At 46.9% G+C, this 280,217-nt stretch overlaps 8 protein-coding genes across 21 annotated transcripts in view; 5 read left to right on the top strand and 3 right to left on the bottom strand.

Moving 5' to 3' along the window:
- The first annotated feature begins 15,787 nt into the window (after positions 1-15,787).
- Positions 15,788-45,602, top strand: Smco2 (single-pass membrane protein with coiled-coil domains 2). Its single transcript, XM_057789606.1, has 9 exons — positions 15,788-15,795; positions 21,082-21,187; positions 23,453-23,580; positions 24,841-24,987; positions 26,943-27,018; positions 29,308-29,364; positions 33,559-33,615; positions 34,491-34,666; positions 45,377-45,602. The coding sequence occupies exons 2-9, from the start codon at positions 21,095-21,097 to the stop codon at positions 45,573-45,575; spliced, it is 933 nt and encodes a 310-aa protein (XP_057645589.1). The 5' UTR covers positions 15,788-15,795; positions 21,082-21,094; the 3' UTR covers positions 45,576-45,602.
- A 16,314-nt stretch (positions 45,603-61,916) lies between these two features.
- Positions 61,917-210,726, top strand: Ppfibp1 (PPFIA binding protein 1). Of its 12 annotated transcripts, none has more exons than XM_057761843.1 (31): positions 61,917-62,096; positions 112,988-113,064; positions 153,449-153,545; positions 157,665-157,870; positions 170,640-170,726; positions 172,027-172,140; positions 172,967-173,098; positions 177,739-177,831; positions 178,136-178,228; positions 179,506-179,620; positions 180,762-180,794; positions 182,086-182,147; positions 183,494-183,569; positions 186,764-186,918; positions 189,991-190,106; positions 190,896-190,952; positions 192,643-192,706; positions 193,055-193,084; positions 195,834-196,005; positions 196,462-196,494; positions 198,676-198,823; positions 199,117-199,245; positions 200,659-200,809; positions 201,505-201,616; positions 201,725-201,813; positions 204,730-204,852; positions 205,262-205,387; positions 206,535-206,723; positions 208,377-208,556; positions 208,895-208,960; positions 209,072-210,726. In XM_057761843.1, the coding sequence occupies exons 3-31, from the start codon at positions 153,482-153,484 to the stop codon at positions 209,156-209,158; spliced, it is 3,102 nt and encodes a 1,033-aa protein (XP_057617826.1). In that variant the 5' UTR covers positions 61,917-62,096; positions 112,988-113,064; positions 153,449-153,481; the 3' UTR covers positions 209,159-210,726. The 12 variants fall into 12 exon arrangements, with proteins under 12 accessions (XP_057617826.1, XP_057617817.1, XP_057617865.1 ...); XM_057761834.1 differs by having other exon boundaries at positions 112,983-113,064; XM_057761852.1 differs by lacking the exon at positions 61,917-62,096 and adding an exon at positions 112,813-112,828 and having other exon boundaries at positions 112,983-113,064.
- Positions 126,988-128,253, bottom strand: C1H12orf71 (chromosome 1 C12orf71 homolog). 2 transcript variants are annotated; one of them, XM_057761932.1, is made up of 2 exons: positions 127,597-128,253; positions 126,988-127,239 (listed from the first exon to the last, which is right to left on the bottom strand). In XM_057761932.1, exons 1-2 carry the CDS (start codon positions 128,251-128,253, stop codon positions 126,988-126,990), a joined length of 909 nt encoding a protein of 302 aa, XP_057617915.1. The 2 variants fall into 2 exon arrangements, with proteins under 2 accessions (XP_057617915.1, XP_057617924.1); XM_057761941.1 differs by having other exon boundaries at positions 126,988-127,236.
- LOC130869641 (60S ribosomal protein L19-like) lies at positions 155,594-156,253 on the bottom strand. Its single transcript, XM_057761951.1, has one exon. It carries the CDS (start codon positions 156,227-156,229, stop codon positions 155,639-155,641), a length of 591 nt encoding a protein of 196 aa, XP_057617934.1. The 5' UTR covers positions 156,230-156,253; the 3' UTR covers positions 155,594-155,638.
- A 636-nt stretch (positions 210,727-211,362) lies between the features above and the next one.
- Rep15 (RAB15 effector protein) lies at positions 211,363-212,073 on the top strand. The gene has a single exon (XM_057773821.1). It carries the CDS (start codon positions 211,363-211,365, stop codon positions 212,071-212,073), a length of 711 nt encoding a protein of 236 aa, XP_057629804.1.
- Positions 212,074-220,699: 8,626 nt separating this feature from the next.
- On the top strand, positions 220,700-257,864 carry Mrps35 (mitochondrial ribosomal protein S35). 2 transcript variants are annotated; one of them, XM_057789189.1, is made up of 8 exons: positions 220,700-220,813; positions 224,001-224,038; positions 228,668-228,835; positions 231,415-231,475; positions 237,206-237,345; positions 242,264-242,373; positions 243,368-243,437; positions 257,569-257,864. In XM_057789189.1, the coding sequence occupies exons 1-8, from the start codon at positions 220,717-220,719 to the stop codon at positions 257,836-257,838; spliced, it is 954 nt and encodes a 317-aa protein (XP_057645172.1). In that variant the 5' UTR covers positions 220,700-220,716; the 3' UTR covers positions 257,839-257,864. The 2 variants fall into 2 exon arrangements, with proteins under 2 accessions (XP_057645172.1, XP_057645181.1); XM_057789198.1 differs by lacking the exon at positions 220,700-220,813 and adding an exon at positions 221,208-221,234.
- A 2,378-nt stretch (positions 257,865-260,242) lies between these two features.
- On the bottom strand, positions 260,243-267,238 carry Mansc4 (MANSC domain containing 4). Its single transcript, XM_057777509.1, has 3 exons — positions 267,016-267,238; positions 262,940-263,074; positions 260,243-260,874 (listed from the first exon to the last, which is right to left on the bottom strand). The coding sequence occupies exons 1-3, from the start codon at positions 267,236-267,238 to the stop codon at positions 260,243-260,245; spliced, it is 990 nt and encodes a 329-aa protein (XP_057633492.1).
- A 4,093-nt stretch (positions 267,239-271,331) lies between these two features.
- Positions 271,332-280,217, top strand: part of Klhl42 (kelch like family member 42) — a 20,665-nt gene continuing 11,779 nt past the window's right edge. Inside the window, exon 1 of the mRNA XM_057778371.1 lies at positions 271,332-272,329. Coding sequence (XP_057634354.1) covers positions 271,494-272,329 — 836 coding nt within the window. The 5' untranslated portion in view covers positions 271,332-271,493. The remainder of the gene's footprint in view (positions 272,330-280,217) is intronic.

Below are 280,217 nucleotides of genomic sequence, written 5' to 3'. Positions count from 1 at the left end.
TCGTTCAACCAATAGGTATGAATGATTTAAAGGAAATTAAGCAATCAATAGTGTCTTATGGCTTGCATTCACCATTTGTTAGGGAAATGGTGAAAAGGTGGGCTTCAAGCAATAGGGCTACCCTAAACGATTGGCTTCAGTTAGTCTCAGTGGTCCTTGGAGATGGACCTCAGCTGCTATGGAAATGCAATCTTCTCATGCCTGGGATGTAAGACAGGAGGCTTGTGGGTTCAAGGTTAGCCTGGGCTACACTGCAAGGCTTGGCCTCAGTAAATAAATGGACAAATAATTTTAAAAACAATAAAATCCCCCACAATTTGGGAGTCAGAATATAGTGACAGCTTTCCAAATAACAACACACTAAACGAGCAATGGATGACCCTTTTACCAACGCACACACGTTGTCTTTGTATTTTCAGACCAAGGAGAAGAAAACTGGCTGACATTTTTAGGAAAAAAACTTTTTCCTAAAGTTTTCCTAAAAAGAAAACTGCATTCTCTTCTACCTCTAGTATTAGATGTTTAGCCTATAAATAACACTGAAATCCCAGTAGGGTTAGGAAGTTGACTACAGAGCTGACTAGTGACTGGACTGTGAAAAACAATGCAGCCATTCCCAGCTACGAAACAGTCCAAGCTTAGAGAAATAGAAGGAGGGCTTTCTAGGAAGTGGGGTCTGCCTGGAGTCAGACAAGAGCATGCCCTTGTTTTTGGTGTATACTACACTCTGGGGCAGAGGCAGACATCGGTAGCAGGATGCCTGGCATAGGGAGGTGGTGTCCCCATGACAGTCTAGGGTTTCTGTGTCTGTACTGTGAGCATCCCAGACAGTCCTGCTGTGCGGTGTGGGAGTCTGGCCTGTGCACCAGAGACATTGGCCACTAGGTGCCACTAGCAACTCAGTGTGGTGACCAAAATGTCCTTATACAGGGCCCGGAGCCCTGAGGGCTCCCAAACTGAGAACTGTCAGGGTTTTTTTTGTTTTGTTTTGTTTGTTTGTTTTTTATTCTTTAGGGGGGTCACCACCCAGCTCCCAAATAAATGCATGAAAACATTATAAATGCCTGGCCTTAACTTGGCTTGTCTCTAACCAGCTTTCTTTCTTTCTTTCTTTCTTTCTTTCTTTCTTTCTTTCTTTCTTTCTTTCTTTCTTCTTTCTTTCTTTCTTATCAGGTCTTGCTTTTGCCCCTGGATTTTTACCTTTCCCCTCCTTTTCTTGCTCCTCCTTTTAGCAAACCTGTATTTCTCCTCCTATTTATTCTCTCTGCATGTCAGCCCCACCTATCCTCTGCCTTGTCTAGCTCTTTATTAGACCAATTAGGTGTTTTTTGTTGGTGGTGGTTTGGTTTGGTTTTTTGTTTTTTTGAGAGAGTTTCTCTGTGTAGCTTTGGGGCCTGTCCAGGAACTCGTTCTATAGACCAGGTTGGCCTCACCGAGATCCTCCTGCCTCTGCCTCCCGAGTACTGGGATTACAGGCGTGCACCACCACCGCCTGGCTTCAATCAGGTGTTTTAGGCAGCAGAGTAACATAGCTTCACAGAGTTAAGCAAATCCAACGTGAACACAACACAACCTTTGCATCATTAAACAAATGTTCTTCAGTATACCAAGTGTGACACATCTCCAGCTAATATTCCACACCAGAGAACCACAGCTGTGAAGCTTTTACTTTATTCTGTGGAACCCCCCACCCCCACCTCCATCCTCTATCAAGACCTCTGCCACTCTGGTCCCCCTCAGTTCTGTGCGCTAACTCCTTAGGACCACGGTCTTTGCTTCTTTTTTCTACTAGTCTGGCGCCTGGGGTTATGAGTCTCCTGCTCTGGGGAAGAAAGAAACAGATGAAATAAGTCCTAGAGAGGGAGGCCAGGAAGCTTCTCACGCCAGGGACAGCTCAGTGTGGCAGTTAGAGACTCGGTGGGTCAGGTTTGCAGCCCTCTCGCCCAGCACACACACCCCTTCCCCTTGATGGGCAGCTTTGCCGATTTGACAGCCTAGCACTGCCTGGGAAGAAGGGCTCCATGAAGGGTTGGCCAATGGGCATTTCCATAGTGATCTGAGGAGGAGGGCTCATCCTGGATGTGGTAGCCCCTTCCCCGAAGCAGGGGATTATGAACTGTAAGAGCGGAGAAACCCATCCTGAGCACAGGCCAGCCTACACACACTCATCTTTCTCTGCTCTTGATTGTCGATGTGCTGTGACTGTTTACAGTTCCTGCCTTGACTTCCTCACCATGAAGGATTGTCTCCTGTTCTATATAGTGAGTTCCAGGCCAGTCACAGCTACTTAGCAAGACATTGTCTCAGAGAAGCCAATCAATTTACTGATAAATAGAGCCAACTGTCACCACCATGACTCTTCGCCTGAACACCAGGACTCTTCGCCTGAACACCGTGACTCTTTGCCTGAACACCATGACTCTTCACCTGAACACTGTGACTCTTCGCCTGAGCACCGTGACTCTTAGCCTGAAGGAGCTAAGGGAAGCAAGGCCGTGGCTACCTCCTTACCCCTGAGAAGTCATTACCAGGGGAAGTTTTGTGAGACTTTGCCCAGTTCTTATTCTTATTCTCTCCCTCCCTCCCTCCCTCCCTCCCTCCCTCCCTCCCTCCCTCCCTCCCTCCCTCCCTCCCTCCCTATCTACCTACCTCTCTCTCTCTCTGCTACCTCTAAGAGCTGGGCTGAGAAAAGTCCCAGCCATCATGGTGCAGAATTCACCTGAGGTCCTGCTCCTAGGTAGCAACAGCAGTGAGGAACAGCGCAGATCTCACTCCCCAGCTCCTTTGAGGTCCTCCTACCCCTTATCTCGCCTGACTAACAGAGTTAATACGGCCTCATGCGAGCCCCACAGAGTGGGTGCCATGGCTCCCACCTACCCTCTCCCTGTGAAGCACCTGAGCCTACACACTGGTGACAGAACAAAGTACTTCAGGCCCTTCATCACCACAGCTACAATCAGGGCCAGACCCCAGAAACAAAAGAGTCAAAGTCAACTATGCCTGACCCAACTCTCCTCACCCAGGAGGGTCAACACACTCACTGTGTGTTGTAGAGTATTATTTTAAGGTGTGTTACATTTCTTTATGCTCTGGAACATTTGTTTGATCATGTAAAGATGTGTTGCTTTTGTTTATACTGTATTTGTTTAACTCTGTGAAGCTGTGATTTTTTTTCTTTTTGCCTGTCTAAAACACCTGATGGCCTAATAAAGAGCTGAATGGCCAACAGTGAGGCAGGAGAAAGGAGAGGCGGGGCTGGCAGCAGAGAGGGGAAATAGAGGGAAAAATGAGGAATGAGCAAGAGAACAAGCAGAGGAGGATGTCAGGGACCGGCCACCTAGTCACCCAACAAACCACAGAGAAAGAAGTAAGGCATACAGAATAGAGAAAGATAAAAGCCCAGAGGCAAAATATAGATGGGATAATTTAAGATAAGAATTTAGCTGGAAAAAAAGCCAAGCTCAGGCTGGGCATTCAGAAGTAAGAATAAGTTTCCATGTGTGATTTATTTGGGAGCTGGGTGGCAAGCCCCCCAAAAAGACAGCGTAAAGAGGCCAAAGACTAAAAACAGCAACACTAATAGTAAACGGCGCACCCCACACTCTGCTGCCTGCATGAGTGCCCTACTTGTGAGCCCTACAGGGACAGTGAGTCTCAACCCCAACGTGTGGTTTGTGTGATGCTCAGACTCAGTGTTGGAGTTAGTGACGGAACAGTAGGAACTGGGAACAACACACCCGAGCAGGTATACTGTAACTACAAGGGTCCTCCCCCTCAGGTCTCCAGGGCAGAGAGACTTCGGAGTTCAGCCACTGCTGTTCGTGAGTTATGGCCGGGTTGAATCGATTGCCGTTCCCCGCCCTGCTTCCCTCTTGCTGCAGCAAAGCAAAAACAGAGAAACATGGAGAGTGAACTCGATGCTTCCTCTTTGGGTCAGAATAACAAGACTACTTGAACTCCAGATGCGCTCTTTTAAGGGCATCTTTGCCAGTTGTTACACCCTGGGTCTCTGGAATTAATATTTTTAATCTTCTCCTCAGCCTTTGTATGATATGGATCGGCAAACTCTTCATTTATCTGTTTCATTTACACGGCCTGGACTGGCCTGGAACTGGCCACGTAGCCAAGATGACCATAGACTTCTGAGCTCTCATCTTTCCTCCACCTCCCAGGTGTGCACTGCCGTACCAGGTTATGAGGTGACAGGGTTGGAACCCAGGGTGTCATGCTTGCTAGCAAGCCCAGCACCGACTGACCGGGCTACAGCCCCAGGCTGGCAGGTAAGCTTTGAACGGGAGAGTCTGCTTAGCATGACCAGCTGCACGGTCAGGTTGCATGCAGGAAGGTTCTCTAGTCTTTCTGACCCTTCACCTTGAAGCCCTGCGACTGTCCCAGGCCCGCCATCCTGCGAGCTGCGTGTGGGTCAGTCAGCTGCATGGCTCCATCTGGTCACAGTCTCCTCAAGCACCGTGTTAATCGGAGGACTTTGCTATAATTCGTGTCCGTACACTCGGCCCTCAGAAGCGGAGGCTGCTGCTGCTGCTGCTGGGTGAGTCATGATGGCCATAAAGATAGCTCTTGTAACTTCAATGAAAGCAGATGCTTCGCCTGGGTCTCTGCATAAACATTTGGATAAGCAGGCATCCTGCGCTCTGGGCTTCCAGAAAGCAGAGCAGGGGATGAGGCAGCAGCTCTCAGTTACAAAGAACTTCCCAGCCAGCAGTAAGTTACGGAATCAGTTGTGCTCAAGACGGTAAGTGCTGGTGGAAGGTTCTAGACAACACGGTGACACAAGAAGGTGCAAAGCCCCCCTCTTTCTCTTTCACTTTCTCTCTTTCGCTTTCTCTCTTTCGCTTTCTCTCTTGCTCTCTCTCTCTCTCTCTCTCTCCTCTCTCACGCGTGCTTTCTCTCTCTCTCTCTCTCTCTCTCTCTCTCTCTCTCTCTCTCTCTCACACACACACACACACACACACGATTTCTCTCTCTCTCTCTCTCTCTCTCTCTCTCTCTCTCTCTGCTAGTCGTCGGCCTGTTTTAGGTCACGTCCTGACACCTACCAGGACGGCTTCCTCTCAGCTGACCTTCCCGAAAGCGCTGCTGTTATCTCCGGGAACCACAAGGAGGAACGTGGGGTTAAGACGGGTCTCACAAGTCCACGAAGGTCATTGCCCTGGAAGCCAGTCTGTTTGTCCTGTGCTGAGGGTCATAACTGGTGTTCTCCCCTGCTCCAGCATTCTTACCCTATCCTCGGGATTGAGGCGAGCACTACAGTTTCTCACTACCCCTCACCCCGAGCTTCTTTACCCTGGGCTGACCGAGGGGCAGCCTGTGACCTGGCCTTCTGATGTGTGACAGGCATCCTACTTGGGAACTTGTCCTTCCAGACGTTCAGAGAGCAGTCAGCTCTCACTCACCTGTTCTTCCCACCTCCAAGAAGGGTTCGTCCCTGAGGAGCTGCAGAGTCAGGGCCCCTGTGTCCCTCTGTTCATGTTGTTATCCACAGATCAACCCATAGCCTTGGTTTATGTGAGCTCTCATTCAAAGAAGTAGTTAGTACGTGTGTATCTAGGGCTGTCCTTGAACTCATCACGTAGCCCAGAATGACTCTGAATTCTCCTCACCCTGTTTCCACCGCCCAAATGCTGGGAGCACAGGCCAGCAACACCCCGCCCAGCTTCACCCTTTGTGGATTCACTGGCCTTGGCCAACAATGCTGGGTGCTTTATCTCTGCCTTTTCACCCCAGGGACACTAGCCAGCAGTCCAGCATTGAGCTTCCAGACACAAAGCTACAGAAAACAACAAAGAATACCCGGCACTCATTAGGCCGGGAAGAGAAATGGTTTCCAGCAAGAAAACTGAAGGAAGAAGGCAGACAGAGAGTTTGTCAGTGGGCTGCACACAGCCAGGGGTGTGTACAGCAGGGTGGCCCCTGTTGTTCCTTAAAGCAATCAGGGTCTTTCTTCTGCGAGTCAGTTCGCAGATATAGAATCTGAACAGTGAGGGCCAAGAAGGAATAACAGGACATCCTTGTCCTTGTGCCCAGCCACACTCTGCCAAATACTCTTTCTTAGTCTTCTCTTCTAGAACCTTCTTGGGCCTGTCTTCCTGAGCTGCTGTGTTCTTAATGGGAACCTCTTCCTCCCCACTGTTAGTATCTGGCCCTCTCCTTGACGAATATTTGTGAGCCAAGAGGAACTGGATTCATGCACTAGATGCAGTCCTAATAAAGAAGTTCTAGGCCGGGCAGGGGTGGCGCAGCCTTTAATCCCAGCACTCGGGAGGCAGAGGCAGGTGGATCTCTGTAAGGCCAGCCTGGTCTACAGAGTGAGTTCCAGTACAGGCTCCAAAGCTACAGAGAAACCCTGTCTTGAAAAACCAACCAGCCAAACAAAAAGTCGTAGCTGGTATGGAGCCTGTAGTTTATAAGGAATGGCTCAGTTTAGCAGAAGACACAGCAGGACAGGGAGGGCCTTGGTGATAAACTTATTCCTCGCACCGTGCGGTAGAAGGGATGGACTAGTTTGAGAATTTGAAACTTTCTTCCTAGGCCTGTGGTTGTGAACTGGGTCAGTCCTGGAGTTTGATGTCAGTGGTCTTAGAGCCCACTGTCCCTGGGTGTTTCAGGCTGACACCTCAATGTCCAAGGAGACGCCTAGATCCCTCAATGTCCAAGGAGACGCCTAGATCCCTCAATGTCCAAGGAGACGCCTAGATCCCTCAATGTCCAAGGAGACGCCTAGATCCCTCAGTGTCCCAGGAGGGAACCTGGAGTCAGGAGCAGGTTCTTGAGCAGGTGAGGTTCTGGAGCTGAACTCCAGCTGTCAGTACCACCCGAGCCTCGGAGTGCAGCTTCTAGGGACTGACTGAATTGGAAGTGTATGCCATGACGTCCTTCTTACCTGGCCAGGATTCTGTACCACGTTATCCCATGACGTCCTTCCTACGTGGCCAGGACTCTGTATTGTGTTATCCAGGGTTCACAGACTTAGCATTCTGAAAAGAGAGTTCTAACCAGACCCTGCCCAGGTAAAAGCTGCTCCCCCTCTGGGCTTCAGTGGCTGCGTGTGAGCTTTGAAAACCTCCACATTAAAGCTCAGCCAGAGAATGGAACTCCCTCACACACAGCCCCTAAAAAAGTCACAAATATCCAAACATCAAAGAGCAGAAGGGCTAAGTACAGCAGTGCCCCTGCATACACACACACACACACACACAGAGAGAGAGAGAGAGAGAGAGAGAGAGAGAGAGAGAGAGAGAGAGAGAGAGAGATTAAAACCTGCCTGCGGCCTCGTGGAAATGAACTGTCTGAACAGATGCAAACAGAAAGAGTGAGAGGAAGCTGGGTGAGGTTGACTGCACATCCTTCCTTCCGCAGAGGCCCTGTGGGTCAGCCATGCCTTCTGGGCTCCTCTGTCTCCCGCCCCAGGGAGACACAGCCCAGTGAGGGTGGCAACTGTCGAAGGGAACCAGAAAAGACTTGCCTTGTCTTACTTATTGTTCATTTTAGTTTATTTCCGGCACCATTTCCACCAATTACTGCAGTTGTTAATCTCATTATGAAGACCCCTGGCCTCCCGAGAGGCACATTGGCTGGCTCAGAGGCACGGTGCCTGCACAAGGTCTTTGGTAAGGCAGGTAGTTAGCACAATTTATGCTTTCACCAAGATGATAAGAATCATTTTACCATTAAAATTGGAGTGTCATGTGAATGGGTTAAAAAATTTTGTGTGTGTGTGTGTGTGTGTGTGTGTGTGTATTTCCTATGTGCCAATACTGTTGGAGGCCGTGAGGAAATACCAGAATTCCCTGAGCAGTGCTGGGCTTGTGAGGTGCCCAACACATGCTGGAAACAGAACTTGGGTCCCCGGGAAGAGCAATAAACACTTTTAATTTCTAATTCGTCCCTCCAGCACTCCCCACATCTTTCTGTTTTCAAGTTTTAAATTACATGTGTTTACTTTGTATGGGTGAGTATGCTCACACATACTCACCCATACATAGCATGTGTGTGTGTGTGTGAGCATACACATCATAGCATGTGTGTGTGTGACCATACACATCATAGCATGTGTATGTGTGAGCATACAGACCACAGCATGTGTGTGTGAGCATACAGGCCACAGCATGTGTGTGTGTGAGCATACAGGCCACAGCATGTGTGTGTGTAGGTCAGAGGATGATCAGCTGAGTGGGTTCTCTACTTCCATCATGTGGAGGCAGGAAGTTGGATTCAGGTCATCAGGCTTGGCAGCAAGTGCCTTATCTGACTGAGCTATCTTGCTGACTCTGGATTGCCATTGGTGGCTCTCTACTCTTTTAGGGACCCGCCACCCAGCTCCCAAATAAATACTTCTTATAAATGCCTGGCCTTAGTTTGGCTTATTTCTAGCCAGCTTTTCTTAAATTATCACACCTACCTTTTGCTTTTGGGCTTTTACTTTTCTCTATTTCTGTATATCTTTTCTTTCCTTCTTACTCTGTGTCTGGCTGTGTGGCTGTGTGGCTGTGTGGCTGGGTGACTGTGTAGATGTGTGGCTGTGTGACTGTGTGACTCTGTGGCTGACTGTGTGGCTGTGTGACTGTGTGACTGTGTGGCTGGGTGACTATGTAGTTGTGTGGCTGTGTGGATGTGTGACTGTGTGGATGTGTGACTGTGTGGCTAGGTGGCTGTGTGTCTGTGTGACTGTGTGTCTGTGTGACTGTGTGGCTGTGTGGCTATGTGATTGTGTGGCTGTGTGGCTGTGTGTCTGTGTGGCTGTGTGTCTGTGTGGCTGTGTGACTGTGTAGCTGTGTGGCTGTATGGCTGTGTGACTGTATGTCTGTGTGTCTTTGTGGCTGTGTGGCTGTGTGACTGTGTGGCTGTGTGGCTGGATAGCTGGTCCCTTCTTTTCCCACTCCTCCCCTCTTCCTTTTCTAGTTACTTGATCTTGCTCCCTCCAGATTTCTCCTCCTATTTATTCTCTCTGCCTGCCAACCCCACCTGTTCTTGCTCCTGCCTTGCTATTGGCCGTTCATCTCTTTATTAGATGAGTCAGGGGTTTAGACAGGCACAGTAGCAGAGCTTCACAGAATTATACAAATGCAGCATGAACGAATGCAGCACATCTTTGCATCATTAAACAAATGCTCCACAGCAAAAGCAATCGCAACACATCTTAAACTAATATCCCACAACACTGGGTAGGGTTTGTTGTTGTTTTTGTTTGTTTGTTTTTTGTCTTTTTAAGGCATGGTTTTGACATGTGACCAAGGGTGACCTCAAGCTCACTGTAGAGCCCAGGCTGGATTCACTTGCGGTCTCCCTCTTTCAGCCCTCTGAGTGCTAGGAGGCCATGTACTCCCACGCTCAGCCAGGGTAAGTCTGTGTGGCCGGTTCCTCTCTGAACCACATCGACTGCAGGCTGTTCTGTTCCAGTTGTCACAGCTGGAGTTGCCCCAAAAGAAGACACAGAGGGATTCCTACGGGAAAATGTTTGGAAGCTTCTGGAGACAGGGCTGGATGGAGTGTTCAGAGCCTTCATGAAGAAAATAAGGAAGAAACATGTCTTAGCCGCAGGCACACGCGAGAGCACCCTTCTTGGAGGACTGTGGGTCAGCAGTGGTTAAACTCTAGACAAGGCAGGGACACCTGGGCCTGGGCGACTGTGTCCAGTGAGGGATCCATCCTCAGAGAGTTCTTTGTTCTCAGTCTCCCTGTCCACTGGGCAGTACCCTGTCAGCATCACGGTACAGTGGCTCCTGGTACCCTCGCTGGGATCTGCCTTCCCAAGAAGACCTCTTCACTGTGGTAATCCTGTCTCGTAGTCCACACCCTGAGAATGGAGAGGGGCTGGGACATTTATGCTGTTGTTTTTTACTTTGAGAAAAAGTCAAGCTGTAGTTGAGACTAGCTTTTAAGTTCACCTCAACCTCCTAATAAGCCACCACACCTAGAGATAGCATGTCTTATCCATCTGTCGTAGACCTGCCTATCTATCTATTGTCTGTCATCTGCCTACACTTATCTGTTGAATTCATTACTTATTGCTGTGTTCTAATACCTGGCAAGAGACAACAGAATGACCAGGCTTATTTTGAATTACAGTTTGAGGAAATATCGTCCATCATGATGAAGGGGTGGCAGGATTGTGAGGTCGCTGGCCACATTACATCTTTATTCAGGAATCAGAAAGAGATGAGCCGTACTTAGCTTGCTTCTTTTTATGCAGTCCCTAGCCCGTAGGACAGTGCCGCCTACACACAGGATGGGCCTTCGTTCTTCAGCTAAACCCTTCTGGAAGCAGCCTCAGAGACACACCCAGACATGTGTTTCCATGGTGATGCTAAGCCTCATTAAGTTGACAATGAAGTGAGATAGCCATCGCACTAGCTATCTGTCTGTCTGTGGATCCAGGCAGGAGATGTGTGGGCAGGTCTGGGTCTTAGGAACGGGGGCATCCACAGCATGAGACAAATGAGAAGGAAAGAGACGGGAGACCACGTGATACTTGCTGTGTGACTTCTTCCCAGGGGAATCAAAATACCCAGGTCTAGTCACTCGAGATAAAGAGGGCACCAACAGACCAGGAGGATCCCATCCAAGTATGTCTTGGTGAACCAGCAAGCTCATTCATGTCACTTTGGTAGCACGGGCAGTTCTCAGGCAGCTGTACCACCAACAAGTCCTGTACCCCTCACGTGCAGATCACGGAAAGCCGCACCTTGAAGAGGCAAATCAAAAACACTCGCCTGGCTTTTATGTAACCTCAGGGAGAAGAGGCCTTGTGAGAGAGCCTCCTCTGCTCTGTGAAGGAGAGTTAAAAGGCCTCATTTGCTTACAGCTGCTTTGAGCCAAGAGGCCAATAGTTGTGTCCAGCCTTGAAGAAACCGTTACACTACAGCCTCTCAGGGGCAACACTGTAAAAGTAGGAACTTCTAAACGTGCAGTCACATGTGTGGTGTGCAGACCACACCAGTCAGAAGAACAGGTGAGTGACCTGCCTGCTGGCTGAACTGCCCTTCTCCCTAGATCAGGTCTCAAAGATACACTCCACTGCCCCCCACCATGTCCCACTCCCCACCCCCACTGCTGCAATGATATTTTGCTTGTGATCTAACAATTAAGGCTTGCCTGAACACAGGTAGTAAATAATCTCACACCAGCAAAACCCAAAATAAGGAAATACACACCCAGCAACACCTCCTCCTCCTCCTCTACTGTTGGGACCAATTGAGTCCTGGCCTTCAGCTGCTCTTCCCTACTAGAACCTTCTAATTGAAGTTACTAGAAGCTGTGCCTAGCTTAGAGGATCAGAGGATGGGATTTTCACCTGTTGGCCATTGACTGCAGTGTATTTAAGCCTACATGGTGCTAATAAAGAGGGCTTTTGGTACCAGTGTTTAAAGATCTGTGTGTCGGTCTGTCTCTGCGTGTGTATTCTCAACCTCCAGCCCTTTCCCCGAAGCTCGCGAACTGGGGTCTAGCGCATAGAGCGCAGACCGGGGCCACGGTGCACAGCACTCCACCACCACCCAAATAACAGGAATGAACAATCATTGGTCATTAATATCTCTTGATATCAATGGACTCAATTCCCCAATAAAAAGACAAGTGCTAACAGAATAGATGCAAAATCAGGATTCATCCTTCTGCTACATACAAGAAATACATCAATATCAAAGATGGATAGCACCTCAGAGTAAAGGGTTGGAAAAGATTTTCCAAGCAAAAGGCCCAAGAAGCAAGCTGGTATGACCATCCTAATATCTAACAAAATAGATTTCAAACTAAAATTAATTAAAAGTGACAGAGAAAGACATTTTCATATTCATCAAAGGAAAAATCCACCAAGATGATATTTCAGTTCTTAACATCTATGCCCCAAATGCAAGGGTACCCACATTTGTAAAAGAAATATTACTAAAGCTTAAATTTGGGAGACTCTCACCAATGGGCAGTTCATCCAGATCAAAAAAAAAAAAAAACAAACAAACAAACAAAAAAAAAAACCCCTAAATGGTTGAAATGCAGTGATTTAGCTAGCTATGCATTCGTTCAAGTATTCTTTCATCTTCAAGCTTGTGTTTCTCCAGGGTAACCCTGACATCATATAAGACCTTGTCATATGGCCTTTGAGATCCTGATACATTGCTGTCACAAGAGTTCCCTGGTACATCAAAATATAACACAAAAGAATAAAATGAGTCTCATGGGGCTTGTCTGGGAAAACCGACTCTGTGCCCAGGGATTTCTGCTGCCTTTTCCAGCAGCTTCCTTGTCTAGACCAAGTCCTGCAGCTTGCCGTGGTCAGCCATGCCTTGTGCAGAACCCTTTGCTTACACTATGGTATCTTGGCTGTCTTCCTGTACCCTTCCCTTCTAAAATCTGGACTATAGAGAAAATCATAAAAATTTCAACCACCCTAAAAGCTCCTCATGTGTGTGTGTGTATGTGTGTGTGTGTTGGGGTGTGTAAATGTGTGCATGAATAGGTGAGAGGGGGCTAGAGGAGAATGTTGGGGTTTCCTGCTCTACCGCTTTCTGCCTTGTTCCCCTGAGACAGGGTCTCTCACTGAACCTAGAGAGAGCCTGGTGGGAAGGAAGCCCAGTGACCTTCCTGGCTCTGCCCCTTACAATACTGGTTACTGGTATGCAAAACTACAAATAGCTTTTCACATGGGTGCTGGGGATTTGAACTCAGGTCCTTGTGCTTCCACAGCAAGGGCTCTTACCCACTGAGCCATCCCCCCAGCTGCCCCCCATAGCCGCTTTTTAAATTTTATTTATTTTTATTTCATTGTGGTGTTGTTTTGCCTGCACGTGTGTCTGTGTGAGGGTATTGTATTCCCTGAAAATGGAGTCACAGACAGTTGTGAGCTGCCTTGTGTGTGCTGGGAACTGAACCTAGGTCCTCTGGAAGAGTAGCCAGTGCTCTTAACTGCTGAGCTGCGGCCCACAGTGTTTACTTTTAATCTCGAAAGAACATACAAGAACATGCTACGAATCACGTACATGAAGACAAACATACAGGTATTGATCCATAGCTATGTAACTCTGTCCCCCGTGACTTTCATTCCTGTTTAAGTTAAAGTGATAACTGACTTACAAATGAGTAAAAGGCATAGAATTTGTCAGAAAAACAAACTAAAACAACAACAAAAAACCCCAACCCCAAAAACCTCTGTCATCTCTTCGTCAAACCCTGCCTAAGTTTCAACTTCTGACGTTGGCGTATCCTTCATTTTATTCCTTTACTTGATCAGTTTTCTGACTTAAGTCCCGTTCACTGTGTGAAAGTCTTCAGTTTGCCACCCGTCCCGCACAGTTGACCGCCCCCTATATTCCTGCATCGTTTGGAGGCCGCGTCTCATTCGGCACCCCAGTCCTGTCTTCCTAGGCGGTGGGCAGAGCTGGCCACGGCACCAGATTGTCTCCTGCCTTACTTAGCGTCTGCCCTTAGAGCCAGGAAGCACAGTGGTTTCTGAAAACAGAGATGAGGGGTGGATTGCCACCATCTGAGGGAACTTCCATACGTGATGCTGTAGGCACCGCCTACCCTGATTTTATCCTACGTGCTGGAAATGTCCGTAGTTCTGACCCCGACACGGCTGTTCTTAGAGCTGATTCTGTAAAGGGACTTCCGCATTTTGGGGGAGACTCCTCAGACGGTCTCCCCCATTCTCTGTTATTCCTTTCTCAGAACCCAGTTTCCTTAAAAACAGTGATCTTGTTTACCAAAGGGATGAAAACAGGGTCTTCACAGATGTGTAGGGAGAATCCACTCTACCTGGGGGTCAGGTACTCATTCCTCAGTGTCTGTGTGGTCCACATCCATCCACGTCCATCTTGGATGCCAGAGCAGACTTTCCAATGTTGTGACCTAATTCTTAAAGCGCCGGGACCCCCCCAAACCAGGGTCTGTCTAAAGGAGTCCTTGTGTCAGGGGTGAAAGTTCCTTCTCTGAGGAGGAAAATGAAGAGGGTACACATGTTCTGAAAAGAAGAAAGTTTCCAAGGTGCTGCTGGGTAGTGGAGAGCCCCCTCAGCTGGCCCTGGTCAGTGCTGTAGCTGAGCAGTGATCACAGAGGGAGGCAGAGGCGTCTGGGAGCCAGGCCCAGCAGGAAAGAAGTCAGCTGCTGGGGCTCGCATGTTTTGGAGTCAACAAGAGATGCCAAAAAGTTTTGCTCAGTAACAGTGAGAAACTGCATGCGGTGGCTCGTGCCTGCAATCTCAGTGCTTGAGAGGTTGAGGCAGGAGGATTGCCATGAGTTTAAGGTCACTTTTACTCAGAAAAACAGAACACAAATAAGGGAATTATATTTGCTGGGTGTGGTTACATCTATAATAGTAACCTTGAAAGGCAGAGGCAGGAGGATCAGGAATTCAAAGCCAGCCTTGGCTAAATAGTGAACGTGAGGCCAGCCTGGGCTATGTGAGAAACTGTTTCCAAAAAAAAAAAAAACTAAACCTAAGTCTGCAACCACCATCACCACCACCACCACCACCACCACCACCACCACTACCACCACCACCACCACCACCACTACCACCACCACCACCACCACTACCACCACAACCACCGTCTCAGTGTGGAGCTGACACAATTCAGTGGTGCTTAAGGGCATGGGCCTTGAGGTCAGACTATCTGGGTTTGGATATGAGTCACAGATCCCTCTCCTGTTAATTGTTTTTAAAAATTAACTTATAGATATAAAATGCATACAAGAATATCTGGCATATTAGTGAACAATCAAAAAGTATCCGCTATTATAGTGACGATTGAACTAGAAGACTCTTTTCCCTAAAGAAACAAGCAGTCCTGAGACCACCAAAAACAAGCGCATAACTGTGAAACAGGAACCTAAAGACTGAAGTTTGCCCCAGCAGGCTCTGTCGGGCACCGGGGACAGGATCTGACCTCTGAACCAGGTAGGATAAAGTAAAGCCTACAGGGAAAGAGTTGCCCGTTTGAAGCTTCCAGTGGAGGAAGTAATGAGCGCCATCCTCAAAACACCCTGTTAACATCAGGCTCCTCGTCAAGCATTCATCGGTTTCCTTTGCTGAGACTTCTGGGTGTCTGCAGAGAGCCCGCCCCTTCTCCAACTGGGGAAGCCAAGAAAGTCAGTAACTACTTCTGCCCCCGTGGGCTCCAGGTTCTACCAGCAACTCCAGCAACTGCCCAGCCCCCAGTGCCTTCCCCATCATTGCCTTCTCCTCTCAATATGTCAGTTAGGTAGCCATTACCAAACCCTGCTTCCTGACAAAGTAACTCTGGCCCCCAAACAAAAGAGCAGACACGTGACAAAATCAGGCATCAAACCTGGATGGGAATCAAAATGCCAGGCTTAGAAACCGGTCCACCTTCATCTCCATCCTGCTCGATGATTTGGGTAAGGGAGGAGAGAAGGCTGGGGAGTTGAGAGGCGTAAAGGCGTGAGGTCTTTCCATGAATGCTCGGCTTCCCGTAAACGAAGCTGGAAATGACAGAAGAAAATGTAAACTTGGCACTGAGGTCCTGGGAAAGGGAAGGGTGTTGTTTGTAGTACGAGGAAGCAGGCTTTGAGGAACTGGAGGGAACAGAACCATAGCTTGCAACCATGGCTTGCAAGGCCAACCTTTCTGCTGAGTGCAGAGCTGTAGTTCCGTTGTCTGTGCTCCTGTGAGGAAGTCAGAGAGAGGCTTCCCAGTAAGGTTGAGTGTGCTGGGAGGAGCTGAGGTCAGACAGCATCCCAGGTGTCTGAGGTCAGCTGACGGAGGAGGAGATAGCGGGCCCGGAGCCAGCTCTAGCTCTAGAAGAGAATCCAAGAGGCCAAAAGGTAAGCTGGCTGCACGGGTTAGAAACAGTCCAGCACACTGCTGTCTTCCCGCCCAGGAGAGGGAGTTGGGAGCTTTGCCTGCGGGGTTCCAAGTAGAATGTCAGAGGAAGCAGGCCCAACTGCAAGTCTTCCTGCCCAGGTGAGGACAAGCCACAGGCCTTGTCTAGCTCAAGTGCTAGGGAACACTGACTCTACCAAACAGCCCAGGGAAGCGAGGGCTGCCTGCCAGGACTTTGAGGTACACACCATGGCAAGATGGGGGAGGACAAGGCTACGGGCCGCTCCGCTAGTTCGTAGCTGTGCTGGCTCAGGAAATCCTTGATTATTCAGATCATGCTTGGTGAATTTCTGAGATCCCAAATTACCCAGCGAGCAGGCTCTGAGGACGGTGGTTTGGGCTGGGAGGAAGCGGGCTAGTGAACCCATCCCATGAGCCAATTGTCCTCTGAAGTTGTGATCAGTTCCTTTGGACTAAGGCACACTTAGTTTTCAAAGTGATAATTCCAAATTTTTTTTGGCGGGGTGTGGAGAAAGGAAGATTAGTTCCAAACAGCCCTGAAGGTCAAAAGTAAAAACAAATAATGGGGTACAAGGAGAAGAGGGGGTGCTTTTTAATAAGAATGAGCACTTCCAAAGTGTTCTGCTTGTAGGCGAGCAGAAGCAGTAGGCTGCTTTTTGTCTGGCCCGGCTCCCGCTCGGCTAGCTTAGCCCCAGAAATAACAACACACAAATTATACTCATTTAAATACTGCCTGGCCCATTAGTTCTAGCCTCTTATTGGCTAATTCTCACATCCTGATTAACCCATTTCTAATAATCTGTGTAGCACCACGAGGTGCTGGCTTACTGGGAAAGATTCTAGCCTACATTCATCTCAGGTCGAAGAATCATGGCGTCTGCCTCACTGCCTTCTTCCTCCCAGAATTCTGTTCTGTCTTCCCTGCCTACCTATGTTCTGACCTATCAGGTCAAGCAGTTTTCTTTATTAATTAACCAATGAAAGCACCAGATAGCTAGAAGACACTCCTACATCATTGCGTATAGGAGGTTCTGTGTATCCAGCAAGCATGGAGCTCATGAGCTGCAGTGCAGACCATGCTTAGCGTGGTGTGCATCTTCCCGCTGTATGCGAGACTCCGAAGTTAGCTTCAGAAAGTAGGCTGCCTTGGAGCTCAGTGGGCTGTTGTCAAGCCTGTGAAAGCAAGACGGGTACCAGGTTTCCGTTCACAGACATCGGTGAAGCCGTGATGTGGAAAGTTTACATCCTGCTTCTACCGCATCTTAGCAATGAGACTCAGGGCAAATCATGGGTCCTTGCTCACCCTCAGCTTCCTGATTTAAAAAGTAGAAATGGTGAGGACCCTTGGCGACTGCCCACCCACAGGGTGGTGGTAAGGACTGAATGAAACAATGTAGCAAACGAGCCCTATTAGCCAAAGTGCTCCAAGTGTGTAAGCAGCACTGCTATCACCACTGCTGTACTATGTGAAGTTAAAGACACCTCTCCTTTTCCGCGTGTGCACACGTGGGTGTGCAGATGTGTGTCTGCCACCCGCTTTGTTTTTGGTTCTTTAAAATCAATCAGTTAATATTTAGGTGCGTGCACATTTTCTCTGGTGTGCATGCGGAGGTCAAAGGGCAAGTGGGAATCGGTCCTCTCCTTCAACCATGTGGGTTCTGGGGATCAAACTCAGATCACCAGGCAGGGCAGCCTTTATCTGTGGAGTCCTCTTGATGGCTGGGGTGGTTTGAAAGAAAATGACCCACAAAGGGAGTGACCCTATCAGGAGGTGTGGCCTTGTTGGAGAAGGTGTGGTCTTGTTGGAGGAAGTGTGTCACTGTGGAGGCAGGCTTTGAGGTCTAATATATGCTCAAGCCACACCCAGTAGACAGAGCCCACCTCCTGTTGCCTGTAAGCCAAAATGTAGGACTTTCAGCTACTTCTCCAACTCCATGGCTGTCTGTACACCACCATGTCCCACCGTGATGATAATGGACTGAACCTCTGAGAATGTAAGTCGTTTTCATATACAAGAGCTGCCGTGGCCAGGGTGTCTCTTCACAGCCGTTAAACCCCTAACTAAGACGATGGTCCCCACTATTTTTTTTTTGAGTCAGAGTTTCTCACCGATCTGGAGCTCTGGATGCAGGAGCCTAGGCTGACCAGGCAACGAGACCCAGAAATCTGCCTGTCTCCATGCCAACGGAACCATCTCCACATCACCTCGCTACAGCCTTTCACACTTGGTTCTGTCTCACCCTTCTCTGCCTGTCTCTTTTGTTGATTGTTGGTTGTTTAATTTGAGACAAGGTCTCACGCTATAGCCCTGGCTAGCCTGGAACTCACTATGTAGCCTAAGCTGGCCTCAAACTGATGGTAATCCCCCTGCCACAGCCTCCCGAGTGTTGGGACTCTAGATATGAACCATCTGTACCTTCTTTGCCTTTCTTTTCCCTTTGTACTTGAACCCTTCCCCTCCCATGATGCTCTGCTCTCCAGTGAGTTCACCTGGCTGGAGGGAAGGGCGGGGCTCACACACAGCTGCCAGTGGGGTCTGTTGGTTGAGCCTTTAGAAGTTCAGTCTAGGGGTAGGGACTGAAGAAATGGCTGACTTGTTAGCACTTGCTGCTCTTGGGAAGGATTTGGGTTCCACTCACAAATCCTTCTGTACAAACATTCTCTGTCTTAAAGTTCAATTTAGAAATATTTCTCTAAATCCTGAAGAATCTGTCTGATACCAACTTTGATCTAATAGCCCTAGTTCTAGGAGAGCGGCCTGAGTGGCCAGGGATGCACTGGCCGTGCTAACGAGCGTGCCCATTACTACACTATACTAGTGAGGAATCAGAAACGGCACAGTTGTCAGCATTGGGAGCCACCAAACAAACACCAGGTCTAGAGACACAAAGTCATAAAAAATCACCTTAGTGGTGAGGGGCTTAAATCCGGGTGTCTCTGGAGACTGTCTCTGATTATTTGGGCCTGAAATACTCGTGATTTTGTATTCTTTTTTTCTAGATTTTGCAATGTGCACATTATATAACCAGAAATAACTTATGAACAGAGTTCTGCCCCCAGAATGGCTGTTCCATATTTCTCTTTGATGTCCTTTTGCACGGGTGATTTACAGACTTTGACATGAGCTGAGGACAATCACACACAAATCCTTCCTCTGTCTACTTGAGCAGAGACTCTCAAGAGCTTGCTTGGGGTCTCTTAGAATGGACAGCTTGGCAGTGTGGGGAACAGGACACATTCTCTGAAAAAGAATTAGCCCCATGTGAGGGGTCACGGCTGATCCTGTTGACAACCCTCCTGCCATTGTCCTTGCCATGCTGAAGTAACGGTTCTCGCACCTGCAACCCTCAGCCACGAGCAGTCTCTGCAGATGAGGACGGTTGCGGAGGAACAACAGCGGACCGAGAAGGGCAGTGACTTTCTCCAAAATGTCGGTGTGACTGAAGGTGTGGAGGGAGTCGGGGCGGATCTCTCAGGAGTGCTCCCGGGGACCTGCCTAGTCAGGAGTGCTCCCGGGGACCAGAGACTTCCTGAGGCCAGCAGGAGGCAGATAATGAGGTGTTTCAAGTTCAGGGTCAGGGTGGATGTTTTTTTCTCCAATTCACCTAATTTTAACTCATCAATATCTGCCGAAGTCGCCTTATGGGGCACTTCTGCAGTCCTGTGATCAGAATGAGGCCCATCAGGCAGAACTGGCAAGACTTGGATTTCCCTTTGGGGAATTGGTTGTTTCATGTTGATTACCTCATGGCTCCCTCATTGATAGTTGCTAGGGACACAGCATTTAGAATGCATAGCTGCAGAACATTAGTTACATAATCATGCGTGTATCAGTGGCGAAGGAATTGCGTCCTTAAACAGGCCAGTGGGAAACTCTTGTTGTCGCTGTTGATTGTATTTGAGATAGTGTCTCACTGTGCAGCCCTGGCTGGTCTGGAACTCACTGAGGAGGCCAAGCTGGCTTTGGATTCTGAGAGATTTGCTTGTCTGTGCCTCCCCTGTGCTGAGATTAAGGATGATTGATTTGCATAAGTTTATAGAAGCCAGGGCCCTTTCCTATGTGTGAGTGTTCCTTTCTCTCACTGTGACGAAGCACCATGGCCGAGGCCATTTAGAGAAGAAGGAGTTGATTGGGCACACAGTCCCAGAGGGTGGGTCCATGACGGTGGAGCAGAGGTAGCAGGTGGCAGACACACTTCGAACCGTGAGCACAAAGCAGAGCACACCGGAAACAGCAAGAGTAGTGAACTCTCGAAGCCAGCCTCCAGCGACATGCTTCCTCCACGGTCACACTCCTAGATCTCCCAAATAGCACCATCAGTTAGGGCCCAATCAGCCAAATGTCCGAGGCTTTGGGGACATGTCAGTCAATCCACCAGAGCAGGGGAGGTGTGAATTGTCCCTAGCCCACTCCTGGGGTCAGGGTCCACAGACATGGAGTTACCTCCTAAAGACAGACATTGCAAGGTGGCTGTGGTTCATTTTTTAAAAATGTGTGTATGTGCCATGTATATGCAGTTTAGTAAATTAATACCAGCTTAATAGAGATGGGTGGAGGACTCTAAGACTTGTTACACAGGAGAGAAGACAACTGGGCTGTAAACACACAGCCAGGATCTGCCAGTCACTGTGCTGGCACGCACACACACACACACACACACACACACACAGCATCCAGACATGGGACCTGCCTGTCACTGTGATAGTACACACACACACACACACACACACACACAACATACAGACATGGGACCTGCCTGTCACTGTGATAGTATACACGCACACACACACACACACACACACACACACGGCCGCCCCGAAGCCCCCTCCCATTTTTAGATTCCGTCGTGTTAAACAACACTGTCACACAGTGCAAGAGGCCACCCAGTCTCTCTGTCTACCCGGCCTTTGGAACCCGTGATTTTGGGACTCCACTCTTTGGGTTTGTTTACTGTTTATCTTTCCCATACTTTTATACACGGATAGCAGCGATTTGGAATTTGGAATCTCATTGTTAAAAAAAATTATGTATTCAGCCAACAAACACGTATGCAGCTCTTCTGTTTCTCTTTTGCAAAACGCACTGTGTATGGTAAATGTATGGTAATTATTCTCACAGTACCAAGTCAGTACGAGGGCAGCGGATGGTCCCTGGGACTGGAATGCCTCATAGGTCTTGGCTAAAAGCCTGTAGAATAGAGGACCAGCCTAACTCCTATGGTACAGTAACAACCTCTGTCTGCTTTGTGTTGTTTGCATTTGCTAAGGGAAATTATCAACATGGAGAACACCTCGGACAGACCAGATGAAAAAGACAAAGTTTCTGAAAACTTACAGACTGATTCCCTTCACAAGATGAACTTTAAAATATGGGTAAGCCATGCTGGGCGTGACGATAGATTTAATCCCAGCCCGTGGGAGGTGAAGATGGGAGGAAGAGGAGATCAAGATCAGCCTTGGGTACAATAGACCTAAAGCACAAGCAGACAGAAGAGAAAAAGGAGAGAGACACAAATGTCACAGCAGGGGAAGGCACGACCTCACCTGTGTCTCAGGAGGAAAAACACACCCAAGGCTTTCCTCCCCCTTTCCTCCCATACGCGTGACCCTGAAACCAAGAAATGGGGATGGCACTGTTTCCCACTCTGCTGTCTACACACGGGCGTCTTCCTAGCTTACACACACACACACACACACACACACACACACACGTGTTATGTATCATTTTTGTCTGCGAGAATCAATTACAGCTGGCATAGGTCACTTTAGAGCGTATGTGAGATGTAAAATCATCCCCTGCTTGTAGAACGTCTCCCGGGCGTCCCCTCTGCTCCCACCTCTGGTGTCTCCAGGCTTTGCACTGGCTGCAGCTGCCTCTCTGAAGTGGCTGTCCCCTTCTCGCTGGATTTAGGAGCTGCCCAGATCATCCATGCATGATGACCTCATTGCAAGCTCTTTTAACTCGGTGACAAAGTCTACAAAGACGTTTGTCCTAATAAGGGGGCATGTGCAGTGTTGGGACATGGCCACATGTTCTTGGTGCCAGCAGTTAACTTGTGGTACATGAACTTTGAGGAGCCACCTGCATGGAGACTAAGAGCATTTCAAGGCTGCTGTGTCCCCTCAAGCCGACTTGAGGATTCAGACTCTGCTTTCTGACAAGTGCCGAGGTGTTTGCCTGTGGCCTCGGCTGGGGTTTGCGCAGGAATCTTGGGAACCTCTCTTCTGTCTCTCCAAACTTTCCCTCTTTTCAGTTTAAAATTTGTTTTATTGAAGCAAAGGAGTTTAGCTTAAAACTTCCTCAAAGAACTGTTTTATAGTATATTTTTTTAAAAATGTGTTCTAAGGTAAGATACTATAACTTTTTGGTCATTTTTGCATGTATAGAGTTGAAATGCCAGAGAATAACTTTAGTATATTTTTTTAAACAAAGAAAAAAAGAAGAGAGAGAGAAACAGGAAGAAAGGAATTTATGGACTAAACACAATAGAGTGGGCTATCTCTCAAACTCTTTGCCATGAAATAAGCAGGAGATCGTAGACACACGAAACACTGCTCAGCCATGTTCTTACAGCTGCTCCTTAAACAGTTGGGCTTTTACGGCATCTCCTCTGTCTTTGTGTGGATAAATAGATGCACTTTACTAAGACATTTAAAAGTAGGACAAACATAACAGTTTGTCCCTGTCGCCTTCAGAAAGCCTCTCTAAAAATAAAGATTTTCTTCTACGTTTCCAAAATACTGTCATCACATCCGGAGAGATCAGCAGTTTAACACATAAAGGAGTCTAATGCTCTCGTTCTCCCAGTACCCCAGCTCTCGACTAAGCCTCAAATGTTTTCAGAGCGCCGTCATTTTCAAGGATTTATCCACGTGTTTTATGTGTACAAGTGTTTTCCCTGCATGTGTGTCTGTGCACCATGTATGCTCCTGGTGCCCTCAGAGGCCAGTAGAGGGTGTCACACTCCCTGGGACTGGAGTCTCAGGTGGTTGTGAGCTGGGAGCTGAACCTTCTCTTTTAACTACCATTGGAACAAGATCTATCTGCCACACACTCAGTTTTCATAGCTCAGTGGACTGTCTTAATCTGAAACGTTTGTACTTTGCCTTTTTGTGATATTGAGGCCCCCACCGTTTGTTTAGTTTTGCTGTGTTCTTGTGATGTTGCCCAGGCTGGCTATAACTCACTATGTGGCCAGACAGGCCCAGGACTTACAGTGTAAGCCAGACTGGTACTCCTGGTAGTCTCCCAGCCTCCTGAGGGCCATGGTATGGAAGTGCACCCTTGCCTGTCTGGTGTTGAGTTTTTGAAGAGACCAGAGGAGCTGTGTTATTTGAGTCAAGTTTCGGGGTTCACGACTGGGTGTGTTTCTACTGTTTCACCCTGAAAACATTTCTTGAGAGGGTGGTACTGAAAAGCCTGCAGAGCCTGACAGAGGACTTTCTCTCGCTATCTCGCTATCTCATCCACGCCCCCGGGAAGGCGGCCCCCATCTCATCCACGCCCCCGGGAAGGCGGCCCCCATCTCATCCACGCCCCCGGGAAGGCGGGGCTTCAGACAGGCTGTGTCAGGTAGGGCTGCAGGAGCCAGGATCTTTCACTGTTACCATTTGTTCATACCTCATCATCTCATGCAGGAGGGATTGCAGCAGGAATTTAAGCACAGCCAGGATCCATCGAGCAGTCAAGATGAGCAAAAAGTCACGCTTGCTTGTGAAGATCCTCAAGGGTCACTGTCACAGTGTTTGGAGAAGAGCTGCCCTGCATCGTAAGCTTTGACACACCTCGGTAGGGAGAGCTGAGCAATGGGGGGTGGGGTGGGGGCGTGACAGTGAAGTCTAGTAAGGAATTCAGAGAGAGCCTGTTGAACTATGTCCACGTGCATGGGGACTGGCTGGCCCTGACCAGCAAGACGGAAGAGTCAGCCAGCCCTGGGCTGAAGATGCTGGCACAGCCGTCAGGTCTTCTGAGTGTCCTTGGATTTGGAGCTTAGATTTGACACGCATCTCAAAAGTCTCAGATAACTGTTTATATATGAAAATCATTCAATCATAATTAAAAGGCTGTCATTAAGGCTGTGTGTGTCACCACCTGTTGTCTCCTCTCCTCCCTGCCACTATCCTGACCCAATATCTAACATTCATTACATACAAGGAGATTTAAAATATATATATATATATATATATATATACATATATATATATATAATTTTTAGGGCTGAGGCAATAGCTCAGTGGTAGAGTCCTTTCTTAGCATGTGTGAGGTCCTGGGCTCAATCCCTAGCATCGAGGAAAATGCATAAAAGTATTTGTTTTAAAGTTTACATATGACCCAGGTGGTGGTGGTGCACACCTTTAATCCCAGCACTAGGAAGGCAGAGGCAGGCAGATCTCTGTGAGTTCTAGATCAGCCTAGTCTACAGAGCAAGTTCCAGGACAGGCTCCAAAGCTATACACAGAAACCTTGTCTCAAAAAACACAAAACCAAACCAAAGTCTGCATATGAATGCTTTGCTGCATCACGCATTTATGTACATTGCATGTATGTACGCTGCATGTATGTACACTGCATGTATGTACACTGCATGTGTGCCTGAGGGAGTCAGAAGAGGTTGTTGGATCCTCTGATCCTAAAATTATGGATGGTTGTGAACCACCATACGTGTGCGCTGGGAACCAAACCCTGGTTCTACGCAAGAGCAACAAGCCCTTGAAACCAACTGGGTCAATTCTCCAGCCCCACATAAAACTTTAAGGGCTGGGCATGTAGCTCCATGGCAGAGTGCTTACTTTGTATGAGGTCCTGGGTTTGATTCTCAGTAACACACATATATACGTTTGTGTGATTATTTGCTTTATTAAGACTTTTAAAGACCTGTTTACACAGATAAATAAATGACGACCATTTCAGTGCTAGGAAACACATACACAGATCAACCTGTCAGTCCAAGGAAGAGCATTTAGAGCTGTGTGAAGTGTTTCCCACGTGCTAGCTTCCAGTGATGAAGATTCTGTTTCCTCAGGACCCCAGAGAGTTCGGTCTTCAAGCTGAGCTGCTGGAACGCAAAGATGGGTGTAGAAATGAAAGAGCTTGCCGCGGACCACGTCGACTGGCTGGGGAGGATCAACGGCATCATACAAAAGATAAACAGCACAGAAAGCACAGTAAAGAGGTAAATGCTGGGCACTGGGATTGGCAGGAAAGCAGCGGGATGTCTCATGGCTGTAGAGCTCAGAACGGTGAGGCCTGGGGCAGGAAGCAGAGCCTCGGGGTTGGAAGTCAACATCGCAGGCTCATACCAGAGCTCTCTGAGTCTCTCTCAATGATTTCTCCTACACACTTCTTATTTAAAACTGAGTTATTTATCAAAGGGATGCACACAGGCACCCAGTGGGTGCTCTCGCTCTCTCTCTCAACTTATTTTTATCATTTTTACCTATGTGTGTACATGCAGTTGAGTACAAGAATGTAAGTACAGGTGCCCAGGAGGCCAGAAGTGTCATATCCCCTGGAGTTTGAGTTATAGGCATCTATAAGCAGCCATGTGGATGCCAAGAAATGAAGTTGTTCTTCTGCAGAAGCTGTATGGACTTTAATTACTGAGCTATCTCTCCTGTACCCTTTAGGGTCTCAAGTAGCCCAGGTTAACCTCAAATTCTTTGTGTATCTGAGCATAATTTTGAACTAATACTCCTGCCTCTGCCTCATATGGAATTGTTGACAGAGGTTTCTTTCCCGCCCAGTTCCATAGCTGTTCAGTCCCAAAGAAACACACAGAGGTCTACATTAATCATAAACTGGTTGGCCTAGTAGCTCAGGCTTCTTATTAACTCTTTATATCTTAAATTAGCCCATAATTCTTGTCTGTGTCAGCCACATGGCTTGGTACCTTTTATCGGCGAGGCATTCTCATCTTGCTTCCTCTGGGTCTGGATGAGGACTGCAGATTGAGCCTTTCCTTTTCCCAGAATTCTCCTGTCCTGGTTGCCCCACCTATACTTCCTACCTGGCTACTGGCCAATCAGCATTTTATTAAAGCAATGCAAGCGACAAGTCTTTACAGAGTAGACGAGCATTGCCCCACAGCTTGGAATGTGCTGCCGTAGCCTGAGCATGCTGGGATCTGAACCCTGGGCTTGATGAAAGCCAGGTAAGCCCTCCACTAACTGAGCTATCCCTGCATTAGAGAGACTGGGTTTGATTCCTGATGACCTATTTATCGGGTGGGTAATCAACCTTTTTAAGGGCTTGCCTTTCCTCATGTATAAAAAAATTACTAATAGTTATCCTCATCACTGGCTTATTGTGAGTGTTCAATTGTGAGACTGTCACATAATCAATGATTGGCAACCAGAAGCTCCTATTGGAAACAAGTGTCTGAAGCCTTGAATGTCCCTACCATGTTCCCACCTCTTTCCTAGCACAAAGGTTCCTAGCTCTCTCCTCTTGACCCATCACAGAGCATCTGCTCATACACACCCTGTCCAGATGGACCATTTATCCTCCAGAGCATTAAAAGGTATCCAGATCCCAATACTACTCATTTTCTCTTTTAAAAAATATAATTGTATTACATGACAATTATGTTTTTAATGTAAGGTCCCGAGAGTTTCACAAATGCGAATAGTTATGAAACCAACATGGTGAGAACATTCCTTGATCCATCACAAAATTCATTATTTTCTTCTTCCCTTGTGTTTAAGATTGTGTCTTACACAGCCTAAACTAGCTTGGCATTCCTGATCCTTCAACCTCCACCTCCCAAGTGGGATTAGGTGTGCACCACCACACCAAACTTGTTCCTGAATTAGAGGTTCTTGATATAGTCTGGATAAAGCCTAGATACGTGCTGTGCCACTGTCCAGACTGTGGCTTCAGCTCAGTGCCTCCCCCCGACACGTCCCCAGGTACAATCCCAGCACGAGAGAAACAACCCTCTTTCCCAGCTTGTGCCTTTTCTTTCAAAACCTTTAAGAGCATCTCTCAAGAAGCAGAGGTTGGCATCTCTTTTCTGTGCCCTTCTATGTAGACTAGCGCTTCATTTTGGACAGATCAGAAATGTCTCCCATGTTGGATGATTGTTTTCTCAATCCACAGGACTTAGTCCATTTCTTCATCTGTTTGTAGCCTGTTAAATGAGGTGATAACCCTGGAAAACCAGTCTGAACATCTGGAGGACCCTGATCAGGAAGCAAACATTGAGGTAAGGTGGGTTCAGGTGCCTCCACCTCCCTCCTTGGGTGCCAAACAGATCATAGCCAGAGGGAAAACGTGGCTCTGTGATAGGAAGAACCTCGCCAGGCTGCCAAGCCTCTCCCTCGGGACACGGCTTCTCTTGTTTGATGCTCAGAATCCTGGACTCTGCCCGGCTTCCCTCCTCCTAAGCTTCTGTCTTGATTCCCTCATGAGAACACAGGTCGTAAGGAGACCTGCATGTTGGAATCTCAGAATCCCAGCCCTGCCAGTTCAGAGAAAACATCTAGGAAATGGGAATTTGCTGTGTCCTTGGAGATCAAGAACAGACTGTGTGGCCTTTGATGACTTCCTGACGTGTTCTTGTGTTATTTCCAAACCTCCAAAGCATCCTATTTCCTTATCTCTGTGTTCTCAGAGATTCCTTTCAGAGAAAGGGTTTTTAAATTTTGTTTGATATTTATTTTTTTAAATTTTTTATTGTATTTATTGTATATTTGTGCATGTGTGTATGCATGTGCATGTGTGGATGTGTGGGTGTGTGCATGTAGGTGTGTGCATACATGAAGGTTAGAGACAACTTGCCAGGTTTTCTCTTTCTACCTTGTGGGGCCCAGGGATTTAAGTCAGGTTGGTGGCAAATATTTTTACCTGCTGAGCTACATTTTGAGACAAGACTCTTCCCTTAAACATAGGTTGGTCTGGAACTCATTATGTAGAGTAACCTGTAGGCAGAGTCTTCCTGTCCTGACCGCTGGCTCCAAAATAAGTGCACAGATACTTAATAATAATTATAAATGCTTGACCAATAGCTCAGGCTTGTTACCAGCTAACATTTTAAATTAACCCATTTCTATTAATCTACATTCTGCCACATGGTGTTATCTCTCTTTCATATTGCCCCTCCTGTATCCCCGTCATGTCTGGCTGGCGATTCCTCTGACTCCGCCCTTCTTCCCGGTGTCCTTAGTCTGGTTCTCCCGCCTAACCTGACCCTGCCCAGCTATCGGCCAGTCAGCTTCTTTACTAAGCCAATCACAGCGACATCTACTCACACAGTGTAAAAGAATATTCCACACTCACCTTGACCTTGAACTCTCAGCGAGCCAGCGGCTTCAGTTTACAGCCCACGGCTGTGTTTACAGCCGTGAGCCCCCACACTTGGGGAGATTTGTATTTTAAGGGGGGAGCTTAAGAAAACAGGAAAGGATAAGGTGTTACACGCTTATATGAAACTCTGCCGGAGCGACGCAATTTTGTGTGCATGCTAAACGCAAAGCCCGCCACATGCCACATATGAGCGTAAGACCCAGAAGCAGGTCAGATGCCCACTGGTTGATAGATAAACCATCATCTTGTGTGCACAAGGGAACACCACCCTGAAATAAAAAGGAACAAATTCCTGATTCTCCTAGCAGCATGTGTGACCTCAGACACAGTCAGCTGTTTGAAAGATGCCAGCTCAGATGGGCACAGACTTCACAATCCATTTATTAACAAAAATCCAAAACCATGGAGACGGAAGATAGGCAGTTGCTGGAGTTGAAGGGGGAAGGGAGGAGGCAGTAAAGAAATGTCCCTGGCAGAGGATGGGGAGTCCAACCTCACCTACTTGATAGTGCAATCCCTTAATAGACCACGTGACTTGGGGCCTGGTGATGAGCAAATGTGGTACCAAAGGAGGGTGAGCATACACCCCCAGATGTGACCACGCACTGCTGAAGTTGCCACAGCTCAGGATGACCAGTGTTCCTGCTACTTGTTGGACCAGCGCAATGCCTAGCGAGGGGTCACTTGCAGAGGGTGTGGTCAATCATATCTTTTAACAAAGTTTTGTGTGTATGTGTCTGCCTGTCTGCATGTGTGTCCCAGGCGCTCACAGAGGCCCGAAGAGGGCATCAGATCCCCTGGGGCCCCTGTTACAGGCAGGTGTGAGCTGCTGTGCAGATGTGAGCCGCCGTGTAGATGTGAGTCGCCATGTAGATGTGAGCCGCTGTGTAGATGTGAGCCACCATGTAGATGTGAGCCACTGTGCAGATGTGAGCCACCGTGTAGATGTGAGCCTCCGTGAGGGTGCCGGGAATAAAGAGCAGCCAGGTTTTAACCACTGGGTCCTCTCTCCTGAGCCACCAATTGTATCTTACTGACATGACTCAATGCTGGCTTTTATAAATCAGCGTATTACGAGGGGAAAATAGCTATGAAATCGGAAGCTTGTTGACCATGCGTGTGTTTCTCCTAAGAATTAATTGTCTTACTCCAATTCCTTCTAATGTGTGCTGTCTACCTTGTGTTCCAGGAGAAGATAATAGAAATTAGAAAGCAGTTAAAAGAAGTGAGCATCAAACTGGCCCAGGTAGGAGACGTCTTTATAAATGAGGAAGAAAAACACCCTTGAAAGCATAGACTTTAAACTCCAAAGGAAAGGTCGTCGGAAGTTAGCCTCTGGAGGAGATTTCGTGTCACAAGCTCGTTTTCAGAGGAAAAATCCTGGGGTACCAAGATGAAGTGGCTCAGTAGGAGAACTTCTGTGAGACATGTGTCAGCGATCTAGGTCCAATATGTAGCTGCACACACACAGACACACACATACACAGACACACAGGCATAGACACAGACACAGATACACACAGACATAGACACACAGACACACATACATGTATACACACACGTGTATATGTACACAGATGCACACATATGCATAATCACACAGATACACACATAAACACAGCGACACAGATACACACACCTACACAGACACAGACACATAGACACAAACACAGATATACACACAGACACACACAAACTGACATAAACATACAGATATACACACATAAACATAGACAAACAAACATGCACATGCATACACACAGACACACATATATGTATACACACAGACATGTGTATACATACACAGATACACACACATGCAAACACAGACAGAGACACACACATATATAAACACAGAGACACAGATAAATACACCTACACAGACACACACACCTACACAGACACATAGATATAGACACACAGACACAGATATACACATACACACATATGCACACACATACATACACACAGATACACACATGCATACATACAGACATGCATGCATACACACAGATACACACATACATACACAGACACATGCACAGACACATACACGCAGACATACAAACACACTTGCACAGACAAAGTGACTCACCTACAATTCCAGATAAAAAGCATCACTCTCAGGCCAGAGAGAACCCAGTGGTTGAGCGACTTGCTGCCAAACCTCTCGATTTGAGCTTGACCCTGGAATCTGCATGGTGAAAGGAGAGAAGAGGCTGCTATGTATTGTCCCCTGACCCCAAGACATGTTCCGCGGCATGAGTACCACCTGCTACAAATGAGCAAATGTGATAAAAAGTGAAAAAAAATGTAAAAATCCACTTTTGCTCTCCCATTCCCATTCATATCAACATCACAGAAGTATCACCTAACATATGTAAATGTTTTCTCTTCTAACAAAAGTAATACATACTTATTCTAGCAATTACAACAATATGAAACTAAGCCAGACGAAAATGAAAATTAGCTGGATTCCCTGTAATCCCAGCACTAGGGGGGGAGGCAAAGGCAGGCGGATCTCTATGAGCTCGCGGCCAGCCTGGTCTACAGAGTGAGTCACAGGACAGCCAGGGCTAGGTAAAGAGACCTTGTCTCAAACAAACAAACAAAACCAAAAACAAGAACCTGGCTCCTTCAAAGACAATCACTACAAACACCTTTTGTGTGTCTGTGTTCTAAATGTCACACTTATTTACACACTGAATAATGTTGTCATCAGACACACCTGTCTAGGACTTGGTTTTTCACAGGTCACTTTTCTCCATGATTTTCTGTGCCAGTGAGATGTCATTTTCTGTTACTGCTGTAGCTTGAGACTGATGTCTGACTTTATTAGCTCTGTTTCCTTGGATGGTTGGGATATTGTGCATGAGTGTTTACCACGAGACACTGAGCTGTGCGTGCATGTTTACCACGAGAAACCGAGCTGTGTGTGAGTGTTTGCCACGAGACACTGAGCTGTGTGTGTGAGTGTTTGCCACGAGAAACCGAGCTGTGTGTGAGTGTTTACCATGAGACACCGAGCTGTGTGTGTTTACCACGAGAAACCGAGCTGTGTGTGAGTGTTTACCATGAGACACTGAGCTGTGTGTGTTTACCACGAGAAACCGAGCTGTGTGTGAGTGTTTACCATGAGACACTGAGCTGTGTGTGTGAGTGTTTACCACGAGAAACCGAGCTGTGTGTGAGTGTTTGCCACGAGACACTGAGCTGTGTGTGTGAGTGTTTGCCACGAGAAACCGAGCTGTGTGTGAGTGTTTACCATGAGACACTGAGCTGTGTGTGTTTGCCACGAGACACCGAGCTGTGTGTGAGTGTTTACCACGAGACACCGAGGTGTGTGTTTACCACGAGACACCGAGGTGTGTGTGAGTGTTTGCCATGAGACACTGAGCTGTGTGTGTTTGCCACGAGACACCGAGCTGTGTGTGAGTGTTTGCCACGAGACACCGAGCTGTGCGTGAGTGTTTACCACGAGAAACCGAGCCTTGAGAAACCTGTCCTGGAAGTAGGACCGAGGCTCGGTGACTGACACAATAGGGCCCAGGGTTCAGTCACCAGCCCCTCATAAACCAGGCCCGGTGGCACACACCTGTAATCCCGGCTTGGGAGGCGAAGGCAAGAGGATCTGAATTCAAGTTCATGTTTGACTGCACAACAAATTGGAGGCCAGCCTGGAATATGTGAGACCCTGTCTGAGAAAAATTAAGGAAAGAAAGAATGGAAAGCCTCTGCCTGCTCCTCTCAGTGTGCCTTGAAGAATCAAGACTAGCTGTTGTCTCTCCCAGACAACCTGCCAGAGACGTAGGAAGTCAACAGGAGAGAGCTTCTCTCTGCCAACTGCTGCTGAGCCAGAGCCCAGATCTCAAGCTAATATGGTGAGCTCTTACATGTATGCCTTAGGAAGGTTTACCTACGTTACAGAATTACTTCCTTATCTCCTCAGCAGCCTACCTACTCTTTCATCAGCTTCCATATTGGTGCAAGGTTTTTGTTTTTAATATTACATGTATGATTTTTTTTTACTAGCATGTAGGTCTGTGTATGTACCACATACATGCAGTATCCATGGAGGTCAGAAGAGTGCACTGGATTTTCTGGAACTGGAGTTACAGTTGGGAGCCACCATGACGGTGCTGAGAACGGAACCCGGCTCCTCTGCAGGAGCAGCCTGTGCCCTTCACTGCTGAGTCCTCTCTCCAGTGCTAGATCTTTATGAGGAATAAAAGGTGTAACTAGCAGAAAGAATGGCTGACTAGAGGCTGTTGTGTAAACTTATACTTTTATTTTGACGTGCATGTGTGTGCTGTGTGCCTATATATTTGTGTGGACACAGGTGTATGTGCTGGTGCCAGTGTGTGTGTGTGTGCGTGTGTGTGCAAGAGGCATGAAGTTGATATCAGGCATTTTTTTCAATTGCTCTCCATTTCATTTTGAGACGGGGTCTCTCACTGGTCCAGAGTGCTCTAGTTATGGCTAGTCTAGCTAACCGGTTTGCTCCTGCCTCTCAGGCAGTTCCCACGTGGGTTCCAGGCATCTGAGCTTTTACCCTCTTGCTTGCAAGGCAAGTGCTTCAACCAAGCCAACTTCTCAGTGCCAATTTTTTTTTTTAAACAGACTCTCACTACACAGCCCTGTGTAACTGGAGACTGCTCGTCCATTTCCCAGCTGCTCAGACCCGAATAATCACACAGAAACTATATTAATTATAGCACTGTTTGACCAATGACTCAGGCATATTTCTAGCTAGCTCTTACATCTTAAATTAACCAATTTTTATTCATCTATGTATCACCACGAGGCTGTAGCTTACAGGTGAAGGTTGCAGCGGTGTCTGTCTCCATTGGCAGCTACATAGAATCTCTCTGACTCTACCTACTCTCTCTCTCTCTCTTTCTCTCTGTTCAGATTTTCTGCCTAACTTTACTTTGATAAGCCATTGGCTGAAACAGCTTTATTCATCAACCAATAAAAGCAATACAGAAGGACATCCCACATCAGCCCTGGCTGGCCTTGAATTTGCAGAGATTCGCCTGCCTCTCTCTCTGTGTGCTGGGATTAAAGGCAAGCAGCACTATCCTGGGAACTGATAGTTACAAAGGACAGAAACATCACCCATGTTGGTCTTGGCTATTCTTCTTGCAATACACAGCTCATAATCTGACTCGTGAGCAGTTCACCTCACGTTTGTTCCGTTTTCATTCGCTTCTGTGGTGCTGAGTACCCAGTGCAGGGTCCTGGACGTGGTAGGCGAGCACCCCACCACTGCGCTGCATCCTCAGACCCAGAAATCCACTCTCAAGGGAGCTGTGTCACTGAGCAAACGCGAATATCTCAGCACCGTCACTTTGTATGTGATACAAAGCTAGAGATTGTATTATCTAAACCAGGAAGAAGTGCTTGCCAGTGTTCTCAAACCCGTGAATATCCTTTTTAGGTTGACGCTTGCAACGAAGCCCGCGAGTTAAAAGAGAAACTAATTGAACGGATAGAGGTGAGATGCCCCGAGTCCACCCATCCAAGCAGCTCAGTTGGGTTCCGGCTAAACCTGGCAGTTCTTTCCCAGGAGGCTAAACTACACCTTATTCTGGTCTCTGGTCACAGGTCTTCGTTTTCACCCCTCAGGCTTCTGCCTTGGGCCAAAAGAACCCTGCCGATTTCTGGTGTCTCTGCCTCCTCCTCTGTTTCTCGTCTCTTAGTTATCTGGAGCTTTCCTCCACGTCCACACGTTCTGCATTCTGCAAGACTTAGTGCAGGTGACTTCTCTTCCCCAGACCTCTCCTGTCTCTCGCATGCAGAGACATGCGTTCATCTTTGAGTTTCATCCATGACACCTTAGACGTGGGGAGAAACTTGAATGTGGGCCAGACAGATGGGCTACCACCCTCCTACTCAGCATGCTGGTTCATCAGCATCACTGGGTACACTGGGTACCCAGTCCTGACCCCACCATGCCTCAGCCACACTCCTGAGCATGCCTCTCACACTAATGCACACATAGTCGTGTGTTTTATTTCACAAGCCTTGTACATGCTCCTGTAGTTGACTGCACACTCCTATCTAGTCTGTGTCCTAGCAGAGTGCCCGGTGGGCACCCACCGTAGGTGTGGCATGGATGGCCAGCCTGAATACTCAGATCCAGCACTGGGGTGCCATTCCAGTAGTTAAAAGTTAGCACGTGGGTTTTCCCTCTCTCCCCCAACTGCGTGTGAGTCACTGAGTGTGCCTTGCCATTGGCCACCTGGGGTGTCACGGAGAGAAAGATGTCCTCTGTTGCTGGGTGAGACTGGATGAGACTGGGAGACAATGAGAATTTTTTTTTTATTAAAGAAAGATAGTTGATTGCTCTTTAAATCTCCTCCCTCCCAGAGCTTTTATAAGGAAATGAGCATCCTGAACACTAAGCTGGAGGTGTACCATACACAGAGAAGGGAGACAGACTCCCAAAGCTCTGAAGACTTGGATACGGAGCAATCAGAGCCCCTGCTCCCCGAGGCTTCTCCGACTCCTTCAGGACCACACTCTTCTCCCTACAGTGCGGTGTGGTGAGTAAGACCAGCGGCTGGCGCGGGCTGGACGAGCTTATCCAACGTCATCAGGAGTTAATCACAGCACTTCGGGGGCAGAGGCAGGTAGACCTCTGAGTTCCAGGCCAGACTGGTCTACAAAGCGAGACCAGGTGCACGTGTGTGTGCCTGCATGTTTGAGTGCTTGCATGTGCATGTTTGCGTGTGTGAGTATGTGTCTAGCTTCTCAACATATGAACTATTCTAAGGCCCACTACACATCTTCAAGTGTTGAATAATTCATGTTATTTTCTTTTGTAAATTTTGTGTGTTAATTGAAGTCATAGAATTTTTCTTGTTTTAGCTATACATCCACTGTATTAAGAAGTATATAGGCAAGCCAAGCAGTGGCGGCACACACCTTTAATCCCAGCGCTCTTGAGGCAGAGGCAGGAAGATCTCTGTGAGTTTGAGGCCAGCCTGGTCTACAGAGCGAGTTTCAGGACAGCTAGAACTGTTAACACAGAGTAACCCTGTCTTGAAAAACCAAAAAGAAAGAAGAAAAGAAAAGTATATAGGCATAGATAGCTTTCTGATTACTTCAGATAACCCTGCCTATATGTAATACTTATGTTTTGCCTGTACACAACACCTTTCCAAATCTTTTTAGATGTGTGCAGTGCAGGGAACAGAACTTAGGACCTCATATATGCTAGGCAAGAGTTCTATCACCGAGAAACACCCCAGTACATCTATCTATGTTCTTTTTTCAAAAATTAAAAGTTTTTCGGTTTATTTGCTTTAGTTTGTGTGTTTGGGTGTTTGCTTGCATGTGTGTGCATACACCATACACATGCCTGGCACCTAGGGAGGTCAGAATTGTCCTGGATCCCTAGGACTGGAGTTACGGATGTTGCAAACCATCTCGTGGGTGCTGGGGACTGAACCTAGGTCCACCGAGTCATGTCTCCAGCTTCTCTGTCTACATGCTAAAGAATGGAATTCACAGGCTCTGGTCACCACCTCCGCCGGAGGAAGCTACTTACGAAGCAGATTTGACAGTGTTGGTTTGCTTGACAAGATCACTCCTCCTTACCTTCCTTTAAAAAACTAAAATCACTGTATTGATAAGAATTCACAGACAAAACTTTCACACAGCCAGATTAAGGTAGCCGTTCAAACAAACACTTGCCCAGTCCCAGATCTTGTCTCAGTGAGTTCCTGTGCAGTTGGGAGGGCCCTCTGAAGCTGTGGGACTTGGGGTTGCCTCTCTGTAAGTTCCTGTGCAGTTGGGAGGGCCCTCTGAGGCTGTCAGGCTTAGAGTTGCCTCTTTGTGAGTTCCTGTGTAGTTAGGAGGGCCCTCTGAGGCTGTGGGACTTGGGGTTGCCTCTCTGTGAGTTCCTGTGCAGTTGGGAGGGCCCTCTGAAGCTGTAGGCTCTGAAGCTGGGGGGCTTAGGATTTCACACATCACATCAACTACATTTTTATTCACTTACCACAAAAAAAGAAAAAAGAAAAACACTATGACTGAATCGAAACCAGAAAAGAAATGAACTTGGTAGCTTCTCTCGAGTCCTGTCTTTGACCTGCCATTTGTCCTTCCTTCCACCCGGCACCGCCCTTCTCTAGGGTCCTCACACCCGGCACCACCCCTCTCTAGGGTCCCCACACTTGCTGATGCTTACATATAAACATGTATGCATTGCAGGCTGGGATCTGCAGAAGAGAGAAAACATTTCCTTTCTTTGTAAGATTGCTTGACCATAATAATGGTATATATGCTCAGTTCATCCACTTTCCTGCAAAGTTTGTGATTTCTTTTTTCTTGACAGCTGAACAGTATTCCACAGTGTATATATGCACCACGCTTTCATTTCCCATTTATCTGTCAATGGACATCTAGGTTGGCTCCGTTTCCTTGTGACTGTAACTAGCCTAACAACAAACGTGGATATGCAGGTAGCCCTGGGGCAGGAGATGGCGTTCTCTGGGTGTATGCCGGGGAGCCTCTTCCTTATGCAATACTGGAGACATACTCATGGAAAATGTCAAATCTTCTCTTTTGAGGCAGGGTCTCCCCATGTAGCTCAGGATGGTCTCGACAAGATTGTCTGGGGCTCAGTGCTGGGATTAGAGGTGTGGACCACCATCCTCGCCCAGTTCTGGAGTCCTTGGATCCTCTTCTAGAGCCAACACAACATCTTGGAGAAGTAGTCCTTTCTTCGAGAAAAGATCCCCTGCCCTTCATTTCCAGTCACCCACTCAGACAGAACCCTCAGCAACCTGCTTTCTGGAGCCATTTCCAGTTGTTGTGTTTGAAGGAGACCCCTGCACAGTGGGGGCTTCCTCCCAGACCCCAGATTAGGCACAAACCACACCCAAACACCCATTTTCACAGAGAGATCCTTTATTAAGTGGGGAAGAAAAGATAAGTGGCCGCTTTCAGACTCAGGAAGAAAAACAGCAGCAAATGACCGTGCAGGGGTTGTTTTTAAGAGGTGAAAAGGGGAGGTCTGTGTTAGAATGGGTGAGGATGCAGTGGTACAGGAGACAGAGGATGAGGGAGAAGGGGAAGAGGACAAGGGGGAGCAGGCAGGGGTGTTTATTTGTCCCTGAGGATCAAAGGACTGCCACTGGTTAGAGGGGAGACAGATGGGATTCACAGACAAATGGTGGTTTATAGGGGCAAACGGGAAAACCCTGAGTTAGCACACGAGGTGTTCAGTTTTAGTTGGGCATGTTCGTTAGGTGAACCAAAGGGGGCTTTTGATCACTGGACTTTGGCTGTCAGCCTCAGGATGAGGAAGTGGCCAAACAAGGGAATAGACCTTGGCGGTTAGCTTTAGGAATGTAAGCTAGTGGTTTTTAGCAAGGCAGAAGGAATGGGGAAAAGGGTGAGGCCTGCCAGAGCCACGTGCTCGAGTGGGCCAGTGTCCTTTCAGTTCTGAGTCGTCTGTTGTCTGGTTGTGACAGCCTCTGTCCCTGGACCTTGCACATCATCCGGTCACAGCTCCAACATCATACTGCAGCTCAATTGTTTCAGTTCTGTGTCTTCTTAATACTCTGTGAACTATGAAACCGGGATCTTGTCTTTATCATTCTGGGACACACACCACACCCAGGAAATGTCAGATAAGGGGTGATGCCAGCAAGAATGGTAATGACCTCAGAAAACATTCTCTTCCACAGAGTCAACAGGTGGGAAAATGGTCAAGAATCGGGGCCAGAGAGACGGGAGGGTAGGAGCGCTTGTCACTGAAGCGTGAGGACCTGTCTTTTGATCCTCAGAACCCACAGAACATGCCAGTTTCAGTGGCATGCAGAATTCCCACAGAAAGATGGGAGGAGAGACAGGAGAATGTCCCTGAAGCTCAGGGTCACCTAGCCTGGATGGTGTAACAGTTTCCTCCAAGAAGGAAACATTCCATCCTGCAGGAAGCTCCTTCTGCAAGAAGGTGAACAACTCAAAATAACTTCAGGAAGTCCCTGAAGCTGATGAGATTCACCAGGCCCCTTTTTGCCAGGGTAAACAATAAAAACTCAGAGATATCTCCCCCCCCTTACCCCGCAAGCCTCAGACGGAAGGAAGTTGCACTCCAAGAAAGACTCAGACCGGAAAAGCTGCCTGGAGGAGGCAGAAACCAGCCAGGAGCGAGCAAGAGGTTTAGAACAATCCAGGTACCTAGAAAGCTCACTCTCCAGCTTATTGAGCTGCCTGCAAGGCTGTGCAATGGGCTTCAGGCTCCCAGCTTTGTGACCTGTCCCCTGTGCTGGGGTGGGCATTGGTTGATGCAGCTGTCTTGAGTCATTTCTGCTCCTGTAGGTAACCCCTCACCCATATTCCTGTAAGTAACCCCAATAAAACTCACTCGTTCACCAAGTTGAACATGGTCTGTTGTGGGTGCCCTCTCTGAAGGGTATAGATGTGTGTGATACCTATTATGGTCAAAGTAAAATGCTGCAGGTCCCTGAGTGGTGGCAGTGGGCAGTGGGCAGGAGACCATGGCAGGCCACGAAGGTATCGGGTTCCAGGCAGGGAGCTGCAGGGCAGCCCCAGTCCCACAAGGACCCGTAGCTGTGGTGGGTGAGAGACAGAGGCACCCCATGCAGAGAAATTGGGAATTATTTAGTGGGTTATGGAGGGGAAAGGGAAAGGAGGGAAGGGAAGAAGGGAGACGAGCAGAGAGAGAAAAAGAAACAGAAGGGGGGAGAAGTGAGGAGAAGGGAGAGAGGCAGAAACTGCCTCTTCCTGAGAGAGGTGGAAAAGGAAAGAACTCAGGCTGGAAGCAGAAGGAAGATCTGCTTGCCTCAGAGGATAGGGGAGAAAGTGGGAGGGGTTTGTCTCTTAAAGGGACAGGACAGACCATTACATTCCTATCTCATTTTTTATAATAAAAAAGCAGGAGGTTAGGCACAATAGGTTAAAGGAATTGGGACAGTAGATTCTCAAGACTGCTTCCTGTTTATTTGTGGGCACCATCTTGGGGGGGGGCGCTGACAAAGCTGGGTGCTGGTCACATCCTAAAGTAGCTGGTCTCTTTGCTCCTGTATGGTGTTTGTGGTATGGAAATGTCTGGTGTCTCTTACACCTGTTTAAGGTATTGGCAGAACAAAGGACAAAGTTAAGTTTAGGGAAAGAAAATTTTAGCACCAGGGAATTGAGAAGGGGTGTATCTGACCTGTTTAAGGTGGATCCTTTAATTCAGCTCCCTGGAACTCACAAGAACTTTTTTTGTGTGTGAAAGCAGAAGTTTATATTAGAATGACTGTAGCAGATATTTTTTGCATAATGAAAAGTATCTTTAAGACTATGGAAGGCAGAGCGAGAAATAATTTTGATAGCGTGCACTTGTCCTCACAGATTTATAACTTGCAGGTGCACACCTTAACAACTTGTATTTTAATGAAATTTGTTTGCTGAGGCTGTCCTTTTAAACTGACAAAACCTCTCAGCTGTCAAACTGCATCAGAGATCTTTGAGAAGGATAAAATTTTACTTGAGTTATTGATTTTAAAACGACAGAGAACTTACTTGGTTGGCACCTAGAGCCCCTCCTCAGGGTCCTCCATGGTTGCTGAAAGTCGTATTTGCTGTTTGCTGTTTAGCACGGGGCTTGTCAGGCTCTAGAAGATCCTGTGGGCCAAGAAATCTGTAGGAAGACAAACCTACCTTGACCTGAGTAGCTAGGCTGTTGATTCCAACGATTCTGTCCACGTCTGGAGATCTTCAGTTTAGATGAAAGGCGGTTTTTCCCAGTGGTCAGCGCTTGGCAATTGAAGGAAATTGCAGATGGACATTGTTGTGTGCCCATTTGTCTTCTGTCTTTGGAGGAAATAGAGTGCTGCTGCTAGGAGCCAACCTGTTTCTTTTTGTTATGAAAATTTTCTAAGCCGGGCGGTGGTGGCGCACGCCTTTAATCCCAGCACTCGGGAGGCAGAGGCAGGCGGATCTCTGTGAGTTCGAGGCCAGCCTAGTCTACAAGAGCTAGTTCCAGGACAGGAACCAAAAGCTACGGAGAAACCCTGTCTCGAAAAATCCAAAAAAAAAGAAAAAAAAGTTTCTAATAGTTAAATATTTAAATGCCATATTCTCCAGATCTCTGAGCAGATGAGGGCTGTTTATCAGGGGTAACTACAGTATAGAATCTGCCTGGAGAACTGGGTCCGAGCTTTACTGTACTGGCTCTCAACAGGTAAAGCAGGGTTGGATTAAATATAAAATATTTTTGTAAGAGACTTAAAAGTACATACCAGTTTAAAACATGAGACTTATTGCTTTGTAGTCTGGGACAAGATACAATGAGCATACAATTATAGCATTTAACAGTAAACATAGGTGCATTTAAGTTCCATGTATGTATACACACACAGAGTGAACAGGAATTGGGTGAGGAGGATGCTTTGGTGGACCCTACCAAAGGCATGCCACTGCACAAAGCACACATGCAACAGAGTCAGCACAAGGGGACCAGGAAAGGAATACCTCAGTAAAGATGGTGGGACTTGGTCACCCGACCTGGTCATCAGTTAAGATGGCGGTGAGGTCACCTGACCCCAGTTAAAATGGTGGCAGTCACATGTTGAATGAAAAAGCCACTATTTTTTGAGCCATGGGAGTTTTAACAAAAGAAACCTAGAGGCGTGATCCATCCTGTTCCTGAGCTGCTGCACCACAAGTCACGGCAGGGAGCAAAGGCTGGAATTGAAAACAGCTCCCTCCTGGATCCGACCGATCTTGTTGGGAGCAGTAGTGGTGTCAGGGACAGTTTAAGGAAAAGCAGAACCGGCGGGATACCAGCGTAGTATTTACAGGCGGGTGACTGATAGTTTGAGGGTATACACCATAGCTGAAAACATGAAAACCCGTGAAAACACCGCAGGGCCTATAGAAGAGCATCCTCTCTATATAGGCTGGGTGTGAAATGGCGGCAACACACCGCAAAGCCTACAGGAAGACATCTCTTTTCTACAGGTGGGGTGTTAAAGCCTCTCTGGCTCCGGTTCAGGCGACTCAGAAGCCAGAGGCTAGAGGTCGCTCTGAGCGGTAACTTATACGTGATCCAAAAGAAAAGAAAAGGAAAGAAAAGAAAAGAAAAGAAAAGAAAAGAAAAGAAAAAGGAGAAAGAAAAATCCAAGGGACTCTGGGCCCCAAATCCAATCTACCGCACAGCTTGTGCACAGGAGGACCAACCCTGGGTTGTCGGGTCTCTTTTTTGGCTATGGGAAGCAACCAGAGAGGAATGTCAGTGAAGGGCTCAACCGTAGCCATGAAGGCTGTGATTGGGGGCTGGAAAGGGAAAATTCACCACCGAAGCTGCTGCTGTGCGTGAAGGTTGGTGTTAAGACAGACACAACGCAGAGCTGTTGTAAAGAAACCTGGTTCCGCCTCTATTGTCAGTGTGTCCTGCAGAATGTCTGGCATACTCTTTCATGAAACAAGAACCCTGAAGGACTGTCTCACCTTTAGGCAAGTTCAGCAGTCATCTCTCTGTGGGTCCTACATGTCCAGTATACAGCATGACATCAAGCAGCCCAGGCAAAAACAGTTCTTGCCCAAATGTCTAATAAACCCCATGAGGAGCCTCTTCAATGCCCATCATCCTCTTGAAGTAATTGATGCTGCCAGGAGCAGACATATCTCATTGTCATGAGAAGTCTTAATTTCTTAAAACATTTTAAATGCCATATTCTGTAGTCTTTGAAAGACTTGAAGAATACCTATCTAGTTGAAATACATCTCTTTACATCTAGAAAACCTAACTAACATGACTACAAACTTGACTATTATAGATGGCTGTCTATTAACTGTATTTCTTAATTACACATTGCATTTTTAAATGAGCTGCACAAACACAATACCTTAAACAAGAGCAGAAATACATATAACAAAATTGACCTTAAGTTTGTATCAATAAACCAAGATCCATACCAATGCAAATCTCTATAGCATACCCCTCTTTAAATGTAAGCAAACATTTATATACAATATTTAGGAATTTGGGCATATTTCTCTCCAAACTGCTTCCTGTTTTTTGTTGGGTGAAGTATTTTTGGAGGTGTTCACAGCAATGTTTCAGGGGTTTTGGTTCATCAAACCACATTAGTCTGTAATTAATTCACAGGTTTTCATCTTCTGTGGAAACAAAAGAAGAACCTCTTTTCCAAGCAATGTATCCTTAGACTCAAATTTTGGAATCAAGATACCTTTATGATGGTTGAACATACAATGAAATGTCTCTCATTGCATAGCTCTTTAACAGTCAAAAAATTCAAAGAAAACACAATGATATACATAATCCAGACTCTGTGTGTATATTCCATCTTTACGTGGCTTATATTTCTTTATTACTTTTTCTACAAGTTTAATATTTATCTTATTATCTTTACTCCTTTAATCTATGACTGTCTGTTCTCTGTCCCTTTAAAGACTTTGTTTTTTTTTAGACCATTTACTTTCTTTTATAACTATATACTTTTTTCTCTCTCCCAAACCTACATACATTTCTTAAACACAGCATGTCTCATTTAGAGGTTTTTTTTTTATTTTAATCTGAATCTGTCTTTATTGCATATATTTAATCTTTTTCTGACCAGAAGTGCCTCTTAAAAAGTTAAGCGGTGTTACAATGACTAGGGATGCTTGGCCTTTTGGCTCTACCCAGCCCAACATGTCAGAGGAGGTCTGTTCACTGCGTCTGAGAGTCATTCTCTCCACCCCAGATCCAGGGTCGGGTCGCAGCAGGTCTGTGGTGCCATTAAGCAAGTGGTAGCACTCTGCTCACAAACCCCATTTAAATGCTCTGTAGCTGGACCACCTGAAAGAGTCAGAGCTGCTTGTTCTGGTGAACCAGGAAGCTGCCATTTTGAAACTGTGCAGCTTTTTTTTTTTTTTTTTTTTTTTTGCTATCGCTGAGTCAGGAAACCTTCTCTTAAAAGAATCGTGTTTCAGCTTGCTTCTAGCAAACAGAGCCCATCTGATCAAATGATTAATTGTTTTCTTTTGTGTCTAGAATTACTTTTTAAGCTTTCTCAGGTTTTACGTGGATTTAGTTGACCACATTGGCACACTAATTCATTGTAGAAGGTCGCTTGTTTGTTTCCCGACTGCCTGGCAGATCAGACCCAAAATAACCACAGAAACTGTATTAATTAAATCACTGCTTGGCCTATTAGCTCTAGCTTCTTACTGGCTAGCTCTTACATATTAATTTAACCCATCTCCATTAATCTGTGTATTGCCACGAGGCTGTGGCTTACCAGGTCAAGTTCCGGTGTCTGTCTCTGGTGGGGCCACATAGCTTCTCTCTAACTCTGCCTTCTTTTTCCGAGCATTCAGTTTAGTTTTCCCTGCCTAGCTCTATTCTGCCCTGCTATAGGTCCAAAGCAGTTTTCTTTTTTAACCAATGATATTCACAGCATACAGAGGGGAATCCTACATCATACATCTACATATAGATGTGTATATGTAGGTCTCTGTCTCTATCTCCATCCATCGCCAGATGAAGGTTCTATGGTGATATGCAAGATATTCATCAGTATGGCAATAGGATAGGGCCATTTCAGGCTCCCTCTTGTCAGCTGCCCAAGGAACTAGCTGGGGACATCTCCTTGGACACCTGGGAACCCCTCTAGAGTCAAGTCTCTTGGCAACCCTAAAATGGCTCCTTTAATTAAGATATATACTTCCCTGCTCCCATATCTACCCTTCCTCCATCCCAACCCTCCCATTCCCCCAAGCTCTCCCCATCCTCCCCTTCTCACTTTTCTCTCCCCATCTCCCTTTACCCCCACCCCACCCCCACCCCCAAGTTCCCAATTTTTGCCTGGCAATCTTGTCTACTTCCAATATCCAGGAGGATAACTATATGCTTTTCTTTAGGTTCACCTTCTTATTTAGCTTCTCTAGGATCATGAATTATAGGCTCAATGTCCTTTATTTATGGCTAGAATCCACTTAGGAGTGAGTACATACCATATTCATTTTTTTGGGTCTGGGTTACCTCACTGAGCACTGGACTGAGCTCCCAAGGTCCAAATGAGGAGCATAAGGAGGGAGAACATGAGCAAGGAAGTCAGGACCGCTAGGGATGCACCCACCCACTGAGACATTGGGGCTGATCTAATGGGAACTCACCAAGGCCAGCTGAACTGGGACTGATGGAGCATGTGATCAAACAGGACTCTCTGAACATGGCTGACAATGGGGGCTGACTGAGAAGCCAAGGACAATGACACTGGGTTTTGATCCTACTGCATGTACTGGCTTTATGGGAACCTAGTCTGTTTGGATGCTCACCTTCCTAGACCTGGATGGAGGGGGGAGGACCTTGGACTTCCCACAGGGCAGGGAACCCTGACTACTCTTTGGACTGGAGAGGGAGAGGAAGTGGGGGAATGGGGGAGGGAAATGGGAGGAGGTGGAAGTTTTTAATAATAATAATAATAATAAATAAGATGTGTATATGTATATATAACTTTTCCAGAATTGTGAGAATTAAGGATTTAGTATCCATGGCATATAAAGAACTTTTATAATGCCAGGAAAAAAAAATACAACCCAGATTTTAAAAACAGGTAAAGGACTTAGACAGTTGGCCAGAGGAGGTACACAGCTGGCCGGCAACCACATGAAGACATATGCAGTGGTATTGTCCATTAGAGGAATGCACATGAAGACATGCAGTGGTATTGTCCATTAGAGGAATGCACATGAAGACATATGCAGTGGTATTGTCCATTAGAGGAATGCACATGAAGACATATGCAGTGGTATTGTCCATTAGAGGAATGCACATGAAGACACATGCAGTGGTATTGTCCATTAGAGGAATGCAAATCGGGACACAGTGAACACAGTAAGAAGCTGTTTCATACCCACTCTAGTGTGCAGTGTACAGAATAATTTTATATGCCACTGCGTACGATGTCACATGTTTGGTGACCATGCACCATTTAAAATAAATACTACAGACGGTAGAAAATTAATACATCTTTAAAAGTCAATCAAAATCAGCGATCCTATAGTATCAAACAGACGAATGCGGCTCCAACTGTATCCAGAAAGGGTACATTAACACAAAGAGCAAAAGTGACCAAACGAGGTCGTGTGGGCGCATGCGCGGCTTCCTCCTTTTACAGATTGCGGTCATAGGTCAGAGACCCCCCCCATCCCCGCCCCAGGGTGGAGCGGAGGGAAAGGCCGGTCTGCTCCTTCAATGCATCTGAACGCATGTGTCTTCTTTGCTGTAGGAAGCAGGCATTGAAGCTCTTCGTCATGGTCTACGTGGTCACCATCACTGGTCTGTCGTGTTATATACTGTTCGTGGACGCCACATTTCTCTTCGAAAGGGTGCTGCCCAGTGTGCTGGGGCGCCGCACCATGTGGGAGCTCCGGGAGATGATGGCGCCTTTCCTGAATCTGGAAGCGGAGGACTTGTTACCGTCCTAAAGACCCAGAAGTTGCTGATGCCGGCTCTCTCCCTCTCTAATAAATTTTACATGTTCTTATGTTATAGTGGTTAGCTTATTTTCAAAAGATGCCATTCAGTGTTTTTAAAGGATTTTGTTATTATATAATATTCAGTTGGATCACAGAAAAAGTGATCAACACAGGATCTACCGGCTCTGTGGGCTGGGGCTCCAGGGCCGTAACGGGCATATCTTGATTTTCTCAATGTTCATCATCTTTCTCCTGACAACCTTTGAAAGATCCATCTTTTCTTAGCAAAGATGGATACTAAGGCCCTCTGACACTGCCCCTGCCTTTCCGCAAGGCAGCATGCGCAGGCACGTACACTCATGAATGTAATCATGAACACATACATGCTTGCGTGCAGACATGCTCAGGCACACGCACACACACACACACTCGCATATGCACACATATGCACACACACACTCACAAACACATACATACACACACATGCACACACACGCACATATACATGCATACATACATGCACATACACACATGCATGCACACACACACACACATGAGGTGCTAGTGTATTATGTCAGATGTCTCTGAGAATTTTAAGAAAATTTATGCAAAGAATTGAGATGTTTGGAATTTGTGTGTGTGTGTGCACACATGCAAGTCCATTTTATTTTTCTGCTTAAACCAGCCAGATCTAGTTCTGTTGTTTACAATCAAAAGAATTCTGAGTGAGGTAGGGAAGTTATTTGTTTTATCCCTAATCACAGGTAATTTTTAACATGATAAGTTTTTAACTGAGCTGTGCAAGCCTGGTAGAATTGTAACTGGAGTGGGTTGGTAAAGGCGGGGGACTGGCTCAGTTGGTAAAGCCCTGGCTTTAGTCCTTAGCACCACGTAAAACCACGTGCGGTGGTGGTGTGTATAATCCTAGCTCTTAGGAGGTGGGACAGGAGAACCAGAAGATGAGACTCACTCTCAACTTCATACAAAGTCAGAGGCCAGCCTGGGTCCCTGTCTCAAGAAGCAAATGACCCATTCGGCGTGGAAAGGCAGTGATGGAGAGGTAAACATGATGGGACGGACGCCATGGTGTTTGGTTGTAGGACAGATGAAGAAGAACAGGCAGAGAGGGCTGTGCAATGGGGGCCCCGTCCTTACACCTGAACTGAGCCACGGGCGTTTTTACGACAGAGAAGAGGCAATCATCCTGGAGAAAAGAAATGCAATTCAAGTTGGAAATTGCTTCTCTGGTGTGTTTGTTTGAAGTTATCTGTTTGTCATTGTATTTTGAAACAAGATCTCACTGTGCAGCCCTGGTAGAGCAGGTTGGTGTCAAACTTGCGGCAATCCTCCTGCCTCTGCGCCTCCTGCACAGGGATCACAGATGTGTACTGCCATGCTTGGTCTGTATCTTTGGGATAACTTGCAAACCCATCTGTAGATTTTTGATTTCACGTTGCAGCAATCGCGAGATCATACAAATTTCCCAAACTGAGCTTCTGTTCCTTGCATCTGTGCTGTTACCATTCACATGGACGTGTACATATGTCCGTATGTACGAATGTACGTATGTACATATGTACATACGGATCCCTGCTGCAAAATCCAGTCTGTTTCTACTTGCATGGATCGACAATATACACACAGTCTTGGAAAATTCCAACAATTGGGTATTTTTGTGTAAGTGTGTGTGTGTGTATGCAAGTATGTGTATGTGTATATGAGTGTATGAGAATAAGTATATTTATGTGTGTGCATGTGTGTGTATGTGTGAGTGTGTGTGTATGTGTGCGTGTGTGTGTGTGTGTGTTTGTGTGCATGTGTGAGCATGTGAAGGGCAGAGGGTGACTCTGGGAATTGTTTCTCTTCCACCTTGTCGATGCAGTATTTCTCCAGGCTTCTGCTGCTGTGTGTACTGAAAGCTAGCTGGTAGCCAGCCAGCAAGCCTCTGGCCACTCCCCTGCCTCTGTTACCCATCTTGATGAAGGAGTGCTGGGTTACCGATGTGCACCCTTCATCCAGGTTATCAGGCATGTGGTGTGACAGATGATTTACCACCTGAACCATCTCAAAGCTCCAAATATCACTCTTCTGCTGGTATTTTATGGCCATAAACCCTTGTTGGTTGTTGGAAATGCAGTTGGTTTGTGCTGGAACTAGCTATCAACAGAATTGCAGATAGACGCATTTGGTTACACATTTATTTAGCTTTGCCTCCAAAAGCCTTGAACCTTCAGAGTCCCCATTTTAACAAATTCCCCAGACAACTCTTATGATTCAGGGTTTAAATTGCTACCATGCTGTTACAGACGAAAGCTAACTGGATTACAGATTAGTCATGAGGCTCACAAAGCTAATCAGGAGGCGACTAACTTCTTAGGGAGGCCGGGAGAGCCTGGTGGGAACTAGAGGGAATTCCCAGGACACACACCAAGTGTCGAGACCTCTGGGAACAGTGAGCACTCACTGGGTGTTGTGGTGTATTTTTTAAAGTCATGGGTAAAAGCTTGTTTACAGATAAAGGGCCTGTTCAGACCAGATTGTAGACAGAAGCTGGTGTAGTATTTTATAATTCTCAGGTCCATTCTTACTACTAGATACAATATCAGATAATTCTCTTATAAGTCCTAAAGGGATGTTTTGAGTTAAGAGCTCACAACCTTGTGATGATTATATAGCACAAATAACAAAGTGCTGTTTTAAGAAGATTGTCTTAAAGGATGTTAGCATCTCAGTAACTTCCATGATGAGCTTTTCTGGGGTTTTGACAAAGCTGAGAATTTTGTTCCCTGGGAAATGCAAGTGCTATTCTTTACTTTCAGTTTGTCTGCGTGAGTCTCACCCTGGACAGCTGACTGCCAGGACATTCATTTATGTGGAGAGAGGAAAACAGAAGTGTGGTAACATTGAGAGTGACTAGGGACATGGGGCAGGACAGTTGGCTGACCTTGGCTGGTTGGGTTGGGTCTTATTTCAGAACCTTTAATGCCATGGTCTACCAAGGCCAGAAATGCTCTACACTGTTAGCTAAAAATGTCCGAGTCACTGTATGAATACGAGGAGAGCTGAGTCTTCACTGTCTCTGTGTGTCATGCTTTCTGAGTGGTGGAGGTGTGCTGTAGTGTTAGGAGCTTTGAACTTGGATGCAAAATTAGGTGACAGTCATGCTCTGCCTCCAGTTGTGTGTGGGGTGCAGTCCTCTAATCTCTCCCTGTGGAGGAAGGTCCCGGCAGTGCCCTGCCCGGTTGCCAAGAGTGTTGACTTGTCCCCTACTTGCTCTTGGTCAAGGAGCTGCCTCACCCTGGGTCTCTCTGAGATGGATTTACAGTGTCAACCACACTGAGGAGACTGAGCGCACCTCTGGGTGTGTCTGTGGGAGTGTTGCAGAGGAAAAGACTTGAGGGAAAGACCCATCACAAATGCAGGTGGCACCATCCAAGGGACTGCAACCTAAATGGAATAAAAGGGGGCGGGAAGTGAGCTGAGCGCCAGTATTTACCTCCTTCTGTTTCCTGGCTGTAGAGGCAATGTGACCAATTGCTTTCTGTTCCGGCTGCCACGCCTTCCACACCTTGATGGATTGTATCCCCTCAAACTGTAAGCCAAAACAAATCCTTCCTCCCTTTCCCCTCAGGTATTTGGTTACAGCAATGAGAAAAAATAGCTGGTACGGTCCCCTTCTGTGGGAAGAGTCTGCATGACCAAGACAGGGCGTGTTTCTGAAGGGTCACCCAGACACTAACAATAACTGTGGGATCACCTGACACCTGCACTGCTGTTGACATCATGCTTTAAGGTCTCCATCATCCCAACCCCATCCCCCAACATCCTCTTTATCGTTCCCTTCTGAGTACCAACCCCACCCCCACAGGGAAGTCCTATATTCCAGGCACTCTAAGACCCCTGGGAAAATAAATGGCCAGTTATGTCAAGGAAGTCAGTTGTTAGTGTCCAGTTTTCTGTTTCTTTTTTCTTTTTTTTTTTTTTTTTTTTTTTTTTTTTTTTTTTTTTTTTTTTGGTTTTTCGAGACAGGGTTTCTCTGTAGCTTTGGAGCCTGTCCTGGAACTCCCTTTGTAGACCAGGCTGGCCTCGAACTCACAGAGATCCGCCTGCCTCTGCCTCCCGAGTGCTGGGATTAAAGGCGTGCGCCACCACCGCCCGGCTCTTTTTTTTTTCTGTAGAGACATAAAGAAGAGCAGAGACAGGGACAGTTTACAGTAGCCCCACGTGGTGGGATTCCAACTGATTTCTTTCTCCGTTGGAAAATTGTATGCAATAGACGTGTTATTTCTCAAAGCTTCTCATCTTGAGGGGTTGGGAGGTAGCTTAGCGGTTCACAGCACTTGCTGTTCTGGCCAAGGGCGTGTGCTTGGTGCCCATTACCCATCAGGCAGCTCATATCCATCTGGAACTCCCACTCCAGGAGAATCCGCTGCCCTTTTCTCTCTGTGGGCACTGTGCTCACATGCATACACTTTTGTTTCTTTTTAAATAAATATTGAACAGAAAATTTGCAAAAAAAAATGAGGTATTCACATATGCTCTCTACTTAGATTCCCAAAATAGCCTTCTGCCACAGTTTATCTCTTCATTTGTGTTTCTCAGTAGACTTATTTTCTTCATTTGAAACTCTGTGTATGTCCCACCTTCCTTCCAATTATAGTTGAAATATGTATACCCTAGGAGCAAAGATATTTTGTATAATTATGAAATGGGAAGTTTGGTATCAACACATTACTCTACTATCTGGATCGTTTGATCAGTTGTCTGCCCTGAATAGAATTTTCTTTCATATAGGATCAAGTTCAGTATCACATTCCCATGTGCTATAGCCTTGTCCTGTCTTTCAAGTTCTTTCAGTCTACACAGACTGAATGTAGCTGCAAAGCCCTTTCCATCTTTGTGTGTGTGTATAACTTCCTCAGTCCTTTCTGTGCCTGCCCCTGGTGTTTTAAGAGTAACCTAGTTATTTACAGAATGCCCCTCCATTTGAGCTTGCTTAATGTTTCTGCATGGTTGAATTCAGAGTATGCATTTTTAGCTATACTAAAATGGTATTTATATTTATATATTTAGCTAAATGGTACTGAATCCTTTTCAGGGCATTATCTCTTGAAGTGGGCAAACCCCACCTGTTCCTCATTGGTGACATTATGGATCAATCAAAGAATATGTAGTTTGGTTTCCCCCACTAAAGCATGATTTTTTTTAATTGTAAAAGAAATTTTAAAAATTATGTGTATGAGTGATTGCCTGTGTGTGTGTGTGTGTGTGTGTATGCACCTCATGCATGCAGTACCCATGGAGGCCAGAAGAGGGCAACAGATTCACAGAACCAAAGTTAACAGGTGTTTGTGAGCCTCCTTGTGGGTCCTGGGAACTTAACCCTGGTCTCCCGCAAGAGCAGTATGTACTTCGAAATGCTGAGCCAACCTTCTAGCTCCCAGGAAAAAATTTTCACAATGGTAAATTACAAAAGAGCACATTACAACACTTAAGAAGCAAGCATAAATGAAAATTCTATGCCATATCTTTGTGTATAAAGAACACTTATGGGCTGGAGAGATGGCTCAGTGGTTAAGAGCACTGGTCCTGAGTTCAATTCCCTGCAACCACGTGGTGGATCACAACCATCTGTAATGAGATCTGGTGCCGTCTTCCGACCTGCAGGCATACATGCAGGCAGAACACTATATACATAATAAAAATAAATAAATAAATATTTTAAGGAAGAACACCTATTATCATCCCTGATCCTGAATTTGGATGGCAGAGCAGAACTAGGAAGCCTAGGGGGCTAAAAAGAAATGGAGGTCTGAAGAGCTGAAGCGATTTGCCCAAAATGTCAGAGTCAGGTAGGCCAGTGTGTTCCACATCTCCCTGTCACTCATTCAGTCCCCTGCATGTGTGAGAAAAGCACCTGTCACTCAAGAACACTTTAAAAGAAGCCATATCCCTCCCATCCTTGCCTCTCCATACAGGAACATTCCCAGATTGCAGTCCATAGTCAGATCTCTCTGCATTAAAACACTGTCCACGTCCAGACTGAAAATGAATTTCCTGTCTTACCATTTCAAAGAGCTAGCTTCCTTGATCCTCAGCTGCCTCAGCAAACTCCTCGCTGCTCCCTCCTTGCAGCCTTGGAGCCAGCTGAGCGAGAGATAAAGACACTAGACCACAGCTTGTCGGTCCACAAAGGTGTCCAACAAGTAAGCTGTGAGTAAAACTGTAATAGCGACGTCCCCTCCCCCGACCCCAGCTCCAATCAGTGTCTTCCAGAGGCAGAGAGCCTGCAACCTGAGTGGCGTCCTCTGCATCCTCGCAGGCGGCCCTGTCTGTAGTTTGTTCTGTAGATGCCCCAGCGTAGATTCGGCCCTGAGGTCCCCCAAGCTTTGCCTGTATCATGTATCAAGACGGTAAGAGCAGATCTCTCTGTACCTTCCTTTCTACTCTGGCGATAAAGGCTTTCTCCTCACACGGGGTTTACTGTGAACAAACACAGAGACAATCTAGTGGCTCTTTGCTTACTGGCTGCGGCGGGCAGCCCTAGAAACCCTCACCCTAGTGTCTGGAATGTGACTGTATTTGGAGATGGGTTGTAAAGGGGGTAACTGTGTTAAAATGAGGACATTATTGCGGGCCCAATCCCAAAGAATATGTGAAGACACAAAGAGAGGGCAGCCGGCCACAGGTCAGTCAGGGAGGTGTCTGAAGACACCAAACATCCAGGACCTTGGATTTCAAATCTTTAGATAGGTGAGAAATGAATTCCGTTGTGCAACATCCACTCAGTGAAGTTTACTGGGGCTGGGCAGAGTATGTGGTTGGTTGACCCGGGGAAAGTTACCCAACCCTTCTAGGCAGGATGAGTGACATGGCTTGCAGGCTCCAGTGTGACGCGTCTTGTTAAAAAGCTATTAGGAGTTTCAAGACAAGCAGGAGCGGTGGCTTATAATCATAATTCCAGAATTGTAGAACTCTAAGCCCAAGAATTGCTTAGAGTTTGAGGCCAACTTAGGCTACATCATACGTTCCAGGTCAGCACACAAATGTTAAGACAGCATTGCAGAATATCACTCCATGTGGGAAGCCCTCTAAGCTGCTAGGTGGTGGCGTTCCCAGCTGGCTGCACACTTCACCTGCCCACAAAGCTGGTTCTGCTCTGAAACCTCAGTTGCATCATCCCGAAAGTGGTGGTAATGATGCCACTTACTTTCAGGGTTGATTAAATGAGATTGTAGATAAGTCATCAGAGAACATGAAAAGATGACCAAGCAGGCTATTCAAAGTTTCCCATGAATTGTCTCGCCTGGGTCGAGTCCCAGGATCCCACGGAAGAATGGACAGGGAGCCCTTGGGTAGCAGGGTGTGGGAGGGTGGGTGAGGTGGGGTCCGAGGGTAGGGAAAAGTGGGCCGAGTGATTCTGCTGGGTCAAACAGAGCCAATGCTTCCTGAGGTGCTCCCTTCTTGTCTGGGAATCTCTGCTGCAGGGGAAGCAGGGATCTCTCCTTCTCCTCTCTGGCTTTTGCCCACCACACAGGAAGTATGCTCCACTTAAAGTGGGCTTTGGATCCCGGCGCTTTCTGACAAAGGTGTTATTATTTCCACACATATGACTCCTTTATTCTATAAATAAATAAAGCTTTAGAAGAGAACCAAACACAGCCCTGGGGCTTAAAATAGGGCAGGACAAATAAAGCCAAGCTCGGAAAATGACTACGCCTAAGGACGTGAAGAGAGTGGGGGTGGAGGGCTCTGAGTGGAGTTTTGGACAAGGAAAATTAATATTTATTGTTCTCTAAAAATGTTTAGAAGCCAGTGGGTTGTATATTAGAATGAGATCGCCAACACAGATTCTTTCTAGAGGGTAAGGTGACATAGAAATAATTTTTAGTGTAAGACATAAAGGCTTAACTAAACCTTCCCCGGCATTTTAGCCGATTTCATGGAGGTTCTTTGCAACCTACTAGCAATTCAGACTCTCTCAGGATGGGCTAAGCTACCCTCAAGTCCTTTCTTACCTCACAGGAGGAAGGACTTATGTCTTTTGATTGGCAGGGAAGCGCAGAACATTGCAAAGAGCTTTCTAAGAAAGTAGCATTTTCTCCATGGTCCCTCTCCTAAATGTACTTCATAAAAGCAAAGCAAGGTTGTTGGAGAGAGTTTTATCGTAGTGAAATAAAATGGTAGTAGTAAGATATGCTGGGAGTTTGTTCTCACTCTAATTAGAACACTCTCATCTCAACGCCTTCAAGACCCTCAGTGACCCAGCTGCTGATGTGGGAGGTTATGGGAAAAGATAAAATGACATCTAGGGGCCTGTAATCACAGTTCCTTTGCTCCAGTCGCTGAGGGAAAGACTGAGGTGGAGCGGGGCCATGTGATTAATATAATGACAGTTAATTAATATGCAGAGATAATTACTTGTTGTGGTTCACACTCTGAACTCCTATAGTGTCCAACAAAAAAGACCCCAAAACAGAGTAAGACGGACCCAAAACAGTGTCACCAGGACACAAGATTAGAAACCAAAGGCCTTGGTCACCAGTGTCTTAATTTTCTCATCACTTCAGAATAGAAATACTGGGCTCTGTCCAGGCTGTGGCTCTTGGGAAATGTGAAACACTCCATGTCTATGCCTCGTTAGAGATGTGGGTCAGAGACGCTCTTTCAAGGACTCCAGATCATCCCAGCTGATAGAGCCCAGGGAGTGAGACAACCGGAGGGGCGAGAGAACCGTAGGAAGGTCCTGGGCCTCCGAGGCTCATGGGAACTGGAGCATGGTGCAAGCTTCCCCAGCCCCTCTGTACCCATCATCTATGCCACAGCCTTTCTCTGCGGGCGCCAGCACCAAACTAGGTGCAATCAGGTGTCATTTTGTACCTCAGGAAAATACGTGAGTTGTCTGCAGCTTAGTTTACCTGTTTAGGAAATACGACAGACATTGTCAAAATCATGTTAATATGTGAAGAGATTGAAAATTGCTGCGTATTTACTTTTACCATTATGCCTTTTGTTAATGTTGTTATAATTGCAGCTGTTTCTGCAGGTGATACTGTCACTCTCGTGGTATCCGTTGCCTCGTGGCTTACGGCCACCCCTGTATTGTTACTCCTGTGGCATCTGTTGTGTCGAGGCTTATGGCCACCCATGTATTCTATGTGGGATCACAGACCTTCCTTTGATCTCCTTTTCTGTCTCCGCGTACTCCTGCCTACTTGTGGGCCAGTCCGATGCTTGTTTTTGTGTCTCTGCCCCTGCCGCTCTGCTACTTGAGTGTCTGGATCTCACACCCACTGCCATTGAGAAAACTTGGCTGGGCCAGTTAGTGAGGATCCAGTGTGGACTTCTGAGACCCCGTGCTTGCTCTTCCGCTTTTCTGATAGATCAGCTGTCTGAGGCAGATGAGACCCACGTGCGGCCTGACAGGACGATGGCTCCTGCTTAGGGCGCTTGCTGCCGAGCTTAGCGACCCAAGTTTCATCTCCAGAACCAACATGGTGGAAGGAAAGAACTGACGCCCACACAGATAAATACATGTAAAAATAATTTCTTAAAAGGGTGGAAGGGTAAGGAAAACATGACGGGGGCGGGTGTGGCGGTGCCTAACTCCTATTCCGGAGTCAGAGGCAGGTAGCTCTCTGAGTTCAAGGTCAGCCTAGTCTACCGATCAGCCCAGCCAGACCCTATCTCTCTCAAAAATAAAAACCACCATTATCATTTTTACTGTCATTATATTTCCAGGTACGTCTGTAGATATTGTTTGCACGCTGCCCAAGGGATCCTTTATAACGACCCACTTCAGACTGCTAGAAAGAAGTCGTGGGATCAGACCTACTTCTTAGCTCATACGCCTTCAGTGTACGCTGCCTTGCTCACGCCTGACATCTCATTTATAATGCAGAAGCCAAGGCCAAGGTTGTGAGTGATGTAGGCCTTACAGCTCAGGCTGCAGACTTGAATTTTACCAAAGGACAGGTGCTGACTTTTACGCTTTTTTAAAATTCAGGAATGGGCGATAATTTCTTTTCTGTCTCTCCAGAAATGGTGACTTATAATATGAAAGGCATGTCTGTGGTTATTACATTATATCTCATTGTGTGTTCAAGCAACAGAGGGGCACTTGGGTATGACCCAAGGTGAATTAGAAGCACGGTGCCTTAAAGCATGTAAAAGAGAGGCATACTTAAGTAACAGCTATGACACTCTCTCGGCTCCTTAGTCCCCTGGCGAGTTTAACAGACCACAACACTTATCACTTGGCAGCGAATGCTGCAGAATCCACATCCTTCCACGGAAAGGCTTTTCCGAAAGCAGTATCTAGAGGAGACAGCAAACGTGGCGGGAACCCCCAAGTTACAGGATCTGAATCGCTCTCCAGCCTGAGCTTTATTGATCAGGAACAGTCTCAACTTGCCGGGGAGATCCCATCCACGAAAGCAATTTTCAAACCAGGGGTGCACCTCTCATCTTACATTTGCTTTTCACAAAAATTCTTTCCCCTCCGTCTTCTTAGGTGTTTCTGAATTGAAGTTAACAGGTCATTCAGAAGTGTAAATTCTGACTTAGTAGACAAATTCTGGTTAAATACGGAGAGACTAAATAAGGGACAGTGAATTAATGATTGTCCAGGAGCACAGGTGAGAACGGTGGGAATTCCAGATGGCACTGGGCCAGGCAATGAGGTGTCCTGGAGTGTCAGACGGAAGACATTTCGATTAGCAGTGAACCATGAAACACTAAGGAGCTTTACTTAACTCTGTGGCGAGTGAAAAATCTGAGGGCAGTCGTGAGAACGCTCTGTCGTTGAGCACTGTCCGCTGTTCCTGAGATCTGTAGAGCTCTCTGCATAGGAGGTGTTAAGCAGAAAGATGAGTGTGACCCGTGAATCCTTCAAAGGCCTGATGGCTTGGGAAAGGCTTGGCCCACTGGGGATGGAGGCTGTGAGATCGCTCCTACAGACAAGAAACAGGAATGCACCTTTGTATTGAAAAGTTAGGGGTTTACCCAGGGGGGTCTATCCTGGTCTATCCAGGGGGTCTCCTCAGAATAACCCAGTTAGCCAGCCCTTTCAGATAGGGTTTTGTTGTGTTGCCCAAGTTGGACTCAGGTTCAAGGACTTTAGCAATCCTCCTGCCTCAGTCTCTGGAGTGGTTGAGATTATAGATGCACACTACTATCTAATATTAAACTAAAAGTAATTTAATTAAATTTATAGTACGATTACTTAAGGGAATTTGCTGAATCTCATTATTAATCAAAGGCTGTGAAAGGAGATGATTCTTATTTTTAATTAAGAATGTGTCCTTCAACTTAGAAGTGAATGAATAATGGTTAAATTGAATGTGCCTAGGTTTTCAGATTTATCTGGTGGATAGATGACTAGAGAATAAGACTCACCCTGGGACAAAGTATTTGAGTATCACTGACCTGGTTCTATGGGAACAGAGGGGCTGGATTCACAAACGATGTTCACAGCGCCAGCTAAATAGTGTCTCAATTGAGATGGTGTCTGTGTTGTCACCAAATGCCATGCTGATGGGCAGACGGAACAACAGCACTTCCCCCTGAAGGAATTCGAAAACCAAGCTTGCTTTGTTTGGTTTTGACTCATGGTTTTCACTGTCGTCTGGCATACTGCGGGTTGGCCAAGTGATTGAAAACAGCTGGGGACTCCAAAATCCTCTGGGGACAGTTTGGTCAGGTTGTTACTGAACTTCTAAAGACCTTGTCCACAGCAGGGTAGGAAGTGCAGGCATTTATTCAGTGGTTGGAGAGAAGGCCCAGTGGGGTTCTAGGTTGGTCTGGGTGTTGTAGTAACCTACACTTCAAATCCTGCTTATGCCTTTTCATTCTGTATGTCAGCCCAGCACTGACGGCCTGGGGCTCTGGGTAAGAGCACTTGCTACTTCTGCAGAGCAGGATGGAACTTCCACCTGAACACAGGGGACCTGGGTTATGATCATCCGTAACTCCAGTTCAGGAGATCCTATCCCCTCTTCTGGCCTCTGAGGGCACGCTAACTTCAGCAGGTGTAAGCGTACATAAAATAAATCTTTACAAAAACCAGCACACCCATCTCATGGACAGTTTAGGATTACTGGAGGACACATGGCAGGGGCTTTTGGGGAGGAAAGTGTGAAAACCAGGTTCTGGTGCAGCAGATGAAGGTCCTCATGGTGGCCGCTTTCCTGGCTTCTGTGCTCCTCCTCCTGTGGGCAACAACGCCGTAGAAGGGCTTCTTCCAACATGAAGTTGTGTCATATGATATTTAGGGTTCCCGCAGGATCCGACTTTCCCTTTCTTCTGCTTTCCCTAGAGTCTCTTCTGGTCGTATCCCCAACATAATGCCAGTACCTGGCAAAGTTTGGAGTGACTAGGTAGGACACAGTCATGTGGCCTACAGAGTTAGTGGGGATCCACAGGCATCACATGGGGGTGTTCCCATGCCACAGATGATGTCACACAGGGATATTCCCATAAGCCAGAGATGATCCGTGATAGAGATGAGGTTGTCTTTGACCCTCACCATCCTGGTTTCTTCTGTGCAGTGTCCTGACGGATGTTTTCCCAGCATACACAGAAGAGGCCAGTGGCTTCCATGTTAATTAGCAGGCCAACTCTTTTTTTTTATTATTTTTATTCTACGTGTATGGGGGTTTTGCCGGTGTGCATGTCTGTGCACCGTGTGTGTAGAGGCTAGAAGAGGGTGTTGGACCCCCTTGGACTGGAGTTACAGAAGGTTGTGCGCCACATGTGGTTCTGGAGATTAAACCCAGGTTCTCTGTTAGAGCATCCAGTGCTCTTAGGCTGAGCTTTTTCTCCAGCCCCTGAGGCTAGTTTGAAAAAAATTCAGTGTTAGAGTGACAGGCAAGTGTAGAACAGTTAAGGGGGGGGGGCTCTGGTAGAAAGGAGGGAGAAACAGAGGCTGAAATCCACGCCCCGTTCCTCCCCCACTCTCTGTGTAACCCCTGGTTTGAGCATGGTTGCTCCAGATTTTCTGTTTCCAGCTTTCCTTCTGAGCCTTTTGTTTTCTGGACTTTGGTAGCAGCTGTTATCATTCCAGCTGTAGAGGGAACAGGAGGCAACTTCCTGTTATTCTATCCTGCCATCCCTGTGGGGGCGGACGTTCCCTCCCCCTCCTGTGGCTGGCTGTGGGTTTTGGAAGAGCAGGGAGTCCGGAGGCAGCCATCCCATGTCTAGGGCTGGAGGAGGAGTGTCTGCAAGCTTCTGGGAGGGCACCTGGGAGGGAGCGAGGCAGAATACAGGCACCAACCGTGTGAAGAGGGTATTGGGGTGGCCAAGGGAGGTGGAGCAGTAAGTTTAGAAGATGCAGGTAGGGGGGGAGGTTAGGGGTTCACTAGCAGGTGGAGGAGGGGGAAGGGAGGGAAAGGCTGTGGTTATGAGGGAGGGAGAGGAGGAAACCCACCAGGAGATGGCTGATGTTTCTGGCTAGAAATAATCTGGGAGTAGACTGTATGTAAAGAGGGGAAGAAGTGACATGATCCATCCTCCAGCTCCTATTGCTCTTCTATTTGCTGAGCTCACAGAGGGATTGAGCATGAAGCTTGCTCTTCAGACGTTTTGAATTTAATGCTGTGTGGTGTCTGTAGTCCCGCCACTCTGGAGGCCGAGGCATGGCTGCAGCGTGGGTTCCAGGCCAGCCTGGACTACATACTGAGACCGTTTCAGATATCCACCTGCTGGGTGTGACGACAGATGCATTTAATCTCAGCATTCCGGACACAGAGACATACAGAGCTCTGTAGGTTCCTGGTGAGCCTGTTCCCAAGCCCCTAGGTTACACAGTGAGACCCTGTCTCAAACAAACCACCCCACCCCCATCACAAAGTATAACACGCTAATAGAGAGGCAGGGAATGTCTCCAGCTGGGTATGCACATCTTACACACTTGTAAAATACCCTGTACGATGACCTTGGGTAGGCACTGTCAGCCCACTTAGCGTGGAAGTTACTTAAGTTTCACTCACAGATAGCGAGTAAAACTTGTCCAATGTTGCACCCAGGCTCAAATCTAGATTATTTCTGCAGCTTCAAAGTGCCTAAAATTGTGTGGAATGTGAACAATCAAGCTAATTTTTAAAAATGTGTCTTGCCCCCAGTTATGTGTGCCTGTATCATGTGTGTGCATCATGCGTGTAGTGATGGGCAATCTCCCTCAGCCAGTGATCTTTAAGGGGTGGGATCAGGTTAAGGCATGACCTTTGGGTACCCGGGGCGGCCCAATCAAGGTTTTCCCTCTCTCTCTCTGGTTCCCGCGCTACACAGCTGAGCTTGGACTTCTCGTTCCTGTTTCGTGAGTTTGCCCCTTATAATAAAGAAAAATATAATTGGTCCATCTTTTAGCTAGCCTGGTTTTTTCTTGACCCAAGATAATTCGATAGTGTAGTACCCTTGGAGGACTGAAGAGGGCGTCAGATCCTCTGGATCAGTTACAGGAAGCGGGGAACCTTGCTCAGACTGAGGCCCTATGTTAAAATCAATTTACTTCCTGTGGACAGGTGGGCTGGGAAGATTACATGGGACACAATGATGAGCACTGTGAGTTCATCCCGCGTTTTGGTGGAATGGTGAATGTAGGACATACCCTCAATCAAAGAACAAACAATAGAGTCACATGTCACACACCTTAATTCCAGCATTTGTGGCGTGGAGGCTCCCAAGTTCCAGGTTAGTACTTGCTACATAGTGAGTTCTGGAGAGCTTCAGCTACCTAAGACTCTGCCTCAAAAAACAAACAAAAAAACCCCACAGAAAAACAAAAATCAAATTAATGAGACAACACACACACAAACCCAACATCTTCCATTCCCCAGAAAAACCCCAAAGCCCACAAAAAGCTAACAGAAATTAATTGTACTTCTAGATGAGGATGGCTATACTTTGACACCTATGTACATATTCTTATACACAAAGCCACTTCTCATCATTCCCTTCTGTCCTGGGTCTGGGGGGTGGTGGGGGGACGGGGGACAGGGGACTGAAAGATGGGTTCCCGAGAACCTTCCTGACTTGGCAGCCAAGAGGATTATATACCTCTGATATCCACCGGAGAGTAAATAGTAGTTAATTCTTAATTGTTAGCTCAGTCACTGCAATTGGTTCAACAGTAATTATTATCATGAGGTTTGAAGTCAATTGTGAGGGTTCTCCCTTTCCAGTTGTTCACCCCAACAAAACCCTATATACTTAGAAAGTTTAGGGCAGGGGCTGGAGAGATGGCCAAACAGTTAAGCCCTTCTGCTGCTTTTTTATAGAAACACTGAGTTCAGTTCCCAGCTCCTACCTCGCAGCCACCACTAACTCCAATGCCAATAACTGCCAGTGAAACCCAGGGCTTCTGGCCTCCACGCGCGCACACATACATACACATAATTAAAAATAATAAAATAGCCAGGCGTGATGGCACACGTCTTTAATCCCAGCACTCAGGTGGCCGAGACAGACAGATCTCTCTGTTCCTGGTGTACAGAGCGAGTTTCAGGACAGTCAGGAAATCACAGAGAATCCCTTCTGGAAAAAATAAACAACAAAAATAATAATCTTTAAAAAAACAGGTTAGTGCCGGGTTTGGTAGTGTGGGCCTGCAATCCCGGCCACTAGAAGGCCAACGCGGGAGGATAACAATTTTAAGATCAGCCTTGCGGATATACTGAGATCCTGTCTCAAAACAAAAAATGTAAACAGTAAAATTTCTGCTCTCCTGGAGAGTCCATTTTATTGAAAGCTTGCGTGGTACGTGAGGTTTTACTATTTTTGTGGCTACATGCAAAAGCAACCACGTGGTTGAGCGCCACCAGTTGACCACTCAGAGCTAGGGTGGCCGCGTCTGGGATCCCCAGTCCTCACAGTCTCTGCAAGTCCTCAGTTTCCCCCGGGGGCCCTCGCTGCGGGGTCGGGGGCCTTCGGGGCCTTCGGGGCCTTCGGGGCCTTCGGGGCCTTCGGGGCCTTCGGGGCCTTTGCTTTCCCCTTCCCGCCGGCCGCGTCCGCCCCGTCCGGGACACAGAGGCGGCTCTGCCTTAAAAAGGGAGGCCCTCGGGGTGAGCGGCGCTTCCGACCCGGGAGGAGCCGCGACCCGACCCGACCCCACGGCTCTTCTCCGCCCTCCTCTCTCCCCGCCCCGGCGGACCGCAGCCCGCACGGCCGCGCTCCCCACCGACGCCCACTTCCAGCTCCGCCGGGCTCCGCCAGGAATGCGGGAGAACCCGGCGGCGCCTCGGAGTGACCGCGCGCCGGGCCAATCAGCGGGCCGCGGGCGCGAAGCCACGCCCCTCCGCCCCTGGGGCTGGTTCCCGCCGGGGGCGGGGCGGAGCCCGGCCGGGCGAGCCGGGGAGGACCGAGGGGAGGCGGCACCTGGGCGGCGGTGATGTCAACCCGGCGCTGTGCTCCGTCCCGGGCTCCTGTCGCCGCCTAGGGCGCAGGGCGACCGCCGCGGGAGCAGCGATCTGGCAGCCGGACCGGCGCCAGGAGGCGGGACTGCAACTTGTGGAGCTCGGTGGCCCTCCGCCGCAGGTAAGCCAGCGGGCGGTCCCTCCTGCGACCCGGGGATCCCCGCTTCGGGGAGTGGGGGGCAGCCTCGGGGTGACAGGAAGGGACTCGTCTGGGGCTTCGGGCCCCCCCCGCCTCCCCACAGCACAGAACTCCGGTCAGGGCGGTGTGCTCCAAGCTCACACTCCGGGACTCCCCACCACAGACTCCAGTCGGGAAAATGTGCTCACACCCGGGCTCCCCCTGCACACCACAGTCTCCGGTCAGGGCAATGTGTTCCAAGCTCACACCCAGACTCTGATCCACAGACTCCAGTCAGGGCTGTGTGCTCCCAGCTCACACCCAGACTCTCAACTACAGACTCCAGTCGGGAAAATGTGCTCACACCCGGGCTCCCCCTGCACACCACAGTCTCCAGTCAGGGTTGTGTGCACCCAGCTCACAGCCAGATTCTCATCCACAGACTCCAGTCAGGGTAGGGTGCCCCCAGCTCACACCCGGGAACTCCCATTCACACCCCGCAGAGTTCAGTCAGAAAGGTCTCCCAGCACAGATTCCACTCACGGAAGTGGGCTCCCAGCTCACACCCGGTCTACCCTCCCCACCACAGACTCCAGTCAGGGCAGCGTGCTGGGACCCAAACACCCCAGAACTCTAGTCAGAGATGTGTGCACAGTCTTACACCATGGCCCTACCACGCCACAGACTCAGCCAGGGAAGTGTGTGCCCAGATCACACCCCAGACTCCCCTCCCTGCCACACCACAGACTCTGACACCACAGAACTCCAGCCAGGGAAGTGTGGAACCCCACACCCCAGAACCTCCACCACACTGGACTCCTGTCAGGGAACTGGAGTGGAGCCCTGATCTCTGTATAATACCACAGAGCTCCAGTCTTGGAAAGTGTGCTCAGACCCTGGAGCTCAGTTTCCCTGTAATATTCCAGAGCAGGGCATCCATCAGGGGTGGATGCTGGAACCCTGGTTCCCACACTTACGGACCCAGCAGGGAAGTGCACGTGTGGGTGGGATAGGAGGGAAGACTATTTCAAAACGCCATACATATTTTTGTAAATCATCCCCAGAAAATAAAGAGAAAACAGCTCCATTCTTCTCTGTTCCCTTACACGGCACCCTGTTTAAGGGAAAGAGTATCAGCGTGATTTTTACATCCGTGTAAGGTATTCTTTTACACAGCCCAGCCAGGGGCTGAGAAATTCGCTTGAGGCATATTCACCTTTGTGGGAAAACTGGTTTCTTGAGGGCACAGTTCTAAATCTATTGCTGTTTAAACCCCACTAAGGTCTTGCCTGGGGCCTTGAGGAAGGTTGGATGAAGGCTGTGAGGTGTGTTTTCAGGGTTCATTTTTAGAGAAAGGAGCTTAAATCTTATTCCTTTTAAAACAGGAGTTCACTGTGGCTCTGGCTGGCCTGAAACTCACTGTGTAGACCAGGCTGGCATCGGACTCACAGAAATCTGCCTGTCTCTGCTTCCCGAGTGCTGAGGTTAAGAGTCTGTACCAGCACTCTGGTCGGGAAAGAAGGCTTGGTGTACAAACTCTTTGTAATGAGACTATGACCTTTTCCAACATGGGGGACAGACACAAGCCCTTGCTTTGGTAAGACCTGAGAACAATGCAAAGGGAACTCAAAAAGTCTGTTAACTGGAGAAAGCAGTTGTCTTGGTAGGATTCTGATTTTTATTTCTTATTTCAAACTTTTTTCTCTTGCTTGGAGATTTTCTTTCTGGGAGAAGATTATCTCTGAACACACCGACCCTAACCCTGGCTCTATCAGTGTTTCAAGGCTCTTTCCTTTGGAGAGAGACTTCTGGTGAAGCAAGCTTCCCTTTGCAGGGCAGAGGTTCCTCAGCTGTGAGGATTCTCTGGTTGCCAGGTCTGGAGGAAGTAGGAGTGGACTTCATTGTTAGTCAAAAGCTGCATCCCAGACTCTGACCTGAAGGGCATTTCCAAGAGCTGGGGAAAGAAAGTCCTTATATTATGTCTAGTAAACCCAAGTCAGGAAGTGTGGGGATGGAGGACTTTAAAGATGGAATTTAAAAGATGTCTCCATCGTCAAACCTGGAGGGGACATTTGTGTTTGTTTTGCTTTGTTTTCCTGAAGTAATGAAAAAGCACAGGGTAGGCGGCCAGGATCTCTCCACTCCCCTCTCCTTTGAGATAGGCTCTCACCATTTAGCCCAGGCTGGCCTTGAACGTTTGGTCTTCTTGCCCCCCTCTGTCATCACATGTGTGTGCCATCATACACACCGACTTTTGGGAAAGGGAACATGCGCTTTACAGGAACAGAACGCTTTAATTTTGGTTTGTGTTTTTGGACTAAGCCTAGAAAATAGCTAATGGTGCAGCAATAACATTGAACAAAATTTTGGTCTTTATGTTCAGTGCAAGCATATACGACATACTGTATCTTCTCGTGCACTCTTCTTTTATCAGGAAAGAGATGTGGAGTTTCCTGTGGGCACTTAGGTGAGCACTGTGTAGCGCTGGTTAATAGCACAGCTTGCAGCTAAAAGGTAGAACCCCAAAACCATGCAAATCAAGTGAAAACTATCTTTAGGATGTGTGTATGTGTGTAATATATGTTTCTTGACGAATTTTAAAACAGTTTTTTTTGAGTAATAACAGTTTAACTGTACATCCTTAATTTGAAATATTACTTCTCTTTTTCAGTTCATGTTTATGAGGGCAGATGAGGTATATAGTAAGGCATGGTACTTTAATTTTTTATTTCATGTGTTTGTGCTTATTGCCTCTGTGTGTGTGTGTGTGTGTGTGTGTGTGTGTGTATACACCCCATGCTGTACAGTACCCAAGGAGCCTGCAAGAGGGCGTCAGAATCGCAAAGCCCCATGTGGGTGCTGGGGACAGGACCCTGGTTCTGTGCAGGTATCGAGAGGGCTCTTCACTGCTGAGCCATCGCTCCAGCCCTAACGTGGTACTGTTAAAGAGCCTTGGGCCAGAGATAGCTCAGTGGGTAAAGGCTGCCAGATCTGGTCCCTGGAACCCAGAATGGTAGGAAAGGACTGAGTGCCCCAGGCTGTCTTCCAGCCTCAACTCCTTAGAATATATACACAATAAATACATGTACAAAGAAAATTAAAGTTGTTAAAAGATATATAGCTTAATTAAGAAAGGTGAGATAGGTTTTGGCTCAATTCCTTTTGATAAACAACTATTACTGTTCTAACAGCCACATTGAAACGAGAGGCAGTTGGCATTGCTGGGCAAGAGACTTGAAATCTAGGCCACGCTATAATTCCAACTGCATAACGCCCAACCTGACAGCTATTGTAAACTTTTCTTGAGAACAAGTTCATTGAGCGAGCACCAGTTAACTGTTCATATAGACTTTGTCATTCATTGTCCCAGCATGAGATAAATCAGAACAAGATCATTTTCTCCTGTTGCTGACCAGCCCACTTCTTTAAAAATCTCTTTTTTGATAATTTTTCTATTTTTATTTCATGCGCAGTGGTGTTTCGTCTGCATGCATATCTTTGTGAGGTGTCAAATCACTTGGAAATGTATTACAGACAATTGTTAGCTACCCTGCATGTGCTGGGAACTGAACCCCAGTCCTCTGGAAGAGCAGCCAGTGCTCTTGACCACTGAACTATCTCTTTGGTACCTAAAAACTTTTTATATCCATGGACTATTTATATTTTATAGTTAATTATTCCGATAATTTGTTATATTAAAATTGAGTTTTTGAGGTTTTAATTTCCAATTTTTAAGGTATCTGTATTCTAAACAACTCAATTTCCACACTTAACTGAAGGAAAACTTTATTCAACGTTCTGTCTTTTCAGAGATATTTCATGTCTTTGTCCTCGTTTGAATTACCTTGAAAATCAGTGAATGTAAATGAGTTGGTTAATAACTGCATATCCATTCATTCTTGGGTCTGTGTCTTGATTTCTTTTTCTTTTGTGTGTGTGTGTGCCTGCGTGTGTGCCTGTGTGTGTGTGTGTGTGCATGTGTGCATATATGTGTGAAAGTCCAGGAGTAGATGCTAGGTGTCTTCTTCAGATTCCCATCCCTTTCCCAGATAAAGACAATTTATTTCTGTCTAACGTGAACAGATGTTTTGCCTGCACGTATGTCTGTGTGCCACATGCACGCCTAGTGCCCTTGAAGGCCCAAAGAAGACATTGGAGCACCTAGAACCGGAGTTCCAGAAGTTTGTGAGCTCTCATTTGGCTGCAGGAAATCAAGCTGAGCTCTGTCGCGCCCCATAGTTCTAATATTGAGTTTAAACAAGAGATGCAAAGCTACTAAGTTAGAGCTCCATTCTGGTGATGGGTGGTGTTTAGTGAACAAAGTGTCTCCTGGACAGCATTTTGCTGCAACCAGAAGTTCATAAAATTATAGTTAAATTAATTATCAAACTGTCTAAAAACTTCTGTGGGCTTCTATGGTTCCCTCATCTGTTCTAGTACCTCCTACTCAGATTTATTGCAGTGCATGTCAGAACCTATTGCCTGCTCACCCCTGCAGCTTTTGCCATGTATATCACAGAGATTAATACTTCATTAAATAAAGCTCATGGCTTAAAAAAATAAAACAAACCCTAAACTCTATTAACCCACCACATAGAATTCAAAGACTTCTCTTTTTTGCATTCTTCGGTATGCAGTAATCATATTGTTGTTAGAAAGCAAAGTGGGGAGGGTTCCTTTTCTGTTTCATCTTATGCTTTGAAGGAACCGAAATACCAAACAGTTGGGTTTTTAGATTAAAAATCAGCCTCTCTGAAAAGATTTATGTTTGCGTGCTTGTTACGCAGTTTCAGAAGGAGAAGGGAAGGTCTGAGTTAAATGCAGAGCGGTATGTGTGCATCGGGCACTTTCTGTTTCTGACTCTGAGTGGGCCAGGTGGGTTTGCTGTCACAGGTTGTGACTGCGCTGGGCTTATGTGTCTCCCTGGAACGGGTCATGACTCACATCTTGATCAGCCCAAACACATGTCTGTTTTTGTTGGCAAGTTTAAGGAGTTGAGAATAGACAGACCATTTAGCGCTTTCTGTAACAGCACGGCACCTGAACGCGGCCATGAATGCAGGGATTGTATGGACTTGAGGGGTATAGAGTACCAGTCATTACAGCCAAGACTCAGAGCTCAGGTATGGAGCACAGAGGGGGAAGATCAGACGCTGTAATGGTTGGGGTTTGCTATAAATTTCATGGACACCCCATTAGCTTGAGTGTGATTGGGGGTAGTTTTACCTGTTCTCTAATTCACCAGGCCTTTGATGTAGAGCCCACATCATCAGGAAAGCAGGTATGCTGTTCATAGCGCGTGTGTTTTTGATAACGGGGTAAGCTTGATTAGATGGAAATGATGCTAACGATGGTGCCTTCAGGGAGGAAGGGCTCATGAGAGAGTCGGTCTTCTCTGGGGGTGTAGCCTCTGGGAGGTTGCTGCAATGGATAGCCCTATACCCACCAAACACACACACACACACACACACACACACACACACACACACACACACCGCGAAAGCAAGAGAGGGATGTGTGTATGGAGGGTGACCCAGGGAAGAGGGAAAGGGTAGTGGGGTGATGGTGGATATGACCAAGGTATATTGTATACGTGTATGAAATTGTCAAAGCATAAAATAAAAATATTAAAAAAAGATATTATTTTCAGTGGCCAGATTTTGTGCACAAAGAAACGATCAAATCCTAAAGGGCAAACAGGACACAAGGTGGTTCTTGGAAAACTTATATTGCTTTTACTACCACTCCTATCTCCAGCTGTAGAACTTTGCATAAATGCTATCTCACTGCCACAGAGTTGTATGGGTTTTTAGTAGGGAAATTTTATTGAATTTTCTTTATTTAGAAGAACGTGAAAACAGGAAGAACTTGCTGGCCTGTTCTTGTTGTTGTTTTCGATCATGTAATAACTCCGCAGCATCAGTGGAGCTGCACAAAGACTGTCCCTGCGACCATCATTATCTTTTTCTCAGACCAACTCTTAGAACAGGTCACAGTAAACGATTTCGTTTTGTTTGAAGAGGAATTTGAACATGCTCTCCTTTTCCTTATGGCTGATGGAAGAGCCTGTGGCCCTGTGGGCAGAGGTGGAGAGGGAGAAGGAGAGAAAGGGAAACCGTGATGAATCAGGAAACTAACTGGTTGGACCTGAGAGTCTGCTGGGCCATAGGTGTGAAGTTGCTTTTGAACTGGTTGGACCTGAGAGTCTGCAGGACATAGGTGTGAAGTTGCTCTGGCCTCAGTGTTTCCTTTGGGTCAGCTGCTTGGATGTTTCTGTCAGATGTTCACACACACACACACAGACACACACACACGCTCCTTCATCAGACTTTAACTGCACAACCGAGAAAGTGTCTAAACAAAACCCTGTAGCTTTGGATCCTGTCCTGGAGCTCGCTCTGTAGACCAGGCTGGCCTCGAACTCACAGAGATCCACCTGCCTCTGCCTCCCCAGTGCTGGGATTAAAGGCCGTGCACCACCACTGCCCGGTACAAGAATTAAGGTTCTTGACATTTTCTCTGCTTAGGGACTTTGGTTCTCTAGAGTTGACATGTTCTTCACATCACCATTTAGGGGTCAGTGACTTGAAGCTGCCTGTCGTTTTGGATTTAAAAAACAAACACCTCAGGTGTGAGGCCCATAGGCTCATTAGAAGTCTCGCCTTGCTGTTTGTCACAGGTTACTACTGCAAGTCACTAAGCTCTCTGTGCTTTAGTTTTCCTGTCTGTAAAGTGCTGGCATTGATGCTCGTGTTGGGAGTTTTTGCAAGGATCAGAAATCACTGGAAATAATGACTCTGGATAAAAATGGCAGCGGAGGTAGAAAGACTTGCGAGTTTAGAAAGGCAGGTTGGGAAGTAAATTAGAGGCCGAGAAGTAGATGGTATTCTGAATCAGCTATACGAAATTTCATCTGCCCATCTCTTCACTGCCGCTGGCCTGTTTGGCATATAGATTCCTAAGAAAAGATGTTAGCTATCATGGAAGGTGTCAGTTGCTCTGAAAGGAACATGTTGTAGGGACCCTGCAGAAGGGAGATTAGTAACTCAGTCGTTTTTCTCGAAGCACGGTCTCAGTTAACCTAGGTGGGTAGGGTGGTGGGTCAGCCCCAGAGCTGCAGTGTCTTGTGTCTGTTCACTTTCTAGTCCTTAGCTCTGACCTCAGTTCCGCTTCCTAAACCAGAACACCCAGAAGTCTGCTCTCCAGCGCTGAGAAGGCGAAGGTGGTGCTTATGAGAATTTTATTAGCCACGCCCTACAGGAATGACGGGTGTGGGCGCTGGAGCCAGATGATTGTAGTTTCGAATCCCCTGTCTTTACTAGCTGTGTGATTTTGCTTAATTAAATTGCTGAGAACTGGGAGTAGTTGGGTGGTTATGAGGATTAAGTATGATAATGTCTGTGAAGTACTAATAGCTTTATTCTTGGCAAACAACCTGCCCTGGATTGGTGACAGATATGGTTATTATTTCATTGAATATCTGGCAAGCTACTCTCACTTGGGGATTTTTTTAAAGGTGTGGAAGAGGGCGATTATAAAGAAGGTTTTGGAAATACTGTGCTGGCTATCACTAGGTGTTTACATGAAAATGCGTCTAGAGAGCATAGGTGACCCTTAGCCCAGAAGAGCACATAAGGAAAAATGGAATTTTAGTGGGAAATATGAGTTAAGTTTGATCTCTTAGGATTTGCAATCACACTATGATTCATTCATAATCATCTACCTTTGTGTTCTCACTGTATAAATTAATAAAATAACCCTCTCACTAGGTTTTTAGGTGAACAGTGTTATCAGTGGGAGTAGCTAATGCTTACCTAGCTCTTGCTATGCAGTAAGCACTTGTAAGCATCTTACATGTTTTAACTTAATCCCTGCATTTGCTCTAGAAGGAGTATTGCTCTTGTATGTGTCCCTTACATGCAAGGGTTCAAAAGCAGCGAGAGAGAGAGAGAGAGAGAGAGAGAGAGAGAGAGAGAGGAGAGGAGAGGAGGAGAGAGGAGAGGAGGAGAGAGGTTAAGCAATGTTGTCAAGGTCATGCAGATTGTGTGAGCTGGGCTTGGGTGGGGGTGGGGACCATGCTATAAATCAGACTGGTCGTTAGACACTAAGGTAAGGTAGGTAGAATTCCAGGCCATATTCCTGCCTCTGGTTTGGCTTTGTAAGTGGTATACTAAAGACTTTTAAACATTGTTAGGTGGGGGCTGGAGGGATGGCTCAGTGGTTAAGAGTGCTGTTCTCAGACCACAAAGACTGGAGTTTGCATCCTGACATCCACGTCATAGGCCAGGCATCTCTGAAAATGCCTGTAACCCCAGCTCTAAGAGAAGCTGAGACAGGAGGATTGCTGTGGCTTTCTGGCTTCCAGTCCAACCAAGAAACTAGGGAGAGGCGGTGGTGGTGGAAAGTGATGGACAGAGCGAATATTCAGTGCCCTCTTCTGGTCTCTGCTTGTGTACACACCCGCATAAACATGCCCATATATGCACATACACAGACATACAAACAAATACATCTTTTAAAAAAGAATTGTGAGTTGATATTACCCACATGATTGTAAGCAAAAATTAGAAATTTAAGATTGCAGTGTGAGCAGATTCCTAGGTTGATAGGAATCTTCTCCGTAGAGTTGTCACATAAGAGCCAAGGGTAGATGAACTCCCAAAGAGAAGTGTGTAAAATAAAGAGAAGCAAACACCCAACGTTCAGGGAACGTGTGACATTTAGTAGAGGTCAGGCAAAAGAAAAGCTGATGTAGAGCAGGAACCATAAAAGGGAAAAAAGGTGGCCATAGGAAGGGGTGATCCTGTGTTGGGGTTGTTCGTACCATGTCAGGCAGCAGGCTGGGGAGTCTGCCAGGGCTTTCTGTGACCCCGAGAGCAGTTAGAGCAGCAGAGGAGAGAAGGGATCCAGAGGGTAGAGCATTGAGGATGACAGTGAAAGGGATGAGCTGCAGGTGACCACGTCCACGTTGCCTGTTCTGTCAGGGAATTGATGGGAAAGGCATGACGCAGGTGAGGCTGGAGAAAGTTGTGATCAGGCAGTGAGTGCAAGGCGAGGGGGAGGACAGGGAGAGACACGATTGGGTGGAGGCCGGTGGGTTAATCGTGAATTCTAGAAAACTCTTCTTTAGGAGGGGTGGAGGAAAACACTCAGGGAAGTGGAAATAGCTGTTATGGGAAGGGTTGAGTGTTGAGTCAATTCCCTGCAGGCTGTCTTAGGTAGAGTAGGAAGCAGTGAAAGGAACTTCATAGACAAGTTGCTCTGACTCCAGAAGAGCTGGCTCTGGGGATTATTGGCCAAGAGGGAAAGCTTGAAATAACGACAGAAGTCTCTCATCCACACAACACAAAGTGACATATTTACCAGGATGTGTCTCGGGCAGTCCGCTAATTTATTGAAGTGGAAAGCCGTGGCAAGAAAAAAAGTCAGACAATGGAAAACTTGGCTTGTGTAAAGAAGGAATTTTTAGACAGCCAGACTTAATGGAGTAATGGTTCCCAGGCTAGCTTCTTGGGGAAACGTGAACATTCTTAGGGGTGAGAAGCAGCTGGCTTTAGCCACACTGAGTCACTGCTGAAGCTACCAATGCACCAGGAAATGCCCTACAGGAAGGAGCTGTGAAGCAAGGCCATTGCATTAGATATAAGTTTTGATAAGGTTGCTGTTATCTTCATTTTAACTTGTTATTTCCAGTCAGAGCTTCTGCTGAAAAGACGTGGGGTCGTGGTGATGACGTCAGGACGGAACATAAGACTAAAGCAATCCAGTAATTAAGAGGGTGGTACAGTACCGTTATGACTGGTTTTGCATTTTGCTGTTTCTGTTATCAGCAGTCAGCCATTCTCCAGCTATATTAAATCAAAGATTCCAGAAATAAACGGTTTTTAAGTTTTAAATCATGTACCATTCTTAGTAGCGTGATGAAGTCTCACTCTATCCTCCGTTTGCCTGGGGTGGGAATCGTCTTTTTGCCCAGAGTTTTCATGCTGCGTATGCTACCTGCCAGTCTTAGCTCTGGCTTCCCTGAGTTCTCATACAGGTAAACCTGAGGCAGAGACTTACTGCCTGGAGATCGCTATGATGTGGCCTACACAGTCTTGAAGAAATTTTAGTCGGCATTTTGTCTAGGAATTTTTACTTAGTGAAATTGAGATTTAGAAAAGATCTGGCTCAAGAACACTGAACTTATGCTGGAGAGGTTGTGGGGTAAAGGGAACACTCCTGCATTGCTCGTGGGAATGCAAGCTGGTACAGCCCCTTTGGATGTCAATGTGGCGATTTCTCAGAAAATTAGGAAACAACCTTCCTCAAGATCCAGTAATACCACTTTTGGGTATATATCCAAAGGATGCTCAACTGTAACACAAGGACATGTGCTCATATGTTCATAGCAGCATTGCTTGTCATAGCCAGAACCTGAAAACAACCTAAATGCCCCTCGACCGAAGAATGGATAAGGAAAATGTGGTATATTTATACAATGGAGTACTACACAGCAGAAAAAATAGTGACATCTTGAATTTGCAGGCAAATGGATGGATCTAGAAAACATGTATTGAGTGAGGTAACCCAGACCCAGAAAGACAATTATCACATGTACTCACTCACTCATAAGTGGCTTTTAGACATAAAGCAAAGGAAACCAGCCTACAAATCAGAATCCCAGAGAATCTAGACAACAATGAGGACCCTAAGAGAGACGGACATGGATCTAATCTACAAGGGAAGTAGAAAAAGACAAGATCTCCTGAGTAAATTGGGAGCATGAGGACCTTGGGAGAGGGTATAAGGGGAGAGGAGAGGCAGGGAGGGGAGCAGAGAAAAATGTAGAGCTCAATAAAATCAATAAAAAAGAAGCTCAGGCTTCTGTGGGCTTTTACTGTGGCGGAAGATGAGTGAAGAGCAAGGTGGGCTGGACTCGAGGTGAAGAGGCTGGAGTCTGTATTACAGCAGATGACATTTTGTTCTGGTAAAATCGCAGCTTTGCTCACACAGCTGTCTGTGTTCAGTGAACTCCTGCCTGACAGTCGGAATGCACATCTTTTATTCTGAGAGATTCATTATGGAAGTTGAAGATGCGCTTTGTAGCAAATCCTCGTTTACCTTTTTAGGAAAAAATCATTCTTGGATTTTTGCCTGTCTGGTGTCACCATTGTGACACCGTGTCCCCTCACCTGATCTTGATCTCTTTCCCAGCTTGTGTTTCCTGCCACTGTGCAGAGGGACTGACCTCTGGCATGTTTGACAGGCATGAGCCCTCTTCCTTAATGGTTTCCCTACTGAAGTCCGTCTTCCCTTCGGAACTCAGCCAGAGAACTCTGGAATCGGGGAACCTGTGTTGTAGATTTTAAATGCAGCTACTTTGTAGAGGATGAGTTTAGGTTGTCCAGCCTAACTCGTTCGGTACTTTGAGTCTTCTAACGCTAGGCTTGTTCATTGCCGTTCATTCGGTATGTAGTTGTTTCTTTTTTTTTTGGTTTTTTTTTTTTTTGGTTTTTCGAGACAGGGTTTCTCTGTGGTTTTGGAGCCTGTCCTGGAACTAGCTCTTGTAGACCAGGCTGGTCTCGAACTCACAGAGATCCGCCTGCCTCTGCCTCCCAAGTGCTGGGATTAAAGGCGTGCGCCACCACCGCCCGGCTGTAGTTGTTTCTTAAACTGTACTTTGCAATAAGAAGTTCAGTCGTGCTGTCCCTATTAATGATGAGGACCATATAAGCGTTGCTTGTTTTACAGATGAGGGAAGAGATTTCTCCAGAATAGGCTCTCCAAATGGTTTCTATCTAGATGTGTCTTACTTTTTCAAATAGATTATATGCTGGTTGAAGACCATGCCATTTTTGCCAAGACCCTAGTACGCAGTAAATGGACACGTGACAAGGACAAGGCTTCTTGGGCCAGCACGTGCTGAGGTCCTGTGTTGGCTCCATGGTGGGTAGGAAGATGATTCAGTAGGCAAGACGTGTAAGATAGGCGTCCCATGGAGAAGTGTGGAGTACAGAATGGTGGATCCTGGGCTCTGGAGGCCTCACTTTCTTTGCCTGTTTGTCAAGCGAGGGCAATAATAGTCTGTGTCTGTAGCAGAGGCTTGCAGTGAAGCTGATTTTGACTCACAGGAGACTGCTTTTGTGGTTCTTTGGTTTTTCTCTGTAGCTTTTTGGCCTGTCCTGGAACTCGCTCTGTAGACCAGGCTGGCCTTGAACTCACAGAGATCCCTGCCTGTCTCTGCCTCCCGAGTGCTGGGATTAAAGGCGAGCGCCGCCACCACCTGACCACAGGAGACATTTGATGACATTAGATGTTTTCCATGTCACAGCCTGGGGGGTGGACAGGATCCAGAGATGTATGTGCCTAAGCATCCCACCAAGGAAAGCCGTCCTGACAGCCTTGTCTGGTCCCAGATGTCTGTCGTAGGTGCACAAAGCTGAAACTATACGGAGCACAAAGGTTTGCTATAGTTAGCAGTTGCTATGAGAAGACCAACCTTTGAGAGGGCGAACCCCCGAAGAATTAATTTTGTGATTGTTGCTGAGGCAAAGCCATGCAGTGTGAAGCGTCATACTGTCCTGTTCAGAAGCAGACGGGCTCACTGGAGATGGTTTGTTTGTATTACACTGTGTACCAACATGAACTGGCGGTTCAATTATTTGTTTTCAGGGTGTTCCTAGTAAACTTCCTGTTCAGCTAGTTTGTTTTGTGGAGATAATTTTGGGTGTTGGCATAAGTTCCCTGGTTGAAAAGGTTTCAGTTTTTGAATTTCCAAAATATGTTTTGATGTTTGGGACATGCAGCTTTTGTTCTGACCTCAACCAACCTAATGTTGTGCTAGGCCCAGTTCAGTACAGGGGAGCTTTCTTCCTGATGCTGGCCTGGACTGCAGTGGACTCACTGTGTGAAGTGTGAGAGCCTTCAGGTATCTGTCTGTCTATCTATCTGTCTATCTATCTATCTATCTATCTATCTATCTATCTATCTATCTATCTATCTATCATCATTCGCTCATTGTGTAGTTATACTTGAAATTGTCATTTATTTATTTATTTTTGTAATCACAGAAGTAATGTACCTTATAGATTTAACTAGTATAGAAAAAAATATAATGAAGATCTAGTTTTCAAAATGTCACCAGGACCTGGCGAGATGGCTCAGTGGTTAAGAGCACTTCCTGTTTTTTTTTTTTCAGAGGACCTGAGTTTGGTTTTCAGCACCCACACTGGACAGTTCATAAATGTTTGTAGCTCCAGTTTCAAGGGGATCCTGTACCCTCTTCTCGCCTCTGGGTCCTGCCCTGTACCTATGTGGCACACATACTTACATTAACCCCTTCCCCAACATGTGCATTCAAAATTAAAAAAAAAAAAATCCCTGAACAAATCCAGGAAGGAAAATTAAAAACAAAACAAAACAAAAAGCCAGAGCCGCCAGCAGTCCCGCCACATAGGGGTACGTTTCTTTGCTGTGGGGGCGTGTTTCCTTTCAGTTTTTCTGTTCACATATTCTGAGTATATAATTTTACTTCCCTCTTAAAATTTTAACGTTGCTGGGTGGTGATGGCGCCCGCCTTTAATTCCAGCACTCAGGAGGAAGAGGCAGGTGGATCTCTGAGTTAGAGGTCGGCCTGATCTACAAAAGTGAGTTCCAGGACAGCCAGGGCTGTTACACAGAGAAACTCCGTTTCAAAGAATAAAGAAACACAAATCCCAAACTGAGCATTGTTTGATTTGCATCTCTGAGCGTCTGTGAGCACGGTTCTCAGGACTGCACGATGCTCTAGATTGTGGGACATGTTGCGTGTTCTCAGCTTTGGCGAACATTCCTGCTGTCGGCATCCTTCTGAGTTTCATGTCTGTGCCGTGTTCGTGAGATGGAAGCTACATTAGAGGGTTTGGTTGTGTGGAAGTCCTAGGTAACAGTGCTGTAATTAGCCAGAATTAACTAATCCTTCTTCCCATTAGCAGAGTGATAGTTTCACTTTCATAATATTTGGGGGATTTTAAAAGAGAAAAGATAGACTTTGTCTTTTCTTTGTGTTTGCTGTTAATGAGATCAAATGTGGGTATATGACTAATGACATCATGCTATTCACCCATTTTGTCTATTGGGAATGATCATTTTTCTTATTTCTCATGAACTCTAATCTTAGTTTTTGCTTATTTGCCCTCTATCAATTGCTGCACATATTTTAACCTTGTTTTCTTGTCTAATTTTAAAACGATAATTTGTGTATTTCTGTGTGTGGTTTTCAGGCTCATGCAGGCACGCAGGTGCCTGAGGAGTCTGACAAGAGGCTGTTGGATGCCCTGGAGCTGCAGTTACAGGTGTGAGGTGCGGAAACTGAGCTGTGGACCTCTGCAAGGCTGCATGTGCTTCTTAACTGCTGAGCCCTCTCCCGGCCTTCACTTATCCATTGTTGGCCCCCTAAGATCTTCAGGTTGCCTCTGTCCTTGTTAAAATGAGCTCGCTCTGCTCTGCAAGTCGCCGTTTGGTATGACCAGCGTTTAGAATTTTATCTCAGAGTAGATGACCACTGTTTCCTGGGGAGACTTGACCTCAGGTCTGTGTGCCTGCCTGCCATGTCCTGGGGTAAAAGCCTTCATGGACATGTGGAGGATACACAGGGAAAGTTGGCAAGAGAAGATGAGTCTCTTCCTGGGCCAGGATTTGCTTGGTTGGTTTTGCTTCCGATTTCCCTTGCCTCTGGGCGGAAGTGAGTTTACTGAAGTCTGATTAACTATGACCTGCAGCCGGTGGCCTCCCATGATACAGTGTCCACAATCATTTTTATGTTTTTTGTTTATGGGAAGGTAGACAGACAGGGACTGTGATGGGTCCCGCCCATGCCTGGGCCCTTGCCCCTCTGTCTTTGTTGTCTCGTCTCACCAGGCCTTGGACCTTCACTCAGTTGCTCAGCAGCTGGACCGACCCAAACTCGGAGAGGAAGGTAAAGCTTATGAAACACTTGGCTGTTTTGGCAAGGCCTTTCACTGCGGCTTTTATAGTTGCTTCTCACCTCAACGTTATGAGGTTAAATACCATTCTCGTCTCCATTAATTTGGGAGGAAATCACCACTCAGTGGAGGCATCATTAACACAGAGCTTCCGACTCAGGGCCGATCTGCTCCACTTGGGGACAGTCCTGCCATTGTACTGCGGACTCATGAGTTCCTGGTGGAGCTGGTGGGTAGAGTGTAACGTCCAGTATTTCAGGTTTTGGAATCAAATATCCCTTGGCTAAAATCCCAACATACTCTTGTTTTAGGATTATGGCTCTGTTCCGTACGCACCCTGAGCTCTGGCTTCTCATCAGTAGGATGGAATATCTTTACCTCATAGGATTGTTGGATTAAATTGAAACGTCAAACATAGTATCCAGCTCATTTGCTGTAGGAGTTCAGTAATGATTCTGTCCTAGTTCAAAACCGAAATTGCAGCTTTTATTTTTTTATTTTTGTTCAAAAGTTTTAGAATAACTGGTAAACCTACTTTGAATTTTTTGAAATTGAAAAAAATACAAATATTGCTTGTATTTTGATGTGAGGAAATTTCCTTGTTCAGTGTGTTTTCTTTTCTGTTTTGGATAAGTCACCTGCGTCTTTCAGGTCTTTTGGCTTAGAGAGTTTGAAGATGAATCACCAGCGTAGGACTGTGCCCACAGCCAAGGGACAGCGTGTTTTGTCTGTCTGTTCATGTGAGGAACACAGCTCTTGTGAAGGGCAACAGCCCAGCCATTCCTTTGCACATAACAGAGATTTTTGGCATTCTATAAAGAGTTGTGGCTTGTCCGTGTTTTATAAATAGAATAGTGAGAAAAGATAAAGTTGCTAAACTTTAGGAGAGAGCAGTAAACTTCAGTTTTCCTGCTGTTTAACAGTCAGGTTTGATTGGCGCTTATGCTAAGCCCTTGGGACGCGGTGAGGCCGTCGCTATAGAAAGACATTTCTGCCTGAGTTCAGCATAAGGTTATCTTGCCAATTAACTTCTGTTAAACTGTGTGTTTGTTCAGGCTTTACCATTAAATAAGTTAAGCCAAGTAGTTAAATGCTTTCAGAATTCTAATCCAGGGGCTGGAGAGATGGCTCAGAGGTTAAGAGCATTGCCTGCTCTTCCAAAGGTCCTGAGTTCAATTCCCAGCAACCATATGGTGGCTCACAACCATCTGTAATGGGGTCTGGTGCCCTCTTCTGGTCTACAGGCATACACACAGATAGAATATTGTATACATAATAAATAAATAAATATTTTTTATAAAAGAATTCTAATCCAATATAGTCTTTATTCTACAGAGTTAAAGATACTCTTTGGGAATCTCCTTTAAAATAGTGTTTTCTTACTTCATGTTCTAGTTATTTGTTTTTGGTCCCTGAAGTCATGGTTGCATTTAATATTTTTAAGAGATTTGTTATTTTAGTTTATGGATGTTTTACCTGCCTGCATGTCTGTGTACGGGCATCTTGGTGTCCAAAGAGTCCAGAAGAGGGCATTGGATCCCTTGAAACTGGAGTAACAGACAACTGTGAGCTGCCACGTGTGTGCTGGGAATCAAGTCTGGGTCCTCTGAAAGAGCCATCTCTCCAGCCTTGTGGTTGTAACAGTAAATCAGCTAATATTGTAAGAGTAGATGGGTTGTCCCCATGGAGGAAGTGCTTCCTGGGCCGATGACTGCAAACTTGGATCAGTTCCTGTGATGTTCCACCTCCTTTCCTGTATCTTGGTAGGAATGGAGAAAAGATGGGCAATTTTCCTCTGTTATTTATACACATCCATAAATTAGAATTTTAATTTAACTTTGGATGTGTATGCTCCTTATGTAGACATGGATACAGTACGCGTCAATGATCGTGTAGACTGATGTGATTTCTGTGTTCCTTTACGTGTCTAGTGTTCAGGGAGCAACACAAGATTGTTGGCCAAATCTTGTGGCTCATGCAGACTGAGTCTGGGACATTGTAAAATGCTGTGTTCAGGTTAATGATCAGTAGGAATTATTTTCCTAAAATTCCAGACTTGCTGTATGATTTATTGATTGGAAGTCAGAGTGGACGGTTGGGGACAAAGGTGGAGGTTGGAAGTAACAGTGAGAAAAGTTGATACGGTGAGGAGAGAATGGAAGAAAAAACTGATACTGATTTGATGACTGATTGATGGGTTCAGAGGACTGGAGGGATGCTTCATGATCCTGAGGTGGGAGGTCAGCAGGCAACTCTGTGCTGGTCACGTGAAGTCATGGCTCCAGCCCGTTGAGCCAAGGCAGGGGTGGGATTTGCCAGGTGTCTTGTTGGTTGGTTAGCTGATGGAGCAATTTGTGTCTGCCTGAGTTGTATGGTAGACCTACCCGAGACTCTCTTGTTGACAGCATGAAGATCCCTTCTGACTGCAGAAACAGAATGCCAGCTCGGCGTGAGTGAAATCCTGCAAGCAAGCGCCTCAAATAATAGCAGGCAGCACCCGGTGATCAGGGACAGTCTTCTCTAGGAGCAGTTACTGTGATTAAGAAGTCTGAGCTGTCTAAAGCTCTTTCTACTCCCTTCCGCATAGATACGTTTGACAAGAAGTAGATGAGCGAGCAAAGTTCAGTGCTGGTGAATGTGAGGCTTTCAACCTCCATCAGCCGTGCTTTTGAAGCTGTGGGTTGTATCAGCAACAGAAGGTCTAGGTTATTCAGAGTCAGAGAGAGTCAGAGATAGATAGGGAGGGAGAAATTCCTCTGATGATGATGATGATGATGATGGTGTGTGTATGTGTGTGTGTGTGAGAGAGAGACAGACAGACAGACAGAGAGAGACAGAGACAGATAGGGAGGGAGAGAGACACACACAAATAGATAAGGCGGGAGAGGGAGGGAGGGAGAGAGGGAAGGAGGAAGAGATTCCTCTGATGATGATGACAATGTGTGTGTGTGTGAGAGAGAGAGAGAGAGAGAGAGAGAGAGAGAGAGAGAGAGAGAGCGCAAGGGAGGAGGGAGAGATTCCTTTGGATGATGATGATTGATGATGTTGATGTGGGGGGGAGAGGGAGGGAGAGATTCTTCTTGTGATGATGATGTGTGTTTGTGTGTGTGTGTGTGTGTGTGTGTGTGAGAGAGAGAGAGAGAGAGAGAGAGAGAGAGAGAGATTGATTCCTTTGATGATATGTGATTCCTCCCCAGGATTTTGTGCCATTAACAGTCCTTGTTCTTATGAAATATTTACTGATCTGTAACATGAAGGTGGGAAGTGTGAAAGTAAGAAAGAATCAGGTCTAATGATACTTCGTTTGTATTTTAATAATAAAGCTTGTCTGAAGATCAGAGAGTAAAACAATCGCACGGATCAGCCTTACAGATCAGGCAGTAGTGACACATACCTTTAATCCCAGTAGCCACACTAGTTGCCATAGAAACCAGACAGTAGTGGTGCACACCTTTAATCCCAGCCCTAGGGAGGAGACAGCTCTCACACACAGTCTCATTCTGAGATTCTTGGAGGCAGGATCTCCATTTTTGGACTGAGGTAGAGGTAAGAACCAGTGGCTGTCTGCTTTGCTTTCCCGACCTTCATCTTGAACTCTAGTTTCTGTTTCTGGGTTTTTATTCATAGTGGTTACAGCCAAGCTTTCAGGGACTTTTATACAAGGTTGAAGAAATACATAGACACATTGGAAATGAGCAGAGTTTTATAATAATAATTCTGAATGTTTGGAGGAAGTAAAAGGAAGGGGAAATGATGTGACTACAATCATTTCAACAACAATAATGAAAGACTCCAAACCAAGAACCTGGCAGTCTGACCCCATGTGATAAGTTGTGTGGTCTTGGATAAGTCACACTGCCTGTTGCAGAGTGAGCGTAATTAATTATACCAGGCCGACTTTCACAGGGAAGGCGGTCAGGCTCAAAGATGAGGTGAAGTGTGAGATGCAGGAAATCGTTAGGCAGAAATGTGAGGTTAGACTGAGTTTCCATAGGAAGTCTACTTCTCCCCTGTAAATATCCTGACTCGGGTCCTCTGGTGATGAGAGTAGACACTGCTTTTCCCGCAGCTGCTGCTGTGACAGGTGTCCTTTCGTCCCACGCCTTACCTGGACTAGAGCCCGTATGGACCCCAGGTGGCCTTCTGGGGTTCTCTGGAAGAAGATGCAGCTTCCCGTACAAGGCAGTGCAGGCATTCCCTGGCCCTGCTGCCGTCCCTCCTCCGTCTGTCCGCTCTCTGGGGGATGCAAAAATGACGACCATGTCATCAGTCTCAGCCCAAGCACTGTGCTTGTTACTGAAGGTCATCATGTCGTTCAAAGCTCAGTGTACACTTGAGATAGACCTGTGCTTGACAGGTAGCTTAGCAGGCGGAGTCCGCTGGGGTTTGAGGGTGAACTAGGCAGTGCCAGCTTTGGCACCCCTTGTAGTAGCGGCAGTTCATGGTGCCATGTGATGGTGCAGTGTGCAATTTGTTAGTTTCGTTAGGACTCGCTGTACTGCCTATGACCTTGCTATGCTCCTGCGGCTGTCGACTAGCGTGCATTGCTGTTCAGAAAGGGATCCTAGCTGCTTGTCAGGTATTTGTAGTTTTTAATGGAATGGCCGTCTGATGAGTCTTTTTCAAATTTCAGCCTTCATGAAACTTCAGAGGGGACCTGTGGTGGCCTCGGCACAGCTCTCTGACCCTAGGTGTCCAGTACATTTCTTGCACTGGGGTCACTGGAGGCCCTGAAGTGGGTGCGAGTGGAGCTGAGCTGCCTGTGAGACTGCCCCGAGGGTCTCACCAGTAGGAAAGAAACAGACACAGTCATGAATTTGGCAAGACACTTTAGTCTGCAAGGTCAGAAAATTTGGACCCTGTGGCTGCATGGAGGGGGAGAGATCATAACCCTTTTGTTAAATATTAAACAGCAGGCCTGCGGCTTCTTGGGAGTTCACACACTATTTGGTGATAGTTTTGCCTCTTTGTGGTGTCATAGGGCCTCACTTCTGTATTCGTGAAATGTCTGACCCCAAGTGGAGTAATCTTCCCAAGCTCGAATTGCTGCACGATCGGAATATTAATCTTATATGTATATAAACACAATGGTTTCTGAAGCACTTAGTTTCTGTTGCGCTTACACACTGATGGCCGTCATCACAAAAGGCAAACAAGCAGGAAAGGCCCACAGACCTCAGCCCAGAACCTTCCAGGAAATGGGAGTGAAGGGCAAATGCAGGAGATGGTGTCTCCTGCTGGGATATTTCATTCCTCGCTGAGGGCTGAGATTTATGTGTCTGTTTCGGTTGCTCTTCCTGTCACTGTGACAGGCACCTGGCAGAAGCCATTTAAGGGAAGAGATTTGTTGTGGTTCACGGTTTCGGTGGGCTCAGTCCTTGATGTCGGGAAAGGCATGGCAGAGAGGCTCCATGTCTGTGGGAGTGTGGTCAAGCTCCTCACATAGTGGTCAGGCCAGGAAGTAGAGAGCTAGACCGGAGTCAGGCAGATAGAACCTTCCTTCCAAGGCTCATTCTAGTGGCCCACATCCCAGAAGATCTACAGTGTCCCCCAAGTAGTCAAACTGGCAGGGGACCAAGTCTTTAGAGCATGATCCTGTTGGGACAGTCCAGATCCAAACCATGGCAGAGTTCCCTTGCCAAGAGATAAAGTCAGCCTACTTTCTGGCATTCCCAGAAGCCAGCTGTGTTCAGCAAATTTCCGAAACTGTCATGGTTTGTGGTGTGAGTGAATAAGACCGAAGTAACATGCAGATCGCCATGCACAAACTCCGTCCCAAGCCCAGAGTGAGTCATAGCTGCAGAGGTGAGCACAGATCTGCTTTTCTGTGTCTGGATAAGTGTGCAAGAATCATAGGCTCCGTTCACCCAATGTGTCAACAGGCTGGGTGTCCTGTAGGAGGAAACCTCCCTCAACTCCTGGACAGCTTGTGTAATCTTGGCTTTGATCTGTATTATCAGGCGGGAGCTCTCTGTTACCAGGTGGAAGAAGGTGTTACCAACCTGTTTCCATGATGTTTGTAATGGGGAAATAAATACTTGGCTGTTCTCTCTTCAGAAGCCAAGCAGACTCAGGTTGCCATGGAGACAGGTTTTGTAGAAAAAAAAACCCATCTTCGAACCCCTTAAAGGGATGTCGGTGGTTTGAGTGTTGGGATGTGCAGTGGCTGGTCTGTCAGCTGGTTTGCTGTATTCGCTAGAAATAAGAGACAGCACAGAATTAGAAGCTCAGGTTTCCCCAGGTGAGGAGGAGGATTCGTAGCCCTGCGGTAGAGAAGATGCCTCTCTGGAGCGTGTGCTGCCTAGGGAGACGTGGACAATCTTCGGTACAGTCTTTGTTACAGATCTCACTTGGTCTTTTGAACATGCCTGTCCACATGCACCTACTCGTCTGCTGGAGTTAGACGACCGCCTCTCCTATGGCTCGGAGAGGGATCCCCAGCTGTGCCTTGTCACGGTGACTCACGTCCCCACAGAGGATGAAAGAAGAGTTTCCTGGCAGGAAGCGAGGTGCTGTGCAGAGAGAAAGGACTATTGTTAGGAGAGAAACTTTGGAAGAACCAGAATTTTACAAAGTCTATCAAGAAGAGCTGGACCGGAAGTGATCTGCGGAGCGTTTCATAGACATCTGGGAAATAAATCAGGACGAGAAATGGAGAAAGGTCAAATGAAAAACCTTGTCACTGAGGGCTGACTGGCTGCAGACTTAGGAAAGAGGCAGAGCCGGTCGGGCTTAGAAACCATCGGAAACTCTCACTCATACGGTACCACACCACAACACCCTCTTATCCCACCTTGGCCTCCTCCTCTGCTGTGGGAAGGCCTGACACATTCCCCAGAGAGGATGCTCTTGGCTGTTTGGAGGGTGGGACCTTGAAGTGTGGGAGAGATTTGCTTCCTTTAAGCTGATATATTGCATGATGTCCCCAGGAGGTAGGACATAGTACTTAAGGGCAGGCTTGCGACCAGGCCGTCTTAGACACTTGGGCCTCAGGAAATTAGGTTATTATGAAAGAGTTAGCTGGTCATAACGAGTAAACACTCCAGATTCTTGTTATTATACTCTAAGAGTTTTAGCCGAGTTTGTAAAAAGCACTTTCCTGTCTTCCCAGGTCCTGGTGTCTAGACTTTGAGACAGAGTTCAGCCATTGCCAAGAACTGGGATCCACCACGTGTGGCCTGGTTAGTCACCTTGGGCTTTGGGCCGTCTTTAAATCAGGGGCAGGTCCTCACAAAGGGTGTTGGGAGTGAGTATATTGGCCATCCAGGATTTCTGCACACTCAGACATGTTAGCCAAACATTTCCAGGGCTAATGGGTTGTTTGATAAAATACATGGGATATATCTCCTATGTAGCAGATACTGGGTGTGTAAAGCTGCTGGCCATCTGTGTTTGTTTGTTACATTCATGGTTTGTTACACAAGTGTGTGCTAGGCATGGTTATTTTTTCTGTAACTCTAAGAGATGTGGGCAGTATTAATTTTATGATTAACTTATAATTTTATAGAGATAAAGTAGCTTGTCTAGGGTGAACACGGAATGGAAGGCACCATTGATGATAGGATACTTTCTAATTTGTTGGAGAGTAAAATGTGAGAAGATACCTTTTTAATTAACGAGACTGTAAGCAGCAGAGCCTTGATTCTGCTCTACCCCGGCGACACCTGTCTGTTTCAGATCCTGTGGGTACCCCCAACACCGTAATATACAAGTACTTGATTTGGCTCTACCCCGGCGACACCTGTCTGATTTCAGATCCTGTGGGTACCCCCAACATCGTAATACACAAGTACTTTACACCTCTGATTTGTAAAGAATAGACAGTTGCCACGTTCGAGTCTTAAAAGACTGGCAGTAATGATGATAACAGTTGACATTTATCGGCTATCGTGGCAAAGCTTCCTTTGCTTAGATTCCTAGGAACATTTGTGATCTTTTTAACGGTCTGAGATGGACCCGCTCTTCTATTTTTCCTCTAAACAGTGGGGGTAGGCTCCCTCTCCATTTTTTGAGAGACTTTATTTTAAATTATGTATATGCGTGTGTATCTGTGTCTGGGTTTATGTGCCCAAGAGTGCAGGTGCCCGTGGAGGTCAGAAAATCCCTGGGAGCTGGAGTTAAAGGTGGCTGTCAAGAGCCACACAATGTGGGTGCTGGGAAACAGGCTTGGGTTCCCAGGAAAAGAAAAGCAGCAGGCATTCTCAACTGCTGAGTCACACCCCTAGATAGGTGCTAACTCCCGTTTTCACATGAGAAACAGCTACACAGACTATCATCGTAATTAATCGTGGGACGAGGCCATGTGTAAATTCTGTACCGTAATAGTCAGGTGTGTTTTTACTCGTGACAGAGCCTGGTTTGGGTTCCACAAGTGTGTGTTCTGGTGAGGGATAGTCAGGTTCCCTGTGGACACATCATCTAGACTTCTGTAGGGTCAGGCAGGGTGACCTAATGGTGGTGATGCCGCCTTAACTGAGATGGGAATGTTTGTCTGCTCATCCTAGTAACCGTTCTGCCAAAAATAGTCACTCGTCCTGTGGTACAGACCTCCTCTGGTCCTAGGTCTCTTACACTGGCTTAGCGTGAACTGGCTTTATTTATAATTCAGATCTTTCCACGTCCTAGAGCAATTAAGGAATTGCACAGAGGTATGTAGGAGAAGCTTCAGGAGTCTTCGCTAAAGGTTGACCAAACAGAGAATCTTTGTCACCCAGTTAATTTGAATACAACTGAACCCAACTGCATTTCCGGTCTGGTCCTTGCCTGTGGTGGAGACAGTGGTGGATTGGAAGTCCAGGTGAGCACAATTCGGGCGTGATAAGAAGGATGGTGGAAAGGCTGGGGTGATCCTTCCTGCTGGCCCTCAGTGGTGCTACGGCTGTTACCATTCACCCCGGGCTGGCACAGCGCACTCGCACCCTGGTGAAAGCTGCCTGTGTCGGCCTCTGTTGGTTCTGCCACAGCCTTTCCTGGTTTACCGGCTGCCGCTGCAGTCTTTCAGCCTCGAGGCTGAAGGCCGTGGCTGCTGGGCTGGATAACCTGTGTATGTTGTATCATGAGTACCCGTGCAGAGTTCCCTGTGGGTGGGATTGCTGTGCTCCTTGACGTGTGTCAGACAAGTCCCTGGAACTCGTGTTCTTTGCAACGCCGTGATGGATTTCCTGTGGTTTGGTGACCCAGGAGTTATAGAGAAAGTAATTCTGGTCTGCAGATCTTACCTGCAGTGACAGGAAAAGGCCGCGACGGTGTTGAAGGAGCAGCGGGCTGTGTGCGTTCCTGCTGCCCAGCTCCTGGCCGCCTGGCTAGTTTATGCCCCGAAATAACAACACACAAATTGTATTCATTTAAACACTGCTTGGCCCATTAGCTCTAGTCTCTTACTGGCTAACTCTCATACCTTACCTTAACCCATTTCTAATAATCTGTGTAGCACCACGAAGTGGTGTCTTACTGGGAAAGATTCAGCATGTCCGACCTGCATCCATCTTGGGCTGGAGCTTCATTGCATCTGCCCCAGAGAGGAGAGGCATGGCGTCTGCCTCACTTTCTCTTCCTCCCAGCATTCTGTTCTATTTACTCCACCCACCTATGTTCTGACCTATCAGGCCAAGCAGTTTCTTTATTAATTAACCAATGAAAGCAACAGATTGATATATGACACTCCCACATCAAAAGGGCACTGATTACACAAAGCCTTATTCTTCAGGGGGACAGGAATGGCAAGGAGCACCACTCCCGTCACCTGAATATGGTCCTCTTAGCAATTCTGCATGCATTTTAGTACATTTTCAGTGACCCTCTTTGTGAATAGACAGATGTGATTTCTTTCTTTCTTTCTTTCTTTCTTTCTTCCTTCCTTCCTTCCTTCCTTCCTTCCTTCCTTCCTTTCTTTCTTTTTTCTTTTTTTTTTTTTTAAATTTTCTGCCCCTGTAGACATTCAAGATTGAGTAACTAAATGCTTAAAGAATTGTGCATTATTTAAAACCCGTTTAAAGAGGCAGTGCATCAGTAATGCTTGCTGAGTATTTTGGATGAAACCTGTCGTCTCACAGAACTAACTGAGAAGGGCAGAAAAAGCATTTTGCAGGAGTGTTAGTATTTCCACACAGTTTCCCTTGGGACCAAGCGCTGCGTCCATCTGGTTTGCCCAAGGTGCGGTGATGTAAGGAGAATGGCTTCGACTTGGGAGCTCATCCTGCGTCGACTGCGGTCCTGCTGGGGTTCCCGGGTCCTGCAGACAATGCATAGCGTCATCTGGAAGAGTGGAGTGGCGGCACAGAGTGGCGAGGGTAGCATTTCCCCAGCAGTGTCTTCCTGGTGAAGCCGTTCACTCCACTTAGAGCAGGTTGCTTTCTGAAGTTTTGTCAGTGTTTTTGGTAGAGAGATGCACATTCAGAGATAATTTGGAACTCGGTAGCCCTCGCCACAAGGTTCTTAGTCAGCGTTTGTATCGGCAACTGGCTGGAAGCTGCGGCCGAGACGTGTCTGGGAGAGAAAACTGGTGGTTGTCGAAATTCAGAAAACAGCTTGAAAGTTGATAAAACTTTAGCAGCTACGTCATAGAAATCTACACTTTTAAAAGTATGTAAAGTGGGAATGATTTGGTTTGCTTAAAACTTGGTGAGGTTTATAGTTCAGCACAAACCACATGGTGCAGTGTCTGTGCTAATGGGAAGTTAACCCAGCCAGGGTTAGCAGATCAATGCAAGTTAGCGTCTGAGTCTGTAGTTAATGGCTCTTTGTGCTCCTGGCTGGAGACGCTGCATCTGGAGTCCCTGCCCTCTCCTCTGTGTGAAGAGGAATGCTGTCCAGTTGGGGTGTTTCCAGTGCTGGAGTGGACATGATGCTGACCAGAGGACTGCGAGTTGTGCTCTCGTGGGTGTGGCTGGAAGAGCTCCGGAGCCCGTGGAGGTTAAACCAGGGCTGTTGGCATCACATGCCGGTCTGTGTGCCAAGCCGAAGGAATCGGCTTTATCATCTTTGATCCTGAGAACAGTCTCAATAAGAGCAAGGGCTGGAGTCAGGTCTGAGCCCAGTACGGCAGCCTATGACTTCTCCTGGCGTCTCAGAACATACATTGGCCAAGGCCGATGCGTGGAGCATGCCTTTGACGTGTGTTACTCAGCAGTCAGGAAGCAGAGATGAGTTAAGGGGCGGTCTGTAGAACAAGACCCCACGTAAGCCAAGTCAAATCAACCACTAGCCAACCTGGAAAATATTTAGATCGTAATCCTAGCCACTGGCTCTGGTCTCGAGGTTCTATGGTCTTGTAACTATTCCTGCCCCACTGGCCTTGTCGAACATCATTTACATCTGGAAGAGGAATGGCCCATAGGCTCTTACTTGTGTCTCGCACGTCATAGGAAAAAAGTGCAGCGGTTTGTGTCCGAGGGCTGCTGAAGAGGCTCTGGAACTATTCTGAAGGTGGTTTGTCCTATTCCTGCCAGAACCTTGGAGCTTTCATTCCTTTGTTTGCTTTGGTTTTACTTGAGTGGATGAAATAGCAGTGATTATTATATGCAAAAAGTATGACTGCAGTTTTTTCCCCTGATGTGAAAGCTGAGCCTTGCTTTGCAGATATTGTGCTGTTTTTTTTTTTTTTTTGGAGGAAAACATAAATCAGGATTGGAGGTAAAGGGTGTTTAGACTCAACTCTTTCCTTTTTCTCTGCAGAGGAACAATTGCTTGGGTCTGGAACAGCCTGGGATTGATGGTCCAGAATTAAGCTCTCTGATAGTGAACCTGCATCACCATGGACTCAGAGCCTATTAAGAAGTATTTAATAAGCCGTGCGGTGGTGGTACGCACCTTTAATCCCAGCACTTGGAAGGCAGAGGCAGGCAGATCTCTGTGAGTTTGAGACCAGCCTGGTCTACAAGAGCTAGTTCCAGGACAGGCTCCAAAACCACAGAGAAACCCTGTCTCAAAAAACCAAAAAGGAAAAAAAAAAAAGAGAAGTATGTAATAACATAGGAGCTCCCAGTTTATGCTCATCATCCGATCAAAAAATAAGGTGAGCATATGTTTGTTTTAAGGCCACCATTTACATAAAATTTTTTTACCTCAGGTATTATATTTTATGTTTATGTAAGTGCATGTATGTAGGTGTATGCTTGATTACAGACTTGGGGTTGAAATGACTGTAGGAAAAGCAGTTACTTGTCAGGGTTAAACTTAGATGGTGTTTGGAACTTAATTGTGAGGCTTAAGTTGAATTATGAATAATGAAGACAGAATATTTTGGGATTAGCAACTAGCTTAGTGACTCAAGCTGCTTCCTGAAGACATCTGTTGCTATTGGGATAAAGCAGTTACTTGGCATAAAATGATGATTTTGAGTAATCTTTTTGTGGTTGATAGGCTAATTTTAAGATCTTCTGGAGAAACAAAACCCGTCGGTGTAGGCTTTTAATTTCTCACAACCTAACTTTAAATTAATTTCTGACACGCATGTAAATGGCTAATAAGATTTCCTTCGGCCACCCCAAGTAGCAAAGGTCTTAGTGTCATTTCTGTATGCCAATGAAACATGTAGATATTTTACGGAGCAAATGCTGTCTAGTGTGGAGCTTTGAGCCTTGTTTCTGTTCTCGATGTGATAATATTTGCTGTCGCAGAATGGAGAGCTGGATTTGCAGTATCACCACACAGCCTTTGTAATGGCCAGAAAGCTATGAAGACCAGGTTCCCAACTGTGTAGATTTCATGGTAGAGCCTCCATAGGAGGTTTGGTTACTGGAATTGGAAATTCCAGATGGGGTTTTATTATTGTTTCTTGTTCTATAGGGCATTGTCCTTTCTTACTGAGGGCAGGGATTCCAGTGTAGTTCTGAGTTCTAATCCTCGACGAGGAGAGATGTTGGAAGTGGCACTGGCAGTGACCTAATGGACCATCTCACCTTATTCTTTAGTTTCCAGATGAGATGCCTTAGAATGGTATGGAGTGGATACATTTGCTAGGGCAGATGTGTTTGAAGGGAGAGGGGAGGACTGGGAATCTTAAGAACTCAGTGAAGATCGCTTTACCCAACCCAATCCATGCTCTGTAATGGTGTTTACAGTATGCCTCAATGATTTGGATTTTATTTCTTTAATTTGAGAATCTCAAATTGTATTGAGGCCTCCTATGAGGAAATCCCTTATGACTGACTTCATATGCACTTTAGGAAAAATGAATCTCTTCATTTCCTGATTATTTATTTTGATTATTTATTTATTTATTTATTTATTTACCTATTTATCATGTATACAGTATTCTGTCTGCTTGTATGCCTGCAGGCCAGAAGAGGACACCAGACCTCATTACAGATGGTTGTAAACTACCATGTGGTTGCTGGGAATTGAACTCAGGACTTTTGGAAGAGCAGGCAATGCTCTTAACCGCTGAGCCATCTCTCCAGCCCTTATTTTGATTTTTTTTTCTTTTTTTTTTTTTTTTCTTTTTTTTTTTTTTTTTTGGTTTTTCGAGACAAGGTTTCTCTGTGGTTTTGGAGCCTGTCCTGGAACTAGCTCTTGTAGACCAGGCTGGTCTCGAACTCACAGAGATCCGCCTGCCTCTGCCTCCCGAGTGCTGGGATTAAAGGCGTGCGCCACCACCGCCCGGCTTTTGATTTTTTTTGAACAAGGTTTTTGTGTGTAGCCCTGGTTGTCCTGGAACTTGCCTTGTAGACCAGGCTGTCTCAAAGTCAGAAATCCACCTGCCTCTGCCTCCCAAGTGCTGGGATCAAAGCTGTGCATCACACCCAGTGTTTGATTTGTTTTTAAATTAGCGAATGGCAAACTTTTCTCCTATAGACCTTATTTTTTTTTTTTTGTATCAAACTGGAAGTTTGGGGAGTAGCTTCATATTAACAGTGTTTGCTTTTACACAAGGAAAGGGAGTAATCGGGAAAGTGAGAAGAGACAGGACTGGGAGTGTTTACCAGGCACATCTCCCGCTGTAAAGCTCTGCTTTTGTATTCAGTGTCTGCTATCAGTGCTATTTTTACGTTTCAGCGGGATTGGAAGGTGTCCAGCCTTGTAGGCATGTACGTTTTGTCTGTTTAAGTGCTAAACTGTTCCCTGGAGATTCTATACTAGAAACGAGTGATTTAGATTTGTTAGGTACAAACATACAATTATTGGAGCAGGAACTGCCTTCTGTGATTCCATCGACTCAGGAGAATTCCCACTGTTTGGGAGTTCTAAGCGGAGCCTCTGATGGGGTGTGAGCTGGCTGATTTGCGTTGGTGCCATATCTCTTGTGAGTGCTTTGTTAGCATGCCTGTGTGCGCCATTTCTCACACCCTTCCCTTCTCCTGAGACCTGGGCTTTTCCTGAAACCGTTTAGTCTTTGGAATATGTAACTCGTGTTTGAATGAACAAGGCTACTTGCAGTCAGATCCTATAATACAAAACGGGAAGAGTTGCTCGTCATCTCTCTCCTCCCCAGGGGAGCAGCAGTACAGGAAAGCGGACGTGATCATGCCTTAGCTTGTGTGTGTAGAGTCACACATGATATTCTGTACAGGTCAAGAAGTACTTTACTCGTGTGCAGGTAAAGGTTGGGGAAAATGATTTTAATAGGTAATTCGCTCCCCTCGCTGTCCCAACACAAACGTCTGTTTATACTGGGTAAGTCATAGACTGTGATTTGTGCATGTATGCACGCTCACGTATGTGAGGCTGGAGGTGTCGTGCGTCTTCCCCGTCACTCTCCACCTTGCTTTTTTGATACGGGGTCTCTCGCTAAACCTGGGCCTCATCAGTTGGCTGCGATTACAGGTGCATGATGCTGTCCTGGGCGTCCGTGTAGGTGCAGGGGATCTGAACTCAGGTCCTCATGGCTGACACAGTAAACACTTTCAGCCATCTCTGTGGCTCTGCTCATAATGATATTAAAGTATTACCAAATCCATACAAAAATCTCATCAATGGCAAATTCTGAGGGCAATTATAGTAGCTTGTGTATGCAGGCAAGAAGAGGGCACCAGACCCCATTACAGATGGTTGTGAGCCCCCATGTAGTTGCTGAGAATTGAACTCAGGACCTTTGGAAGAGCAGGCAATGCTCTTAACCGCTGAGCCATCTCTCCAGCACCCTTAGTTATTAAACACACAAACACATTTTAGCTAAGATTCCCTCCTGTTTCCTGAGGCCCGAGGAGTGTGCTGGCCCCAGAGAGAGAAAAGTTGACTGAGTCACATAGTCCCAGAACCCTCTGCTCTTTCACAATTGGATCATAGGGATACCTATGGTATTAGAGGACCTAATTATAGTTATGCTTCATGGCGTAATTACAAGCTTCTCCTTCCAGACACGAAAATTAAATAGTGAAGTTCTATGCATATACGTAGCACCAGGGGGAACAAACCCTGCTATTTCCTAACATAAAAAATACGTGTAAGTGAGCTCAGTTGACATTCTCCAGCGAGGACACAGACTGGGAGGAGGGAAAGTTGTTTCTTCCTCCTCCTCCGAACCCAGAAGACCGTACTGACATCTACAGCGGAGCCCCAAATGCCAGTGGCCGCTGCTTCCTTTAAAGACAAAACAGAGTCTGTGCCGTGGTCTTTGTACAGAGATGAGCTGGTGGGGACGTCACACGCTCGAGGGTCTCACAGACAGAGTCTGTGCCGTGGTCTTTGTACAGAGATGAGCTGGTGGAGACGTCACATGCTCGAGGGTCTCACAGACAGAGTCTGTGCCGTGGTCTTTGTACAGAGATGGGCTGGTGGAGACATCACACGCTCGAGGGTCTCACAGACAGAGTCTGTGCCGTGGTCTTTGTACAGAGATGGGCTGGTGGAGACGTCACATGCTCAAAGGCGTCACAGAGTCTGTGCCGTGGTCTTTGTACAGAGATGGGCTGGTGGAGACGTCACACGCTCGAAGGTCTCACAGATTTGATTTGGAACTCTGTCCTCCTGTGAAATATATTACATTTCTATCGAGACCAAGGTTTTTTTCTTTATTTTCAAATAGTTGATAATCTTTTGTTTGAGAGTCAAACGATTGCCAGGTGTAGTACCTTTGACCTGTGCTCAGAAGGTAGAGGCCAGAGGACTGGAGTCCAGGGTCATCCTCACTTACACTGAATTTAAAGCCAGCCTCAGCTACCTGAGGCAAGGCCCCACCTCAAAGAACCAAATCATTCATTCACAAATAAATAAATAGATAGATAAATAGATATCGATGTTGCAAGGAAATAGGCTGCTTATTCATCCCGGCCGCTGGGCTAGCTTAGTCCAGAAATAACCACACAGAAATTGTATTCATTAAAACACTGCTTGTCCTATTAGCTCTAACTCCTTATTGGCCAATTCTTACATCTTAATTTAACCCATTTCTATTAATCTGTGTATCACCATGAGGTCGTGGCTTACCAGCAAAGTTTCAGCCCATCTATCTCCAGCAGCGGATACATGGCGTCTCCAGACTCCGCCCTCTTCCTCCCAGCATTCAGTTCTGTCTTCCCCGCCTACCTAAGTTCTGCCCTATCAACTAGGCCAAGGCAGTTTCTTTATTCATTAACCAATAAAAGCAACACATAGACCGAAGGTCCTCCTCCACCATGTAGATGCCAATAATAAATAAATAAATAAATAAATAAATAAATAAATAGGCTAGCTTGTGAGCACCCGGCTGGAGCCTTGCCAGGGGGGTTTGCCTGAGGACAGATGAATCTGCCCTGGGATGGAGACATAAACTAAGCCTATTTGTTTTATTTTGATGCTTTCGGGAATTCTGTCCATTTTTATTTTTGTTTCTTTTGAGGCAAGGTCTGTTGACGATTCATCCATTGCTGGCCTGGAACTCCTGGCAGTCCTCCTGTTTCAGCCTCCCCGGTTCTGGGAATACAGACGTTAACTACCATGTCCTTAAGGGGCATGTATTTTCTTTGAGGTAGACTTGCTGAGCACAGATAGAAGGGACACAGATGAGCGGAGAAGGTATGATTGAATCTCACACATGCCGCCAGTGTCCAACACATGTCCTTAAAGAAGGACTGGCGGTCTGTGGGGACTTTTGTGATGATACCACTTCATGTGGTCTGCTTGGGAGCTCTCTGTCACGGAATGACCACTTAAGGTGGCTCTCAGCATTCTATTTTAGGATGAGTAAATTGAGGTGGTGAAAGGTTTACCAACCTCTTGGAACTTGGAAGGGTGGAGCTGGTATCTAAATCTGGCCTGAATGACCCTTCATATTCTGCCCCCGGGGCCCTCTGTACTTCTCTGTGCCTGAGGCCCACTGCTGTCCTGTGCACTGAACTTTTTAAACGATGCTCGGGTAAACCTGGACAGGGTGGAGTCGTCCCTGAGTTATCCTGCCACCAGGAAGAGAGAATCGTCGGAACATTCGGCAAAGGCTTTCCTTTTCCGTTAACTTTCAGTTTCAAGGTAAAAGCTGAAAAGAAGATTAACAAGCAAAGGGAGTGTGTGTTTGTGCGTGATTAGTTTATGTACTAATCTAGTAGGGAATAGGGAAAGGAAGAAAAGTAGTCTGGGACGAGAGCCCACGTTTCTCTAGGATTGGCAGAGGGGGGTGGGTTCTAGAGGAAACCAAGCTTGTGGTAATTTTGGCCATGGAGCTGGGTCTTTTACCTGCCTTGAAGTCTTTTTTTAATTTTTATTTTTCAGTAGGTTTTATTTATTCTGTCCCTCTCACCTTCATTTTATATATATTTTTTTATCCTGTGGAATCGAGTTAGTGCCGTCTGATGGAACCAATGCCCTTGTCTCGATCTTGTGCAGTAACCACAGTGCTGTGTGTTTCTGCTTGGAACAGCCGTGCCGTGTCAGCACCACACTGCACTCCTTCCGTCTTCCGGCTCTTACCTCCCTCTCCGCTGCTGTGGTGTCCCCTGAGCCTTGGGTGGTGACATACATGTCCGTCCCATCAGGGCTTAGCACTCCTGCCTCATGGCCTTCAAACTCCACGGAGTTTCCCTAACGTTTTGTGTTATGCTTATCTTTTGTCTGCTTTCCAGCAGTGAAAGTCAGGGTGGGAATTAAAAAAATATACATATTCATTAATTCTTGGAGAATTTCATACATGTATATAATTATGTATATATCATTTACCCCTTACTCTTCCTCCTAAGTACTCCTGGGTCACTCCCCAGCTTTGCCTCCCAACTTTGTTCATTTTTTTAAAAGCATTGTTACTTTAAATCATGTGTATGTGTCTGTGTCCATGAGTGCATGCTACATGTGTGTGGGCACCTCTGAAGGCTAGAGGCATTGGATCCCCTGGAGCCAGAGTTACAGGTGTTTGTGAGCTGCCTGGTGGGGCATTGGGAATCAAACTCAGGTCCTCTAGAAGCTGCCTGGTGGGGCATTGGGAATCAAACTCAGGTCCTCTAGAAGCTGCCTGGTGGGGCATTGGGAATCAAACTCAGGTCCTCTAGAAGAGCAGTATGCTCTCTCAGTTGCTAAGCCACCTCCCTAGACCTCCCTGCACCACCTTCTTCTTTTTTAACCATTGAATTCAGTATGCGATGCTCATATACTCGGGTGTGGGGCCATCCACTGGAGTGTGAGTGAAATATCAGAGGTCACAGTCTGAGAGAAAACTTACTTTGCCTCCTCCAGAAGCCCCCAAGTGTCGGTAGCTGCTCAGCTAGGGGTCCGGATTCAGAAGTCCTTTCCGTTTTCCTGATGGGATGTGGACTGGCTGGTTCTTGTGCAGCAGACACAGCTGCAGTGAGCTCTAGAGAAGCGGTGGTTTTAACTCCGGAGACACCGTTTCTCTAGTCTGCCCTGATCTCTGCCTTTAAGATGGTTTCTTCCTGCTGGGCAGTGGTGGTACACACCTTTAATCCCTGCACTTGGGAGGCAATGGCAGATTTCTGTGAGTTCAAGGCCAGCCTGGTCTACAGAGCAAGTTTCAGGGCAGCCGGGGGTACATAGAGAAACTCTGTCTCAAAACAAAACGAAGCAAATCTTTCTTCCCCCTCTTTCAAATTGGTTCTTGAGTCTTAGGGGTAGGAGGTATGACAGAGATGTCTCATTTGGGGCTGGTTGTTCATAATGTGTTCTCTGTACTCTGATCTAGTGTGAGTTTCTGTTAAGTATCATACACTGTACAAAGAAACTTCCCCGATAAGGCCAGAGATATGTACTAATGTATGGATACAGAGGTACAGCTTCGGGGGTAGTTTGATATTATGTCTACTTAGCAAAATAATAGTAGTCCATTTACCTCTAGGGCCTAGGGGATCCCCAACTGTGGAATTTGGCCAGCTTTACAGTACTAGGGATACATCCCCCCTTAAATCCACCCAGAAGGCAAGCAGTTGGTTACCCATAATATTCATCCTACCATTGCACCCTTGGGCGTATCTTGCCATGCTGGTCATTACTGCACTTCACAAGGGTCACAGCTGGTCCAGACTGTTTTTGATACATACACCCTGTAGCCTGCCTAGTACTTTCTGTAATACCCATGACAGCTTAGCCAGCAGGGAGGAAACTTTCTGGTTAATCAGGAAGCAATGGCAATATCCCATATTGTTTAGTGAATCTCCGGGATGTCTGTGACCAACTGGTGGGGATGTATCCCATACCCGGGACCTTTTATTTGGCCACCTATGGATTCTGGTAGGAACATTACCTGCTCTGTAGGGTAGCTCCAGTTAAACTCTTTAATGTGAAGTGTGCGCCGTGTATGTATGTGTGTGTGTGTGTGTGCGCGCACACGCACGCGTGTGTGCTTGTGTGTTTTATAAAATAGGTTTCCATATGACTTTTCCAAACATTTGTAATGTTTGCTTTCCCTCCCGTCTACTTCCTTCTCTGCCTTATCCCCCGTCCCTCTCCCCACTTAAACCCTCCCCATTTCCCCCTTTCCTTTCCATGTTGTCTGTGTTCCACACCCCTCCTAGATGATCTATCTTTCCTCTTCAGTGGCCCTTTTACAGTTTCCTAGAGTCAACAGGTACTTCAGATTAAACACACGAATCTGAAGGGTCAACGCTAGGTAAGAGCCGTGCATATGTAAGAACATGTGACATCTGTCATTCTTGGCTGGGTTGTTTCACTTTCTGGTTCCCTCCATTTTCCTGCAGATTTCATTTCTCCTCACTGCTGAATAGACTTCCATTGTGTCCAGGTACCGCATATTCCTTATGCCTTTGTCAACGGATGGACATCTGGGCTGCCTTCACATCCTGGCTGTTGTGAGCAGAGCAGCAGTGAACATGGATGAACACTTGTCTCTCTGTTAGGATGTAGAGTGTTCTGGGCTATACCCAGGTGTGCTTGGGTCATATGGTAGATCTCTTTTTCTAGTTTCCCGAGGAGCCACCACCCTTATCTCCATAGTGACCTCACTAAGTGCATTTCCCTGGTGGCTGAGTTTGGTGAACACTCACAGAGTATCTCTCAGCCATTGCATTCCTCTTTCTGAGAACTCTCTGTTACGTGTTTTCTTGGTGTTTAGTTCTTTTGCATTCTGCCCCTCATCTCACCCTGTTCCCTTTTCTATAGCACAAACACACATTGCACATTAGTTCTGTGCTTCCCCAGGCATACGGTGTTCATATACACATGCATGTCTGGATATTTTTGTTGGCTGTTGCATAGTTACTTTAGCAGATTTATTTTAGCAGATTTATTCCTTCAACTCCCAGTGTGTGAAAAATGCCAGACTTTTATATGCAGCCCAAGTCTTTAAAGAAACTTATTCATTTTTATTTTATGTGCATTAGTGTTTTGCCTGCATGTATGTATGTATGCAGGAGCCGGATTCCCTGGAACTGTAGTTTCAGACAGTTGTGAGCTGCCATGTGGGTGCTGGGAATTGAACCTAGGTCCTGTGGAAGAGCAGCCAGTGCTTTTAACCACTGAGCCATCTCTCTACTCCCTCAGCTCAGTCTTTAAATGACTCTACCATGCTGTTGGCCTAGACTCTGTTCTTTGATGTTAGGTTGTCCCTAGTTACTCAGTGATTCACTTGGTACATTGTTGCATAGAGAGGGGCCACTTGTTAGTCCTGGCCGCCAGACTTGCTTAGCCCTGAAAGAACCACACAGAAACTGTATTAATTAAATTACCGTTTGCCCATTAGCTCTAACTTCTTATTGGCTAACTCATCTCCATTAATCTGTGTATTGCCTCGTGGCAGTGATTTACCAGAGATTCTAACCCTGGAGGATCCATGGCTTCTCTCTGACTCTGCTTTCTTCCTCCCAGCATTCAGTTCTGTTTTCCCCGCCTACCTAAGTTCTGCCCTATCAAAAGGCCAAGGCAGTTTCTTTATTCATTAACCAATGAAAGCAATGCATGAACAGAAGAACCTCCTACACCAGTACACAGCTCATTTTTGTGGATTCCTGGAAGTGGTGTTTGTAGGTCACAGCTTCCATGTATTTTAAATGTTGCCACATGCTTCTGTCCTGCCTTTCAGAGGAGTCTGAAGCATGGTTAATAAAAACTCAGAGAAATTGGGGTTCAACCTGAAGGTCAGAAAAGCAAAATAGCCAGCCACTGGCCCTTACCTCAACCTCAGTCCAAAAATTGGCAATCTTGCCTCCAGGAATCTCAGAATGAGGCTGTGTCTAAGAGCTGTCTCTTCCTGTCTTAAAATTGTCTCTAGTTTTTGGGTTAAAGGCATGCACCACTACCACCTGGCTTCTGTGGCAAGCTAGGTTTAAAGGTGTGTGTCCTGGCTGCCTGGTCTGTAAGGATGGCCAGTGGGGCTGTTTTACTTTTCTGACCCTCAGGCAAGTTTTATTCAGTAAAATACAAGTGAAATGCCACTACAGAAGTCTCTTGATCTGTATTGTACCAATGGTTCCGGTATACTCTGGAAGGATGCCCAGGAAACTCAACGGGTATTATCTAAGGGTAGGATCAGGCACAGTGAGGATGCGTAAGTAGCAGAGACACCAATAACTTCTTGTTTTCCCGAACATTTCTGAATGGGTGTTCCAGGGAGAATCCCTTGTTAAAATGCTTGGGATCTTTCAGATTTTTGCAATATTTGTGTAGAATTTTGGACTGAGCTTCAAAAATGCTCAAGCTTTTTCATAGTATTTTAGATTTGGGCTGGTCTGGTCAATTCATACCACAGTTTTTAGTACTTAGAAAAAGTCTCATGTTAACTCAGATTTCTTAGGTTGTTAAAAAGATTGCTTTAGTCTCATTAAAAAAAGAAACAACACAATTTTTTTAAATAAAAGTACATTAAATTTTAATGTGTGTGTTTTTGTGTGTCTCTGTGTGTGCATACATGCGCACATGCGTGTATCACAGTACATGTGTAGAGGTCAGAGGATATTTTGTAGGAGTTGATTCTCTCCTTCCTCCATGTAGGTTCTTGGGATTGAACTCAAGTCATGAGCTTGTCAGGTACCTGAACCCACTGAGCCTCTCAAGGCCCTCATTTTTAAAGAGCTTAATTTGAAGATAAAAGAACAGGTTCTGGGTCCATTCTCATGATCAGAGCAAATTGCAGATCCTGGAAGCTAGGTCTCAAGGTGCCATCATAGCACCTGGTGCCGTTACATTCATTCCTGCCTCAGCCCAGGACTGCCAGACTGCCTGCTGTGTACCTTTGGGGAAGTCTCTATGTTTAATTTATCATTTTGGGGTGTGTGCTTTAAAGGCATGGGCTGACTTATGGGCTATGTTGCCCTCAAAGGTTCGGACTGTGTGAGCCAGTTGTAAACACAGCTTCCTTCTATTCTACATGCGTGTGATGTGTCTGAGATGCTGAGGGCTTGGCAAGCTTGGAACCTGGTCCTCTCTTCTCAGCTGGAGATGGTGTACTCAGTATTTTGCATAAAAGAAGAATCAATGTACGTTTTATGAATATTTAAGAGTCAATCAATAGTATCGTTTAAGAACAGTCTTCTTGAGCCTGGAATGAGGACTTTGGAGGTAAGAACGTTGGCTGCCCTCCCAGAGGACCCATGTTCAATTCCCATCACCCACACTGCAGTTGACAGTTGTCCGTGATCCAGCTCCGAGTGATCTGACACCCTCACACAGATATACGTGCAGTCTATATATCTGTGTGAAGACATTCCCTTTCGTGTTTTCCTTCAAAGCCTCCACTTCATCTTCTTCACAGCCTCTGATGTGTCTGTCACCCAGCAGGTTTGCACAGATACTATTTCCAAGTTGCTGCAAGAATACCTCCTGTGGGAGGTTCCTGCTTTCCAGGTCCCTCCTCCTCCTTATCTTTCTCTCGTGGAGTCTCCTCTTCTTCTCTCAGGCCACCAGCCCTGCCAGCATCTTCTCTAGGTGTCGGTAATGGCCATTGTCTTGTTTACTGTCAGACTACCCTGTGATCTCTGCTTCCAGGACAAGTGACGACTTACTGTCAGCTCTTTGGCAGAGGAACAGACAGCAATCTTTTGATTTTTTTTTCATCTGTTGACTTCCTACCCACTCTCTTGAAGCTGCCATGATTTCTTCCCCATAATTTTCAAGTGTCTTTCTGCAGTCCCCACTTACTCTCTAGGGATGATGTGATGGAGGAAGGTCATTTGTCAATAAACAAACTGCCTTGGCCCATTTGATAGGCTACCCCTTAGGTGGGTGGAGTAAACAGAATAGAATGCTGGGAGGAAGAGGAAGTGAGCTCAGACTCGACAGCTCTGCTCTCTGGAGCAGACACCATGCTCTCCTCTCCAGAGCAGACACGATGAAGCTCTGACCCAGGATGGACGTAGGCTAGAATCTTCCCGGTAAGCGCACCTTAGGGTGCTACATACATGAACAGAAATGGGCCAAGCAGTGTTTAAAAGAATAGAGTTTGTGTGTCGTTATTTTGGGGCATAAGCTAGCCAGGCAACCATGAGCCGGGCTGTGGGAAGAGGCCCGCAGCTCCCTACTACAGATGGCGCCCACGTGGATAACTGCATCCACAGAAAGCCTGAGAAAGCTTGGGAAAGAATAGAGTAAAGCGTGTTTTCTTGGTAGCAGCAATTTCTCGGGTCTGCTCTGCTTGCTAGAGGCAAGCAAGTGCTCTCATCTAAGAGAGGCTTCCTGACTCAGCTTCAGCTGTGAAACCTTGCAGCTCATTTAAGAGGTCCTACCACGAAATACTTAAAACGGTGTTGGTGAAAAGCTGAAGGCATGCTTTTCGGTTTTCAGCCATAGCAGGAAAAAAATTGTGCTGTTTTAAAATGCCGGCTTTCTGGGCCATCCTGCCAGGGCAAACTCTGACTGTTTGAGGCAGGAGGGCTGACTACAGAGAGAGGAGTTGAATGTTGTCTGTGGATATAGTATTGCAGCTTGTTTGCTGGCAAGGACCTTGAAACGCCACAGAGTTGTGGTGGTAAACATGGCTACAGCCGGTACCTCAGCCATGAGGCTGGAAAGCTAAGGAATGGCTGAATCCAGCCGTCAAAGCCACGGCTTTCATCCTACTGATATTGCTTGGTAAATTAAAGACTCATGTGGTCAGAAAAAGAGAGATATACAGTAAAGAGAGATTCAAAGACAAAGAAAACTTTAAATGATTTACAGTGTGTTTAAAAATATATGCAGGCTGAAAGTTAAAGTTCTTAAAAGTAAAATAAGGAAGAAAGATAGTAGTTGGGTGTGGTAGTACACACCTTTAATCCCCAACACTTGGAAGGCAGAGGGAGATTGACCTCTGAGACTTCAAGGTGTGGTAGCACACGCCTTTAATCCCACTGCCTGGAAGGCAGAGACAGAAGGATCTCTGAGAGTTCAAGGACAGTCTGGTCTACAGAGTTATTCCAGGACAAATATATACAGAGAATATAAAACAAAAGTAAAAATAAACAAAATAGAGTTAAAATAAAGCTGCACAAAGATGGAAAATACACAGAGAATCTTGATACTGTATGCTATTATGCTCTCTTTGAATTGTTTGAATGCTGAGGAAGGAGCAGCAGATGCTAAAAGATATTTGTTTATAAGTGCTGCTGAACTAATCCAAGATATATATTTTCAAAATACCTTGACTTTAAAATTTGAATCTAAGGACATGATGCTTTGGAAAGGAGTTTCTTCTTTTGTTTTCACAGAGGATGAGACTCTGTCGATTTTTTCTATTCCAATATGGTATGATAGACCACGCCCTCCTGAAAGGTTGCTGTGAACACCTTCAGAAAATTACTTCACTCAACTGCCGACTGAGATGACCCTGGCACACAGGTTACTCCATGAAAGATCTGAATAACAGCGCCCCCATTCAGCAGGAAGCAGTTTGGAGAGAAATAACTGCGCCCATGTTCCCATATATTGTTCATAAATGTTCTTTTACATTTAAAGAGGGGATGATATAGATGTGAATAATTTGCATTGATATGAATCTTGGTTTACTGATATTAATTTAAGGTCAATTTTATTATATGTATATGTATTTCTGATATTGATTAAGGTATTGTGATTGTGTAGTTCACTTAAAAATGTAATGTATATAGGTTGTTAATGGATAATTATCAATAATAGTCAAGTTTGTAGTTATGTTAGATTTTCTAGATGTGCATGCTTATATTTTAGATAGACATTCTTCATATCTTTCAAAGATTATAAAATATGGCATTTTAAGTGCTTTAATAACTTAGGGTTTTTCATGACAATGAGACACTCTGCTCCTGGCAGCACCAATCTACTTCAAGAAGAAAGAAGACGGGCATCGAAGAGGCACCTTATGGAGTTTGATAGCTATTTGGGCAAGAAACTGCTCTTGCCTGGACTATTGTATAAACTGGACACAAAGAACCCGCAGAGAGAGGACTGCTGAACTTGCCTAAAGGTGAGATGATCTTTTGGGGTTCCTGATTCATGAAAGAGACATGAATTCATGTGAGACATTCTGCAGGACACAGCAGATAGTGACTGAACTGCCTTTGAAATTTCCTGCTTCATGGAAATGTGTGCTGGAAACTATGGGCCTTTAGGCCGAAGATGGATGCCCCAACGGTACAGAGAAACTTTGGGTGACTGTCAAGGTAGCGAGATGTCTCTGTCATTTCTAGAGTTTAGAAGTTGCTTACTTTTTGTTTGCTTAGGTAATATTGTATTCTTCTGGAGTCTTTGATGGAGTTGAATAATAGATAGATAGTTATAGTTATAGTTTTCCTTAGTTATGATAAAGATAAAAGAGATGTAAATATTGTAATTTTTACTTGATAACTGTTTTGTTATATGTAATTTTGCTATGTTAAAGTTAAAGCCTTCCTTTTTTTTTTTAAACAGAAAAAAGGGAAATGATGGAGGAAGGTCATTTGTCAATAAACAAACTGCCTTGGCCCATTTGATAGGCTACCCCTTAGGTGGGTGGAGTAAACAGAATAGAATGCTGGGAGGAAGAGGAAGTGAGCTCAGACTCGACAGCTCTGCTCTCTGGAGCAGACACCATGCTCTCCTCTCCAGAGCAGACACGATGAAGCTCTGACCCAGGATGGACGTAGGCTAGAATCTTCCCGGTAAGCGCACCTTAGGGTGCTACATACATGAACAGAAATGGGCCAAGCAGTGTTTAAAAGAATAGAGTTTGTGTGTCGTTATTTTGGGGCATAAGCTAGCCAGGCAACCATGAGCCGGGCTGTGGGAAGAGGCCCGCAGCTCCCTACTACAATGATGTCATCTCCTTTCTTTCGTGAAAAGATCCTGGCCAGGGGTCACAAATTCAAATGTCAGCAGGAGGTGTTGAGATGAGACGCAGGGACTATAGTGCAATCTGTAAGTGTGCCCTGTCTAAGCTGGGGAGGGTATGGTGACCTTTGCCCCTGGGAGGAGCTTGGGCGTAGTGTGGCTCCCTCTTCTGTTTTCTCTGTGTGAGCTCTGACCCTGTTGAGATCATCCTGTGTAGTCCATCGGCAGACAGGCAAATAGTCAACACCTCGCTTCACTTCCCTTTGCCACATCAGCTCTCATTTTGTACCCAGCTCTGTCTTTACGGGGTTCTGTGTTTTCTTTCCTGTCCCAGGGGTTTCCTCCTTTGCTGGCGACTTTTTCTTTTTTCTGCGTAAGAACTCTTAAGCTAGTCCTTAACACTTGTTGTGCTTTTGCGTTGGTCCTGGTGACTGAACTCAGCTTGTTGGGATGGGAGTCTCTCCATCGCTCCTTTCCCAGCCCTAGCTGCTTACCTGTGTCCTTGGGGCCTCATCTTTTCTCTGTCGTGGCCAACTGAGTTTATGGGTTTGCACTGGATGGTTGATTAAGACAGGGTTCCATGTAACCAGATAGGGTTTGAACGCCTGTATCCCTTGAACTCCTGGTCTTTCGTCTCTTGACTCCAAGTGCTGTGCCCACAGGCATTCACCACCACACCAGCTATTACCTTACCTCTTGACACGCTTTGCATATGTTAATTGTACAAGCCAGTGTGTTTCCTCGTGAATGTCCACGACACCTGTAGCATTCTTTATATTTACCCTGTCCATTTTCCCCCTCAACCCCACCCCCACCTTTTCCTTGTTCCCCCTGCAGCCCAGGATCTCCTCACTCCTTAGCCCTTACTCTAAGGCAAACTGTTATTTTCACACTCATTCTTGAGGTTCTGAGATTGTACTAACTTGAATTTTCGTCTTTGAACGTAATTTTACCACCTGTTTTTACTTGTTCACATTGCCATATCCCAAATACTTTATCTCAGAGATTTTTATCACTGTTTATTGTACTGTGCTGTTGCCCCTGGCCCAACTCCACCTCTGGGAATGGGGCTCACTCCATGGCCCTCTCGCCCATCACCCATCCAGCTCCTCAGTGCCTCTTCCGCTATTTCAGAGTGGCGTCTTCCCTCTGACTTAGCTGCTATTTATATCTTCCTTTGAAGACTTTCACTTAGAAATTAGCCATCTAGGTGGCTTTTCCTTGTCTTCCTCTGCTTTCTCATCGACCCGTGTTACCCCGTGGAAAGCCCAGCTCTAGCCAGGCTATGCCTTGGCCTAGAAAACCTCTAGAGCCGCGAGACAGCAAAGCTTACTGCCTTGCTTGCCGTCGTTGTCAGGTATCTGTCTGCACGCTTCTCTCCCTGTCCCTCCGGATAATCTAAGCTCCTGCCCACTGGCATCATGGCTGTTGCTGAACACTGTGCTTGGACCCTGTGCTTCTTGGCTGCTTTTCCGTTTTCTTCTTCCAGTGCCCCATTAGCTACATGAGATTCTGCATCACCTGCAATGTCCATCTAACCTGTCATCCCTTCCTTAGTATGCCCTATAGCTACCTTTAGTTGTGAGCTGCTGTCCCATTTTGGCTTTTTCAGCTTTTCGTCTGTGCGTCTCCTATGCCATCTGTCATTAGTTCATTTTGCAGAACATTTATAAACCTCTCAGTCTCTTCCTTGGAAAGATTCTGTGCTTTTTAAATTTTATGCCCAGTAGAGAGGATAATGAAGTGGTAGGTACCGAGTGTGGGTTTTAATTGGAAATTCACGATACTAATAATTAAAGCATAAGACCGTTGAATTTTCTCTCTCCTTCCAACTTGGCAGATTAGAATTCATGGAGCTTCTCTTCTTCCGAGTGTCATACGTGGCACCTGACAAGGACTCGGTCAAAGAGAAAACCTTCCTTGTCCCCATCTTGAATGCTTCTTCTTTACTAAAAATTAGCTCCACAATTGTACAGGGACAGCTGTCTGCAAACCGTGGGCGATGACGTTATCCTATAGCCAAGCTGGTTTTGTTCAGAAGTGTCATGTTGGACAGACATTGGATTCAGTAACAGAACAAAAAATTAATGTCTTCAGCTTTTAATATTCTTGGCTTTGCTTTTTCTGTCATTTGACAAAAGTTCTAGTTAGGATAATATAACTCTTGTGTGCTTTCTTGTTTTTAGAATTCTATTTTCATTTTTTTATCTTTTTCCATTTTCATGTATGCTTGTGTATGTGTGCATGTTTGCATGTGTGGTGTGTATGCTTGCATGTATGTATGGGTACATATACATGTGTGTGCATGCTTGCATGTGTGTGCAGATACACATTGTATCAGCCTGTGTGTGCATGTGCGTGTGTGCACACATTAGGAACCTGAAGTTGATAACAAGAACCATTCTCCATTACATTTCTACTTTATTTCCTGAGGCAGGACCTCACAATCAAACCCAGGTCCCCAATATGGCCAGTCACCCTAGACAGCTTGCTCTGTGGATCCTACCTCTCCCTTTTCAAGGCTAGAATTACATGAATCTACTCTTTTTTACCTGACAGTTTCTCTGGGTCCTGGAGGTCCAGACTCTTATGACAGGTCTGAGCTTTCTCTCCAGCCATATTTTCACATGATAATACAGTAGTTTTAAAAAGTCAGTTATTTATATACTTATATTTGACACTGTTCATCACTGAGAAAGTCAGTTTATATTGATTTTTTTCTTATTCTCACGTATGTGTGCATGATGTATGGGAGTCACAATTTTGTGACGTTTCCTATGGTCATTGTGCTCCTGTTCCTGGTTCCTTGAAGTCACGTTTCCACTTTGTGGAGTCAGTTTGGTGGAAACGCACCTGGGCACGCGTAATTGGATAAAGACCATCGGGAGGGTGGCTGCTCTGTGGATAGTAGAAGGAACGGCCTAGTTGGAGGAACAGATCGCAAGGAGTGCGTCCCTTGGGCTGTATCCTGTCCTGAGGGCTCCTTCCTGGCCACCATGAAAAGAACTGCACCCTTCCCCGAGATGGTAGACTGACACCCGAAACTGGGAGACAGAGCAGGTGATCCTCCCTTGTTTATGTGACAAGAAGACGTGCTTAGCCAATCCGTCTTCCAGGTCCTAACCATTGGTAATTCCCTGGGCCTGTCTTAGCGAATGTCCTAAGAAGTGGACCACAGTGAGGCCTAGGGTTTATGCCCATAATCACAGCAGGATGAAGAGGAAGGATCAAGAGTTCAGGGCCAGCTACTGATAGATGATGAGTTTGAGGCTAGCCTGGTCTACGTGAGACTTTTAGTTAAAAAACAAAGCCAAACCAAAATTAGTGGGTAGGTTTGACATATAAACCCTTTCCGTCTTTTCATAGAAGTAGCATCATTGTGAGAAGTGCATGCGCAAATCTTTATTATTTCTCCAGCTTTAAGCGTAACGTGGAAGCCGATGGAAGGCTATTATAGATTTAAGACTTTTGGTAACCTTTACCAGTTTCCTATTTACTCTGCTGTACAAGCATTTGACAGTTTGTCCTATGCTAAAGTGAAGAGGGAGGGAGGGAGGGAGGGAGGGAGGGAGGGAGGGAGGGAGGGAGGGAGGGAGGGGAGAAAAGCTTTGGTGTTGGCCTTGATTGGTATGGTTTTAAGAAGTGGGCTGGCCTTTTTTGGTGGCAAAGGCTTTCATGTAGACTTGGCTTGCAGTGTTTTGTTATTTCCTTAATCAGTGATTGGGGCACTTGGGTAGGAAATGTTTTAGCCTATATCCTCCTTAGAATTGTGATGGAGTCTCGAGGTTTGTGAAATTTACATGCCTCCCTCTTTCATGGAAGCAGGATTTAGGGGAAGAGTCTGTACTGTGTTGGGTCAGCAGCAAAAGCACTCAGAACAGGCTGCCCCTTTCCCAGATCTGTGGGGACCTCGCTGGGATTGGTCTGCTGGTTTGTGGAGTTCTCTTGACGTCCTGAGTGTTACATAGTCGTGAGCTGAGGTCACTGACTTTACTAATGCATTCGGGTGTGTGTGTTTCATAGGGACCTGAGTGTTTTAACATCATGTTTTGAGAGGCATGTTTGCAGAAGCATGTTTTAGCTAGTGGTTTGGTGGAAGAGCTTACTTCTGCAGAATGCCTTGGGTGTAGGTGGTGGTGTCTTGGGGTGACAAGCACCTCTTCCTTGATTCAGCGGGGAGTCAGGGTATTTCACAGTCTTTCTGAGCATGTGATGACCGTCACCCATTTGTTTGTGATTTACACAAGACTTAAGAGCCCACTCCCAGTGTGGTTTAAACTGGGTTAGACACCAGCCTAGTGTATTTGATCTGACCTCCTCCACACACTGTTACAGCCACAGGTTTCTAGGATTTTGGACTCAAGGCTGTCTTGCCCTGGAATCCATGACCCTGTGTGTTACCCTTCCTTCTACCTTTAGAAGCAACCATTCAGCCCCCACCCCATTTCTTTAAGGTCCAGCCCAGGTGGCTCTTTCTGCTAGTCGATTATCTGTGAAACCTTGAACAATTCTGCCTGCATGGGGAGCAGGGGAGGAGGTGGGGTAGGAAGTGGAGGGCAGGGGAGGAGCCTCTCAAATGCCCATCAGTCATCAACCCCTTTTCAGTACACAAGGGCAGGGGGTTACACGGAGGTGACACATTTCCTCCAGAAGTCCCAGCGAAGTCAGGAAGTGTGGGGATGATTCAGGAAGGGGTCATCTTCCTGTGCACGGATGGGCGGCTGCGGCTGCATCGAGCCCTTATTGCTAGGCCGTGAAGAACGGTGCTTGATGATTTCTGCCAGTGTCTGTGCCACCTCTCCCAGGTGGGAGTCCCGTGGGAATGATGGGACCAGGTGGGTACAAATCTGGGAAACGCCTAGGCTTAGTGGAGAGTGCACATGCTAAGACTGATGTTGAGCAATTAGCTTGATTCCTTGACTACTTATGACAGTAAAGAACATGATAGCTTTTATTTCCTTAATACCCTAAGATTAGGTCTAACCATGGCACCAGAAAGGACTTAGACCTGCAGGGAAGTCCCATTTATATTATTTTTGATGTCTTAGCCAATTAAGAGGGACGTTTTATTGTATTGATATAACACTGAGAACTAATAAGCCTTTTGAGGTTTGATTGCATTTATATGGCTTGTCTAACATTAGATCAATGTCTTTTTAGCACAGAGATTAAGAATATGATCTGTGCCGCTGGATCACCTGGGTTCTGATCCTGACTCATTCTCCGCTCAATCTGGGGCAGGTTACTCAATTTCTCTGCCTCAGTTCTTTGTCCAGTTTATTTCCCACTTGAAGTTTTTGTCTCAATTAAATTGACTAATTTTTTTTGTTTATTTACTAAAGATAAAGCTCTCAGTATCTGGTATGTATTTTCCCAGTAAACATTAGTAAACATTAGTGTGTCATAAATGATGTCATCAGAGCAACCAAAGTTTGAACAGGTTTGGTAGATATCAGGCAGTGTCACCGAACAAGGATTGCTGTTCCTTATTTGAGGAGGAGCAAGCTTTTTCTTAAAGGGGTAGACACTACACAGCTTATGCCCTGTGGATCTCACAGTCTCGGTTGCTCTAGTAAATTCTTCATTGCATCTTGTAGGCAGCAGCTATGGACAGTATATCGATACATGGACATAATTGTATCCCAGGCAAAATTTGATTGACCCAAATAGGTGGCAAGCCATGTTTGTTATGTACAGACCCTTGCCGTGGATACTTTAATCGTGTCTGCTTCCATGGACACCGGGAGGGCCGGCTTTAGAACAGTCACGAATGTATTCCTTGAAGGCGACACAGAAGTCTCTTATTTAAGGGGTTGGAGCATTTTCTTAGAGTTTGAACCTGGGTTGTGGAAAGGATCAGGGTTTGTTTTATTCAGTGGACACAGATGCACTCTGTTCCTTCTATCATCCCCATATAGAGAGGGTTTGTGGGGAAACAGAAAACGGTCTGTGATTGTGCTTGTCAGTACACTGAGGGTTTTTCTCCCAGGCTGTGTGTATGGGTGTGGATCTTTTATTTCTTATTTTTTAGTTTAATAACGAGCTCTTGTTTTTAAATTGAAGTTGCCAGTGGGCCTTTCTGTGAGGGGTTGACTGTGTTGCTGGGTTTGTATTTATAGTCTGGGTCTGGGTCTGAGGAAGTGACCAAAGTCCGCTGCATTCCATTGAGACTGCTCAACAAAGACCATCTTTGACTCAGGGAAACAGGGCCTGTGATGAAAACTCAAAAACCTAATGATTACTGTTTATCAATGTTTCTATGTGTTCTGTTTTGCCTGGGCCAGATAATCAGAGCTTTGTGCTGAGGGCCAGATTGGATACTCGCTACCCCTCAATCCAGAGAGAACTCCTCCGGAGTGGGTTCAGGCAGCGCTTAACTTCCTTGTGGCCCCATTTGCATTTTGGATGTTTTAAAGTGGGTGTTAGAGAACACAAGTATATTTTCTTCTCTTACCAGAACCCTTACTGTGTGTCCAGCAGAGAGGTCGCCGGTGTGGTCGTGGGACCCAGGAAGTCACTGATGTAGGGAAATCATTATGTCTTACTCTTTGTCACAGAGCTGGCTTTCCCATCTTCCAGTTCTGCGGTGTTGTGATGAAATGCTTGAGACTAGGTAGGTTATAAAGGAGAAGTCTTTCTAGGCTGGAACTCATATTTTCCCAGAAGGGATCCACTAGAGATGGACTGTGGGTGTAGCTCAGTGTAGAGGGTTTGCCTGGCACGAGCCTGGTTTCGTTCCCCAGTACCATTTTTTAGAAAGGAGAGAGAAGATTGGGGAGATTAGGTTTTGTGTTTCAGTTCACCGTGTGTGTTGGCTCATTGGGTTTTTCTCACTGGTTGAAATGCTCAGTATTGTTTGCTTTCATTGCGCTTAACATTTATTTGATTATTATTTGTATTGATTATCTCAGTTCTTTCATAAGCAACTCAGTGAGTCACTTTTAACCAAGTTGTGGGAGGGGATGTCTGTCTGTCTGTCTGTCTGTCTGTCTGTCTCTATCTTCTATCTAACACAATTTTACATACTGCCGACTGTCACACATCCACTGACTCCTGCCTCTGTTCTCAGAATCACCTTCCAGCTGTGCTTCCTAGAAGGTGACTCTGAAAGTGGTTTTGGGGGCTGGAGAGAAGTCCCAGTGGGGAAAAATTCATACGACTGTTGCAGAGGACTCCTTAGGTTCCCACAACCCACATCGGACCGCTCACAACTTCTTAGAACTCCAGCTGCAGGGGACCTAAATATTTTAAAAAAAGAAAATTGGTTATCAGTTCAATTTTCATTTTGGAGTGCAGCTTGATCTGAAAGCAAGGCTTGTCTTTATGAACACCACCAGTTGCTGAAGTGTGCCTATGAAACTGACTTTAGGAATAGCAAAACAGACAGATGCTTTCTTGATGTGACTTCATGGGATGTGAGAAACTCCTTAAAGATACATGCCTAAAATGTCCTTGCCGGTGAAGCGTTCTGTGTCGGTGTTAATGCCTGTCCCTTTGGAGCTCTTGTAGAGGAGGAGAAAAGAGGAAATAGATACCTTCAGCTGGGGCTGGTCTTGGCTTCCCTGCTGGATTTGGCTCCTGAGGTTACTGTGTCAGTGTGTGTCTTGTTAGGGGGGTGTTATCCCCTATACACACTAATGTGACGTCAGGACATTGAGCATCTTATGTTTTCAGTTGATTAGTGTTTTATTTTCAGACAGGTTCTCACACAGCCCAGGGTGCCTGAATTTGTGAAGTGGTATAGGCTGGTGTTGAACTTGTGACCCTCCTGCTTCTGCTACTCAAAAGTATTATGACTTCATAATCTTCAGTGCTGAGAATGCCACTTTGCATAAATGTATGAACTGAAACAGTGGAAGTGTGTTTAGGACTTTTTATGAAAAACTTGAAAATTGTGTTCTAATCCTGTCAAAACTTATTTTAACAGTCAAAAAAATGGAAAGCAAGCAATTCAAACAGAAATTTTTAAAAAAATCCAACATTCTTACAAAATACAATCTAGAAATACTAATTTGCTACTTCTGTGCTGAGGAATGGTGGAAAAAAGGTATTAAAAGTCTTTGTTTTTATAATTGAGCCATTATACTTCTACAAGAACAGAAACCTTTGTATGTACGATAAAAACTCTTCAGTTCATAATATACAATAGTCCTTTTAAACTTTAATCTTTGAAAGGAAACTTTTTAATGTGAAAGACAGTTGAACTACATCAACAAAACATTACACAGAGAAAGCCAGAAAAGAGAATTACACTAAGGTGCTTATGTTTCCAAACTGCTTTCTTGGCCTAAATTTATTCTTAATTTTTATTAAATAAATAAGCATGTGATTAATGGTAGAAGTGTAAAACCCCAAACTTCATGGCTTTGGAGTGACTGTTCTGCCTCTGTAGAAGTTCACACATGCAGAGTTTGGAGGTGGGCATGAGTTTGAGGAACTTCCTTAAACAAGCTCTGTGTGTGTGTGTGTGTGTGTGTGTGTGAATTAGAAGAAATTGATTTTATTAAAGACAATCTTGAATCTGAGCTGAGGTGTCTCAGTCCATGCTTACAGGTACTCCTTCGTGTGAGAGCGTGTTTGGCATAAAGAATGAGCTATGTGTTCATTGTTAAGGCTGAAGTCATGTAACATGCATGAACTGAATGCCAGAAACATTCAGATTTGTTACATGTTTGAATTTGAATTGGTTTTTGGTCATTGTACGTTCTGAAACCTTTTATTGCTGCCAAATTTTCCATGACTGTACACTCAGTTATGTGACCCCACATGGGGTGTGTTCTAAACAGCTCAGTGACAATTTACGCAATGTTTGCATAGTAATAAGCATTACAGGAACCTAGACATGATTTGGCGTACACAGAATGGCGAGCGTGGGACATGCACAAGTTCTGGGTCCTTTATATAAGGGCCTTGAGCATCCTGAGATTCTGGTCTCTAGCAGGGGGTCCTAGAACCAGTAGCTGGGCAGATATAGACTAATAATACATTATAATATATTAATATAATAATATAAATGTATTCCAAAGCTATGATTCATGTATTTGCCCAACACCTGCTCAGAGAGCACCCACCATGTGCTCATACTTTAGTGATAAAAATTAATGGTGGTGGTATAGCAGAAAATCCATCTTTAAGGACTATTTGGGGCTGTCCGTAGCTGGGGTGCACAGAGTGGCAAGGAGCCACAGGAAGAGAAGGAGGTGCTGGATGTGCGAAAGGGATCAGGTGGAAGGCAGTCCTTCACAGATTTTTAATTTTTCATAACTCCTGACATATTATGTTATGTGCTTTGTTTATATAACAGTTTTCCACCTAAGCCCCGTTTCCCGCTGGGCTATGATTTGAAATTTGTTTTAACATTAATTTTATTTCTTTTCAGTACAGAACTTCTATGGATCAGTTTGCCAAGGGCGTGCAAGATTGGAAGAGCTGAGAAAAATCAGCGTTGAGCTCGTTTTTTTGTGAGTAGGCTTACCACGTAGTCGTTCATTTCTGACACCCTTATCCCTGTAGTTAGCGATCTACACATCCCGTCGTAGAACTCCCAGCACACCCTCTCCTTACACGCTTCTAACCGCTAGGAGCAGCCTGGCAGGCATGGGCGTGTGCAGGCTTAGACATGTCTCCATCTGGTACTGAGCAGGAAAACACAGGCCTGGTAGCCCATCAAAGGCACCACCTTCTTCCTTCTCAGGTGCTTTGTTGCCTTTTGCCTTCACACCCTGTGTTGGCTTGTCCCCAGGAGTGAGGCTGCTTGACCCCTCCGTGACCCCACAGACCGAGGAATTGTTTTCATGTGGCTCACTGGCCTCCTTTCTCCCCGTTCCTCTTGCCCAGTGGTGGCTCGGTTGCTGAACTTCTGCGGGGTGGTCAGCATTTGATTTATTCCCTGAGTTCTTCTCCTGTGCTCTTACTTTATGCCAAGCACTCTGACCCTGCTACCTCATCACCAGGTAGGCAGTGAGTAGTAGATACTTCAGCCGCTGAGAGAAGGGGGCTGCTGAGGGTCAGAGCGCACTGTCAGTCATCCGGATGGTGGATGTGGTCACAGCACTGTCTGGCTTGGACTGCCGTATTCTCAGTAGCGTTAGAGTGCTGTTCCTGTCGTGGTGGTGCCAGGACGCTGGTGTGCCAGGACTCTGGAGTGCCAGGACGTTGGTGAGCCAGGACGCTGGTGTGCCAGGATGCTGGTGTGCCAGGATGCTGGTGAGCCAGGATGCTGGTGTGCCAGGATGCTGGTGTGCCAGGACACTGGCGCCTCCTGGGATGTGATCCTAACAGAAATATGATTCTGATCATTCTCAACCCTGACAGGAAGGAAGAGAGGAAGGGAGGGAGGAAGGAAGGAAGGAGAAACATTATTCTGTGTTAGAGTTAAGAGGTGACTGTCCCTGGATCTCTGTGGCCTTGAGAAGCTGACCTCCCAAGGGCTCGAGGTTTCACGCCCAGAGAGACCAAGTGTGGTCTCACTAGGTAGCTTCACGGAACCAGTGTCACAGGTGAATCCGTCTGAGTGAGCGGCATCTCCATTAACAGCCACTGGTACTGCAGCTCTCCTGCCCTTGTGCTCCCAAGAATAGCTGTGTCCTGACTGCTGGTGTTTTTGTAGAGTTTACTTGCCTTTAAAATCATGACTAGAAGCCTGCAGTCTACATTCCTCTGTGTGTGGCTGGCTCATTCGGCTCAGTATGCACGTGGAAGTCTGTTATTCAATGTAGTTTACTTTCTGCATTCCTCGCCCTGGTGGTATCTAATTGTGTAGTTGCAGGGCACTTAGGTAGTCTTCAGTTCGTCTTTAATGCTGTGTATACATAGGACTTTTTAAAAACATTGAATTTTGTGTGTGTGAGTGCTTTTTCCTGCATGTATATCTGTCCACAGTTTGAGATCCTGGTGCCTGAGGAGGCCAGAAGAGACCTGGACCTGGACATATAGATAGTTGTAAACCAACCCATGGGTACTGGGAACCAAACCTGGATCCTCTGGAGAAGCAGTCAAGGCTCTTAACTGCTGAACCATCTTTCCAGCCCCTTAGTTTTCATTTTGAGTTTGTGCATGTGTGTGTGAGGAGAAGTATGTGCGTGTGTGCACAGTGCCTATGGTGGTCGGAAGCGGTTCTTGGATCCTCCAGAGCTACAAGTATAAACTGTTGTGAGCCTCGTGACATGGGTCCTGGGTATCCAACTCACATCCTGGGCAAACTGCTAAGCTCTCTAGTGAGGACGTGTGCTCACTTCAAACCCTCACGAGGTTGCGGAGATCCATGGGCAGTCATCTCTTAACTCTCTCTAACATGGTCTGTCTAGGCCCCGTATTCGCTTTTGACCTTCTAATGATTTCTCTGTCTGTCTTTTGACATAGTGTGTTTCTTGTTCCTTCAGGGATCACTCAGCCATGTAGGTTCTGTGGAGTGATGAGGAACAAACTAGACTTCTTGGGAAGTGGGAGTGTTGTGTTTTTTTTTTTTTATTTATTTTTTATTTTTTTTGTTATGGCCAAGTGATCTACATACTTCCCTGTGATGTTCTGACATCCTACTCGGCAGGAACAGATGCTTTCCTGGGTCCCCTCTGGTGCGCATGTGCTGTGGGAAGGCTGGTCCCTCGGCTCAGACTCATTTTGTTTGCATGGTACAGAAAGGGATTGCAGAGGAGAAAAGAGCTTCCAGAGAGAGGTGTGTCTGGGCTGCCCTAGAAACTGTCCCAACGCTTTGCATGCCAGATCAAGAGCCTGGGAAAGTGACATCCTGAAGGGACTAGGTGTGTGAGACCCAGTGAGTCGAGGGAGGTGAGCAGATATGAACAGATGTGGTCTAGCTGGCTGAAGCTCAGAAGGAAAGTACAATCTAAATCAGTCCACAAGGTCTGTTTTCTTGTCTTTAGAAAGCTTCGAAACACAGTCCCTAAAGTGTGAATCGTAAGCCAGGAAGTAACTGAATGAAATTACTGAACTAGGGAGTGGAGTTTTCATAACCAGTGTGAGCTATACCTTTGCTCTGAGGGGTTCTGTCTTTGGGTCACAGCTCCACTTCTTTCTTGCCCCATGACCCCTCGGTTGGCTTCTCAGCTGTAAAATAGGAATGTTATCATGCCCCATAAATTTGCTGTTCAGTTTAGTGCAGAAGCGTTCTCAGGGCGAACACTGCCACTGTGGTCATTCGTCCTTGGTGCGCCCCCCACACTTGTTACTAGTATCAGCTGTCTGTCTGACGCAATGTAATCACTTTCATCTTTAAAAGAAAATACATTATGAACCACCCAATTGTGGCACATGCCTTTAATGCCAGTGCTCGGGCAAAGGCAGGCAGATTTCTGGGAGAATTCAAGGACAACTAGGTCTACAAAGTTCCAGGACAACCAGGGCTACAGAGTGAGTTCTAGGACAGGTTCCAGAGCTGCAGAGAAACTCTGTGTCAAACAAACAAATTATGAGACTAAGCATGTGGAATGCTAACCAAAACCTCAAGCTGCAGAGAGATGTACAGAAGCAGTTTTCCCCGTGTCCTTGGTGTCACCAACAGGTTCCACCATTTGAAAGCTTTAGTTGTTTGCTTGTGTCAGCTCCAGAGACCAGTGGAGCTGAATTCAGAGCGGTAAGGAAGATCATTTTGCATATTGTGATTTGAGGCGTCACACTCTTAACTCTTGCTGAACATTGTGTAGTTTCTTGATGGGTCAGGGTTATCCAAGGGTCTCAGAGAGTGACTGACTCCGTAGACCACAGCCAGTCTGAAGTGCCTTTCCAGCCAGCCATATTCTAGGGGTGTCTTCCTCTGTCAGAGTGTTGAGTTCATGATCTAACGAGCCAGCCTCGTGTGGGAAGGGAGCCTGTTGAGGAGCCTGAGTCAGAAAGAGCAGTGATTGTGAGCTTCCAATCCCAGCTCTCACGTCTCCAGTGTGTGGCTTCCATTTCTTCCTGTGTAGGAACCAGGAATTTGGTTTGGGTTGAGACAGAAGCAGAGGCGGAGTATATGACCCCACTAAATGTAATATTGAGCTTTGTGTACACTTCTTTTTCTTGGTGGTAGCTTCTCTTCCATACCTGTTCAGCATCAGAAGTCCTTGTCGTAAGGGAGAGGGTGGTCTTATGTTGAAACTTGTCTTTGAGAGTAGAGAATAAGTGGCCAGACTATAAGTGATACACGACTGTGAGTGTGTAAATCTGTTTCACACTAATATTACTTTAGCCAACTCCAACATGTGTGCTTTGTTCTCTAAAGGGTGTGTATATTTTTGTCTGAACTAAATAATGGGTGTAAAAGTCGTTGCATAGCCATGCATGATGTGGGTAGGTGATGGAAACTATACTTAGGTTTATGTACTTATGTACTTATTTATCTAATGCCCAGAATGCGTTTATTGGGGTGGTTCCCACTCCCGATTCAGGATACTTTTAGTAAGCTTCCTCCTGAAGGAACATCCTTCTGTATTCTGACAGAAGACAGTGGAACAGTTAACACTCAGGGCTACGATTTGTGCAGGGCTCACAGCCATAATGACTTTGTTGCATCTTGGGATTTCACATCCGTGAGGAAGGAATCTGGGTTCTTGTGTTTCCTTTCCTCTTGTGATGAGGGATGAAGGAGGTCCTTGGTGAGAGGCTTATTTTCTGGGGGTTGTCATGGCTGGAAGGCTAATGTTTGTCTTTAAATGTGTAGTTCCCACATTGTAATCACACATGTAAATGTTGGTTTTGTTTTGTTGTTTAGATATTGAAGAAGTAAGTATTTAAGAGCATCATTTGAAATACTAGCATTACCTGGTGCATGTCTTAATCCTAGCACTTGGGAGGCAGAGGCAGGTGAATCTCTGTGAGTTACTTAGCCTGGTCTACATAGCACGTTCCAGAATAGCCAGGGCTGCATAGAGCCACTCTGTCTCAGACAACAGCTGATCCCCAAAATAAGATGAAATAACAGCATTAAGGTGAATGTGGCATGTCTGTCATCCTAGCGCTTGAGCGGTCAAGACAGGAGGATTCTGTTTTTGAGGCTGCATTGGGGTACATAGCTGGACCCCATTTCCCAGAAAAAATTCAATTGAAATGTGATTGGATTGCATGAAATTAGCAAAATAAATATATGTATTATTAGATGGTGTTTTCTCTTAACCATCATGGCTGTCTTGAGCCTAGCAGCTGGAACAGCACAGGAAGGCCCTGAAACCGTGTAGCGCGTGCCCGCTTGGCCTGGGAGGTTTTCTTGCAGCCTGGATGTTGATTCCGTGTCATTTGTTTGCCTGAGAGCCCAGTTAATGCCTTGGTCTCTCCTCCATGACGCTGGCTCTTGCTTTCCTGTGCCTGCCAGGTTATAGCACTTATGGGGATGGCGGGAACCCTGTGTAAGAATGGGTGAGGTAGGCCACCCGTCTACCTGTGCTTTGGCCTTCTCTCCAGTGGTGTAAGAGAGGTCACAGGATTGGATGGTCTCCACCCACACACACCTACCTGCGTCTCCATGTCGCATTTCTGTAAGCAGGCAGTTTGTAGCCTCTGAAATAGTGCCACTCCCCTGAGGAAAGCACACCCATGACTGTCTTTGTGCCGTGTTTCCCTACCCCCTTGCAGTCTTTATCACTTCATTCCGTGGGATTGAAGTTCTTATCTCATGGCTGCTTCGTGTGGACCAATCATACCCAACGCAAATAAATTTTACCAAAACAACAAAAACTTTAAAAACAACAACAAAAGTAAAGATTGAACATCCTTAATCTGAAATCTCAAGTGTTCCAATACCTAAAACTTCTTGAGAGGGACTGAATTTTGGATTTTGGAACTTTTAGGATTATAGATTTTTGGATTGGGGATAATCCATTGATCTAGAGCCAGAGCCAGTTGAAGACCTGTACGGGGAGACACCACCTGTGCTGCTGGGGTGTCAGTGTCTCCTGGACGCTGGTCACAGTGCTCTGCCAGGTGTTTTCCTGGTCAGAATGGAAGACGTCTCATGGTGTGACTCAGGCTTTCCCGTACCTAAGGTCTTGCCTGCCAGACACCTAGGCTTCTCTTATAATCAAGTGGAAATTTGTTTGGTCTTTTTACCTCTTCAAGTAAACACTTGTGGGTGTGAGGAGAGTTTGAGAAATTCAAGTGATGTTGCTTGTCTTGCCAAAGCCATAGGAGTCTCTTCTAGATCTTCAGTTTCTTAGAACGTTTTCAGCCAGTGGTGAGGAATTCCTCTGCTGTCTGTGTAAGACAAGTGTGCTGGTGTATTGCTGCAGACAGAGAAAGAAACAGCTTGAATGTTTAACAAACAGAGAGAAGGAGAAAGGGGGGAGAGAGAGGGAGAGAGAGAGAGAGAGACAGGGGGAGAGAGATAGGGAGAGAAGGGGGAGAGAATTTTCCTCTCAGGTCTTCATGCATTTATGTATTTGATTAGAAGCCCATACTTTCTGTGTAATGCTGCTAGTTATAAATCCCCTTTCGCTCTCTCCCTCTGTCTCCGTACTTCATTTCTTCCTTCCTTTGGGGGCTGGTGGTTCCCACACCGTGATTTCAGTGAGCTAAGGTGTTCCATTGCTTCAGACGTAGGAAACGGGGGGCGGGGGGAGGATGGATATAAATGGTTTGTAAATCCCCCCAAATGCAGCAGTTCAGGGGTCTGTGCATCATGTTCAAAGGATCGAGGCTCTGCCCCTGGGTGTCACCGTTCTTCGTATCCCGGCACCTGTGAGCCTCTTCTGACAACCCCCAGAGCTTCAGTTTTCAGGCCACTGTCACGGCGCCATGGAGGCTCGAGCAGCCAGTTGTAGGAGGTATCGCTGTAGAAATTATGGCATCTTTGAGGTGGCGGTGTGTAATTCCTGGCTAACTATAGTACAATAACGTCCTCCCCATTAGCATTTGTACCAAAACGCAAGCTGTCACGGCACCATCAGGTTTTCTTATCTGTGTATTTTTTACTTTACTCCTCCCTTCGTCTGGCTCGGCCTTAGAGAGTTGGGGCATTTGACACTGTGATATTTAGATTTTAAAGAAAAGGCCATCAGCTGTCTTTCTGGGCTATTCTGGGCATTTTGGACTATATTTACTTTGGACCCAACTTTTCTTGCCCTTGTTCTTTGATTAGCTGTCCCTCCTCTTTGCCTTGGCCTCTCAGCTTGCTTGGAAGCTTTTCAACAATCCTGCACGTGGATGCCAGCTTTGTTCAACAAATAAGGTGTAGACTTTGAGAAGGGCTAGGACATGGAGCAGAACCCTCCACTGATGCCTCTGGTTCAGGACTCCTGAAGCCGGGAAGCCCAGCTTCTGGTGCCATGCGTTTAAGTTGTTAGAGGAGGTTAACTCAGACCCAGGGACGTGTGGCTCATAAGGCATTCGCCAAAGTTTTAGATAACTTGGTGGAATTTGAATTGCCTTATTCTTCTTTTTTGAAAATTGTACAGTGTATTATTTGCTTAGACAGGTGAGCCTTTAGATTATCCTAGGAAAATCCATGGTGTCTGAACTGGTTGCCCAAGGCAGAGATGACACGGGATTCAACAGAGACTCAGGTCCAGGACTGTGCAGAAGTGACTCATGGGGGAAGTGTGAGCCTAGGACAGGTACATCCTCATCCTCCGAGTCAGGCAGAGATAGCCACGGGCAACAGGAATGCACCTGGACCTTCTCAACAAGCAAAATACAGTAGTAGAGGAGCTGGGTGTGGTAGTAGGCACCTGTAATCATAGCACTTGGAAGGCTGAGGCAGGAGGATGGTGAGTATGGGGCCACACTGGCTTATGTATACACAGTAAGGCCCTGTCTCAAAACGACAGTATCACCACCCTGTTACGGGGCAGTGTGTGCAGCCCAGATGTAGAATGTGTACCTGGCGTGCACAAGGCCTTCAGTTTAGTCCCCAGCAGCAAAGGGAAAAAGATATATATTAAAACATGTGTGTGTGTGTGTGTGTATACACATGTATATATACTTGTAAGTTTGTATATATAAAATGAAACTATTAGTAATAATGTCACCTGAGAAGTGGCATATGTGTCAATGACTGGCACAGAAACCTCAGTCGAGGTCTTTTGTTTTTTGGATTTTGAGACAAGGACTCACTGTATACCCAGGCTGGCCTCAAACTCACAAATTTCCATCCTCAGCTTCCTGCTTTCCTGGGATTACACGTTTCTGCCATGTTGCTGGCTTGGCCAGTTATCTTTTTAATTTTCTTTAACCTTATTTTTATTTCATGAGTGTGTATGTATACCACGTGTATGCCTGGTACCCATGGAGGTCAGATGAAGGTTTTGGACCCCCTAGAACTGGAGTTACAGATGGTCATGAGCCACCCTATGGGTGCTTGGAACTGAACCTGTGCCCCCTCGGCTCCTTGGCCAATTATCTTCGTGACTTTGTTTATTCTGTGGAGCTTAGGATGCATGCCAGGGTCTCCTGGAGTCAGAGTGGCAGGTACGGCCAGGTTGGTGCATTCGTGGCCAACTGGGCCCTTACTATGTTCTGTGTTGGTTTTACCAGAGGCTTCCACTCACCTCCCCACGGTTGAGAAAAGCTGACATCCGACCAACAAAGCAGGAAATGATAGCCGTGGCTGGCCTCCCATCAAGGGCCTTCTCACAAGAGAGAACAGTACACCCTGGCCCACAGCACCCCTGGCCATGGGTCCGGGAAAACAGCAAGCTCTCCTTTGTAAGGCCGTGAGTGATTCTGACCACCGGTCTGCTAAAGTGGCGCAGGCCCTGGGGCTGGGTGTTGCTTCTCAGTCCGTGGCCAGGCCTAGTCTTGGGAGATAGCTGGGGTGAGGTTCTGCTCTACCGACCTGATGGAATTAGGGGTTCTTGTCTGTTGTCACCTCATGGAAGCGAAGGTCTGTAAAGTTGGCGTGCACCTGAAATGACTGAGTGTTTTTCTCAGAGGAAAGGCAGAGTTGATTTCCTGCCAGCCTCTAGTCACGGTGTTCTTGTCTTGTCAGTCAGTCCGTACGTCACCCTGCTTTATGTGTTTCTGTTTAGGCACCGTTTAATAGCTGACTCATTAACAGTGAGCACACGGCCAAGTGCATTCTGACCCATGCCTGTACGAAACTTGGCTAAAATACATACTGTTCGTCCCCTCGGTTACTCAACTCTCTTGACTTAGGCAGCCTTTCAGCACCGAGGGGGTTGGGGGGGGCACTTTGAAACAGTAAAATCCTCAGTGACAAGCACACCAAAGGGAACATCTTCAGGATACACCTTGGGAAGGGCATTTCACAGCATGGGGGCCAAGCTGAACCAAGAGGCAGAGCCTCCATTGCCTGGAATATGCATGAGGATGATCGCCAATGCCCATACTCCCCGCCTCTCCCAACTGGAACCATCCTGAAGGTACCTAGAGTAGTAGTTTGGGCTTGCAGAATGTTAGCGCTGGGGCAGGTTCATAAGCAAGACTGTGAAGACTGTGAGTAAAGGGACCCCAGTTGCTGGGCCTGGACCGCCCTCCCCCAGCAGACCAGCTATACAGGTCACGTGGTCCAGACGCAGTTCCCCATAGAAGCTAAAGGTTGTGAAAGGAAATGACATTCCACCCCAGATCTTATCTGCCTAAATTGTTTCCTGCAGATTAACCATTCATTTCACCAAGGTTTATCATGGAGCCTGTGTGTGAGAAACTGGGTCAGGGGCTTTGGAGCATGCAGAGATAAGCAGAACATCAGAGCCTTTGTCCGCTGGGGAGAAAGATGCGGGCGGGCTTGGGTTTCTGCTCTGATTTCCACAAGTCAGAGTAAAGTGTGCATCCAGATGACTAAAACCAAACGCTGCCCCAAACCTGCTGTAATTTAGTCTGAGCCTTGAAGGACACATCTGGAGATCAGAGCAGCAGCGTGGGCTGAAGATTAGGCAGAGTTAGGGGCACTTCCTGACAGAGGAAGTAGCGTGAGCCAAGGCCTTGAGGCAGGAGCTCACAGAAACAAGTGTTGAGGGGCCAGGCCGCAGGTCAGAGACCATAATAGCAAGGTGTAGTGGAGACTGTAGAGAAACACCGTGCCTTTCTACTTGAGTTTTCTTCTCTGGCTACCAGCAGCTGTGACGGGTTTCTTAGAATAAGGGTGTCATGTGACAGCAGTTAGCAGCTTCTAAACTCTGTAAACGTACTTGCTGTTAGTACTTAGACTAATTAATTAAGCACTCATTACAACTTTTTTTTTAAGGTCAGTGCTTTTAGTATTACAGCTTATAGACAAGGAAACAGAAAGAACAGAGATGTTAGGTAACTTCCTCAGAATTCACAGCAAGTTAAGAGGACCTAGGGCTAAAGTCAGGAAGTATTACTAACTCTGTTTTTTTAACCTGGGATTAGTTTCTGGGTGTTCTAAGCTGCTGGCAGAGTTCCATGTGTGCTGGTGTGTACATTTGTTTAAGACGGGGCCTACACTTTAGCCATGTACTACTCCCTGGTGTGTACGGTTCTCCATCTAAGGACTTGGCCTCTGCTTTTGATGTTGTACTGCCCAGAAGGACAGGAAATGTCAGAACAACCTGCAGGAACTCTTAGACCTGGAGCAGCGTGGTGAGGACAGGTATACATTCAATGAGAACTTCCCAAGGTAGACCAGATGGAAAGTCCTTCAAACTTGAGGCCATTGGAAGACTTGGGAGCTTGCCTCTAATGAGCAGAAGTTCTTCTCCTAATCTCAGCAAAGCTAAGTACGCTGAGATCTTGCCTTAGAAGAATGCCCTGATGCTCCTCTACGCTCAACTAGACCAGCTTGTGTGCTACAATTGCAGACTGGGCATTCCCTAACTGCACGACACTGGGAATCCCTTGGAGCCGAGGAATCCAAGACAGGTCCTGGGATGGATGAGGGTGTCTAAAGGGCTGCCCCATTTGTGTAACCTCTGCAAGTTAATATCTTGTTCCAGTACTTTAAATATTCATTTTTTAAAATGTGTATGGGGCTAAGATTTTGTGTCATGGAAATGTTAGAACTTGAGAGCTGGAGTCCCTGCTTCCTATAACTTATTTTTCTTAATGATTTCCTGGTCTTTGCTTTCTTATTTTTAAAGAATCAAAGGTATTCTCTTATGTAGCCTTGATGTTGTTATACAATAAATATTCAATCTTGTCATCTGTTTATAGCTACTACGATGGCTAGCTATTTTTGGTTGTCAACTTGACTACATCTGGAATTAACTAAAACCCATGCAGCTCATTACACCTGTGAGGGATTTTTTTTCTTAATTAAATCATCTGTAGTGGGAATATCCTCTTTTAATCTGGATCTTTTGAGGTAGGAAGATCCACTCTTAATCCAGATCTTTTTTGAGGTGGGACGTGGAAGAAGGATGCTTTCTCATTGCCTGTGTCTCTCTTGCTGGCCAAGTCCATTCCTTCACTGGCATTAGAGGCTACTTCTTTAGGACTCTTGGCTTATACTGAAGACCAGCTGGGACATCCAGCCTTGTGGACGGAACAGCTACTGGTGGTTGTTCCATTGGTAGACAGCCATTGTTGGACTAGCTGGACCACATATATATATATATATATATATATATATATATATATATAATAAAACTCATTCTATATGTTCTGTTCCTCTAAAGAGCACCGATTAATGCAACCACTAAATCATTATATGCTGTCCATATTCAGGTTTTTCCTATATGTTATGAAAATACCTTTTACCTAAGTTTTGCTTAGCTTTGTGGATTTGATCAAGAATTTGGTCAGAGACCATGAATTGCAGTTGGCCTTCATGTCTCTGTAGTCACCATTTTGACCTGTCATGACTCTCTGCCTTTTTAAATTTATGTGTGTGTATACATACATACACACACACACACACATACATATCGTTTTGTGATGCTAACATGTTTAGTTCCAGAAGGTTGTCTAGTAGAACGTTCTATAACCTAAGATTCATCTGACCGTTGCTGTCCCTGTGGAGAGATTCAGGTCTAACATTGCTGGCCATCCTATACTGCCTCTCTTGAACATGTACGGTATTAGCTAGGCAGTTTTCCACTTGGGGGTGACTCTTTGACCACCTGCTTAGCCTCTTCTCTGACAGCCCTTTGCCCGGTGGCTTTCATGTCTGTTCCTGATCCCTATGTGGATGGAATTGCTGTGTTGCAATATGGTACCAATGAAAGTTCTGATGCCACTTTATTGATAAAGTGTTTCTCACCCCATCCTCTGTTTGGGAAAACTTATGACCCCAAAGACTGAGCACATGGTATTAACCACTGGGACACCTGGCATGCCGTCTGTCTCTTCTGTGAGAGTGGGCTTAGAGGAAAGTTTTATAGGGGTGTGTATGTGTGTGGGGTGAGAGCTCTTTTTTTTTAGAGGATTTTTTAAAGTTTAAAATAATGAATATTGAGGTAGACAAAGAGATTGCAAGTCAATCAGCTTCCAGATTCCTTTCTAAACAGAGAATGCCGTGGTAATGAGATTAGTTTCCTTTCCAAAGCCACAGACTGGAGAGATGCCCTCAGTGCCTCAGAAGTAGTTTCTTTATCAAATGCATTGTTCTGAAAGAAAATGGCACTAAATCCATGAGGTTCATTTGAAAGATGGGATAAGACGGAAATTGTTTAGCAAGGGGACTTCTTGATCTAGGCTAATCATCTTCCAGAGGATTTATCCAAGGGCTTTTGCACCCCCTCGTTGAAGACATTCAGCACTGTTATCTGATGGGGATTTTGTTTCTTCTGAAAGCTGACCATTGTTCTCTTTGACTGGGACTTAGGAGTAGCAGGAAAAGACTCCTGGCAAGCAGTGCAAGATAAAACCCACCTGTCATCCTGAAATTAGATACCGTGTGCACCATGTAAATTCTTCACTTGCAGTTCATAATGAAACAGTGTACTTTTGAACAAATCGGCTACCCCTCCTAACTACGTCCTTCTTTAATATTGAAGTTAGAGTCTTAGCTTTCTCCAGGTATTCAGTTAGCATTGACTTCATTCTTATTCTTTTATCTTTTGGGGGAGTTTGAAGCAGTGTAGCTTTGGCTATCCTGGAACCGAATGTGTAGACCAGGTTGGCCTCAAACTCACAGGGATCTCCCTGCCACTGCCTCCCGAGTGCTGGGACTAAAGGTGTCGCCAACATACCTGGAAGATGATTGTTCTTGTATCTAAATAGCTTTGAACTCACACCTGCTCTTGAATCATGAATTTGCATTCAAGTCTTGAGAAAAAGCTTTAGCCCTTGTTTGTTGGCAGATCGCCCCACACACTTTACTGGGGTTCTTTTCATAGGGGATCTGTAGCATAGTCACATTAACATGGCATACTTGTGTTTGCAGAAAGCTGAATAGCTTAACTTTGATCACTTTTTATGCTGTATTCAAGATTATATTACAGTATTATGGATTCTAGAATATGATTGCATAAGTTATACCTAGCTATTTCGAGCAACTCAGCCTTCATTTCAAGGTTGAGACACTTGAAGGAAGGGATTTAATTTTTAGTCATAAGGTAATAGATCACAAAATTTATTGATTAATGAGATTAGCATGTTCTTGAAAATTGTAGTAATTCTATAGGAGACTTGAGGACTCAGCCAAACTTTTTTCTTCCTGTGGCCTCTTGCAGTTCACGCTTACTCCTTTTGGTACCAGCAGTGATCAGTCCCTCCCCTCCCCCACACACATAGCATTGGAGGACCTGCTTTATTTGGACCCATAACATATTGGACTAAAATGGATGAGGTGTGCTGGAATGTTTCCTATTGCTAAATTCATTGTCTTGTTTCTGGTATGTGGCATGCCACATAATCCCAGAGGTTAGGAGTATGCAGAAGCCAGACATCTTACTAAAGAAGTGGGCTTATTCTTCTGTACAGGGGAGGCGTGGGCCTGATGAAAATGGTCACCCCTGTTCAACAATTCCTGCCGTCCTCCCCCCTCCTCAATAACCATGGATCTCTGTTACCTGAGTCTTCTCCCAGAAAATTACTTTGACTTGGGTTGAAAATGTACTTGTTGAATTCAGAAGGCTGAATTCTTAGAAAACTTAGGTAGTGTTTTGCTTCGTAGATAGTATCCCTTCCCCCCACATCTCTTTGTACTGTATTTTGCTCCATTTTGTCTATTTTATGTGTGTTTTACTCATTCTTCATTAACTCAACCCCATTTCCAGAAGGCGGCGTGTATCCCCCAGCCTCCCACCGTGGCGGGATGGTTTGGGTTGTACTTGCTGCAGGAATTGAGCAGGTTTAGAGCTGCCACTCATGGTCATGGTTCCAACGTCGCATGCGTGTTGTTCTCGGGTGCCTCGCATGCTGGTGGTGGTAGGTGGCTGGTCCAGGAGTGTGAAGGTTAGAAACTCCCCTTAGGTGCTCCCAGACTTGATTTCCTCATTTGTGAGGTGGAGGAGACAACAACACATACCTCTGAGGGATGGTCGAACAAGGGGCTTCCAAAGTTTAAAAATCTGGGGCTGTCAGGTAATGAGTCATTCTTGGGGTTGGATTCTGTTGCCTCTGAGAGAATGTATCTTCCTTGCTGCCTTCTGGTGCCAGCTGGTGGTGTCTTGGCTAGAGTGTTCTCTCCTCAGTCGGGAGAAGACTTGTGTCCTCAGCCAGTGGAAGACCCACCGCAAGTTCAGGCAGGATGTGCCGTATGAGTGAGAACCGTCCTCCCCGTGGTGGATGGGCACCCCTGAGGAGGTCTCCAGTGAGCTCTTGGCTGCCTGACCTATCTCCTGCTGAGAAAACAAGAGTGAGTTAGGAGCATGTAGCGTCGGCATCAGTGGGCTTTGCTATTACTCCCAAAGAACCCAAGCTCACGTGCCCCAAATAGCCCAGCTACAGCAGAGTGCTAGACCCATTGACATAAACACAACACAACCATATTGACGTGGTTGTGGTTCTACTTGCTGTTCCTACCCTCATCCCTCCCTCCATACTCCTTGGTATCTTTCCTGCAGCCCCACCCTCTCTCCAGTCCTGGCCGTTGTCTCCTGGGGCTCCCGTTGCTTCAGGACAGATAGTGAGGCTCCACTCTCAATCCTCTCTCCTCCAGTCCTTCCCCCTGCTCTCCTGGGAGGCTTCTCTGTGCTCACCATAACTTCATCTTCCTGTAGCCTTGGAGGATTCTCTGGGGCCTGACAGCTATCTTTATTTTTTGGTGTTTTATGCTTGGGCAAGTCTTGACAAATGTCATGTTTTTCGTGCCTGACCCAGGCTGTATGTGGAGGGGGCACGCTGGTCATGTGGACGTCTTCCTTCTGAGTAGATTCAGGATGCAGAGGGCTGTCATGTTGGCTACCTTCTTCTTTTTCTAGAAATGTCTCGAGTTTCTGTACTAGGTTGTCCAGTTTGCAGGGGGTCAGTTTCGTCCTGTCTTTTGGCCACCTATCCATCCACTGCCAGTGACCATTTGGATCCAGATTAGCTAGAGCGTCTGCTTGGTCAGAGCTCACGTTGGTGTCCCAGGCCAGCGAGATGCTTAGCTTGCAGAACTGCTCCCGGTCCTCCTTCATCTGATCCTGTTTCCGGAAGAGTCTCCTCACACTCCCTGTCCCCCAGGTACCCTGGTTAGGAGGGAGGAGGTGGAGGGAAGAATCCCCGGAGGCCGTCTCTTCACAGGAGGCCATCTCTTCATAGGAAAATGTGTTCTCAGTGGGGTAGTAGCCAGTTGAGAGGCTCTGGTCGGATTTGCATTCGGACACAGAGTCCTCTGTGCCACTCTCGTTGCTGCTGGAGGGTGAAGTTGTCATGTCTTCCTTGACTCTGGGAGCTTCAGAAGAAAAAAATCCATATGTGATGTCGGAGAGGAAAGAGAGTTGTGTGAGCCATCCCTTTTTCTGTGTGGAACTATCCCACCCCGTCCAGTCTAGTCCATCTGTGTGTATTTTCTGACTGTAAAAACATCTCACGGTGTGACAGACATCCTCTGGGCATCTCTTCTTGGAGCCTCTCGTTTACTGGACAGTATGTGCGAGAACTGTGTCATAAGCTAAGAGGGGAGATTGAAGAAGACAGGAAGGTGTGGGTGGAGTTCAATATGCTTTTGGTTCCCAATCCCGAGATCAAGGTAACCAGTTTCTTAATAAATACATATTATCTGTGCACATACGGGCATATATGCACATATATACATATGTTACTCACATCAACAGAAATTTACTATTAAATGTATAATAATATATGGTTACTCTGTATTCTTAACTATTTTCTTATTAAATGGCCTATTAATATTAATACTTAATTTTCATTAAATTGCCTATTAATTTCTTACTAAGTAGTGTATCAGTAATCCTTAGCTTAGATTATTAATGACCACTAGGTTACTTAAGTCTTTTTAAGTGGTATGTGGGGTTAGTGAACCAGGGATCACAAACAAATAGTTTTATAATGGTTGATACCAGATTGCTTTCTGGAGAGGTGACTGCCACCCAAGCACCTATCCTCGCACCGTCCTATAACATCTTTATTCTGCATTTTCCATGATCCCCCTGTAAATTGCGCTGGAAGACCCCCCCACACACACACACACTCACACAGGCCCCTTGCACATGCCTCTGTCATCCCCCGAGGAGGGCTGCCCACAGGAGACGGGAGCTTCCAGCTCCCGCGACATACGTGAGGGTGTCAGAAACCCTTCAGACCCCATGGCTTAGTGATTTAAGCCCAACCGCTTCTGAGAAGTTTGTGTTCCAGGACTGTTGGTTACCGCGGCAACAGAGAACCAAGCTGATGGTCAGAAATGTGTAAAGGGACAGGATCTATCCCTCCGGTGCCAGAGTATTCTGTGCACATCCTACAGTAGGCTGGACTCACTAGGATCCTTCCCAAAGGCTTCCCTCCCCCGAGGTCACAGTTAAGGCTCACCACGGTTCACCACGTGTGACGCTTTGGTTTTCACTGCTGCGATGGCCTCCATCTCTAGGTCTGTTAAATTAGGTGGTTGTGGGTGTTGATGGCATGGTACAAGACAGTCTTTGCTGGAGGCTGGAGAAGCACTTTCTGCTGTACAGCAGATACAGCTTAGCGTGACCCTCAGACTGCCTTAGGCGTCATCAACGACTGAGGACCACGTAGCTGTGTGCTGGGTCTTGTGATAACCCCTTTACCCAGTTCTGAGTTCTCCTGGAAGGAACCCTGACTGTAACCATCACCGATTTTCTGAGGAAGGAGCCGAGGTGCAAATGGTTCTCTGCACGGTCACCTTCCTAGACCATATCCTCAGGAACCTGGATTCAGACGGGCCGTGCACATCCTGTCTCCGTGCATCTCCTCCTTACATCTGGGGAAAGTGAGTCAGTCCACAAGCGAAACCACATCCTGGTTCCTCGGTGAGCGTCATGCTCCAGGAGACATGTTAGCTCTGCAGGTGCCCTGCACGAGGACCACTCGTGCAGGGAAAGGCGTAAAGTAAGCACCCAGCTTCCTCCTCGGCGCCACACGGGCTAGGGCCTAGAAGAGTATTTCTCAGGCTTTCCTCGTGTGCACCGAAGAGGGATGAGGTGAGGCGAAGCTGTGCTGCCTGCTTCCCCTGCACACGGGGCTCTGTGAACCAAATATGAAGAGCAGAGAGAAGAACGTGGCCCTGCAAACAGAAGGGCTCCAGAGAGAGCCCAGAGAAATCTGCACGTTCCATTTTTACCCTCCCTTGCTCCCTTGTGTCCTCCCTTCTTCTTTCCTCTCCTCTGGAGCTCTGCTCTGCAATAATAGTGCCTGAGAACTGGAACACTTCCTAAGGTCCACTGACTTGATGGGACTGGAAACCTAAATTTGTAGAGAAGAAGCTTCCGACTTGATGATTATAATTTTTGTGTCAATTTGACCAGGCCATGGGGTTTCTAGATATGTGATTAACATTATTCTGGTGTGTCTGCTCCTGCCAGCTTGGCACCAGCCAGCACAAGCCTGAGACTACGGGACTCACAGTAAAGGACTCTCAGAGTTAGTATCCTCACCGAGTCTACTGCCAGCATGGGAGCCACTGTAGAGACTTCCGTCTTGAGTGCGTTCTGCCATCCAGAGGAAAGAACCAGGAGGAATGAATCTTTTGGCTGGGAGGGTAAAAAGAGTGTTACCTGCTTTGGACACGTGGACAGAGGGATGACTGACAGTTCTCTTGTAGACAACACTCTATTTGGGCAGTGTTTCTACTAACACCAGAAATGTTTGAAGCGGAACACTGGGGGGTATGCAGGCTCCCCGGTAAACCTGAAGCCAAAGAGTAGAATTTCCTTAAGAGACTTGAAGTGAAATGCTTAAAATGCAGAAGCTCTTCCTCCTATCAAGTCCTCAGGGCACTGAGGGAAATGGGTGTGAAGTGGGGGGGAGGGCAGAAAGGTCCAAGGCTGAGTATTAAGAAGGAACCTAACTAGAGGCCAAGACGCTGGCACCCAGTTCCCAAGTTAACCTTATAGAAAGTGGAGCTCGGGACCGGGGGTGTAGCTCAGTGGTAGAACACTTGCCTGGCCTATGTGGGACCCTCTATTCAGTCTCCCGCACCACAGAAGTGTACAGTGTCAGGAAGGAGAGAGCCTGCCTACGGTGCTTCTTGTATTTTGGGAAATCAAACACATGGTAAAAAGTATCTGAAAAATAAATGAAAATGGCTGTAAATAGCAGCAGGCAGCATGCATGCCTGTTACAAATAATAATTATTTTCAGTTTGGTTAGAAGGGGTCCGGAGTAAAGCAGACAGGGAGCAGGCAGGGCCGGGGTGCATGAGGCAGGATGCAGTTGACTGGCCCTGGCTCTGGCTCTTGTCACTGAGTACCACAAAGCCTCCCTTACAGGCCCTCTCCGGCCGTAACACCCTTCTGCTTCCCTGCCACGTCTGCCTGCCGGCTTGGTGCTGCCTGTTTCTCCCCAGCACATTAGCACAGATAAAGCTTTTTCTACATTTCCTGAGGCTAAGAAAAATTAAGCCCTGGGAGGCTCCCCACCTCTGGCTCAGATCTCCCGCAGCATCTGTGAATAGATGCTGTTGTGCGCGCACAATGGCCTCCATTCATTTGAGGACCGTGGTGCACATCCCTGGGAAGACAGTTCATTGCTGCAAGTGCATTGGAGGCTGGTTAATGAAAATGATATTGATTGACAAATACTATAGATAAGTCCTTTAAAAATCTCACAGAGTTGAAAATGAATGCTAAAAATTATATGTTAAAAGCCTCCACAAAATCCTTAAGAAAATCAGAAGCATCAGGATAAACGTTTTAAGGGAAGTATTTTAAATCCTCTTGAAAACAGATCTTTCAGGGAATCAAGGTAATTGGTAGTTGCCTGGAGCTGGGGCTGGGTATGGTGTTCCCTGCAGATGGGCAAGGCGACAAACCATCTGTTCGAAGGCAGTTTGAGGCACAAGTGTGATCATTAACTTTTAATTTTCTAATAGGTGCATAAAAAGAGGAAAGACTCGGGTACAGTTGTTTTTGCTGTACTTCAGGTAATTCATATACAGTATTGTAATTTCACATAAGATAAATGTAAAAGTATTAAGCTCTTTTGCATTTTCTCAATCAAATCTTTGATGTCTGGTAAGATTTGTATACGTTCAGATCATACCTAGTTTGGGCCTGCACAGTCCTCAGCTTCTATACTCATATACATGGTGTCTCCACCGAGCAACAAGTCTCGACAGTGTTATTTGCAGTTACATGACTGTAAACATTGTCAGGGTTTATTGGACTGTACACCTTAAAAGGGCAGCTTTGGTTATATAGATTGCATTTCTTTTTTCCTCATGGCTGTCCTGGAACTAGCTCTGTAGACCAGGCTGGCCTCAAACTCACAGAGATCCACCTGCCACTGCCTTCCAAGTGCTGGGATTAACTGCCTGCATCACCACCACCCAGCCATAGATTATATTTCAATTAAAAGTATTCTTGCAAGCCTGCACTAGCCAGTGTATGTTCCTTCCACGAATATGTCCTGGAAGTGGGATTTGACAAGCCTGTTGTCAGATTCAAACAAGGAAAAGTTACCCACAAGCTCGTGTTTTCATAAACGTGGGGAATATGTGTGGGCGAGTGAGAGCGTGTGTGCTCACTTGCCCGTGTGTTTCTGTCACCCGTGGCTTATGTGCGTCTTAGCTTAGAAAGGACTGGTGGGAATTTAATTAAACTGTGCCGTTTTTAGGAGGAGGATTGGCGTGTGTTTGGCAAGATAAAGACAGGCACAAGTCGCTTCAAGAACGCTCAGTGGTAATTTTTGTAAACAGTCATCTCTTTTTGTTTTACAGCCAATTATTTTTTTCCCCCAGTAGTGTTAAAAATCACTTGTCTCTGACTTTTTTTCTGCGTCTCTTATGTACATCTTTGGGTGATTGTTTTGACTGGCTGCCAGCAGGTACCTGGGGGTGGAGGAAGGTGGAGCTCCTGGGCAGGGAACACGTTGGTTAAGAACAAGTTTAACCTTCATGGCTAAGGCTGGGATGTTTTTGGGGTGGGACATGTTGCACTACTTGTAAGTCATATTGTCTGCAATTTGATAGATATCTGGATGTCTGCCCTTGTGTCTTGAAATTCCACGTTTCCATTTTGTCGAAGCTTACAGAAACTCTGGCAATCGACAGATGACTTAAGGAGAGTAGACCAGAAAATACCTTCAGTGTGGTATGATGATATCTGGGCTGAAAATAAAGTCCGGCAACCTTGAGATGGAATTCCGTAAGTTATGTGGTAGGAAAACTAGCCCACAGCATTCACAGATACATCCAGAGTGAACACAGGACCTACCTGGTGGTGGTTTGAAGACGCACAGCCCAGAGACTGCATTTAAGAAGTGCACCGCGTGCTAAATTACCCCGGAGGTTTAGTGCAGCGTCCGTCCCGGTGCTCTCTCACACCCGGAGGCGGCTGATCCAAGGTTGATCATCAAGACGAATTTCATCTACGGTCATAAAAAATAAATTCTGATGTGTCTTAAAAGCATGGATTCTAATGCTGTGTTCCTAGGAATTTCTGGTTAAATAGACAAGGAACAGGACCTTCCGGGCAATTGTGCGTGTTGAAATGGGGGTCTTCCTCTGTAGCCCACGCTGGCCTGGGAGTCATGATCCTCACAGGGTCTTCCTCTGTAGCCCACGCTGGCCTGGGAGTCATGATCCTCACAGGGTCTTCCTCTGGAGCCCAGGCTGACCAAGGATTCATGAACTTCACAGGGTCTTCCTCTGTAGCTCAGGCTGACCAAGGATTCATGATCCTCACAGGGTCTTCCTCTTAGCCCAGGCTGACCTAAGATTCATGATCCTCACAGGGTCTTCCTCTGTAGCCCAGGCTGACCTAGCATTCATGATCCTCACAGGGTCTTCCTCTTAGCCCAGGCTGACCTAGGATTCATGATCCTCACAGGGTCTTCCTCTGTAGCCCAGGCTGTCCTAGGATTCATGATCCTCACAGGGTCTTCCTCTTAGCCCAGGCTGGCCTGGGAGTCATGATCCTCACAGGGTCTTCTTCTTAGCCCAGGCTGGCCTGGGAGTCATGGTTTCCTTCCAGGTGATTTTTCTCCTTGTTGATTTCACCTTGAGAAACAGCTGGCCCAGAATAAGCAGATGTTGTGGTGAATTCCAGTGAAAAGCAGGATCTCTGTTGTGAATGTGTGCTCAGATCAGGTGGGTGGTGTCACCAGCACTTGGCTCAGGGCAGGGCTAAGATTGGAGTTTTGGAGAGACAGACCTGAGGTCTCACAGGAAGGGCTGCATTGCTGGGGAAGGACGGTTACATAGATGTTGAATGCAGCTTTTAAGGATCAAGGATTCTGAGTGGAGAGTAAAAAACAGCAGATAGATGGGAGCAGACAGAAGGAGACCTTTCTGGGAATTGTCAGTGGTTTCGGGACTGGAGTACATTTCCTTGTCGTCCTGGGTCATGGTTGTCCTTGTCACCCCACGGTTTTCCTGCTCCACCCTTAGAGTTTCTAGTTCAGTGGGTCTGGGTGGAGTCTGAGAGTCTTTGCTCTTAATGGACTGGGTGTTTTATGGAAAAAATCCACAGATTATGAAGGGAACAAATTATAGTAGCAATACAGGGAAGGGATGATGCCCGTCTGTCATGTGATCTTGAGTACTTACCCTTTTTTCTTTCCTGTGAAACTCCTTTATTCTCAGAGCAACTGGTCTCATCAGAACTATTCTGGGGGTGGGACAGGAATGCGGCCATGGAGAGTAGTTTAAAGACTCTTCGTTTTAGAAACAGCTTGTAGGCTCGGTGCTTCTGAACCCCTGATTGTCATTGCATTTTCCAGTTTTATTTTTGAAAATGTAAATCTAGCCTGTTATATTTTAGTACCCACATGTGCTGAAGAGTCTTTTAACACGCTGCTTTATAGAAGTCTCAACTCTAATACTGAATTCATGACCTTCCCCGTCAGATTTGCTCTTCTTACAAGTGTCTACCGGTTTTGTACTTCCCCAGCCGGGCATCGTCTTGGTGACTCCTCTCTCCTGCTTCCGTGCCTGCACTGTCCCTCAAGAAGCCCCACGGATTCTGCCTCCTAAAATATCCTGAGCGTTGTTTCCCCACTTCTTCGCTGGGTTCCCTCAGGAAAGCTGAGGAGAGTTTTCAGACACACAGGTCATGTCAGGTCACCTCTGTTCAAGGCCTCGTCCTTACATTCCTCTGTTTTGTAAGGCAGGCTTCATATTCTCAAGATGGCCCTTCGTGACCTGGTGCTCAGCACTGCCTGCTTCCTTTGCAGCCATCCCAAGTCTGCTCTTTACACTCCAGTTATGCGGATTATTTCATTTCCTGATCCAAATGTATTTACAGTCTTCACAGTGGTACTCTTAGGTCAGTAACACAGGGTATCATATCAGTAATATCCATGGGGGGTGGAGTGAGTGTGACCCTCTGAAATGACATCTTTCTTCAGATTAAAGCTGAACTATGATATCAAGGGAATGTGACCACTGGTCCATAGAGAGCCCATGCACAAGCTGTTGAGTTTCAGCATCTGTTGGCCAAGGATGAAGGGCAGGGATGAAGGGCAGATCAGTCAGGACAGCGGCCTGATGGCAGTGTCAGATTGCCTTCAGTTAAAATAAGTCTGTTTAACCTATTTCATAGGGGAAGAACCAAGAGTAATGTCTGGAAATCCCTGGGAGTCCAGCGATGTAGTAATAGTAATAATAATAATTAATGATAACTTTTGCCACGAGTGATAGAGTGGTCCTCCCTATGACCAGTGCGACATCGTAGCAGTCTTTCAAGCCAGTGTGGTTGTGACTTTGCTGCTCAGTAACAGCTGTGGGCTGTAGTTGAAGATCAGGTGTGCTTTTCAGTCTGGAAGGTCCCGAGCTGCTGGCACTGGCAGTCCTCAGCCGTGACTTACTATGTGGAGAGCATCCAGTGCGCCAGAAACAGCATTCTTTGATCTGGCGTGTTTGCTCTTGTGCGAGTGGCTGTAGGTATCCGAGACCTGACAGCGGAAGGAGGGGGAGGTGGCTCAGTTCTTGCTAGTTGTGAGTCATCCCAGGAACATGTAAAGTGGATGCTTTCTTCATCAGTTTCGATGTTGATAGAGTGCTATTATGTGTTGGTCTTTTTGTGAGCCTTGATCCAGTTAGCCTCACAGAGACAGCTGGGCTTGATTTGGAGTCTTCCCTAAGCCAGAAAAACAATTATAAGTTGATTGACTTTTGCTCCCTTTCTGGACCCCACAGAATGCCATGGTGCTGATTCCCACAGTCAGTACCCCTCTCGGTCTGTTTGGTGAATGTCCTAATAGTCTAAACTCGGCGTTTAGAGTGGAGCTGGTCACAGTCTTGCTTGATGCTTGCACTGTGCTGCTTGTTGTTGTTACTTGACGTCCTGCTTCGGTCACCCCTTCTTACATGTTCCCCGTTGTCCACAGAAGCCTCATTTGGCTGTGCACTCTGGACGCTTCCAGCTTTCCAGTGTTTTGGATGGACTGTTTGTTCCAAGAGTTCTCGGCTGCCTTTTCTGGCAGGTATTCAGCTGTTGGGATGTTGGCCAGTGACTCCGTCAGAGATGTGGGATGCCCTTATCTCCTGCACACTCTTCCTTGTCTCTGGATACTCAGGGTCTCTGCCAAGTTCCTCTTTCTGCATCTCTTGGCATCTGCCGTACCCTACACCTCAGTTGAACTTTTAAATGTACCTCACTCCTCATTGCTAAGTGTGTGGGTGTTGGGGTCATTAGTGCATACCTTGTCAGTCCTGGACACTGAGACAAAGGCCAGGTTTTGTTTGCCCATCCAGAGACTGGGGAAATTAAAGCTTTTCTCCCCCCTTTTTATGTTAGTTAGGTTTTGAAGCACGATTAATAAAAACTCAGAGAGAGATATTGGGGTTCAACCTGAAGACCCGAAAAGCAAAGCAACCAGCTACTGGCTCTTACCTCAACCTCAGTCTGAAATGATGATCCTACTTCCAGGGATCTCAGAATGAGACTGAGTCTGAGAGTTGTCTCCTCCCATTTTATATTCCTCTCTAGTTCTGGGATTAAGGGCATTCACCCCGGGATTAAAGGTATGCACCACCCGGTTTCTATGACAACTAGTGTGTCTACTGGGAGTAAAGATGTGTGTTGTCGCTGTCTGTCTGTAAGGCTGACCCATGTGTCTGTTTTACTTTCTGATCTTCAGGTAAGCTTTAAAACATGGCTCTAAGGTTTTGTCTTCCCTGACAAACAGTCTTAAGTGCCATTGTCTTCTGGTAAGTTTGCCATGCCCGCCGGAAGTTGAGTTCAGGAGGAATGGATGACATTCCTCCCTGTTAACATCACTTGTCATCTGGACCACAGCAGGCCTGTGGCAGTGAGGAGGGGAAGGGAGCCAAGAGTCCCTGTCTGCGTGTCTAAAAGGCTGCAGTGACCATTACTGTTACGGTGAAGTCGAATATGAATCCTTTCTACTACAGAGGTCACGTCTCGGTTGCTTTGTTGGCAACCCCTCGTTTCCTTCCTCCACCGAGTACTTTCTGAACTAGGTGTTCTCCACAGTTGAGGATCATTGGTTAACTTAGGTTTTCACTCTGCGTCTCTCAGTCTCCTCGGAGAAAGTTGCTTCTTGGGGAAGTCTCCCCTGGAACTGGGGCTAGCATGCGTTTCCTTTGCCCTACTGGCCCATTTGCTGCTAAAATGAAGCCTAATGGATGATGGTCATTTTCTCCACCACTTTTACAAGGGACAGGCTGCTTGATTAAAATGGACTTCACCGTCACAAGGTAGCCAACCCCAAAGAAGCAAGCCGTGCCTTTTAGCAGAACTGATGTGCAGTAGGATCTCATCACAGCTGACTTTCACATGCAGGTTCCCTGCCTCAGGTTGTGCCTCTCATGAGGTCATTTGGGCGGTGAGCCTGTGCTTGTATCTGCTGCTAGTCATGAGAGTCTAATGCCCAGGACTAAACCTGCAGTAAGTTGTGTTGAACTTTGCTGATAGCCATCATGAGGACGGCGGGGAGCAGTTCAGGTTTCCAGTATGCTGGGCTGTTAGAGGGGTTGAGGGTTCAATCTCCATGGGGTGACTGAGTGGTCCTGGCCTTGACTTCTGAATAAACAAAGCTCACAGGATCCCGTCTTGAGTTCCAGTTCCTCAGTTTTCTAAAACTCTCTATCCAGGGCCAGATCTCCTATCAGAGCTTAGATGGGAGGACATCTTTAAAATGCTATCTGGAAGTTGAAGTATCAGGCCTAGTATATTCTTTGGCTATGTGCTTTAGTCTCTCAAGCTGGTTTTTCAGGACGTGTAGGCTATTCTCCGGCACGGTCCTGCCTGCCTCTGACTCCTTCTTGTTGGAATATAGTGTAAACAAACAGACACCCAGCACCTCCCTGCAGGCTGGCGTCTCCCTTACCGTCCTTTCATACAGCTCTGTGCCCTGCACCGTGCCTGAGTTCTTAGTCTTTGGGGTGTCTGGTTTCTGTCAAGTCTTCCTTCCTGTCCTCGACTGTCTCAGCACCGATTTATACTGGTCAGCCTCAGTTTCTCTCAACCTCAGACTTCTCTAATGCTCTACATCGGGGCCTACAACCAGGTGAGGAAAAGTGATGAGCTGGGCCGGAAGCCAAGCTTGACTGTGTCCCTGCAGGCGAGCGCCTGGGGCACTCTGGTTCTAAGGTCCCCCTACGGGCCGGCACCTGGGGCACTCTGGTTCTAAGCTGTGCCTGAGTTCTCAGCAGACCCATTTGCTTGTCCAGATGGCACAGATGTCAGAGGTGGGCAAAAGCAAGACACTGCCTTCAGACTTTCCCGTTCAATCTCAACCGGTAGGAAAGTTCAACCTGAAATTTGAAAGATCTTTCCCTGGGGGCAGTTAAAACAACAACAGCAAAAGGCTATGACAAGTTTCACTTAAACAAACAGTGACTGTATGTTCAGGTTCATACATATTTTTTACACTTAATTTGAAGTAGCAGCTTTGAAGATTATATTCAGTAATCCAAAGTGATCGTTTATTTTGCTTGAGAAACAAAACATCCATGTACTGATTTGGTGGAGGAATTGGTTAATAGAGAGACTTTAAAGATTTATTTCTAGCTTTAAACGATGTGTGTCTGTGTGTGTGTGTGTCTGTGTGTGTCTGTGTGGGTGGGTGTGTCTGTGTGGGTATGTGTGTCTGTGTGGGTGTATGTGTCTGTGGGTAGGTGTGTCTGTGTAGGTGTGTGAACAGCTGTGTGTGTCTGTGTGGGTATGTGTGTCTGTGTGGGTCTGTGTGGGTCTGTGTGTCGGGGGGGGGGGTTGTCCGTGTGGGTGGGTGTGTCTGTGTGGGTGGGTGCGTCTGTGTGGGTATGTGTGTCTGGGGGCGGGGGTGCACAACTGTGTGCAGGGGCCTGTAGAGCCCAGAAGAAAACCTTGGCCACCCTGTGACTAGAGCTACAGGGGATGATGAGCTGCTGGTGTGGGTGCTGGGAACTCAACTTGGGTTCTTTTCAAGAAAAATAACGCTGAGCCACCTGTCTAGCCCCAAGTTAAAGCATAGGTTTTAAAAATAATTTTGTGTGAATTGGCTCTCCAGTAAACTCGTGCTGATTTGATTTATAAACCGAGGAATGAACCATGACTAGGAGAACTATGGGGAAAGTCGGTCCTGTAAAGGAGCCTGGGGGGCGTGGTACCCTTCTCCCCAGTCCAGGCCACACTCACCACCTCTTCCCGTCCTTTTGACCTCGGAGGTCTCAACAGTTTATGTCTCTGAAGATTCCGTTGTTCAACTCATTTTCCCAAACTCAGGAAATTAAGCTACTTTACAAGTTCTTGGAATTATGTGCCTAGAGGAAGATCTTGAGAGTGGGAAATGGCACTCTGATTTCGTGTTTTGTTGCCTTTGGAAGCGCAAAGACAGGATAACATTAAAGAGGCATGATCGTGCATGCAGTGGGCATGTCCACACCCAGCAGAGGGGTGGGGTAGAACTGAGGACCAGTTGTGTCTGATTTCAGAACAAAAGGAATCAGTGGATATGTCTGTTTCCTCAAGGAAAGGATTTATAGTCCTTAACATTATAGAGCTATTGCCCAAACGTCTAGTCAACCGTTGCCATTTTCGTGAACTGATAGTGACAGGTGATAGCTTGCTCAGCTCCCACTTTAAGTAGCAGTCAGGTTCAGATATGAAGAAAGATTAAATTTATTTGGCTTAATCTCATTTCGCAAAATAGGGAAACGAGGCCTGGAAAGTAAGCCCGAGCGATGTTCTCCATCACGTCTCACGGCGCCCAGCTGTGTTGTCTTCCGCAAGCGGGAGGCATTCCACATCCTGGTCTCTGCTGGTGACAGCCCATGGCTTTCTGCTGAGACCTAGGCATTTTCACGTGGCTGTGGCTGAAGATGTGTCCTAGGGGCAAGAGAGGTGGCTCCGTGGTTTGAGCATTGACTGCTCTTCCAGAGAGTTCGGGTTCAGTTCCTGCACCCACGGAGGCTCACAGACATCTGTAACTCTAGATCTGGGGGATCTGATGTCCTTTTCTGGCCTCCGTGGGTACTGTACACATATGGTACGCAGGCTTATGTGTGCATATAAAGTAAAAATAATTTTGTTTTAAAAATGTGTCCCATATATCCACAGTCATATTGTGGGAGAAGTCCAAGTTTTCAGGAAAGAAACAGTTGAGGGTTTGGGACGATGTCTGCACAGGTAAAAGCACCTTGCTGTGCAAGTTTGATGACCTGAGTTCAATTCCCAGAAACCACAGTGGAGGGAAAGAACAAACTCCCAAGAACTGTCTTCTGACTTCCGCATACATGCCCTAGCATGTATGTTCCTGCATTCCTGAGTGCAGTGCACACATGCCCTAGCATGTACATTCCTGCATTCGTGAGGGCAGCGCACACATGCCTTGGCATGTACGTTCCTGCATTCCTGAGTACAGTGCACACATGCCCTAGCATATACATTTCTGCATTCGTGAGGGCAGCGCACACACGCCTTGGCATGTACGTTCCTGCATTCCTGAGTGCAGTGCACACATGCCCTGGCATATATATTTCTGCATTTTTGAGTGCAGTGTGTGCTCACACACAATAAAGAAATAAAAAATAAACGATTCTCAGAAGACGTCTTAACTTTTCCATACCCCACTTTTCTTTCCTATGAAAGGGAGATTGACAGCTGAGGTTCCCTAAATCACTTGGATACTCAGCCCTTGATAAACGCCACTTTCTTTCTTTCCTTTCTCCTTTTTGCTTTTCCACCACTCTTCCTCTTTCTCCTCCCCTGTTGCCGTTATCTTAGTCATAGTGTATGGGGTAGGAACTGCCCTTTACACTGACACTGCAGGTGAAAACCACATGCCATGGATATCTGGGGGGCCGTGGGTCAGTCTCACCACATTCCACACCACCTGTAGCTGTTTTATAGTTGCCCTAAGAAGAGGTAAGTCACTGGGAGGTGCACTTACTCCCCAGGTCCATCCAGTCTCTACTAACCTGAGTTTTCCTGTGTGACTGTCTGCATGTGTATCTCTGCACCATGCCGGCTGTCCTTGGAGGCCAGAGAGGACACCCGACATTCAGGAGCTGGAGTCCCAGGTGGTCGTGATTTACTATGAGTCCTGAGAGCCCAGTGTTGGTTCCTCTGCAAAACCAGTGCAGGCTCTCAGGTGCTGCGCCATCTCTGCAGCCTCTGGACTTAGCTCTTTATAGACTGTGGTGCTGCTTTCACGCGTCCACGCCCAGCTCGCTCTAGTGGTCTCTAAAGGTATGAGTGAGTGAGAGCTGCCTTTATCCATCAGCACAAAATCAGTTGCCACCAATACTCCTAGGAATACTAGCTAGATGTGGTGGCTTGTACCTGTAACCCAGCATTTGGTGGCTGAAGCAGGAAACATTGAAAGTTCAGTGCCAGCCTAAGCTATGGAGTGTGTAACTGAAGTACCCAGACCCCCCCGCCCCAAAAGAAAACCCCAAACAAAAACCTACGTTAAAGATCAACTTTGTGATTATAGACAGTTCCGGAGCTGCAGTCCTAGACTGTCTTTAGTTCCTGGCCTGCCATCCTCATGGCTGTCAGATAAAACTTGCTAACTTAGCAGACCACTAACCCAAACCTCTGAGTCATCAGACATCTTCTGGACCCCAGAAGTTCACCGTCTGCGTCCTGTTGCATGAGTATAAATGAACTGGCCTGTTCTGCTCCTGTAAAAGCTCACAAGTCGCCTGCAGCGCAGTCCAGTTATTTGGGGCAGTGTAAACTCCATGTTCAGCCATAGCATCTTTGATTTGGCCAGAATAGACTTACCTCTTGCTCCCTTCGAAGTGAGACCTGTCTTCGGCATCAACAATAACGAGACTCTATCTAGTTATACCCATGCATCCTTCAGCTTTTCACAGCTTCACAGTCAACACTGAAAACCCTACCAACGAGTAAAGGCCTGGATTTGGTCCCCGGGCCCCTGCCTTTCACACACAAAAATGAAAGAACAGTCCAGTAAATAAATACTCTAGGATCATGAGGCAGACACTCCTCCCGGGGTGGATGTGGTATCTCCCCATGGGGTAGATAAGGAAGAGTGGGCAGGGGCAGGCTGGGGGAGGTGACCAGGAATTGTTAGGTACAGTGGAATGTTTCAGGGAGGGAAGTAGGATCAGGCATGCTTCCTGCCTAGCATCACGTGCAGGTTGAGTGCTGCAGCTGGGAGCTCCATGGCGGGAATAAGTATTCACACTGCTACTCTTTCATGCAAGGCTGAACCCAAGTGTTTGGAGATGAAGAGAATTCCAAAGTATTCTTAACACAGCAGAAATTAAAATCCCAGTATATCATTTCCTGCCCTTATTTAAAAAAAAGAAAAAAAAACTGATGAGACTGCCACATTAAGTGGAACATATTCTCTGCTGACTCAGAGAACCCAAGCTTGGGGATGCCACGTCAGAATACTTAGCTAGAGCAGAGGTCTGTCTGCGGAAACTGCTCTTGAGGTAGACTTGACTGGGAAATGGTGCTGAAATGGAGGGTACCGAGCGAAGAGAAAGTTCCCAGAGCATGGGTCAGATCCCGGCACCCAGGAGCTCAGTGAGAAACATCATTGACTCCAGATGTGTGTGTGTGAGGAAATGCACCGTGTCACCCGGGCTGGATTGCGGCCCTCGTCCTACCAGCAACTACACAGTACGGAAAAGCCCGATGGTCGTGTCTAGCTCTGCCAAAGCCGTTCAGCACCCACCTGCAGTCAAAGTGAATTCTCAAACTCCTGTCAGGGCATTTCGCAATTTTTATTCTCTTCTTGTTTTCTACCTCTTTCTCTCGCCAGAATGCTGTTGTCAGAACCTTTGCTGAAATAAAAACAAAATCCAGGTCAATGACTTAAGACCTAACAGGAGCCAAGTCCATGGTACATTTACCATCCGTGTGTATGTGACTCTCGGTGGTGACCAATGAATAACCGTATTCTGATGGATAAACAGCTCTTACTATTTTATCCTCGTTAGGGATCGACACAGTAAGCCTAGTACAAACTTCTGGAAGTGATGTCAGAATCCCTAAGAAGCTCACTGTAGTAGATACTGGACCTGGTGAGCAAGTAATCTAGAGATGATTTAAAGCATATGACAGGATTGCGTAGGTTCTATACAAACACCACATCATCTTCTACAGGGGACTCAGCAGCTGCAGGGGTGGGGGTGGGGCGGGGTTTTCCCATGACGCAGAGCCTGCCTGGTCCAGGCAGGGAGAGAACTGTACGTGGGACAGCACAAAGATCAAAGGGCCGGGTGTGTCCAGAGGGCAGGTCGTACAGCTGTATGGGGAAAGGCAGGGGTGATGCCCCGTGCATACCGTGCAGTTTGGGTTAGAAATACAGGTAGGTGGCCCTAGTCAGGGCGTAGCAGTGGACAAGTTCTTGCTCCATCAGGGAGATGCATACCTGAGTACTGATCAGTAGAAATGAGTGTTCCTACCCCAGATCCACCATTTATCCCGCTTACTCACATCTGCTTTTCAATAACAGCAGAGTCCTTTTATTCAGGAAGAGAAAGAGCTCGTCTTACTGTGTAGATCTTTCCATTAGTTCCATCCTGGCTGCCACTCTTAAATATTAATAGCCCAGAGCCAGGACAGGATTTCTCGGTTTTTTTCCATTGGCCTGTTTCCCCTTGCTGCTGCCGTCATCCCAGCGTGTCCCAGTTTGGCCCTCCATCCTTTGTGGCATGTCATCTTAGCCATCATAAGAGGGACGCGTCCTTTCCTCTCACCTCCCGTTCTCCATCAGAGCACGCGTGTCTGCGTGTGTGCTTATATGGGTGGTTAGAATCACAAGTATCTCGTGATCTGGTTTGTAAATATTTGGGGAGCTCTTAGAGTGCTTGTGTTTATGACAGGGAAGCAACCTGTGTAGGACAGTATGTCATGGCTGAAAGTGTTTGAAAATCCTGGAGCTTGAAGGTCTGGGTAGCAGTGAAATACTTTCGTTACAGAAATCTCCAGCATGCAGATAGATGTGTAGCCAGAACAGTGGGATGTACTGTACGACTACATCACAGCATGCAGACATGTTGCCGGAACGGTGGGATGCACTGTACTGCTACACTCCAGCGTGCAGACAGGCGTGTAGTCAGAACAGTAGGTGTACATACACTTCTCAGTAACTATAGTCAAGCCTGGCTTTGGCTCATGTATTTCATCCCCATCTGCTTCAATGTAGGAATTCCAGATGTTGTACAACGTCACCCATGAATGTTTGGCTGCTCATTTCTGAGAAATTAGGACTCAGAAATGAACTGAAGTAGAGTTATTGATAACTTTCTAATAATTTTTTTAATGCAAATGTACTGTTCCAAACTCTAAGGTCAGCAATGTTACACTACTTTTGCAGTTTGACCAAGTTTAAGCCCATGGCATTAAACATCACCCCTGCCACGAAGACCCCAACCTTTCTGTTTTCTCCACCCCTGCTACTCCTAACAGCCTTCCGCCTGCATCTCCCACCCCCCTCTGTCATTCTACCCCAGGACTTTTCCTCTTTATCTAGTTCCATTAAAACATGCTGGAGATGAAAAGTTTGAGTGGATAGAGAGGTATGTTACAGACAATCAGGAAACAAGCTGCAAGCCTGGACGGTGGCATATGCCTGCAATTCCAGCACTTGGGAGGCTGAGGCAGGAGGATTGTGAGTTGGCCATCCTGGGCTTGTTCCAGGGTTGCCTAGGCTCCCTAACCAGATCCTGTCTCAAAATCAAAGTGGAGGGGGCAGTTATATGTTTTAGACATGAAGACTTAGGGAAAGAATTTTCAAGCCAAAACCTTAGTTTCTTCTTCAGAACGGTTATTTTTGGGTTGGAAGTCAGTAGCATGTGGGAAGGGGAATTCTATGCTCTATTTACCTTGGTGGCCAGTTCCCATCCTGTCCCTCCTGTTAGTACCATCTCTGTAGCTGGCTGGGAAGCCTGGGGCTGCCCCAGCCTTCTGCTAGAGCAGAGGGAGGATTTGCATTTCTAGGAAGCTTCCTGCTGCTGCTGCCCACAAACCACAGATCAGGTAGTCAGTCCTTCCCACTTCCCCTTGGTTCTTCTGTTTTGAAGATGGCTTATCTTTGCTGAGCTCCAGTTGCTGTAGACTCCTGGCTGAGCATCCTGAGAGGAGCACCTCTTAAGAAGTGTGGTAATTGATGTAAAAGTGTATTCTGTTTGCATGACAATCGCGTGCTGTAGTTCCACCAGCCCCTCTGAATGTGCGTGAACATTTCTCCTTCCTTCAGGGGATTTGTTTTCTCCTCTAAGTCTTAATCTCCACAAGTTGTGTCTGTGTCTGGCAAGAATTCCAAGGTCACTTTCATTGCAGATGTTTTGGATAAAGTCAGCTGAGAGTTCTTACCAAAACTCAGCACAGGCTTGGTAATTTCCACACAGCCTTTCTCTTCTTCTTCTTCACGTAAACACTGGGGCTCCTGGCCTGACCTAAAACATCAGCCAGGCAGCAGCCCTGCAAAAACAAACAAAAACAAAAAACAAAACATACTGTGGTTTTCTGCCAAGCCTTGAGCCACCACACCCATTGCTGGAACTTTCCTGGTATTTTATCCTGTTGGGGTCTGTCCTAAATGTGTCACTGACCGGGCCTAAAATTAGACTTCTAGAAAGTGTATTTCTGTTGGATCTCTTTTGTGTGTGTGGTGGTGGGAGGTCCCGTGTTATAATATATAAATATTGTTCTTAGAAATTACTTTTAAGATTTTTCTAAATTCATACTTATTAATATAGATCCATTGTGCTAGGAGACCCCTACTCATTGGACTTGTGAACTGTCTTGCACTGCTGCTTACATCGCCTGGCGTGGAAGGAGCTTCTCCCTGTGAACTGTAACTTTGAACCCAAACACTTCTTTACTGTGTAATTGTGTTTCCTGATGCCTTTCCCTTCAGCAAGTGCTTAAAGGAGCGTACTGTAGCCACATGTAGCTTAGAGGCAAATTTGCTACCTTATGAGGGTTATGATGGTGACATTTTAATGTCTAAGTGGCTTCGTCAGCTCAGAAGAAAATGATGGTGTGTGCTTGTAATTTCAGCCTAGGGAAACTGAGGCAGGGAAATTGAAATCCTGAGGCCCATCTGGGCTGCAGAGTGAGACCTCACTTTACAGGTAAGCAAAGAATGAGCTCATGGCCTTTCATTCTGGGCCTTATGTGCGTAGGGTTGAATGATTTCGGGGTGTTAATGTGGGTTCATGTAGTTCACTTAAAAATGTGATTTTAGCCAGGTGGTGGCGCGCGCACACCTTTAATTCCAGCACTCTGGAGGCAGAGCCAGGTGGATCTCTGTGAGTTCCAGGCCAGCCTGGTCTACAGAGTGAGTTCCAGGACAGCCAGACTACACAGAGAAACTCTGTCTTGAAAAACAAAAACAAAAAGTGATTTTATTTCTAGTCTCTAGGGATCATTTTCATTTTGAATTTTTTAAAAGTTAAAAAAAACAATTTTTGAATGTGTATTTTGTGGGGCTATGTGCACCTGTTGAGTGTAGGTGCCCTTGGAGACCAGAAGAGGGTGACAGAGAGGCGTCTGATGTGGGTACTGGAACCTAACCCTGGTCTTCTGCAAGATCTTTAGAATTAGAGTGAAATTTGCATATAAATGTGTGCGTGTGTGTGTTTTCCCATGTTCAAAGTAGGACACTTGATGTCGGATTCCCCTCTGTATGCTGTGAATACCACTGGTTAATAAAGGAACTGCTTTGGACCTATAGCAGGGCAGAACTTAGATAGGTGGAGAAACTAAAATGAATGCTGGGAGAAAGGAGGAAGAGTCAGGGAGGAGTCATGGAGCTGCTGCCAGAGACAGATGCATTGAAACTTTGCTGGTAGGGCATGACCTCATAGTGATACTTAGAGATGGGTTAAATTAATATTTAAGAGTTAGCCAATAAGAAGCTAGAGCTAATGGGTCAAGCAGTGATTTAAATAATATAGTTTCTGTGTGATTATTTCGGGAGTCTGGGCTGCTGGAACGAACAAGCAGGTTTCCTTACAACAGACACTAATTTAGAAAGTAATCCTGTCAAAGTACGATTCTTTTTTTTTTTTTTTAATTATTTTATTGGTGTTTTAGCCTGTATGTATATCTGTGTGAGGGTGCTAGATCCTGGAGGTACAGACAGTTGTAAGCTGCCATATGGATGCTGGGAATTGAACCTGGGTTCTCTAGAAGAGCAGCCAGTGCTCTGAACCACTGAGCCATTTCTCCAGCCCCAATAGTAGAATTATTAATACCTAATGAATCTGTTGTCTGCCTTGAAGAATACAAAAGTTGTAAAACTTTGTGTAGCCACCCAAGCTATGGATCATAGAGTTCCCCAATTCTTCATCCATCCATTTGTTATAGGTAATTATTCCACTTTCTGTAAGATGCGGCTTGCTCGCAGGCTTCATCTTAAAGGGCTCATGATGGTCATCTGTGTCTACTTTCTTGCACTGGAATGTTGCTCACTATTCCTTGTCAGTCAAATCGTAATTTCCATTGTGTCAGAATAATATCCCATTATATTAATTAGTTGCTGGAGGGAGCTCGGGAAATCTTCCTCTAAAAAAATTTTTTTTGAGTACATAAAATATTTTTCAGAGCATAGAGCTTTCTGAAATGTTTTTATTTAGCATTTCCACTTTTAAAAACTCTCCAGCTGAGCCTTGAAAATTAACATAGCTTTATCAACACATGCTGTCTAAACTGGGCTGCATCTTAAATAGCTCATCCGTGGGCAAGGAAGCGTTTATTAGATATACTTGATAGCATCTAGCTGTTTTCTCTGAGCTTTCCAGCAGTCCTTTAAAACCCATTTGAAACTTAGAGGTATATTTTGTGGTTTTGCATCTGTGCTTTCATGATGGCTCCTTGGTTTAGGGGTATGATTCTTGTTTAGCATGTGAGAGATCCCTGACTCACATCCCAGATGAGCCCTCCTCTGTAGACCTGAGGTTTTGTCAGAGGTAAGTATATACACAAAGTATGTTAGAGCGATACATCTGTGTCTCGGGGTAATGAATGTAGCATGCAGACTTGTGAAGAATGTGTTGTAAACAGAGACTACACATTCATTTCAGTGACCCAGACCTGAATAATCACACAGAAAATATATTAATTACAACACCGTTTGACCTATTAGCCCAGGCTTCTCACTAACTAGCTCTTACAACTTACATTACCCTATAATTCTTATCTGTGTTTAGCCACGTGGCTTGGTACCTTTTCTCAGTGAGGCATTCTCATCTTGCTTCCTCTGCATCTAGGTGGCGACCGCAGACTGAGCCTTTCTTCTTCCCAGAATTCTCTTAATTTGGTCGCCCCACTTATACTTCCTGCATAGCTACTGGCCAGTCAGCATTTTATGGAACCAGTATGGATGACAAATCTTTACAGAGCACAGGAGCATTATCCCACAGCAGTGTATGATCTGCATTTGGGCATTTTGTTCTATAACTTGAGTTAGTCCAAGGTAATTGATGGAATTGCTCAAACCTTTTGTATTAGGGTCTATCTACCCTTGCCTGACATCCCAACAGAAAGGAGGAAAAATGAGACCTGGGATTGAAAAAAAAATAGTATAATAGTTACATTCAGTCCTATCAATAATCACCTTAAATATAAATGAGCTAAATTTGTGTGGTTCTTCCTTAATTCTGCCAGTTTTTGCTTTGTGTATTTTAAAGCTTTCATACTAAGTTGTAAAAACATCTCTACTCAGCCGGGCGGTGGTGGCGCACGCCTTTAATCCCAGCACTTGGGAGGCAGAGGCAGGCGGATCTCTGTGAGTTCGAGACCAGCCTGGTCTACAGAGCTAGTTCCAGGACAGGCTCCAAAGCCACAAAGAAACCCTGTCTCGAAAAAAAAACCAAAAAAAAAAACCAAAAAAACAAAAAAAACATCTCTACTCATTATGACTTCTTGACAAACTGACTCTTACCACTGTTAACTCTACCTGGCAGGTATAGTGGCTTACATCTGTAGTCCCAGCTACCCTGAAGGCAAAGTCAGGAGGACCAGTTCGAGCCAGCTTGCTCCCCTTATTTCTCACTCCCCCCCATACCTGTCTTTCTGTCTCCCCTGCCCTCCTCCCCCACTGCCCTACATTTCCAGACCACACTGTGTTTTTACTGCAGTGGGGATGGTGGGTAGAGTATGACTGGGCATGCCCACAGGGAGCTTAGGAATCTCACTGTGGTAGGAGCTCCCTCTGCCCAGTCCAGCCTACCTTTAGGCTCTCTTTACTTTCTTCAGAGCTGTTTCTATATTTCATTTAGCATCCAGTTCACTCAACGTAATCAGCCTGCCAATGACCAGAACTGGATTCCCCATTGATAATTTTAGTAATCTAATAATCATCTTACTATCCAGTAGCCTTAACCCCCTTTTCCCTTTTACATAGTTAAATGGACTGTGTATTTATTTCTAATATATGTATGTATATATAATTGATACATATTTGCAGTATACATATTAGTTAACACACACATACACACATAATTACATAGGACTGTTTAATTGCCTTAACCTTTGTAAAATACTTTGCTGAGAGTTTGGGAGCCTTTGTGTTTATTCCTCGGCTGTATACATTACACTGCTGTCAGGGTGTTCACACCCTGGCGTCACACTGTCCTGGTCATGTGTAACAGTTTATCCCTCCCCATTGTGAGGAGTACTGGGTTGTTCCTTTGTTCCTGTAAAGAATAAACTTGTATAGATATTTACTATGCCACATTCTGTTATTAACAAAGGGATGGGTTTAGTGAATTGGAAACTTGTAAAAAGCTGACCCTTCACCATCTTGACAGCTGTGGTCCAGGGTCTCAGCCCTCCATGTCACAGCACTCAGTGGGCTCCTGACAAGGATGCTACCCTTGCCTACCACCCTGGGAAAGCACTGGGTTGTTGCTTTGCTTAGCTTTGTTCTTGTGCTGCTGCCGATCAAACTCAGGGCTTATGCTTGTTAGATAGCACCCAGCACAGAGCTGTAGTTCCCAGCCCCTAATGTTGCTGTGTCTATACAGATGGAACTGCTCTCAAAGATGAGTGTCTGTTCTTCTGGCTCAGTGAGACAGTGGCCATTTTTCTTTTTCTTTTCGTTATTTTTTGATTGATTTTGGTGAGCATGTTTTTCTGATGAGACATTAATTTTGTTTTTTGTTTTGTTTATTTTGGTTGTTATTATTGAACTAATTCCCATGTTTATGGGGGAGCCTTGTAGACAGGAGCAGTGGGTTGCATTCCTGCCACCCGGCTCCTGGCTGCCTGACTAGCTTATGCCCCGAAATAATGACACAGAAACTGTATTCTTTTAAACACTGTCTGGCCTATTATATCTAGCCTCTTCTTGGATAACTCTCACATCTTGACTAACCCATTTCTAATAATCTGTGTAGCACCACGAGGTGGTGACTTACCAGGAAGATTCTAGCCTACGCCCATCTTGGGTTGGAGCTTCATCGCTTCTGACCTCACTTCCTTCTACCCAGCATTCTGTTCTGTCTACTTCACCCACCTAATTTCCTGACCTATCAGGCCAAGCAGTTTTCTTTATTGATTAGCCAATGAAACAACAGATTGACAAATGACCTTCCCACATCAGAGTCTCATGTGTGTTTCTGTCTTGTATGTATATATTGAGAAAGAGAGAGAGAGGGAGAGAGAGAGAGAGAGAAATAGAGAGAGGGAGAGAGTATGTATAGATGGAGTAGGATAAAGGGGTTTGAAGTTTGGAGGGACTTTCAATTTAAAAGATGGCCAGTTGTGTGTGTGTGTGTATGTATATATATATATATTTATTTTCTATTTTTTAAAGGAAAAGGAAGGCAGCCCACATAATTATGAAGCTTAGGCCGTGCACACACCCTTCTGCTTAATCCTTTCTGTTCTGAGTTTTAACATTTGAGTTTTCTAGCTGTGTCATTGTTAAGCTTGTCCACCACCTCTGTTGTCTGTGCCCACCGAAGGCTATGAATAAATTTTATTTATTTGTTTGTTTGTTTGTTTTGAGGCAGGGTTTCCAGGCTGGCCTTGATCTCAGAGATTGCCTGCCTCTGGGATTGAAGAGATATGCCACCACACCTGGCCACATGAGTAAACTCTTAAAACCTTTAGGTTATAATGTAGCTTATTTATTTATTCCTTGGTTTTTCCTTGGCTGTATGCATGTACTTGGGTATTACTGTGCTAATTATTTTCACATAAAACGATAGTGAAATTTTATACCTTCTGAAGTAAGATTCTTAAAATTATAAATCTGAATATGGTATGTCAGAATTTTGAAGTATTTTACCTATCAAATAATTACTTGTTTTTATTGTAAGTTAGTAATAAAACAAAACAAAAAACAGCATTTCAGAGTTGTGTGGAATTTTGTTAGAAAAAGTAGACCGTACAGAGCTGATTCTGAAGCTGATAGCAGACCTATAAATATCGTTATGAACACAGAGCAGTGCATGAGGTCTGGGTGCTTGGAAACAGAGGGCAAAGGTTTCCCTTGAGCGGCTTGCCCTTCACTTCTTCAGTGTTTACTCCACCACAGTGTCTACAGCATGACGACAGCTTCATCTCGGCCTGCTGGGAGAATCTGTGTGGGTGCTGGCACCAAAAATGCCGCAAAGAATGTGAGAATCATGTGTAGTGACCATTCTGCTGCTGACCAGTTCTCTGATAAATGCACTTTCTCTTGATCTTTTAGCCCGTGAAACCACGTGCGTGCACCTTGAATCCCTGTGCCTGAGAGATAGAGGTGGGAGGATCTCTGAGTTAGAGGCCAGGCATTGCCAGTTCCAGGCTAGGTGGGGCTTCATAGTGAGACCCGACTCCGTAGATAACCGACCCGTAAGGCGTGGTGGACGGTGATGCCACTTCAGAGTAAGTTTCCATCGAGGTGCGACCAGATAGACAGAAATGCAGCCTGCATGGACGGCACACAGATCTTTGTTAAAACTGCTGTATTTGTTTTCCACAAACGTCTCAAACACTATCAGTCCTCTTTTATAAAATGGAAAAGCTAACTCATTTTACTGAGTGGTTGTGATGGTTAAAAGTTTCAGCTAATGGGGCTGTAGCTCAGTCGAGCGTGTTTGCCTGGCACACACAGCCCTGGGTTTGAGCCGTAGTACCGTGAAACAAACAAAATCCAAGGTTTGTGGATGGTTTATGCACACAGTTGGGAGCTACTACACCCACTCAGTACATGGTACCTATTGGCATACTAAAAAGTGTGTGTGTCTTACGGAACAGTTAATTCACTGCAGATCAGAAGTGTTTGGAAAAGACACATTCCTATTGGTGATGTGAGGACTTGTTTTCTTATCATCTGACCCACAAAGAATGCAGGGTACCTTCTAGTTACAAGGCACTTTTATTGGGTTAAATACTGTTAAGTAATCTTGAGATACTTCAAAGTCCTCTGTGCAAATACTGTGCAATTCTATATAAGGAACTTGAATACCCAGGGGTCTGCACCCTCCTGGCCTCAGCAGCCTTCCATGGATACCCCTGTGTCCTTCAGTCTGTCTGTACCCTCCTGACCCTCAGCAGCTTTCCATAACACCCTATGTCCTTCAGTCTGTCTGCACCCTCCTGACCCTCAGCAGCTTTCCATAACACCCTATGTCCTTCAGTCTGTCTGCACCCTCCTGGCTTTAGCAGCCTTCCGTAGTACCCCTGTGTCCTTCACAGGGACCTGGAACTCGGAAGAGTGGTGTGGATACCATCCTACCAGACTATGTTGTGCAGTTTGGGGGAACTGAACCCAAAGCCCTGCACATTAGGCAAACACTTTGTCACCAAACTTTGCTCCCAGCTCTCTGCTGGACTCTGAACAACCTCGAGTGGACGATCCCAATCTTCTCTTATTACCTGGTGGAGACACGGGTGCTGGTGTGCAGGTGATTTAGGGCTCCAGTTCATTCAGCTCCACGCTGCTGCTGACATTCTGTGGTTGCTAAGCGGAGTTATCGCCTGAAGTAGAATTAATAAACCTGGCATGCATCACATACAGTGTGCAGTACTAACATCGTGGTCTTCTGTCCCTCCCCAGATAAAGCTGGAGTTTGCCCCGACAGACAGGACGATGATGACCGACGCTAGTGACATGCTGGCCGCGGCGCTGGAGCAGATGGATGGGATCATAGCAGGTAATCCCTGCGGCACAGCCCGACCCGTGCTCGCTGTCCCCTGCTCACTCTCTACTGGCTCTCTCAAGTGCTCCTCGGACCCCCAGGTTTTCCCCTTTGTCCTGCTTCTCCAACTCTATCAGTTAATTCTGACATTTTACAGCAAAATGTTAAAATCTCACTTTCCACCCCCAGGCTTCCCATCAAGCTACAGAGTCTGAGCCCCAGGTTGTCAGATATGGGTGTGTTCCATCCTGTCAGTCTGTGGCTGAGCTGTTGCTAGAAGTCAGCCTTCAGGCCACAGGTGGCTTGGCTCCTCACTAAGACTCAGGTCCCTACCTCTGCCAACTACATCTTCCCTGTGAAATGCCCGGAAAGCCCATCAGTGCCACACTGAGCTGAAGGTCAGACTAAAACATCAATCAAGCATGTTATCTTTTCTTTGGAAGCACCTCTATTGGTTTTCATCTGGTTTTATGTCTTCTTCCATCCACAAAAGAACCTAAAGAAGTCGTCCTGGGCCTTTCATGTCCCTGGTCAGTGAGTTCAATCCTGCCGACTCTCCCTTCTCCAGGTTTCACCTCTTCCTTTCGTCTTGTCGAGAAGCCTTCCTGTCTTGCTGCTCATTTCTTGTTTTGACCTAATTACCTTTCCTCCTATGTCGCTGGGATGGGGCACCCTGCTCTCGTCCCCCCCATCTCTGGACCCTAGAATCTTCTCTCTAGACACAGATCTCAGCATAGTGTCCCCTTACCTAGAACCTTCAGTCACTTTCTATGGTGGAAGCAGAGCCGTGGGCCCTGACTGCTCACTAGCAGGGCGGCTGATCTGGAAACAAGCCTCTGTCCTGCACTGCGGTTGATGGTCACACGAGTCCTCACGTCACAGTACAGTAATGTGTCTCAAGAGAAGGCTTGTCTGTGCTGCAGGCCTCTGACAATAATGAGAAGGTGGCCAGTCACAGCTGTAGCTATGCGTGCCCTGGAGATGCAACTTCATTTTACCACCTCTGTTCAGAGTGTTCTACTCTTTCCTTGGAATATCTTTTTCAAGGAGTCTTTGCAAGTGACCTCTGTAGAGGGATGAACTTGACAGTGAAGAGTTCAGTAACCAACTCTAACAAAGAGCCGACTAACTTTAATCTAGAAAAGAGTCTCTTGTCCTTGGGATGATGTGTGCTTTCAAACAGCTTTGTGTCTACAGAAGAGGTCAGGTTCGTTCTGCTATGATTTCAGAAAGCGAAGCTGGGGCACTAACCTCATACTCAAATACTGGAGGAGCAGTACGTCCGGAATAGCATTTGGAGGTTGTGCACGCTATACATTCTACTAGATTAGGGTGTTAGCTTCCTGACCCCCAAAGGACTTCAGGACCAGTGTTAGAGTCGCTAGGAACAAGGGCCAGCAAGATGACTGTGTAGGTGCGGGTTCCTGCTGCCAAGCCTGATGACCTGAGCACAATCCCTGGGATATGCATGGCGGGAAGAGAGAATCAGCTCTTCAGTTGTCCTTTGACCTCCATATATGCGCAACACTCAGTGACGTGTGCATATGCACGAGAAAACAACACACAAATGTAGTAACTGTAATTAAAGTGTGAAAATAAGGACTGGAGAGACGGCACAGTAATAAAGAGAACTTAGCACTTTTGTGCAAGATCTGGGTTACATTCCCTGCACCCACGTTAGTCAAATTTACCAATTCCTATAACTCCGGTTCTCAAGGAATCAGATGTCCCCTTCCTGCCTACACAGGCACCTCAATGCACATGGCACTCATAAATTCACATAGGAACTTGTGTGGTCGCATGCACACAGACAAATAAATAAACGTTTATAAAACTTTTATAGAAAATAATAATAATAAAAAAAAGATTATCCAGGACCCATACCAAACTAAGTCAGATGTTTTGTGGATAAGTAGGACCTGGGCTTTTCCCAATTAGCAACAATGATTCTCCAACTGAAGTAGGAGGCAGAGAAATGATTATAGATGCTTAAGGTTTTTTTTTCTTTTTTCTTTTTTTTTTTTCACCAGACAAAGGGTTGTTTTATTTTAATGACTGATCCACCTGAGGTCACAGGCAGCCCACTATGTACAGACTCTAGGGAAGCTCTATTTCTTGGTCTCTTCCTCCTTGGACAGAGTCTTGATGATCTCCTCCTTTTTGGCCTGGAGGCGCTCCTCCCGGTGCTTTCTTGCTTCCTTGGTCTTAGACCTGCGAGCCTCAGCCTGGTCAGCCAGGAGCTTCTTACGGGCCTTGTCTGCCTTCAGCTTGTGGATGTGCTCCATGAGAATCCGCTTGTTTTTGAAGACATTCCCTTTGACCTTCAGGTAAAGGCTGTGATACATATGGCGGTCAATCTTCTTGGATTCACGGTATCTCCTGAGGAGGCGGCGCAGGATCCGCATTCTTCTCATCCAGGTCACCTTCTCGGGCATTCGGGCATTGGCAGTACCCTTCCGCTTTCCTATGCCCATATGCCTGCCCTTCCGTCGAGCCAAAGTGTTTTTCCGGCAGCGAGCCCGGGAATGGACAGTCACAGGCTTCCGGATGATCAGCCCATCTTTGATTAGCTTCCGGATCTGCTGACGGGAGTTGGCATTGGCGATTTCATTAGTCTCGTTGGGGTCCAACCAGACCTTCTTTTTACCACAGCGCAGGACGCTAGAGGCAAGCCTCTTCTGTAGCCTGAGCATACTCATGGCTGCGGACGCAGCAGCGAAAGGAAAGAGCTTCAAGGTTTTTTTTTTCTTAACTACATATATATATATATATATGTACACACATACACACACACACACACACACACGTATATAAAATTTTGTTCTGTAACAAGCTACAGAAGAGTAGAAGGTTGTCATGGGAATACTATCAGGTGATCCTAATGCTTCTAAGTGCTAGAACAGAGTCCTGCATGCTTCAGGCTTGTGTGTGTGTTTGTGTGATATGTATGTTTGTATGTCTGGGGGTGCTTGTGGAGGACTGAAGTCTGTAGATGGAAGCTTCTGTCCCGCCCAATCCCTCTGCTGTTGAGTCCCAAAGAAACACACAGAGGCTTCTATTAATTATAAACTGTTTGGCCTCTTAGCTCAGGCTTATTATTAACTAGCTCTTACAACTTAAATTAACCCATAATTCTTGTCTACGTTTAGCTGCGTGGCTTGGTACCTTTTCTCAGTGAGGCATTCTCATCTTACTTTCTCTGCATCTGGCTGGTGAACTGCATCTCTGCCTTCCTCTTCCCAGCATTCAACCTGCCTATACTTCCTGTCTGGCTATTGGCTGGTCATCGTTTTATTAAGCCAATATGAGTGACAAATCTTTACAGTGTACAAAAGCATCCTCCCACATCAGAAGTTGATGTAGGGTCTTCCTTGACTTTCCACCTGATTCTCTGCAGTAAAGGCTCTTGTGGAACCCAGAGCTCACCATATCTAGCTACTCTAGCTTGTCCCAGGAATCTTGTCTCTGCCTCCCACACACTGGAATTACAGACCACCATACTTTTTTTCTGGGCAGGCTCTTTCTGTGTAGTCCAGCTGACCTGGAACTCACTATGTAGACCAGGGTGGCTTCTTAATTACAGAGCTCTGTCTGCCTCTGCTTCCCTAGTACTGGGATTAAAGTGTGCACCACCACATGTGGTTAGAACACCGATTTTGAAAACTAATGTTAACTAGAAGTTTGGTGCTGGGGCTCTAAACAGAATGACTGAGGACATGCTTATACACAGACGCTCACACACACGGAGGTACATGCAGCTCATCCAGCATTACCTCTTACGCACATATTCAGCTTCAGGGAACTCCAAGACTTCGTGTCTCGAGTTCATGCTCTGGGAGTCATGCGTCCACCTAAACTGGTCATCCACCTCGTTCTTACCTCCTCCTGAGCCCGTGTTCCTTCTCCTTCTGTCCCCGCAGCTGGCCTTTTTGTTAGGCATTGTACCATTCATATTTACTGTCAATGACATTTTTTCAACTATGTAATATTTGGAGAGGTTTACATGATTGAATTATTTTGTCCTTTCCCTGTTCGTTGTGATCACTGCTGGTGACCAGAATGGTTTATCTTTTTCAGGTGTCGTATTTTACCTACCATAAATCCGATTGCTCTTTCTGGTTTTTTCAAAACCAGGTTCCAAAGCCTTGGAATATTCCAACGGGATTTTTGATTGCCAGTCTCCCACCTCCCCGTTCATGGGCAGTTTGCGAGCTTTACACCTCGTGGAAGACCTGCGTGGACTGTTGGAGATGATGGAAACGGATGAGAAGGAAGGGCTGAGATGCCAGATCCCAGACTCAACGGCAGAGACGCTTGTTGAGTGGCTCCAGAGTCAGATGGTAGGCTTCTGCACTTTCCGTGTCTGCGCTGCCATCTTCTATTGTGTATTCCAAAACCGAGAGCGTGGACTAGCCGATCAAACAATAGAAAACAAAACAAAACAAAATAATAATAATAAAAACCCTTGCAAGGCAGAATCTAAGACCAAATGCCTCTTACCACTAAAGATAGCTTAAAAATTCCCCTATTTCATTTTATGGGTGTGAATATTTTGCCTGCATATATGCCTGTGTCCATGCAATTGCCTGTAAGCCCAGAAGAAGGTATCAGATTGTGTGTGTGTGTGTGTGTGTGTGTGTGTGAGAGAGAGAGAGAGAGAGAGAGAGAGAGAGAGAGAGAGAGAGAGAGAGAGAGTCACCTTGTGGGTGCTGAAAATCGAACCATCCTCTGAGAAGGCAGGTCATGTAACTCTTAACCTCCCATCTCTCCAGCCCCTAAAGATGATTTTTGAAAAGGCACTGTATTGTACAGGTGCCAACAGTTGCCCAGGTCCACCTCTGAAAGTGGACTGGCTTTTAGGCTATTCAGATGTTCTGGTAATGTCTTGAAGCTAATGTTTCTGTGAGGAGAACCTTGCAGGAGCAGGTGCTCTCTCAGGAACAATAAGGTGGGACCACCAGTGAGGAACTCAGTGGCTATTCCAAACAGGAAGTACGGTTAGTGAACTCTTGAGAAAGCAGTAAAGGTTTGTAGCTATATTTGAGGGAAAGTGCCATCTAGTGGGTTGTGACCATATGTCACCTCCGCTTCTGTTAACTCTTACTCTGGCTTAAAATGGGAGTCCTGTGTGAAAGGTGAGTTCTCTTTCTGGACACCCTTCCCTGCACTGCTGATGTGGACACCGTGGCAAATATCACGTCTGGTACATGCCGAGCCAGGAAGTCTAAAGAACAGCGCAAAGACAGATGCCCATGAGAAGATAGGGAGGGTGACATAGTGCATGCACACGCTTGTGACTTGGTCGCATTGTTACGTGCTTATGCTTGTGACTTGGTCGCATTTTTATAAGAACTAATGAAGACTGCACGAAAGGACTAAGGTCCGTCTGGCGAACTGGAGGACAGAGCTGCCGGGTCTGAGAGTCTGAGTGCACCCATTGCCGAAGCATTTCATACGGTGTTGCACGGATTCTGGAGCCCTAGCCAGTCCAGACCTGAGCCTGGCAGTCTTGGCTCCGCCCAGTGTGCACCAGTGAAACCATCTTTCAGGGTTAGAGGAGTCAGAGACGGTTCCCTTTTAGAGACAGATGTTGCCTGCATGGGCGTTGACACTTGCCCTGGGAGACCTCGCAGGGATAAGAGTTCAGGTTTCCTGCTGTCTTTGGGAGTAGCTTAGTGCTCTGAAACTCGTTGTTCCTGGCACACTGCTCAGACTCTTCCTACTTCCTGTGTCTTTACGTTCAGCACACAGTGAGAAAGGAATTTATTACTGGCACAGGATTTTCTCCTCACTCACACCTGGAGGCCGTCAGTGGTAGCCATGGCTAAGAAGACCTGTAGATAATTGACTTGTGCTCAAAGCACTTCTGTTAACACGTGCCTGTTGGTTTGTTGAGTGTTTTTGAGATCTGAGGAGGGAGAGGGGTTGGTCCTCAGTGGTGTTGTTAAGGCCTGCAGGCAGTGTTAACAATACTCTGCCTGGGGTGCAGTGGAGGTGCCCCTCCTGCTTCCGCTCTGCACTGGCCACCCTGGGGTGCAGTGGAGGTGCCCCTCCCGTCTCCCCTCTGCACTGGCCACCCCATCTTGAGGACTCTGCTGACATGGTTAATGTGATTGTGGGCAGTGCTCTTGGGGGTTTCCCAGAAGCCCCGGGACAGTTGCTTTAATGTTAGCTGGGGTGTCTCAGTGTGCTGCTGTGTAACACAGGTGACTAAGATCACTTACAGGACTCAGGCTTAAGAGGGGCCTTGTTTGCCGAGGTCTGAGAAAACATCCCAGGCCCACATGAAAAGAGCGGCTGCCGCTGGAATTCTGCAACTCTGAGACCAGCCAGCAAGATGAGCCCGGGGGTGCAGAGAGAGCACATCTCACAGATGAAGTCTCAATTATACACGTTTGCATTTTTACTCTTTAAAAAATGTGACTTGGGATTGCTATCTTTTATTTTTGAAATGTAGAAATAAGATAGGTCTATATGACGATTGCTTAAGTGTCAGAAGCTGGCTGGTAATGCCTCATTTCTATGTTCTGCCTCACAGGTTAGAATCCTTGATTTGCAGATGTTAAATTAGTATTTCACTCATTTTCTTGTAAACAGAATTTTTGTAGCTTCTACTGACCGTGAGATTGCCTCGTAACCAAAACAGCAAAAGCATGAGACTCTCTCTCCCAGCAGCCCACCCCTGCATCTGCTGTTCCGCGCGGGGTCCTGATCCTCAGATGCCTGGGTTAGGAAAAGCATTGTGAGAATATTCCAGGGCAAGTTAGACCTAAGATAAAGAGAAACGATGTGTCTGGCTCAGATACATTCTTCTATTTGCTACCTTAAATCTAGGGCTTGGCTGGCAAGGGTGGTGCACACCTTTGACTGCAGCACTAGGGAGGCAAAGGCAGGCAGATCTCTGAGTTTGAGGCCAGCCAGCTGGTCTACAGATCAAGTCCCAGGACAGCCAGGGCTACACAGAGAAACCATGTCTTGAGAATAAAAAATCTAGGGCTTGATAGACACACAGTTCTCTGTTAGTGATGGTTGTGTATCACACTGTAACGTTTCATGTTATAATGGGATTTTATTCTGCCTCAGTAACTGAGCAAGTTTCTTATTGGATAGATTACCCCCCCCCTCAGCTACAGGAGACTGAGTGCTAGATCATACATGTCTTCATTCTTGAGGACCATGGAGTTAGAGAAACACCGTCAAGACAGACCCGTGCTCACACACTGTGTCCCTTCTCTTAGCACGTGATTTCTGTTATCCAGCTCCCTTGTTTGTGTGCTTGAGCCTCGGTGTCCTAGGCAGGCCTCGGGTTCTCATTCCCGATCCTGAGAGCTGACGTTACAGGCAGGTATCCAGCTGCCAATTATGTGAAATAATTAGAGAGGCTTCAGCAATTAGTAAAAGGAGTAACCTGGATCCTTTGGGGGAAAGGTGCTGTAGACCCGGCAGAGTGATAATTAAGGGCGCAGATGCCCACTGCACTAATGAGAAGATTAGCGTCTCTTAGAGGACATGGACTCCCAAGCTGGCCACTGCTGGGCGTGAAGAAGACAGTAATTGCTTAATTGGAGTCATTAACAAGTGACTGTAAAGTACCATGGGAACCTTTGCAGACTCGAAGCTTCTGGTCTCCACCAGAAGTGAACTGCTAGGATGATCAGTAATGGTTCCTTATGGTGGAGCCAGTTCCTTTCCCTCTGTAGGAAGGCAGCCTATGAGGTTCTCAGTCTGTGAGAACTACGCTGCCTGCCAGGCTCAGGGAGGAGTGCCCCGCCCGTGTTAGCTCAGGCCCCTCACAGTTCCCTTTACCCGTGAGGACATGGAGACACAGAGCTTAAGAGACCCGTCTAGGAGTTAAACCCACCTTAGTTTTCAGGTTCACCCATCACTGCCTTCCTCCCACAGGTAGCAACCTCCTTTACTTGTTACTGGGCTCATTTCTCCGTTGCGGTTGGGGATTTACCAGGATTCTGTGTGTCTCAGATACCTCTCTTGCTGTAACAGACTACTTCACAGTAACAACCTAAAGACGGAGGGTTTATTTTAGCTCGGGATTTATGAAGGGATCCAGTGCACTGGTGTGAAACCCGTGGCGACGGGAGTGTGAGGCTGCTGGTCACATGGTCAGCAGCTAGGAAGCAGAGGGCTGACAGGAAGGGGGGCTGCACAGGACTCCAGGTTCTCCTCCAGGGTCCCACTTCTTCCAGTAAGGTTCCAAGCCTAAAAAATTCCACAACTTTCTGGATAGCACCACCAGCAGGGGGCCTGAAGGTGGGGACACTTGAAACTGACGCTGTGGCACTGTGTTCTTCAGCCCTGTGACACTGACCTTTATCTCAGGGGTGGTTTTATTTAGTTACAGAATCACCGTTTTAGCGGTTTGAAGTTTACAGTGCGGAAGGGCTAAGCGCGTCCACCCGGGCGCAGACTGCATCCTTCCTCGGCCTGTGCAGGTCTTTCCACCTTGAAATCTCCTTGTCTGTGCTGTTAGATGACATCCCATGCGATCTCTTGTCTTTCTGTGTCTGAGAGTTTGACCGTTCTAGACACCCTACTAAGAAAGAGTAAAAAGGGAAGAGTGAATCCCAGCTAAACTATGCATATACTACGCCCCCATTTTAATATATTGACATACACCCTGACTTCTGATATACTCAGTGGAGAAGTCATGAAATTATAAGCCACAGACTGTCTTCCTGTTGGACTCTCTTTGCTGGGCCAGGTGCACCGTGACAGGGAGGTGGTGGCTTCTTCAGGGTCCTGTTCCTCCCACAGCCACTTCTTCATGCCTTGCCCTTTGCCTTTCGCTCTCTTTACCTCCTCCCTCATCATCCTCCTCTTCCTCCTTCCTCCTCCTCCTCCTCCTCCTCTTCTTCTCTTCCTCCTCCTCCCTCCCTCTCTCTCTTTCTCTTTCTCCTTCCTTCTTCTCTCTCTCCCTTCCCTCCCTCCCTCCCTCCCTCCCTCCCTCCCTCCCTCCCTCCCTCCCTCCCTCCCTCCCTCCCTCCCTTCCTTCCTCTTCATGTGCCTGACAGAAAGCATTGACTTGGTTTAGAAGGTTTGGGATGGGTGAAGGAACAGACAGAGTGAGTTAGGCCTGAATAAGTCGAAAATGAAAACTCTATGCTCTCTCGATCCACGGGTACTGTATTTTGTTACTGTTGGAATGTTATTGACGCAATGGAATCTTCGTTAGTTCTGTAAAGTATTTGTCATTTTCTGGATTCTTCAGCTTAAAATGTCAAATATGAGGACAGACTATAACTTAAAACAAAAACCACAAACAGCCATCCACCCGGCAGGACCCCCTGAGCCCCTTCCCGTCTTATAAAGCACGGTGCGCTTGTCGTGTGTGGAGTGGCTCTCGTTACAGTTATCCAGGGCCCACTGCACTTGGTGCTGCTCGGGGCGTGGGGAGCACAATGGAAACCAGTTTGCCTGAGTCCTGGTGCTGACATCCCTGGAAAGACCGGAAACTCATGGTATAAGCGTGGTCAGTGGAGAGGAACTAAGAACATGGTGGGTGCGGGGACAAACCCCAGCAGGGAGAAAGAACGGAGCCTAATGACTTCAGACGAGGTGGCAAAAGCGTCACTCAGAACACAGCTTCTGGATGAGCCCCGGAATATGAAGGACTAAGATAGATGGTGGCCAGAGAAAGTTTTCCAGCTGTGTGAGCAGCCGGCACATTCCTAACCGGCTTGGTGGTCAGTGACTCCACCCCTGGCTGTTTCCCAAAGAGCCACACTCTAACTTGTAACCTAAATTTAGGCATCTCCATCGTCACTACTGCGTTTATCATTGTGTGGAAAATATTCTGTGTGTGCACACGGTTGCTTGTGTGTATGTATGGAGGCCTGGTTTGATATTCAGTATCTGCCTTGATCACTTTCTGCCTGGTACATTGAGTCAGGGTCTCCCACTTGAACCCAGAGCTTACCAGGTCAGCCAGTCTTACCAGCCTACTTGCCCTGGGGATCCTCTGTCTCATATCCTACCTTCCAGCCCTGGAGTGACTGGCAGGCTACTGTGCTCACCCAGCTTTTGTGGAGGTGCTGGGGATCTGACTGCCGGCCTCGTGCTAATGTGGCTGCCACTGTACCTGCTGATCCATCTCCCTGGCCACCAGCAATTTTGTTTGTATTTCTGGCCATGGAATCCAGAGCCATGTACACTTGGCAAGTTCTCTATCACTAAGCTCCGCCCTCATTCTTCAGAAACACTTTCATAGATTAGATTAAGCACACATTACAGAAAGTGTTCTGGGCACACGTCAATTATCGACAGGTCCTCTTAAGCCATGGCTGCCACTGGTGGCCTTTGGGTGTGAGTGAGGAGAAAATCCTTTGCCAGTAATAAATTCCTTCCTCGGTGTGTGCTGAACGTAAAGACACAGGAAATAGGAATGGACTGAGCAGTGTGCCAGGGAACAGTGAGTTTCAGAGCACTAAGGTGCCCCCCCCCCAGCACACCAGGACCTTTATGTCTATGTGGAAGACACCCCTAGAACAAATGTCAAGTCTCACAAACAGGCACCATCTGTTTTCAAAGCAGAGCATCTCCAATTGCTGGAGTTGTCCTCCTAACCGCACCACCACTGAAAGATGAATCATACTGTCTGCATTCAAAAATCCAAATACCCTGCAAGGCTCAGGGGACATTTTGGAAGAGGGTGGGAGAAGTAAGAGCTGGAGAAGGGTGGAGTGGTGCAGAATGTGTCTTTGGGGCCGGCGTGGCCGTGGCACTCTTGAACTCAGCGGCTGTGATTGCTGCACAAGATTGGACATGTCAGCACTCCCTCGTGCAGAGGGGAGGGTGCCTCTTCCAGAGGATCTGCAGCAGTTAGTGGTTGCTGGGGGAGGGAGAGCCATTCTCTTCAGTGTGTAGCCTCTGGTGAGCTGCCCATGCTCCTGTAAGTAACTAGTTAAACTCGTTAAAAAGACAGAAGAAGAAATGAAAGTAAAACGGGGGTAGCTGAGCAGAAGGAGCTCGGTGAGTGGAGACAGGGTGAATACACTCCAGTATAAATATAAAGGTAAATATGCTCGAAGTATGTCACATGTACAAACACACAAACATGTGCACACACACACAGAGCCGATTATTATGTGTAATTAGTATATGCTAATAAAGTACTTAAAAATCAATGTAAATTGGCTGGTGACAAATGAGCATTGGCTTAGGACCGGACTGGCTGGGCTCCAGAATTGTGATGACAGGTGTGTGCCACCGGTCCTAGCTGGTCTGGGATTTAATAAAGAGAACAGAGCAAGAATGGGAAAACACAGCCACAAAGCAGGCAAGGGCTCCCCTTCCAGTGAGCTGAGAACTCTGGAGACCAGATGGCAGACAGAGGTAGCATTTCCCTCTAACTCTTACGTGCGTCTGAAATGACCTGTGGCAAAGCGGTCATGTGACTGGATGCCAGCAGCTCCTCCATGTTAGGCTTGCTGTGCCGGTAACACAATGGAATTCCTGGCACAGGAATGAAAGGGGGGTGGGCCATGCCCTCATCCTGTGTGTACCTGCATTGTGCTCAGAGAAGTCACATTCCCAGATCAGACAATTGGCTAGCTCCAGGGATCTCTAATTCTGTGAAAGAGACATTACTTGTTAGACGGCATTTCTCCTCATTGTGCCAGAAAGACCTGACTGTAAGTTCCACGAGTGAATCTGTGTGACAGCGGAGGGTACTCTCCATCCTGTTGTTGAGTCACACAGCGGGACTGAAGTTGTCAGTGAGACTTGTCACACACTAAAGTGTAAAGGGCTATCTCGCATGCATTTCAGAAGACTTAAATATCGTGACTCGGGGTGGTCTTTGATGCTTTGGACGTAGGAATCTGTAAGGAACTTGCAATGAGTACAGTTTTTAATGATGTACATCGTATTTTAGAAGCCTTCTGGAAGGATGAAAAGAAATATAGGAGGATTTTGCACTAAGAGACTATTAGGAAGAATAAATGGTTGTTCTAGTTTGCTTTCTGATGCTATATAAACAGCAGCTTTGGAAGGAAAGAATTTATTTGCTCTGTACTTTCAAATCACAATCCATTAAGGAGCTCAGGTCAGGAAGCCTGGAGGACAGTTGCTTAGTGACTTACTCTCTGGCTCATATTCAGCTACCTTTTTAATGCTGCCAGCCCTCCCCTGCCTAGGGTTGGTAACACCCACAGTGGACCGGGCCCTCTTACATCAAAGATCGATAAGGAAAATGCCCCATAGGCCCGTCTTATGTAGGCAGTTTGTTGATTAAGGTACCATCTTCCTAAATGTGTGAAGTTGACACCGAGGGTAGCATTACAGTGATCAGCTCACATAAATTTGGTGATTGGTCATCAGTGGCGGAATTTGATAAAAAGCTGATGTGTGAGGCTGGGGACAGGACGTGAAAGGGAGGCCATTAGATGAGGAGAAGAGATTGACACAGTATCAGGAAGAAGAGTAGAGCCGGTCATGAGAGATGGGTTAACATAGACAAGGGGATCGGGAGGCGAGCAGAAGTGGGCACAGAACCCACAGATGCAGGGCTAAGGGAGCAGGAGACTAAGGTTCCAGGGAGGATGTAGGAGAATGAGCTTTGCCGAGGAAATCTCAGCTCTGGCCAGAAGGAAAAGAGGAAAGATGGATGGTGGGGGATTGTCTGAAGAAGGAGGTGAATTAATGCAGCAAAGCCCCCTGAAGTGGAAAGAAGTGTAACCAGAGCGAGTCCGGGTACTCACTTGTGCTCTACCCACGGGTACCGGGCACTTCTCCCTCACTGCCCCTTCATTCGCCCGTCGTTTAGCTAAGCGCTCCCGTGAGACACAGAATCGCTCACAGTGTGCCATTTCTGTGTGTAGTGGGGGTTGTCCCCTGAGCAGGGTACATTGTGGCGGAGTTTATGAAGATTCGAGGAAACTTTTACAGACCAGACCCAAAGGCAGGTAGGTAGGGAAGGCTGAAGAAAAGAATAAGAAAGGGAAAGAGAGAGAGGTCCGGGTAAAGAGGGTGCGTGTGTGAGTGCAGGCTGTGCCACTTGGGGGAAGGTGGACCACTGTTGAAGGAGGGACAGAGGTGACAGGTACCTTGTGGGCTTAGCTCCAGCGTTCTTAAGCAGTAGCAGGAAGAAAGAAGGCATGTCCTCTGAGCAGCTCCTTATCTACTTAAATACATTACCACTCTATGTAGCAATTTCTGAGACCTTTTACTTCCGGTTCCTGTGGGGACTATTAATGCCTCAGAAATACTAGCTGATTTTGAGTATTATAAGCACTATCCACATCAGGACATTTCTGATTCATTTGCTCATTTTCAGTCAGTTCTCGGCATTTCACTTTGGAGGACTGGTTTTGAAATACTTTATTAGATATTGTATAGATACAATATTTGGCCTGAAAGAATGCTGTCAATCTGGCTAGAGTCTCTTGCTCTCAGAATGAAGGAACAGGATGGAGTTCAGCTGTGGAGGATGTGAGTGCTTCTCTGTGATGAGCGTTCATGTGAGACCCTGGGTTCAGACCCCAGCCAGAACCCCAGGAGGAAAAATGAATGGGTGCATTTTGTTTTGACTCAGTGTGACTCGTGACTATTGTCAGAGCTACTCGGGGTGCTAGGGCAGGAAACCTGCCTGAGCCCAGATGTTTGAGGCCAGCCTGGTCAACAGAAGGAGCCGTACGCTGTCTGTTAAAGAGAGACAAAACTAGAAGATTCTACCTCTTACCTCATTGTACATAAAGCATTTTTTTTTATCTAATGAAATGTGATTATAGGCATTACTTGCATTGGATTTTAAAAACAGATGCCTCATAATGTGCATAATCAAAACGAGGACTTGAAGGACGTCCAGGCCCTGCCTCTGCACCTTCATAGATTAAGAACATACGTCATGTGTTCTGGCTGCTTTCCAGAAGACTGTCCTCAAGGAGTTATGAACATTTCATTTTCATGGTCCCCAGGGACTGTTAAGTCGTTCCGACTCTTGTAAGTTAATTCTGGGCACTTGAGTTAGCAATGTGAACAGGGTTGTGGAGCAGAAGTGTGCAGGTGTGTGGTGGACAGCTGGTGTTAACATTACACCCACTCTAAATGTGCATTGCACACTTGATAAATTAGCTTTTAAATTTTTTGTGGCATCTTGGGAAACATATTCCAACGTGTCCCCATCTTCAGAAGGAATGTCCCAGATTTAATCCTTCCATCTTTGTTCCCCTTCCTGCTCGTCTTCCTCTCCCCCTTTCCCTTCCTCCTCCTCCCCCTTCTTCCTCTTCCTTTTTCCATTTTTGGTTTGTTTTCAACACATGACATCTGTCACTCCCAGAACTGAAATAGGAAACTGGAGAGGTAGAATAGATGCAGGTCAATTCTGGAGAAAGAATGGATGTCACATCAGATGTGCCTGGGGAAGAAAGGAGCACAGTTGGTGTTTTTTCCGATTCTAACTCTGAAGGGGTCGCCTTTTCAGTTGGATTCTGGGTGCCCCACCTGTCTATATTGGATTCCATTTGACTTTTATTTCTGTTGTATTTAAAGGAACATTCAGGGAATCCTCTGGATAAACTATATAATGTGGCTATAAACTATTTAAATGAAATTATAAGGAACACATCCCAAGCTGGGCATAGAGTCTCATGTCTGTGATTCCAGGAGGCTAAAGCAGGAGGGTATTTCTGGACAACAGAGTGACATCCTAGAGTGCCGCACACGCTAGACCCCAGTTTGCGAGCTTCAGGCAAAGGGCTGGAGGTTGAGAATACACACGCAGAGACAGACCGACACATAGACCTTCTATCACTGGTACCAAAAGCCCCTCTTTAATAGCACCATGGAGGCTTAAATACACTGCAGTCAATGGCCAAACAGGTGAAAATCCCATCCTCTGATCCTCTAAGCTAGGCACAGCCTTTAGTCATTTCAATTAGAAGGCTCTAGACAGGGAAGAGCAGCTGAAGGCCAGGACTCAATTAGTCCTAACACTAGAGAAAGGAGGGAGAGTAAAAGGGGTGTCTCATACTCTTGTCTTAGGGTTCTGTTGCTCTGGAGAGACACCATGGGGGACTTAGCGGTTTAAGAGGTTTAGCCCCTTATCATCATGACGGGAGGCGTGCAGGCAGGCATGATGCTGGAGAAGGAGCTGGGAGTGGAAAAGGAGCTACTTCTTGATCCCACAGGCAACAAACAGGAAGTGGTCTGAGACACTGGATGTACTTGAGCGTATATGAGACTTCAAAGCCCATCCTCACAGTGACACACTTCCTCCAGCAAGGCCACACCTCCTGACAGTGCCACTCCCTGTGAGCCCATGGAGGCCAATTACATTCAAACTACCACATCCCTGCTGTGTTTCAGAGTGACAGTTTTATGTGTCTTGCTCTTTAATGCCTTGGATATGAAAAAAAAATGGAAGAAAATGCCAGGCATAGTGACACACACCTTTCATTCATCCCAGCACCGAGATGCACAGGCAGCTGAATCTCCACGAGTTCGAGGTCAGCCTGATCTATATAGTGAGTTCCAGGACAGCCAGGGCTTCATAGGAAGGCTATGTCTCAAAAAAATAAATAAAATAAAAATGGTGGGGGAAAAATGTCTATTTCCTTGGAAACTTGTACTATGTGTTACAATACCAAATAGGATTAAAAAAAAAAACAGGCAGGAAGGAGAAGCGTGAGGAAGTAAACATGGAGGAACATTGAGCCCAATGCCAGCATGGTACAAGCTGATGCCCAGGTTTGCCTAGTAGCTTATCATGTTTGTTGTATGAGCATAAACACGTTAGTTGTTAGTTTAACCAAGATAGAAAACGATTATAAAACCGGTACCTAGCTCGTCAGTGCCATCAGGGAAAATGACTTTGGACCGAGTGTTTAAGCCTGGGTGGGGCGGGGGAGCTTCTGAAGGCTTCCTAGATGGGAGCCTCCGTGGAGAGTGGAGAGCTGAGTGAGCAGGGAGAATCCTGGCAGACATCGCTCCTGCAGGCATTGACAGTCCTGTTGGAACCCGGGGATGGAGTGGAGGAATGGGAGGACATCATAGGTCATAATCACTGTTTTACACGCAAACTTAGTGACTGGCGTCCTTCGGGGACAGACAGAGTCTTGTCTTCTGCAGGCTGCTCAGAACTCTGCATGCCCTGGGGCTGTGCCTGTGTCCCCTGGAGCGTTCCTGCAGTCACCGTTAGAGTGCGCGCTAGCTAGCTTTTTGTGAGCTTGGCACAATCTAAAGACATTTGGAAGAGGAACTTCAACTGAGAAAAGGTCCCCGTTATCATATCGGATTGTAGACAGGCCCATGGGCCGTATTCCTAGTTAATGACTGATGTGGAAGGTCAGCCCACTGTGGGTGAGGGCATTCCTGGGCGGTTCGCCTTGGGTTGTATAAGAAAGCAGGTTCAGCGGGCCACGAGGAGCAAACCAGTGGGCAACATTCCTCTAACGTTCCGTTCTTGTCCTGACTTCTACTATGGTGTACTATAAGGTAAGAGAAGTCCTTTCCTCCTCAGGTCGTCTGTGGTCAGTGCTTTATCATAGCAGGGTACTTGTTTTCTGTTTGCTCAGAGTTGGTGTATGATGTGGGATGTCCTTCTGTATCTGTGTTGCTTTTATTGGATAATGAATAAAACCGTTTTGGCCAATGGCTTAGCAGAGTAAAGCCAGGCAGGAAATCTGAACAGAGATATCTAGAGAGAGTAGGCAGAGTCAAAGAGTCACCACGTAGCTGCCAAAGGAGTAACACACCAGAAGCCTTACCGTGGTGATACATAGATTAGCAGAAATGGGTTAATTTTGGATGTAAGAGCTAGCTAGAAGTATGCTTGAACCATTGGCCAAACAGTGTTGGAATTAATAGAGTTTCTGTGTGATTATTCGGGTCTGGGTGACTGGTAAACCAACGAGCAGTCTCTGGTTGCAGGCGTAGTTCAGGCAGTTGTGACTAGATGCTTCCCTGTTTGTACGTGCTCACTTTCCCTGTCATACTTATCTGAATGGCATTAATCCTCGCATCTTCCATTCACAGAAGTGACAGCTGTGCTGATTTAATTCAGGCCCTTTCGATGTAAAATATGTCAGTCTTCTGATTCGTAACATGTCAATTCTGAAGGAGAGTTGAGCTTATCTATGTTATTTTCTTGCTCAGACAAATGGACATCTGCCTGGGAATGGAGACGTCTATCAAGAAAGGTTGGCACGTCTGGAAAATGACAAGGAATCCCTCGTTCTTCAGGCAAGTGGTACTTAAAGCCATTCCCTTCTCAGGACATGTAACGTAGAGTCACGTATGTGTTGAGCACATTGCACCTGTAGTAAACGTGCCATCGGACCTGACTTTACATACATTTGAACTAGAAACTCAGATCTGTGAATACCTGTAGTGTAAAAATCTCAGCCTGAATATATGTTAACCTTCCAGCTTTGAAAATGATACATGAACCAAACAAAGCAGCCCGGGTGGAGCCTGCTGTTGGGAACTGCTGTGGGGTGTTTGCTTGCTTGCTCATGGTGTTTCTGAGTACAAAGCAAATGTCTTCATTTTTGTTCTTTGAACTAACCAGATCAAAGTGTGTTTACTCAGCTGGTCATTCCTGAGGAGAGCCCTGCAGATCTGCATGGGACCTGGAGGACCAAAGATGAACCCCACTGTTTCTGGAGACATTTGAGTGTTGTGTGCAGTTGGCCTTTTTCTTTTTCCTTTGTGGTTCTGGGAGCCGAACTCAGGATCCTACACACTGGAAACAGTACACCGCTCTTCACCCCGCCCTGGCTCTGAGCAAATCTGGGACCACGCTGATGTTGAAAGAGTTTATAGAATCTGAGTTCTTTACTCGTTTTTGCTCCCATTATTATTGAAGCGTGAGATCTGCGTGGTCCTTAATGTCTATTTCAAGTGCGGGTCTCATTCCCTCTGTTGCCCTCTAACCTTAGTTCTTTACCATCACCTCAGAAATCAACAATTTTTTATAGAGTCTTATTACTGAAGTGATTTTAATATGTAAAGTAGTGCATATTTCTGATCCACACCAAGTTTCTCCTAACTGAATAGGAATCTTTAAGTCATACGGCAACATAGGGCCTACCTAGCATGCACAAGGCCCTAGGTTTGATCCACACAAAACAAAGTGAAAGACCATTGTCATCTTGTTAAATCTGGGATGTCTTCAACCACCATGAGTTGTAAGCTGAGACTGCGCATTCATTTCCCGGTTGCCCAGACCCAAATAATCACACAGAAACTATAACATTTGGTCAATGGTTCAGGCATATTTCTAGTGAGCTCTTAACATCTTAAATTAACACACTTCTATTAATCTATGTATCACCACAAGGCTGTGGCCTACTGGTAGGGTTCTGGCATCTTTCTCCTTCAGCAGCTTCTTGGTATCTGCAACCAATAAAAGCAACACATATCCCAAAGGACATCCCACATCAGTGAGTGATGGGTCTTATTGTTCCACTTAGGGAATGAAGCATGCTTTGGGACCCAAAGCCTTTCAAACTATCTGCCGCCCTTTGCTTTAAATTAACAGGTGAGTGTATTGACAGACCAAGTGGAGGCTCAGGGAGAGAAGATTCGAGATTTGGAGTTCTGTCTTGAAGAGCACAGAGAGAAGCTGAACGCCACTGAGGAGATGCTGCAGCAGGTATGGGCTGGAGCTGGTGGGGGAAGGGCTTGCCGAATTCTTTTACCGGAGGTACAACATTCCTGTCTGGTGTCTGCAGCAGTAAATTCCAGAATCCCACCAACTGGTGTATTTAGAGTCTAGGAGGAGCAGAGTCTAAAAGCACAGATTTAGGAAGTTAGACAATTAGAACAGATACAATGTTATAGTCTAAAAACAGAGACATACAAAGTTAGACATCTAGAACAGAATACAATGTTACAGGAATTGTAAATTGATCTTTAGTGTTCATATTATTTCCAACTCCCAACCATGAGATGATAAAAACCACATGTGACTTGTTTTTAGGCAAAAAAAAAAAAAAAAAAAAAAAATTCACACATGCGTGCATTCATGTGCACACACAGGGCTTGTGGATTAAGAAGCGTGGTGATGCAGTGGACAAAGTGCACACGGAACACGTGGAACACATGGAAACCAAACCGCATCTGTTGCATGTCTGCTGCTGTTGCCTGCCTGCCTGACTCGACAGGCTCGCGACCTCTCAGTCCCTCCATTTCCAGGTCCCTAGAAACCCTGATCAGTGCAGGGATTGTCTCCTAGTCCCTGGCACATAGCAGGCACCGTGTACAGCAGTGTTGCCATCAGGCTTAGCAGTGTAAGCAAAAGCTGCATCTTCTTGACAGCCTGATGCTGTGTTTAGAAGAAGGTCACCAGAGACCATGGTCCTCAGCAGTGTGGCGCGCGGCCCTTATTCTTCACCCACAGACCTAATTGTTGCTCTTTGCAGTCATGACAGAAATTTATAATAAAATGACGTGCGACTATTGGTCTGCAATTCTAATAGGAACTCCTGAGCAGGACCTCGTTAGAAACACAGAAGCTGGAGCTCATGGCCGAGGTCTCTAACTTGAAGTTAAAGCTGACAGCTGTCGAGAAGGACAGACTGGATTATGAAGACAGATTCAGAGACACGGAGGTGAGTAGTGTGCGGTTCCCCTCCCCACTTAGCCCGCTCGCACACATTCCCAAGACAGTTTGAAGTTCCCAGAGGTGTGAGGGACGGTAGCTAGTCACATTATGCTCTCATCCTGTTTCCTTGTAAGAAGTTTTCAGTTTTGGGGTGTAGCTCGGTGATAGATGTCATGATCATGGCTCACTAAACCCTGGGTTTTATCCTCAGCACCACTCCAAAGACAGAATACGCCAGAGGTGGTGGCACGTGCCTGTGATCCCAACACTTGAGAGATGGAGGATGAGAATCGGGGGTTCAGAGCCAGCCTCCATAACATAGAGAGTTTGAGGGTAGACTAGACACCCTAAAACCCTTGTCCCAGAAAAAATAAAAATAATAAATAAAAAGAACTAGAATAAACCTTAATCACATAATTTCTTCAGGAATTGCTAGTTCCAGTTTTGTGTTTGTTTTTTAGAGATTTTGTTTGTTTGAAATATTCTGTAGAACTAGTTTTTCCTTTAAGATATTTGTGGCACCTGGCTGACAAAACCATGCTGGTTTTCTCAATTTGAAGTAATTTAAGTACATGTTTTACCAGTTGTCCTTAGTTGGGCCCACTGGGCATTTACTATGTCTTAGGGGATTTGTTCACGTATAGAAACCTCGTGTTAAACATTCACAGAATCCCAGCTCTTGACTTTTAGTACATTTCACATGTAAATCATCTAATTAACTAAAATTCTCTGTGTTTTATGAAATTTAGGGGGTCTCCTACAATGAAAAGTACCTGTGGGGAGTGGTATAGTAGCTCAGCAGTTAGCTTGTGGCTCATGCAGAGGGCTGGAATTTGGTTCTCAGGACCCAAAACGGGGGGCTCAAAAATCACTTTCTCTGTGGACGGACACGGACACACACACAGAGGACGTCTTTGGACGGGGACACGGGGACACACACGGACACACACACGCAGAAAGTCTTTAAAGTACTTGCAGCCAAAGAAACTTCGCTGTTTCTTCTCTTGTCGTATTGTTAGTCTGTGCGTTGGGGAGAGACGAGGACATCTGTTCGTTTCAAGTCTTGGTTTAGGATGAAGCCTAGGGCTGAGGGTGCGGCTAAGCGGCAGGACCCTTTTCCAGCACATGCAAGGCACTGAGCTCAGTCCCGGGCACCACAGCAGGAAGAGAAGGGGAGGAAGAAGTGACTGAAGGAGCCGCAGAAATCCCTTCTCGGGGCACCACCTCTGCCTTTTCTGTTTCCTTTCTTGGTTAAGGGTATGGGGCGGTGTCCTCGGTCAGAAGATGAGTGCTAGGAAGGAGAGGGAGCAGGGTTGGTTCCTTTTCTCTCCCTTCATGTCAAATGTCTGCATATTGACTCTGTGTAACCAATACCATGTGACGTCACGCTTGAGATGTTACAACTTGTTCCACTGTCATTTCTAAAATAAAGTTTCCCATCCAGGATCGATTACAGTGGAAAGCCTTGGTTGTTTGCCTCCTTTGTGGCAAAAAGAAATAGCCATCTTGATTCACATTCTAACCTTGAAATTGCTTGTCAGTCCCTTTTAAGAGCTCATTCCACGCTCATCAAGACGCATGGCCCAGTCTCTTAGAAGTCTTTTTCAAGACAAGGCTTCTCTGTGTAGCCCTGCCTGTCTTGGAGCTTGCTCTGTAGACCAGGCTGGCCTTGACTTCGGATATCCACCTGCCTCTGCCTCCCGAGTGCTGGGATTAAAGGTGTGCACCACCACCGCCTGCCTTCATTTTAATACTTGCTACAGGAATCTGCTAAGATGTTTTCCTTTCCTTCACCCTGTCATCGCTGACTGCACACTTAAGTCCCGGCTGGAGCTACGATGGACTCTTCCACGGGTGGAGCTGGGAGGAGGCTGCCCACACCACGTAGGCAAAGTTTAGTGAAGTCTTCCCCATATGCTGCTTAGTTTAGTCTGGGTGTGAGGTTAACCCGTCAGGGGAACAAACTGCAGCCGGTGTTCTTGGCCTTTTTGGTAGGATCCCAGGGCCGCACCTACATCGCTTGAGTCTGCCTGCGTTTTGTACCGTGCCTTGTTTTTCCCGTTTCCGTTCTCCTCATGTGTGTGCCAAGTCACACTGTGAGCACACTTCCGGGAAACACAATCCCTGATCGTTTCCTATGAATAATCCAGGCTACTGATGAAATGGAGTGCACATATTCACAGGGCAGATTGCAGAATATTATTGTGATTTTATATAAAAATAATCAAAATAGCCTCCAAAGGTTGAAATAGAAGGAAATATGTAAATGTTCTGGCTCAGTGTTTCCTTAAAAATAAAACATTTACCTAGATATTTCTGTAATCCCAAATCTGTTAACACTATTTGAGAATTTTAGAGAGTCTGGATATTAGTTTCTAAGAAAATGTTGAAGTAAGGAACACTTACAGGCATTTCCAAAAGAGTACTGCATTAACATCTTTAAACCTTGAAGATTTAGGACTTGTCTGTCCTGGAACTTGCTAGTGGGAATTGGTTGGCTCATTCAATAGCGCCCCCTTCTGGTATGAGCGTAGATGGCTGAACCACAGAGCTTTGCAAGGAGCCTGAACTGAAGCTAATTGAGGTAGTTTATAGCCCATCTAATAAATATTATATAGTGCCATGTTTTCCAGTCAGACTTGTTATGGGCATATCTGACTTCTTCCATGTTGGAACTTTAGAGTCATATTTAATGCATCACTACCAAAAACAACTGGGTAATCTTCTCTTCCTCTTCCTCCCTCCCTCCTTCCCTCTCTCCCTTCCTTCTACTCTCCCTCTCTCTTGCCTCCCTCCTTCCCTTCCTCCCTCCCTCCTTTCTACTCTCCCTCTCTCCTGCCTCCCCGCCTCCCTCCCTCCTCCCCTCCGTCCCTCCCTCTTCCCCTCCCTCCCTTTCTCCCTCCTTTCTACTCTCCCTCTCTCCTGCCTCCCTCTTCCCCTCCCTCCCTCCTCCCCTCCCTTCCTTTCTTTCTTACGTTGTTTTTTTTGAGACATGGTTTCTCTTTGTAGCTCTGTTTGTCCTGGAATCCTGAAACTCACTCATAGACCAGGCTGGCCTCTGGCTCCCTAGTGTGCTGGAATTAAAGACATGCACCACCATTGCCTGACTTGCATAAGGGAAAATGACCCCCATGTATAGTTCGGTTTCCGTAGTTGTTGCATCGTCTTTGCAGTCAGCACAGAAGAAGTCGGCAGTGTTTACAGCAGTGCCTGCTGACCGTAGCTGAGTCTAAAGACCAAGGGGAGGAGGGCCACTCCTGACTTACGTGCAGGGAAGATGAGCAAGTGAGGGAAACTGACACTTCTTAAATCCAAATTCAGAATATTTGGGCAAATTTTGAAAGCACATTTTTAAAGTGACAGTAGAAATGGTGTTAAATTATATTGTTATGGAACATTTGGATTTTTAAAATTTTGCACATATAAAATTACATTATTGTATTGGATATATGAATATGTCAGCACACACGTACACACACACACACACAAGACTTTCATACACCTTCAGGTTGAGATTCTTAGTTTAAAGAAATTTGAGTCTTTATTTTGTAGACTAGGCAAACAATTAGGAGAAATCTTCAAATTACTACTAATGTGTCACAGAAAAGGGTCTTCAATGGCTGTGCCAGAGAACACCTCTAGTTCATGTGACAGGGTGGGGTCCGTAGATAGTCTGAATACAGAAATGGACTCTGAGTGGCTTTGGGTTGGATGTTAGACTGCCTTTGTGAGTTGGTCCCATTTCCATCATGTCCTAGAAAGTACTGACTGGAATCACTAGTCACAGCCCCAGTGAGCCATTTGTCTTTGTCAGGTTGTTCTGTGCACGTGCCCATGAGGAATTGTCTTGCTTGACCCAGTTGGTGTAGGCAGGCCCAGCCCACTGTGGGGCCTCCATCTCCTGGGCTGTATAAGGAAGCTAAGCTAGCGTGAGCCAGGTGAGCAAGCAGTGAAGGAGCCAGCCAGCCAGCAGCATTCATCTGGTTCCTGCCTCCAGCTCCCAGACTTGGCTTCCCACCCGCAGTTCCCCCAGTGGTGGACTGTGACCTGGAAGTGTAAGCCCAAGAAACCCTTTTGGTCAGAGCGTTTTATCGTAGCAACAGAACAGAAACTCAGGCACATCACTTGACAGACACGACAGGCTATAAAGAGTCTCTTTTAACCCGCAGTTTTAGAGCGTTTAGTCCAGGACGAGTGGGCCCCGTTGCTTGTGAGCCAGCGTTGAAGCAGCACATTGTCGTGGAGTGCATGGCAGGGAAAACCACTTACCTCGTGACCAGGAAGCAGAACAGGGGAAGGCGCCAGGGTCCCACAATCCCGTCGCCCTGCAGGCCGTACCTTCCAGCACCACGCTGGGCACCTGGTCCAAGGGTTCTAACACCAGCGTTTTCCTTGTCAGAATCATGGCTGCATTCGTTTTTATCGGCCCAGCATTAGGGGCAGAGATCCTGGAAATTTAGGTTAGGGTTTTAGCGGATGCGTGGTTTGACTGTCGGGTAGATTTCACTAGATCTCCCCTTGTTGGGACTGGTTCTCACAGCTCATCTCCGAGGAGCTGTTGCTGGCCTAGGGCCTCCTGGCTACTCCTTTGCTAACGGTGCTTTACCCTTTTCTAATTAATTATTATTATTCTTTCTTTTTGGACAGGGGCTGATACAAGAGATCAATGATTTGAGGTTAAAAGTCAGTGAGATGGACAGTGAAAGACTTCAGTATGAGAAAAAACTTAAGTCAACTAAAGTAAGTTCTCTCGGGGGGGAAAAATAATTTTTAAGCATGGTCTACCATTCTGTCAACAATCTTATAAAAAAATATTTTCCAACTAGCACATGATAACGAACACATCATCCAAGTACACAGTGTTTCCCTGAAGCTGGAGACGCTGAGCTCACTAGAGTTCTCAGTACAACCCGAGGCTTGGTTAACTGGACGGGACACGGCCTGCTGTTTCTGTAGCCAACCCTCTCTATGAACTGGTGCTGTTTTCCTGGTTATTTAGCCTGTCTTTTTCTGCCTCGCTCTCTCTCCTCTGTCTCTCTACCAGTCTGTAATGGCCAAACTCTCTAGCATGAAAATCAAGGTGGGTCAGATCCAGTATGAGAAGCAGCGGATGGAGCAGAAGTGGGAGTCCCTGAAGGTGGAGTAGACGTTGGTGGGAGCCCCGTGGCTGTTGCCTCTTGGCTTGTGTCGTTTTTGCCGTGATGGTGTTTTTAGCAGCATGCATATTCATTGTGTGTGTTTGCGTATGTGTGTGTGTCACCTGTTTATTGAGAATACATACACCCTGACTAAAAGGACAAACATCTCTAATGTCACTAGTGAGCAGGTAAAATATAACACTATTAGCGTATACGCTTATTTCTTGGACTGTCTGGCCCCTAAGCATAATAAGACAGTTGTTGGAAGTTCACCTGGGGAAGAATTCATTTCAATAACTGGAGCCTGCTCTCCTCTGTTAGGGTTTTCTGGAAGGTCAGTGTGGATGAGTTCCCCCTTGTGAAGGGGAAGAGAAGCCGCTGCTTAGAAGTCCTGCAGGGAGAGGGGTCGGTACCTCCTGCAGGGTTGTGAAGGTTTCTGAACTTAACTCTATCCTTGCTATAAGTCAGGTGTACAGGGCCACCTTGGCGTCCTGGGTGGATTTTTCAACACTGTGTGTCCAGATAGCTGAATGAAGAGTCTGAGAGTAAATCCCACACTGAATAAGAGGCGGGCATGTTGTCATTGCACAACTGGTGTCTACGTCAGATACAGCCTGCAAAATACGAATTTGCTACGGCTAGAATTTTCTAAAGCAAAACTGAAATTTAAAATGTTAACGAATACATCAGTGGCCTCAGAAGCTTTTGCAGGCCCACCATTTCAGAAGGAAGACCTAAATCCTCTTTTTCTAGATTCCCCTTTCCCATTGCAGCAGGAGTTTGTCTTTCTCAGTGATCTAGAGCACGGTTTGGTCACAGCCACCCCCAAATTGCCTCCCCTTGGCTACTGAAGCCCAGTGGTTATCCCAGAATCACGAGTCGCCTTGAAATGCTTGAGGAAGCCAAGCAAGACATTTTGAGTTTATATTTTATTTTGCTTTTATGATAAGTGACTAACATTGGCCATCTCCTTCGACTAACTTGGCGACTTTCTGATTTAATGTAGGCCAACTTTAGGGAATACCTTGCCCTGATTATGCTTTTGTTTCGTCTTACACTTGCTCACAAACCTGAAACAATGACACCGTGATGATTACAAATTAGTCATATTAATAGTGCTCCTCATTGCCTCTGTCTAATTTGTGTTCACGTGTAAGTTTTCCAGAGTTTTGTCTCATTCCCAGAGTCTTGAGTTGACTTTAAGGGCCAGTATGCTCTATAGATACTCCTCTTCCGCCATGGTCTCCTGTATTAAAATGAATCTGTAACTTTGTAGGATGAATTGACATCTTTAAAAGAGCAACTGGAAGATAAGGACTGTGAAGTCAAAAGACTGCAGGAGAGACTGGTGTGCAAGACCAAAGGAGAAGGGGTGGACGTCCTCGATCGAGGTGAGACCAACGGTCTAGCGCTTGATTCCTCGCTCTGTGAAGGTCCTGTGGGCTACAGGAGAGGAGCTGGCGGTGCACAACAGAAAGACAGCCCCAGTGACGTGTGGGTCCAGTGAGGGGCACACAGCTGCCGCCCCAGCTCGTGGACACTGAAGCAGAAGGATCGTAGTTGGCCACCAGGCTGCATGACACAGGGAGATCCCCATTTGTTTTTTTTTTAATCTTGGAATATGTATAATATCTGGAATACTAGATCAGATTTTACCTTCCCTTTGATACATCTGTGCATACATAAATATGTCCAGTGGCACCATGGTGCCGGACATGAGAGCAGTTTCCGGGTTTGGACAGCCAGACTCCAGCTGTATCTTATATGGAAACAAGTAGCATTTTATCCATTTTCTTTCCCATTAGAAACTCAATTTCTCAAGCCTTAGACATGGGCTTTCCTTCCCGAGTTTCGACATAAGTAAAATCATGTTATAGGTCATTCAGAAATAGACCCCAGTTTTAGGATTGGATCTGCTCTACCACTGAACCATAACGGCAGTCCCACGTTTAGAGTTTATGAGTAGAGTGAACACTGAGTGAGTGCATGTGGGCTACAGGTGTGTTTGGAGAGTGCTGTCCACATAGAACCGGTTGGAACCGGTCTGAACTGCCTGCTGTCTGTCACTTCAGAACCAGCTAAGTTCAGGGTCTAGGAACCTCCTGACAGTCTGCTCCTGATACCGTGTCATCAGTGAACTGTCTCCTGGCATGGGGACTTGAGTGCTCCATTTGGCTGCGGCATGGAGTTAGGAGGACCAGGTGTCAGACTGGCATTTGGGAAGATCTACCAGAGTGGCCCTGGCCAGTCCACATCACGGTTGGCTGGCCCTGTGGGCCTGACTTTCACACAGAAAGCTGAAGCTCAGATGCAGCAACTCGACAGACTGCACAGCGGCTCCTGCACCTCCTGTGCTTCTGCACGTCCTGCGCGGCCAGTCCCCACGTCGTGCGGTAGGGCCTCATACCCTGGCTTCCTTTGCAGTTAGTGTTCCAGCATCTAGGTAAAAGGAAGCCAAATGATAGGACTTTTAAGGTAGAGTTTTTATTGCAATGTGTGCTAACTTCAAATCCAATGGGTTTTCCTGTGCAGATGAAAATGTTAAAAAGAAGCTCAAGGAGAAAAGTAAGGTTTTCAGTGTCTCTCCATCAGCCTCTCGTTAGCCAGCAGCACCACCTCGTTCTTTGCATGTTGAGAACATTTCTGTCCGTAAACATCTGCAGCTGCTTCATCAACGAGCCCCCATTTCTTCACGGTGTGCAAAGTAGAGGCTAGACAGACAGACTGTAAAGTAAGGAGGGTAAATCACGTCATAGGTTTTCCCTGCAGCCCGTTCACTTCCCAGAGTGCAACAGGACGCACGGAGAAGTGAGCTCAGAAAGTGTGCGCTCTGTGGTGCGGGTGACAGAGGTGCAGGAGACAAGACAGAGCACACATCTGGGGAGACTCAGCTCTCGTGGCCACAGCGCCAGCTTGTGCTGAGCTTTGCTCTGTCTGTTTGGAAACTCGTTATTTAGCTGAGGCCTACGCCGGGGCTTTGTGGAGCCTGGGCTATCTAGTGACATGTAAAGAAAGATAAATCCTTAAGTTGGCTGCAGAGAGTGAACTAACAGGTTAGGGGAACCTGCTTGAAAAGAAACAACAAATGGAAAACAAACCGCAGCCATTCCTAACTGAAAATGTATTGGTACAGTTTTTAAAATTAGCAGATTCTCTCCTCCTCCACGAGCTGGTAACTTTAGCTGAATGTTTTCCTGTTTCTGTATTTTAATTGTAGGTTCACTTTGGGTTTAAATGTTCATTTTTATTAAAAAGTGCCTTAAGTTTTCATTTTTCAAGTAACACTCGTGTTTGGCGACCATATTTTCAGGAAAGTCACACTCTGCACACCGTGGCTGTTGGGTCTTGCTCTCTGTTTTAGAACAGCGTTAGAAATGGGGCTTGTGGATGAAGCAAGTCACTCTTCCTTCTGTGGAACTGCAGCTGGCTTCTCAGCATGACCGCTCACGTAAACACACGCTCAGGCTCTTACCGTGCCGTCTCCAGCTTGGTCATGACCGAGCCCCATCCCTCTGCCCTGGTCATTGTGAAATCCGCCCGTTGCTCTCACTCACTGCCCACCCATGGCTAACGTTTTCGAGAACTTGGTGCTGTCATTGCTGCTGCGCCCACGTTCCATCCTCGGGGTGTAAAGGGAGACTGTGTTCTTTCTCCAAGAGAGGGCGTCTCCCCGTCCCTGACCCACATCGCTGTCTTTCTGGGGTGACAGCTGTGGGGTGAGGTCAAAAGTGCTCCCCTTTTATCGCCCCTAAGAGAACCCTTGCCATGCTTCCCTTGAGACATTTCGGACAGAAGAGCCGTGACTGCCCTCACAGGTTAGCTGAGATGCCTCCTAACAATGTTGCATCATTTTCAGACATTGAAGTGCAAAAGATGAAAAAGGCGGTGGAGTCCCTGATGGCAGCAAATGATGAGAAGGTATCAAATGAACCTAAGTGTTACTGTTTGTGTGCGCCGCGGCACCACTTTGACTGTTCCACACGGTTCCTTAGCCACTCCAGCTGGACAGGACACACTTAGGATTCCACTGATGTTAGGGACCTTCCTTGTCTCCCCCTGCCCATGCACACTGTCTCAGCGATATCACTTGTGACTGTGTCTGTGTGTACAGAATAAAGAGGCCAGCAGCCTGGGCTCCACGGAGATCCTGATGCCCTCCTTCCCCGTTTGAATTTAGAAAATTGAAACCGTCAGAGTTCTTTCTATTCAGATGAGAGGAGTATGTTCTGGAAATTCTGGGCTAGCATGACCTCTGAAGCGTGGAGCGCCAGCTTCACAGAGGCCCGCACAGCCCCAGAGAAGGCGGGGTTGCTGTCCTCTCATTCCCCACCTCTCATCCCAGGAGCTGTCTTGCTTTCCTGAGAGGTGAACTAACAGGACACGGGCCAGGCCTGTGGTCACTAGGACTCTTGGCTGTGGTCTGTTTTCCTCACTCCTCAACACAGACCTGACCTGGCAGATCTTGGCTGCTTAGCAACCATTGGATTCAGCTTATAACATCAGGACCACTCTCTCCTGGTCCCTTAGTGAGTGGAACAAAGGGACATTTCCCAAAAAAGGCTAATTCCAAGGAGTACAGAACTACAAAATGCCCAAGAGATGGTTCTTCTTTCTCATCACAGCTTTCTCCAATCCTGTTACTCCTTTGCTTTTCTGCTGCTTCCTCTCATCTTTGTTCTCTCTCTCTGTCTCTCTTTGTGTATATGTGTGTGTGTGTGTGTGTGTGTGTGTGTGTGTGTGCGAAAAGTCAAGGTCACACTGACCTCAAGTGTCTTCTTATTCAATCTCCGTCTTATTTTTCAAGACAGTCGGAGACCCCGTAGCTTGCTGACTGGCTGGCCAGCAGGCTCTGGGAAGCCAGTTCTAACTGTCTTTCGTCCCCGCCCCCTGAGTTGCTGGGGTAACAGTCGCCATAGCTGGCTTTACGTGGGTGCTGGGGATCTGCACTCTGGAATTTTATCCACTGGGATCCAACACAAGCCATCGGGCCCCGTGTTGGGTCTTCCCACACTGAACCATCTCACTGGCCCTTGGTTTTGTTGTTGTTGTTGTTAAATGCTGTTACATCAGTTTTGTTTTTGAAGATGGCACGTTGGATCTGTAAGATCAGAGGTGCTGTTTCTGTCTTGGATGCACATAGGAAAAATACAGATATTGCCACTTTTACTAAAGCTTGGGAAATGTTCAAATAGTGTAAAAAATTCACAGCGCTTACCTTTATTGTTTGAAACTGTAGTAGTGGTGATGGCTTACGTTCTTCACAGGATCGGAGGATAGAAGATCTCCGGCAGTGCCTGAACAGCTACAAGAAAATGCAGGACCCAGCAGTTCTGGCCCAAGGTAATAAAGTAAAATGCATCTCTGGAAACCTTCCTACTCCGGCCATGAGCTTACTGCATTTTCTGAGTGGGTGGCTCATCTGTTTATGGACAATGGTGTTGGGAAACACTCGGGCTGATGAGTATTTTGTAGATCTGTGTGTCAGTGAGAGTATCTCTATCAAAGCACTCTAGAGCAAGATCTGTAGTATATGCAGAGAGCCTCAGGTTACGTCTGGAAAGTTCTGGGGGTGGGGAGGGGGTGGTTATGTCGTGAGAGGGATCTCAGTAGGGCTGGTTTGGACATCTGTTCTTAAATAAGTGCAGAGAATCCAGTGAGGGTTTGTTTTGTTTTGTTGATCCAAGAGTTTGAACCTAGGGCCTAGCACATGCTAGGTAAGTGTTTTGCCACTGAGCTACACTGCCAGCCTGGGGCAAGAGGCTGAATATAAAGTTTGCAACGTGACCTTCTCCAGAAAGGGGTTAAGAGGAATGCCACTATCGCAAGCAGGGGAAGTCAATCAAAAGACGCTTGCAGTAATTGTAACTGCAGAGACCCAGTGGATCTGAATCGACCGGATCCATTGAGGTTGTGATATGCTAAATTAGGTGATGGACGCGAAGCTAAGGTAAATAAGTCAGCAGAAGCAGACACTTGTGGCTAAAGGCACCAGGTAAGTGATGGTGCCGTTTACCCAGGCCAAGGAATGCGAGTTCCTCTTTGAACACAGGAAGTTCTGTTGCCTTACCAGCAGAGGGCCATTCTCAAACGTGGAAAGACTGAGGGTCATTTGACACAAACAGAATGTTAGAGTGTTTGTTTACTGTGAACATGTGGGCAGTTGTCACTCTAAAGAGGGTCAGCACTGAGAGCATATCTCTTGAGAGATATTTTAGGTAGGGTTTCTTTTGCTCTGCCAAACACCATGACTGAAAGCAGGTCCTCCGGTGCGGCAGCAGGTCGCAGCTCCTATTCAACTGTATCGCTAGCCCATCCCTGAGACAGGGTTTCTCGCTGACAGTGGAGTTCACGAACTGACTAGATTGGCTGGTCAGTGAGCTCCAGAGATTGCCTTTCTACACCCCTGCCTCTAAGGCTGCAGACCACCATGCCTGGTTTGTAAAGACCTATTTTATTTTTATTTATGTGTATGTGTGTGGATAATGTATGCCACATCTGTCTGTCTCTAAGGTTGCAGACCACCATGCCTGGCTTTTAAAGACCTATTTTATATTTATTTATGTGTATGTGTGTGGGTGAATTCATGCCACCTGTGTGCCAGTGCCTGGGGAGGTCAGAAGAGGGCATCAGATCCCTGGAGCTGGAGTTACAGGCAGTTGTGACTGCCAGTGTAGGGTCTGGAAACCAAATCCTGGTCTTCTTCATGATCACCATGCGCTCTTGACCTCTGGGCCGCCTCTCCAGGCCATGCCTGGTGTTTATGTGGGCACTGGCAATCTGAACTTGGGTCCTCGTGCTTCCGTGGCAGGCAGTTGACTGGCTGAGACTTTCCAGCCCCATGTAGTAGTTTGAAATCAGATATAGCAGGATAGGTTTTCACAAGTCATAAAAGTCATTCCCTGGTATGGTGAAGGAGGTACATAAAAAGTGATTCCTCCCGAAGACATATTTATTTAGTTACTCCTCACAAAACTCTAGACAACATTTAACATCTAGTAAAGTTAAGGTAAAATTATAGTAAAACCTCAGTTTAAAAGTTTTGGTGAGGCTGGAAAGACTGCTCGGTGATTAAGAGCATTTGCTGCTCTTGCAGGGGAGTGGAGTTTGGCTCTCAGCATCCACTCTGGCAGCCCATAACCACCTCCAACTCCAGTCCCAAGGCATCCAACACCCTCTTCTGGGCTCTGTGGACACATGCACACACATACTCATAAATAAAGATAAAATAAATCTTAGTTGGGCATGCCTGTAATCTAAGCACTTGAGAGGTTGAATCAAGATGACCTTGTCTTTGATGCTAGCCTGGACTATGTTATACCAAAACAATTTCTTAAAGAAAAATAAGAAAAAAGAAGTTACGGCGTGTTTAGATAAGTACAGAGTTTGCCATTTGGCATTAGAAGGTAGAGCTTTTAATATCATACTACTTTTTAAGAAAGTGACCATCTACCATTGTGTTGTACAGTTAGTTAGTCCTTTACATCTTGACTGATGGTAAAATTTTTCAAACTTAGTTCTTTGATGGATATGTGGTTTCTTTCTTCTGTTAGGCTCTTCCTACTTTAAAATGGCATAAACGGGTCCTTTTGAAGGATCAGCTGTCATTTTGCTTTTTCTTCCGTCCTTTCTCTTTTTCGTGTATTTTCTAGATCACAGCAGTGATGAGAAGGAATGCATTTAAATGGTGGCTCTGTTGTAGCCCAGAATCAGATGGTCATGCTGGGGTAGAAAGGAGTGCAGGTGGGTGGGTAGGTACACAGAGTAGACAGGTAAGTAGATAGATGATAGGTAGGTGGGTAGATAGATAGAGTAGACAGGTTAGTAGGTAGATCATAGATAGGTAGGTAGATAATAGGTAGGTAGGTATGTAGAGTAGACAGGTAAGTAGGTAGATCATAGGTAGGTAGATAGAGTAGACAGGTTAGTAGGTAGATCATAGGTAGGTAGGTAGGTAGGTAGAGTAGACAGGTAAGTAGGTAGATGGTAGGTAGGTAGGTGGGTATGTACACCTTTTGATCTATCTGACATTTTTTGAGGTAGGGTCTTTTGTAGCTCAGACTGACCTTGAACTTGTTATGTATCCAAGGATGATCTTCAATTTTTGGTTCTTCTGCTCCCACCTCCTGAATGCCAGGATTAAAGGTACAAAACCAAAACAGGCTAAACTAATGTTTATAAAGCCTGGAAATCTTAAAAGAAAATTACAGTGGGTTTTTAAAATAAATTTAGGGGTTTTTAAACATCTTTTGTGTCAATATTGTATCAAACCTGACTCCTTTTGTTAATGTCATTGCTGGGTACTCAGTGTGGCCTGGGCACGGCCTTAGCTGCTTAGAGTTTAAGGTGCTGTACCCTAGGGTCTGTGTTTCCGGTCTCCGTACGATGCCAGGAGCTGTGATTCTTTGTTAACGGTTTGAACTGAGACAGTAGCTCAGCAGCACAGCGCGTGTTCAAGAGAAAGACAGAGAAGGAATGCGTAATCACGGTTTTTCCTCCACAGTGGACCTGAGCGTCATCTGCTTCGTCTTTTCCAGGCCAGGATGGCGAGTGTGACGGGCTGTTCCACTCTAGCTCCATCTCCACCCTGTTGGATGCCCAGGGCTTCAGTGACTTGGAGAGGAGTACCTCCTCTACACCAGGAATGGGGTCTCCCAGCAGGGACCCGTTCAACACAAGCGCTCCAGAAGAGGTACCGTCGGGATTCCGACTTTGTCTGTGTCGAGGGGGCTGTGTCTTTACTGCTTCCCCGGTGACAGTTTCATTTCCTCGAATGTTGTCTCAGCTTCGTAAAGTGCCGCTGCGGTGCAAAGCCGCCTTCATTCCTGCTGTGCTTGCCCATTTGAGCCTGATTTGCTGCATTGCTCCAACAGTCAGAATCTGCTCAGAGTCCTCCAGACTTAGAGACTTGTCTGAGCATCCCTTACTGCCCCTCAGGGCCCAGGCTCCCTGCAGGGCCACTGGGCATGCTGCTCCTCCATAGAGTCTGAGAGGACCAGCGCCTGTCCCAGGATTCCCCAGTGCAGGAGCCCTGAGGTCAAGGCACACTCTGGGACCATCTCATTCACCTGGAGCATGCCACGGTTCCTTCTGTTCACCAGCTCTCCTCTCTTGCTTCCTTCTCTCGTACCTGTTGTTGACGATCCCATAATGAAAAGACAGTGTTCAGCAGTGGATCCCTTTTCCTAGTCACACACACACACACACACACACATGCACACATTCACACACACACACGCACGCACGCACACACGTGCACTGCAGCTCTGGGCCTGGAGCCTGAGGCCGTGTGCGTGCTTGGCCACTGCTCTGCTCTGAGTTCTACACCACTGGTCCTGAGAAGGTAAAAACTGAATTGATTGAAAGTTAATTCAAAAAGAAAACAGCTAACGTTGGACACTCAAATGTTAGTGAGCACCGAAACAGTTCATCAGTCAAGATTTTAGTTATGAAATAAGATACAGGAAGACGCTCCCTGCTTGTTAACTGTGTTTATATTTAGAGGGGAAGAAACCTCTCTGTTTTATTCTGAAACAGGTTCACTTGGTCACCCAGGCCAGCAATAGTGATCCTCCTGCCTCAGCTTTGCAAAAACCAAAAATCCTTTGATAGCCAGTAATGTGGTGCATTTACTGAGGGATTGCTTGTATGTGTAGCATATGCCAGATTATTCTACAGATTATTTGCCGCATAAGCCTCAGCTTAAAGGTTGGCTTCTGTTTATTTTGTATGTATGAGTGTTTTGCTCGAAAATACATGTATGCACACTGCATGCATACAGTTTCCAGAGTGGTCAGAAGAGGGCACCAGATCCCCTGGAGTTAGCAGATGCCCTACCATGCTGGGAGTTGGACTGGGTTCCCGGGAAGAGCAGCCAATGCTATTGAGCCATCTCTCTAGCCCTCACGAATCCGTTTAAGGATGTTTCATTTGTCTTAGATGATTGCTCCAAACTGAACAAAAGTGGTGTGGTGAGAATCCATAGAATTCAACCTTATTCTCAAAGAAAAGCCAGGAGGGAAAATATAAGTTGGAACTGAAACCTTAAAGTTTGAACAAGAAATCAAGGCAAAAGACCAGTGTGTTAGTGTATTTTCCCATGATCAGGAGTCCAGGGAAGTAGTTGAACTTTAGGAAGCATGGACGAGTGCTAAAGAGATTACCCAGCGTTGATTGTAAAGATTGAAACCAAAACCAAACCGGGAAAATAAAACGAACAGAGCCCCACTTTACAGTAATCTGACTAGATGTTTAATGAGCTTTCATGATGCCGTCATTCAGTACCACACAAAACTCATGGAGCAAAGATCATTGCTTCTTCATGGAGCTGCGCTTTGCTGGTTCAGCACACCCAAATCCATCTTACCTCGCCTGGGTTCTCCATCCTGGGGCTCAGAGGCAGGCCTGGTTGCCTATTGGAGTGTGTGACTCAGGTGAAACTGTTGCTGAGTGGTTGCTGTAGATGTGTGTCTTACCTGGTGTTGGTGTAGATGTGTGTCTGCTGGGTGTCTTACCTGGTGTTGGTGTAGATGTGTGCCCACCGTGTGTCTTACCTGGTGTTGGTGTAGATGTGTGTCCACCGGGTGTCTTACCTGGTGTTGGTGTAGATGTGTGTCCGCCGGGTGTCTTACCTGGTGTTGGTGTAGATGTGTGCCCACCGTGTGTCTTACCTGGTGTTGGTGTAGATGTGTGTCCGCCGGGTGTCTTACCTGGTATTGGTGTAGATGTGTGTCCGCCGGGTGTCTTATCTGGCGCCCTGAGGACTAAGCAGCCAGGCCAGTGCCAGCATGCACGATGCATACCTGTAATTTAGGAGGCTGAGCTCATGGCCAGGCAAGGCTGTACAGAAGACCCTGATCAAAAAGAGAGTTAGAAAAAGAGGTCATGAATGAGAGGGAGGGAGGGAGAGAGAGAGAATGGGAATAAAAGAAAGTACATGGAGTTGGTAGGAAAGGGAAGGAGGAAATGTTATTATTATATTTTAATTTTACAAAATTATTAATAAAAAAGAGCGAGGAAAGAAGTTAAGAACTCTGCTGGGAATATAGCTCCGTGGAGAAACACTGGGCGTGCTAAAGCCAGCATTGCAAACAGTTAAAGGAGGAGACCACAGATTAGCTGACTCCTTGTGAGTTCTTGATGCCCACCACGCTCTGATCTCCAGCTCTCGGACCTTACCGAAGTCTGCAGCCCTGGGACCCAGAGGTGTTTGAGAAAATGGGCTCCACATTTTATTATTTGCACAATGTTGATATTACTGCATTTTAGCTGGTCACCACAGGAGTATATTCCAGCTGATTTTAATGCATTTTCCATCAGTTATGAAAGTGGAGCTTATCTTGTTCACATAGAAGAGAGTAATTAACCAATATGATGCATGTTGTGTGTCAGACTGCTAGCAGAAATAAATATGGACGTAGTGTTTTGTTTACGGTTTGCTCACGCTGAGAAGAGTCAGCATCCTGGGGCTGGCTTTCCTGGGCTTTCACTGGGACTGGAACTCGGGGCTTTTTGTGTTTTAAGGTAATTCCTTACTCAGGATATTCACTGTCATGGAACCAAATGAAACCCCTTTCTCCACAGTGTTTCTTTGTGACCCCTCATTTATACCCATGTTTGTACTCTGAAACAATCATGACTATAAGGCTGGAGTTGTAAGCACAGGTGTATATGATCTGGACAGACCGGCTCTGCTGTGTTCCGTTACTCCGTGGCTTGTGCTGTGCTCGTTTGGTTGATTTCCTTTTTACTTACAATCTTTCAGTTTCACACCAGCGTCTTGCAAGCTTCCGTCCCTCCACTGTTGCCGCCATCCATGGGTGTGGAGCCCTCTGAAAAGTCCAAGTTGCCTGTGAAGCCTGAGACGTCCCTTGAAGAGAAGTATGCTCTGTGTGATATGACATTGTGATATAAATGTTCACATAAGTAGAGTAACCAGCATCCCACACTTATTTCAGGCTCTGTTTTCATCATCGGTTTTGTAATATTGAAATAAAATGTGTGAGTCAGGAAGTGGTGGGAGAGGGTGGGAGAGAGGGAGTGAGGAGCTCGGGCTTCGCTTTCCAGGTCATCAGTGACTGCTGGAAGGCAGAGCAGGCGCCATTGATGCTGTGAGGCTGTTAGAAGCGCGGCTGTGACGCCGGCACAACAGACTCGGTCATGTCTCAGTAGACAAATAGATATTTGGCCAGAAAATTCTCAAACTAGTTGCCTAAATTTGACTTAGGCTTAAGAAAATGTTTGAAAATGAGAAACAGCTTTTTTTGCACTATTATTTATTGTTATTTTACATCTCTGATCACTTAGAAGAGGTCCAGACAGGCCCCCCTGTGATGGCATGACTTGTGATTTTTCTTTGACTTTACAGCGTGGCTGTGTTTTATTTTTGCTACAGTTTTTGATAGGTAGGAGGTAGTCAGTGTACCCTTCTAAAGTAGACGTTGTGAGAGAGATCTTGCCCAGCCATAGGCCAGTGGGGCCCTGTAAGTATGCCGAGGTAGGAGAGGCTACACTGTGTTTTTGGTAACTTAAACAAAAGGCACTTTTGACCTAACAGTGAGCTCAGGCTCCGATGGGCCCTTTGGGACTTCACCATTGTAAGCCCAGGGATGTCCCTGTGGTTTTCGATTCATGACATTAACAATTACTTTTCTAAAAAATGTATTGTAGTGATGGAAAAACGATCCTGGGTGCAGCCGCGGAAGCCCCGCCGTGCGACGGTCTTCCGTAAGTTGTGTGTTGTTGAGTGTGAAGCATGACCACGGCTTGAAAGAGCTGGAAATCTGCAATGCTCACCTAACCATTGCTAACAGTGGTCCGCCGAGGCTGTCGCACTCAGGAGTCCAGGTCTGCGTGTGTCGTGAGAGGCAAGGCTGGAGGGCTGGTGCTACAGAGAAACGCCCCTTTCCTGGCTCTCATACCCGGCCTTTGCAGATCTTTCGTCTTTCCTCATCAGTTTTCATTTGAGGTTCAGGACTTTTCATTTATTTTTGTGCTGATTTGTATTTTTTTTACTCCAACAGAAAAGACTCCAGAGAGTGTGACAGCTGGCGGAGCTTCATAAACTGGCCCGCTGTGCGTGCTTGTCCGAGCGAAAGCCTGGGTCAGATTAGGAAAGCCCCAAACAACCTGGAAAGCCTGTTTTCAGGGCAGGGCTCGAAAGAGCTGTTCCTGTTTCTCTGTTATCTTTCACGTGCTTTGGCGGCCAGCACTCCTGACAACTTACATAAAAACAGAAATGCCTTTTAAAAGTTAGGCCGCACAGTTGTTCCAGTTTCTTGGAGTAAACACATTCCTTCTTCAGTCTCTTTCTCCGCGCTCTGCCTTGCTTTTTGTCTCGTGTTGCTCGGGATCAGGCCTCGGGCCTCTCGCGTGCCCAGCACACACTGACACTGAGGTACACCCCCAGTCCCTCATCTTTTGGAACTGGCTCCATATTTGTGCATTTAGGTTTGAGTCATGCCGCCACTGGCTGTGTGTAACTGGGCACTGATTATGTAAAGGAGGAAGTCTCTGACTTACAGACTCTGCTGCCTTCCTCGGCTAGCAAATGCATAACTGTGGGCAATAACAAGAATTTCCCTAGTTCATCGGTTCTCCACCTGTGGGTTGTGACCCCCGTGGGTCAGAGGTCACCTAAGACTACTGGAAAATACAAATATTTACATTGCGATACATAACAGTAACAAAATTACAGTTATGAAGTAGCAACAAGAATAACTTTATGGTTGGGGTCACCACAGCCTGAGGAATTGTATGAAAGGGTTGCAGCAACAGGAAGGTTGAGAACCACTGGTCTAGGGCATTTTCTTTCCTTTATTCCCCTTTTCTCCCTCCCTTTCTTATCCTCTTTATTTTCCTTCCATCCTTCTTTATTCTCTGTCTTGGAGACAGGCTCTGTCTTAATAGCCCTGGCTGTTTCACACATCCACCAATCCTGCCCCAGCCTCTTGAGGACTGGAATTACGGGTGTGCCCCACAAAACCTGGCTTAGTGAGCTTTCCAGACTCAGGAAAGTTATTCTTCTTTGAAAGAAAAGTAGACTTTCGTTCTTCAAGTGGAAGGATTAGCTCCAACAGTGCGCAAGCTTCTAAGAAGTTCCTGGTGTAAAGGCGTCAGTGCCACCCGTCCATGGAAAACACTGATATTGCCAGGGCCGTCTTAAGTGGTTTTGCAGCTCCCGGGACATGTGTGGCACAGTCTGTGTTACTGGCAAGACCGTTAACCACCCCACTTTTAGAGGAACTAAGTGCTGCAATTGACTTAAGTACATAGTGTTTGCTTGGATCCAGACTCTCCTTTATTATCAAGATTCAACTCCCAGACAGTTTTTAGTTCCTTCTAAGATGATCTGCTTAGACACAGGCACCAGAGTCAACTTACTATTAATTCTAATTATCGTTGTTTCTGTTGTTAGAACTTCAAGTCTGCAAAAATCCAGCAGCCTGGGAAACCTGAAGAAAGAGACATCAGATGTCTTGGTGAGTTTTCTTTTTCTTTTCTTTTTTTTTTTTCCTGCCTCCTTTCCCTTGTTAACCTGAGAAGAAAATACTGAGGGATGGATCTTTATTTGTGCCTGGGAAATTTTCATTTTGGGAAGAGCTCTTGTTTTCTCTGATGGGAAATTACTACCATGGTACAGTTGATGACAGATTTCAGGGATGAAGTGAGAAGATTGAAAGTGCATAAATGAAAGATTGAGAAAATAAAACATTGTAGGAAATAAATACAACTAAGATTGTGTGGTTTCCTATTTATGGAAGTGTAATAACAATGAATATATAAAGGATTTTACAGTAGCCTTCTTAAATGTCATTGTTTTTGAACAGGAAAAGGAGTCTATCCAGAAGCCTTCAGAGGTAATTTTTATATCTGAGTTCAAGTATTAAAAATCTATTAAATTTTATGGCATGTTAAATTAAATGTCCCCACTCCAGGAGACCGAGTCTGTTAGCGCTTCCAGAGCATCATGCTAGGTGCAGAAGCCAGCTAGGGAGGTCATGTGCATACATGTGCCTAGGTTTCTGTGAAGTGTGCAGCAGCGTGCGTGCGTGCGTCTGCAGAAAAGGCCACAGAGCATGCATGCGTCTGCAGAGAAGGCCGCAGAGCGTGCGTGCGTCTGCAGAGAAGGCCGCAGAGCGTGCGTGCGTCTGCAGAGAAGGCCGCAGAGCGTGCGTGCGTCTGCAGAGAAGGCCGCAGAGCGAGCGCTGGCTATAATGGGGAAAGGGGGTAGAATAAGGAGAAGCAGAGGGCCGTTGGCTTAGGGTGATGGCAGTGTTTGGGAACTAGATGGGGTGTGGTTATGATTCAGAGAAGGGCTAAATGCCACAGAGTTATTTACTTTTAAAGGTTAATTTTAGCCAGATGGTGGCGCACGCCTTTAATCCCCAGCATTTAGGAGGCAGAGGCAGGAGGACCTCTGAGTTTGAGGCAGCCTGGTCTACAGAGCTAGTTTCCAGGAGAGCCAGGGCTGCACAGAAACCCTCTCTTCATAAGCAAATGATAACAACAATAAGAAAAAAGTTAATTTTGAAGGCCGGAGAGATTTTCAGTGGTTAAGAGCACTGGCTGCTTCTGCAGAGTTCCTGAGTTCAGTTCACGGTACCCACATGCCTGTTTACAACCTGCCTTTTATAATTGTAGTCCCATGGGATTCAGTGCCCTCTCTTTAAAATTAATTTTGAGCTAGGTGTGCTGCACACACTTATACTCCAAGCACCTTGGAAGCAGAGGCAGGTGGATCTCTGTGGGTTTGAGGCCAGCCTGGACTACAGAGTGAGACCCCGCCTGAAGAAAAGTTATTCTTAGGGACTGGAGAGATGGCTCAGTGGTGAAGTGCGTGTGTACTTCACTGCAAGTGTGAGGACCCTGCAGAGTTTAGATCCCAGCAACTACATACAAAGCTGGGCACGGAAGTACATGCCTGTCTTCCCAGTGCTGCGACATTCTGGGGACAGGAGAATCCCTGGGACTTGCCACCTTGTCTGCTCAGCCAGTGAGCCAGTGAGCTCCGGGTTCAGTGAGATACTCTGTCTCAGAACATAAGGTGATGAGAAATAGAAGACACCCAGCCTGGAGCCTCCACATGTACACGTGAGCATGTGTACCTGACATACATACATTATCCTTCACGTATGGACATGCAACGCCTGCATATAGAGCAAGCCAGGCCAGTATGCTGTGGTCTCAGACTAGTCCCCAGTCAGCTCTGACTAGGGTTAAGTATTGCTTAGACATAAAATGAACATTTCAGTAAAAAAAGAGAAAGTTAATTTGGGGGAGCTGAGATGGCTCCGGAAGTAAAGCCCCATGACCTAGGTTAATCCCTAGGGTGTTCATGGTGGAAGGCAAGAATAACTCCCACAAGTTGTGTGTCAGCCTCTACACGTATTGTGGCACATGTGTCCCCACACATGCACATAGGCATGCACACACATCAGTAAATAAATAAATATTTTAAGAGTTCGTCTCTATCTGTTATTAGAAAATCAACCTACGATCTTAGAGTCGTGTGCCTTGATCGTCTTTGTGACCAGCTGCCTTTGCTAGGCTCTGCAAAAAGCCGCCTGTTTGTTTCGCCTTTGTCCATGGGGGCAAGCTTGGCGTTCTACACAGGCTGGCAGCATGTGTTACAGGACTCTCCTGGCTTTTCATCATGAGCCATATCAAGAATCGCAGCGGGGTGCAAGGCCAGTTCCTGTCCTGGCTGTCAGCTCCAAGTGTCTGAGTCCTTAGAGATGAAGCTGGCAAAGCACTCAGTGGAGACAGCTTGTTCAGTACATGGTCAATACATGGCCAATACATGATCAATACATGATTAATACATGGTCAGTACATGGCCAATACATGGTTAATACATAGTCAGTACATGATTAATACATGGTCAATACATGGTCAGAGGATGTGTCGGTGTTACGGTGTAGATAGTGACTGTATTGTGCACACGGGTGTTCAGGTAATGTAGTCAGCCGTCCCTTTGACCCTTTCACCTACTCTGCAAAAGAAGAGCAGAAAGCAGGCGGTGTTAGAGAAGAAATCCAACCAGAAGCCTCTCTCTGTGGTACCAGAGAGACATTCCTCATGAGCTTAGTGGCTGACTCAGAGTCGGAAAGCTCAGACAAACGATTGCTAGGTGTATCTTCACCTTCTTAGTCTTTGGGAAGAATGAACTAGCTGGGAGGACCTTCTTGCTATGTTTTAAAGCGTGGGCACAGCCTGCTTTGTAGACTTGCCTTGGGCGTCTGTTGCTGTGCTGGTGATTTAAGGACGTAAACTCATTTATAGCTCTGCGTTGTTATTCCTAGAAAAGTAAGAAATCTGCCATCCTGGGTTTGGAGTGTCTTCACTCCATGTCTTGGAGGCAGATAGAACTTAATTGTTTTCAAAGCTGTCTTAAATATTTAAAGTGATGAATGTATTGCTTGTAGACGGAGTAGCCGTGTTTGTGTGTCGCTGTTTACTGCGTACGCTTCTTTAACATGTCACTGGCATTGGCCTTAGTGTGGTACTGCAGCCTCTGCCCAGGGATGTGACATTAGTTAGAGCCCCCCCCCCCCCGTCCTCAGGATTTGCACCCTAACCCTCAGCTCCCTCCGCATCACCCCTCAGGATAGAGCTCCAGCTGACAGCCGCACATCTGGGACCCTGCCTCCCAAGGCTCCAGGACACGACGCCTCCGTGGATGACAACCCCTTTGGCACTCGAAAAGCCAGGTCCTCCTTTGGCCGAGGCTTTTTTAAAATCAAAAGTAACAAGAGGACAGCAAGTGCACCAAACCTTGGTATGTGTGGCACAGGCACCCGGGTCCTGACCTTCCGGACGGAGGGAAAGGCTTGGTGTTCTACCCATCCGGTGTTCCTTTGTGGGTACATTTCTCCTTCTCAGAAGTGAAGGTGGATGTCTTGGAGGGGGATGTTGGCAAAAATGCTTCCATGGATTTAATTTGCAGTGTGACACTAAGTCAGCTCTTACCCCACTCTGTCCAGTGATAAACAGCAGAATGAACCGTCCTAACCCTGTGGTGGTCTGTGACTCTGTTCGGACAGTCTCCCCTCTGGTGGTGGGATGAATGAGTGCCCAGGGACGGACTTGTGCAGTTTTTATAATCTTCTAGCATGCGTACGTTCCTCCTATGGGCGTTGCCTTCGAGGGCGGAGTCTGATCTGTTCCATTTTTGTCATCCTCGTGTTCTCTCCATTGGCTGCGTGTGTTGTGTGCGTTGTTGGGATACCTGAAGACCGTAAACGAAGTGCCAGTGCACCTACCTTAGGTACCGTACCCCTGCATGCCAGCCTTCACCAGTGCTACACCCCAAACCATCTAATCCCCACTCTTGGCCTCTTTGATCTCTCCCAAGCAAGCTGGCCTCAATCAGAAAATGTAGTCTCTTCCAGAATATTCCTTCATCTTTGGCTAAAGCAGACTCCGTAGCGCCTTGGCTTCTGAGCCTACATGCTGTTCTAACCAGTGCTCTTGACACCGTCTGGGCAGCTCTGAGAGCCCAGAATTGCCCAGCAGCCTGCACAGTGCAGGCCTGGAGTGAACTGGCATCATACATCCCAGCTCCCCTCACCCGTGACTGAACCGTCACCCTCCAACTCTCGTGTCCATTTTCCCAACATCCCCCCAAAACTGTCTATTGCCATGCAGGAACTGACTTACTGCTCTTGGAGCAACATTCTGGACATTGTATTGCTTTGACCGTGGGGATATTTAGTGACTTCCCATGGTATCTGAGGAGTCTTCACGAGAGTGCTTTCAAAAGACATTCGTTCTGTCTCCCCATGGGGAGTAGTGTGAAGAAAGCCCCCCCCAAATAAATAAATAAATAAGGTATGATGTGTTTTAAACGAGTTGGACTAGGAACATTTTCAGGGCACCCATACCCATCGTGACTGTGCAGTGGGAGTGGATAGATTCCTCCTGGGGTTCCCTGCGGCTGTCACCTTGTATAGATACCCAAGTATCAATGCCCATGTCCTAGCAAAGTGACATCCTTGTCTTTGGAGCCTGACGTGTTTACAGTGAGTGCTGGCTGCACAAACTAAACTCTTCCAGCTGGACAACTGCTTTCAGCTGCTCCTGTGTCTTCTAGGACGGCAGTCGATGCCCGTAGACCAGTGCTGCTTATTGTAACCTGTAGTCACAGCTCTGCTTCATAGAAAACTCAACCTCTGCAGCTTCTGCAAACCCTTCTGAGACCCTTCTCCTGATTTTTCTCCTTGAACAAATGTCTTTATTTTCCTTTATAAATGTAAAGGCTCACACTCTGGAAAACAACAGCCCCGTCTTTGCTTGTGGCTGTTCTTCCAGGAATGGACATTTGAAAGAACTTCTGCCCTGCCTGTGGCAAGTGTGGATGCTGTTCTTTCAAAGCCAAATCCAGATTTTACCCCTCAAGAAAACCTCACACATACCGAGTTGCATTGTTCTCTCAGTATCCAATATATAATAGGCTAGGGGTTTTTCCTCCTTGGGACAGGGCCTCAACTATAGCCTGATCTGGCCTTGGGCTTGAGATCTTCTTGCCTTGGCCTCCTGAGGGCTGGGATTTAATGGGCGTGCACCACATCCTGGTGATTCATTTCTTGATTAAGAGTTGCTGGTCCTCTGTAACTGAGGTGATCTAAATGGCAAAGGAGAAGGTGTGTTAAGAAAGAAATGACACAGAATTTGAATTCAGTGTCAAAATTTGAGAGAAGACTTTCAGGGAAACTGGTGGGTTTGATAAGTCTCATGTGTCCTTGGCACAGTAAATTGGGACTCGGCATAGTCTTCCTTCGGGTACAGGGCTGACAAGAGAGGTCAGGCTCAGAGGTGTTGGTGCCATCTGCCTATGAAAATAAAGCCATCCTTCAGTGCTGAGCTTAGAGCAGGTGAGCTTGCTGAGAGTGGGGACTAAGCAGGGTCTTGGTGTAAAATGTAGGAAGGATAAAAAATGGGTGTTACAGCCAAGAAGGAATGACCAGACCACAGATCCAGGAAAGAGTCATGGCAGGAGAGGGAGTGGAGATGTTAGAGGCTGTGGGAGACTCGCTGTACCAAGCACTAGATTAGGCATAATCTCATCACGAGTTTATATCACTCAAGAATGTCACAATTCTGAGACACTTTTTATTTTGAAGAGAGAGTCACACATTGTAGCCCAAGTATGTCTTAGAATCAGTCCTCCTGTGTAAGCCTCCAGGGTGGTGGATTTACATGTGTGCACCACCGCACCCAGCTCTGCCACACACTCTTCATCTCAAAGGGATGATTTTGAGGTAATTCGCTTTGTGGAGGACAGTAAGTTGTAGAGCAGCAAATAACATTTAGATACATGTTTCATACGTAAGGGTGCTCTGTGTAAATCACTGGTTTTTAGACCCAAAGAAGAATTCTTAAGGGGTTAAAACCAAGAAGGTTAAGGTCTCCTTGTGTTCACGTGGTCTTTATTCTATCCTTGGGACAGCTGAGACAGAAAAGGAGACAAGTGAGCACCTAGATTTGGCTGGTACATCTCGTCCAAAAGGTTCACAGGGGACCGGTCCTTTCCAGATGTCTCCACCATCTCCAGATTCCAGAAAGAAGTCCAGAGGAATCATGAGACTCTTTGGGAAGTAAGTGGAATAAAGGGGAGGCGGGGTACCTGACCCCTGTGTTGCATAGGGCAGGGGGTGACGGGAAGACTGCCTGGCAAGGGACACTAAATCCCAAGGCTTCGTGGAAGGAAGACTCATTTCAGCTTCATTAACTCATTGGGCCTTGGTTAACATTTAAATTCAGACATACAAAACAAACAACAAAAAAATTATGATTCGCCATCAAAGCAGAGGCCTCTGCAGGTGTAGCATAATCATGTTCATGTGTCTCCAGACTCAGGTGTAACATAACCATGTTCATGTGTCTCCAGACTCAGGAGAAGCCAGTCAACTACGTTCAACCCAGATGACATGTCCGAGCCTGAATTCAAAAGAGGAGGGACGAGGGCAACCGCAGGCCCCAGGCTCGGCTGGTCTCGAGACTTAGGGCAGTCCAACAGGTAAGAACAGCTATGGGTCCTGACGGCCGGAGACCCCGCTTACTGCTGTGTTGGGAGGGGCGGTCCTGTTTGCCTGTGGTGGTGACGGCTGTGCTGGTGAGGGCTGTGTGAGCATGTGAGGTATCAGGAACATGTATGATTCGGTGGTGCTTGGGCTTAAGTTTTGACGTGGGGCGACTCCGGAAGCAGTCTTGTGAAGATGGGGCAGCCTAGTGCTTGGGAGATGGGTCTAAGGGCTGGGCTTGTGGCTCAATAACAGAGACCTTGTCAGCATACATGGGGACCTGGGTGGGAGTGGTTGAGATAAATATTGTGTTTTTGAGTCCAGCCTCTTGGATTTACTCTCTAGCCTCATTGGCCACCAACCAAGTGACCTTGAGCTATGGCCTCCACACTCAGCTTCACAGTAAGACTTAGCACCTTCCCCAAAAGGTGAGAATTGAGTTGGTAGGGGCCAAGTCTCTGTCAGATACCAACTGATCAATAAACATTAGCCGTCGTTGCAGTCTTTGAAAGTACTTAAAGACACATTCTATCGCAATTCCTGGGTTTATCAAGACCATAGGTTGTTCCCCCGAATGAGTAGAATGAGTAAATGCCCCTTTACACTAGTTGGTGAAAGACTATACAATGTTCCTCTCCAAGAGCCCTCCCTGTGCTTCCTCAAAAGGTAGAACCAGTTTGGAGCCAACTTCACTGAGCTTCTGAGCATTAAAAGGGTGGGGTGGGCAAACATCAAGGTCTTGATACTGAGCCCTTTGAAAGGAATAATCAGCTGGAGACAGATGCTCCCACGCAGGTGGGGCCCTGGACACAGATAACAGGTGCTCCCATTTGCCATATGTCTCCTCAAGCACAATGAAGAACTCCCTTGTGCTATTAAAAAGACATTTTGTCATGCGCATACTGGGATGTGTGCACACTCCACACACACACACACTCCACTCACTGTAAACAGCTTTTTCTTAAATTTAGCCATGCACCCTCATATTTTTTTCAAGACTGTAAATAAAGAAAATACAAACTTTTCTGGGGAGCCCCTTCCTGTACTTAACGGGAGGATATTATCTTCTCGGTGATCTCTGCCAGAGAGAAACCATAATTCTGCCAAAGTGAATTCATATGAGACTCGAATTTCCTTCAGCCGAGTAGAGTGTTTTTACTTGAGAGTGTGCTCTTTGGAGAGCATAGCATCGTTTGCATCTGACTTACATGGCTCTTCTTGGTGTTTTTCTGAAGCGTGAGTTTTTGGTAGCTCTCGCCGATCCTTCTTTTGAATTGAAAACCGGGATTAGGCTTTTCTTGGTGAGATGTGTGTCGCCAGGGAACTTCCATACCGCTTGTACACACGAATGCTCACTGTGGACTGTCAGCTGCAGGACTGACTTAGGGTTGTTGCTGATTTCCCCACAGTGACCTGGATATGCCGTTTGCCAAATGGACCAAGGAACAAGTGTGCAGTTGGCTCGCGGAGCAAGGGTTGGGGTCTTACCTGAGTTCTGGCAAGCACTGGATTATATCTGGCCAGACACTTCTGCAGGCTTCTCAGCAAGACCTAGAGAAGGTAGTTACTCCCCTTTTGTTTGTGTGTGTGTAGTTGGGAATGTACTCAGCGGTACAACACTTGTCTGGCCTGTGGGAGGCCCAGAGTTCACTCCCAGCAGCACCTACCCTCCCCCCGCCATAGTATGAATTATTATTTTAATAATGTAGTATAGAGTATGAATTAGTTCTTCTAAAACAAAGCAGTGTGCGTAGAACCTGTATTACCACTTTTGAAAAGGCATTAGCTTCTGTAATTATATAGCTATTACATAATGAATAGACCTTATATAATGAATAGAATTTACATGTCTCAGTCATTTGGAAACTGACATTGACTCATCTTTTCAGTGTAATCTATGTGATTCTATTTTACTTTACAAAAGAATATTCTATATTTTATGTTGTAATTACTGGACCTTTGTCCACAATATAGGAGTAAAGTCCCCATTACACATTCAACATTTTCTTACTCACAAGTAAAATGAATCCCTAGGCAACATCTGACGATCTGCTCAGCCCTCCGTGGTAAACTTAGGCCTCTTCTTCAGCAATGTTGCCTTGGTCTGAGGTTCATATTATAATTTAATGTAGAATGGGTTTATTGGCAGGATTTTATCGTAATAGAGAGCTGGTCTTTAAGGGCAGCTTCATTGTCGAGGATTCTGCATGCTTGGCTGGATGGGTGGAATTCTGAGATTCTGTTTATTGCTTTAGGAGCTTGGCATCAAGCATTCGTTGCATCGCAAGAAGCTCCAGCTGGCGCTGCAGGCCCTGGGGTCTGAAGAAGAGACCAACTATGGAAAGCTGGACTTCAACTGGGTCACTAGTAAGAGGCCTTTGCGGGTGACAGAGAATCAATATTGTCACATTTCCCCCTTGATCCCAGGAATAGGCCTTCTGTAGCCCAGTGCTGACTCTGGCTTTCCTCCTGTAGGATGGCTGGATGACATTGGCCTCCCTCAGTATAAGACCCAGTTCGATGAAGGGCGGGTGGATGGTCGGATGCTACATTACATGACGGTGGTAAGTGGCTCTCTGTGGGGTGTTTCCTGAGAAGTTGATGTTGCAGGATGTGGCAATTGGCCCAGCTTTGGGATAATTTGAAACCCAATTTAAGCCAAGCAAAACTAAACTTAGCCTAAGCTTATCTGTAGTATTGATACAGTCAACACAGTAAACTCTGAAGTATACATTGTGTGTGTTTGCCTTCTGCGGTATGTGAGTTATATCTCATAGAGAGGACTGCAGTCCTGGGTGTTTCTGTGCTACCCTTTGCCCTGGCATCCACAAGGGCTAGCCTCCTCACTCACCTTCCTTTGTACAGATCCGTCCCATCAGGGCAGCAGTAACTGGGTAAAGAGAGGAAGGGAGGCTGGACCGGCTCTGCTTCCTTCTCTCTTGGGGATTTCTAGTCTTCCAGCCAATGAATAGAAAGACCATTCCCTACTTACATCAGTGGGGGATGGATTCCAGAACCTTGTTCTAGATTCCATTGTATGGTTAATGTTTTACATGAGATGCTTTTATTTGTAAACTAGGCAGCCCCGTAAGTGTTACCTGTGTGAAGTAAGTGGAGATTAACCTGCTAATTCCCTGTAACCTCGCGTGAATGACCTAATGAGTTTGCCCGGCTTTATAGCCACTGTCTTTTCTAAGCACACGTTCCTGGATAAGCGATTCTCAGTAACCCTCAGCATCATTATCATCTCCATCCTTAAGATGAGGAAACAAGAAGTTGAGAGGTTAGGTAATGTTAATCAGGTTTCTATGGTTACTAAGTGATAGGGTATCATAGAGACTTTAAACCCAGAGTGGTTTAAGGGTCCTTCTCTTAATAGCTCACTGTTCCACCTGGGACAGTCTAGTGACATTTGACCGCCCTCTGTCCATGCCCATGGGATATGATGGGTCAGAAGGCCCACAGGAATGTGAGCAGCTTCAGACTCAAAAGTCACAGAAAGCGCATGCAAGACCTTCATGCCTGAAAGACATTGACTGACCCTGGAAGGTGTGACCTGTGAGTCCCAAGTCAAAAGTCCCCGTTAGAATGTGGTTCCCTGGCTCAGCTCCAGGAACAGAACAAGGATCTGGGTGGGAAATTGGCAAGAACCAAGAAGTAAAAAGCCAATCTGGGAGCCGATGGGATGGCTAAGCAGGTGTAAGTGCTTGCTAAGCGAGCCTGAGGACCTGTGACCCATGTGAAGGTGGAAGACTGGGGCTGATTCTGCAGAGCTGTCCCCTGACCTCCACGCGTGTGCTCGCGTCCCTCCATGAATGTGCTTCGCATCCCTTCATGTGTGTGCTCGCGCCACTCCACGCGTGTGCTCCTGCCCCTCCACACGTGTGCTCACATCCCTGCATGGATGCCCTACACACACACTAATGATAATAACAGATAAGTTCTAAAATTAGCAAAATCTGAATAAAGCCTGTGCTTTATTTTATTATTGTATTAGTTTCTTAATTCTGACATGTGCCATAGTCTCATAAAGTGTGAATATTAAGAGAAGCTATAAAATGCACGGAGAACTCTATATTATCTGGAAACCCTGGTTTTAGTCTAAAAGTATTTTAAAATATTTATTTATTTGCTGCACTTTATTTGTTTGTTTGAATGGGATCTCACTGTGTAGCTCTGACTGGAACTCACGGAGCTCCGCCAGCCTCTGCCTTCTGAGTCCTGGGATTGCAGGTGTGCACCACGATGCCCAAGCTTAAAAATGGTTTTAAATGAAAGCAATGCTTGTAGAAACCCTTCAAATATATTTTCAGAAGTATAATTTAGGTATTTCTTAACCTGATAGACTTCAATGAAAGGAAAGTAGCCTACACTGAAATGTTTGGAATTGAGGTCTCAGTTTCAGAGTAAACATGTTAAAAAGGCTTTTCTCATTTATCCAAAAACACTAATTTTAATAAAGTGATCTTACAAAAATTGAGGAAATAATTTTTGCTCAGCAGCCTAAAGGATAAACCACTAACTCTTTGGTTTGGCTCTTAGAAACATTTTTATAGCAAGTTCTTTCTTGGACTTTTTTTCCACAAGTAACGTGCTATCTATCAGTAAGGTGTGCTGTGTGCCTACATGGACGGCCCTCTGCTTATTCTCTGGGTGTGTTTAGAAGGTTTATCTCGGCACTGCCCTGAAATCACCTATTGCTGAAATAATTTGTTTAGGTGTGTTGGGCATGTTTGAAATTGCCCTACATGGCCGCAGACTGCCCAGACTGTTTCCTTGAAGAAGCTGATTGGTAATATGTTGAAACATACAAGTCTTCATGATTGGTAATATGTTGAAACATACAAATCTTCATGTCACTATTATCCAGACCCTTGCACTGGGGGACATAGTTTTTCCCATATCGGTTACCATGTCTGCTAGGTGGAGCAAATAACCCAGACTGGGAACTCCAGGCCAGGAAGCTTGATCATAAGGGAACATTCTGACCCACCTATCTGCGAGAGAGAGGGAGGGCAGTGTGGCTGCCCGTCTTCGGGTGCCTGAGTATCTACACTGCCTGCAGATCAATGTAGGGGACTAAGGAGGAAACAGGAATTCCTCAAGGCCCAGCACCACAGCTCAGTCTCAGCAGCTCCTGAGGCGGAGGCAGGAGGATCTTGAGTTGAGGCCAGCCTGGATGCAAAGAGACCATCTCCTTGCCCCTAGTGAACAGCTGTCTTTTAGAGTGGCCAGTGAGTCCTTTCCAGAGCCCTGTGTGCTAAATCCTCTCAGAGCATCTGGAAGAGTGAGAGAGGGGTGCCGATTTGGGGGAACAATAGGAATCTGAGGTTCTAGAGAGGGATTTGTTGAGAACATCAGGACAGGAGTTCTGTTACTGAATGAAACCCAGAATCCCAAGCAGAGTTCTGGGATTCCCCGGGGGCCCCCTGCCCCCAGTTGTGGGCCGGCACAGTGAGCTCCTTGTTTCTCCCCTGCAGGATGACCTGCTGTCCCTGAAGGTCGTGAGTGTGCTGCATCACCTCAGTATCAAAAGGGCCATCCAAGTCCTGAGGATCAATAACTTCGAGCCAAACTGCCTGCGGAGGCGGCCATCCGACGAGGTAGCATTTCAGACAAGACATTTGCACACATGAACTTGACGTTCCCTGTGTGAAAACTCAGAGCCTTTTTCTCCTGGAACCTGTGGAGAAAGCTGGTTACCGACTTCGGGGGCTTTGCTTTCCTCTGTCCTTCCCTTTTATCTCTGTAAAGGCTCCACTGTGTCACTGAAGCCAAAGGTCGCTTTTCTGCCTCCTCCTGTTCGTGGGCTATGCTTTTTACTGCCACCTCAATCCACGGAGTAAAATGCCACTGTAAATATTTCCTTCACCCACTCTTATTTCTAAGAGTAGCTCATGGGAGATCAGATAGTATGCTTTCTAGGTCAGACCTGTTAGATTTCACATCTGTGTTCGGTGTCGCAGGTCCTGCCATCAGCACCGGAGGTATAATGTGTGTTTGTTTCCACAGAATGCCATCACCCCATCTGAGGTCCAGCAGTGGACCAATCACCGTGTGATGGAGTGGCTACGCTCTGTGGACCTGGCAGAATACGCCCCCAATCTCAGAGGCAGCGGAGTCCACGGAGGCCTCATGGTAAAGCTCTTTCAGTCTGAAATTGACTGCTTGCTTGGTTCCCTTTAGTCCCAAGGGTGAGCAGTCTTATTCCGAGATCTGCATTGCTTTAAAACCTGTGACTTCTGTGTTTCCACCTCACAAGTGGAAAGTTCTACATGGTAGAATAGCTGTTGGGAGCTAGAAGGATTGCATCAGGTTACCAGGAGGCTGTCTGTATTCGAAGCACAAGTGAATCTGTGTTGCAACTTGATCCTACCCCCAAGAGAAATGACTCCGTGCTGATGCCCCCAAATCTAAACCCTGGTTCCGAGCACTGTAGATGGGACACTCGTTGTGTACCGGGTTGTTTTTAGTGATGTGGAGGTACTTCATCCCGCCCTCTCGCGTTTGCGCTGGATTTCTCTTGCACAGCATCTCCGGCATCTTTCCCTGAGTTACGGCTAAGCCTGTTTCTTCTCATCGCCCGTCAGTGTTGACTGACATCCAGCAGCCGTCTCTCATTGATCGTGATTTTAAACGCCTGTGTAGATGCAGGCTGCTTTTCTGCGCATCTGTGTTCCACGAGCGGTTGCTTTCAGAGCCAGCGTTCCAAACAGAAGGACGTGCTGCTCCCCTGAAGCCTGGGTTACACAGCCAGTTCACCCCCTAACTCAGGCGCGGTGATGAGTCTGGGCTGGAGAGGCAGTTCAGAGCAGTGGCTGCTCTCACAGAGGACCCGTGTTCAGTTGCCAGCACCCACATGGTGGCCGGTGACCATGTATAACCCTTGTTCCAGGGGTTTTGGACCTTCTTCTTGCCTCAGTGGGCACTGTACACATGTGGTATACATACATACATGTAGGCAAACACTTTTACACATTAAAAAAATAAATCTAAAAAAGAAACCAATCAAAGTCTGTGCCCTCTGCTGTTGATAGGCTGTTGGGGATGACCCAGAGGAAAGGTTGCTTCCAAACTGTAAAGTCTGTGCCCTCTGTTGTTGATAGGGCTGTTGGGGATGACCCAGAGGACAGGTTGTCTGCAAACTGTGAAGTCTGTGCCCTCTACTGTTGATAGGGCTGTTGGGGATGACCCAGAGGACAGGTTGTCTGCAAATTGTCAAGTGCTTCTGCTACAACCGTGTATGACCCATGGCACCTTTTACCAATCCCAATTTTTCTTACAGGTTCTTGAGCCTCGTTTTAATGTGGAAACCATGGCTCAGTTGTTGAACATTCCACCAAACAAAACCTTGCTGCGCAGACATTTGGCCACCCATTTCAACCTTCTGATTGGTGCTGAGGCCCAGCACCAGAAGCGGGATGCCATGGAGTTACCAGATTATGTACTGCTAACAGCTACTGCCAAAGTGAAGGTTGGTTCGTGTGATTGTTGTGGAGTGCGTGCAGAGGCCCCATCCTTCCATCCTTCAGAGAGTTGCTCAGTTTTGTGGATGAGATAAAAAGTCTGTATACAGACATATTTATGACTGAGCAATTAAGGGACTGCCTGTTTGAAAGTTCCTGCTGAAATCATTTGTCATATTAGAGTTAGAGGTGGACGCTGGCTTCTGTCGTCAGCGCATTGCCGATGCCGAGGGCTATGGCTGGGGCCCAATTTACCATTACAGTGGTTTTGCTTTCCTGTTGGTGAATAGGTGTAAGAGGAGGACGTGTGGTGGGAGTAACTGAGTGGTAAACACATGCCTGCAGGCATGAGGCCTGGGGTGATCTCAGCACTGCTGATTAGTAAGTGAACCACTAAGTTCCTCCTTGCACATATTATTCAGCTTGTTTGGTTTATAAATCAAAAAAATCTTAAGGAGAGCGTCAAAACCAGGGGTTGTTACACCTGCCTGTAATCCCAGCATGCAAGCGGCTAAGGCAGGAGGACTGCAAACTCAGGGTTGATCTGAGCTACACATAAAGACTATGGGGTGTTTTTACTCGCCAGGGTTTGAGGGTTGTAGAAGATTGCTTTTTCTTTCTGCTTTTTCTTTCGAGTTATTCCTGTGTTAATTTGTTTGTTTGTGTTATTTCCACGTCCCTAAGGTGAAGACAGCTTAGGAGTTCTAGAAATATGTGCCAAACTCTCTTTGTTTTTACCCTGACTTTGAATTCCTTCCTCCTTGGGAGCTGTAGAGACTAAGATGAAGTTTCTCTCCTAAAGATCAGTAGACACTTTCTCTCCAAGAGTGTGGAGTCTTTGACCACTCACCAGGCCTCCTGTGAGGCAGACTAGGCAAAGTAACCACAGCTTTACTGTCCAATGTCCCTTCCCTCTCTCCATCCCTCTTCTCCATCCAGCTTGGGACTCAACCTAGGGTCTTAACCATATTAGGCAAATGCTCTGCCGTTGACCTATATACCCCAGTCTGTCCCTTCCTTTAATTTTTTGTTTTTCAATTTTTGATTTTTGGAGACAGCATTTCTTTGTGGCTTTTTGAGCCTGTCGTGGAACTAGCTCTTGTAGACTAGGCTGGCCTAGAACTCACTGAGATTCACCTGCCTTCCGAGTGCTGGGATTAAAGGCGTGCGCCGCCACCACCAGGCTTTTTTTTTTTTTTTTTTTAATATTTTATTTCAAGCCTGGCTCTTATTAAGTGGCCCAGGCAGGCCTTAGGCTTGTGATTCTCCCGCCTCGGTTTCCAAGTATGTGTGGCCGCAGGCACCTGTACCACTAGACCAGTTAGGATCACCGTTTTTACTGATATTAGATTGACTCGTTTTGTACAATTTGACTCATCTCTGAGAGGCAATCTATTGTGTTAAATCCTGTCTAATGCAAACAAAGGGTCTTGGCCTGTCCAGTCTGTGTTCTCACAGTGAGATTCACCTTTTGAGAGTTACACCAAGGCCATAGTGCATGGCTTGTGTGTCCAGGATACTTCTGACTTTCTTGTGATAGTTTGATCGTCCAGGTTGCTTGCTTTGTGTGATGAAGTGAATAATTAACTTAGACATGTTATTAGTCCTTTGTCATAGGAGTTTTATCAAATTCCTGGGTGCCTTTTTGTTTGCTTTTAAAGCCAAAGAAACTGACCTTTAGCAACTTTGGGAACCTGAGGAAGAAGAAGCAAGAAGACGGAGAGGAATATGTTTGTCCCATGGAACTGGGCCACACTTCGGGGAGTAGCTCCCAGAAGGGGTTTAGAACTGGCTTGGCCATGCGCCTGTATGAAGAGGATGATTTGGATCGGTTAGAGCAGGTAGGCCCTGCACCGTGTACCCACAGGCACTCGGATGCACCATGGAAGCTTTGCACACTGTCAGTCATGAAGCGTGCTGTCTTCACGTGCCTGAAAATAAAAATCGTGAAGTATTCTGAATACCCGCAGGTTGCCGCCTGCTTCCGGTGCTGTCCTCAGCACTTGGCATACTTTATCGTCAGTACCTGGGAAGTGTCTTCAGAGGGGACGCAGAGGCACAGGATCCTTGTGGCCCCTGCCACATTCTGTGCCACTTACGTTCTTCCTACTTTACTTTCGTGGTTTTCTCTGCCCTTCTGAAACTGTACAAGTTTCACATTGTGGCTTGTTCTTGGCAGATGGAGGATTCAGAAGGGACGGTGAGGCAGATCGGTGCGTTCTCCGAAGGCATCAACAATCTCACAGTAAGTGTGGACAGGGAGTTGAAAATGTTACTCTAAAAGTATCTAAAGCCACGAACTCCCACTTGCGTGTCGGCAGGTGTGTGGTGCTGAGCTCTGTCTCTTGTTTCCCAGCACATGTTAAAGGAAGACGACATGTTTAAAGATTTTGCTGCCCGCTCCCCCAGTGCCAGCATCACAGACGAAGACTCCAACGTTTGACCCAGGCAGGATCAGGCGCACAGATGTCGCTCTCCAACTCTGTCTTTCAATAGCGTGTGCAACAGGTGGCAGGTTGTGCATTGTTAATTGTTCCGACTTCTGCTCCCTCGGAAGTGGGACTGTCACGCAGGGGAACAGTGCCAATTCTGAAGAAACCCGAGATGCTGGTGACCGGAAGTTTGCTCGTTCTGCCTCTATTTAATGTAAAGTCTGTGATATATTCTATTTAACGTGCTGCGTTTAAGGTTGGGTGTTTTGCCAGAGTGCTTCATTCACATCCCCAGGACGGAGGTTTGGCCACATCAGTGTTCCCTGCAGCCGTCTAAGCTGAACGTGCTGCTCTCCAGATCCAAGTGCTTACCACGTCTGGTGCCGCTAAATGCCACGCACCTCCACTGGCCTCTGACTGTCTTATTTTTATATATTTTTCTAAATATGTGTGTATATATACAGTATATAGAAAACAGAACTTTTATTTTGTGACACAGGATCCAAAGATCGTATTAAAAACAAACCCCAGTGTTCTCAATTTTTATATACCAGCAGACTCCTGAGGATCTCAGTCCCCTTTTCCCTCCGTTGATACATTTTCACGTGATTCCCACAAACTCACAGAGCAGTTTAGAAGCTTCAGCTTTAATCTTGACCCCGTTTGCTTTATAAAGGATCTTTGGATGCCCTTATACCCCTCAGGAAAGTTTCTGCTAGAGTGACTTTGGAAAAACCCAAACCAAAACAGAACCTTTGCATACTAAGTCTCTCGTTTTCTTCTTTGCCGAATGCACCATAACGCTAAACTAAGAAGCCCGCCTCGCCATGCTGACTGTACCTTACACTCACACTGTCCACTTAAGGGGCTTCGTGTGATTTCAGTCAGGATCCAAAACTCTGAAGCTGCAGAATGTTTTCTGATGGTTTTCCTGTCCAGTGGCATGTTGCTCATGTTTTCTGTAGCACATGGCCCTAAAGCTCTTTGTAAAGAAAACAGAAAACCGAGAATAGCTGTTCCTGTGGCATGTGTATATGTGTGTTTTCAGTGGTGTTGGGACAATCTGTTTTTCATCCAGGACAACACCTAACGAGACCAACTGTGTACAGACAGGAGCTCACACACTGGGGTACAGGGGGGCAATTCAGTGTATGGTAATAGATTTGGTGATAACCATTTCTAAATGTGAGCAGTATTCCTTCTATATGCTCAGCGGATCATGAAGCTGTGCATTGTGAAGGTTGTAACGCCGCTGTTTATTTCTGACTGAAACTATCTGAGGCTAACCCTGATTTCCTTTGAATGCTCCTGTTCAAGAGTGATGATGTTATTGGCTTCTTCCTGTACTGGGATTTTAGTTTAACATGAATAAATATCACCATTTGAAAAGTTCAATTTGTTATTAGAACCTGGTTGAAAATGCCAGCAGACTGTTACAGATGCCAAATACTCTTTATTAAGGACAATGTAACAACCAATGATATGTGATAAAGATAAAAGCTTTTGATTATATATTTTATTTACGAAAGTATTATGCACTGTTGGCATTTCCTTATGAAAAGAAATAAAGTCAGTTGATAACTGCCTTGTGTTTTTCATTGTCATTATTTGCTGTTCCTTTGTTCCGAATAACAAGGTCTTGTTCCTGGTAGCACAACAGGCTATTATATATAAGCTTGCTTATGTTTGTTTGTTTGGGTTCACAGCATGAATCACAGACGAGCTGAGATCTCTACTTAAGAAGTATATAGAAAAGGAAAGATGAGCAGCATAGCATACTTGGGGAACGAAGGCTCAGGGCAGAGGGGACCTGCAAACTTGGAGATATTGGCTGGAGAGAGAGGATGTATGACTCCAACCTGTACGCTCGCATACGGTTTTCATTTGACTGGAACCGCACTTAGAGTTTACAAAGTTCTCCATAACCAGGTGAAGAACAGGTGTTTTTTTTGTGAAATTGTCATTTGTCACTCGGCAGGTGGCAGGAATCTGTGAGCACAACACACCCAGTTGTCAAACAGGAAGCTCTCACGTGTTTGCCAACCTCGGGTCTATATGTCTAGCCACACCAAGAAAAGCCATGGCATTAGGAAGCTGGGGACAGTCTCAACAGACTTGGTTCGATGAAGAAGCCCTCCTCTGAAAAAGAAGTGGTTCCTGGTGACGTTCCCTTGTCTGATAGCTAAGAGGAGCATCTCCTGGGGGGCAGGAGGAAATGGGACAAAAGGCCTCCTCCCAGCAGGCTCCGAGAAGCCTGCCTCCAAAGGACAGGCAGGAGGTTCTCGCCATGTGCGAGGTGGTCAGTGCAGCTGTTGCCCACGCAGCGCAGAAGCTGAAGGAGTTCCTCGGGTTTGAGTATCCACTGAGCAGTCTCGGCCTTGCAGCGGGTACGCTGAGTGAGCTCTTCCTCGTCCACTTCATCACTTTCTGCCAGGAGAGGGGGGCCGAGGAGTGGCTCACCACCACCCGGATGACCAAGCACCAGGCCTTGCTGTTCGGGGCAGACTGGATTTGGACCTTCTGGGGACCTGATAAACAGATACGGCTTCAGGTGGCAGTGCAGGCCCTGAGGATGGCCGCCCCTCCTCATTTGTGGGACCCCAAATCCTGTGAGTCAAAGGGAGAGGAGTCTTGGAAGAAAGGCAGATTTGAGAAGCTGGAAGAGTTCTGTAACTTGGTGGGAGAGGACTGTCTGGGCCTGTTTATCATTTTCAGTGTCCCTGGGAGGCGTAAGGCCATCAGAGGTGTCGTCCTGGAGAGCGTCAGAAGTGTGATGGTGGAGAGCCAGCTGCCGGGACGCAAGGCTGTGGAACGGTTCGTGCTGGAGACGGAGGATTGTGTCTCCATCAAGGAGCTACTGGAAAACTGTCTGAGTAAGAGCGATGGACCGAGTGACATGGGCAAGGTTTATATTAACATTCTCTAAGCTGGGCATGTTGCTGTGACTCGTCCGTAAGATAACACAGAAATCTGCAGAATGGGGCTAACCCCCCACAGTGACTGAAAGTGATTACCTGGGGGAAAAATTGTTCGTGTCACAGTTCTAGAAAGGAAAACCCTCTAGATGTTTCTTGGGGGAAATTTAATTTAGTCTTTGTTTATTCCAAAATAAAAATTTGAAGAGAAAATAATAAAGTTATGCATAAATTTTGATTTGCAAAACAAAAGTTGTCTTTGTTTGAACTTGTCTCATAGCCGCAAGCCTAAAACGTTATTGCTGTTGTCTGGGGAGCAACTACTGAGCAGATGTAAGGACAGCTGGGGTGCCAGTCTTCCCACGCTGGTCCCCGAGCTGAGCCTCCACTTAGGCTCCTTCCCAGTAACTCTGCACATAGGACTTTGAAAAGATTAAACTTAGGATTCACTGGGTGTTACCTTTACCCGTGATTTACTAAGTCACCTGTGAAAGAATTCCTTGTTACAATGTCTGTATTTGCAATAACAAATTTATGTCTTTAAACAGAACAGTCATTTATGCTGAAGAGTCTTTTTAGGCTTAACAGTACAAGAAGTAATGGCCATTATTTATTGAACTCATGTTGGGCCTAGTGATTTGCATATCTTATAATTGCATATAAGGCTCTAGTAAGAAGTAGGTATTTGTTTCTATTTGTCAAACCAAAGATGTGTGTTATTCCCAAGTCATGAGTTGTTAACAGAAAGTCAGTTTCCACTCAAGGCTCCAACTTGTCTAGCAATGCCTGAAGTAGATTTGCCTCTTAGCAGCTGCAAGTGCAGTGATCACAGACATGTCCCCTGCACGGAAGCTGGCAGTTGGCTGCCTCCTCCTCCTCCTCCTCATACTCTGCACTGTCCCTTGTTTGTTTGTTTGTTTTTATCTTTTGAGACAAGTTTTCTCCGTGTAACAGGCTACCGGTCCTGGAACTCACTTTGTAGACCAGACTGGCCTCAAACTCACAGAGATCCTCCTGCTTCTGCATCTCAAGTACTGGGATTAAAGGCTCGCACCACCGCTGCACAGCTTAACCTGTGCCGTAGAGTGCAGCCCTTGTAAAACATGGTCTTAAGTGGTGCGGTAGTACGGCGCATATCCTAGCACTGGGGAGGCTGAGGTAGGATGGCCCAACCTGGGGTACATGGTGAGTTCCAGGTCAGCAAAGGTTTTGTAGCAGAACCTGTGTCCAAACAACACGGACTGAATATCTCCACACTCACCCTGACAGGGCTTCCCATGGCCTTGGTCCTGTCTGTGTTTGGAAATCTAGAGCTCTTGCAAAGCTAGATGGCATCACTGTGAGCAAGATGTGAGCAGGGAGCACACGGGGCTGCCATCTAAATAGGAAGTGTGTGTGATGTTAGGATCTGTGTCACTGGGGCTTGTCTGTTCTACGGAGTCTGTTCCAGGACTGCTTAACTGTGCTATCCCATCACAGTTGTTGAAGAAGGAGAAGGTCAGACCTGAACCTTGTGCTCTCTCTTCTATTTACTCAATCCCTGAGCTGGGTTTTCTCCAGTTGCAAGTTTCTCCCTCCACTGACTCCAATCTTTGGTACCAATTCTGGGGCATCTAGTTATGAATATTCAGCGCATTGCCAACAGCGCTTATCTAATTGGCCCTCCTCTGACTCCATTCTTCTCAACAGGCCACTGTCACTTCCCAGGGTACTTTGGTAATCTTTTTTGTTTTGTCCCTCTCCTGCCTCCATTCCACTGTATAATTGTCATTTCTTCTATTAAACTTCTGGGATATGCCATTTGATTTCTTCTAGAACCCTAATGCCTCTTGGTTTTTCCATTCAAAGGTTAAAGATGACGGGAGTGGGAAGGGCATGACCCATACCTGCGCTATGGAGGCTGAGGCAGGAGAATTCTCACACATTCATATCCAGCCTGTGTACACTTTCAAAAACAAAACAAAGATGGCAATACCTTATTCATAGTGCTGCTATTGATTATCTGAAATCCAGAGTCTTCTGTAGGCGAAACAAAGAGTTCCACAATAGCCGGGAATGGAGTATGACAAAAGTTTATTTATTTGGGGATAAACTCACAGTAAGAGTAGCGATCTGCAGTCCTCTGTGTGTGCTAGAAACTGGGAACTGAATCCAGCAGAAAAAAGGGACCACACATGCTTCCTGTCTGCACTTACAGTACCTGAGACCGTGCTCAAAATGGGCAGTATCTAAAAGGCTATTATTGGCTGAAGGAGTTCCCACAATACCTCCCCCTTTTGTCTAAATAAGAGGATTCTAAGTCTAACACAAAACTATATACAATAAGAATAAATACCTAGTATTGTCCAGGGAAAAGGAGACAAAAACATACAACCAGCATGAACAAAATCAAGGAAGAAACAAATGCTAAATATTTCAACAGTTATCCTATCCTAGGAGTCTAAGTCTTACAATAAAAATGTCTTTGCTGAGTCATGAGAGGAAAGTAACTACGACTATCTAGTCTTCAACCCCATCAAAGACGTAAGAAGAGAATATTACTTGAATAAACAGGAAGTGCAATCAAGCAACTTCTAAAAGTTGCAAAAAATGACAGAGACAACCAGCTACCTGGGCGATCACCCAAAGTCTCATTTACAGTGTTGGGGAATTCAACTTTGACTAAGGCCTGGAGTATCTGACAGACCATTTTCAGAGGCTGAAAAATTGGAAAGACTGCCTTACCCTGTCTTGGCAAGATTCAGCAGTCATTTTGCTTGTATCCTGCTTGTCCAGTCTGGACACTATGCATTTTGTCAGTCAAGGCAAGGGCAGTTCTTTGCCCAAAGACCAGTTTTGCCAAGAAGAAAACAAGCTCCAAATGGAGTGTCTCCAGTGCCCAACATTCTCTTGGGAATAGATTGGTGCTGCCAGGAGCAATCATGTCTCAGGGCAACAGAATCCTGGGTTATTTAAATGCCACATTCTACAGCTCTTTGAAGTGTTTGAAGATTACCTGTCTATGCGAAATACAATCTCTGTGCATCTAAAGAACTTGACTAATCTAACTATAATATGACAAACATGGGTGACTATTGACCTGTAATTCTTAGTACCTATATAGCTTAAAGACAAAGGCTTCACACTGAAAAAAATTAAACAATCTTTAAACAAATGTGTAGTAAATGAGGGCAGTGACCTCAAAATGTAAACATATTAAGTATCTTGATCAGAGGTAGAAATGTATAGTGCAATATGATAAGTATATCCTAAAATTTCATCAATATACAAAATATCTTAAGCAGAGGTAGAAACATGCATACAAACAATATGAGAAAATAACTTTGCATAGGTACAAAAATACTGTAAACAGAAATAGCATATTCAATATAACAAATACAATTTGAATTTATATCAATATAGAAGAATCTATACCAATATAAATTGTCTATAATAGCTCATAAGTAGATACACTAATCTACCTATTATCCCATCCTATCCCTTTCTCTTTTTTTTTTCAAAAGAGATCCCTGAGTCTACCTCATTTCCACCCCCAACTTTATACCTCTTATAACCAACCCCTAACAGATGACTATTGTCTCTAACCCTGAGGACAAACTTTGTTGGGAGAGGGTAATGTGGGATTCCTCTCTGTATGCTATGAATATGTTTTATTATCATTGGTTAATAAAGAAGCTGTTTTGGCCAATAGCTTAGCAGAGTAAAGCCAGGCAGGAGAGAGTAGGCAGAGTCAGGAGCTGCCGAAGGAGAGGCCATCAGAACCTTACTGGTAGGCCACAGCCTTGTGGTAAAATATAAAATGATAGCAATGGGTTAATTTAATATGTAAGAACTAATTAAGAATACGCATGAGCCATTGGTCAAACAGTGTTGTAATTAATATAGTTTCTGTGTGATTATTCGGGTAAGGGCCGGGAATGGCAAGCAGTTTCTGGTTACAAGAAGGGGTGTTGTTTTCTAGAATTACTTCCAGGTGGCATGGGGGCAATGTTATTTCTATGGGATCCTGTAAGAACTAAAATGATGGTTAAATTTCAAGATTACTGTCTGGTAGAATTGCAGATAGTCTCTGAATAGTTGGTAGGGCTTTTCTGAAGTTCTTATTTGAAGTTCTGGCCAGAACGTTGTAAGAAGGTGCACCATCTCCACTAGCCAAGTTGGAATCATCTTGAGCAGTTTGTAGCCCAAAACCCACCTTAGAGTACAACAGTCTTCGGTGAAATCCAAGCCCACTGAGTCCCTTTCCTGACCAGCACACAGGATGTGCTGAGAACACAGATAGAAAAATGTTATTTCAGTATGGGCAAAGCCTTCTGTCCACTGACCCTTGTTTTCAAATGTGAATATACCTTGCAAGTTTAAGAAACAGCAGCCCCTAAAACCCTTCCTGTTAGGAGTGGTCACTCATACAAATCCTGGTGAAAGCAAGGGAAGGATTTTTGTAATCTCTGTGGCACCTCATAACTTCAGGAGAGAAATGAGTACACATTCTCTTCAGCCTTTCTTTTCCCTCCTTGACACATGTATTCAGCCCAAGCCCTCTCCTTGAGGAAGTTAGAATGAAGAACTAGAATCCAGTCCTATCCTGGAAGTGGGCATATAATGTCATGTTTAATATCGCAGTAACGAGTACCAGCACACGTGATTACTTGATGGAGGAAGGTCATTGGCTAATAAAGAAACTGCCTTGGCCCATTTGATTGGCCAGCCTTTAGGTGGGTGGAGTAAACAGAATAGAATGCTGGGAGGAAGAGGAAGTGAGCTCAGATGCAGAGCAGCTCCTCTCAGAGCCAGACGCGATGAAGCAAGCTGCCAGGTCAGACATGCTGAATCTTTCCTGGTAAGACTGGTGCTACACAGATTATTAGAGATGGGTTGATCGGGATATGAGAATTAGCCAGTAAGGGCTAGAGCTAATGGGCCAAGCAGTGTTTATATGAATACAGTTTGTGTGTTGTTATTTTGGGGCATAAGTTAGCCAGGCAGCCATGAGCCGGGCTGTGGGAAGAGGCCTGCAGCCCCCACAACAATTACTTATCTACTTAACTTTAAACAAAGTAAGACAGAGCTAAGGATAAAGCCCGGTGGTAGAGTGCTTGCCTAATGTATGAAATCTGTGAACACATTCACAGCTTATCTATCTTTTAATGTCTGTTGACAAAGGCCTGTCTTGTGCGCTGTCAGTCCAACTCCCAGCACTGCAAAAAAAATAAAAAATAAAAAAATGAACATTAAGGAATGTGAACTGCTGATCGAGAGATCCTTTTCCTCTCTGGTGGCATGGTACTTGTGAAGGTGGCCAATCACAGATCGCTAACTTAGCTGGATTTAGAATTGCCAAGGAAGCACAGCTCTGGATGTGGCTGGGAGTTGGAAGGCCTGTGCGTGTGAGCAGCACTATCCCCTGAGCTCAGGGCCTGAGACTGAGTAGAAAGGAGGAGAGTAGAGCACCAGCATTCGTGAATCTGCCTTCTGACTGGGGAGGCTGCTCATCACCTGCCTCGAGATCCCTGCCATGATGCACTGTTCCCTCAGACTGATCTGAAATTCCCCTTCTTCCTTAAGCTGCCTCAGTCAGGCATCCTGTCACAGCATTGAGAGAAGCTGACCTGCACTCCACAGTTTGGAATACACAGCACTGAGAAAAGAAGCTGTGTAAAAAAGATTTAGTATGAATGGAAAGGTTTATTCACAGATTATCACTTAATGTTCACTGGATAAAGGCCTGTTTTATACCCTGTCAATCCAACCATGGAAAGAATGAAGTTTCCGTTCTTGGGGGTTTTCTATCTTGTGGTGAATGATACAATAAATATGTGTATGTTTATTTCCAGTGTCTTTAGAGACTACCAAGGATCCTGTTAAAAAGGGGCACAAAGGCCAATGAGATGGCTCAGTTGGTACTGGATTCTTTTTGAGGTAGGATCTAAGCACATAATGTGTAGCCTCGTCTGGCCTTGAACTTGCAATCCTTCTACCTCTGAAATTCTGGGTGCCCCCCCCCGGGAAAAAACCAACAACAGAAATTGGGCTAGCAAGGTGGATCAGTGGTAAAGGCCCTTGCTTCCATGCCTGAGTTCCAACCTGAGTTCAATACCTGCGACTCAAAGGGTGGAGAGAACTGGTTCTGACCTCATGAATGATGTGCAGATGTGTACAAGGGCATGCGTGCACACACGCAAGCACACACACATACACACACACACACACAAGCTATTTAAATTTAAAAACAAGGCTAAAAATAATGCTCAAAAGACACCTAGACTAATTAACCAACACATAGGAGGGAAACCAGGGCATATTTTTAAAAATATCTAAAGGTAGTCTTAACGTTCAACCAAGATTGAAAGCCATGTTTTCTTTTTTCCTTTTGAGACATGGCCTCACTTTGCATCACTGGTTGACTTGGAACTCCCTATGCAGACCTTCAGGCTAGCCTCCAACACACAGAGATCCATCTGCCTCAGCTGAGTGCTGGGATTAAAGGTGTGTGCCACCATACCCAGTGGAGACCTATTTTTTTCTTAAGTTTATTTATTTATTTGTGTGTTTATTTTATATGTGTGGCTGTTTTCCTTGCGTGTCTGTCTATGCACCCATACGTGCCTGGTGCCTGTGGAAACCAGAAGAGGGCACTGTAATGAATTACAGAATACTGTGGCCACCATAGGGATGCTGGGAATCGAAATAGGGCCCTCTGGAAGAGCAGCCGCTGCTCCTAACTGCTGAGCCACCTCTCCTGTTTGCGTGCACGTGTCCCCCAGCACCATCCATGTCTCTTAAACAGCTCCCTCTATTATATGAGGTAACCAGTGCTGTGCTGACGGCTGAAGAGGCTGCATGTTTATTCTTGCCTGGATACTTGGAAACACATACTTTCGATGAAGAACTTCGTTTTTATTCAAGTTATCTCTTATATCAACCTAGGCTTTAAATGTAATAAAAGACCATTTAAATGAAGGTTTAATATTTAAAACTATTCTACCCAGAATTACCTACATAATCTGTAGGGATCAATGAAAACTGAAAATGTGGATCCTCCTTCCAGAACTTGCTAAGAACTTTAAGTCAGCAGGAGAGGGGCTTTAAACTAAGTGCAGGACCTCTCTAAATGCAAATCATGTGCCCCAGAGGCCTTTTCCTGGCCTTTGTAACATTTTAAACTATTTCGTACTGACCCGCCCAGCAGGTCCTAAGTTATTCCAGGGTCTTGAAGAGGCACTATCTGAAAGACATGGGGGGAGAGAGAAACGGACGCCAAGCAGTATTCCTTGTCAAGGCATCCCCTTTATTGAAGCAAGTTTCATGTCTTAAATACTCCTCAGAAAGGAGCTAGGGCAAGGGGGAACTGAGGAAAGGGGGAAGGGAAGGAGGGGCTTGGTAGCTAGGCAACTAAGTGGGGCAGTTTGGCAGCTAAGCAGGGCAGTTGCAAGGTCAGTGGCTAGAGCACCTACTGTTAGTGATAAGCAGGAAGCCATGAAGACACTCTGTGGTGCTTTCCAGAGCTTGAGTCTCCACGGTCAGCACGTAATGTTTTGGCTAACATTAAGTTTTCTTGTCTCAAGATTTTTCCTTCAAGGCCCTGTGAGATGTGAGAAAGGAGAAGCCTGAAATGGCTCCTGACATCGTACCTCCAAAGTCCTTTCCAGGTAAAAAAAAAATTACATAGAGTTTAAAAACATCTATTGCCAAATTATACAAAGCTTTACATTGTGAAACGTCTTTGCCTACTGATGTTCTAAAGGAGTTATTTCTTGTAAAGATTATTTTAAATTGTAGTGTGTGTGTGCATGTGCGCGCGTGAGTGCAGGGACATGTGCGCGGAGTTTTACAAGTGTCCATGGAAGCCAGATCCCCTGAAGCTGGAGTTACTTGGGGTTGTGAGCCTTTCTACAACGGTAATAGGAATCCAGCTCTGGTCCTCTGCAGGAATAAGACATGAAAAGACAAAATTTAAACAATCTAGTTCAGAAGGCCATTTCTTTAAACTGCTGGAGGATGCAGCGATACCCCTGCCCTACACACACACACACAGACACACAGACACACACACAGACACACACACAGACACACACAGACACAACACACACACAGACACATACACACACAGACACACAGACACACAGTGTTATGGCCCTTCCCTATAATCCCAGCACTTGAGAGACTGGGGCAGGATGATTGAACAGACTGAAGTAGAAGAGAGTAAGGAAAGGGAAGAAATTAAAAAACGGGGTTGGAGAGGTGGCCCATAGGTTAAGTAGAGGTGACCAGGTTCAATTTCCAGCACCCACAAAAAAAAGCTCACAACCGCTCCAATTCCCTGCCCTCTGCTGGCCGCTGTGGGCAATGAAGGCACACGATGCTGAGCTATCAAGCATGCACCAATATACGTAAAATACATAAATAAAAAGGGAAGGAAGAAAATGTCTTGGAGCAGCCATTGTTCAAAAACAAACCAAACCAAAATAGAGCAGCAGACGACGACTACGAGGCTTCCGAGTCAGAGACCCCCCCCCATCCATTCCACACCAGCCTTGTGGGAGCCACAGCTCCGCCATCCCTATGCCCAGTGCACTTCTGTTCCCACGCCTACGCACTTCCGGTTCCGCCCCCTCCGAGCGGCGCGCTTCCGCTCCGGTTCGCCCTTCTCCACCATGGCGGTCGCGGCGCTGCAGCTGAGGTTGATCCTGTGTCCGGGGGCGCGCGGCCTGCGCTCCTTCTCCTCAGCCGTCAGGCCCGCAGCCGGCCCGCGTGAGTGCGAGTGGGGGGCGGAGAGGGCCCCGCGTGGGGTGAGAGGCCGTGCAGACGAGGGGCTGCGAGCACAGGGGGGCCACCGGGCAGGCTCACCCCGCGGCGGACGCCTGCAGCTCCCCTTCCCCAGCTCCCTCTCCTACAGGGCCTGCCCGCGGCCTCCTCCTTCCGCTCTTGCTCTCCTCTCATGGCAAACCTCGTCTTCCCCCCCGCTGCTGAAAATCAGCCCGCACGTGGTTGCTGGATAAATTATAGATCCCTTCATACGTCCTAGTGGCGCGTCGTTGTCTTCCGGTGTGTCCTAGGCGGAGTTGCGGAGGCTGGCCGGCTGGTGCAGTTCACAGCCAGCGTGCACACGCGTGTATTGTCGTGGAGAGTGTGGAGAATGACGTGCTGTTGAAGAAGTGGCTGACCGGGAAGGGTACGACAGGGAGGGGAGACCTCGAAAGACCAGACGCTTGAACACTCTTGAAGATTTGAGCGAGAGCAATGATCAAGGACGGCCAACCCGACCCGCTGTGTGGTCAGCGGGCCAGCGGCAGCCGTCAGAATTAGAGTGATGGTCTGAACTTTAGGGCTTGCAGGCATTGGGTTTTGATAGAAGTCGTTAGAACAGACATAAGATTTCTGCTTGTAAAAGGTCGCTGGCAGCAGTGTGGCGAACCCACTGCAGCAGGGGAAGGCTGCAAGACTAGTTTGGAGGCCGTTGCTATTCCAAGTGAGGTGATGGTGACCCTGCAGAACGTGATTTGGTTTGCAGGATGTGTTTTGAAGGTAAAGCCAAGAGGACTTATTGGTGGGTTTGGTGTGAGCCTTGAGGGTATGTCTCAAGGAAGCCTGGCAGATCCTTCCCTGAGCTATAGAATGAGTGGCAGTTCCGTCTACAGGATCTGGAAAGGAGGAAAGCAGGGCCTTTGCTGCCTGCCTTGTCGGTGAAGCACATTAAATATCTTGGCCCTCTTTTCCGTTGTCTGTTCTTTCTTCAGTGTTGGTCACACTGAGTTTGTTTCCACATTCTCTGCTATCTCTTCCTAGCTGGGAAGCTACTTTATACAGCACAGGGTTAGACAAACGGGCATTTTGGTGCTGTGCAGATGTGTCCAGGTGCTGAGTGAGCATTATTCCTGCTTCTCAGTAGCAAGTGTGAGGCTGCGGGTGTCCCAAATCTGCATCACTGACAGGGGGCGGTGCTCATTCCTTTGTGGAGACAGTCTAAATATGAATAGTGCCATAGAAGGGCCCTAGAGTGCTCATCATAGCAGTGACTAAGGGTTGTGCCATCAAGTTCCTGCTTTCTTTAGTGTTCTTCCACAGCTCGTTACCTTCTGACCAAGGGGTATCTCTTCCGAATACCTTGGAGTCTCATAGTTCCATCATTGCAAGAGGAATTCTCTGAGAAATTCAAGCAAGCACACTCCACGTGCCCCCAGTCCACTGCAGAACTGTGGGCTGTGCCCAGTCAGAACTCTGCTTCCAAGGATCTGGGGTTGCTAGAATCCCTCCATCACCTTGCCCTGGTTTGGAGTTTTTCTGCGTGAAAACATCCGACAAGCCATAGATTCTCAGCAAGGAGAATGAAATGTACAATCGATGCCATATAGTCTAGTTAAGGGGCAAGTGCTGCCTGAAAAGTTTATTTTTCTAAAACCCAAAGAATGAAATGTTGCGAAGCTGGAAGACTAAGGACTCCTTCCTGAATCCGCCTGTCGTTCTGATGCAGGGCCATGCTAATCTCTGCGTGGATCCAGCCTTGCTGTCTGGGCTGCTGAATCATCCTCCGCTGGCCTTAGACCTCTCGCCCGCCTGCTTTTATGGCTGCCTCCCTCTAGCCCTCAGCCTTAGCTTCAAGTTTGTGTCCTCTGGAGTTATTGCCCACTTTAATTATTAGTGTTCTCAGAGAGAAAGAACCTGTGTAGTGGATGCATGGGTGTGGGGTATCGCCGTGACGGTCTTGACCGTGTTTTGGAGAGGATTGGGAAGGACTTCGGAACTTTGGGTTAGAAGAGCCGTGGAATGTTCAGAGCTCAGTGGTCTGTGCGGTTAGAGCCTTGAAGATAAGAATTTTGAGAGCAGTGTAGAAGATGGAGCCCTGGCTTGTGGAGTTGCAGAGGAAGCAAAGAGACTCTGCTGGGCTGTTTGTGTCAAGTATCTGTGGTGTCCTGGTCAGCTCCAACCAGAATGTCGGGCAGTGGTGGGGGCATGCCTGCACTCTTTTCATCCCAGCGCTTGGGAGTCAGAGGCCGGGGGTCTCTGTGAGATCGAGAACCTGGCCTACAAAGCAGATGCCAGGACAGCCAGGACTGTTGCACAGAGAAACCCTGTCTCAAAAAAACACAAAGACAAACAAACCAAAAACCAAACCAACAACTAAGAGTCCAGAACAACTGAAGTTATAACCCCTGTTTCCCTGAAACAGTCGTGCTGATAATTAGCTGGAGCTGAGAAAGAGCCTGGCATCGTTGAGGTGAAATCTGGGGAGTTTCTCAAGAGTCAGCACACAGAGGTGTTCCAGAGGTGACCAAGGTTGTACCTCCCTCAGGCAGCCCCGCTTAGTAATGGTGGTGCTGGTTTTGAAGGCATGAAGGGGTCTTGAAAAAGCAGATGAGGCTTGGCACTGTGAGGGGCCACGAGAGGCGACTGAAGGTGCAGCTGCAGTAGCTGTGAAGGCCCCAGGATTGAAGGGGCTGTGGAGAAAAGTCGAGGCTTGGCCCCATGAAGATAGCTCAGAAGAGACGTGGGTGAACGCAGCTGACTTTCACAGAAGACCCTAACATTTGGAGATCTTGGTTCCGTGGGATAGCCACCAAGAGCAGCAGCTGGTGTGGGTGGAGCTGGCCTGGAGCCTAGCAGATACCTGCGCCGGCTGTAGAGGGCAGAGTCAGAGAAGTGACTCAAGCCCTTTGAGGAGTCCAGCTCATGAACTGAACCCTACATAATTGAACATTGAGCTGTTTCTATTTTTGGAGATTAGTTTTTCTTTGTTCAGGTTGTGACTGCCCTGGTTCTTCCCTCTTGAACTAAGAATGCGCTTGCTTTTGCCATGGAATTTCTTTTGTTTCCGCTTTCCATTTTGAACGTGAAGAAAATAGGTTGTCATTCTATTGTTCCTGAATGCCTTAAGTTGCGTTAGAACTGCAGCCAGTGATTTTGAACAATGCTACATTATGTATGAATTTTTGTCTTTTAGGTCCGGCATCCAGAAGTGAAAGGTCAATGAAAAGAAAGGTACACACGTATTTCTTGTCTCTGTCTTGATTTCTGAGTCCTAAAGAGAGGCCGAGGGTGCTGCCAGAGGAGGTTTCTCGGGGCTCTGGGGCTGCCATACCTGGTAGTAGTTGGTGTAAGAACGCAGCAGCCTTAACTACCATGGCCTGTTAATAGTGTGAGAACGCAGCACCCTTAGCCACCATAGCATGTTAGTAGTGTAAAAACGCAGCAGCCTTAACTACCATAGCCTGTTAATAGTGTAAGAACGCAGCAGCCTTAACTACCATAGCCTGTTAATAGTGTAAGAATGCAGCAGCCGTAGCTACCGTAGCCTGTTAGTAGTTGGTGTAAGAACACAGCAGCCTTAGCTATCATAGCCTGTTAGTAGTTGGTGTAAGAACGCAGCAGCTTTAGGGGTAGACAGGTGTGAGGTGTGACCCAGAGTACAGACTGGTGACACCTACAGCAGTCAGCCATCACCCCATCAGTTCCTCTCTGGACATCTTCAGGAGTTAAGGTCAGCTGACGAGCATGGAGTCAGAAGCGCAAGCATCGGTCGTCTCGAGCAGTAGTTTTCAGAGAAACGTGTCCCACTCTGGGATGTGGACCACACTGCTGCTGGTGTGTAGATGTGCACTAATAAATTTTGCCTCCTAAACCCCATTTTAGAAAAATATTTACCTTTTTTGTTTCGGGTGGTTGTGAGCCACCTGATGTGGGTGATGGGGACAGAATTTGGATGCTTTGCACAAACAGTAAATGCTCTCAACCACTGAGTCGTGCCTTTAACCCCAAGCCCTCCTTTTTGTGCAGAGGCTAGCCCCTTCCGTGTACACTTTTGCATGCATACAATGTGTTAACGTGACAAAGCTTTCAAGTCACTGTCTTGGGTTTGGAAACATCATGCATTTTTAAATCTATTTAACTTTAAAATTTATCTCAAAAGTGCTTCCTCTTTATTGTGAGTGTATCTGTTTGTGTGAGTGTTGTGCACACGTATGAAGGTCAGAGGACAGCTTTCGGAGTCAGTTTTCTCTAATGTGTGGGTCCCAGGGCTTGAACTCAGGCTGTTAGGCTTGGTGGCAGCACCTTTACTTGCTGAGCCCTCTCTCTGGCCCCTAAATAGTTACACTTGCTTATCTCCCTTATTCTCCAGTCCCGTGTCCGTCACCACCCCCCCCCCCCCGCCCCCCGCCCCAACCTCCTGTACAAGTGTTTCTCCCCACCCCCACCCTCCTGTACTGTCCCCTCCCCACCCTCCTGTACTGTCCCCTCCCCACCCCCACCCTCCTGTACTGTCCCCTCCCCACCCCACCCTCCTGTACTGTCCCCTCCCCACCCCACCCTCCTGTACTGTCCCCTCCCCACCCCCACCCTCCTGTACTGTCCCCTCCCCACCCCCACCCTCCTGTACTGTCCCCTCCCCACCCCACCCTCCTGTACTGTCCCCTCCCCACCCCACCCTCCTGTACTGTCCCCTCCCCACCCTCCTGTACTGTCCCCTCCCCACCTCCACCCTCCTGTACTGTCCCCTCCCCACCCCCACCCTCCTGTACTGTCCCCTCCCCACCCCCACCCTCCTGTACTGTCCCCTCCCCACCCCACCCTCCTGTACTGTCCCCTCCCCACCCCACCCTCCTGTACTGTCCCCTCCCCACCCTCCTGTACTGTCCCCTCCCCACTCCCACCCTCCTGTACTGTCCCCTCCCCACCCCACCCTCCTGTACTGTCCCCTCCCCACCCCACCCTCCTGTACTGTCCCCACCCCCACCCTCCTGTACTGTCCCCTCCCCACCCCACCCTCCTGTACTGTCCCCTCCCCACCCCACCCTCCTGTACTGTCCCCACCCCCACCCTCCTGTACTGTCCCCTCCCCACTGCCCAACCCTTCTGTACTGTCCCCTCCCCACCCCACCCTCCTGTACTGTCCCCTCCCCACCCCACCCTCCTGTACTGTTCCCTCCCCTCCCCACCCTCCTGTACTGTCCCCTCCCCACCCCCACCCTCCTGTACTGTCCCCTCCCCACCCCACCCTCCTGTACTGTCCCCTCCCCACCTCCACCCTCCTGTACTGTCCCCTCCCCACTGCCCAACCCTTCTGTACTGTCCCCTCCCCACCCCACCCTCCTGTACTGTCCCCTCCCCACCCCACCCTCCTGTACTGTCCCCTCCCCACCCTCCTGTACTGTCCCCTCCCCACCCCACCCTCCTGTACTGTCCCCTCCCCACCCCACCCTCCTGTACTGTCCCCTCCCCACCCTCCTGTACTGTCCCCTCCCCACCCCACCCTCCTGTACTGTCCCCTCCCCACCCCACCCTCCTGTACTGTCCCCACCCCCACCCTCCTGTACTGTCCCCTCCCCACTGCCCAACCCTTCTGTACTGTCCCCTCCCCACCCCACCCTCCTGTACTGTCCCCTCCCCACCCCACCCTCCTGTACTGTTCCCTCCCCTCCCCACCCTCCTGTACTGTCCCCTCCCCACCCCCACCCTCCTGTACTGTCCCCTCCCCACCCCACCCTCCTGTACTGTCCCCTCCCCACCCCACCCTCCTGTACTGTCCCCACCCCCACCCTCCTGTACTGTCCCCTCCCCACTGCCCAACCCTTCTGTACTGTCCCCTCCCCACCCCACCCTCCTGTACTGTCCCCTCCCCACCCCACCCTCCTGTACTGTTCCCTCCCCTCCCCACCCTCCTGTACTGTCCCCTCCCCACCCCCACCCTCCTGTACTGTCCCCTCCCCACCCCCACCCTCCTGTACTGTCCCCTCCCCACCCTCCTGTACTGTCCCCTCCCCACCCCACCCTCCTGTACTGTCCCCTCCCCACCTCCACCCTCCTGTACTGTCCCCTCCCCACCCCACCCTCCTGTACTGTCCCCTCCCCACCCCACCCTCCTGTACTGTCCCCTCCCCACTGCCCAACCCTTCTGTACTGTCCCCTCCCCACCCCACCCTCCTGTACTGTCCCCTCCCCACCCCACCCTCCTGTACTGTCCCCTCCCCACCCTCCTGTACTGTCCCCTCCCCACCCCACCCTCCTGTACTGTCCCCTCCCCACCCCACCCTCCTGTACTGTCCCCACCCCCACCCTCCTGTACTGTCCCCTCCCCACCCCACCCTCCTGTACTGTTCCCTCCCCTCCCCACCCTCCTGTACTGTCCCCTCCCCACCTCCACCCTCCTGTACTGTCCCCTCCCCACTGCCCAACCCTTCTGTACTGTCCCCTCCCCACCCCACCCTCCTGTACTGTCCCCTCCCCACCCCACCCTCCTGTACTGTCCCCTCCCCACCTCCACCCTCCTGTACTGTCCCCTCCCCACTGCCCAACCCTTCTGTACTGTCCCCTCCCCACCCCACCCTCCTGTACTGTCCCCTCCCCACCCCACCCTCCTGTACTGTTCCCTCCCCTCCCCACCCTCCTGTACTGTCCCCTCCCCACCCCCACCCTCCTGTACTGTCCCCTCCCCACCCCCACCCTCCTGTACTGTCCCCTCCCCACCCCACCCTCCTGTACTGTTCCCTCCCCTCCCCACCCTCCTGTACTGTCCCCTCCCCACCCCCACCCTCCTGTACTGTCCCCTCCCCACCTCCACCCTCCTGTACTGTCCCCTCCCCATTCCCACCCTCCTGTACTGTTCTCTCCCCACTCCCACCCTCCTGTACAACTGTTCCCTCCCCACTCCCACCCTCCTGTATTATTCCCTCCCCGCCCCCACCCTCCTGTACTGTCCCCTCCCCACTCCCCACCCACCCAGACTATTTCCTTCTCTTTTTGAGGCGTGGTCTCCTGTAGTCTTTATCTTGCTTTGTAAGAAGTATGACCTAGAACTTTTTCTAGAAAATTTTAAAATATCTATTTTGTGTGTATGAGCGTTTAGCCCGTATGTATATATCTGTACCATCTGTGCCTGGTATCCAAGGAGGCCATAGGAGGGTGACAGATGGAACTGGAGTTACAGTTAGGAGCCACCATGTGGGTGCTGGGAACTGAACCTGGGTCTTCTGCAAAAGCAGGCAGTGCTCCTAACTACTGAACCATCTCTCCAACCCCTGGCCTAGAGCTTCTGAGCACTGCTTACGGGAATGGAGCACCATACCTAGTTGCCGGGGTTCTGCCCAGCTTCGTGCATCTAAGCAACACTCTACCCACTGAGCCACATCCCAGCCCTGTCTCCAAGTTCTTAACTTCCTCTTGTGTTGACTTACGTCGTTGAGGTTTTTATAAACTTCATAAACATGTTTCATAAACTACATAAATAGATTGTTTAATTCTTGTGAAGGAAATGTGATCTAAAGGGGAGCTTGTCATAATTTGAAGCAGCTGAGCAGAGATATTCATGCTGAGTTAGTGTCTTTTACTTAACAGATTTGTTGGGAATCCGTCTATTCATTTGTTGTTGTGTGTATTGTGTGGGTGTGGGTGCTGCAGATGCAGGCTGGAGTTTGGAGGACAGCTCTGTTGTGTTGGTTCTTTCCTTCCACCTTGGAGTCCCAGGGTCAAATTCAGGTGTGCACAGCCTTTCTCAGTCTCTCTCAGTCCTGGAAATCAGGTTTTGCAACTTTTCTGTATCTTAGCTATAGCTTTTGTCTTAAAATTAAAGAATATGTTTATATTGTAAAATTTAAAGTATTTTCTGTTTCTTAGGCACTGCCTCCAAGGACAGAGAAGATGGACGTTGACCAGGACTGGCCCAGTGTCTACCCGGTTGCGGCGCCATTTAAACCCTCTGCTGTTCCGCTGCCTGTCCGAATGGGGTATCCAGTAAAGAAGGGTGTGCCCTTGGCAAAGGAGGGAAATCTAGAGCTGTTAAAGGTAAGGAGCTGGTTCAGGGCCCAGACAGCTCTTCGGTGGGCTGTACCACCAAAACCCGCTCCCAAATAACCACACAGGGACTTATTATAAATGTTCAGTCAATAGCTTAGGCTTGTTACTAACCAGCTGTTTCAACTTAAATTAACCGTATTTCTTATCTACGCCCTACCACAGCTGTGCCTTTTTTCAGCACAGCCCATTCATTTTCACTTCCTCTGTATCTGGCTGGCGACTCCGCCCTCCTTCTTCCCAGTGTTCTCTCAGTCTGGCTGTCCCGCCTGACCTCTTTGTGTCTAGCTGTTGGGCAGTTGACTCTATTAAACCAGTGAGAGTAAACCATCTTCACAGTGTACAAAGGACTCTTCCAGCCCGGGTGGGTGCTCATCCCCGCCCCACCTTCGTGTTAGGGCCCAGTAGAGAGCAGCTCATCGTGTTTCAGATCTTATTCGGGTAGGGACGGGTGCTGTTCCTGTAAAGAAGACTCCAGGAGTCGCGGGCATCTGATAAATTAGTCAGTCCTCCGGCTTCTCTGTGGCCTTGCTGTTGTGTCCTTCAGGTGGAACCAAGGAGGGCAGAATAACCTGATGCTGAGAACCAGCGTGCAGAAGACACACTGATGATTGTTGTGAGGGAAGTCATAGCCAGAGTGGTCTCGCGCTTACTGTGTCTGCCCCTCCTGTTTCCACACCCGTGTGCTAGAGTTCTAACACTTGTTAAAGAGGAGGGGGCAGGACAGGAAGGACACAGGTGAGACTGGCCCAGGAGAGCATTTCCAGCAGACAGGAGACAGACAGCCTTCAGATGGAGGGAACTTGGTGCAGGCAGAGGGCTGCCACATCCCTGTGGGTGCTGACATCTGTTCCTGAGCTGGTCACTGAGCATGCTCACTGTCTCATCTGCATCAGCTGCGTTTATTTGGCAATCCTAGGATTTACATGTTTCAAAAATAAGAACAGGTGGCATGTGCCTTTAATTCCAGCACTCGGGAGGCAGAGGCAGGCGGATCTCTGTGAGATCGATACCAGCCTGGTCTACAGGAGCTAGTTCCAGGACAGGCTCCAAAGCTACAGAGAAACCTTGTAGCCAAAAAAAAAAAAAAAAAAAAGCAGCAAAAAAGCTGCCCATTCCATAATCCTGGCATGTAATTCTTTTTTTCCCCTGGATTTTAAGTAAATATATTCTGTTCAAGATTCAAGTTTTTAGAGTAACTTTCTGTTTTTTAACTCTTTTTCCCCCAAATGAGTTTCTTAAGATAAATTGCTTTTTACATGCTTAACATTATTATAAAAATTGTGTTGGTAGGGGCTGGAGAGCTGGACCAGCACTGAAGAGCACTGGCCGCTCCTCCACTCTTCTGGTGGTTATGATTCCACAGGCAACTCACAGCCGTCTAACCCCAATCCTTGGGGTCAGCGCGTCACGACAGCCTCCAGCTCTAGGCATGCATGGCGTACATACATACATGCACATGGTAACTCAGCCATCTAACTCCAGTCCCTGGGGTCAGCGCATCCTGACAGACTCCAGCTCTAGGCATGCATGGCGTACATACATACAAGAAGGCAGAACCCTCATACAGAAAAAAGAACATGAATAAGTCTTTTTAAAACAATAACACTTAGATTCAATTCAAGTTATGCTGGTAAGAGTTACTTGTTTGAAAGGAATCACCTCTTTGCCCTTTTCTAATTTTGACTTTGTGCTGTATTGTGTCAGCACCAATGTGTTCCTGACATCACTAGACTGGTCAGATGAGAGCTGGTGTGATGGCGCATGCTTGTAGTACCAGTGCTTGGGAGGCCGAGGCCAGAGGGTCCGGAGTCCATAACAAGTGTCAGGCTAGCCTGGGCTACGGGGACTCTCTCAAAGGCTTAGTTAATAAATAAATGCAGTCATCTATGTAGTTGAGACTTGCCAGCTTTGTTCATTCAGTTTATGAAGTGCTTATTGTGTGTAAGCAGAAATAATGTGCCAGGCTTCTTGGAGAATTGGGGGATTGACAGATTGGTGTTACACGCTTTCAAAATTATTATTGTTGTTGTTTTCTGGATTTATGAGACTGTCTTGTGCAGTCCGGGGTGACCTTGCCTTCACAGTCTCCCCGAGTGCTGGAATTGCTAGTGTGAGCTAACACACCCTGAAAGCCTTTGGTTTTATAGTGGAGTAGCACATGAACGCTGTAGATTCATGGCATAAAGAATGCTATGGCAGTGCTTATGTTTTAACATGACTGCTGTCTTGTAAGACATGTGAAATGAAAGATAAGCGCCATCCGATCCTGGTGTATCGGAAATAAATCACACAGTCTCTGGGCTTGGACTGATGCTGCGGAAGAGCTGTCCCCTTTTATTTACGTGATTTACTGGTTCTGGTTCAGGCTATAGGAATATGATCCTTCCCGTGTGTTTATGATATGGCAGGCGTGGTGATGCATGGTTGTAGGAAGCTTGAGCAGGAAGGTCACTAGAGCCTGGGAGTTTGAGAATATCTAGGAAGTATGTTGAGACTCCAGCTCACGAAAAGGGGGTGGCTGGGGGAGATTTGACTGTAACTTATCCTTTAAAACCTCTCTGTTTTAGATCCCAAATTTCCTGCATCTGACTCCTGTGGCGATTAGGAGGCACTGTGCAGCTCTAAAAGGTACGCTTTCCTCTGGGAGCCTGGGGCTGATTTCACATGCAGAAAGACATGTGTCTAATGAGACACAGCCTTCCGCTCTGAGTCACTGTCTCTTTCTTTCCCTTTTGTTTTGTTGAGAGAGTTTTGTTCTTCTTTACTAGATAGCCCAGGGTGGCCTGAATATTGCTATGTAGCCCAAGGTATCCTGAAATATATTCCCACCAAATCCTCTAATATGGTAGTGCTCCCCGAGGGCTCCACCCTCCTGCCTCTCCATTAACAACGATCTGTAAATAGTTTAAGATGTTCAGTGTATAAGCAGCAGTTTGTGTTTGTTACCATTATGTGTGTATTGCATGTGGGTGTTTTACCTGCATGCATGTGTCTGCCATGTGCTTGCATGCCTAGTGCCGGAAAAGGTTGTCAGGTCCCCTGGAACTGGAGGTAAACATGGTTGTCAGCCACTGAGTCCTGGAACTCAAACCTAGGTCCCTGTCTGGAAGAGCAGCTCTTAACTGCAGAGCCACCTCACAGCCCTTTTATCAATAATTATTGCTGAGCACTGTAAACTCATCAAAAACAAATAGAGGTTGAAACTAAGGCATGGCTGTGCACATTGTATTTACTCACCAGAAGGTAGTCTCTGTTACCCTAGTTCCGTTTTATATTTAAAAATAAACACCATCAAGAATATTTAATAAATGTGCAATAGCTGAAGCAGATTGTAGACTGATTTGTCTTTAGGCTACCAGCTCACAAACAATGACATGAGACTTATTAATTATGAAAGCACAGCCTTAGCTTAGGCTTGTTCCTAACTAGTTCTTATAACTTAAGTTAACCTGTATCTTTTGACCTGTGCTCTTTTATGTGACCTGGTGACCTTTACTCTGTCCTACCCATCCTGCTTCTTCCCACATCTGGCTGGCAACTCCACCTTTCTTCTTCCCAGCACTCTCTGTCTGCCCGGAAGTCCTGCCTATCTCTCCTGCCTAGCTATTGGCTGTTCGACTTTTTAGTACACCAATCACAGCCATTCCTCTTCATCCAGTGTAAACTACCCACAACAGCAGGTGGCCGGTATGAGCACACAGTTGCTCGTCTCGCTGTGCTGTTGCTGTGTGTCCTGCCCTCTCCACTGGAGTGGGGTCATGTCTGTAGAGTTGCAGTTGATCGTAAGAAGCCACTGTGATTCTTTCCTGAAATACTGTCCTTCAGGCCAGTACATTTATCCAAGAGTTGAATTGCTGCATTTTCCATATTGTTGGTCATCCTACATATGGTTCATTCCATAAAGTGAATGAGTTCAGATGTGAAAGTATGAAATTCCTGTCCATGATTTTTATCATATCCACCTTCATCCCATCCTAATAAAACCTCCCACTCCTAAGTTCATGGGTGTGGGGCCATCCATGGCAGCAGGGGTTGACCTGCTTGGAGTAAGAAAGTCTGAACCTCCCTCTCCAAGAAGACATTGGCCATCATTGTCTCCTCATGTGGGGACGGGGACTCAGAGCCCCTCCCCACTCTGTTGACCGGAGTGCTCGTGTGTGGGCAGCCACAGCTGCGGTTCCTCCGCCCTCTCTTAAGCGACAGTCCCTAAGCCTTGGGGCGGGGTAAGAAGATGTCCAGTGGTTGTTGAGCCTTTCAGACACTTAGCCAGTTGTGAAATTAGAACTAACCACTGTCTCCTGCACTGTCCCCTACTTTGATGTGGTCCCAGAGCTGCCCTAATCTGTTGTATAGAGACGTGAATTTAGAGGACAGTCTCATGCCATGTCCGTGAGCCAGATAATAGTATGTTCACTTCTGGGGCCTGCGTGCTCCCCACTTGTGAACTCTCAACCAGGTTTACCGTATTGGGCATGTGCCTCCTGTGGAGGGGCTTATATCCAGTCCATAAGTGGCTGGTGACCTCATGATGTGTGTGTCACTGTCACACACATGGGCGTATCTTGCCATATGATTTGTTATTGTAGCCTGTAGTTCATAGCTCTGTGAAACCACTAATGATTTTTACCCTGGGAGCTTGCGTAGCCACTTCCGGGACTGTCAGCTAGCCAGTGGGAAGGAAGCCTCGGTCAGTACCAGCTCACTACTCTGTTCAGCAGTAGGGTCTCCCTGTGAAGTTCTTATGGATACTGTTCCGGAGGTCTCCAGGACACCTCACAAGCCTGAGCTGGCTTCCCCCCCACACTGGACCAGATCTACCTGCTGTGATTCTCATTTGTAGGTGGGTTCAGCACTTGTTGTTGAGGTAGAGAAAGCACTTGTGTGGACTGGACAGCCCTGCAGCTTTACGAACAGATTCAGATGAGTGAGACTCAGGCTTAAGAGTGTAGGATGAGTTGAGTAGCCAAACCGACTGGGACCCCACACTGCGGTTATCCTTGAGTTGTCTGTCTGTCTGTCTGTCTGTCTGTCTATCTACCTACCTATCATCTGTCTATCTACCTACCTACCTACCTATCTATCTACATACATATCTATCTATCTACCTATCTTCTGTCTACCTACCTACCTACCTACCTACCTACCTACCTACCTACCTACCTACCTTCCTGAGGCAGGGTCTTGCTGTGTAGCCCAGGTTAATCTGAAACATGCTTTATAGAAAACTGGCCTCCACCTTGCAGTGATCTTCCTGCCTCTGCCTCATGATTCAGACTTGACCTGGTTAATTGTTAACACTGACAACTTAAAAGTGATTGGTACATGTGGCTAATCAAATAGTTGAAGCCTCCTGCTATTCCATCCCTGCCTCTCATCCCAGAAAAATCTTAGTTATCACTTAGTTCTTGTAACCCCTTCCAGAGAACCGAGTTGCTTTGTTCTTGCAGTGTGTGCTTTGTGTGCCGTGCCTGCATGTGAAGAACTGCGGTAACTGCAGGAACACGGCCACTGCAGCTCCAGAGCTGCTGGCGTGGAGCAGCGTCTGTTGCTCCCTGGACGTTGGCGTGTCTGTCATCCACCTGCATCGTGGCCTTCTCCTTCCCACAAGGATTAGTAGGACTTTTTGTTTTGTTTTGTTTTTCATGATAGGGTTTCTCTGTAGCTTTGGAGCCTGTCCTGGAACTAGCTCTTGTAGACCAGGCTGGTCTTGAACTCACAGAGATCCACCTGCCTCTGCCTGCCTCTGCCTCCCGAGTGCTGGGATTAAAGGCGTGCACCACCACTGCCCAGTGAATTATTAGTACTTTTCTTGTAGTATGACCGACTACCCAACTGAAACAACTTATGGGGGATTTGTTTGGGTTCATAATTTGAGGGATTCTAATCTGTCATGGCAGGGAAGGCGTGGCTATGGGCTCCTGACTGACACAGCTGGAGTGTAAAGTATCTTACTGTCTTCGCAGATCAGGAAGCTCGGCCCTACCTCCTAAAGGTTGGACAGCCTCCCAGAGCAATGCCACCAGCTCACACAAGTGAGCCTGCGGAGGAACGCCACTCCCACCAGCAGCAATGACTTGAAGGCAGACATGTTCACGTAGTTCTCATGTGTGCGCACTCTGTTGGGTATTCCGTAGTTGAAGAGTAAGCACCTTCAGATGGCGTCCTAGTGTCCCTGATTATCCCGTCAGAGGCTCTGTCCGTGTGCAGAGGACTTGTTCTGACTTTTTAGGAAAGGAACAAAACCTAGGACATTTCTAAAAGTGACAACTGTTCCAAATTGATGTCCCACAGATTGAATCCATTTTTTTTAATCTTGTAAAAGCCAGTTAACAAATGCATTCCGATATACCGTGATAAATTGCATTTTTTTATCTTTTTAATTTTTAAAAAAGTAATTTTAAAATGACATTTCTTCTGTATGTGCATGTTTGCTTGTTAGGGCATGTGCTGGCCATGGTGTGCATATGGAGGTCAGGGATATCTTACGAGACTCAGTTCTCCTTCCTCCGTGTGGGTCCCTGGATCAAGCTCTTTACTCTCTCAGCCGATTTGCCAACCCCATTTTTCTCTTTTAAACACTATTTTTAAATGTGCTTGTGTTCTAGCAACTGATTGTTTTGATGAAGGAGTTCTCCAGTTCCTAGACTGAGCGAAGACTTCAGTGTGGCACATTCGTGTGGCAGCACTGAGCATAAATGAGTGCTTTCTCATTTCCTAATTACACCTCTGCTGTCTCTGGCTTGAGAGTGCAGCTTCCAAAAGACTCAAGGTTTTTCAGCATTTCTTCTCAGTTTTCTTTCAAAGTAGGTCACTTCAGATTTTATATCTAACTTGCAAATGGAAAATGTGAAATGCAGGAAAGTTCAGTAATTTACCAAGGCTGAAGAGCCAGAGGAGAAGTTACATAAACGCCGAGGCTCTTCAGAGCCGACCACTGCCGCACCTATCAGACGCTGATGGGCTATTATGTGCTTCCCACTTGGCTGTGGCTTTTGGGGCACGTAATTTAGGTAATTTAATGTAAAAACTGTAATTATCATCTGATGATTGAAATAACTTATTTGCAGTTTAAAAGAAAAAATATTCTGTACAAAACCAATAGTCTGTGAACTGATCAGACTTGGTGCTTGGTGGCCTGCGTCGGGTGCTGCCTGAGTCCACGGTGGACATGATGGTCAGCTCTGCCCTCTGGTCTTTTCTTCACATCAAATATTCTCCATTCTTCCTTCCCTCATGTACAGGCTTTGGGGGTTTGTTGTTTTGTGGGGTTTTGTTCTGTTTGAGACAGGGTGTTGCAGTGTTCTGTTTGTGACCCGGTCTGGCTGGCACCCCTGTGTAGCCCAGGGTGACCTCCTGCTGTAGCAGCCCAAGCCACTGCGTCAGAGGACCTTTGTAATTCAGAGTGACATTTTACAGACTCGGAGGAAGCCTAAAGGAAGATGAACAAAGTACTACAGTTGGGTAATTGTTAGCTTGGGTGAATGTCACAGGCGAAGGCCTCTCCGAGTTCCCTGGTTATCTGTCACAGAGATGGCCAGCTTTTCTCACAGTATGCTTTGCAGGGGAAGCTTGAGTCTGTGATGTCCGCTGTTCACAGGCTGAGGAACCGGTTGCTGCCATTTGCCCTTAGAGTGGGGCTCTTCAAGGACTGAGAAGAGCCCGGTGTGAGAAGTCTTCGTCCTCAGCTAAAACCCTCCTCCATGCAGACTTGACCACGTAGGGCGCTGTGAAGTCAGATCCTAGTAACTGGGAAGCTGGCAGCTACTCCCCATCAACAAACTGGGAACTGAGTTTATTCCTCGGCTCGGGGAATGAGAACCCTGACCATAAGTGCTTGAGACCTGGGACTACCTTCTCTCTAGGGTCACCATCTGCTCACCGGGGTCAGGTGGAAGAACAGGAGCTAGTGTTCAGACCCTCAGGTGATGATAATGTCAGGTTCAAGAAGAACGCTGACAGGACTTAGCTTCTTCCGGGGTTCCAGTTCCTGTCGGTTGATCTTTCTAGTGGTGTCGATTTGGGAATGGTTATCATTCCTTCTTGCTGCTCACAAACAGTAGACTCTGGGCACCAAGCTGTTGGGAAAGAAGAGTTAAACAGCAGCTACTCACAGAGCCTGGCATGTCCATCATGGGTGTTCTCAGTTTCAGTGCTGGGGACTGGGCTGTGGGCGTGGCAAACTCTCAGCCACACCCCAGCATCCCTGCTCCCCACTATACTGAACATTATCAGTGTAGGGTGGATCGCAGAGGAAAGGCCGATGCAGAGGACAGTTTACCCATGACTGTCCAGTCTCCAGCCTGTGTCACGTGGCTATCATTACAGAGCTGTGAATGAGATAACTTTTCATCTTCTCAGATTTCTGCACAGAGTGGCCAGCTGGACTGGACAGCGATGAGAAATGTGAGAAGCATTTTCCGATTGAGATCGACACAGCTGACTATGTGTCCTCAGGACCATCTGTTCGGAACCCCAAATCACGAGTGGTGACGCTGAGGGTAAGAGGAGCGTTTACACCATGGCTGCTGTTAGATGTATTTTAAGTGCATTCTGCGTGTCGTTATAAAACGAATGCGTGTTTTACTGCTCAGTCCTCCTTTGTATTTAATGGGATGGTATTGTGTGTGCATTGTAATCTGTGTTGTATTTCCTAGGAATAAACATGGCTAGCGATTATTAAACAGTCATTAGTTTTGTTCTGTGCAGTGGTTCTCTCCTTCCACCTTTACATGAATTCTGGGGCTAAACTAAATCAGTGTGGGGAAGGGAAACAAATTCTGTAATACAGTTGTATTCATGACTTTCTTATTACTGAGACAAAGTACCTAACAGAAGCAGTTTAGGGAAGATTTACCTTGCTACCCTTTCACGGTGGGGAAAGCATAGCAGCAGGAGCGTGGGGGCAGCTCGCTCATGCCTCTGCATCGGTAAGCAGCAAGCTTGGCCTGGATGTGGAGCCACACCGTAACATGGAGGCTGTCCTCCCAGCTCCCTGATTCCTCCAGCCAGACCCTGCTTCCCAGAGGTTCTGTAATGTCTCAGTACAGCTCCGCCACCGTGGATAAAGTACTCAGACGCATGAGCCTGTGGGGACAGTTCACGTCCAAACCAAAGCAATAGTATTTACAGGGATCACATTTATTGTGTGTGTGTGTGGCCTGTGAACATTTATGTATGCCTGTTTTTCTGTGAATGTGTTGTGGGTGTGTGTGTGTGCATACTTTCTGTGTATATACATATGTGTTTGTGCATGTGTGTATCCTTGTTTTTGTGTTTATGTGCGTGTATGCTTATTTGTGTGTGTGTGTGTGTGTGTGTGTGCATGCTTGTTTCTATGTGTGTATACATGTGTATATGCTTGTCTCTTTTATGGTATATATGCATGCATGTGCTTGTTAGTGTGTTTGTGGGCTCATGTGTATGTGTGAGTGCATGTCTATGTAAGCATGTATGGAGGTCCTGGGCTTAAGTCAGGAATCATCTTATTAGCTAGTTAAGGCAGGACCTGTCCTGTGAACTTTGATCTGCCTAGCCAGCCTGCTCAGGAGACCCCGGCTCCACCTGAGCTGCAGTTACAGGCAGTCCTGATGTTTCCGTGGGAGCTGGGATCCGAATGTAGGACCTTATGCTTGAACAGCCGCTTCTCCAGGCCCCACCGTGCAAATCTACAGAATTTCTCCATAGTCAGAAAAGTTGTTCAGAATTAGAGACACTTTATGTTTGTTTACTTCAGAAGTGCTTTCTTCAGCCAGGTGGTGGTGGTGCACACCTTTAATCCCAGCACTCGGAGGCAGAGGTGATCTCTGTGAGTTCGTGGTCAGCCTGGTCCACAGAACAAGTTTCAGGACAGTCTCTAAAGCTACAGAGAAACCTTGTCTCGAAAAACAAACAAACAAAAAGTGCTTTCTCCTGTTAATCTCATATATTTCTGAAAAAATCCTGTGAACTTAGTTGTGCTAAGAAAACAGTCTTTGTGGGAGATCAAGTGACCTGAAGCTGCAGAGCAAGTGGCAAACCTGGAAGCCTGGCTCGGTTCTTTGTGGGTGTCACAGCTCTGTCACATTCGCTTGCGTATATGGGAGTCATTTTATGTACTTGGGCGTTCTTCAGTGTCCTGTAGTTCTTCAGTTAATACGCAGACATTTGAGGATAGCACGTCTCACTGCTGCCTCCTGTGGCCGGAAGTGGCAGCATCGTTTGGGGATAATGTTACTAGCACAAGCCTGTGTGGAATCCGCAGCTTGTGAAGCATGTGTTTGGGAAGAGAGGCTGTGAATGACACTTGGCCTTGAAGCCAGAGTGTTGGTCCAGCTCAGAGATGAGGGTTTGCAGTGCCCTTGCAGCCTAGGAGGTGGCGTGAATGTGCATAGAGTCACTCTGAAGAGCTTCAGAGTCTGGCTAGAATCTTTTTATCTAGGATGCTCGAGTGAATATGAGCTTTAAAACAGTGATTGCAGTAATAATCAACATTGCTGCCAGTTTTTTGAACATTGGCATAAAAATTGGAATTTAAATTGTTATTGTTTAATGTTATAATTTCTTAGCTGTTTAAAAGTCACTATATTCTCATTAGGGTATACCTAGTATACCCTACGACGTGTATTCTTATACACCCTAGCGTGAAGGGTGCTCCTCTCACTGCATGTTGTCACTGCACGTGGATACATGTACATTCATTGGCACTGTTATACAGTGTGTGGTGCTCTCTTCATACAACTCTTTCTCCATATTGTTACCTGTCAGTCAGCACAGTGAGTTGCTTATTTATCAAGCATGCTCTCTCCAGAAGACAGCGATGGCTCTCATCGCCTGCAGAGGGCAGTGTGATAGTGAATTGTTTGCTGAGACAGGGTCTCACTGTGAAACCCCAGCTGTCTTGAACTTGAGATCCTCCTAACTGCTGGGGTGTGGGCATGCACCACGACTCAGTTCCTTTCTTTTTAAACTTTATATGTTAATTTACCAAACATCTCCACTATTGCCAAGAACAGAGTAGACAGTGTTCTCCCCTCAAAGGTCGTAATTCGATGGAGAAATGGAATAAGCTGCCGTGCAATGGTGTCGTGACAGAAGGCCAGGGTTTCTGAACTAAGAGATGAAGATGGTAGAATCTGGGAATCCTGCTTAGCCTCTTTTCTTCTTCCTGAGGTGTCAGTTCCTTCTTACTCCTGGTGCCTTCCAGAGAACAAACTATGCTTGCTGTGACCGGAATATGGTTGCCACCTGTCCCTGAAGATTTGCTTTTGGGGAGCTTGGTGTTCAGTGTGGCAGTGATGAACTGGGACCTGTGGGAGTTCTTAAGTCGTGGGGTACCCTCCTGTGGAGGGAGGACTGACAGTACTTGTGAGACCTGGGCTAATTCTTTACCGAGCAAGCTGCTAGTGGAGAAGCTATGCCTGAGATGCTGTCTTGGCTCCCTGTCTTGTGATGTGGTTGTTCCTTCCTATAGGGCCAGTGGCATGTCCTTGCACCCCCAGAACTGCAGATGAATAAACCTGTTTCTTTATCAACTGTTGATGGGAGGCTACATGTTGGTTCTCAGATGCTCAAATAACCACACAGAAACTGTATTATTTCAATCACCACTTGGCCCATTAGTTCTAGCTTCTTATTGGTTAACTCTTACATCTTAATTTAACCCATTTCTATTAATCTGTGTATCACCACATAGCCATGGTTTATTGGATAAAGTTCCAGTGTCTGTCCTCAGCGGGGCTACATGGCTTCTCCCTGACTCCACCTCCTTTCTCCTGGCATTCAGCTTAGTTTTCCCCGCCTGCCTCTATTCCCTGCTCAGGCTCAGGCAGTTTCTTTATTCACCAATGGTAATCACAGCATGCAGAGGGGAATCCCACATCAATCAACTCTAGGAATTTTATTGAACTATATTGTCAGACTTATCTATCTCTAGTTAATACCTTAACCCTTGACCTAGTTCTCTGCGAACTAAAGAGTTCTCATTCATTCCTGTATTCCCCAGTGTGTCTTCAGGAAGACTAACTCCATGGGAAGTGGAACTGAAGGCCAGTACACTGAACCACTCCTGTACCAGAGCATCTTGAAACTCCAGATGCTCTGAGAACAACCTGTAAATAATCCAGTTTAGAGGTGGCCTGGTGGCACAGGCCTGTGATCCTCGCACTGAGGAGGCTAGGGTGACAGTCTCAAGCCTGAGGCACTTGGGCTACATAAGGAGTACAGTTTACCTAGGTTCTGTCTCAGCAGACAGAAAAATTAAACTCATTGTCTCCTACATGTTCCAGTAGAACTAGAAACAGCGTTTCTCTCTTGGCCTTTCTGGGGAATGTACCTGAGACCCTGCAGATGTGCACAGCAGACACTCCCCCGCTGAGCTAGAGTCGCCCTTTAGAGAAAAGACTCTGAGCTAGGAATATAGCCACTGGCAGAGTGCATGCCTAATGTGTGCTAGACAGCGCTTTAATGCTCAGTTTGCCAAAAGGCGGGATGGGGATGAGGGAGAGAAAATGTTTTTTTTTTTAGGCAGCCCCCACATCCTTTAAAAAATTGTATTCGAGCCAGGCGGTGGTGGCGCACACCTTTAATCCCAGCACTCGGGAGGCAGAGACAGGTGGGTGGGTCTCTGAGTTCAAGCAACTTCCAGTACTGGTTCCATAGCTCCTGAGAGTTCCTGTCTTAAAAAACAAACAAACAAAAAATTGTATTCATTTGTGTATGTGTGTGTGTGTGTCTATCCTTCTGTGTGTGTGTCCGTCCTTCTGTGTGTGTGTCCGTCCTTCTGTGTGTGTGTCCGTCCTTCTGTGTGTGTGTCCGTTCTTCTGTGGTGGCCAAGGACAACTGTGGAAGTCTGTTTTCTCATTCTGCCGTGTGGGGTCTGATGATGGAGCTCAGGTCACCAGCTTGGTGGTCAGGGCTCTGTGCCAGGCAGCACTTGGCCAGCCTTCCAGACAAGCTCCTACCAGCCGTGGAGCCAATGTTAGCTTCTGAAGAAAACTGACTCTTCCCTGGGTGATGTTCCTGCCTCCTGGGGCATTTACAGGCCAGGTGCCATTTCCATTGCTGGACCAGTTGCGGCCATGCAGTAACCTGCTCTCATGGCGGAGAGGTCGGGAGTGCCCAGGTCTGTGGTGTCTTGAGTGTCCAGCGCCCTGATAGCGATTGGGTTTCTTCTGTTAGTGCTTCTCACAGCTGGGTGTCGATCCTGCAGGAAGGTGCGCGCACCAGCACTGCAGCAGAGTCCATACCGTGTCCGCTTTGCCTTTCCGCTTTCCGAGAGTAAAGCTCGGTTGTGTGCTTTGCTGACTGCTGGCTGCGTACAGAGAAGCTGGGCAAGTTTTGTTTTTGTGAGCTTAATGTTGATTTAAATGGCAGTGTTGCCTTTCTTCATTAAGCAAATTATATGATTTTTTTTACATATTCTTTTCTTGTATTTTTAAGGTTAAACTTTCCAGTTTGAATTTAGACAACCATGCAAAGAAGAAACTTATAAAACTTGTGGGAGAACGGTATTGCAAGACCACCGATGTGCTCACTATCACCACAGACAGGTGGGTGGAGCCTCGCAGACTAGCGTTCTTTAGTGTGTGTGTTTGTGTGTGTGTGTGCCTCTGTGCATGTACACCATCTGATAATGCTCCTTTTTCTATCAATGATAGTATCTGTTGTTTATCCAGTTATATGGTTTAAGCTGGCAGCTATGTAGAGTTAAAAGACTTTTAAAGAAGCCACATGAGACTTTTATTTTGTACTTTAAAGAGATCAGAGCAGTTGTTAATCTTTCTATCTTGTTGTCCTAAAAGTGCCACATGCCATTCTCATAGGAAGTTTTATTTGATATTGGAATGTTAGCAGCAGTAGATATGCAGTACAGCTCATTCTTGAAAGAATCAGCATCTGCTTTTTTTTTTAAGACTTATTTCTATTTTATTTATATGAATGTTTTGCCTGCATGTATGCAGTGGCCATGGAGGCCAGAAGAGAACATCAAATCCCCTGGAACTAAAATTACAGAAGGGTTTATGAACTGCCATCTGAGTGTTGGGACCTGAACCCAGGTCCTCTGCACGAGCAGCCAGTGCTCTTCTCAGCGGACCTGTCTCCCCAGCCTTTTCTGTCCTGCTTTTCAAATGGACTCGTTAGACCAGGTGCTGTTCGCCTGGCTCTGAGCTCTGAGATGGTAAAGAGAACTTCTTGTGCATGCCATGTTTAAAGTAGTTTAAAGCTAACGATGTTCAAATAACTCCAGTAATGATGAGAGCCAAGATAGAAATAACAGCAGTATTTAATATCCTGATATTCTCTCTGAAGACAGTGTCTCATCCTGACTAGCCTAGAACTCTCTCTGTAGACCAGGCTGGCTCAAACTCACAGACATCCACCTGCTTCTGCCTCCTAGGTGTGTCGCCAAGTCCGGCTAACCTGAATATTCTCAGTACAGAATTTTCCTAAGGCAGATAAAATTCAAAGAATTCTACCTGTCGACTTTAGGATGTCTTGTGAATTATCTGTATGCTAAAACTTTGACCTCTCCTCTCCTTAAAGATGCCCTCTGAAGAGACAGAACTATGACTACGCGCTCTATCTCCTCACAGTCCTGTATCACGAGTCGTGGGTAAGTGTGTGTGTGCGCGTGTGCACACGCACATACATATATGTGTGTGACAAGGACATGTGTACTGTACTGCACGTGTGTATGAAATGTGTGTGAAGATCGTGAGGTGGTTCATTGAGGTGCTGGTGGTAGAGGCCTGTGCTGCCATTCGACCAGTCTCGGGACGGTGCTCCTGCCTCGGGCTCCTCGGTGCTGGTGGTAGAGGCCTGTGCTGCCATGCGCTGCTCTAAGGGATGCAGCAGAGTGGAAGCAGTGGTGGAAAAGCCCTCAGTTCACCGAGTGAGAGATGTGGTGGTTTCTGAGTGGGGACCCAGGGGAGAAGCTTCTCCTTGCTCGTTAGTGGCGGCCCTTGGGGGTGATAGGTGAGCCCAAGCCACCGTTTCCAGACTGCTCAATATGTTTTCATTGCTACTGACAGTGATGAGGTTTAACAGGAGTGAGTGGCAAGTGGAAGGGAAACAAAACTTCATTGCAAGGTTAGTAACAAACCCAGCCTGCTGCTCTTTTCTCTGCAGGGTTCTCTGCCGCGATCCTCTGTGCTCTGTATCCTAACTTTGGGAATGTCATTATGGTAGCAGTTAATCTCTTTCCTGTCGAGGGATGGAGAACTGCCATTGGCTTGAGATAATTAAGTTCCCTTTGAACCGAGAACATGCTTGAATTAGCTGCAGGTCCATAGCTGCTGTCAGAAAGAGTTAATAACAAACAATAAAGCCGGCCAGTTTAGAGTCACTTACTCTGCCAGCTGCTTGTGAAGTGAATTCGCAGGAGGAAACGACAGGCGCCCATAAATCCAGTGGAAGTTGACTTGCCGGCTTCTTCCCGTGGTTCTGTGACATACGATCCAGCAAGGCTGTACTCTGGGCTCATGCAAGAAGCCTTTCATCTTTCATACTAACGGCTTTGGTGCCATAGTACCTAGCCATGCATAACTGTCTTAAACAGCTGTAATTAAAGAATTCCGGTATTAAAATTGGCACTCGAGCCTCCCTGAGCAGGCCGCATCAGGGAAGACACGCTGAGGTGCTGAGGCACTGTGGAGCTTTGCTGGGCTCTGGGAAGGTTTTACTGAATTGAATTCTGTTTTTCTTCACCCACTTGGAATTCAAACTTGAAACCGATGTTGCCACCTGGTGTTTGATCCAGCAATTTGAGCCCCTGCCCAGTCCAGGGCTGTGTTCTCAGTAGCCTGGCCTCTGGACTCTTGGTGTGCAGACGTGACTATCCCTTGGCTTTTTAGAGACTGCTTCTGGAATGTGCTCATCTAGACTTTAGGATCAGGATGTTTGCTGCGCAGCCGTCAGACAAGTTAACGATAGCGGTGCCAATCATCCTCAGTCAATGGAGACGTCACAAAACATGGCTTCACAGAACATCCTTTGAGTGCTGGCGGTGATGAGTGTTTGCTAGACCCAGTGTCCTTAGACCTGCTAACCTGTGTTGTTTCAGTCTGAAGTGCTGTGGATTCAGCCTTCAACATGTGGAGCCATGCAGACTTGGGTTCTAGCCTTGGTCCTGTGACTTCCTCCATGGCCACTAGCTTTCCTTCAGAATGGAGAGAATTTTTTGTAATAGCTGGCAAATTATGAACTCTCAGTAACTGCAATAATTAGTTAAAAATACTAAATTGAAATTTTTTTTCCTAGAATTCCAAGTACCTTTATTACGAATTCCTGTGAGCAGCCTACATTTGACTTGACAGAGTTCTGTACCCTGAAGTTGGGCTGGAGCACGCATCTGAACTGCTCACTGACTGACTGCAGAACCTGCTGTTCCCCTGAGCAGTTGATGTGTGTTAGTGCTCCACAAGGGGAGGAAGACTGAGGGCCTGGCACAGAGGCAGGCTGAGTGCCAGCGCAGGGCCAGGGGGCCGTGGGGGCCGGGAGCTGACCCTGAGCTGCCTCTGCTGCCAGGCTCTTTCCCTAGGGGTCACAATGGTCTTATTGCCAAAACACCACCTACTTTTAAAAATCATGGTGTCTCCAAGCTGGTATTTGTGTGAGGTGTTGGGAGCAAGCCCAGCCCTTCTGCTAGCTGAACTACAACCCCACCCCTAAGTTAGATGGCTTTACACTCAACAAGAGAGTTCACTGTAAAGGGGACCTTTCTGTAAATACTTGCAGTAAGAAGGAAGTCTGCGTTGAACTAGAAGCATGCAAAGGAGGTCTGAACAGGTCCAGTTCCTGCCGACCCTCCTCTCTTAGGGTCACGGCTGGAGTCTCTGCAGGCCTGTTGGTCACCTTAGCCCCAGTGCAGCCTTGACTTGGGATGAGAATCCGATAAGGAGGGACCCTGTGACAAAAGCAGTAGAGGCTGGGGCGCTCTCGTGCCGGGCCTGATGCCGGGCGTGGTGCTCAGCTGTTATTTCCTCTCCTAGGTGTTGGTCTCACCATCAGCATCTTCCCAACCAGTTCCACTGTTGGTTAGAAAAGGGGATGTAGCTGGGTAGTTGGTGGTCGGTCGTGCACGCCTTTAATCCCAGCACTTGGGCGGCAGAGGCAGGCGGATCTCTGTGAGTTCGAGACCAGCCTGGTCTACAGAGCTAGTTCCAGGACAGGCTCCAAAGCTACAGAGAAACCCTGTCTTGAAAAACCAAAAAAAAAAAAAGTGTGTGGGGGAGGGCATGTGGTCTTAATACCTAAGTCCTCTCCTTCTTCCCCTCCCCTTGTCCCTCCCACCATCAACCCCCACTGTTTCTAGTAAGTCCTTTCTTTGGTTTAACAAAGTAAGCCAGGAAGTACAGAGGAGCAGCTCCCTGTTTTGAAAGTGTTTCAAAGCAACATTTTTTTTTTCTGTTTTAGCACAGAACATTTAATATGGGTCACCCTTTACCCTGGTGCTGACCTGAAAGACAGGGCTGGAAGCTGTTTTATTACAACTGCTTGTTTCTTATCTGAGAAATTTAGACCTAGAGCAGAGGAACCCAGCCCTGAACTGCAGCTGAATTTATTCTTTGACTCCCAACATCCTTGGTGATCAGGGGTGAAATACAACCTGGGATGTACTACCCTTTGCCCGTCTCTGCAGAGTCTGTCACCTGTGCCCATAACCCTCTGCCAGCCGGGTCTGTGTCAGCCTCACCTGTGCAGTCCTGCAGCTTCTGACTCCGTAGCACAGGTTCAGAAGCTCTGCAGCCCTTCCGATGGGAGCCCTGATGTTCATTGTCTCATAATTGAATGGGAAGCCGATGAGAAGGCTAGCCTCTCCGACGAGAGCTCTTGTACTCGAGTGCCAGGGCTGAGAGCATTGTCACAAGTGTGGGCAGGGGTTTGGATGTCAGGTGGAAGCATCAGTGGTGCCTCGAGGCAAGGCCTTTCCTCCGCTGCTCACTGAGCTAAGCCCTGCTTTTCTTTCCCTCCGAGAGCCGAAACACCACCTGAGAGCTAATCTGTTCTCTGCTTCCTGTGTCTAGTGGCTGTTTCCCACCTTCATTTCTGCCCCAGTGGTTCATCTTGCCCCTCACCTGGACCACTGCCGCAGCCTCCTCATTGGTCCCGTCGTTGCCTTCCATTTTGTCTCTGTCTCGTACCCCTTCATGATAGGTTTCCCGTGGCTTCATGTCAAGTCTAACTCTGTAGTGTATCCTTCTCAGCATTGAGACTCTTGATTACTAAGCACTTGGGAATATTGAAAAAAAGCTGAACGGCCATTAGCTAGACAGGCGGTAGAGGCGAGACAGCTGGACACAGGATGCTGGGAAGGAGAAAGGCAGACATGCTGGAGGACAGGTAAAGTCACGAGCCATGTGGCAATATGTAGATTATTAGAAATGTGTTGGTTTAAGTTGTAAGAGCTAGTTAGTGACAAGCCTGAGCTGTGGCCAAGGTTTTATAATCAATAATAAATCTCCATATCATTACTGGGAACTGGCTGTCCAACTTCAGGAGGCAAGGATAGTCTCACTCCTGTTTCCCAGCATCTAGCACAGTGTCTGGCACACACAGTCTTCAGTGAAATGCTTTTAAAACTGGTCCAGATTGACGTGAACTCCTTGACGTATGCACTTAAAATTTAGCCTTGGCAGCTGAACTAATTGACAGGATTTTTTTATATTTTTTTTTATATTCTTATCTATTAAGATTTTTTTTTCAAATTCCCTGTTTTATAGCTATAAATTACAGTGTTTACTTTGTGTGTTTGAGAGGAGGGGCACACATGTGGCCGTGTACCCCGTAGAAGTCAAAGGATAACCTGTGGGAGTCAGTTCTTTCCTTGCACATGGACCCAGGGATTGAACTCAGGTCCTCAGGCTTGGCTTTGCAAGGACCTTGACCTGCTGAGCCACCTTGCTAGCTGAAGTTTTCTTAACAGTTAAACTGCCTTCCCTCGTGTAAGACAGCAGCGTCCTTGTAGTCATGAATAGTGGAATATTACTGTGATTCTTGTCCTCGTCAACGAGAGTTGTGAACACAGCGGCAGGAGGTGCAGATCTGTGTAGGCAGCAGCTACTTCTGTTACTACAGAGTGTGCTGACCCTGCGTTCACTACATAGCATGTTCTCTGTGTTGAATTTGTGCTTACAAAGGAGACAGATATTAGGTTCAAGTCAAGTTATCCCTGTGCGCTGAGATTCTTCCCACCAGGTCTCTGTTCCTTAGAACATGCTGTTCCACCACGGAGGCCCATTGTGGTTTTGGGGAAATTATTTAATTGCTCTGGACTTGAGTTTCCTGGTCTGTAAAACAGATGATGGTAATAGCTGTAACTCACAGGGCTGTGTGAGAGGTCAGTGAGTGAATAGTGGTGAACCCTGAGACAGTGCACGGTGTGGAGCGAGTCTCCTAGTAGCCATGGCCGCGTCCATGCTGCTTTGCCCCGCCTGCCTCCGGTCTCTCCTTGACTGCTGACCTTTGTGAGTGCATCTCCCTGCTGGGGTTCTGGTCCTCTGCAGGGCGCCTGCTCACCATCAGGCCTCCCATTGGATGAGGCTCTGGGTGAGCACAGTGCCTGGCGCAGCCGAAGGCTCATAAAATTTATTGAGTGAATTAGTAAGTGGATGATGGAGCCAGCTGGGAAGGTAAATAGGGTCACATGGAATGGAAAGTTGTTGCTTCTGAGGTTGTGCTCAGGCAGGAAGAAAGAAAAAGGAGGGAGGTTGTGTGTGTGTATTTGTGCATATGTGTGTTATACACATAGATGTTATATTGAATATAAATGGAGGAGGTATTAAAATAAGTATAATGTGCCCTAGCTCTGCCTAAATCACCAGTTTTACTTTTTTTTTTTTTATTTTATGTGCATGAGTGTTTGCCTGCATCTGTTTATGAGCACCACATGCATGCATGATGTCCTTGGAGGTCAGAAGAGGGTATCAGATCCCTAGAACTGGAATTACTCAGAGTTGTGAGCTGCTGTATGAGTGCCTGGGAAACAAACTCAGGTTCTCTGCAGGGCAGCCACTGGTGAGGTTAGCTTATAGTGGGATTCTTGATCACTCAAGGAATTCACGTGGTATGGCTAGTGTGGCGTGCTATGGTGTGGAGTAGTCTGTGTGGTGATATTTTGTTGGTGCGCTAACAAAGCTTGCCTGCAGATCTGAGGGTGGAGCTAGCCACCCTAGTTAACCATTGAGGTCTGGAGCTCTGTACAAGCTGAGTGGAGAGAGGGCTGAAAGGCGGGAGGAGACAGGAGTTTGGCCCTTTTTTGGCTGAGGAGTTAGCAAGAGTCGGCTGTGGCGGACTCTTTTGTCTCTCTGTCTTTCAGCATTTACCCTGATGGCTGACTCCAGGTTTTTATTATCAAGACCAATTAGAATTCACACAATTGGTGCCCAACATTAGAGCACAGATTCGTGAAAAAGCCGCTTGCCTATGGTTTTGCAGCCTTTGTCACATGCCAGAGCTGCACACAGGGGCTCCCGCTGGAGTCGCCGCCCCACCAGCTAGGTTTTCTTTTCTTTTTTCTCCAAGCCTCTGAGTGAGCTGGATTTTCCTGTTGGAGCCGCCCTGCAGCAGTCTCAAGCTGCCACCTGGGCTCCAGATGCCACAGGACTTCCTCCACCCAAACTGCTGGCTCTGCCATGAGGCGACTCCTGCCACGCATGCTTCTTGTGCACAGTCCCATGTGCGTTTTTCAGGCTCCCTCTCCCGTGGTCTGGGTCGCGAGCTGGGCTGCTACTCTCTGCTGTTTCCGCCAGACTGTACACCGCGTGTGCTCTCCGCTTGGATGGGGTGTGCCTCACATTTCACTGTCACTCTAAGCAGGTTTGGTGAGAACTGGGGAGTCTTAAAGGGGGAGTCAGTTAAAACAGAGGTTTTTCCCACATTAAAAATTGGGAAGCACTATTACAACGGAGGAGTTAGGTCTCTGTATGATAATACGCTGGACGGTTTGAAAATGGGGATGACTAATTTAGATGGGATTTATGTAATATCAATTGTAAACTATCAGTTTTATAATTTTTGTTGTACTACTAAAAATATTGGCTAATCTGAGTGCTAATATACAAGTTTAGAAAAACTTATTAAAACTGATCATAGGAGGGACCAGAGAGGTAAGTTGGTGGCCACACGGCTGGACAGCCAGAAGTCCCACTCTCTGGGACCTTCCTAGGGAGACAGAATCCACGCCCCCCCCCCCAATTCCCTAAGCTTTTCTGGCCATCTAGTGGGGTGTGTTCCTGCTGCTGGCTTTCTTTACCCCATCCCACCTTGTCCCCAAGCCCGCTCTTTTCCTTGGAACTCTGCAACACAGCCTGCTCCAGTGCTGAGGGGACCTAAGAGAGGGCAGACCAAGAAAAACTCCCAAGTACTCAGTCAGCCAAGGCAAAGATTGGGCGAAGACGCCAAGACATTACGGGCCTCATTTGAAGGAAGAGATGGGTAGGTGCCAATGCAAGAATTCCCCCAACATCCTGAAAAGCAACATGCTAACACCAGAATTCAGCTAACACACAACAGAATTGAACACCCTAGCCCAGAAGAAGTAGAAGAAAATGACTTTAAACGTAACATTATGAAAATGATGAGGACTCTTAAACAGGAAGTGAGAAACTCCCTTAAAGAAATGGAAGAGAGGGGACTGGAGAGATGGCTCAGAGGTTAAGAGCATTGCCTACTCTTCCAAAGGTCCTGAGTTCAATTCCCGGCAACCACATGGTGGCTCACAACCATCTGTAATAGGGTCTGGTGCCCCTTCTGGCCTGCAGGCATACACACAGACAGAATATTGTATACATAATAAATAAATAAATAAATATTTTTTTTTAAAAAAGAAATGGAAGAGAAGACAAACAAAAAGTTAGAAGAAATTAATAAATCCCTCAAAGATACCCAAGAAAACCAAGAAAAAGCAATCAAACAGGTAATGGAAACAGTTCAAGACCTGAAGACCGAAATGGAGGTAATAAAACACAAACTGAGGGAAGGCTGGATATGGAAAATCTGGATAAATGAACAGGAATTACAGAGACAAGCATAACCAACAGAATACAAGAGATAGAAGAATCTCAGGCGCTGAAGATACTATAGAGGAAATAGACTCATTGAACAAAGAAAACATCAAATCCAACAAATTCTTAACACAAAACATCCAGAAAATCTGGGATACCATGAAAAGACCAAACCTATGAATAATAGGGGTAGAAGAAGGAGAAGAACTCCAGCTCAAAGGCCTAGAAATATATTCAACAAAATTATAGAAGAAAACTTCCCCAACCTAAAGAAGGATATCCCCATGGAGGTACGAGAAGCTTACAGAACACCAAATAGACTGAATCAAAAAACAAAACAAAAACAGCCCCTTGCCATATAATAATCAAAACACAAAACATACAGAATAAAGAAAGAATTTTAAGAGCTGCAAAGGAAAAAGGTCAGGTAACATATAAAGGGAAACCTACCAAAATTACACCTGACTTCTCATTGGAAACCATGAAAACCAGAAGGTCTTGGATAGATGTGCTGCAGACACTAAGAGACCATGGATGCAAGCCTAGACTGCTATGCCCACAAAGCTTTCTTTCACCATTGATTGAGAAAACAAGATATTCCATGACAAAAACAGATTTGAACAATACGTATCCACAAACCCAGCTTTACAGAAAGTACTGGAAGGAAAACCTCAACCCAAGGAAGCTGACAACACCCACAATAGCACAGACATCTGATAACCCTCCACCAACACAACCCAAAGAAGGGAAACACACAAACACTACACCACAAAATATCGGGAGTTAGCAACCACTGGTCATTAATATCACTTAATATCAATGGACTCGATTCACCTATAAAAAGGCACAGGTTAAGAGAATTGGATACAAAAACAGGATCCAGCATTCTGCTGTTTACAAGGAACACACCTCAACCTCAAAGACAGACACTACCTCAGAGTAAAGGGTTGGGAAAAGGTTTTCCAATCAAACAGACCTGAGAAACAAGCGTGTGTGGCTATGCTAATATCTAACAAAATTGATTTCAAACTAAAATTAATCAGAAGAGATGGAGAAGGACACTTTATACTCATAACAGGAACAGTTCATCAAGATGAAGTCTCAGTTCTGAATATCTATGCCCCTAATATAAAAGCACCCACATATGTAAAAGAAACATTACTAAAACTCAAATCACACATCAATCCCCACACATTAATAGATTTCAACACTCCTCTGTCGCCAATGAACAGATCAACCAGACAGAAACTTAACAGAGAAATAAGAGAACTAACATGTAATGAATCAAATGGACTTAACAGACATCTATAGAACATTCCAGCCAAACAGGAAAGAATATACCTTCTCAGCACCTCATGGAACCTTCTTGAAAATTGATCACATATTCGGTAACAAAGCAAATATCCACAGATACAAAAAAATTGGAGTAACCACCTGTGTCTTACCAGAGCACCATGAAGTAAAGCTAGAATTTAACAATAATACTACCCCCAGAAAGCCTACAAACTCATGGAAACTGAACAGTCAACTACTGAACCACCCTTGGGTCAAGGAAGAATAAAGAAAGAAATAAAGTCTTCCTTGAATTTAGTGAAAACGAAGACACAACATAGCCAAACCTATGGAACACTGAAAGCAGTGCTAAGAGGAAAGTTCATAGCACTAAGTGCCCACCTAAAGAAAACGGAGAAAGCTCACATTAGATACTTAACAGCACACCTAAAACCTCTAGAAAAAAAAGAAGCAGATTCACCCAGGAGGAGTGTATTACACCAAGATACTTTATGCTATTTGTGGCTATCGTGAAAGGTGATATTTCTCTGATTTTCCTTTCAGCTTCTTTATCTCCCTGCTTCAGTTTAGTTTTCCTGACTTGTTCTATTTTGCCCTGCCATAGGCCAAAACAGCTTCTTTATTAACCAATGGTAATAAAACATATTCACAGCATACAGAGGGGAATCCCACATCAAATAGACCCAGCAGAAATTGTAGGACCTTTTACTAATGATGAAATTGACAACTTATGGGCAGAAAGTGAGCCTTGCAAAAAACTTGCGGTAATTTTTGAGGTTAACAACAAATACCCTGAAAAGCAAGAGAATTCAGTTTATAAAGAGAACTACCTGAATCCTTCCTCAGGTTGTAATGAGAACACCAATATCTGGAGCTCCTTTTTTTTTTTTCAGTGAGGAGTTGGCAAGGTAAGAGTTGGCTGTGACTGGTTCCTTGGTCTCTCTGATCTTTCAGCATTTACCCTGATATTTGGCTCCTGGTGTTTATTATTAAGAACAAGTAGAACTCATGCAACAGGTATGGGTTTTATGTGATATGGGTAGTATGGGATTGTGTGGTATGTGATATGGGTGGTAATGGATTGTGTGGTATGATGTGGTGTAGAATTTATATGAATGCTACTTATGCTTTAAATTCAGTACATTCCAGCAATGCTTCTGAGAAAGAAGCTCAGACAGCTAACTACCCCAGTGCTGGTGCAGGCTGTAACACTGGTCGGTGGGTGTCAGACAGCTGACTACCCCAGTGCTGGTACAGGCTATAACAGTGGTTGGTGGGTGTCAGACAGCTAACTACCCCAGTGCTGGTACAGGCTGTAACAGTGGTCGGTGGGTGTCAAGACAGCTGACTACCCCAGCGCTGGTGCAGGCTGTAACAGTGGTCGGTGGGTGTCAGACAGCTGACTACCCCAGTGTTGGTGCAGGGCTGTAACAGTGGTTGGTGGGTGTCAGGTAGCTGACTACCCCAGCGGTAGTGAAGGCTGTAACAGTGGTCGGCGGGTTGATTTTGTATTTTTGAGATCAGATTTACTCAGTAGCCCAGCCTAGACTTGGATACAAACTTCTCCATTGCTGGACTGCAGGCCTTTGGCCTCACACCTAGCTTCATAGTGTTTGGGGTTTTTTGTTTGTTTGTTTGTTTTAAGGTGCCTGTGTGCATGCATGTGTATGTGATTGCAGGTGCCCATAGAGACCAGGAGGAAGGAATTGGATCCCCTGGAGTTCCAGGTGGTTTTGAGCTAGTTGATGAGGTGCTGGCCATTGGACTGGGGTCCTCTAAAGTAGCAAGCTCTTCAACCCTGAACCATCTCTCCAGTGCAGTTGTAGCTGATTCTCTCCTTTTTCTTTTTGATAACTCATTGTCTGTGAGAATGTATATGAGTTATGACCTGCTGATGCTGTGTCAGAAGTCATTCTGGATTGCTGTCCTTCCACTATCACGTGTCCATGTGTGTGCACACGGGTGTATACACCCACACATTCACAGAGTCAGAGGAAGGCATTGTCCCGTGACCTAGTCCATTACACTCTATCCTGTGTAAATGGAGTCTGCATGTTGATTTCCTGGCCACCCTGATCCAAATAATCACACAGAAACTATATTAATTACAACACTGCTTGACCAGTGACTTAGGCATATTCCTAGCTAGCTCTTATATCTTAAATTAACCCATTTCTATTAATCTGTGTACCGCCATGAGGGTGTGGGTTACTAGAAAGGTTCCTCCAATGTCTACCTTGACTCCGCCTACTCTCTATTTCTTCCAGCCTGGCTCTATTCTGCCCTGCCACAGGCCAGAGCAGCTTCTTTATTAACCAAAGGTAATAGAACATATAATATACAGAAAGGAATCCCATCAGTCTTGCTTCCTTGAAACTTGGATTCTCACTGAACAGGAAGCTTGTTGTTTAGACAGACTGAGTGGCCAATGAGCTCTTGGATCCACCTGTCCCTGTCCTTCACTACTGGGGTTAGGGCTGAGTAGCTATGCCTGGCTTTTACATGGTGCTGGAAGTCTGAACTCAAGGTCTCATGCTTGCAAATGCTCTTGGCTACTGAACTGTCCCCAGGCCCTGGCCCTTTCTTCTTAACTCCTATATTTAAAGTTCATTGATGATATAGTGAACATTTTTGAAAAGACATTGAAGTTAAGCAAAAATCTTTTTTAAAAATGATGATTCAGAGGTCCTGTTAAGTTACATAAATTAGGAAATCTTACTTCAGAATTATTTGGGAGGGTGCAGGCGGTGTGTGGGTGGAACCTGTTATGTGTGTCTACTTCCGGCTCAGGTGCTTGCATCAGGTAGGCCATTGCCCAGGGTCTGTCCTCTCTTCTCTCTCCTCTTCCTGCTCTTCAAGGTGTTGAACGCTCCTGAGGGACCATAACAGCACCAAGCAGACAGAGACGAGAGTGCCCAGGACATTGGAAAGGACAGGAGTGGAGCCTGCAGCTGTGCTCTTCAAAGCCCTGGCTGCTCCGAGGCAGCTTTGTTCATCTTCTTTCTGGACCGACTTCCTTTCAGCCTACAGGGCTGAAAGCGTGGCCTTGACTGTTATGAAGTTAATTCAGGGCCTGTGTAGCGGAGGAGAGAGGGGAAGCTAAAACTGTGAGTCAATTCTCTGCTTGCCTTCAGCTCCAGACACTGTGTGCTACTTTAGCCTGGCTTTTCCTGCCACTGTGGCTATGCAGGCAGGAGGATTCCCACCTGTGAACCAGGATTTGCACACAGCACACTGCCTGCTGGTGGATTGAGTGAAGGCTGGCTTAGGTCAGGCTGTTGTGAACTTAGACCAAAGTAATAATGGCGTTGACCTTATAACTGTTAAAATATCTTTTGTCATGGGGTTAAGAAAAATACTGCACTATTGCCAATGACATGATGTACTATCTAGGATTTCCTTCAGAATGAGTATGAATGAGTTAAGTGTTCCAGTTGACTCTGTAACTTGGGAGCTGGAGCCAGGTGGATTGCCATGAGTTTGAGGCCATCCTGTGATTGTCCTGTGATTATTAACATTTTCTTTCTGTTGGTGTTGTTTGTTTATTGTGTGCCAAATGCTGTCTTTTCTTTCATATTTTAAAAAGGCTTTATCTTAAATTGTGTCTGTGTGTATGGGTGTGAGTTTGTCTGTGTGGGTATGTCTGTGTTTGGGTATGTATGTCTGTGTGTATATGTGTGTCTGTGTGCGGGTATGTCTGTGTATTGGTGTGGGTGTATGTATGTATGGGTGTGTCTGTGTATGGATATGTCTGTGTTTGGGTGTTTCTTGTGTGTGTTTGGGTGTGTCTGCATGGGGGTGTGCGTATAAATGCAGTGTCCTTGAACCTCAGAGGTGGGTGTCCTTCTCAGGAGTTGTGTTTCAGACTCTTGTGAGCTCCTGTGTATGGGTGCTGAGAACCAGACTCAGGCCATCTAGAAGAGCTGTGTGTGTCTCTAACCACCGAGCCACCGCTCCAGTCCATTCATTGTTTGCTATCTGACTGTGAGCCCAGGCTGGCCTTGGCCTTCTGCTAACAGCTTCATGATCCAGCAGGCAGGAGGACTTTGACTCCTCCGCACCGTGAGATTACAGGAGATTTCACTGTGCTTGTTAGAAGCCTGGTCCTGACTTGCAGCATCTTATAAGCATCCCAGAACTAAAGCCAGTTGTTCATGTAGCTCCCCAAATCTGGTCTGGCTTGCAAGCCCTGGTTTATACCTCAGCATCAGGGTCCCTTTGAATAAAGCGAACTCCACTCTTAATGTGAGAATCGGAAGTGTTCTGAGGAAGGAAGTGGCCGCTGAGTTTACAGAAGGCCCCTTCCATGTTCTTGCAGTTCATACCTGTGTAGTCCTCGTGGGGTCTGATCTGCAGTGTAGCTTCTGGGGTGGCTGCAAACCTGGTTTTCTTCAGTTGCACCTGCTGTGACCTGCTGCATCTTGTTTTAAAGTAGCAGTTGGAGCTAGGTCGGACAGCACACACTCATATCCCAGCACCTGGACACCTGAGACAAGTTTGCAGGTTCAAGACCAGAGAGAAGGACAAGGAAGGAAGAGACAATGAAATTTGCTTTTTTTTTTTTTTAAGAAGTAGCTTTTGTAAGATTTTGTATTTGTGCTTCTTAAATAGAGACTATTTCAAAGAGATGTGCTTCCTAAAAAAAATAGGACAAAGCCTGGAAGGGATGGAGCAGCTTCTGTTGTTATTTTTACGTGGTGGTCTCACCATGTAGCCCTGGCTGGCCTGTCTCACCTGAGTGTGGGAATTGAAGGTGGGCATAAGCACACCTGGCCTACTGTAGCTTCTTGGTGCTTCCAGTTGACTGTGTCTGCACTGCCCGGTGCCTTAGGTGACAAGGGAATACAACACCAGTGCCGATACAAGATCAGAACATAACAGCAACAACAGTTCTGGACGATGTGAAGCTTTCGTGTGTGTGTGTGTGTGTGTGTGTGTGCATGCATCCAGATGTGTTGCCCACTTCCTGATTTAACTATCATGGGCTTTATCTTCCCCGTCACGTCAGAAAGATAATACATTAGTAAGGTGAGATATCAGTGGTCTGGCATCAGACACCCGCAGTCCTAACTCTGGGAGGCAGCAGCAGAAATCAGAAGTTCAAGGCCACCTGTAGCTGTGGGGAGTCGTTGATGGGCTGTGGTTCAGGCCCGACAGGCTGTCCCACTGCGTCCCCCAGAACAGCACCAGAGCAGAGATTGCATAAGGGAACCTCTGGTAACTTAGGGATAGCCGCCTGCCAGAGAGCGTTCTGTCTGATGAGAGGCGCCTGTGGGCGGAGCAGTGCGTATGTGAAGCTGGAGCTGGTGTCCGTGGATGAGTGTGGCCTTCCCGAGGCTGAGGCTGGCCTGACATTGCATAGTGTAGACGGGCCCGGGACCAGCAAGCAGGGGAGCTTTATCATTTGATAGCATTTCCTGGAGTTCTCAACTTTTCTTTTTCTTTCAGAAAACTGAAGAATGGGAAAAAAATAAGACAGAGGAAGACATGGAAGAGTACGTGTGGGAAAATAGCTCCTCGGAGAACAACGCTCTCCGAACCCTGCTGCAGATGAGAGCTGCGGAGAGCGGTGTGGCACCGAGCAGGGACGAGCTGCTGGGAACCAGAGAGGTTGAGGATTACCGGAAGTCCGTTGTTCGGCTGAAGAACGAGGGCGAGAACGAGGCAAACCTCACTCAGTACAAAGAGTCCGTGAAGAGATTGTTAAATCTGGCGTGAAGTCTGCAGTAAAGTCGCTATATCAATTTTGTGGTGTATGTTGTCGCTGGTTTGATATAAATGGGGGAATATTTAAGAATATTGTCTTTGTCAGACTTCTGTGCGCTGCAGTGTGTGGTTGGGGCTTTCCAGCTCCCAGGAGGGGCACAGGTTAGGGGACATTCATAGTGCCGTCCGCTGGTGCAGTGCTGAGGGAAGTAGGGGTGTGCTGGCTGTGATTTTCTGTGCAGCTATCACACGGGAACAGTGGTGTGACTTGACTGCACAGAGGGAGGGGACCTTTGAGGCTCACACTCAGAACTTCTGGACTCAGCCCTTCCCCTGGGCCACTTAAACTGCATCCTTTCCCTGAAGGACAAGTCCTGAGTTCCAGGACTGTTCAGCCTGGGGTGGTTTTGCAAACACCAGAACTTGCATTTGGGTCAGAAGTGAGGACAGTCTTGGAGCTCTTGCTTTAACTGTTCGGCCAGTTCAGGTTGACCTGAGGAGTCAGGATTGTGGAATGGTGAGAACTTACCTGTGTTACTAGCCGTCTCTAGCTGAGCGTGTTGGCCTCTTGCCGTCTCTGGTCTGTATTGGCTCTCGGGCTATCTAAAGGGAGCAGGGTTGGGTGCATTCGTTTCCTTATAAAGGTAAATAGGGTTTTTTTTTCTTTCAAATTATAGTCATTTCTGAGATTCTTCAAGAAATGATTCATGTTGCGAGAAACCCCAGGAGGAACATCCTTTGTACCTCTACTGTGTTGGAAAATCCCTAAGCAATTCATACGAATTAAAAGTCCATTTGAAGCTGGGCATGCTCACACATGCCTTAGTCTCGGCACTTGGTAACCAGGAGTCCAAGGTCATTCTCTGCTACACGTCAAGACCCTCTCAAAACAGCAAAAAATGGGGTTGGGCGATGGTGATGCACAACTTTGATCCCAGCACTTGGGAGGCAGAGCGAGGCCAGCCTGGTCTAGAGTGAGTTCCAGGACAGCCAGGGCTTCAGAGAGAAACTGTCTCAAAAAACATACGGAGCAAAAAGTGTGGATGACTTTAAAAGAGACAATTCCGATGATCTCTAGACACAAGTTTCTTGAATTACTTCTTTAAATATGATTTTAGGGGGTAGAATCCCAGCAGTGCCACCACACATATACTTAAACAGAGCTTATGGTAATTTAAATCTGGATCTTCTTCCCGCAATTGATGTGGAACTTTATAATGCATTAGCAAAGAAATCGATGGGCTTTAAAAGCCTAATATTTTGAATCATTAACAAGTCAAGATAAGTTTTTAAGTCAGATTTTTCTTTTTGCTTGATACTCCGCTGGTAGAGAATTTTTTACATACATTTGTGAATGTGTGTGCACATGCCTGGGTGTGTGAGTGTGCATGCATGTGTTGGGGGGGGGCTTGCTAGAGTCTGGATGGAGGCCAGACAACAGCTTTCTGGGAGGTGTTTCTTCTATTGTGGGTCTCAAGGGTTGAAAAGTCAGTGGTCAGACAAGCACTTTGACCCACTAAACCATCTCTCTGGCCATATATATATATAATATATAAATAATATTAATACACATTAAATATATGAATAATATATGTTAAAAGGAATTGCTGCTTCCTATCCAGTGTCAGCACTGGGGAAAGAGAAAGACGTCTTTTAAGCCACTGGACAGTTTGTTCTTTTAGACACTTTAATTTTTCTTTCATTAAGTTTAATTTTTAATCATATGGTGGGTGTCTTACATTTATTATTGTATGTGCATTTATTATTGTGTGTATACATTTGTTATTTATTATATGTGTACATTTTTTGTGTGTATATGCCACAGTACTCTTGGTGGAGTTCTCATATGGTGGCTGTTCTGTTACATTTATTATTGTTTGTGGGTGTGTATGCATGCGTATGTACGTGTGTGCATGCATGCTATAGTACTCTTGTGGAGTTTGCTCTCCTTTCCCCTGTGGATCCCAGGGATTGAAGCCCTGATCAGTTGACCCTGAAAGCAGGAAGCGTTTGCTTGCAGCGAAGTCGATGCCCGAGCTCATCTTTCCCGACCTCATCTGTTTTTGTCACCCTGTTACTGAGCGCTGACTTCTGAGGTGCCCTCTTTTTTCCCTCCCTTTCCCCTCTCCCATCCCGTCTTATAAAGACAGAGTCTCATTTACACCCGACTGGCCTTAAAGTCACATCTGATCCTGCCTCATCTTCAGAGTGCTGGGATCATATGTGCCATCTCATCCAACTTGTGATCTCTTCCCCTCCCTTCCCCTCCTCTCTCTCAATTCAGGAAGTGGAAATCACCAGGAAAGTAGACAATTTTACCAAGCCTTGGCCAGTTGGTAGGACAGCTTTATTTTTGAACGCAAATGCTGTTTTCTGACAACACCTGGCTCTGGCCTTGAGGAACTCCTCCAATGTGTTATCCTGACCTCTGCTGCCTCAGGCGATGCCAGCCCTGCTGCTCTCCGCGGTACCTAGATGCCCCCATGACCACACAGCAGCAGAGGCAGGCAATGGCAGCACCCAGGGTCACAGAAGCCAGCCAGGCCCCTGCTGTCCCTGAAGCTCCACCCTGGGACGCTTCGTCCTCAGATGTGAGGTTGCCACTGTGGGACCCCTTGGTTTTGTTCAGTGATTGCTTGCTAACGTTGAGTCGGGAGTGACTGGGCTCCTGGGATGCTTTTGTGTCTGTGGGTCCTAAGAATGGAGAAACGGTCAGGTTGTCTGGACTGCGGGTGAAGTCTGTGCTCCGTGATGCCTTGCTGACCTCGGTAGCGGTGGACGTGTTCACAGCAATGAATCTCATCCCCAGATCTGTGGTCGGCTTCCTGGAGTAGCTGATCCCAGTGTGTGCACTTTGATCTTGATGTGTGGCTGACACAGTAGCCTCCGTGGGCGGCAGCACGTGCTGTGTTCCCTCCGTGTGGAGCCCTGCGTTAGCTATGTCCAGAGCTTTTAGGATCCGCAGTCTCTCCCACCATTCAGACGAGGAGCGGGAGTCCAGGTGTGTGGGGGATGGGTGCTCAAAAACCAGCAGATCTGGATCTATGCCTGAAAGATAAATGAGATCACTTAATTATTAATTTTTTTTAAAGGCTACTTTTTATTTATTTTAAAGTTTCAGAAATTTTCAGTTAATACAATATATTAGGCTTAGTTTCAGTGAGGCGGCCTTAAGCACAGTCTGGAAGCCCTGAGGCTTTACCTCACTGGGTCCCTGAACGGAGTCAAATTCCAGCTCTAGCTCCACAGGCCTGAGGTTCAGAGCAGGCTGAGTGCCGAGTTTATCCGTCCAGGGACACACTGCTGTGGACAAATATGGCTGTGCTGAGAAGGCTTTGTGTACAAAGAAGGCTTTGTGCCAGGGTCCTCATGCTGCCAGCAGCCGTGGGGAATACCATATGCCACTTTGAGCTGGCAAAGCAGGGAAGGGGGAAACCAGCAGCTACACCCCCCTTGTTTGGGTTTTGTATCCTCACTTTTCTGTTAGGAATGCCCAAACACTTGTCTTCAGGGGGAGAGGAAAGTACAAAGTCTGTAGCTTTCCAGCACCCCAGCCAGGGAGTACTGTGGTCCGCTTCCCTCACTCCCCTCCCCTCTCTAACTTGGGCCTCTGTGATGTTTCACCCCCATCATTTTGTAAGACATAAGGCAGTGACTTCTGACTTCCTGGTCACTTGTGTCCTGTCACTTGTCCTCAGACTGCCTGCCTCCCTTTACCCTTGGCTGGTTTGTAGGTGCCACAGTCCCATCTTCTTGGCTAGTTTCTGACATCAACATCCTGGGAAGACGGAGCTGCTCAGCAGTGCCTAGTTCCACTTAGGAATTAGCCCCCCTCAGATTGGCATGTGGGCGTGTCTGTGGGATGTTTGGCGGCTGATGCAGAAGGGCTCAGCCAATGTAGAGCCAGGCTGTATAAAAAGCTAGCTGAGCTCAAGCCTGGGAACAAGCAAGAGAGGAGGCTGCTAAGTGCTCCCTCCTTCCCCCCTCCCCTGACTTCCCTTAGTGATGGGTTGTGAGCTGGGAGTCATAGGGTTGTAAAGTGGTGGTGGTGGTGCACACCTTTCATCCCAGCACTTGGGAGGCAGAGGCAAGTGGATCTCTGTGAGTTCCAGGACAGCCAGGGCTACAAAAACCAAAAATAAATAAGGATTATAAGATGAGACAACCCACACACACAACACTTAGCTGCTTTCCTGTTGATGTGAGAAAATACCAAAAGCGACTTCCAAAAGGAGTTTATCTTAGCTTGTGGTTCCGGAAGTAAGAGTGCACCGTGGGGGCTGGAGAGATGGCTCGCTGGTTAAGCGCACTGATTGTTCTTTTAGAGGACCCAAGTTCAGTTCCCAGCACCCAAGTGGCAGCTCACAACTGTCTATAACTCCAGTTCCAACATTATTACACAGACATGCATACAGGCAAAACACCAATGCATACAGAATAAAGATTAAAAAAAAATTAGAAAAGAGCGCATCATGACTGCAGGCATGGTGGTCAGAGGAAACCGAGCTCACATCTTCAGATGCAAGTGTGGTGCAGAGAGCACTGGGAGTAAGGCAAGGCCATCTGATCTCACAGCCTGCACCCAGCCACACGCTTCCAGCATGGCTGTACCATCTGAGCCTCCCAGGAGCACCAACTGGGAACCTAGCATTCAAATACCCAAGCCTGTGCAGGACCCGTCACTCAAATACTCTACAAACCACTTTTGATGCGTTTATCACTGCAACAGAAAGCAAACTCGGACACCATCCTTAGTCTTCAGTGACGTGTTCCCTGTGCTGTTCCCCCCGAAATTCTACACCTGTCCCCACTGTGCTGATGGCCCTGAACACGTGTTACCGTGTCTTTTTCTTTCAGGCACGGAACTTGTTTTTCCAGTGTCCTGTCAGACACTTCCCCTGGGACACCTGGCATCATCTCTGAGCAGGCTCAGAACCCAAACCCTGATCTCTGCTCCTTGCTTCCCCACCCCCACCACTCACCCTGGGCTATGCTCCGCTGGAACACTACAGTCTGGGGACTTAAGCCTGGTGCTGCCAGCCAGTGTCAAGGCTGCGAGCCCTTTCAGGGTACCAGCACTTGGTCCCGAAGCCTCGTGAGGCAGAGTCCTTACCTGTTGTTATGTTGTACAGAATGGCACTGGTCCCCGGCTCCAGGATGCAGCTCTCCAATGTTGGGCAGTGGACGTGGAGGCAGTTGACATTGTCATGGATGGGATCATGGAAGAAGACGGCCACGTTACAGGAAACTGTAAAGGCCAAGGGCATCTGCATAGGGTCCTGGCTCCATCAGTAGGTATGTGTGTGGCAGGGAGAGAGCCTTGCTATGTAACCCCGGGGGGTCTCCAGCCTGTAATGGGCCTGCCTTAGCCAGCTAGTGCTGGAATCACAAGGACATACCCAGACATACCCACCACAGCTTGCTTTGCCGCTAGACAGATGGGCTCTGAGGAACTTCTATTTCTTTCTGGAACACTGAATTAGCCCATTCTTGTGCTGTGCTTAAAAACTATTGTAACTGGGCCAGGCAGTGGTGACACACATCTTTAATCCCAGCACTCGGGGGGCAGAGGCAGGTGGATCTCTGTGAGTTTGAGGCCAGCCTGGTCTACAAAGAAGAGTTCCAGGACGGCCAGGGCCATTACACAGAGAAGCCCTATCTCGAAAAACAAACAAGCAAAATTGAAACTATATAATACACCTATTTGGAAAGAGTCTTTACTTTAAAGCTCTCTCTGATATATTCCCTTCCACAGAGGATCCCTGAGATGTGTTTGTTGGTTGGTTGTTTATCAAGACAGGGTTTTTCACAGAGATCTGCCTCCCAAGTGATGCAAACACACAGCCCAGCTTTGTGTTTGGTTTTTTGAGATAGGATCTCATTAAATAACTCAAACTGGCCCGAAACTTGTTATGTAAACCAGTCTGAATCCAGGCCTTGCGGCCTCCTGCCTCAGTGCTGGGATTGTAAATGGATTGATTGGCTGATTGATTATTTATTTATTATTTATAGACAGGGACTCACTGTGTAACGCTGGCTGGCTCTAACAGAGATCTGCCCGCCTCTACATGCTGTAATTAAAGACACACACCACCATACCCCAAAGAACCATTCTATTTTAGTCTTAGTATTTTTTGGGCATGAGAACATCAGCTGTCTACACAAAGCATTGGAAAGCACCCGTCTGGTTTCCAGGCATAACGTGCTCTCTGAATGCTAAGGTCCTGAGCCCAGGAGAGGAAGCAGGAAGATAAAAAGAAAGTTGTAACCTCTGACAAGGGATAGACAGAGTGGCGGAGATGCAGCTCATTGTAGAGCGAGAGGATCATGTGACACCCGAGGGTCTGGACCTGGGTATAAACCTTGACCCCAGGAGCCTAATTGGTGTTGTAAAGAGAAGGATGCTGACCTCTGGGATTATCAGGGCCTATTGCATATCACATACCCATGTCAGCCTCCTTTCTAGACTTGCTCCTTAAGACACTGTGCTGTCTCTGGAAACCCAAAGTCAGGTGCTAGTGCATGGCTTGGAACACAGCCTCCCTAACCTGCACTGGAACGCAGCCTCCCTAGCGGAGCCCTCAGGACCATGGGATGTGTCTGCTGGCTCGGAGACATCACACTCTTTAATAAAGCAAGATAACAGAGACACCGTGTACCCCTGAAGCAAGCCAGGGCTTGGGGGTGAGATGCGGAGAACATTGTGGTGGAGCCCTGATCTGCCTCTCAGGAGGGTCAGCCACGGGGAGCCACAGTTCCGCTCTCACTTCTGGAACAGCCTTGGGTTTCTGCATTCCTTATCCTTTCCAGAGGAGAAGTGATCTAACACGAGTGATTAATGTTTTGTTAATATACTGGGTGGCAAAAACAGTCCCTGAGGATGGTTCTAGGACATTCTAAGAGAAAGAAACTGAAAAGGTTCTTATTTAATATTTAGATTTGTGATAAAGTCATCAATGTGGTAGAGAACAATATTGTTTTCTTTGAAGTAAGTTCTTACTGTATAGCCTGTAGATAACCACAATTTCGGGCTATCTCCCTGCCTCAGCCTCCCGAGTGCTGGAATTACAGGCATCAGCCACCACATCTGGCTTATAGAAAGCTATTTTTATTAGAAATAATTCTTTTAGCCGGGCGATGGTGGCGCACGCCTTTAATCCCAGCACTCGGGAGGCAGAGGCAGGCGGATCTCTGTGAGTTCGAGACCAGCCTGGTCTACAGAGCTAGTTCCAGGACAGGCTCCAAAGCCACAGAGAAACCCTGTCTCGAAAAAAACCAACCAAAAAAAAAAAAAAAAAGAAATAATTCTTTTCTGAAATATTTGTTTTGACTTTTTAACTACGTACATTTGTGACATAGGTGTGTAGATACCTGTGGGAAACAGAGACCTCTGCTCCCTGGAGCTGGAGGTACAACCACCTGATGTGGGTGCTGGGAACTCAACCAGGTCCTCTGCAGGAATAATGGGAGCTCTGAACCACTGAGACGTCTCTCCAGCCCTTTCCCGTGGTTTCTGTAGAACCAGGAATGTGGTGCCCACATACAGTCTCAGCTTTCAGGAGGCCGAGGTGGGAGGATCAGGGCTGTGAGTTTAGGGAAGCTTGGGCTGCTTCAAGAAAGGGAGAGGAGGGGACCTTAGATTTCATGTGTATCTGTTCTCCATGTGTGGATAGGGGGTGACAAGCCTGGGCCCTGCCTTCCTGCCCTGACTCAGGCTGCTGAGGTATGTCGTGCTGACAGGTCTGGATTGTATGTGTGTGTGTGTGTGTGTGTGTGTGTGTGTGTATGTGTGAGCGTGCATGTATGTGAACATCCATGTGTGTGAGTGTGCATGTGTGAGTGTGCATCTGTGTGAACGTGCATGTGTGTGTGCATGGATGCATGTGTGTGAGTGTCCATGGGTCAAATGACAACCTTGGGTGTTGGTCCCCTTTTCCACCTTTGCTCTTGTGTCTTTCCAGGTAGCTTTAAAACTAGGGAAAAACTGCAAAAGAAATGAAAGTGTCTTCGTGTTTCAGGTGGCTGTGACCTTGAAGGCTTTGATATGAGTATATGGCTGATATTTACATCTAAATGCCATTTATTATAGAGAAGAGGAATCTATTAGGGAAATTTGAAGGTAGAATGACACGCATTCTATCTTCCTGTCCAGTGTACCTCATATTTCATATGGATCCAAGAGAGATCTTATAAAACAGGCACGACGCTGAAACCCTCAAAGTTATATTAAGAAGAAATTACTAAGCTAGATGTGGTAGTGTGTGCCTATGATTCCAGCACTTGGGATTGGAGATGGAGGACCAAGAGTTCAAGGTCAGCCGCCACTGACAAGTGAGTTCAAAGTGGGCTACACAAACAAACAAGGAGAAACACTTCCTGAACTTACAACTGTACAAGACAGACCCGGGATCAAGCCAGTCGACATCCAGCACGGAGCTGGAAGGAGTTCATGAGCCCCAACCCCTGACTGAGGAGTGATTGACAGTTGATGGCTCCGTGGGAGGCAGGGTCTGTATTCTTTAAGGGTGTGGCCCATGGTCAGAGCATAAATCGGACTCAGTAGATTATCTTTTTATAAAAGAGAATGTGAAGTTGGGCGGTGGTGGGAGATTGGGGAAAGTTGAAGGAGGAGTGGGGATGAGATTGTGGTCAAAACATTGAAATTCTCAGAAGATAGTTTTAAAAGAAACTAATAATAACAGTTTAAAAGAAAATTATTGCAAATCCATTATGCTCGTTTGCTTGTTGTTTTGGTTTTGAGACACAGTCTCAGATAGTCCAGGCTGGTCTCAGCAGTGTTGCTGAGGCTCACCTGGAACTCCTAAATGCTGGGATTATAGATGTAGGCTATAGCACCCGGCCTAATGGAAATGCTGGTCTATGAGAAAAAAACCAGTTACCCCTGGAAGAAATACATATCCATTTAGTACTTTATCAAAGACAGCAGGATGCCCTGGGTTCTACAGAGTCACAAAGATCTCATTCAAAACCACCTGCTCCAATGCTTCCCCCATCCTGGGGTCCTCCTGTTTCCTCCCCTTCTGTCAGGGCCTTGGGCTCTGATCCCTGGACTCCCCCTCTACCTGGGCCTAGTGCTCCGACTTCAGGGGCCTCCCTGGTCCTCCCTCTGCCTGCCCCTCGTGCACCAACATCACCCCCGTGGGCTCAGTCAGCCCTGAGCTCACTCACCATCCTTCCTGAGGCAGCAGCTCCGACTGCACTTCTGGCCCGTGTTCTCCGAGTAGTACTTGAGGAACTGGGCCCCCAGCCTCTGAGACTCCTCTAGGTTCAGGAGCAGCCCTGGGAAGCGGCGGATCCAGCAGTCTCTGTAGAACACCGAGGGCGAGCAGAGCCCATGCACCCTGCAAGCCAGCCCCAGCAGCAGCAGCAGCAGCAGCCCCGCCGCCTGCATCTCTGGGCGCTAAAGGGAGGCAGCTAGAGCTGACCATGGGCTGTGTCCAGGGCTTTCTTCTTTGTTCCTCCCCAGCTGGGCCCCGGGAGAGCGCCCGTCCTGCGGCATCATCTCTGAAAACCCTCTCCAGCAGGTTTAGGTGTTTTGACCCTTCTTCTCTTGAAGACGGGGATGCTCCTCTTGGCTTTTCTTCTTTCTCTGGGAGTGAAGCGTCACAGACACCTTTTCCTTCACAGATATGAAGGCCAGGAGAAACCTTAGCCCAGAGTCCTGCTGAGAAAAACAATCACCTTGTCTCTTGACATCAGATTAAGGGAGGCTCTGTTTCCAGAAACAACACTTTGTTTTGTGTGTTGAGTATAGGCTGAAGAGCTGGTGACTTCATCCCCCATCCCCCACCAGACAGGGTTTCTCTGTAGCTTGGAGCCTGCCCTGGAACTGATTCAGTAGACCAGGCTGGCCTTGAACTCACAGAGATCTGCCTGCCTCTGCTGGGATTAAGGGTGTGCGCCACCACCGCCGGGCAGCATGACTTCATTTAAATTCTATATTGTTCAGGCTCCTGAGAAAACCAGTTCATGTACTTACTTATTTGACTTTTCAAAACTTGAAAGAAAAATATATAAAATGTTTAATGTCTCGAAAACTGCAAACTGATTGTATACTTATTTACTTATTAGGGCCAGCAGTTTTCATGTAAGCCAGTCATGCAAGCCAGTTTCTTCCTAACAGAAACTAAGGATTCATCCCCCTACCCCTGCACTCTGAATGCTCATAATGTAGGTGAAGCCATTAAAGGGCGTATGTGGCTCCTCAGGCCTGGTGCCTGAGGTCCATCTCCAGTGGCCCCTGTAGAGGCAGAAGAGTGGACCTCACAGAGTTGTCTTCTAACCTGTACACATGTGCCTGTCTCCCCACTGCACATCACACATATGTGATTCATGCTCACATGTGCACTCATACACACGCACACACAAATGTGTGTGCTCAACCCACACACACATGTACACACACGTGCACACGCACGTTCTCACATACCATGGTGCCCATGTCAGAGACAACTTTCCAGAGCTCTCTACTACCCTGTGGCTCTGAGGATCAACCTCAGGACATCAGACTTCCTCAGCAAGCACTTTGACCAGCCAGCCACACCCCAGAGTTCTTTATAATAGCATGCTTTTGTGTGCAGCCCTGGGACCTCGTGCCCGGTAATATTCTACCGCTGAGCTGCATGCCATCCCTAGGATGTTCTGGAGAGAGTTCAAAAGTGAGATGTGGATCTAGACAAAAGCCTTACACCCACCCCACCCCCCCAAGCCTAATCCAGTAGGTCTTCTGTGGGGATCAGAACTGTTAGTTTTACCAATGTCCCAGTCGACATTCTAAGAATTTTGGGAACTCTGCCCTTGAGAAACTTGTTGAACTTGTCCACTTTCAACCCCCATACTTTTGAGACAGGATCTCCCTGGGCAAACCTGGCAAGCCTGGAACTTGTTATGTAGACCAGGCTGGCCAGTCTTCAACTCAGATCTGACTGCCTCTTTCTCCTAAATTCTGGAATTAAAGTATGTACCACATGACTCCCTTTGCTAGAGAAATGTTTTTCTTAATTCCAGGTATATAGTATTTAAAATAGATACACAAATCAAATATTTACTGAGAGTAAATCATAAAGAATTTTAATTAACAATTCATTGCTTTGCATTTAATTTTACCATTTACTAAAAGAAAACTTATATGCTGATGATATGGATATGTTTATTTTGCATAAAATATTTTTAGAATTTGACAATTTCATACATGTATATAATTTATCTTGAGCATATTCTCCCCTTATTAATTTCTCCACCAAACGCCTCCCAACCAACACACATCCTTCTGTCACTTTCAGGTCTCCCCACTTTTTGCATCCCACTGAGTGATGCCTGCTGGAATGCCGGCTGCTCTTGCTGGCATGATCTCATGCAGGGACCCATAGCATCTGTGAACTCATGAATGCCACAGCCATGTCGCATTCAGAAGACAGCACCTCATAGCCCCCTCCCCACCCTCCTGCGCCTATTCTCTCGGCCCTCTTCCATGTTGTTTCCCAAGCATTGGGGGAGGGGTTGCTATAGATATCCAGTTTAGGGCTCAATCTTCAGTCACATCTCCGCATTTTGACTGTCTCCACCCCGCTGCCCACTGCAGAAAGGATTTATTCAGCCAATGTGATCTATGGATATGAATACAATATTTAAAGGTGATTTCACAACATAGCCACTTAGCAAAGCAGCAGGAGCGGACTCCCCTAGGCTGTGACCTGCTGAGCTGTAGGCCTCTGAGCAGTAGCTGCCCCTGTGTGAGCAGTTTAATGACCAGGGTCAGGTCTGTCTGGTCGGTGTGCTAACACTAAGCCGTGCAGTCACAACACCTTGAAATTGTAGTTTAGCTACTTTGTAACGAAGGGAGTTTATATGTGTTTGTCTTTACGCCCAGCTTTCTAGAACACTCACTGTGTGGTTTACTAAAATTGTTAGATTCTTTTAAAGATGCCCGGTTTCCAATAATGTCATTGTGTTGTCCGGGGCCAAAAACCTCGCTGGACTGCTGCCCGGTATTGTCAGGGGACAGTCCAGATTCCAGTCCCAGCTGATCTCACCGTGCTAAAGTGACTGTGGTTGAATTGCCTCTCTAATGAGAGTCATTCTCAAAGGTCGGCTTTTTGGTTTGTTTTTAAAAGGCAAGAGAATACCGGTTGAAGGCAGATCTGTGATCTGGAAACAAAAGCTCCCATTGGTAAAGGTTCTAAAGAACCAGCATGCTCTCCTTTTTCTAAGAGCCTGTCCTTCTGGTGACCCACTGAATCCACCTCGTTGCTAATGGAGGCACAGACAGATCCAGGTCCAACCTCTTTGAAGTCGTAGCTCCCAGCAGCCCCCAGCCTAATGTCTAATGGTAGATGTGGCACTTTGCCTTGCCACAGAGACAGCTAAATCCTTGGCCCCTCACCTTCACCCTCCTCATCCCCCAAACACTGAGAGTGACAGATATGGAGTGGAAGCCATCCAGGAAAGATTCAAGGCCTGTCAATCACAGCGTAGTATCCCAAGTTTCTCGGAGAATCCGAGAAAGTAACAGAGTATATATAGCAAAAAGCAAGTTCATGCATTTGTGTCTCTTCCCCCTAGCAAGGCAGAACTCCGCTAGAATGTTCTTTCTTGCTCCTTATCCTTGCCTGTAACCTGCAGAATGCAAGGCTGAAAGCCCCCTCTCCGTGAAGCAGCAGATTTGCGGGGTGGGGGTGGTGGTGGTGGTGGTGGTGGTGGTGGTGGTGGTGGTGGTGGTGGTGGTGGTGGTGGTGGTGGTGGTGGTGGTGGAGTGATGCAACTTAGGGGCCCATGCCTGCAAGCATCTACCTCTTTACCAGCCCCTAGAGCTCAGCCTTCTAACCAAGCAGCCTCCTAGGGGAGATGAGACCAGTCTTCTAACAGCTATGGTTGGGGTGATGGGGGTGGCTGGGCAGGTGGCTACCCGGGGTCAGACTTCTGCGCAGAGGTGACAGGCCAAATGCGTCTCCGTGCCCTCTCTATTTACCCGCTCCTTCTGGTGCTCATCTGGGCCACTGACTCTCCAGAGACCCTGCTCTGCCGTCTCAGGTGCTGGAGCACCGAATATGCCATCGCCCGCCCGCCTTGTCCATGGAGTTAATAACTCTTCTGAAACTCCTTAGCTCCAGTAATCCTTCACTGTACTCTTGAACCACCAGACTGGTCACAGTCCAAACTCTAACAGTTATGACTGGTCCCAGAAATCTCACACAGGGACCGCCGAGCTGCGGCGGGAAACCTGTACAAATGACTTGTGCTTAGGGAGAGGGCACCGCGAACCCGCGCGTTTGTTTGTTTCCTAACCAATTAACAAAAAGTTTAAAGACCGTGCTGGAGAAACGCACAGTGGTTAAGAGCGCACAGTGCTGCTGCGGAAGTCGGGAGTTCGGTTCCCGTGTAGGGCGGCTCACAACCGCTCGTCCCTCGGGCTTGCGGGGTCATCTGCCGCCTTTGGCTTCCCGTCGCCTGCGCTCATGCGCACGAACCCACACAGACACGTCGATAAAAGACACAGAGAGGCCATTTACACGGACAGCGCCTGACGTGCCGGCGGGGCCGAGCCTGGGGCCGTGGCGGCGGAAGGAAGCGTAGGCCCGGCTCTGCGGAGGGTGTGAGCCCGGGGGAGGAGCCTGCGCAGCCGGGCGGCTGGGCTCAGCGGCCCAGCCATGTCCGCCGAGGAGATGGTGCAGATCCGCCTGGAAGACCGTTGCTACCCGGTGAGCAAGAGCAAGCTGATCGAACAGAGCGACTACTTCCGCGCGCTCTACCGCTCCGGCATGCGCGAGGCCGTGCGGCCCGAGGCCGGCCCCGAGGTGCAGCAGCTGCGCGGCCTGAGCGCACCGGGCCTGCGGCTGGTGCTGGACTTCATCAACGCGGGCGGCGCGCGCGAGGGCTGGGGCCTGGCCGAAGACGAGCTGGCCGAGGCCAGCGTGCTGGCCGAGCTGGTGGAGGCCGCGTCCTTCCTGCAGGTCACGGCGCTACTGCGCCTGTTGCTGTCGCATGTGCGTCTGGGCAACTGCTTGGAGCTGTACCGCCTGGCTCAGGTGTACGGGCTGCCCGACCTGCAGGACGCCTGCCTGCGCTTCATGGCCCTGCGCTTCCACCAGGTGCTGTGCCAGCCGCACTTCCCGCTGCTGCTGTCGCCGCCGCCTGGTCCCGGGGATTGCAGCCTGAAGCAGAGGCTGAGGGAGGACCGCATGCGCGGGACCCCGGTCCTAGTGGCCCTGGGGGACTTTCTCGGGGGACCCCTGGCTCCGCATCCCTATCAGGGGGAACCCCCGTCCATGCTTAGGTACGAGGAGAGCACGGAACGCTGGTTCCCGCTGGCCAACAACCTGCCCCCTGACCTGGTGAACGTCAGGGGCTATGGCTCAGCCATCTTGGACAACTACCTCTTCATCGTGGGCGGGTACAGGATCACCAGCCAGGAGATCTCGGCCGCACACTCCTACAACCCCACCACCAATGAGTGGCTGCAGGTGGCCTCCATGAACCAGAAGCGGTAAGTGCCAGCTTCATTCATTGCCCAGCTGTTTGCTGGCCAGAGGCGGTGGCATCTCGCTGAGTGCTGCTGGCCTCATCGCGCCTGGTGAAGTTCCCAGAGAGCCCAGGGCTCGCCAGGAAGAAGTCACCTAGCCCAGTCTTATGCTTCTCTGTCTCAACGTGCTCGCAGAGGATATTGCAAAAGATAACTGCTGTTTTTTCCATCTCTTTTCTTTCCTGGTCTGATCTGAATTATAATGCGGCTTGGGCAGCAGCTAATGCTGGCTTCGGGGAACTTCTGTTGTTGCTGTCAGTGACTTTGCATCCGCTATCCCTAGGATGACATTAATACGCGCCACATGGGGTTTTTCTTCTTTTTCCCTTTCATTCTCCCCTCTTTTAGTTCCTCCCTAGAAAACAGTCATCTTTGACCCAAAACTTGAGCCCCGAGTGGTCACCTACAGAATGGGCATGCCCTGGTCCGTCTGTAGAGTCCCTTGGGGCAGTACCATCAGCAGAAAGCCTACATACTACCCTCCTGCTTATGTTTGGTGGTTTTCCTTTATCTCCGTGCGTTCCTCCAGCTGGTCTTGAGCTCCTGGACTTGCTAGGCCCAAGTGGCCATCCTGCCTTCTAGCCTTCAGAGTAAAGGTTTGCACTACTGCAGCCGACTTTCTATAATAAATAATCTCTGTTATCTATAACTTCAAATGTAATGCCTCTACCATGCCAGTGGTTGTCAGACTATCATTTAGGGAATGACAAAAACCAGCCTGTACGTGTTCAATATACACACTTAGCCCTCTTATTGGTTGAGTCTATGAAGCTGTGGACTCAAAGGACCAGAGTCATTTCTTCCTCCCTCCCTCCCTCACCTTTCCCTTCCTGTGGAGCCCTCTTGCCTTGGACTTGGAGAAGAAAAGGCGCTGCTTGGGGCCAGGGTGGGAGGAGAAATAAGGAGAGGAGTCAGGGGAAGAAAATGACAGAGAGAAGCAGATAAAGGAAGAGAAAGGGAGTCAAGACTGCAGGGCCCAAGTTGCCTGGGAAGTGGGATCCTGTGTTGCAGGCTTGTTCCCACGGCTGCTTAGAAGGCTGAAGCAGGTGGGTTCCACGTTAAGGACCTTTCTAGGTTATAGGTGAGTTCCGGGCCAGCCTGGATAATGAAACAAAACTCAGAAGAGTGGGGAAACGGTATCTCAGTGTGTGTTGGAGCGTTTGCTAACCTCTCATGAGGCCTGGATTCAATCACCAGCATCCCAGAAGCAGAGAGAAAAGTGATCAGGAGAGGACTGGAAAGCCGCTCTCTACCAGGCCACCGCCTGCTGCCATCCAAGTCCCGTTGTGGTCTCCGCCCTGAACTTTAACCGCCTGGGCCAATCACAGGACAAGGGACTCTGAGGTCAAAGGTTATTTGCAGAAACAGATCTTGTTCTGCTGGCTCAGAGGTGAAGAGCACTTGCTACTCTTGCGTAAGACTGGTGTTCAGTTCCCAGCGCCCACACTGGGTGCTGTAACTGCAGCTGCAGGGCATCCGGGGCACTCACATACATGTATGCATATACATACAGGCACGCAAATTAAAAATAAATCCTAAAAATCCTGGCAGGCTGAAGCATAAGAAGTAGAGATGAATGTGTCACTCACTCCCTGTCCCTTCCAGAGGTACTAGCTAGGGGTTGGGGGGGGGGGTCGTCCAGCCTCCTGTAATATGATACTTCCATCACATCATCCTGGCTTGAGAGGCTGAGGCAGGAAGATCTGTTGTCTAGTCTGAGCTACAGAGACCCTTTCTGAAAACAAACAAAAACAAAATAATAAAGCTTATCATCAAAAGTGTTATTTCAAAATACTTTTTAAGCTCTCTAATTAATCAGCAAAGGTGGTGCTCAGAGATTGGGTGGAAGGTTCTAGGTTCTGTCTTACCTCTCCCCTGCGTGTCTGAGATTGAGTAGAAGGTTCTAGGTCCTGTCTTACCTCTCCCTTGTGTGTCTGAGATCAGGTGGAAGGTTCTAGGTTCTGTCTTGCCTCTCCCCTGCGTGTCTGGGATCGGATGGAAGGTTCTAGGGCTTGTCTTACCTCTCCCCTGTGTGTCTGAGGTTGGGTGGAAGGTTCTAGGTTCTATCTTACCTCTCCCCTGTGTGTCTGAGGTTGGGTGGAAGGTTCTAGATTCTGTCTTACCTCTTCCCTGCGTGTCTGAGATTGGGTAGAAGGTTCTAGGTTCTGTCTTACCTCTCCCCTGCGTGTCTGAGATTGGGTGGAAGGTTCTAGGTTCTGTCTTACCTCTCCCCTGCGTGTCTGAGATTGGGTGGAAGGTTCTAGGTTCTGTCTTACCTCTCCCCTGTGTATCTGAGATTGGGTAGAAGGTTCTACGTTCTGCCTTACCTCTCCCCTGGTGTCTGAGATCAAGTGGAAGGTTCTAGATTCTGTCTTACCTCTCCCCTGTGTGTCTGTCTCCAGCTCCATCCACTTGGATTAGGGATGGTGACCTTAACTCCACAGTCCTGACCCCTCACCTGTCTTCTCTTTTTAGCCTGAGATCCCCGGTCCATTTGCCTCAAAGTGTTTTTTCTGTTCTCTTTAAACATGGTCAAGCTGTGTTGCACTTCTGCCTCACAAGGAAGCTAAAGTGAGTTCCACCGCCTTCAATGCGGTGCCAGGCACCTGAAGCAGCTCCAGGAAGGGAGGGTTTGTTTTGGCACATGGTTGAGGGCAGAGAAGGTGTGGTGGCGAGAGCCTGAGGGAGCAGTCAGGAGTGATGGATGCTGGTGTCCAGCTTGCTCTCCTTTTCATAGTCTGGATCCCAGATGGTAGAATAGTGCCGCCCACTTTTAGGATAGGTCTTCTCTTCTCAGTTAATCTAGAACATTCTTCGTGGACCGCCCGCCCAGAGCTTCTCTCTGTAGTTCTAGATCCCGTCAAGCTGACAATATCAGCCATTACCACGTGTCCCTTGATTATTTCACTGTGAGAACTTATATTTCATTCTGAGACAAGGGACAGCGGCTGTGTGGGGAGGGAGTATTATGAGGGGCCAAGAATGACGGCCAGGAACGCACAGTAGAACGGAGTGGCTCAGCTCATGGCAGAGGGGCGTGTCCGTGTCCAGTCACAGTGTCACGTGACTCCATCCATGGCTGATGCACTGATGAGGTCAGAGGCTCCTGGCTCAGCTCTCCCTAAATCTACTTGTGAACAATGCAAGGGGACCAACCCTTCAACGTATGAGCCTTTTAGGGGCACTGGTACCCAAACCACAATAGTGTCTATACATGCATGTCATAGTTAGGTATTATAAATGCGTGGATGCTTACATAAATATAGACGTGGCCAGCATTATCGTCTGGGAGCTGTGTGTATATATTCCTGAGTGAGTGGGGCATGTATCCGCATATTTTTACTCTAAAATTATTAGAGTACTTAATGTTTCTTCTAATTAATGGTTATTGTATATGTATATTTGTAACGATTATCTAAACTCTTCTATTATTAATAGAAGCTTGGGAGTCAGATATGAGCTTAAAGCCTGACTGATCAGAGAAGTGAGGTCCTCTCTCTCTCCATTCTTGATCCAAACTGGCCACAAATCTTTCTAACTCCTCTCTACTACTTCCTGTGTCTCTCTATCTGTCCTGGGTCATCCAAAACCTCTATGGCTGATTCCGGTCAGCTAGCAGCTGGCTCTGCTCTCTGATTCAAGGTAAATTTTATGGTCAGTTGGGAGTGTCAGAGTGTGATCAAAATATCCCACAACAATTTTTTTGTGTATGTTCACAAATGCGTATCTGTTGATATAATTTTTGGTTTGGTTTTCGTTGTTATTTTATTAATTTTTTTGAGACAGGATCTCAGTATCCAAGTGGGCCTTGAACTCTGTATCTGAGCATGACCTTGCATTTCTTCACTTCCTGCCTCCACCGCAGGAAGCTGGGATTAGCGGCACACACCAGCACACTGGGTTGTTGTCTTAGTGTGTGATTCAACCCTGGAGTCCTAAAGTGGCGGGGTGAGTGATGTCAGTGAGTAGAAGAGTGGGTGGCAGTTCTGGGGGACCTGGTGTCCGTGTGTCCCCCACGGGCTTTCTCACCCTGGACGACCCTGGTTATTCCTTAGTGGAAGTGAGGAGCGCAAGCCCCGGTTCCTAGACCCTGGGTTTGAGTGGCACATGCAAGAAGCAGTTTTATCTTTTTCAGCTGGATTTGCTGTGTGTAACTCTTTTATATCCTGTCCATGGAAGTTTTCTCTGGCTGAGAATGTGGACTACTCCTCGGTACCACATTCTATCATACGACTTTGTGCTGAGATGTGAATCTCTGAGATTTCTTTTCAAGGTACAGTGTAAAGTTACAGGCTTGAAAATGACCGTATTAGCCAGTGAGATGATCTCAGTTGTGAAAGCCACCTACAGGCCAACCTGATGATGAGCGGAGTTCGGGTCCCGGGACTCACATGGTAGAAGGAGAGGATTGATTTCTACAAGCTCTTTTTGACCTTCCCATGTGTGCCATGGCCTGTGTACGTGTACACACACACACACACATACACACACACACAAATGTAATTTTTTAAAAATAAAATGACTATACAAGTCCCAGCATTTTTTTATTTTGGAAGCTTTTTTCAGGCATACAACACCGGTTCGTTGTCTGAACACAGATTTGACTCTTGACATGTAAAAGCTTGCGTGACCACAGAATTGCCTCCCCCTCCACACCTTAATTAGGGGCGGCTTGCAGGAACTGGCCACTGACTGCAGCTGGCCTTTGGAAACGTCCTTAAATGTCTAAGATTGTTCCTAGGGTCTCCCTCAGCCCTGGCTTCTGCTCCGAAGGTGGAGCCAGGTGGGTCCTGTTTGTGTGAATGCAGCAAGGTCGGAGAGGCCTCACGGGAGCCGGCTGCTGGCAGAGGAACCCGAGGGGAGAACCCTTGAGGGACTTTGTCCTGCTGGGGAGCCCACACAGCTGGACTCCAGGGGAGGAGAGAAAGTGGCAGGCCTGTTAACCTCCGCAGCCGAGTTCTGGCCAACAGTTGAAAATGCTTTTTGAGTTTCCCACAGGTGGTTGGAGCCACAATGAGCGCTTGTGTTTCCCGCCTTCTCCTGTCTCCATCCTGGTCCCCAGTGGAGGTCACTACAGCCCTTGTGTTTCTCGCCTTCTCCATCTCCATCCTGGTCTCCAGTGGAGGTCACTACAGCCCTTGTGTTTCTTGCCTTCTCCCGTCTCCATCCTGGTCTCCAGCGGAGGTCACTACAGCAGAGGCAGGAAGGGGAAGGAGCGACCGAGGAACTGGATGGGGACGCGCACACTGTCCAGGCCAGGGAGGAATGCTGAGTTTCACAGTCACAGAATTGTCTGTAGCAAGCCACGTTGGCTTTTTGTTTCCGGAACCCTGTTTCTGGGTCAAGCGTTGTCCTCACTTCGTCATTAACCCCAGCAACTCTGCGAGGCTGGTTTTGTTATTGGCCCCATTTTTCCAGAGAGTCTAACTTGCTTTCACACGGTCACATGACTAGATCCCACTCTGGGCCATCGCCCTCATTATGGTTTTCACGGCTGTTGGTCGGTGGCCAGGTGTTTAACAAAGTTCTCATCACTTAGGTTTTAAGTGTGTGCTTGAGTCAGGGTCTTGCTGTATAGCTCAGCTTGGTCTCTCACTGTGTAGCCCAGGCTGGCTCCCCCTCCCTGCCTCTGCTTTGGAAACTGAACCCAGGGCCTCGGACGTGCTAAGCCATGCTCCATTGTCGTCAGGCTGTGGCCGCAGTCCTAGAGGGCTTTTTATTTCTTCTCAGTGAAATGAAAATTAAATTGCAACCATGTCTAATTTTCCCGACTTGCTTTTTATTTATTGCAAACGAGTCATGTACAGCTACAAAATGGAGGCTTATTTGGTCTGACAGTTAGCATCTTTCTTCCTGAACATAGTGTGTCAGGGGCCAGTATGAAGGGAGAAGAGGTAACTGGGGAGTTATCGGTGGCTCAGACGCACTGCACTGTCCCGCTCCTGAGGTGGCCAGTGTGAGCCACTTGCAGACACTGCAAATGAGGTGTCAGGGTGTGCAGAAGGGATCACAGACTGCAGAGCTCTGGAGGCCGTCTGTGCTGCAATGAGAAGCCAGCCCTCTCCCCTGGAGTTAAGAAGCTGCAGTCCAGGATGGAGAGAGGGTTCAGCGGGTACGGAGGCTGCTGCTGAGCCTGACGACCGGTGCCCACCCCTGGGATGCATGTGGTTGAAGGAGAGAACCAATGCCTGCAAGTTTTCCTCTGACCTCCATCTGTGCACTGTGGCATGCACACTCCCACATGCATGCAGGTGCTCACGCACAGACACACACATACACACACGCACGCAGAGAGAGAGAGAGAGAGAGAGAGAGAGAGAGAGAGAGAGAGAGAGAAAGAAGAACTGAAGCAATGGTTTCGCTAAGGGCACACACTGCTGTTCCAGAGACCCGAGCTCAGTCCCCAGCACCCTCGTCACTGTGGGCACCTGCGTTCATCTGCACTCACACACACCCCGCCTCATGTGTATGCAATTAAAAACAGAAAACAAATCTTAAAAAAAAAAGAACCAAGGCTTAAGACATGAGGAAAATCACCCTCCCCATGCCCCATAGAGCAGCCTGTGTGCTTGACTCTACTTCAGAGATGGGGAAACGGAGGCACAGATCTACTGAGCTTCAGTCCGTGCCCCAGGTGGCACAGCTGTTCAGCAGTGGAGTGTAGATTTGCTTGTGCAAGTCCGGAGTTGGAGCCCTCAGAGATTTGCCTCTAAATTTAGCAGTCGGTTTGTTTTCAGGTGGCCAGCCCATCTGCAAGCAAACCCAACATTAATAAATGTTTCTCTTGATGAGAGCTCGCACGTACGGGCTTTGGAGGGATGCAGTTGTTTGCTTAGCTGCCTGTCCGATTGGTCTCAGAAAAAAAAAGGCCCTCACCTGTTTGCTTAAGACAGAGGAGCATGCTGGATGAATACCACACGGTGTTTTGATATTACAGAATTTACTATCTGTGTACCTGTGGGAAGTGAAACCAGCCTGAGCCGGTCAGGATTTAGTGCCTGTTTACAAACGTTATTTCCTCTGGTTCACCAGATCTGCACACACAGGGAGGGCATCATGGTTGGACGTTAAGGACCATTGGCAGTGGGGACCCCCCAGTTGCTGCCACCAGGGTGAAGTCCATCTGCATGGCTGGCTGGGTTTAACGGCTCCGAGGCTCTAGCTGAAGAACTCTGGGTTCGCCTCTTGTTTGGAAAACAAAATGGAACCGGTTCTTGTGCATCCAGACACCGAAAAGCTCCGTACTTTCTTTGTGCTCTTGCTGGCACATGCTGTGCCTTGCTGTGGCCCTGGACTCGATCTTCCCACGCACACAGCCTGGGCTGCTGCTTTGCCTTTGTAGTTTCTGCCCCGTCTTTCCTCCGATGTCCTTCTTCCTGGAGCAATCCTTGTTGGAGTTAGATACAAGGACTGTATCCAGCACGCTAATTTCACGCAGCACAAAGCCTCGAGGTTGTGCCGAGAGCATCTCTTGCTTGCATGTTTAGTCCCTGGGGTGAGATCTCCCCACCCCCGCTACGTTAGAGGTGAGGACCTGAAATGGACGGGCTGCCCAGCCTTTGTGCTGTAGCCCACTGCAGGCTTATGGACTTGCCTGTTGTGTGTCTCTGCAGAGAGGTGGGGACTCCCTCAGAACAAACTGACTTTGTCTTACTCAGCTAATATTTGAAGCTGACGACAACACATTTGTCGAGATACGTGTTTGTTAACATCTATAAGTAAACTACTGGACCAGAGGATTTTAATTAGTTCAGCTTAGCCCTCCCACTTATACATAGCAGTTGGGTGGTGTATGAGCTGCCCTCTGGTGGAGGGTGGTCCCTACTGGTGGCTATGGGTCTTCTTGGCTACC

The sequence above is a fragment of the Chionomys nivalis genome, chromosome 1 (genome assembly GCF_950005125.1).
Source record: "Chionomys nivalis chromosome 1, mChiNiv1.1, whole genome shotgun sequence".
NCBI lineage: Eukaryota > Metazoa > Chordata > Mammalia > Rodentia > Cricetidae > Chionomys > Chionomys nivalis.
This window is presented reverse-complemented; position numbering and strand designations above follow the sequence as displayed.

Excerpts from the sequence above, each read along its gene's own strand:
- Ppfibp1 (XM_057761843.1), top strand. The coding sequence starts at position 153,482 with ATGATGACCGACGCTAGTGACATGCTGGCCGCGGCGCTGGAGCAGATG. Across the intron at positions 172,141-172,966 it reads CTGAGGAGATGCTGCAGCAG|GAACTCCTGAGCAGGACCTC; the intron begins GTATGGGCTGGA and ends CAATTCTAATAG. Across the intron at positions 177,832-178,135 it reads AAAAACTTAAGTCAACTAAA|TCTGTAATGGCCAAACTCTC; the intron begins GTAAGTTCTCTC and ends TCTCTCTACCAG.
- Smco2 (XM_057789606.1), top strand. The coding sequence starts at position 21,095 with ATGGAGAACACCTCGGACAGACCAGATGAAAAAGACAAAGTTTCTGAA. Across the intron at positions 33,616-34,490 it reads AACTAATTGAACGGATAGAG|AGCTTTTATAAGGAAATGAG; the intron begins GTGAGATGCCCC and ends CCTCCCTCCCAG. Across the intron at positions 34,667-45,376 it reads TCTCCCTACAGTGCGGTGTG|GAAGCAGGCATTGAAGCTCT; the intron begins GTGAGTAAGACC and ends TCTTTGCTGTAG.
- Mansc4 (XM_057777509.1), bottom strand. The coding sequence starts at position 267,238 with ATGCAGGCGGCGGGGCTGCTGCTGCTGCTGCTGCTGGGGCTGGCTTGC. Across the intron at positions 263,075-267,015 it reads CTGCTGCCTCAGGAAGGATG|TTTCCTGTAACGTGGCCGTC; the intron begins GTGAGTGAGCTC and ends TGGCCTTTACAG. Across the intron at positions 260,875-262,939 it reads TCTGTACAACATAACAACAG|GCATAGATCCAGATCTGCTG; the intron begins GTAAGGACTCTG and ends TTTATCTTTCAG.
- C1H12orf71 (XM_057761932.1), bottom strand. The coding sequence starts at position 128,253 with ATGACAACTTCACCCTCCAGCAGCAACGAGAGTGGCACAGAGGACTCT. Across the intron at positions 127,240-127,596 it reads TACAGGAAGATGAAGTTATG|CAGGAGATAGGTCAGGCAGC; the intron begins GTGAGCACAGAG and ends TTGTTTTCTCAG.
- LOC130869641 (XM_057761951.1), bottom strand. The coding sequence starts at position 156,229 with ATGAGTATGCTCAGGCTACAGAAGAGGCTTGCCTCTAGCGTCCTGCGC.
- Rep15 (XM_057773821.1), top strand. The coding sequence starts at position 211,363 with ATGGGACAAAAGGCCTCCTCCCAGCAGGCTCCGAGAAGCCTGCCTCCA.
- Mrps35 (XM_057789189.1), top strand. The coding sequence starts at position 220,717 with ATGGCGGTCGCGGCGCTGCAGCTGAGGTTGATCCTGTGTCCGGGGGCG. Across the intron at positions 228,836-231,414 it reads GAAATCTAGAGCTGTTAAAG|ATCCCAAATTTCCTGCATCT; the intron begins GTAAGGAGCTGG and ends TCTCTGTTTTAG. Across the intron at positions 242,374-243,367 it reads CTCACTATCACCACAGACAG|ATGCCCTCTGAAGAGACAGA; the intron begins GTGGGTGGAGCC and ends CTCTCCTTAAAG.